At 48.1% G+C, this 217647-nt stretch overlaps 1 protein-coding gene across 2 annotated transcripts; it reads left to right on the top strand.

Annotated features, from left to right (window-relative positions):
* Positions 1 to 19370: 19370 nt before the first annotated feature.
* Positions 19371 to 153267, top strand: LOC144159680 (nucleolar protein 4-like). 2 transcript variants are annotated; one of them, XM_077691321.1, is made up of 9 exons: positions 19371 to 19511; positions 37232 to 37937; positions 97262 to 97399; positions 100524 to 101057; positions 133540 to 133920; positions 141262 to 141423; positions 141764 to 141964; positions 145589 to 145705; positions 147005 to 153267. In XM_077691321.1, the coding sequence occupies exons 2-9, from the start codon at positions 37236 to 37238 to the stop codon at positions 147827 to 147829; spliced, it is 3060 nt and encodes a 1019-aa protein (XP_077547447.1). In that variant the 5' UTR covers positions 19371 to 19511; positions 37232 to 37235; the 3' UTR covers positions 147830 to 153267. The 2 variants fall into 2 exon arrangements, with proteins under 2 accessions (XP_077547447.1, XP_077547448.1); XM_077691322.1 differs by lacking the exon at positions 145589 to 145705.
* The last annotated feature ends 64380 nt before the right edge of the window (positions 153268 to 217647 follow it).

Genomic DNA, 217647 nt, shown 5'->3' with positions numbered 1-217647 from the left:
ATAGAGCGTGACAGGTGAGACGGGGAGAAAAGAGAGGTTGATACGTGACAGGGGCGGCAGAAGCCTGTCGTCTGCCGATGACATTTGCAGAGATGCAAGCAGATACGCCACCAATTTTTTTTTTTTTCCTCTCTAGTAATAGCAACAGAATATTCTCAAGCATGCCAAAAGTTCGCTGTCACCGTGTACGTATCAGTTATGAGCCGCAGATCGCGGAATTGGGGTCATGTGACATATTTGTGTTCATCAACCCACCCTCCCAAATTCCTTCCCTTCCTACACTCCTCCCCCTCCCCCCCTCGCCACCATTCAGTCCTGTCCACTTTTGCTTAGGCTGCACACAGATATCAATACCAACGTTGTGGATTTCTTTTTGCGTAATCGCTCTACGGAGAAAAACTAACTTATTTTGAAAATTAGCTAGCTCCAAGATATACGATTGTTCTTAGTTTGAAATTGATTCACTCACTCAATACCGGTAGTCAAGCAGAAGCCGCATTGATGCCGCCTGCATGTCGCTGTAGTACTAAAGCCCAGAAGCAGACGAAAAATTTAGAGAGAGCACGATGTAAAGAGAGAATGAATTGATAGGCTAAAATGAAACGAACGACATTCACAATTATAAAGTTCTTTTGGTCGCGTATTGTTCTCGTAGATGCAACCTCTTCTTATAGTTTGTATAAAAAGCTGTTTGATTCTTTATTATTCGTTTACTCTCGTCTAATAGCTCTCATATATAACTACCATTTTAATGTTCCTTGTACGTAGAAAAAGGTGTTCCTTTTGCCGTCTTTCATCCCCGGTGAATTGCAGAGACGTTTTGTTTCCGGACTGTTCGAACGGGCGGTCCTTGTATGCTTTCAGGCTTTATGGGCTGTGTTGCCTTTGGTAAGCGAAAACGGGCAGCCCACATCTCTTTCTGCATTCAATTTGAAAATGGTGAATGTAAGATACCACTGTGGACAGAAAAATAGGGGTAATCAGAAGGCACACGAACGTCGCGAAAGCGAAAGTAAAGAAAAGAATGACTGCGAGGATTCTTAATCACTTATTCTGTGTTATGAACGAGAAAGAAATAATGTTCAATTTCACTCCTCAGAGTGCTCTTTCGGATGAGTATATTGAAGCCGCATCCAATGGGAATTGATATCAATGGGCTGTGAGCCTATAACGGCAGCTCTTGTGGCCACTGGCTAATCCCTCTGATTTGGTATGTGAAAATTTTGGTTGGGTACCCTGACGACGCAGCTAAATAGGAATAGGGGAATCGGTCGCAAGCTTCTGACAGCTGACATCGTCAACCTCCTTGGGTGGGTATGTTTCGTTTATATCTAGCCTTAACATTTGGTCACATTGACGTTTAACAGTCAGTCAGTCAGTAAACTTTATTGATGGGAAATGGGAGGAGGGAAGGGTAAGGTGAGGCTAGAGAAGTGAGTGGAGCCCTCTTTCCACGGCCCCAGTTTCAGCTGCCCCGATCTTCGCTCTCCGGATCAGCTCTCGCTGAGTCCCGAGGGCGCAGTTGGCCAGGGCTGCCTCCCATGTCTCTAATGTGTTGGGTTCGTGGGCTAAATGGCGAGCCTGGCAACATAAAGCTATGTCTGCCTGAATGCGTGTGCAAATTGTCGACATTTCCATAGTTCAAGGCCAGAACGCTTTTACAGGGTTCCCCTTTAGTTATATAAAGGTACCGAGCCGCTGTGGCGTCGGGATTAGTGCTCAATCCGCATTCGGAGACCCTATAGGTTCAATACCCGTCTGGACCCAAATGGACTCAATTACCTTGGTTTTGCTCTCCTTGCGCCTTTGGTCATTTTGGGGGCTATTTCGCTGCTACTTATGCCGCCTTACCGCTTTTGTGCTCAATTAGAATTATAATACTTTCGCATTCGAACCAAGTGCAGTTTGTCGTGGTGAATTCAAGATTAGCGCAAGATCACAATTCTGCAGCGTGGTGGCTGTTAGTTATTCTTGATTTGATAATGTTATAGCACTATTAAAGGTGCTATATAAATCAGGTAATACCTACAGCGCTCCGCTACACACATACAGTGTCATACAGGGTATCGGTCGTCCGGTCATCCCTTAGAATCCCTGACCGGAGAACCAAACCTACTTCACGGCTCAAAAGTTTATTATTATTATTATTAGTGTACATTTATATCTATAGCATCGATACCTATAGTATCAATGTACCCTAGGGTATCAATGTACCCTACTATACAGCATCGACTAGAGACAGCCGCTCAACGCGGCTCAGCAATGCTGCAGGCATAATTTTTTTTTTTTTGTAAATAAACGTTCCGTCTTCTTTCTTGCTGGCTCGGAGTGCTTTCCTTCGTGAGGTATCACAGACTAGACAAGTTTTTCACTTTTGGCGTCCATAGCGTCACAGAGCAAAAAGAAAAAAGAGTTCTAAACAGGCTTAAATATATGGCTCCTCGTATGTACTATAGCACGGACCCTGCTCGGGGCGGTCATTATTTGTTTTAAGCGTCATGTCTACCCAGACTGTAATCCTTCCTTGTTGATGCTAAACTTGCCTGTGCCACATAATCGAACGATGGGATGGTGCAGTTTACAACACGGCCTTGTTCTCCCGCCCCTTGTTCTCCCGCATTTGTAAGGCTTGTGGCAAACTAAAAACAAAAGAATTCCGAACAAGAATATTAAGCTCTCACGACAATGGCTTCAATAAAATGAATGAGTCTGTAAAAATGAATAGAAATAAATTAGTAGTGAAGCAACTTATTGGATAATGAGTGGCCAAAATGGAACCCAACCCATGCGTTAACCTTGTGCAGTCACGTGCAGACTTCAACAGCTTCATTTAGCGCAATGCCTATTTTAAAGACGATAGTCTTTCTTGGGCTACTTAAACCCAGAAATGTTGGTCTGCCTGTATGTCTGTATGTCTGTCTGTCCGTCTGTCTGTCTGTGACTCGATTCAGGCACCCGGCCAAAGCAAAAGAATGCCTGCGCAATAGTCTTATATCACGGCCGCTCGATGGAAACTAGGTTCCATCGAGCGGCCGTGCTTATATAGTCACAGCTAAATCTACCCGTCTATGTCCGGTGTAAGGTTCATACTTGCCAACATTGTTGAAGAAGAACAAGACATTACACACATATGAGACAACAAATCAATGCAGAAGTGATATTTGTAGTGTTCCTTTATAAAAAATCAAACATGCTTGACTTTTGCGAAATTAAATACTTCATCAACTGCAGAAAAAGAATTCACTCCGCCGTCGCCTGCTGTCGCCCGCGCCACTATAGCTTCTGGCGCCATTTTAAGAAATCAACCGGCAACAGTTACGCAAGGTTCCACTAGATAGGTTCCACGTTCTGCTTGCAACGCACGTGGAGTACGGAAACGCGGTACTATAAACGCTGAAGTAGGGCGCCTTGATTAACGCGCGCCTTCGCCGTACGGCAGCAATTCGCATCGAGACACCCGGTTTGGAGCAGTGGAACGCGGGAAATTTAAAATGATTTAAGCAAACCTTTGGCGTCTTTACCTTGGGAGGAGCGCGACGCAAGAGGAACAACATGAGAGGTGAGCGGGAAAGCGAAGGGAGGCATTTACTTCGCAAAAGCCGATAAAGACTATCGTCTTTTGACGACATTTGCAACGACAGGAGCAGATACGCGGCCAATTTTTTTGTTCTACTACACAAATTCAGCAAGGCTTTGACGTCGAAGTTAGTCGCACGCAATGGAGAAACTATTTGTAGCACTCACCGAATAATATTTCAGTGGATTCCAGGTGGATTTCAATACATGGAAATTCACGGGCCCACCAGCAACTCATTAAAACTCGACATGTAGTGTCGGGTTCTTACGAGAATATGTCGAGATTTTTTTAAACAACTCAGGCCGCACATTATCAGAAAACTCAGCTGACACAAAATATCGTGCATCGCTATTGTATACAGTAGGCTGGTCTCTTACATAACCCTTTACATTTCGTCTCGATCGTTCGGTCGAACATTATTACACCCCCTATGCATTGAAGTGGCCTAAACCACGAAATTTACTAACCAGATAATAATTGGGCGATGGCACCTGTTGCATTTGTAGGCATCAATCGAAAAATGTGCGTCAATTACTACTCCAACACCGCCTTTATGAAACCGAGCTGCGTAGATTAAGTTATAATCTCCACCCGTATCAAGGACTCCCCCATCGTTCCAAAATCTAATGGGCCCCTGGGACATTTTCCGACCCCATAACACAGCCTTCCTTGCCCTGAGGGGTTTTCTTCGTAACACTCAGGTCTGCAACTACTACTAGGTGCATGTTATGTATGTTCCTGTAGATGAGTGTGGAAACATCCATCCTGGCTATGTATGTATGTATTTATTGTACTGTAGAAAGAAAGGAAGGCCCACCAGCAGGCGTAAATTGTCTCGCCTAGGGGCGGACGCCGGAACGCCTGCTGGTGTAGGGGAGGTGGGATAGCGAGGAAAGTGTACATAGGAATAGGGGGATAGGGTAGAGGGCTTACATGAATCATATATCACACATATGCAAGATTACTAAGGAACATATATGCAACGTATAGGTGAAAAAAGAGGAGTTAAACAATAAGCAAAGGACAAATACATATAAACACTAGACATATAAATAAACATCAAGGGTTTGTACTATTTATAGCTGAACGGGTGTGCACTTTACTGAGGCCATACGTATTGTGTCTAAATACATTTTGTGTTTGTATGTATGAACATTATATTTACCTACATACGTACATGCATGCATGCATGCGTACGTACATACATACATACATACATACATACATACATACATACATACATAAATACATACATACATACATACATACATACATACATACATACATACATACATACATACATACATACATACATACATACATACATACATACATACATACATACATACATACATACAGGGAGCAGTAAAACTTTGAAGATGGTAGAGAACACAAGAAAAGAAAACTTCGAAGTGAATCCCAAACGTACGTTTCACTCTGCAGGTGGTTCCGTCGCTCCAACATCAACTTGCGCTGGCTCGCACGTCCAAATCAGCCGCCATTTTCCGATAGGCGAAAATCGTTTTTATTTATTTTCAGAATACACAGGTAAGTACCATCGTTGTTCCCGGTATCAAACAAAATAGACCCCAAATTGCTACCTTCGTGGCAAGTTTGAGCGCGAACAGAGCGGCGGTACGCTCAGGAAAATTTTTTAAAGTGTTCCAATTACCATCGCAACACACTGTATGTATGTATGTATGTATGTATGCATGCATGTATGTATGTATGTATGTATGTATGTATGTATGTATGTACAGGGTGTTGTACATACATACATACATACATACATACATACATACATACATGCATGCATGCGTACATACATACAGTTGGCATACCTTTACCTTTCGCAGATATAAATAGATGGGGTGTAATGTCAGGCGTAGATACTGTACCTGTACACAAAATCTTTCAGTGTTCATGTATTTTTCAGTGCACTTTTCGTTTGCTTTACTGCGTGGTTTCTGGCCACAGCTCAACCATCACTTCGATGCTTCGAGGTTTCGGGCATCATGCTCCCCTTCCGGATGGAGCTGTACTCCGGGACAACTGAAGAGCGACAAAGGAAGTGACCCCTGCGCCTGATCACCGCAGCCGGCTGTTACTCCGCGCGGCGCAAAAAGTACCTTACTGATGTTATTCTGAACGTCACACGAGTCGTTCCCGTTATTTCTCTCACTTAATCTTCTTTTAAATTCCCGCAGTGACTGCAAAAAGGCCAGGTGTCAAAAAGGAGACGATGTTCCGCATTAAGCGCAATCTCGTTTCAAAACGCGCCCGCTCGTGACATCCGTGTCCGTCGCTTCGGCGGGGTGATGCACTACATGAGCTATTGCCGTTCTTAACGTGCACCCATGTATAACCTCTCTCATAAACCAATATTTATACCTCTATATGACAGCGCTTAAGTCACATGCAATGGCTGCCAAAGATGTTCAGAACGTCCCGGCCACCATTCTGAAACCGCGCCGTGCGCATCCAGAGCGTGCCGGATCGCATGCCTCCACTATTTCTTCCAGCTGTTTCTCAACTCGGGCTGATCCAACCTTTCCACACGGACGAGTGTCCTTTCGGCGTCTCGACTTTGGGCGAAGGCATGCGCCCGGCGCAGCAGGGGAGAAGTGCGCTTGGTGACGTCGGCGCGCGACTGCAACGTCTTCCCCTCCCCCCTTCCTTCATCGTGGCAGCGTCATTTCGGAGTGTTTCCTCCTCGGTCACCTTTCGCTCTTTGCAGCGGCAGCGGCGGTGGCTGCTAGCGCATGATCAGCAGCTGATCTTTTGCCGCCCGTCTCGCCCCCGCCTTCGCGCGTTTATTCCGGGGGCTGTCCTCGGAGAACGCTCACTGAAGACGTATCTCTCGCGCAGCTACACGATCCAGAAAGCCGTGATCGATGTACCCATTGTAACGGGGTTCGAGCAGACGCCGGAATACCTGGCTATGTGCTTGCGTGTCGGCCGGCCCAGCTGCGGAGTCATGCACGCCCGGACCGATACGAATGCCAAGGGGGAACGTCGGAGGAGATACTTCTCTTTATAGGCACGCATGTGCTCGCAGACATGCACATGCATGCGCATATACATACGCATACGTATGCACGTACACATGCAACGGCGGGCAGCCAAGAGTTTGTGCGGCAGGACAAAGCAGCGTTCTTCATGCACCGAAGCTTCTATGCCCACCGGCCCTAAAAATTGGGCTCCTATGTGTGCACTGAAGGAGGGGCCGCACAATACCCCTCTCTCGTACAAAACAGAACTAGACGAATATATCAACCGAATAATCCATCACATGAAGGAAGGGGATACAAGGATAATAACCACAATCGCGTGGCCAGAAATATTTTGAAGTACGAAACGTGTTGCAGCGGGGCTATTCGCGTTGGCATCCCCTTAAGATGTCAAGAAGTCTAATTTAGTGAACACTATCGGACAACCTGCTCGTGTGGTACTGGAGTGATAGCCCAATAGCCAGGATTCAACGTGGCAGTACGGAGTAGGCCGTGTTAGTGCTTTACGCTTACGCAGTGACGTAGTTTGTTGCGACATTGGTGCGACATCAAATACGTACATCGATTCGCTGCTTGAAAGCAAGCAAGTAGTGCTTATTACGGGGTACTAAGTCGTATTCTCAACTCTAGTAAAGGAAAACTTTTTATGTTGCGATGTTCAGCAGGCTGATAATTTTGACACTCATTCTTATAGTATATGATAAGAATGAGTGTCATGGAACCCCCGAGTATTATAATACTCTGGGGTCCACTATCTTGTGGAAGAACAAAAATAGGCATTGGTTTACTGATTCTTAAGATAAAAACGGGGAAAAATCCAGGTGGCCCTGATAGAGCCCCTTCTGGTCGTTGTTTTCGGCTTGCAACTTGTGGCCATTTTTTACGGAGGCTGCTCCTTCAGGGACTTTTTTTATTTTTTGTGAGCACTTCTCTTCACCATCGCCTCAATGGTGGACCCGTCTTGCGCTGAATGTTGGGTGGAACTACGATGCCTGTGTCATGCATCAAGTAGAATGAACCTGAATACTTTAGAATGAAGCACTAAAACGCTGCCCAATGAGCGACAACATCAGTTGTGGAGGCTCCGTGCAGTTCGCGGCAACCATGGTGCGGCGGCAAAGCTGGGCTCTTGCTGCATTCCGTTTACAAACAGCCCGAGGGAAGTGCCCCCTGAACAAATGACACCCATATCTTGTTCCCATATGTCCTATTGCTTGTCTTTGATAAGCAATTAATGCTAAATTTGAAGAAACGCACTAAGTTTCTACTAAACTGTAAGGAGCTGCTGCTAATGCCGGTTATTAGGCGTACACGGAAGTGGACAGCTATGTAATAGTTTTTCGCCAACTGGTGCACCCTTAAACGAAAAAAAACAGCGGTTTAAAATTATTTCGCTAATAACCATAAAACACTTTACAAAAAAACATTAAACTAGAATCATGGAGGCCTTTTTGTTAGGCCTGTCATCGCCCAAAACATTTAGGCGCTAAAATGTAAACTTGCATTTACATGCGAACACTGCAAGAGCGCGGTTGAAGCATAACAACAAGGCTACTTCGGCGGCTTGAAAACTCGCCTTATTTCGGGCCACCGTATCCCTATGTTCGATTGTTACCATTTGACATTTCAAGCGACTCCTTCGCAAACGACATGCGGGAACGCGGAAAGGTGAAGAGACACTTTCTATGACACCCGGAAAATGCGTGCTGTCCGTATTTGTTGCTACCACAAGGTGTAGTGAATTTCTCGCACTTGTAAGGTGTTGTGAAACGACTCCCCCTCTCTGAACGATCCCGAATAATTTTCTACAAGAACCCCCGAGGACACCTCCTAACCCCTTATGAGTTGTGAACGTGAAAGCACTAAGGTCCAGTTGAACGCCGCAGAGTGCCCCTCCGAGTGGGCATGTTGGTGTCGCAGCCAATGACAATCGGTGAACCGACCACAAGCGTCTGGCGGCCGCTGTCACCAAGGTTGGCCAATCCCGCGGCCAATCCACCTTGTTAGGCAAATGGCTGTGCTTATAATCAGCCTGATTGTTGAGCTTAACGACGTTCCAATCAACTTCTAGCTCATCGTACATCGAGCGTAGTGTGAAGCGATTTTCCACGTACGCCTCCCCCTCCCCCCCTTTTCCACCAGGCCTACGCCACAAGCATCCACTAAGTTGACCTTCGGTCAGCCAGAGCAATGAAGCCGTACTGGCGTCGGGTATACTTGCTCGGTCTCCATCCCCGCGGCCCTGTGGTTCGATTCCCGTCCGGCACAACTTCTATTTCTATTTGCGCTCAATTATTTTGCTTTTATTCTCTTTTCACCGTCAGACATTTCAACAGTCGTTTCGCTGCTACAATTTACCATATTTTCGCGATTCTAAGCAACCCCACCTCCCTACTTCTAGAAAAAAAAAGTTGAAAAAATTTTGCATGCGAATCTAAGCACCCCCTTTTCTGCAAGGAAGCGCGCCGTGCACAGGCAGAGACTTATACGGCCCAGGCCGCCAACCGCGCTTTCTCGCTCTGTTTTTGAGCCTTTCACTGCACTTGAATCGTTTAAAAGAGATGTTTGACGGAACAAAAGACAACACGCTGTGGGATACTGAGAGCAGTAGCTCAAGCGGGGCTGCACACTCCAGTGTTATTGAGAGTGACTAAGTATCAGACGTAAACGGTGAGTTCCCTGTATGCGCCTACTTTTTTAAATGTTTACTGTGTAACACATAATGCCTTGCACCTGTCTCTTCTAGCTACTGCCTCAAAAAGTGTGTGTAGGAGGGAAGGAGGGAGGGGGGGGGGGAGTCATTTTAGGATTTTCGAATGTAAGCCCCCCCCCCTCCCCCCCCTTTCTGATGTGCGCGTTGCGAGTTCGGAAAAAAAGGGGGTGGTTATAATTGAGTAAATGCGGTATTGGTTCAATATATAGCTAAACCAAAACACCTCGGCTGAGCTCAAATTTCGAGGAATTACCCTTATCTTCGGGAAATTTTTTTTTTTTTGGTCGGCCAATTGTCTTAGCGCTCTGTAGTTCATTTTGGTAGCACGGGATGTCATCCAGCCCATGGTTCCCGCCGCGGTTGTCGCAGCGTGGTATACACGTTCTTTGTGCGCTGTGGTATCACGTTGTTGCCTTTGAGGCCTTTGCCGCTCTTTTGCGAATGTTTGCGCTGCGTCCATCTTATGAATGTCCACGTAGGTCGCGCCAAGCTGTGCGCTTGATCTGCGAGCAAGGCATGAGCAGACTCTCGGTTTCCTTGAAAGAAATAAGGCCAGTTGCAGCACGTCCAATTATGCGCGTCGCCAAGATGCAATAGGTGCTTTGAGACAGCCTTCCTGTTTGTTCTTTGACAAATGGCGTGTATGACTCCTTTGCGCGCGTTTCCGAGGTCAGAAATCCAAATATTACTGGTGCCGCCGCCTTCTCGTAGATGCGTGAGCTTTTTCGAACTTGTCCGTTGCGTGCCCGCTGCGGCAGCTAAGGAATGCAAGGAAGGAGAAGTTTTTGTCATCGTCTATATTTCTGGCCTCTTCCGGTCGGATCGGAGTTTTAGGCTTTGCGTGGTGCGCAAGTCACTTGGCTTGCGTTCCGCGACACTAAGTGAAGCCATGCATGTTAATATCAATTTGGTGTCCCGTATCTGATTTGTCGAGGAATGCAAACCCGCTCTTCTAATCATTCTTAAAGAATTTGAATTCACCTGATTGGCATGGATAGCGCAAACACCTTCCAGTAGGTGCTCTGGCGGGGCAGAGTGGAGCTGGCGCCAGCGGGCCTAGCTTCCCTTCCAGCACGCGTTTAACATCAAAAGTGGCGAAGAACGATGAGTAGGCGTCCATCTTGCTCTAAAACTGCTGCGAAGTCAAACATCTTGAGCAGCGCCGGCGGAAACCGTTTTGACCCACATGGGAGAAATTGCGTCGAAAACGTCGATATTAGCCCGGAGCGATGTGAGTATGCCACGGCGAGCTAATCGTCTACAGCGCCCTTTTGAAATTCTAGATACGTTTACAGAACACTTATCTTATATTTGTAACTACCTAGCCATCATTAGGCCAGCAGTCGACACCACCCCTTCAAAATTCGAGGTTAGTTTATGGAACATCTATCCTACATCACTAATTACTTGGCCACCATTAAATCAAAATGTTTCTCTTCCCGTTAGTTCAACCTTGCGCGACGATGAGCCCTCTTGTACCATTTCACAGGAAACCTCTCGGTTGTTTTGTTTTTATCGACCCCAGTACTTCTGACTTTGTGGGAGTCACTTCGGCAGAAATGAGAAGAGGAGTCTGCATGCAGCCACTGAGTCGTCAACTTCGACGTGAGCATCATGATTACGGGGGCAAGTTATCATCGTCATCATCGTCACTATCACGCCTGGTTTATTTTGCTTTCCAGCTGAACAGCCTACGGGAATATTATATGCTCTCTTGAGAACGCAATTAATGGCGAACTTGATCACACACCTTTCGCGCAAGTTAACGCGTCGACCGCTTGGCACGCTCAATTAGTGAAACAATTGGTATGGTTTATTGCGCAGTTCGAAATTCTGGAAAAGAGGCTGTCGGGGCTGACTGTACAAGAAATCCTTGCTTAAAGTATGTACACGTTATTATTCAAACGAGACACTTCAATTGTGCTACCGGTCACCACAGAGCGGGCCGGTGCCGACATTGAAATTCAACTAAACTTACGAACTCACTTTTTTGACACCTTAAACGACTCCTGGGCCCCGGTCACTTAGTTTCTTGGATACGACCCGTCACTTTTCATTCTGCAAATTTGCATCCAGTGATTTGATCAGCCTGTAGGAGGAATGCTGTATTCTAGCACGTTGTCAGGGCAAGACACGCATTTCAGGTAACAATACAATTTTACTCCGACTGCGAATGCCATTTTTTGTCCGATTATATATATTTATTTTTATTTTTCTTGGCGTCGCGCTTTGTCTACAGTATATGCGTACCGCGTCGGCTTGTAATCTTATCTGTCACCATTGCTGAAAACGCAGCAAACTTTAAGAACCAAATAAAGTGACGCCTGTGCAATCCTACATTCAACCACGCCAATAAATGTGGTATGAAACCGTCGGCAGCTGTGTCAATAAAGGCTTGTACATTGCATCAGTTTTTCGCGTATCTGGAAAATAGGCTGCTACAGTACTTACAGGTTGGTACCTCACTAAGGACTGTTGACTGACTTATTGACCGACCGACCGACTGAACGACCGACTCTTTGGCGGACTATTTTAATGACCCGAGAGTATGGTGGCAGCGGTCATCGTCACCATGACACCCTATCCTCATTACAATCAGGGTGAGATTTTGAGTAGGACACCACTTCTCGTAAGAGCAGTGGCGGGTCATTCGTTTCCCTTAAAGGGGTCCTGAAATACCTTCCGCCGATGCATGGATGTACATGTACCCAAATAAAGCAATGTAGTTGCAATATTCTCCCGCAAGAATTTTGTTAAAGCGATGAGTATTAGCTGAGAAATCGTAAATCAAAAACCGCGCATTATCGTCGCTCCGCGTTTCCTCCTCCTTTCGACTTACTCTCCGCTGTTGACGGCGCGCGAGCCTTGCCTCCCATGATGCTGCACTCCGCAGCGGTGACGTAATTCCGCTATTGCGCTGCTCAGACTGTCGTCTGCTACGGGCAAGCTTTGTTGACACCATGAATCCCGCGCGCCGCTCAAGGCTGGAAAAGCGAACGAAAAATCTGGCCGCATGTATGCGGCGGCCTGGCCTTGCCCTTTCGCGGTGTACGTTGCTGGCGGCACATGACTTTTTATCGGCGGCGAACTCGCAGCCGCACGGGGAGGGTCGCGCGCTCGTTCCCTTGATGCACCGCGCACTGTTTATCCAAAAAGCGCCGTATCAGATGTGGCCCCGCTGGTGCCGGGCGGCGGTGGTAATTCCTGCCGGCGGCATGTGAAAAAGTCATATTAAACCGATACAGAACCCGTGCACAAAACGCTTCAATCATGTGACCAGTTCAGCTTGGGGCGACGCGTGGTGGAGAGCGGCAACGTTGGCAAAACATGCTCCGTCGCGGCTCTGAGCTTTCTAGCGCTGGAGCGAGCGCCATTTCTTTGACAATTTCAAACATCGGTTGCCTTGGCAACAAGGCACAAACCACTCCAGAAGTCAGTTACGGTTGCGTGATCCCGGTTCAGATTGGGGCTCCACTTCGCGACATGTGGGCACTGCAGGCGTACCACTCACTCCCATTGGGAAGTGCGAGATGCGTTTGGCATTACAGGAGGCGATGGTGTGTGTGCTGTGGACGCCTTTGTTTCGCGATGAAATGCGACGTTGTGCTTCTGCGGGTGGATAGTGCTTCCCATGGCCTGGATTATCTTTCTCGGGCGATGTACGACTCAACCTCGCATAGGGTATGTGCAGTGTGCGTGGCTAAAAGCCATCGGCTTGTGCGCCAGAGTTAAGTGACTTGCTGTTCGTCCCATCAAACCGCGCGCGAGGTGAGTACCGAATTTACGACGGGCAGGAGGCAACCCATCCTCTGTCAATCGTGGTTCAGACTTTCAACGCATGTTGTGACGTTGTGTTCGTTAGAAACGCATCTCTGGGTTGTTTTGAAGTTGAATAAAATATATGCGTCAAACCCGGGCATTCGGCTCAGGGCGTTCTCTGCGATTGCACGAAAGAAGTGCCACGGGGCATCAACACTTTCTTTATGGAACGTACTCAGGTAAGAGAATATCCATGTCGTGTTATGGCCGTGTTGCATTCAATACAAATGGTTAAGCGTTTGTTTTACACTTGTTTCGTTTGTCGTAAAATGCCCAAGCACTCCGGCACTCCACTGGCAGATCAGCCGGCGAGCCGACGCTGAGCAGACGACTCATCTCTTTGCCGGAAGTGCGTGAAAAAGCCGCCCAATAGCAGGATGTCTAGCTGATGACGAACATCTGGGAATCGATGATGTAGACATGTGAAGATGGCGGCGTCCAAAAACACGAAGGAAAGGGCGAGAAAAAAACGACAAACTTTGCAACAAAAGTGTGAGCTTTCCGCTGCGCGTAAAAGAGTAATACTTGGCACAGAGGACGTTGACGACCCAATCTAACGGTTGCACTAGTTCATTTAGTGTGCTCAAAATGCCTTTCAGGGCCCCTTTAAATTCCTCCACTTCGCTACTGCGCTCCCTTGAGCTCTGTTACGCATGCCGTGGCACATTGAAACCAGACCTCCCGCACCTCATGTGGTCCTGCCCGGGCCTTGCCGTACTCCACACCCAGCACTGCCCGGCGTGGGTTCACTCCTACGAAGAGTGGATTCACCCCACTCGCCGCGTAAGGGATACTTTGAGCGCACTCGGTACCTTCGTCTCGCGCTCTCCATGGCAGGGTCTTTCCTAATAAAGGTTGCTTACTTCCTTTCCTGCTCCTCAATTCACTAGTTTGAGACAGCGCTGTGGACGAGCAGACGGCAGGGCGCAGCTACTTCACTCGGGGAGAGGAGTCGTAATGATGCCGCTCCTCAACGCGGACATTCAAACGTCGCCAGCGACGTCTGGAGGCACGTGTGGGCGTGTTCTTCTGTAAAAATTTTTTGTTGAATACTAGGAAGCACGCGTGGTCTTCAGCATCCATGAGCCATTCCACTCTGAAAAGGTGGATGAGCAACGAAGCTGTAGTCGAGGCAATACACAGCCTCCCCATTGCGACCACAGAATAGATGTGAAATGTCTTGGTCACGGGACCGGGGTGTGCAGGATGAAGTCTTTGCTTGTATTACGGGGATTCGATGCAATTAAGGGAGAGAGAAACAATTTATTGAGGCTTTTGTGGTCTATGCTGCTGCAGCGGCCGCAGCTTCTGCGGTGTGGCGACTTCAGTGGATCTGCTGACACTTCCAGAACCTCCTCTCAGTTGCAGTAACAGAAAACTTGACGAAAGGGCTCCTTAGGGCATCGCAAGATGTGGGGAAGAGTGACGAGGGCACCACATGCAAGGCATTCCTGCAAGGGGTGTAGTAACAGTTGAATAAGACAACGATTTGCAAGATTTGAGAAGTTGTTTCTCTCGGAAACACGCCATGTGTAACTTCTAAACACTACCAGCGCAAAAACGAAAGCGAAGGACAAGAAAAAAGCAAACGGGATGAACGCTAGCAATCCTTTACTCATTCTCGCCTTTCGTCTTACTTTTTTTACGCTTGTCCCATGAGAAGTTACACAAACACCAACTAGCCGAACTTTCCTCTTTAAACGCCATGTGTGTTCTTGGGAATAGATGAGTTGGGTATGAGCATGAGGTATTAATTCCGTCAAATAGAGCGTCAGATACCTAAAAACGTATAAATTATTTCCCCCCTCACCTTATTCCAGGTGACTGAACACTGCCTAGGAGCCACCGATGCATTTCAGAGATTTTGCGTCGAGGGAATGGAGAAGGACGCGGCAGCTCCCCTCCACGTTTATCGCCGTCGCAACTGCCCTCAGACCCTGGACTGCTTCGCACAGTCGACCATGGGTGGAAGGGCGCCGCGTGCCCGGTGGACAACCCGAAACAGCGAACGCTGGCCCTTGAAGGTGGAATTTTCTTAACCGCTAAGTTTCTTTACGCTGAACACGGCAGGAGCATCACGGCTCTGAAACACCGCCCGTCTTCAACAAGACACGCATTTATTGTTAGCAAAGCAGTTGAAAGTTGATGCTGCCACCGACCGCTCTTCTTTTCCACATAGCTCCCAAAACATCCCACAGGCAGGACCGTTCCGTCCCAATCCGCTAGCCATTTTAAGATGAAATCCTTACGTTCCCCGTGAGGTGGAAACCCATCCTTGTCCGTCCTATAGTCCATCCACGCGCCGCACACTGTTGTCTGGCTAAAAAAAAAAACAAGTTGAAAAGCCGCTTTCGTTGACGGAAGGGTACATTTCCGCCCCCTCCCCCTATCTGCCCATACGTTCCCGATGGAGTGAAATTTTACATGATTATCTCCAACTCCGGTTTCAACAACCTCCTCCTCACCCATCTTTCAGCTCACAGGCGGTTAGCAGTTGGCGTCGACTGTAGGCCAAGACAAATCAAAACATTTCGATACTCTACTACAGCTCCCCCTTCCCTTACCCCTGCAACTGCCCCTCTTGCTCCGACCCGAATTACTAGTTGGGAATGCACCTACGCGTCAAACCCCCTCCCTTGCCGTTCCGCTGAGCAGTGAGAGCACTAACTGGCCAGCTCACGGTGCGAGGGCCAGAAACGCCTCGTCGCTCGCGCCCAGGCTGCTTCGCTGGCTCGCGGATTCCTCGAAAGCCAGCCACTTTTGTGCTAAATAAACAAAAAAAAAACGCCATCCCGTCCTACAGAAGTGGGTGGCCGGCGAGGCTGTTGGAAATAACCTCATTCAGTATCCATTGGCCGTGTACAGATAGACAACGTTAAAAGGATCACAGGAGTCTGGGCGACTGACCCTTAGAGGTAGGTTGAAAACGCGTTTGAAAGTTACCTGGCCCGGCATATGACGGGCATCGCAACCAGGCTGTACTCACGATATGCCGAACTGCTCGTTCTAACCTCTCTCCTCGGCCCATCCTGTTTTATGCTATATACACCTGCTCTCACATTGCCGGAAGACGGTGTCCTCGTGATGGGCGGCTGGCTGCGCACGTGTTTGTGGCATGGTCTTTAAGCCTTGTGTTTGAAATGTTCACGCGGTCTTCTTCCTGCAGGCCAATGGGGAGGCGTCCTCATTTATTTTAAGCGACACGTGAGAGGATTTGTCGCGTTCGTTCTTTCTTGGATTGTTTTCTGTTGTTTTTCTGCTCCATGAGGGCACGTGAGCGACGGCGTCGCCTTTATTCTATTGGTTCGTTTTTTTTTCTTGCTCTGCGGGTTTCGGCTCTCTCACTTGCCTCCTTTCTGCCCATGACGGCGGACACGAATAATTCGACCGATGAGGGGCTATCAGCGCTGCTGTAAAAATGAAACACAAAACGAGCACGAGCCGCCGACAGTCTGTTTGGTGTTCATCGGATCTATCGGAGTGACTCGTGCCGTGTCTGGCAACGAAAAGTGCTTTGACGTTGGGTGTACCGTCAGTTTATACGTCGGCTAAGCGCGCGTTGCCACACAAGTACCCCAAAAAAAGCGAAGTGCAAGAGGCGTATAGTGCTGGGAGGACAGCCAAACACCAGGAGCTTGATGCTATTCCAAGGATGACGTTTTCTCTAAGAGAACGTACACAGGGGCAAAGTATACGCTTCTTTCATAAGTATCGCAAACGATGCCATGAGGCTTCCTCATTCTAGCCACGTAAGCAGACTTAAGGTCCCCGAGAAAGAAAAAAGACTTTAATGTCCCAGATGGGTTTTGAAGGGAAGACGTTTGGAACAATCTCCAGTCAGTCAGGATGATTTTAAAGCAAAGCTTTCTAGCTCTACAAGCCAACGGTTCTTTCGTGGCGTGCGGGACAACAAACTTCCAACGCGGCGGGGGCGGAGGCGGCGGTGGGAGGAGGGGACGCGGGCGGAGGGTTTAACTCACGGTAAAGCTGTAGACTGGGCTAGTTGGTAATTCATAGTGATGAAATGTAGCGGAGCAGAAACACGCGGGACGGAAAGAATACACACGGACGAGCGCTCGTCCGTGTGTATTCTTCCCGTCCCACGTGTTTCTGCTGCGCTACATTTGATCACTATTAACTCACGGAGCACACTAGAGATGGCGCGGAGAATTTACCCAGCGTTCCCTGCTCAGAAATGCCTGCTCGCAGGTGGCGGCGTCAGCATTACGGCTTTGTCATTTGCTGTAGCGACGGTTGTTTTGGGCCTGTTTTGGCGCAGCTTCGCGTCCATTGCGCGGTGCCTTCACACGGCTTGATTAACTTGTTCGACAGCACCTCCAGGGTAATCCGCACCCGACGGAATTAAGTGGTCGTACGGCAAACATACGTTAAGGATTGGTTTGCAGGGCGGGAAAACAAAATGTACAAACCACATACAGACATCTGGCCACTAGGGAAACGCTACCTTTTGAGCACTGCTTGCCACGAATGGGACTCCGTTTCCTAAATTGGTAAATACCAATTCGGTTTTGTTTTAATCGGTATTACAAAAGGCGAAAGTAGCATCTGGTTCTGATAAATAGCGATTATAAAAGTTCCCTCAGCTTTCTCGCAATTCTCAAACTTACTAATCTAACTCTATTAAATGGGTATAAGTGGGAATCACTAAGCTCACATGCCGAATTGTTTCGGTGTCTGCATGTGTCGCACGGTGGTGTAGTCCCAAGCTAGCACATCAGGATGGCTAGGTTCCGCTATCTCACCCTTCGAAATACGCTCCTTTCCGTTATCTTTCTCCTGATTCACGGCCGGACTACAGCGGCGGCGTCCGGCGCTCTAGCCCGGCCGTGGCAGACGCTGCTGCGTTCGGGACGTCTTCCCCGCGAATTCCAGGTAACGGCTGGAAAAATCTCACGTTTCACTCTGTCGAGCCACGTGTGTGAATTCAAGTAACGTCGCATTGCGCAATTGTTGTGCATGGCGTTTAAAGCTTTGCTTTCCAGCCACCTTCACAGCGTGGATTGGAGCCTTTTTTTTTTTTTTTTTTTTCGGTTCAGCTGCTGCTCGAGTCCACCGGGCTCGTCTCCGATTCGGGTTCAGTTGGGGCAAAAATGCCATTCCGTTCCAGTTTCCGCTTTGGGCTAGAACACCAATTACCGGAAACTGACCGTCAACACCACATTTACCACGGTAGGTGCGAGGCGTTCGCTGCGATGCTATTTCGGGACGAGTTGTGCAACATTATACTGTTAGGATGACACGGGGAGGATGGGGGGAAGGGGGGGGGGGTACGATTTATGGAATGTATGAACCTAGGCATTGGCTTATGCATATAAAATGGGGGGGGGTGAGATAAAATGGTGGGGATTTAGCTTTCCCCACCGTATTTATGCAATAAGGAGATGGCAGACCCCCTCAGATTGTATGTATCACCGTAATAAAGGGTGAAGTTCTCGTGTTTTAAAGAAACAATATGTCCGGCCACTCATTCGCTATTACCACGTAATTCTGCCGCGGCATCCATGAGTCTAGTACATCCTCTGGCGGAATCTCTTCAACCTTCAGCCGCCCCTCAAAATAACACTTCGCAACAGCGTGACTGTCAGAGGCCTTTTAGGAGAAAACATTTGGATTGTGTGCGAGATATTCGAGGCATGCGCTTCGCAACGGTTGAAAGCGTCTGTCCACGCAAGCACCGCTTCGAATCGGGCAGCAGCGTCCGCTTTTTCGGTGGAGGTACACAACAAACGCATCCCTGTGCCCATCCATGATTGCGGAGCCCACGTGATGTAAATTACCCCGGAATCTTTCACCACGGCGAAGCCAGTGGGACAGGTATTGTTTCGGCGCAATTTCTTGCCCCACGCGAAAGCACTAGCGGGGCGGGAGAAGGTATATTCCTCTGGAGCGCCGCCGTGATGTGACGGACGATATCGCTCTCAAAGTATGCGATGAATGAGACGGCGGCCTTTCGAACCGCGGCTTCGGCGCGCGGAGGAGCCCGCTGTTGAGCATCGTCGTCGGCGGCGACGCTGTTTTCCCTCTTCGCGGCGCACAGACAGAAGGCGGTGCAGCAGGCGCGCCCGTCCCATTGGCTGGCGCGGGGCTCCCGGGCGAAAGAACAGCTCGCGCTCCGGGAGGAGGGGGAGGAGAGAGGCCGACGCGGGACGAGCCGGGCTGGGTCCGCACCGCGGGAGCTGAACGCAGCCGCTCGACTCCGCCGCCGAGGAACCACGACGCCAACTGCCGCGCCGGCAGCAGCAGCAGGACCGCCGGCGAGGCCGCACAGCCGGTGAATCGCCACGCCGGGACCGAGCCGTCGACGCAGCCGCCTCCCGTGGGACGCCCGACCCGGGGCTAGGCCTAACCCGGGGCCCCGGCACCACGAGCTGTGAGTCCCGTGCGCGAATGTTTGCGCTCGTGTCGTCTGCTACGAAGGGCCCCGGCCTCGGCGCACCTACCTGCGAGTGTGCGCGCCGCCGCTCCACCTGCGAATCGACAGCGGGAGACGCGTCGCCGGATTACGCTGTGCCGTCCTGGACCGGAGTTTGTCGCGCTGGGAACGCATTTTTTCGGCCTATTACCCCTTTCGGAGATACGATGACGCATTCCTTCCTTCGTTACGTTCCTTCTTCTTGTTCCTTTTTTTTTTTTTGTCAGATCCCTCGCGTTCTTTTTCCTGTCCCGAGCGTGTTCGAAGCAGAGGTCAGTCGTTCTTTTATTAATCGGCGCTGGTGCCGGAGCGATGAAAACGAGCCACCTTTGCAAAAAGAAAAGAAAAAGGATTATAATCTGCACGTAACGACACATATTCTCTTGGCCCTTCTTTCCGGCAGTTAAACTATATTCGGGCATTGCTTGGTTTGTATAATCCAGCGGGGCTTATGAGGAATTTTAAATCCGCGTGTACTAATTTATTTCGTTCTGGCTGGATCTTCGGGATTATCCACGTTCGGGACATTCAAAGACGCAGTTGCCGTAAATGGATTGCGCTGTTTCTCGCTGAAGCGTATAGTGAGAGAATGGAATTTTTAAACTGATATAGCTAAGACGCCACTTTACGGAGTTCGAATACTTATCGCGGGATTTGGGCGCAGAATTCTAGCGTTACTACAGGCACCGACGGTTTTGTATTATAGAACGGAGATCGTACAAAATGTAGGCCGTGTATTTGAGCGCCCTGAAAGGGCCACTCGACATATGCGGCCCGTGGTAGCACCTGAAAGCCAGCGGCGAATGCAGACAGCAGGCGTGCGGAGACCCTAACGTCCGACTTCGTACTTCCGATCGGTCAATGTTCTCCGTGATGCTCGGGAACTCGGCTGTTACGGACCCTCGAGGTTCGATCCAACCTCTCCATCCACGGAACGATCGCTTTGCGCGCGCGAGGCAGCCGCTTTTTGCGGCCACGGAGGCTGTCTATTGTGACGCTGACGTCACAGGCTCGCCGCTCTGCGCTACCACGTTACGGGAAATTCCATCATAGCGCGGGCGTCTCTGATCGGGAACGCGGTTTGAATCTCGTCGCGCTGGCGCACCTGCCTTGTGGTACTGAATATCGGCGAGCAGGTTGATCTAAAGCAGGGACGTCTGCGGTAATGGGACCGTTTATGGGAGAATGGTACTAATAGATGTCACAAACCGCAGCCCGTACTGTTAGCCTTGTTCTTGTGTGGTACAAGGTAATTTATAACCTCTGACGAATAAGCTTGTTGTTATGGTCGCACACGTTTGATTACGGCGGCCATACGCTGCACGACGTGTTACGTTTTGTGCTGCTTGGGCGCGGCATCAGTTCCTTGTGTTATACAGAATATGCGAGCTGAAGTGTTCGCTCAACCTGTTTTAATGAGAAAGCATGAAATGGGCCGCTGAAAGAAAGCGCCGGTGTTGCCGTTCGCGTCTGCGTCGGAAGCCATGAAACGGCTTCTAACCCGCGTTTCTGGGAAGCGTCCCATAGCGCAAGGCGCTCCGTAGCGCGAGCTTTCAACTCGGCGGTGACGAGAGGGGGCCGCCCGGGTCAGTACACCCCACTTGAAGGGACGGAGCGGGAGAACGCTGTCAAGCGAGTGACCAGGCAGGCAGCCAAATCCAACAGGTCATCAGCTCTCCCAATGCACGGTGACAGAGCCCAGCAGCGGCGCAACGCGTGGGAGAGAGACCGAAGCCATTCGAAAGCGTTGACGCGGAAGCGGATCGCGAAACGCAAGGCATCCCAAGTGTCAAGAGTGCGAAGCTTTTCGACAATACGAGGCGGAAGCAAAGCGTCTCAAACGGACATTATTGCTTTCGTATTCAGAACCTTTAAGGTGTGCTTGGGTGCGATCAGTGCGATCAGAGTTTTATTTTACTTTGAAAGCTGTCTTAATGCAGTCCTTACAAAACTTGAGGAGCAGGACTGCCAGACGGCAACTTTGTTCAGCTTTAAACCTCTCCTGAAGCAGGCATCTTTCGTCCCGCCGGGTAAGGTATGTCGCCGCTGGTTGAGGGATTCAAGTTCAGCTGCAAAAAAAGCGCCGGTCACATCGTAGTGAAATCAATAATGCGAGTGTGAGCCTACTTAGTCGCAACAGGATGAGGCATCCATGGGTTCGCTGAGGCAAAGAGCCGGACACGACTGAACGCATGGTGCCGTAATGGAATGCCACAGTGTCCATCCATCCCGAAATTCGGGAACCAAGCACTGGGATTTACATAAGATGCATACGCAGTGTATATTAGCGAGAGGCGACTACAGGTCTGGTGGAAAAAGTAGCCGGGAAGAGGCGTTAATAGCGACGACTCAACTGTAGTTAGGGTCGAATGAAAACGAAAGATGAACATTCATTGTGAAGAAGAAGGAATGGCGACATATAGAGAACGTAGGTAACGAGGATGGCATCTAACGTGCTCCCTGTTCAATGGAGAAGCCTTTAGACAATATTAGAATTATGAAATACATGCTACAACATCTTATGGGACGACGTTTATATGCCAGCCCCTGAGAACAGCAAAACCAGTAAAACAAATTGAAAATCCCACAGTGGCCATATAACATGTTTACATCCTGGCTAATAACGGAGGGTCATGATTGACAATCCAGCGCGCGAAAACACGGCACAAAAAAGAACGAGAAAAGAACTGATTTATTTCGAAGAAAACATTGGTCATATATACAGATCAGTCTCCCACGTGGCGGTAACTTATTGCACCCGATAACCACAAACAAAAAAACGCAATCATTAATGGGTTTGCACATGTGTAGTCTTTGGTTTACTTGGTCATGCAAAGGCGTCACTCAGATACGCGTATTCCCGGTCATGCAGCACTATTGAGGGCATACTTATACGGAGGGTCCACGCTGAGGGCACTGGAACACCAACTATTATGAGTCCAGATGAGGGGGTCTTATTCGGCGATCAGCGCAGTGCCCTCCGTTCGGGCGCTGTTCAGCCGCTTCAGGACCTGCGGTGAAAATGTATAATTAATCAAGTAACCCAAAACTTTTAGTCTGAAAAATGATTGACATTTTATTGGACAGTCGTAGAAAAACGTATACATTGCCGGGCGGTCCAAAATGGGAGGGCAACTGTTCGGCTCCTCCAGCACGTAGGGTGTGACTGTGACGCAGTGCAATCAACGTCCGGCTTCAGCAAGATCTGTGAAACCTTCATCTTTAGGGAAATTAAGGGACAGAGTGGCTAAATGAGCTAGAAGAGACATTTTATTTCATTAACTTATACGAATAATACAATGTGGTGAGGGACACAAACAATGACTGTTTTCAGCATGTTTAGTTTGAAGGAATTGATCATGACTCAACAGTCTGCACGTAGCTATTGCTTCGATCTTGGCTTGTCTTTTGATATTGATAGTAATTTTTGGGGCGTTCGTGCAACCGTTTTCAGTGCGATTGGCACTTCGTGGTGTGTGCTTGTGTGTGAACGTATTCCGAGATGATTTGAGGAAACTGCTGGTGAGCAGATGTCAAGGTGTCACTGTTAAAGTCTCCCGCAGTACTTAAATGCCTTAAGCGAAACACTTCCGTTCTTTCTCCCCCTGCATACCGCACTCACAATGCAAGAATATCATCATTTGAAATTTAGCCTTCTGTGCGTTTAGCTCGCCTCTGTTCACATTCACCTTCTTGGCCATCCCCTTAAGGAAGAGAGGGAGAAAAAAAATTAAAGCCTTCATACTCAATCTGAAAGCTGTCGGAAGGGCAGAGTAGTGATTCGCCATAATGGGCTGCAGCACCGTTATCCGCTCACTGCTGCCACCCAATGCATTTCAAATTTCGCGCCTTTGCAGTGCTCGCGCTCCCCCTGCCTGAAACTGCGCCAGCGGGAGTTCTGCTCTTTTTGCGCTTGCTTTAATTTCGTATGCTGGAGCTGTTTTGCGACATTTCGAACACGGCATTTTTTTCTTGCGCGGCTGGAGCTGTTTTGCGTCATTTCGAACGCGCGATTTTTTTCTTGTGCGGCTGGAGCCTTTCTGTGGCATTTTAAACGGGCCACTTTTTTCTTGCGTGGCCGCTTTTTTCGCTTACCATCGTAAAAACAAGCCCAACGAGCATTCCTAACTAAATGAAAGCGGGGGCTGCCGGCTATATACGCAGATTTTGAAACGTACCTGCAGTTTTCGTTGCGCTAAAGAACAGGGAGATGTATGACAAGCGCCAGCGGTTCACGAGGTTCGAATGGTTATGACTATTTAAACCGCGTAGTTTTCGACACCCCTGACATCATCAGGCTCTACTTGGGTCCGTTATCTCGTTGCGCCGCTGGATTCCGGCAGTCTCATCGACCGCTAGCGAGCTACGACGACAAGGCGAGCCCGTAAGGTGCTCTGCACTTAAACATGTACTTCTGAAGAGTCTGGGTTGAGGAGGCGCGGTGACCGTCAGCCGCAGTTTGCTGGTGAACTCGGCCGCTCGTTCCGTCAGGTCCTTCTGAATCTGCAGGCCTGAGCTATCCGGCGCCTCCTCCCAAGAGCGTGCCATCGAAGCGCTCCGACCAGAATGATCCCGGGAGCGTGCCACGTGGCCTCGCCCTCGAGGCACGTGGGCACGCGCTCTTCTCTGTCTTCTGCCCACAGGCGGTGAAGACATGCAGGAAATCACGGTGGAATCCCCGGCAGAGCTTCCTTGAAACTTGAACAGACTAATACAATTACGTAGCGCCCATCGTGGCACCGCGCCTGCAAATGTCAGAAAGCACTGCAGGCTCTGCTGGGGCTTTGAGGTAGCAAGGCGCACAAAATTGGCGGCTTGATTTTTTGGTTGGCCGAGGTTTCATTTTTGTTACCCCCGCCCACAACAATGGCGTGTAAGCTGTTGAGAGGAGAGTCCATGCGACCTTTCCAAAGCATCTTGATTCATCTAGTATAGTTGGTATGGTATGTATAGGTTGTCGGTTGGGGGAGAGGAATAGTGTTAAGGTTCTGATACTAAAATTGGCACCTTAATTGATTAACTAGACGAGTTTATTGGATTAGTGGTTCTAGTCCAGTAGGAGTGCTGCGCGGCAAATTGTTAGTGCAGGGAATAAGCACGTAGAACTTCCTATACACCGCTAAACACTTCAGGTTTGCTGTACGAGCGATCGCTTTGTGTTCATACAGCCACATTTGTTAATTCAGCTACGTTCGTTTGCAACGTGCTCCCGCGGAGTCTCGGTTCTAGCGCACGGTGTTGTCCTTGGATGCCAGTTGGACGCAACCGTGGTCACGGAGCGGCTCTCCAAGGAAAACAAAATGTTGAAGTCGTTTAACTATGGCAATTGAATGAATGATATTAGGTAACGCTCGACCGGGGTGAGCGCCGCTTGGTGGTTCTTAGTAATCTTCCTTCTGTTAACGGTCTTCTTTATTTTTTTTTTATTTCTTACCCTCCCTAGCCTCGTTTAACAGCGGTCGATGTGCTTGGCCCGTCGACTGACTGAAGCTATTGCGATTCGATGGGAGCGATACGCTGCACAAACGCGACTAGGAAACCTCACGTTAGCCGGAACACGCTTAATACATTCGCTAACTTCGTCTCCACGCTGTCGGCCTCTGTGCATCCTGTGCAGCTACCACGCTCTCTATTGGCGCGCTCTCAGTCGCTGGGCCTAGCATGCCCGTCTCGCCTGGTTAACGCGTTGCCTGGCAACGTTCTTTTTTAAAGCGAAGCGTTCAGCCTCTCACTGATGTCGTCTGTAGTCCACCCCAAAACGCACTGCAGAAAAGCCAACTTGATCTGACGATCATGATGATGATGGTCGTGGGTGAAGTGAAAGAAAAAAAACGCTTGCCGTAGCCCAGGCACGTGATTTTGATCGCACGGTATATCTCGTTCTGTGACACTGATTGACAAGCTTCACACTGCGGCAGAAGTACACAAGTGATTTTATGATAAGGGGCTCCTAGAGTTTTCCCGCTAAATTGAAAGTAAGCACCTCGGTCATGCTTCTTTCGCTGCTCGCACACGGCTGCTAAGCAGCTGAAAACTTGGCGCTGCACTGAAAGAGAAACAAAAATTCCGGGTGTTTACACAAACCAAAACGGAAGAGTGTTGACTAGTGGAAGAAACTAAATAAAATGAACGAATGCTAGAGCGCAAAGAATACGAGCTTTGACGTAGAATCTCTTATCTGCCGGTAACTACAATTATAATTGTTAAGTACTATACAGGCTTTAGGGGTGCTTCCAAGACCAAGGGCTGGTTGCCATTTTATGTGCACACTCATGCATCTACACACTGCGATGACGCGTGCATCGGTGTGGCTGAAGTGTTCGATACCCTTGACATCATGGGTTAGGCATTCAGGCCGAAGATTATTTTTAAGGCGCAAGCCTAATGTGCGCCATGAGGCGGAAAAGCTGGCACTATGAGCAGCGGATGGACTCAAAACTGCACGAGCCAGTGCGCGAAGAACTTGGCTTTCGAATGAATGCCAAGGCATTCGATCGGGTACCACACAATAAACTAATAAAAAAAGCTAGAGTCAGTTATCAATGACGACGACATTATTCGCTGGACCAAAAACTACTTAGCCAACCGTTTCCAGTACGTAGAAGAGAACATTTTCAAAATTACGCATGTCACATCCGGAGTTGCCCAGGGTTGCGGGCTGGCCCCAATCTTATTTCTGATTTATATAAATGACCTGCCTTCCAGTATTACAGTCAACATTCGATTATTTGCTGAAGATTGCGCGAGTTACCGGGAAATTAACACCATAGAAGACCATTTGATGTTACAATCTGCACTAAATTCTGTTTATTAATGGTGTAATGACTGGAAAATTTCCCTGAATGTAGAAAAATGCGCTCTTTTATCAATAAGCAGAAGGAAAACCAGGTAAGAACACATTTACAACATAAATAATAGTCCTATAATACGGGCGCAACAGCACAAATATTTGGGACTGATCTTTACGCTATACTTCAGATGGGATGCCCATACAAATTATATTGCATCGGCTCCACTAGGAAGGCAGTTTTCCCTCAGAAGACGCCTTCGATCAGGACCGCCAGAAACAAAGCTATTAGCCTACAACCCTTTCGTGAGATCCTTGCTCGAATACTCAAACATTATCTGGTTCCCGTGTGCTGAAGTACACATAAATAAACTAGAGCGAATACTACGGAAAGCAATTCGGTACAGTTATAATCGGTACAACTACTTCACCAACGGAACTACTGAGGAACGCCGGTATCCTCACTCTACAGGATCGTTCGAAGCTAGCGCGTTTAAAATTCTTATATCAACTCTTTCATCAAAATATAAACCTTGATAAGCCAAGGTATCTCACGACCACAGAAACGAGGCCCACACGGCATAATCAGACTTTAACTTTTAAAGAATACAATTATCGCATTGATTGCCTTAAATACACCTTCTTCCCACTAGCTATAAGAGAGTATGACAGTATGCACTCGTCGATTACTGGTAACGCATCTATGGAACAGTTCCTAACTCTAGTTGAAAACTACCTACATGAAGCAAGTTAACCAAAACGACTCCGAGCAGATTGAACAGAGTGAACCGAAGTTTTTATTTAAGTGCGTCTACATGGTTTTCCTTCTCTCTCTCTAGCTCACATCTGATGTTCACTATTACTGAGTAGTCTTGTAACAAGAACGTTCCGCTGAAGGTGTTTGGTTTGGTTTATTCTTCAAGATCTGCTGTAAAATACAATCTCCAATTTCTGTCTGTGTTTTCATGATGCACTGAAATTGCCTATGTTTTGTTTATTTGTTTCCATGAACTTGGTGACGCTTGATGCCTGCGATTTCCGATTTGAAATTTGATGTTCTAATCTTCGCTTTACATGTTGAAAATCTGACTCACATGGTTATACCCTTGTTTTTCGTTATACCCTTGTTTTTCTATATGAACGAAAGACACGTTGTATTTTCTGTACTTCAAACGACTGTATCACCCTACCTGCAAAAATCCCAAATGGGATTGGCAGTATGTTAAAATAAATAATAATAACAGGGGCCAAGAGGAAAGATGAAACACAAAAGACATTAAATGAGCGCGCATCCCGCGGCTCCCCTCGCACGTGCGACTCCGCCAGTCGAACTGCTGTTCGTCGGAAGGTCGAATTGACGAGCGCCGTGTTTCGGAATGGGAAGTGCTTGGACGTCGGGTGTACCGCCAGCTTCTGCGTCCGCTAAGCGCCGTCAAGCACGCAAGCACGCCAACAACGCTGAAGCAAAAAAAGGTGTACAATGCCAAATGAAGCCAAAATGCTTGCGCCCAGGGACGAAGGCCGACCTAGGAATTTTATTACTAATATTATTTTTAGTAGCAGTGGTAGTACGAGGATCGCTTGGTTGTTTCTGGGCACTATAATAAAGTACTGATTGATTGATTGATTGATTGATTGATTGATTGATTGATTGATTGATTGATTGATTGATTGATTGATTGATTGATTGATTGATTGATTGATTGATTGATTGATGTATCGAAGCCCCGGTGTATAACAATGGTGCGCGTTAAGACTTGCCATAACTTGATATTAATCAGCGTATGTGAGCATCGAGGTAGTTCTTTACTGCGCTGTGTTGTAGCCGGAGTGTCAGAGACACATTCGTTGCCAAGTACGGTGGACCCACCGGAATTTGGTTGATGTGTTAAAACCACTGCTCGCAACCAAGTTTGGGAATCTATCAGGCTTTCTTCAGGATTACCGCAGTGCATTCTGTTTAACGTGATTGCGCTATAGGAGCGCCGCCTCGTAAAATCGTGTCTGTCAATATGAAGTCTGTACATGAAAGCCACCGAATATAAAATTTACGCTGAAGCAAAAAGAAAGAATGCTACCAGGCCATGCCCACAGGCAGCGCCAGCGAGAGCGTTCCAAACGCGTCGTCTGCTACAGTCCTCACTCCGCTGTTACTCCTCTACCTAGCATTATGGCTACATATAAACTAGAGGTGGCTGGAATAGCGGCCATGGTTGGTACGGTTGCTGCTGTGTGTACCACTAAAGAGCGTGGTAACTGCACAGGGTGCACAGAGGATGTCAGTATGGAAGGTAGGTTAGCGTATATAATAAAGCCAACCAGGGCCCAGAATAGGCGCATCATAGCTCTCGACTTAGTGGGAGCGTTCGATAATTTGCTACACAGCAGTCTACTGAAGGAGCTAACGAACATTCGATACGGGCAGAAGACTTACCGGAGTCAGAAGCTTTCGTACCACCCGACAAGCTACTATATCCCCTGGGAAACATCAAATTGGCGCAAATAACTCTAGGTTCCAGAGGTACTCCGCAAGGAGCGTTTCTCTCGCTCCTTCTCTTCAACTTGGCGATGAAAGATCTCCCCGCTGCACTGGACAACATTCTCGGGATTTGCCACGCCACATATGCAGACGATATCACGGTATGGTGCAGAACAGAGAGCGACGCAGAAGTGGAGGAGAGATTGCAGAGGGCCGCCGATGTAGTTGATGCCTATGCTAAAAGCATGGGTCTGCAATGTGCTTCGGAGAAGTCTGCTTTACTGGTCTTAAAGAACCCCACAAGAGGAACAAGCGATAACATCGAAGTTCACATCAATGGCGAGCTGGTCCCTCAACCCAACTGTATCAAAATACTGGGTAAACACATTCCACAAGGCATGGGAAATGGGGCTGCACTCAAGAAACTCGGGGCAGCAACAGAACAAGTTCTCGGGAGGATCAGAAAAATCGGGAATAAACGCCACGGACTTGGTGGATGGGGGACTACACGACTAGTACAAGCGCTTTGGTAGTATCGCGTATCATCTACGGGACGGTGTACCTCCCACTCACCATGGGCGAGGTAGAAAAACTATACATTTGATTAGAAAGGCGTACAATACAGCTCTAAGTATTTCTAACTCGACATCCACCACACCGGACTTTTGGAGCTCGGGGTTGACAGCACAGTGGAAGACGTGTGAGGAGCTCAGAAGATAGTCCAAATTAAGCTGTTAAACTAAACAACCAATGGAAAGCGGCTATTGGAGCACCTTGGTCTCACAATGCCCGGCGGAAAGCCAGAGCCGCTAGAAGATCTTACCCCGGACATGAGAGCGAAAATTACAACCAGTCGGATACCTAGGAATACGCACCCCCTACATAATGCTGAGAGAAGAGCCAGGGCGAATCCCGGGGGAAACTGCCGGACAGCAACCGGAACACCCTGTGTGAAGGCCGCCGGACCTCGAAACGGAAAGATGGTAGCGGCAGTTACAACTCCAAATGAAGGAGTAGTAAACGCGGCTACCCTAAGGACGAGAATCGCCACCCAGGGGGAAGAGGCAGCCATCGCGCTGACCATCGCTTCCAACCCTAGGGCAATACTTTTAACTGATTCGCATGAGGCCTGCAAACACCTCATACAAGGCAATGTCTTCAAACTCACTCACCAAATTCGTTGCAAACACCCACTGGAAAAGTTGCTTATCATCTGGACTCCAGGACACACGGGTCAAAAGGGTAGAAAGCCCGCCGATGCCACAGCCCGAGGTCCTCTTATCCCGGCCCCCTTGTACCGATCCCCGTCCTTGGACATGGCGACTGTTTCTTTCCCCGAATATTTAAGCGTATCGATACTCGAACAGAGTCACTTACCCACCGCGGGACAAAAGTTTCACTAAAAGGAACTGGCGATTACGATACTCCCTGATGCGATATTTGGGAGCTGCAGCAGTGTGTTGAGGCAGCACTCACTCGTGGGTTCTCTCGATGGCAGCTATGGCGAGCCTCTGCGGCGGCGGCGCGAAGTACGTCTCAGGAAGGGACTGCGAACTGCGTCTTAAGCAAACGCACTTCATAGTCACGCGCGCGCCCCCCTCCCGTTTTCGCCCCAACGTCGCGCCGTCGAGTGCCTCGTGCGGGAACAGCATACGGCCCCTCCCCTCCCGAAACGCATACTTTCGGAGAGCGCTGGCTGGCGCCCCCACGGCGAACCACCCTCCCCTCCTAATCTCGCGACACTCTCCTCCTGTGCTTTCTTTCAACGTTCGCTTTTTCTTTCACTCGTCGGTCCAGGCCATCGTTCCTTCGGTTACGCCGACAACCGGCTCAGCCCAGAGACGGCCGCGAAAGGGTTGCGCCCTAAAAAAATGGGCCCATCTCCCCGCGAGGGGGACTCGAGTAAATGCGTCGCATAGGGGGTGGGTGTATTGTGTTAACGTTTAGTGTTTGGGGAGTTGGTGGTAGTGAATGCGTTGTATCAGCAGCTTCTTGACGTAGTTTGAATGAGTCAAGAATATAACGCGCGTTCGTAGCCTCCCATTCTGTGTCGGCTTTGTGGCGCAGTGGGTAGAGCACCATGTACATTGCGTTCCGCCCGCAGGGTCGTGGGATCGAAACCAGGCGCCGGATAGTGTTTTTTTTATATAGTGTGAATGAGTCAAGGATATAAGGCGCGTTCATAGCCTCCCATTCTGTGTCGGCTTTGTGGCGCAGTGGCTAGAGCACCATGTACCTTGCGTTCCGCCCGCAGGGTCGAGGGATCGAAACCAGGTGCCGGATAGTATTTTTTAAATATAGTATAGGGGGAGGGGTGCGGACAACGACGGTGCGGACTAAGACTACGGACGTCAACGCGGGTGACATCGTGAGTTACTGAAATGCTCTGCATTTAATAGAAGAGCACACTCTCAGGAGACTACAGGCAGACGCACTACCCACACTGGCTAAATTACACCCCTGGTACCCTACGCAATATTTCTGTTTTTGCACGCACTACCGGGAGAGGGCGGAAGCTTTCCACACGGTATGGACATGCCAGAACACACCGACTATACACCCAATAACAAACACGCTAAGGGATCAGTGGAAAGCCACCGTGCCCAGCGATGGCTGGTGGAGGAGCCACAGTGGCGTTGGAGACCAGTGGAATCCTGGAATTAGGGTAGCCACCGTCTTTCCTCCCACCTTTTTTTTACTTAATTATAGATATTTTTAATTCAAAAAACGGTGCTCAGCGTCCCGCTCATCGGCTGGACAAGAGCGTGAACGGCACCAAGCTTAGCCCGCGTTCCTTGACCCCCAAGTGGTGGCTAAGCTAAACAACATAAAATAAACAAACAACAATATAACCGAAAATAACCAAGTGACACTACCATTGGCATCCGGCTTAGAGAAACGACTTTAAAGTTTTAATGCAAGAGCAGGCCAATCGAATGAAAATCCGGCGTGTGGCGTCGGTGGCAGCGAAACGCCGCCTAAACATTTCAATCCGCTGCGGAGCGTTATACAGCGCGCTCTGCGCGGCCATAGTGCGCGTCAGTACGTACTGCACCGCTATGTAATTTGCAGCGTGTAAGTACACCTTCGGCGGCCGCAACCTCGGCAGTGGCGAAAAGTGCCCGTGCACGCCAGTACACCATAGGTGCCTCGCGGCAAAACTCGGAAACATTCATTACAGCGCAAAACTCCAAGGAGCACTTAGCGGCCTTCAATTGTGGATCTGTGCTTTAGCATTCAAAATTTATAACAAGTGTTTACCCTTTCGTTCTTCTTTGTTCTTTTCCAAACGAGGTATTCGGTCCTTCCGTTTCACAAAGCTTTCTGCTTATCGATTCTGTTATATACCGTGCGTTCAAAATTTCGTGGCGTAAATATTGTACTTGGAAGGAAATCCCAAATCGGGTGGCTGAGGCCTCTGTCAGCCCACGTTCGCCTTTAGTCTCAGCCTCCCCTTGGGTTTTGCCAAGAAAGAAAAATCAAATCAAAAACTCACGACGGCGTACCACCTGCTTTAGTGATTTGAAGTGAGGGATGACAACAAATGTGGCGCAACTGCTTTCCTCACAGGTATCAGAGTCACGATGAAGGATTGCTGCAAACATTTAGTATACAAGAGACAACATCTGTGGACCGTGAAGCTCGTCGTGTTATCGCGTCTAGTGCTGTTATATTGAACAGCATGTGCATCTTCGCTGTGCGGTTCTTGATTTTGTGGGGCACTATATAGCCACATAGGCGGTTGTCTTTATCTTTGACCCCATTTACTGCGTAGTGAGTTGCTGATGGCTGCAACATTTGGATAAAGATTTTGTCATAGTCAGTTGTGACTTCCTGCAGTATATTGCCTTGAATATACAAAATAACCAATAATATGAACGTTTATTAAAGGGAAGTGAACAATTAATGCGCGTGAGATATTTTTCTTCGCCTGGGGTGTACTTAATAGGTAGGGCTGTTCGTTTTCGGGCTAAATATTTTTAGAACCGAGGGTTCAAATCGGAACCTGAGTACATTGCTCCTGATGTTGTAGTTGATGATGACGATTTTTTGAACGGATGATCTGGGAGAAACCGAGGTTTTTTGTAAAGCGATTCCGAAATTCGTTTTTTTTTTTCGGGTTAAATCTACAGATGTGTAAGTCATACACCGTTTACTTTATCAGTAGGTGTCACGAGCTTCTTAACTCTAACGCGTTAAAATTGGTGCTTGTTTCAAGCTGGCAATCGGGGGTACATCAGGCTTTTCTAGCAAATAGTCTCCGAAATTCGGCGTTTGTTTCGAAATGGACCAGTAATGATGACAGTAAAGAGTATTGATATGCTGAAACATTTTATTCACAAGCAGCAGGTCATCGATTTTTTACACATCCTTGTTTACATGCATTATCATCTGCATGCGTTACACGTCGCTCTCCATTCGGGACCTGCCCAATCGTTGAACGTATCTCAGCCGGGAGAACGTTCTCTCGGCATTTCAGCGTCCGTTAGCCAGGCACAACAATGTAAATGCAGCGTTTGCCAGCCTGAGGTAGCGAGCGGTAGAGTCATGCCAATACTGAATGAGTTCGAAAGCTGTGTTTGTCGGTCTTGATTCTAGCAAGTACTCCTTGAGAACGGCGGACCGTCAGCCCACGATTGTGCCGATCGCTACTTTGAAAAGTTCCATTCGGGGAGAAATTGAGTTTAACCCGATTCTCCAGAAACATGACCGGGGTGTACAAATAGGGTGGAGGCGGGTTTTACCCGAAAACGAACAACCATACTTAATAAGCAAGCAGGAGACCACAAAACGCCTCTTCCTTTTCGGCGCGACGCCGACAGCGCAGGCACAGCTAAATATCGCGTGCGCCGGAGAGACGGACCCTGCAGCAGCTCTTCGCTCGCATATTCCTATTCAGGTCGAAATCCGTGGCCGAGCAAGTGCCGTAGTCACTGGCGAATCGCACAAGTGTTAACCAGGCAAGAGAGAATTCGGGGGAGAGGGTGGGCGAGGAGGGAAGGGGCCTGGCCGTTTTTTGCGGCGTAGCCGTTCGCATCTCGGAGCTCGAGCAACGCAGCTGGCGCGACTTCGCTTTGAGGAAACGAGAGCGCGCGCGCGCAGCCGCCTATTGCGGACGCCTTCGTCGCTGCGTGCAGCTGGATGCTGCGTACGTGGCCGCTGCGCCAAGGCGAAGGGAAAGCGGGACGCAGCGGCGACACCTTCTCGGCGAGGGTGGCACGGCCTGGGCACGGTCTACCACGCGTCCCGTGTTCGCCGTTCTTGTGTGATAAAAAACGGCGGCCCTCCCTTCGCGACCCCCCTCCCTCATTTCGTCCTGTTTGTTACACGGAGCGGCAATGTCTGCCATCGATCTTATTGTGACGACATCGCGAGAGGAGGCCTTCTCTTTGTGCGGAAGGTGTTCTTCTATAGGCGTCCGGAAGGGATGTGCAGCCGCAGCAGCGGCGGCGGTAGCATGCTGAGCGAAATGTCGTTTCTGGGCGTAACGCTGCCCTCATTGCAATCCGAAACTTGCAACAGCAGCCGCCATCTTTGTTTTTTGGGGAGCAAACTGATAAGTTCACGGCGCTTCGCTCGCGCGAAGACGGGGAGGAGTTGCTCGCGCTACCGAGTGTCTTCGGAGCGGCGCTGCTTTATGAGCGCCAGCATGCTTCCGCGTTGTCGCGAAACCGCATGGGCTGCCCGGTCGCGCGTTCACTTGGCGCTCTAATGTGTTACAGCGATCCATACCCAAGTACAGAGGGCAACACACTTGTCTGTAAGGCAGCTTCCGTACTTCCAGCCTAATGCTGCCTCGCCTGAATAGGATTTGAAGAAAACTACTGCGGTGTTCTGAAGTCTGAGCCTACCCCTTCTTTCTCGGCGTATTCGTAGAAAGTCTGTGTCCGCCGTTCTCAGAGATAACTAGTTGGCCTTGACCTCGCTTCTATAGACAAGTATCTCGCGCACTGTGCATTTGCCTGAAGACGTGTTCTGTAACGCGCGCTTCCAGAGAAAGCCTCGCGTGATCCAATTGCTGGCGGTTCGTAAGAGCATACTGGGGAGCACATCCAAGTCTGTTGGTGTTGCGTGTAGCGGTAAGGCTTCCATACTGTGCGCGATTTTCTCTTTATGAATGGAAAATACAACGAATTACGAAACCGTAATATCCAAGCGTTGCAGGCGGGGCCGAGAGTTAGATGGGCAGATGAGATCAAGAAGTTTGCGGGGATAAATTGGTCACAGTTGGCACAGGACCGAGACAATTGGAGAATAATGGGAGAGGCCTTTGCCCTGCAGTGGGCGTATATAGGCTGGTGATGATGATGATGATGATGAATATCCAAGGAGCATCAAACCTACCCCCCCCTCCCCCTACTAGAATAAACAAATAAAATAACAGAAACGGGTGGTAGCAGAGCAACGTATTTTGAGTACTATAATGATTCATGGAGACTGTTGCATCGAGTACGCATCGTAGCCACATGACTACAGACACATAATCATGGATAATCATGCGGCATAATCATGCGAAAGACCCTGTTGTATTTTTCCAAACACGCACGGCCGTACCGTCGCAGTCGTAGCTGATCTTTTACCACCTTCAGGTTACCTAATTGGCGCGAGAGTTAACATGGCGCGAAAGTCGAAGGGAAAACGATTGCGAACTCCATAAGTACAAACACTTGTTCAAAATAATGACTTCAACAAAGATTGTGATATAAACAGCCGCAAGGCGGGGGAACTACTGTATATAAAAATAAACTGTTACTTGCTAGTTTTTGAGAAGCTCTTGTAAGGCAGTAGCTAACGTTCTCTAGTCACTGTTAACGCTTAGTCTGCGAGCAACGTCCTGAGCTTTTCTAGCACAATTTATGCCTGTTTCTTTTTTCACACAGAAGGGCCTGCGACTGCGCCGTCTTCGTTTCAGAGTCCTTGCAGTATTTGTTGTTGTGAGTGTGCCGCCGTAGCGACAAGCCCTGCGCGTGACATTTAACACATTCCGAATAGCTCCGTGTCAGAGCGTCAACCGGTTTAAGATTTCAAACGCTGCCTGCCATGTCGCTGACTACGTAGTTGTCCTTGGATTCTTCGACCTCTTTTGGAGCCTATACAAACCGTGTAGTAACAAAAACAAACAGCACAACCACCTTGAAAAAGCCCTACATACGAAAAAAAAACTGCTCCATTCCACGCTGTGAAGGTCGCTGGACTGCGTTGGACCCACAACGCAGCCCCACAATGCGGTCGTTGGACTGCGTTGGACCGACAACAATTACCCATGCGGCGTCACTGAATTCACAGACGTGGCTCTATAAAGAGAGAAACCATAGACTCTGCCAGCCGTTTCCTGGGATTCGTGGGGTGGGAGTCCCGAACGCAGCAGCGTCGGAAGAAAGAAAACGGAGAGGAGCGTCTTTGGAAGGGTGAGGAGGAGGGCAGCACGCCAACGCCACCTAGAGCCAGTCTAGGTGGCGTTGGGCACGCACGGCTATGCCGTCATCTCTCTCCCTGCCTCCCCCTCTCTTGTTTCACGTGTCGCCTCCAAAAAGCGCTCTTTCCTCCTCAGACGCGGAATCCAAGCCACTGTCTCTCTCCCCGTCTCCACGTGGGAGCGCAGCTTAGTCGGCAAGACGGCGGGTTCTCGCTCCGCTTCTCTTCGGCCCAAGTTCCATCCCTGGCTGTAGCCAGTAGCCAGTAGTAACCTGGGAGTTCTCTGCTGACGCGGACACGAAAATTTCCTTGGCTAGTTAGAGGTATACTGCTTCGCAGTAATAAGAAAGATGCGACAGTCTCAAATCACACTGCGGAACACCCTCAAACGTAGGCGACAGCTCCGAGCGCAGCCGCAAAGGGCGCTTTGTTCTATTCTGCATTTCCAGCCCTATAAATTAAAAACTTTCATGTGATCCAATTGCATTGAGTATTCCAAAAGCCGAGCTGCCCAGTGTAGCCACGCGACAAAATCATTCGCTTTAGTGCACGCTTTCACTCTCGGGGCTTATTATAGTGCCGCTGAGGCTTCCACGCAACATAAAAGCTTGCTAGCTCAATTAATCGGTCTTCCATGGAAATTCGAGCTTCTCAAACCACATGACCGGAAACGGTAGGTTTACCTCGCTCCTACTAGATGTCGATTCTTCACTGTGTCGGAAGTTCTATTATCATGGCTTCCCTTTAAATTATCCAGTACTTTTTACGTAGTCATTTGATCGAAGCAATCATCAAAACAACGATCAAAGCTAATGATCAAAACAAATTTTATGCCCTTTTGCTGTTTTAGTACAAAGCTGCAATGGCATTTCAGTGAACATTAGACGGCTTATAAGCCGGAGCCGGATGCGTCGGAAACGCATCCGGCTCATGGGTCTCAAGTATCCTTGTTTCACAGTTCCGCCTAACGTGCACTATCGTTGTCCTTTCTTGCAGAGCGATGGAGAAGCGACTGCACAACACGAGGCATGCCGCAAGGCAAGCGAGGAACAGCACCGGCAGAGTCGGCAGCAGCAGCAGTAACAGCAACACGACCAGCGGTGTCTCGACGACAACCGCTGAGAAGACGACCACAACGACAGCTTCGACAACAAAAGCGGAAGTTTCGGTGCCAAGGCCGTCGTCAGAGCCCACGAGCAACCAGTACCAGCCGGAAGAGCGGGAGCAGCCGGTTTCGCCTTCCGCTCGATACCGCCCGCAACAGTTTTGTGGGCGGCAGGGCGACTCCACGGACGAGGAGGTCGAGGAGATGGAAGACGACGCCAAGTCGCCTCAGTTGGCCGCGCCGACGTCCCCGGCAGCGTCAGCCCCCGCGACGCCCTCCGCGAGCGCGCCCTCCACCGCGAGCCCCGAGCAGATGTACGAGGGCTTCCAGGCGTGGGCCCTGCGCACGTACGGCGACAGCGCCAAGACGAAGACGGTGACGCGCAAGAAGTACCAGCGGATTTTGAAAATTCTCCGGGGCGAAGAGCAGACTAGCGCTGAGAACTCCAAGTTCCGTTTCTGGGTCAAGGCCAAGGGCTTCAAGACGGGTCTCCCCCAGGGACACCCTCAGCAGAGCGTCCACAGGGCGGCGCTGCTCGCGGCCGCGGCCAAGACGCCGCCCGAACAGCTGCTCTTCGTGCCCTGCAGCAAGGTCAAGGTGAGCCCCGTCTGCTTCCGCTCACGCGGAAGTGCACTTCCGAAAGTATGCCGTTCGAACGTGTATCTCAGCCCACTAGTTATGTGCAACAGGGATAATCTGCCGATCGCCCAAGGAAGTTCTGATCGTTTGGCGTCCCACAAAGCAGACTACGTTACATGCTGATTCGTGTGCCAGTTAAACGTTGATTTTCAGCTTTAAGTGTATCGTCGACGAAACTTTACCTCACGACCTTGAATAAAGTTGCGGTTAACGGCCATCGAAAGCTGTTCAGTGACATTAGAGGATAGCTACTGTTCGCTACTTGACCAGCTCCTGTTCGTTATCATGGCCAGCTTGTACCTTGATTACGCCTTGTGGCGCTACTCACCGATAAACTATTAAAGTGTCCTCGCACGGTTTGAGCTATTAGCGAGAACCGGTCTTAGGGTCCTTATTTGAGAGGTCTATTGTTCAGCTAAAGAAATTCCAGGACCCAAAGCAACCCTGTCACTCAAACGACACTGCGAATAGATTTTTATGCAACCCCTACTAGTGCGCCCCGTGACTTCATAAACCGTGCTACTTCGCCCGAACGCAACACCGTTCCCCGTGCCGCACGTTTATCCGTGCTGTGCTGTCATGCAAAGCTGAACGGCTCTCCGCTAGGGGCAATACGAGAATGCGCGCACGAAACACGGCTGTGGCACTGCTTGAATAACGACATTTATCCATAATTATTTGATCCCTTTCCGTCAACGCCCATGCGTGTTTAGAAATTTCATGGCTTTCTCAACTTCAAAAAGTGTTTTGGCTTTCACAAGTGCTAGATAAATTTCCCTTGCCGGTTTTATGGTTTAAAAACAAATCACATTTTGAATTCGAAGCCTGGGAGGACCGCCGAAGTGAATCACTGCGCAAAATGTCCGCATACCTGTGTTCTTTTGAGCCTCATACAGGTGAAGCCGGGAGTCAAACCCGCTACGTCGTGCTCAGTAGCGGAACGAATTAGCCACCGCGGGGGCTGTTCTAAGCCGTTTGCACGTCGATCATGAGCCTAGTGGTCACCATCTCTCCACCTGTCGCCGGCCATAGGGGAAAAATATTACCGACCGGCAGGTAGGGAAACAAGCAACCAACCAGTGCTGTGCCCGTTGATTATAATCCCGGTTTGTAGTTTGATAAGTTTTTATTATCATATATTGTTGCACGTGTTTAGAGTTTGGACCTTTCCTTAGAATATCACCCAGTAACCTAGTAGGTGCCTCCAGGTGCCCTACTACTTTTTTCGACTACCACAGTTTCTTCTACCTCCCCGGTGGGTGTATTGGGCCCGCTCAAGACGCTCACACGCTCGGGGGAGGTGGTAGCTAATAAGATTTACGCTAACACGGCCCTAACCCCTCATGCACTACATAAATGGACCACGGAGCCAGCTCGCACATCCAACGCTGCCCGTATTGTGACGAGAAGTGCATCCCTAACCTGTGTCATTTGATATGGCACTGTGCGCTTTTCAAGACCGGTCGCGAGCCACTATTGGACCTCGGGTCTCCACCCGCAGATAAAGAAGCGCATCTGCAACGCGTTCGAAACGACCCCTCAGGGCTTGAGAAAGTTATTGAATACGCACTAACCAGTGCTCTCTACAAGTTGGTGTAATAACCTGGACCGATACCTATCAAAAATCGTCGCATCTATCTCTTCGCGAAATTTGCGAACTATGTGTTCACGGACTTTAAAATGCTATCCACCATTTCAGGTGATTGAACCTTTAACAGTGTTCCTTTTTCCATTATTCCCTCCCTTTCTTCGTGTCCCTCTCCTTCCCCAACAGGGCATTCACGCCCCCTCTGATAATAAAGGCATTCCTCCTCCTCCTCGCTCCACATCTTAACCTGAAACTGGCTAATTTAAAACGCAGGGGCGTTCTTCTGTCTTGCTATCACAGCCAATGAGACGAACAGTGCTAAGTTACCAAACTGCAGGTGAGTGGCGTGCTCTAGCGAGTTCCGTCCTGCGAATATAGAGGTGAAAACCCTTTCGTGAGCCTTTCGCACACTGTAGGTCTCTGCGCAGATGTGATGCGTACTATCGCTCTTTACGCTTTCTTCAAAACGGTGAAGACAAGAAAGCTTCACAGTGTAGTGCACTCCAGCTAGTAACCTTGGGAAAAAAATAACGGGGGTATAATGAAACGTGCATGATCGCATGCGGTCTCCCCCCGTTTGTGAAGGTTCCTGTTCTGTTGCGGCTGACGCCCGTTCTCCTTATCTCCCTCGCCGTCGTAGCGTGATTTTGCCTTCCCGTTGGTTTCCAAGGCACTAGAGCGCAGCGCTCTACCCCCTCCGCCACCCACCTTGTTTTTTTTTTTTTTTCTGTGTGGCTGGGGGTGGTGGGTGGGAAAGGCAGTAGCGCGTGCTCTTTGGTCGAGGGCGAGGGCGAGGCAGCAACCCGGAAAGCAATAATGAAACTGAAGGTGAAGGGCATGAAGATTTGCCGCTGTCGGGGGAAGCTTTGTTGATGATGCCGCGTGTCGCGTACCTCGATCCGCGCGACACAGCCGGCTCTCCGTGACCAGTGGCCAATTAGCGACGCCTCCACGACAGCACACGCTTATTGATCGCTCACCGAGGGGAGAATTGTACCTTTGCTCTCCGAGTTGTATTCCGTCTTGTGCACGCGGTTCAACTCTGAAGACGCACTGAGCCGACGAGGAGAGCGATGTAGGAAGGTAGTAGATTAAGTTCAGCCAGATAGAGCTCGCTAATAGCCTTTCGTCACATTTCTTTCTTGTCCAACTTTTCCATGCGTTTCTCCACCGGTCTCACCGATGTTATTTAAGTGAGAGGCGTTAGATTGCTCTAACGACTTTTTCCCTTGTTTTAGGCAAGGTGAGAAAGAACCTTGCGCTTTCTTTGCTAGGAAGAAAGAAAAAGACATAACGATGACATCGAAACCTGGATCAGAAACACGAAGATGAGTTTGTGTTTCTAACCACAAGGGTATCGCGCTAGTCTTGTTTCTTTCGTGTTCGTCTAGACCCCGAGTCGCTGGAATTCTGATGCTAAAAATTGCAGGCACGACGGAAGTCAACGAAACGCAACATGCATTGTATCAAAATGTAAGCCGTTCGCGAAGACAATATAATGTAATTGCCTATAAATAATATGCAAATAATTTCATACTTAAAGATTAGGGTAATACCAAAGGTGGAGTAAGTTTCTGCGAGGTAGATCTTGACGGAGAAAGCTGTATAGCTTTCCATGTAGGCGTACGGCTGCAGATTACGTGGATGTCAAATTTTCCTTTGCAGACAAACCAAGTAAAATAAAGCGCACACCCAATGCCCGCTTAAAATGGTCAATGCTGGATTTATTGTATGACGTAGGCATCCTTCGATGTAATCATACGAGAGAATTATTGTCATAAAACTATAACAAAAATAGGAGCCAAAGTACTGGTCGCATCCATTTTTGTATGGTTTTCCTCGACAGCAAAGAGCTAAAAGGCGCACATTGTCGCACTTCACGTCTCACGGCGCGTTTTAGCAGAGGACAAAAAGTACTTGGGAAATGAAAGTGAAACCCCCGACGTGTACTATTTGCCCTCGTCTACTAGTCTACCTGGGTAGATTTTTCGTACACCTTTCATTCATTCTGCGCCCACCCCGGCTCTTCGCCCAGGGGCATCCACCGCATTTTGGGCGTCCCCTTCTCGCTTTTCGAAAGGGGCCCAGCGGCGGTGGGGTTAGAGAGGCATCTCTGGGCGCGCCACCCGGTCGCCGCAGCCAGGACCCCGCTTCCGGCGCCGCTTCCAATCTGCTCTTCCCTGGCGGGATGTGCCCTGTCCCGGCGCACCGGTGGCATAAAGCCGGGCGCGAACCGGAGGAGCGTTACAATATTGGGAGCGGCGCGTGCCTGGACGCACGCCGGCGGTCGCTGCTGGCGCAACGCCGAGCGATAGCGAGCGGGTGCAATCGGAACGGAGAGGAAATGAGCGGACGGAGCGCGGTGGTATTCCCTCCGATACCGCTTAGTCTGCTGCTCTCAGTCTTTCCTTTCCACCTTGCGAGTGTGGCCCTGACTGCGTTGCGAGTTTCGCGATGAGAAATGTTACAACACAACAGCCACCCCAGCCGTCGAGAAGTTGTCGTTTTCTTCTCGTGTACAGGGGACGTGTGGACACGCTCAATTTTTTCTCCATTTATCCCTGCATTGAGAGCACCTTGACATGGTTGCCTCGTAATAATTTGGCCCTGCAAGCCAGTGTATATATGTATGGATATAGATATCAACTTGCTGACGTCAACTGACAACCACTCTTGCACAAGCTCTCACCATCCCCTTAGTGCTCACCCTTTAAACTAGACCCCTGGCTTCTGGCAACAAAAGCTGCCTTAACGCTCAAAATTGTGTTTCTAAAAACCCTTAAAACACTCGATACCATGGTCTAGTCTTCCGCGGGAAACTTAACAAAGGCCGCGATGTTAGGACGTCTGTTATGCGGAGCAGATATCTTTGGAGCTTTTGCAAAAGGAAAAAAAAACACAACTTGCGAATCTGTTTTTAACGCCAAGCCATCGCAAGCAATAATTTTAATTAACCTCTTGTATCATGCTTTTCCCATAAGCATTCAAGGCTAGTGAGCTATTTTGGGGTTTTTTCCATCTGAAGGCTACCAGCATTACTGCTGTTTACTCTACAGTGGTGTATCTTTAGGGGCATTTCAGAATAAAAGTGCAGGTGCGGAGCTGCTAGTCCTTCCAGTTGAGCTCACATAATTATTCCGCCAAAAGTTAGTCAACTTCCGGTAATTTGAACCCCTTGGTGTTCCCAGGTGGTCAAAACTAATCCGAAGCCCTCAATACGGCGCGCCTAATAGCCCAGGTGTCGCTTCGGTGCGTTAAATACCATAATTTCGATGTTTAAACCCCTTGCGGTGCCGGAATCTGGAATAAACGGGAGGTATATTAACGAATGGTGGCCACAGGACAAAATTCCAACCCCGTTTATTGCTGGAAACTATCTGTTGCGCTTCTCCTTCTTGCTTTTGTCTTGAAGCAGGACTCCCTCAGAATGCTACAGAAAGCACAAAGGTATTGAAAAGCTGCTTCATTGCCACTTTGGCGGGGAGTGTGCAGTTCCGCCTTAGCACCGTTGAGCAGTAGTAGCTCACCTAACGAATTTACACCAAGCGCAACGAGTGAGGTTGGTTCTGCTATCCTTCAAAGGTCTTGGGCTCTCGGGATGACACATTTCGCTGCTACTGCGCACGGTGTGCGCCCGAGGTAGCGCGCTAAGCCAGCCGGACGGGAGTCGAATTGGTCGACTCGGTGTCCATTCGTCTCTGCTAGAGGGCTTTTCTTCCAAATCAATGCATGAGTACGTAAGGGAACATTCCTGTCCGGCCGCATTGAGCAAGGTGTTGAATTAGCCATGCTCTGATTAATGGTGATTTGCACTATATTTAGTCTACTGTCACTGCACGAACGCATGCGTTTCAATTGGCAGATATTTATGGAATCACTAAGCATGCCACTCATGCGGCATGCCTCAATTTTTAATAAAGCTGCCTCCCAATTCAGCTGGCGAGCATAGCCGGTAACGCTTAAGTAAGCAAGCTCACCATCATTCGTATGGTCCCATAACAACAATCGCTCTTTAACAGTAATGCAAGATGGCGCAGAAGAATTGGGCATTTCGAGTGGTCCCTGTCCCGCTTCACCCCTGTCATCGCTAGAGGGCAGGCTATTTTATTCCCCATTTCTAGCGGGGAGCGTGTGCCGGCCGCACTGGCATCGCCCATTGATCTTGCCGCCCGCAGCACGCGCAGGGCAGGCTGCGTCCCACGTTACGTCAGCATGCGGACCCTTCTAGCCTGTCTTCCCACTCTCTTTTCTCTTTTATCCCGATTTGAGAGAAAGCAGCCGGTATCGGTCGGGCCGCTGTTATTAGAGGCCCAGCGACAGAGCCGCGTTCCTCTCCGTGGGGAGTGGGAACACTTCTCCCGCTCACAGCAAAGCAGTACGGCGAAGCCCGTCTCGCGGAGCCCGGCCGGTGGGGGATGGCGGAGGAGGGAAGTAGGGGTATGTCCCTCCCTTCCTGGTTTCTTCACGCAGACTTCTCCTCGTCCTGATTTTTTCTGCGTGCACAGGGAAGTTGGAGAAGGAAGGAAGAGGCGGCTGTAAAGTAGAATGCAGAGAATGTGAGGAGAGAAAGGGAAGCGCCCAACCTGGGTTCACGGAACGGCTCCTGCGGGAAAGGGAACGCTTCCCCTTGGACTCTTATCGCGCTGCGAACACGGCCGGTGCGGCTAGCTGCACCGGGGACGCGCGGGGAGAGAGGCCGGGGCGCAAGTGGACGGGGAGTCCCGCTCCTCCCAGATGACGGGATGCCACGGCCGGGATTCCCCTACCTAGTCACCTCGCTCCCCAAACCACCTTCCCTGCCCTCCCCGCGAGTGGAACGGGGCGCGCGCACGTGAGTCACACGGGCCTCCCGTCGGTCGGTCTGGCGCGCCGCTGGTGCGGAGGGCTGCTGCACCCACCTTAAACTGTAGTTATTTCGAGCGGGCGGCGGGGAGCGCCCGGAACGGCGTCGGAGCGCGCGTGCGCGGGAATTAGGGAAGCGGGGGAGGGGGGCTGCAGGGACGGGGCGCTTCCTGGGCGTCTCGTCCCGCGCAGGGAAGGGAGAGGCCGAGGTGCCGTTACTTGGAAACAGCCTGGAGGAAAATATACGCCGGTCGCCATGATGTCCGGGAGAACTGCGCCCGCCTGTTCTCCCAGCAGAGAAAACGAAAGCGGCCCCTCTCAATTGTGCGCACCGGCTTTACGTGCTATTATTTTGACTGGTTGAAAGCGTGCAAAGTTTACCCGTGCATGTCATTAGGAAGCGGGGCTCTTGGCATTGTTGGTGGTTAATTGCTGACGCAAACACTGCGCGTGGTGGGCGCATAGAAGTTTCTGAACTGTCCCCCACAAGGAGCTCCTCGTCGTAATTACATTGAATTCCTTATTTTATGAATACATTAGCAGCGTAAAGTTTTCCGAGCATCTTTAGGACAAAAGTATTTGCAGGTTACTATACTGACATTGAAATTTTGTTTGTCCAAAATCTGGAACAGCAGCGTAGAATGGACGCATGAGAACATCTCTACGTTCCAAGAACGTGCTGCGGTCGAAAAAGGAGTAAATCGTCGACGCCCCAATCGTTATAACTATTTTATTGCAGTAAAAGGCCTTTTATAACCACAGGCTGTTCCAAATTTTTTTCGAACTGCTTTTTTTCTTCGTTTCTGTTATTCATATTTTAGTTGGTTGGCTCTTCTTCCATAGAATCAGTTTACGACCGAGCGACCATCCGCCTTGGGGAGACCAAGGCGGGCTAGAACATTTAATGCGAACAACAATGGGCTCCCAGCTTTTCGTAGCTTTGAAAACCCTACAAGCTTTGGGCTGTAGGCGTCCAAATGTAATGATGAAAATCGACTTCTCGTGCACATTCACAAAAAGTAGCCACCACGGTGTGTCCAGTATTTTTTCCCCCTACGTCTTGTTCAAAAGCGCTGCTTCATTACTTACCGGTATGTTATATCCAGCCTGCCCCTGGCCCGTTGGATGATTGAAACGGTCTCAGGAGGCCAGGATTGCGGTCTAAGTGATCGGCTTTTCTTGCTAATATGGGATATTTGATATGGATATCCCACCACAATGGTTATCAGAGCAGCCTACACTTAAGAACCGCGGCAGTGGTGACTTATGGTAGTGCCACGTCTAGAGCTCAACCGTACTCGCTATATCGACTATACAAGCGATTAATAGCGCGGCTTCTTCACGAATGAGATCGCCGAGGTATATTAGCTGTTGGCAACTCATGCCAAGCTAATCTCCGAGGCAGTTACTCCGCATCAACAACAATAACAACAGCCGCTGTTCCTCATGTCCGCTTTTTCTTATCGCTGATACGCACTTGCTGCTGCTCTGTGTTGTTTTACCCTTTCCCGTTTGCATTTTTCCTTAGCCTAATTCTTCGTTCATGAAACTTCGTCATCGGAATTACGAGTATAGTTATGTGTATAATGAAGTATACAAATTAGTGAACACGTATTGGCATCACTTCTCGTGTTTAGAGTCAGTTTATTATATATTTTTATCGTAGTTCAATACATGGAGTAATGAAATATGCTCGGTTGGTAATGATGAGCATCTCTCCTGAATGATCCTACTCCGCAACGTACAATCCCGCAATTTTACACCGTCAAAAATCTGGGGCAGGTATTGAGTAGCGCAACGGTACACTTCCGTAACACGGGTTCGATTCCCGGCCGCGGCGGCCGCTTTTCTGATGGAGGCGAAAAGCAAAAATGCCCGTGTGAACGAGATTTCGGCGCACGATAAAGATCCCCAGGTGGTCAAAATTAATCCGTAGCCCTCCACTACGGCGCGCCTCATCGCCTGCGTTGCGTCGGCGCGTTAAACCCTACAATCAATCAATCAATCACTTCCGTAACAGGGTGTTCTCCATTCGCGAAGCTAGACTTCACGCAGAAATCTATAAAAGTACTTCCGTAATTGATTACCAACGTTACATTAAATAACGCAAACCATTTCAGTTCCGGCGATTCCGGCTATGCAGTTATAACATTCGTTTTGCTGCACTCCGCGCTTCGGATGCACTAAGCAACTTTGTATTTATTCATTTATGTGATTAAAATAGACCTCGCTTTCCGTGAAAAAAAAATTCGGGCGATTTCACTTCGAGTTACTTAAATTTCCGTTAATATTGAATTGAGCACTTGTACCGAGCACCGCCAATTAAGTTAGTGGTTCTGCGTTTATGATCACACAGAAGGCGTCGATGCGCGTCTCAAAAGTTTGCGATGGGCCTCTCGTTCCGCTGTCAGGATTTCCATTCCGCCTTCCTTTTTACTTCCCAAAAATCTCGCGCGGGCTCTGTCCACATCCTTGAGCCGTTCGCTCCTGTCACTGGGGGAAAGAAGAGGGAGACCGCTGTGTCACACGCAGGTTCCGGCTGCGGGGAGAGGGAACTACGGAGGGAACTGGGGAGCGACGTCTTCCCTCCTCCGGCCCCTTCCTACACCCCACTTGCTCGTCAGGTTTCTAGTCGTGGCGTCCCTTCCAATTTATATCTTTTTCCCCCATTAGGGACATGCCGGCCGCCTGCATCGAGTCGCAGAAAGATAGAGAGAGACGCCGTGCTCTCTGGTTCTCGACTCCGGGTGTCGTGGCCGCTCAGGACGTCACTTTTTTCCTCCCTCGCCTCTCTCCGTCTCCCCCGAGGCTTGGCTTCCCGCACGCTGTCTGCTCTGGAGTCCCGAGCCTGTCCTCCCTCGCTGTGCTTTTCCCCCACCCTGGATCGGGAGGGGATGGAACGCGGGGGGAGGATAGCGCGGTCACCCCGTTTCCTTCCCGCGTGGATGGGCGCACGGCTGGTGGCGATATTAGCAGAGGAAAGACTGTCCCCCACTCCCGCCACTGTGTGTTTTTGCTCCCACCGACCCCTTTTCCCCCGCAACACTCCCGCCGAAGAGGCGGTCAAATGAGGGAGGCAACGGCGCCACGTTGCACGCACATAACTTTGTGATCAACTCTCCGCCCGTGCGACTTCACGGTGGCGGCACAGCTGCGCTGCTGGGCGTTGCTGGTAACATATCGAAGTTGGCTGGACTGGGTGCGCCGGCAAATAGAAGGAGCGGACCACGTACATGCGGTGTTGCCCTCTGCGCGCACTGCCGCTTCAACGTTTGCAACCCAACCGAACGGAGTTTCCCCTGACGCTACGTTTGGCCTCCACTGCCTCTAGTGTGTGAGCGGGACATCAGAAAAGCAAGACAATGTTAGTACACTCGCGCTGGAAAAGCAAGCTTCTTGCAGGCCGCCTGAACCACCCACAGCCGCTGTTCTCAAGTATACGGGACGTGTGCATGTGAAATGGCGCACTTAATTTACCTTAAAGAAGCCAATCGAGTTGCATCTTCGGGGGCACCAGCCGGAGCTACCTAAGAGGTGCTCTCTCTGACGCTCGGGATTCCGCGCTTTTGTGTACTGCACCCTCGGCTCTGGTCTTTTTGCAGAGTCCAACTGCTCAAGTGCAGGCCACAGGTGCAGCTATTGAAAGGTATCACGCTTGAAAAGATTCTCCAATCTATATGTAAATAAGCCCTTGAGCACATTGTCGATTTGGCCTCTCACGCGACTCACCATCGATGCAACATCTCAGGTTAACAAGGTGCCTGATGTTTGAAAGGACGCACGTACAAAGGTATGCAAGTGTCTTGTGCGGGAACTTTATTTTATTCATCGTGTTGAAATACCGCTCTAGAACGTCCGATTTTCGCCGCTTCCCGTATCCCTTCTGTCGCCAACGTGGGGACCAAGGCAACCTTTGTCAGCCGTTGAGCAATGCAAACAAGTGTAGCAGTTCGTCTAGCTGCATTAGGCCACGTTCGAGGTGCCGAGAGATTTACTTTCCAATAGAGCGCTCTAGCTAAAGCACGTCGTGTATGTACGTATGTGTTTATGTATGCGTGTATGCATATATATGCATATATATATATATATATATATATATATATATATATATATATATATATATATATATATATATATATATATATATATATATATATATATATATATATGCATATATAGAAAGATAGGTCAACGGCTGACTATATATATATAGTAAGCCGTTTCCTTATATAGTTTCCTTACTATATATATATATATATAGTCTGAAAAGAAAGAAACTCACACAGAGCGCGAAAAAATTAAGGTTAGTAGAGAAAGAGACAAACGAGCCTCTCCCTGAAACGTCAGTAAAATTATTTTTATTTTCTACGTCTTTCTCGTTTGTCTCTGTCTCTACTAACCTTATAAATATATATATATATATATATATATATATATATATATATATATATATATATATATATATATATATATATATATATATATATATATATATATATATATATATATATATATATATATATATATATATATATATATATATATATATAGGTTTGGAAATGAGGGGCTCCTTAGGAAATACAGAAAGAAATGCCGGCAGTCTACAACGCCAAAGAAGGCATAGGGGAATGGTTAGACTATTTTTTACCGTTAGTGACGTTACATTATTTTATTATTATTATTATTATTATTATTATTACGTGAGAAAGAAAGAAAAACACGCGCCCATAGTGAGAACCGAAAGGCGTGGGTTCGGTCCCCACTCTGGGCACCTGTTTTTCTTTCTTTCTCACGTAATAATAATAATAATAAATAATGTACTAACGGTAAAAAATAGTCTAACCATTCCCCTATGCCTTCTTTGGCGTTGTAGACTGCCGGCAATTCTTTCTGTATATATATATATATATTGAGAGAGTCGACGAGAACGCTTGAGGTCCGCTTTATTTGCGAGCGCCTGGCATGGCCACGAAAGAACAGCAACCGTTCCTGCAGCGGAGATGATGATCACCCGTCGAGAAGGAAGATGAAAATGAGATGATGATCACGCACAATGTCGAAACGACAACGAAGCATAAAGGGGATATTGGCCGCTGCCGTTGATAAACCTCTCATATGCCAAGTTCACGCGCTCACAACATATATATATTAGTGGTAAGTGCATATCGCCCTAAAACGGCAAACGGCTCATTTAGTGCATTGCTGCTCCTGGCATTCGACGCAAGGAACTCGAAAACATTAAATATCAAATTTTGAAGCCTAACATCGGAACGTTATAAGCTATTTGAATGCCGCAGAATATTCTGTTACCGCTGCTTCAAGCTGCTGTGTTATAACTTTTAAATTGGTGAGTGACCTTCTTACGGGGCTCGCTTGCACTCATGAATTGGGTTTTGTACCTAAACAGGCAGCGGCTTCCTTGGTGATTTTGTCCAACTAGGGCGAGACGAATTAAGTCCAACTGCACCTACAGTAAAGTAGGGCAGTAAGTCAGTAAGGGGCTAACTCTCAGTGTCCCGCATAAGTCGACGTTGTCATGAGATCAGTGTGGAGAATTTAGATGCATACGTGGTAGCAGTGAGTTGGGAGTCTCGTGCGCCCTCGCGATCACGTCTTGCGCGTGTTGCCTCTTTTTGCGCGGCATCTTGGCCAGCAATGAAATGAACTCTCCCACTTGTTTTCTCGTCAGTGATGCGTCTTTCAGTTTATTCGTCACGGCGTCAACGGCTGTGGCGTCCTTTCCGGTTCGGTTCCTTCTGCACACTGACTGACTGCGTGGCGGCAAATGATCCCTCGAGCTGGCTCACTTTTGCCGCCGTGAGATTCGAAGCAAAAGCCGTGCGAGTGGTGCCGGATTGCTGGTGCAGCATTAGGTGTGGTACGGGAAGGCGGCCATACGTATGGACGAGTTGTTAAAGAAGTAAGCACTGCTACTTGTGCATAAACGATTATCTAAGAGGAGAAAAAAAAAGCGATATAATTATATATCTCGCGTTTTTTTTTGAACGCGAAAATTTATTGATTGAGCCATTCATCGAAACAATTGAAGGTGCTGCAGTGTTCTGCAAAAGTCGTAAATGTAGTATGTTCGTGTTACATCCTATGAAACGGAAACCATCAATTTCCGCACTACGACAACTTCAACGAAACTTGATATCTTCTTTTTTATTTAATTGTGAAGATACAACGTTGTGGTTTTTTTTTTTCATGCTCATATTTTCGATTTTACTGTCGAAACTTTGAGACCATAAGTTAATGCTGTACTCGCTTGATTCAGTGGTTTCCTTGCCGCTAATTTCGTTCTTGTCGCGGACGCCGCCGACTTACAGTGTCTATGATTGGTATTGCGTGGGAACGTATTCCTTATGATGCGCCGTAGCAGAGGACGGGCCTAAAGGTACCGCCTTGCAAGCGACTGCATTCCGTCGCATCAATCAGTAATACCGCAGGGGAAGGCGGCCGGTGAAGGCGCGGAAAATCGATTTGCGGAGCCACTCTCACGCGGGGATGGGGAGCAAATTGCTACGGTGTCGCCACATACTGCCCAATAATTTCCCTGGCTGGATCGGCCGCTCAGTTTTCCTCGCTTCCTTCTCCGTGGCTTCTTTTCACGGTCAAGCTGTTTTTCTCGTTTGGCTTCTGCGGCGAGGGGAGAGTTCTCTCTTATGCATCGAGCAAAGCGCTGGGTAAACATTTGACCAGGCAATTACGTGTTCCTTTTTCAATTGAAGACTAAACATTTTTGGCGGACATATTGAAGGTGGATGACAATATTAATGCCGTAGTGCTGGTTCGCGTAGTCAGAAAACGGTTCGTGATAACACATCGTGATTTAAGATGCTCGGAAATGACGCTAAGACGAGACAGAAGGCGTGACGATACAAACCACAACTCTCGCCAGGGAATCTCCACGGCCTTTCTTCGTGTGGGTGGCGAAGACGCAGTTTATGCGGACCACGCGGCGCCCCAGCCCACCAGCGCGCCAAAACTCGCGTTTCGCTCTTAGCGCTGCAACGCCGGAGCGCATCCCGGACTCCTCCTCCTCTTCCTGCCAGCCGCCGTGGGCCTCTTCCGTCCGGTTCTCCCCATCTTCCCGACCAATGCGGCCAAGCTGGTCCCCGTCCCAAGCGTGAAATGTTGAGGAGGGGGGAGAAGACTGCTGCGCGGGACAGAGAATGATGCGGCCTCCCTCCAGGAATGAATTATCATCGTCTCGTGATACGCGATCGCGACACCCATCCTCTTCCCTCCCCGGTGTCCCGTGCCGGAGGAGAGCCATCGCGCATCGTTTTGCGGGACATCCGCTTCCCTTCCCTGGGCTCCGCACGCGCATTTGTGGCGCCGCTTCCGACCGCATCCCCGCTTCCCTGGCCGCTAAGAGGAGGGCCAATGGCCGCCGTACAAGCCGTCGTGCCAGCTCGCCGCCTTCCCGGTCCGTCGCAGCATTAATGCCCGCGTTCGGTTTATAGCTCGTGGAAATGCTGACACTCAGGGGCAGTCGCGCGTGCAGCCTGCGGGCAAGATTGGCATTTACAGAGTGCGAGAACGGCCGATACCGCATCAGTGCTTTGAAGAGCGCCGCTGGCTATTTTATTTATTTATTTATTTATTTATTTATTTATTTATTTATTTATTTATTTATTTATTTATTTATTTATTTATTTATTTATTTATTTATTTATTTATTTATTTATTTATTTATTTATTTATTTATTTATTTATTTATTTATTTATTTATTTATTTATTTATTTATTTATTTATTACGCAACCGGCAGCCGGATCTCAGTAAGAACACACAGGTATAATAGTGCATTTGAATCGTCGTTTACTTCGGTAAAAATCGAGTGTTTGATTTAGAAGCCAAATTTCATTAACAATATGACATGACATGCGGGTAATCACTGGCATGCGACAAGTGCTCCTCAGGTAGTGAAAAGCAACGTACCTTTGGCACTACAAAGGAATCTATACAACCAGTGCTTATCTCGGTCATAACTCCTTTGGCACAGTCCTGAGAACGTACTTAACACCCCGAAAGAAGACTTAGGCCAGCCCCACAACCCATGTAAAGGGGAATAATAGGAGTAACGCTCAGAGATTATAAACGATCGAGCGCCTTGGAATACGAATCTCACTCAAGTATAAGACATCCTAGCTAAAGCCAGGGTATATTGATTGTTTTTTTCTTTTGTTTGTTTCGGAAAGGATCACGACGCTGTTGTTACGGGCCCCGCCGTTTGGAAGGCGTATCATTCCGGGATACCTTCTTTTCTTCAGCTGGCAGTCTTCACCATTGTCACTATGTGCACTGGGTGTGGGGACTCGGTGTGGACAGGGAAGCCCTCCATGGCTTGGTGTAGGTGTTGGCCATCAGAGTGAGGTCTGCAGCTGCTGGCACTACATGCTATACGACACCGTGTTGAGGACTGCTGGGGCAGAGCGATCGGTATTGAGTGGGGAAGATACGATTGAGGCGAGTTGAGGGAAGGGAAGGGGGGTTGGTCTGTGGTCTTCTGAGCGTGGTACTTTCTTCTCTTAAGAGCCTCAAATTAGGGTACGTGAGCTTGTAGCGTTCATAGCGGTAATTACTTGCCAAGGTCTGCGTATTCTTGTAAATTCTGTACTGGTGTGCCGTTATCTTCCACAATTGCTAGGTGTACCAATTCGCGAGCCGCGGCGTGAGACACTTTATCGCCGTTGATGGCAGCGTGTCCTAGTATACAGATTACGGACATTTGCTGGAGTATTTTGCGGTGCGTAAGTAGGCGAAAAACAGGCGAAGAAATATTTTACGATCGGTAACTTCGGCACACTGACTTTGAGTCACTTAAAGTAGTGATGGTTCGTTTGTTTGCGCTGGCTGATATGTCTACGGCGATCTTTTCGGTTGTGTTGATGGATGTCGTGGTCGCTGTAATCGCAGTTAGTTGTTGGCATGTGCCTTTCACTAAGTTGGCTGCGTGGGCTGGATGGTAAGGGCAGAGTGGTGCTTCGGTCGACAGTGTAGCGGCAACATTCCCATGGTGTTTAGTCCGAGCCCTTGCCCTGGCGGCTCTTCTCCCAGCGTTGTGTGTGGGGTGCACATTGCGAGGTATGGAGCTACGTGGTTGTTGGATGTGGAAGAGACAGAAAGTAGACTTGGGCCGGGCTCGTTGAAATGGTTCAGTCGGGTTGAGTGAGCTTCGGAGATAGAAGGGATTTTATTTCATTTCATTTCCTTTATTTAATCCTTAAGGGCCCGAGGGCATTACATAAGGGAGGGCAAGGGACGAGGTACAGCGCAGTGTTCAAAATAACGCACACAAAACAAAAGAAAACACACAGAAACAAGGATCGAATTCAAAAAGGGAGTAGAACAACAAAAACATGGATGCTGTGGAAAACATAAAAAAATACATATATAAGAATTAAACTAAGGGAAAGGACAAATCTAAACTACAGCGCAAAAAATAGAGGTGGTCAGGTTATTAGGAACAATCAAGTTGCACAGACAAATGGTCGGTGACCTTAGTGCGGAACGTTTCGTGGTTGGAGCATGATGCGCAGTGCTCCGGTAGGGCATTCCACGTGACTACTGCGGGAGGAAAAAATGACGAGGTAAGTGCTGATGTATGGCCGGTGATACGAGCAATGGGACTGCAGTAATATGGGCGTGATGAAGTTCTGTGCGCTGGTTGAAGCAATGGAGGACGTGAGCGGAGTGATGGAAGTAGCTGTGAAAAAGGCATAGACGGGCAACAATTCGGCGGGATTCAAGCGTTGGGAGGGAGAGAGAGTGTTTTATTGCAGTGACGCTGGCTCTATGGGAGTATTGCGAAGAAATGAAGCAAGCGGCTCGGTTTTGGATGGATTCTTATTTGGTTGTTAGATAGGTTTGTGATGGGTGCCAGATTGGCGCTGCATATTCAAGTTTTGGGCGCACGAAAGGGATAAAAGCTAGCTTTTTTACTTCAGTGGATGCGCACTTGAGGTTGCGTCGAAGGTAGCCAAGACTTCTGGATGCTGCAGAGAAGATGGTATCGATATGAGAAGATGGTATCGACTTTACCGCCACAGGGCTAGATGTGACACTTGCAAAATGTTCACGCTAAAACATGGGGTAAAAAACACGGGGTAGCTTGTTGCGCAAGTGATACACGTAGAAACATTACATGTAGACGTATCACCCGCATTCTATAATGTTTTCGCATTGCCTACCTATAAGCAGTCCTGCGTGTCCGTGCCGATTTGCAAGCATTTATTACTCATGTTCGTCAGAATCTCAGATGGGGACAATGGTCCCTGCGTAGTGCATGTCCAGGGACTTACGTTATTTCTGCCTACAAGGGCAACCTCTTTTTACCGACGCCATTTTCGCCTACGGTTGTTCGCGAAACCACAATGTGCGATCATTGGCGCTTTATGAAACAAGTGAATTCAACGTATATTCATTAAACTGCAATTAAGGAGAAAGTGCGCACGTTGCGAAAGGAAAAGTTATTTCCAAAAAAACTATCTGATTGACATCACCGCTCATTTTTTTTTTCACAGGTATACCTATATTTACACTATTTTATAAAAAGAAACCTCATGCTGCTACTGCCCGCGCACGCGTCAGCCATAACGGACAGTTGAAAAGTTTTTCTCCTTTTTGCCCACACGCCCTTGTTTTTTTCATGTCCATGTTAGAATCCCTATACGACCGTGAAATAGCTTGCCTGGCTCTGTAGTGGCCAATTCTTACCTCGATGTGCTCGAATCTTGACTAGGAGGACTTATCGTACCTTGAGCAATTCTTTGCGTCTGTTTATCTGTAAACGCGATTTTTTTTCTTAACCTCACCCTTTCCTTTTTAGGCATACCTTCACTGTTAAAACAAAGTTGTGCCGTGTGCTTCCCTGCCTCGGTATAACGTTTCTCTAGTTATTAGACTTCTGTGATAGAGGACAGAATGTTGCAAGTCACCAAAGAGGTGCTTGGGGGAATGTAGACCCTAACTGGAACGTTTGTGACCTGCATTCTATGTGACAAAGGAACCGTATCGGTGGGGGAAAAGTACATCAAAACTCTGCCTTCCCGCTAGCCCCACCTGTGTTTACAGCCAAAAATCAACCCGAGAAAGAGAGAGCGCCGAAGGTCAAGTCGACGAAGGAGCTTTAATCAGCGCCTCTGCTGACTCGACCTTTCGAGATGTCTCTCCCCTTCTTCCATTTCCTTCCTCGCCGAAGACTCTTCTCTCCTCTTTCGTTTTCTTCTGTTTTTTTTTTTCTTTTTATCCCCGCTTCGCTAGAATCGGGTCTCGCTCCGTTCTCTCCACAACTTGTCATGGTTCTCAACTGTTCCGTTCGTTTCCTCCTATTAACTCCTGAGCAGACCTTCTTTTGTCCCGGCCCTTTGCGGCTCTTTCCTATTCGATCGAGCTTTCTGATTTTTTTTTTTTTATTCACGTTGACTTTGCTTTTGCGTGGGTTTTCATCGTCTCGCTTGCTTTACCAGGCTGCGCAGCGCACGAGTCGAGATACAGCCGAGGGATCTTCTTCACCTTTTTTTTTTCGATTTTCTTTGTTTCTTCTTTTTTGAAGTGCTTCTCTATGTCTCGCTTCCTTTCTTTTTACTTCAATTTGGAATGTGCGGTTCCTTTTTTTCTTTTCCTTATACGCACGTTTCTTTCTCTCAACTCTGCTCCATCCTGCTATCGCTCGATGTTTCGATGTGGTCAGGAGATATTCTCTAGTGTATGTAGACAAGGTGCGAGGGGCCATTCGGCCGGGTTTTAAAACGTTTTGGGCCTTTCGCGGTTCGCGCGTTCTAAACATTGTCACAAATGATCAGCCTTTATTCATTTCACCGTGCGCTCTTGGATTCGCGTCTATGTTGACACTTCAACCGCTCTCTGGGCCCTGCTGCCCCTCGGCTATCCCTCCGTCACTTTCTTTTCTGCGCCGACTTCATTGCGATTCCGCGATTCAGCAGCCCTCCTTTTTTCCCACCTGGGTGTCCACTTGACACGACCGCGTCCCCCGTGTTTGCGTTCTGCAGCCATCGCGGGACTACGCAACGGTGGAAGGCCCGGGCCTATCGCACAGGGCTTCTAACGAAGCGCGCAGTGTTGTTACTTTACGGGGAGTGCATCAAATCACGTGGCCGCAATAAGCGAGCCCTTAGAAGGTGGCTTTCAAGATGGGATGGCTCGCAAGGTTGCGCTAGTATACGTGGCATTGGTCGTAATATAGCTGCGAACGACGACCCCAGAGCGCTGAAGGACGCCTTTAGGAGAGTGCCATTCGGAGCATACGCACCCGACCAACAGAGCCGATCGCCAGCGGATTTGTCGCCAGCGGATGTTGTTACAGGACTTTGTTCCTGTACAGAGCCAAGCGAAGAAACTAATGTGAAGAGATTGAGCACGCAGTTTCTGTCATCTGAGCCACTGCAACAGTCCACCGGAAGGCAAGCAGTGCGTCGCAGTTATTTCTAAAAACAAACAGGACGGCAATCGGTCATGTATAAACAGCCTTATCTACGCAAATATTTTTGTAAGGCTGTTTATTTGTAAATTTGCGAGCCAAATTTTTAGGGTGACTTTATTGCCCACATCACTTGGTCGGTAACACCTAAGCGTTGCACGCGATTGAACCGTGAGCATCTATTTGCCAAATATGATGATTGGTGACGGTATGAACTTGGTTCATTTGTAAAAAATCAACACCCTGATGTGTGGGCTTTAAGGAAAACCTATAAACTTTTACCGTCGCCAAGTTTGAGTGGTGACAACAGAAATCATATTTGTGCTGTGCGCTCGTCGCAACTAGACGAACTTCGTCGAATCAGACTTGTAGTGTTGGCAAAACATGGGCAAGTATTGTGCAAATAGAATGTCACACCTTTGCGTGTGCCTCAAGTGAAGGTTCGCTGCTTTGGGAGTAGGCACCAGCTTCTCAAGAATCCCGTACACACGTGCTCGTTAAATGTGCGCACGTGTGACAGGAGGCGCCATTACCGGGGGCTGCGGCCAGGAATCAATGTTTTCTTGTTGAAGCTGCTTACCTTCTCCGGCTGCCTCAAGTTCGCGATAACGTGTTACGATGTTTTACTCGCAGCGGTAATTCAATGGAGTTTACCTGTACTTTACGCCGTCAAATTCATCTGCAGAAATTCCTCGCTCTCTCTTCATGACTGAGAACATGAAACGCAAACAGGCATAAATAAAAATATGATGAGTAACGAAACCATTTTTTTTAAATAAGCGAATATGTGTATTACCATAATGAACTCCTTTAGAAATCTCTTTTTAACTGCGCATGAATGGAACAACTTTCCCACCAACATTGCCACTATTACCAGTAATGTCAACTTCAAGAGTGCCATTGAAAATGCTTATCTTGATTAATCGTCTTCCTTCTATCTGTTGGCATGGTACTGATGTGTTAATAAATAAATAAATAAATAAATAAATAAATAAATAAATAAATAAATAAATAAATAAATAAATAAATAAATAAAATAAAATAAATTTTCGATTTGCAAGGGGCGCTTTTGGCGACAGACAGTGGCATTTTGTTCTCCAGGAAGTACTTGGCATTGTTTGCAGCGTACGATTTCGGCACGTAAAATATTTGTGTTTGCTTAAAGCTGCCGTTGAAATCGAGCTGGGACAGATATGTCCGGTACTGTTTCAGAAATCGGGATACTACAAATACGTTGAACGGTTTAGCTGAGGCAATCGCGCAGTATCACGTGAAAAAACAGCACAAATCTGTTTCCTGATAACGCGTTTTGCAGTACACCATCGGGGGTAGCACGCGTTACGGCATGTTGTCATTGTTGTCGGATGAGTGAATAAATTTATTACACAAGGATGGAACGCTGGGCTGTTGGGGGAAAAAGGGGAAGAAGGAGTCGGCGGTTAGGGGTCGACGAAGTTCATGTTCTGTTGATGCGGTGAGCCTCCTACACGAAGGACCACAGTCTAAGCAGCACGTTCTTGGCATCGTTCTTTGCGTATAGCCAGTCCTGCAGAGATGTAACGCTGGGGGATTTTGTCTTGTCCGGGTCTTTTCCACGACCCTTCATGACCACAGTAATTGGCTGATTGTCGGGCGATCTTGGCGGCTCAGGGAGCACAGAAGTCGGTCTGGTGAAACTTGCGTGTTGTTGTGCTGTCGACAGTATTCCCAGTGAGCTAAGAAGTCTTCTGCGAGGGCGTAGCCAGTGCGAGCTTTGGTAAGATCTACTTGTGCAGCTCGTGGTATGTTGCAGGGTGCAGGGTGCAGAAGTTCGGGAATTGTTGATCTGAGTTCTTGTTTGCTTTCTTGTCAAAGTGTCTTCCTGCGGTCTTCAGGTGAAGGGTTACGAGGACGAGGATTCCGATAGGTGGTCGAGCATTGTCGCCCTCGCGAGCCTATATGGGCCTCCTGATTCCCGGGGTTACCGCTGTGACCCGGTATCCACAGCACACGGGCATCGATGTTACGGTCGTTCTGGATGGTTTTGCACAGTTCTTTTATTCGGTGAAGCGTAGTTTCGTCGTGGAGGGCTGCGTAACGCTTTGACGGCCCCTAAGTTATCGGGGAAGATAGTAGCCTTGTGTGTTTTGGGAGCTATAAGGTCTGGGATCATGCGAGCACCCAGGAGGAAATTGGTTTACATAGAAACACTGCGTGTTCGTTTGGTTTAAGTTCGTTGCAGCAAGCGCTATGAGTAGGCGATTTTCATCTAAGGCCCCATCTGTGTAGATAGTTGCGTCTGTTGACTGTTGACTGCACATTAGGCGTGACAATCATCGCTTGTGTCCTTCATTGATGGGTGTGGCTAGTCTTGTGGGTCTTCGTTGGTAGTGGCTTTGAGTGGCTTCAACAAGTAATTTAGGCCTGGTGGTGGGGGAGTATGTGTACGTAACACTTTGGCAGCCTTCAGGACTACACACACAGACTTTGAAGCACGGGCACGTATTTCTTGTGCTTCTCCACCTTCCGCTCTAAGTGATTGATTGATTGATTGATTGATTGATTGATTGATTGATTGATTGATTGATTGATTGATTGATTGATTGATTGATTGATCGATGCGTGTCCCAGCATGCACCGCGGGTGGCAGCGTCTTAAGCAACGCACGCTACAGCAGCACAAGCATATACTCCTGCTTATTTAAATGCAGCGTTAGCCAGTACACCATTGCGGGTATGTGCCACCCTAGGGCTAGAATAAAAGCACCAACTGCCGGGTATTTATACGCCAGAGATCTGGTCGAACATTCTGCTTTGAGTCCTTATAACGTCAGCCCGTATACCCGCAGCTTGCCCCACAGCAGCGCCGCTCACCTGATTTCTGGCACATAAGCCAACGCTTATCGCCGTGCTTCATACATCCTCGAGCGAGTCGAATATTGAAGCAAGATCGCACTATACGCTCTCGGATAAAGCTGAAAATCGTTTCTCTAAAGTCGCTTGCAAGTACAGCAGCGCCGCATAGTTATGCGCGGTAGCATGTAGGCGGCCTTGAAACGGTCACGCCTGGAGGGTAGCACTACGTTATCTCGCGCGCCGCCTGGCAACGTGTTCTCTTGTTCTAGCGGCATTATTCCCCTCGATGGCCTTGATTAAGAGGCGTCGCACACTGACAGAACGACATTGCGTAACACCGACGCTATTTTTTGGCTCTTATCGAAAAAATTCGCCCACCCGCGTCGCGAATTTTCAGAGGCAGAGCATACACGCTCACGCATAAAAAACAGGGGGAAAGGAGTAGTCGTAACAGGTGCTAGCGTATCTTAAACGCAATTCTCTAAAACTGGTACAACGCACAGGGGTATGAAGGTAAACGCTAGCGCTGTGACTGCATGACTACTTGCACTAAACTCATTTGATTAGGCACAGTAGGTTCTTGCAGATTAGCTCGAACAGGTTCGCGCTCAGTGGGTTTGAGTTGAAAAGCTATAGCGAAAGAATGCGTTTTGAAAACGTACCGCCTGTGTCATGGTTTCTTAGCTCCACGCTCGGTATGAAAGTGTGTTGCGGGAGTGACGACTCGACCAAGTGCGCCGGGCAGCGGCAGCCCTTAGCACTTTGTCCCTTGTCGGCTTTGCCCGTTTCCAATCACGGGCTAGGTCAGAGCAGGCACTGTTGGAGATAAGGCTACCATGGAGCTCCGGCCCCGTGTCGGCAAGATAACGGTAGCCGGGCTCCAGTGGTCACTGTTTTAGTTTTTGCATACGTGTCGACCACCCATCGATTTCAGGTTCGACGCCATGTGGACGAACTCGCGCTCCGCATTGAACGCGACCTATCACTAAACGCCATATTCAGTCAGAGTAGAAAGTACACGAAGGTACCTTATAGTGGGGCATTTCCTCAGCCCGGGTATTTATAGCCCATTTTCACAGCCCAGCCTTTGAAGGCGATAGGACTTGGACAGTGCACACGACAGGCAACCGGGAATCTGTCAAGGAAATGGCAGCTTTCTTTTGTTTAACCGAATCGGCAGATGTTCATTTTCATCGGTGAAGGGTCTCGGGTGTAATAGAGAATGGGGGAGGTGAAACGTCGTATACGGTCAGCTGCTGCGGGAGACTCAAGGGTACGTTTGTAAGTTGGCACAGAGCACGTAGCCTGCCTAACGTGATCGGCGGCTCTGGTCGGGACTTCCCTTGCTGTCCATCATGGTCATTCATGACGCCGTGTGTATTTTGGCAGACATTTGCTTCACATGAAGAACGTTAATAAAAATCAGAAGCCCCTCCGTCTAACGACGACGATGGCTGATACGCGAAGCTTTCTTGCGTGCGAAAATCAAGTGGCGAAGCGCCGAAGTCAAAGCCATTGCAATCAATGTCAAAACATCAACTATCGGAGTGCAAACCACCTAACAATCAAAGTCCAAGCGTCAACAATCAATGTGCAAACTGCCTGCAAGCGAAAGTCCCAACTCACACGGCAGCAAACGATTTTACGAGAAAGCTGAGCGCCCACCCGTCGTCGTTGTTAGACTATTGTCGTCTTCCAAAATCCCAACCGCCAAAGTCCCAAGCCAAAGTCCCCTGATTTCAGTGAAAACCGTCCAAAGCCAACTCCCGCGCAACGCACCCAAGGGAAATGCAGAGCGACTTGAGGGCATAGTGGCTGTGCCGCTCAACCACAGCCGCGAAACTGGTCGCATCTCCTCGAAGGACCTACTGCTGCCTCTTAAGGCATGTCAGTGATTGTGTTGCTATTGTAGATAGTCTGTGATTTTATGTCTTCGAAGGCTATACTTTTCCTTGTAATAAAGAAAAAAAAAATGCGATGATGACGCAATCGGGTAGACGCCAGCATCATAACGTAAGGAACCCAAATTGAATTACGACCACGGGTAACTTTTTTTTTCATCTTCATCATCATCCCCATCATCATCAACATCATGTGCCATTTACTATGTAAAGGTGGCTTTCCTGCTGTGCGTTTCGGTGGTGTCACTGCCATCAGTGAGACCAAGAAAGCGTCGCTTTAAAACGACACCCGAAAATCAACCAGCCAACAGCCGGCCCAACTTGTCTATCCAATCTCTCCGCGGCGTTGCGGCGATATCGTTGTTATATAACCGCCACCTAGACAACAGCTGGACGTTCCGAACAAGGGGGTCGAAGACACGTTCGTTTAAGTTTGACGACAAAGCGAGGATTTTACTCCTGGTGACCCGCGTGATAATTAACACAATCTGTGTCTCGTTTTGGGGCAGATCTTGTCTTTCACTTCTATCTCATTTGCAAGGAGTTGTGACAGGAGCTCAAAGTTATATGCGCTAGCTCCATGACACAGCACAAGCTTCGCAAGTGTTTCGAACTCAATTATTTCCACAAAGCACTGCCCCACAGCTAGGTAACATTTACCGGCCTCATCTGTCAAAAAACACGATCCGTGAGGGGGGAGCACTAGCTTACACCACAAAAAGGCAACATAACGAGAACATATAAACAAACATGACCAAAAGGGCTGCAAACAAAAGAGTCTCAACATGTGACATATAGCAAAAAAAAAAAAAGAAATCGAGTAACTTCAAGGGCTCAACATGAAAATGTTTGCTCCTTTGGTTACATGCTTCTCTGTGTTGAGACTCTTGTTTCGTTTTAGAAACAGAGCAAAACAGGGGCGAAATATATAGGAAGAAAGAACAGGAGCGAAAGAAAGGCAGCGGCTAGACGAACCCGACCAAGTTAGCCTTACGATGGACTCCGCAAGAGTTTCCTCCTATCGGCGCGCACGGGTCGGGCCGGCCTGGCGTGTCCTTTGCTTCCCGGGAGCAGCTCGCTCTCATTTCCATGGTGACGAACGGCGGCGCGGGAGAAGCTGTTCCCGGGACGGGGAGAGGGCGGGGGCGGCACAGCGGGAGGACGCGGAGGGGGCGAAGAAGCGGCCGCTGGGGGGGACAGCGGGAGCCCGGCGTCCGACTCGAGTCTGTTGCCATGGCGACTGGATCGAGCACCGACGGGACGCTTCGGGGGGACCCCGGCTCCGAGGCCGCTGCTCGCGGGGGCGAACTACTGCGACGTGTCCTTCTCCCGGAGGCACGAAACGAGATCCCGCCCAGTCGTTCGAGACGGCTCGCTCGGCTTATTAAGATTGCCGCTGCTCCCGGTGGCTTGCTGCTTACTATGATGCTTCGGTTTTGGGCTTTGTTATTTTTCTGAGATTCGGGCATTGAAAATTCGGGGCTGTTGGAAAGGTTGCGTTTTTATGTTTGGGTTTGTTTCCAATGGCAAGAGAATGTTATTCGGCAGTATGAATCTATTTCTTAAACATCAGGAAATTTCAACACAGGTAACATACACCAAAGTACTGGTAAGAGCACAAAATAAAGTTTACCCGACTCGTAGAATCTCCGTTTTGTACGAATAGTGCTCCTCGTGCTGTTGCGACTACGACCCGTTTCAATTTCTAACTATAAAAAGAAACGGTGTCGGCTTGCCTGTTTCTGCATACCTAAAACGTTATCCGCAACGCGACTTTTCGCTTGTGGCCTTGCATTCGCTTAATTACATGGCTGAACGTTCTTCGCTGTGCCACAATTGCTAATCAGGCAGTTTGGTTTTAATTTTCTTTATGTTTCCGAATTGCCTCCTGGCATTTGGGTTGTGTTGATAGGGAAATATGTCCCATCCAGTGAAATCTATGCACTTCGATCCAATCCCGTCACTCCCGCATCTCTCCCTCACTGCACTCACGTGGGAAAACTGGCCAACGCTTTGAAGGAGAATGGCTGCCCCTCCGCTTTTCTGTTGGCAAGGATCGACGAACCATAAGCGGCCATGAAGTGCCTTACGAGCAGTCTTAGAACGTTTCACGTCAGCGGAACATTCGCTACAGGCTGGCGCGTGGGCGCCTGGCGTATTCTCCCAGTGTCAGTAGCTATGTTTTGGCAGGCTTTCCCGCGCGAGCGCAAGGGAAACTCACACCAAAGCAAGATTCTTACCAAAGTGAGCGGAGTTATTCATTAATTAAAAGGTTAACCGGGATGGCATACTTGCTCTTGATTAACAATCCCTCCTCCGAGAATTGTCGGTAGTGAATTTACTTTTCGCCAAATGAATGTCGTAATGAAGTCACAGCTAATTTATAAACCATAAATACTTTAGTTAATAAGGAATATCTGCGGAGAGATGAGGCTTACTTATCTTGCGAAAGTCGTATCAGGGAAGCCAGGGAAAGAGGTGGGGGGGGGGGGGGTTGCAGTACAATATCTCGTTCTACACGATAACGAAGATCTCTAGTCATAAGGCGACCTGGTGCTGTGCGGAATGTCACGTGGGTTAGGTTTCCGGCAAGGAAAGGCGCATTTACCGGAAGCGGAATATGGAAATACCTGCGTTTGTGGCTCTAGATACTCGCAGAACAAGGCCATGTTGTTGTTACTGAGGAGCCATCGCTGCAGGATCATTGTTTGAGTTGCCGGTGCTAGCTGCTATTCCAGGCAACCTTATAAACCATCGTGTGATTATTACATGTGCATGCTTAGTGATATAAAAGCTTTCCCCAGCTTCTGATGCACGACAGCAGCCAAAGCAGAGCGAACGAACAAAAAGACTAAATAAACCAGCTCTATAGCAAAGACGGCATGTTAAGGAGAGACAAAAGCAAGAAGATACGTAATCTTTTCACCACCAATGTCATGAAGTTCCCGAACTTCTTACCAGTATGTGGTCCAGGGTGACAAAGGCTTGAGCTCTCATGCTTTTTTGAAAAGGACTTTTGCTTCACAACAAGGTGTCCTCTCTACATCGTAGTCATTCCGTCTTGTTTCTCATTGCGAATCACAGCGGACTTGCAAAGGGTAGTTGGCCGGTAACTCTTGACTTAGCTCCACCAGATTCGAGTCACTGGATGACATAACATGCCGCTTGAGGCATGCGCGAACTTCTTCTCTTGCAAGACTGAAGAAGTGGAACTTTGAATACGGTACACGTTTGAATAATTCCCCCCCTAGGGCTATCCGTACGATTATCCCATATTTTCGTTTAGTGAACGAAATGATGGGCAAATTGGGCTTACTAGGCACCATCACTTTGGGCATCTATTAAAGAGGACAAACATATTACTCGAAAAAAGAAAAATAGAAAAGCGTTCTATCTACACTCCTGTCCGTTTCTCCTTTGTATTGTTTGTTCAGCGCTAACATATTTTTGATGCTATGAACCACCTAGTACTGCATAAAGTTTTCGTAAGCCATGCCTATTTTGCGTTTAACTCTGCCTTCCTTTCTCCGTCTCAAGCCTACGTCTACGCTAGAGCGCCTATTCCGTCAGTCTCCACTGTGTGTTGTTTGTGCAGCGCTAACAAATACTATGAACCCACTAACCCGGCCGGTAGCTTTCTTCCTATTTTCAAGTTGCAAAAGCATGTCATTGTAAAACGGCTAGTACCCGTTTCAGCATATGAGCCAGTGACGCGTAATATCCCCATTGGTCTGCCTTCCTAAGAATCTTAGCATGTGTTTACATTGGGAATCCACGTGCCGAAACTACGCCTGGACTCTGCGGCGCGCTGTGCGACTTAATTTAGCCCCCCTATGGTCCTTGCCGTACGTATGAACATGCGAACGCTTCCGATTTTCCGCCACCGTGGGCAGTAGGTGAACGTGCGAAGTTGCGCTACTCCTTAGCCACTGATCCATCGCTGCGAGTGATTTTGCTTCAGTGTCGCAAACGTTGCGTAGATGGCGAGCCGAAGGGCAGGGTCTGAGTGAAGGTCCGGGCGAGCCCGCTGCCCCACCCCTTTATTGGTACACAGGCATCGATTAAAGGCCCACAAAACTGTAAAAACCGGAGCATTCTCGCCCAAGCATTGCCACCGGAAGGCAAGCCTGTGTCGCCGCCGGGGTGAGCGAACCCGCTGCACGGCCCGGGCCCCGGACGCAGCCAAGCGGCGTCCGGTTTGGGAAACCAGGTAAGGCAGCTTGCGATGGCGGCGGCCTGCCGTACGAAACAAGTGGTCGATGGGCGCCGGTTGAGCGCTGCGGCCGGGGCCGGCGAAGATTTGAACAGCAGGTGAGGGGGCCAGCGTGAATAGCGGTGTGCGTGAGCGATGATGGCTGCGGCCTCCTCGCCCCGTGGCCACCTGTGCCGGGGCGGAGGCGGTATGGTCGCAGCTGTGCGGCTGGCCGACGAACGAGTGCCCTCGTAAAAAGAGCGCAGGACCCAGGCTGAAAAACAGAAACGCTGGGACGACGGTGGCCCGCTTCGAAACACGGCGCGCACACTTCCTAAATATCCTCCCTTCTCGCCCCACTATTTTTTTCTTTTTCCCTGCTGTGGCGACACGTGTTGCAGAGAGAGAGAGAGAGAGAGAGAGAGAGAGAGAGAGAGAGAGAGAGAGAGAGAGAGAGAGAGAGAGAGAGAGAGAGAGAGAGAGAGAGAGAGAGAGAGAGAGAGAGAGTTGTAGTCGAATCAACGCCCCGCAGCGAAAGGAGGACGGGGTACGGATACCGAGTCACCCCTTCGTGGGCAAGCTATAGCGCATGTATACGGATATATAAGTGTACCTTCCTTTTTTTAACACGTACCTCCCGAGTCAAGTTGTCTGTTTGCAATAATGACGAAACAATTATGATGTTGGAGTATGATGTACGCGTGGGCTTGCATGCACGCTGCCTACTGTATGCTCTACTGTAAACTCGGAAGACTTGACGTTTTCCCCTGACACTGACTAACGGGGTCTGGCTGTAGCCGGGAACGTTGTTGCTCTGAGCATCGACCGAGTCGTGCGTCCGAGTAGTATCTATGCTACCCCTAACCTCGTTAAGCGCGTAGTGAAAGTTACTTAGCCCGACAGAAAGCTAATCTTCAAGGGAATACGTGGCTGTTCACGGTATTGTGTCATCCGAAGAGATCGTGTGTGTTGCTGCGCGAATCTGTCGACCAGTTTCCTTCACGGTGTTTCCGTGTCGTACTCTGGTCTGGCGCGATGTATTTATTCTTCGTGTAAGAAGCAGGCGGCCTCTGCTCCTTATCGCGGTGCCGGTTGAATTTTAGAATTCAAATGTGATTTTGGGCGCGTAAGCTGCACGTGGGTTATAAAGTGCACTCTACGATGGATGGCTACGGATGAATTCTGATTAGTTGGGATGCCTTTGACATACGCAGAAATCTTGTACACGGAGTCTTTTTTGTTTTTTCTTCTCCGCGTTACCGGCCACTGCTGTAACGTATTAAGACCTAGACCTAGCCAGCTGGACGCCGCTTCCCGCAATAAAGGCGTTACGGCGCGCGATGCGGTGGCCACTCATTACCTTGAAGGAAGCTTGGAAACGGAAGGGCGCCAAACACTCTGGCTCCGCTCGCCTCGTCCGTACAGCCGGCGCTCGAGCGGTGGCATTAGAGAGTATTAGTGTAGCGTTTTCAGCTCTACGCAAAGTGTTACCGTACGCTACGCGCCTGGATTCGTCCTATCTTGTCATCGTCCGCGACTGTTTAACGTCACGTTTTCTTTTTTCTTGTTAAACTGTAGCTGTCTGTCGGTGCACCGGTTCACCACGAAGGCGACGTTTTCATAGGCACGCTCAAAAAACTTTCCAAACTCTTCAAACAACTTATTATTTTAAATAAGGGTAAAATAATAAAATAAGAGCCTCTAATCAGTCCCCCTCCCCCCCAAACATTAACATTGTTCGTGACTATCACATTGGCCTGAAAAATAGCAGGCACAAACATTTCGGCAAAAATAAGCTTTACTTCCTTTTTTTTCTTAGTTTTAAAACAGCCTGTTTTATTTTCCACTTACATAATTGCACACTATTCTTTGCGTTTTTGTGACACTTTGTTTAAATTTGCGGTCACTAAAACGTTTCAATCCAAGCCAATGATGAAACTTAGGCGAGCGCATCATCTAATGGCGGCCCGAGACGAAACAGGTGGCCTTGATGTGAGCCGCATAGACGCTAGCGCCAGATTCCTCTCTGGTGTATATTGTAAGAAACTCTATCGCTGACGTAGCATGCCGCAAAAATTTAGCGTTTACGTACGCGAAGACACAAAACGCTATACTAAACCTCTCTATTGTATCCTTTTCAGCCCGTCTTCAGCGCGTCCTAGTCGCGCCCACACGTAGCCAAGCCCACAGCGAAAGTGGCTGCCCACGTTCGCCGAGTCCAGCTGAATTCCCGGGACGCTTTTTGCGCGTGTGTATGGCGCATTTACGGCGGCCGGGCATTCTTCAGCGGCTCAGCGGCTGCTTTCGTCCCGTTTAGTTGCGCAGTCTAAGCCAAACAACACACGATGTTCGGGTGGTCGGCTGGCCCAGTGAAGCTGAAGTGTACGCGGTGCCCAACGATTCGCTGGAGTGTGAACGACATTCACGTGGACCGGTAACCTGAGTAACGTTGCGCCATCTTGCGACTGATACGTTTGGCGCCGAAACGTGAACAAGACACGACGCCTAGGGCGGACCTTATGGCAAAGTTTAACAGAACCCTTTAATGACATTGTAATTGCGCGTTTTGAATGTACAAGTCATATTTGTAAATCTGGACACGTGATTAGCTCAGGTTATGACCCATTCGATGAAATTCTGAAGCTTTTGTAATTCGAGATATTTTTCGTCGCGTATAACGGACAGATATCTTGCCGTGGTGGCTCATATTATGCTCTTGTCGTAGTGAACTGGGCCAATACCTTGCCACGCGCGTAATACTGTCAACATATCTGAGGTCGTTTCTTGGGACCGGTGTATCTGAACTCACTGGCACGTTTCACAAATGCGGTAGGCAGTTTGAGCGCAGCAGAGTACCTGCGTCAGAAGAGGTGTAAAAGTAACTATTAAACTGCAAGTCCAGTATTAATTACTGAAAGAAGATTGTTGCTTGCATGTGATATGCGGTTGGTGTGCAGCGTGCCTTCATTGGTGAAAAACACCACAGTTAGTCGCGATGTTTGCTTGGCTCTCGTTTTCCCACTCTTCGCTAACGCCTAAACAGCGAGAACTAACATGACTTCCTTACATGCGTTTACAAGCACGATACGTGAGTTATTGGACAGTTGTGGACTTTATTTGAATTTGTGTGTTCGTACATGCATGCCCCTTAAGCAGGCACAGACGGGACAGCGTGCCAGCTCGACGGCGTTCCGGGTTATATCACGTGGGTGCTCTGTGCAGCGAAGCGTTTGGAAATATGCGTCCGAGTTGTGGTAGCGCTTCTAACAGATTCGCAATGGTTAGCGTAGACTAGAGAGAATTCGCGACGGAACACGACAGGACAACGCCACAATACCTGAATTGCGTTCCAGAGTAACTCTGAAGCAGACTCTGAAGCAACGTGCGAGCTTCGTAAGTCAACGTAACGATTGACACAGTAGGCCACCCACACAAGGCAATGAAGCGTGAACGCAACTGGGCGCACCACAGGATCAAGAAAGCTGTTATATGTAGTAGCCAAGGGCGGTGCCGCAGCTGTCGCCATGCTTGAATTATAGCAACAGGCTGCTGTAATGACGTACAGATTTTTGTTTGTATCTTGTTCCTCTTGTCGCAGAAAAGTTGAGAGACAGTGAGCAGAGCCCAGGGTTGCTTTTCAAGGCCGCTCTGCTCAGTGAATGCCTCTTTACCGCTGGGCACGCGCGAAAAAATGTCGTTCTCCGAACGGGGAACGGGCTACCGTCGCAGACGTTTGGTTACGCTAGCTGGCGCACGGCCAAGCGCGTATACGCGCGCGGGTTGATCACCGCTGCGAAGAGCGTGGCCGTCCTGTGCGCAGCTGTGTGGCCGACGCACTCAGGGCAGCGTCGTGACCGTCGCTCGCACGAGATTGCGGCCGCGGGGCGCCTCGCTGAACCGCGATTCCGGCCAGTGGTACGCGAAGAGCGGTGAGATGGAGTGCACACTCAAAAGTGGATACAAAGAGAGGGAGACAAGGAAAATAGCACTGTTGATTGATTGATTGATTGATTGATTGATTGATTGATTGATTGATTGATTGATTGATTGATTGATTGATTGATTGATTGATTGATTGATTGATTGATTTGGGGTTTAATGCCATGAAGCTACACCTGGACTATGAGGCGCGCCATAGTGAAGCGTTCCGGATTAATTTTTACCACCTGAAGATCTTAAACGTGCGCTGAAACTTCGACACAAAGGCGTTTTTGCTCTTTGCCTCCATCACAAAAGCGGCCATCCCGGTCTCGATCGAACCCCCGTCCTCGGTCTCAGCAACACACCTCAGCCATTCAGCCGCCGCGGCCGGTACCAAGCATATGGTACACGTCCCTATCTCCTGGTTACTTTAAGAGACACCGCCTCCCCCTCCCTTATCCTTAGGAGATCGCCCTGTATCCCGTCCGCATTCACTGACGGATCATTGCCCTGGAAGCATTCTGGTGAAACTCGAGACGCCAGCAAGAACTCCACAGCAAAACAGTCCTGACCTGTTCACCGGTACAATATTTTATCATAGCAACTTGCCGCAGAGAGATGTTTCCCCTTAAATGGCACCCCACAGAGGCGAACCTGCTCTCGTGGCTACGTTCAAGGAGCGATGTGGGAAACGTTTCTTCGATGCGCTGCGATCCTGCAGCGACCACGTAGAACGTCGCTCGAGTACGCTCCATTCGAAATCCTTCATACGAACGTTTTTAACCCGCAGTAATCTTCACGTGGTCGCTCGCGCCGTCGAGAAGCGTGGACAAGCTCACGAGGTAGACCCAGTTTCCTCCCAAACCCCACAAAGAGGGCACACAGACGATTCTACGAGTTCATTCTGGTGTTAGGTACTGTAACCAGAAAACCCGATACGCACAGGTACTGACCCACAAAGACTGATGCACCAGCCGCTTTAATTGCTGGAATAAAAAAATGGAGACAAATGATGCAGCGCGCAGAAAAACAAACTGTGTTGTATTCGGGCAGGACCGAAAATGAGACTTTCTATATCAATCTCATCCCGTATGTGAGCAAAAGACTTCAAGAAATCTAGGTTTAGGAAATTCCACTGATTTGAGATACGTATGAAATCTCTCCCTTCAAGCCAGCCACATTTTTTTTATTCTGTTCCAATAAGCATTTTACTTATTCGCACACTCTACTGCGGCACGCAGAAGGTCTCGTTACATAATCTCCAGTGATGCCCCCGGATTTGCTCGTTCGGAAAACTTCACTGCTTATGAAAAAGTACTTATTTTATTAAACGAACATTTCGCTAAATTTAATCTAAGTTTTAGTTGCACTAATATCTTATATTTTTGTTTGTCGGCCCCCCAGGTTTTAGAAAACTAAAGATTGTGGGCTTCACATGTTATGACCGAAGGGCTAGGTTTACTGCACGTTGGTATTTACAAACGAAATGTCCACGAGGCGTGGCAAAAGGAGACTCGTACGCCTCCTGGCGAGGCCTCCGCACCGGGAGAGCGCATCGTACAGCAGTGGAAGCAATCAAAGAAAACAGAACAGTGCAAAATCTCTGCACTAAAAAAAAAAAAACGAACGCTTCGAATATATAATAAAGCCAGAACAATCAGTCACACTTGGTACAGTATACAAATAAGATATTTATTGCATGCGCATATGAAGACTAAACACATGTCTAAACAATCGATTGTTACAGTCCTATGTTTTTTTTTTTCTAGGAAACTATTGATTTGACGATAATGCGCCAAAAGAACGTAAAGCACACGCGTGACTGTTTTGGAGCATCAATCTGCAGCCTTCGGAACTCAAAGCTGGCGCCCAACCATGTTCAGTGTGGATTCTGGCAGGCAGAGGGCGCCGCTCAAAATTAAAAAAAAAATACAGCGTGAAAGGACGGTGGCTCCCTCTCGTTGGGGCACGAACACTCTATATTGAACGGCGCTTGTTTTTTTTTTTTTTTTTTTTTAATTATTCCTAAAAACACCAGATTTCAAAGGATTTCCCGCTTTTATGGGATGGGGGCGCCATCCTGTGCAAGCAACGAAGACTTAATTTTGAGAGGAGGCTGCACCTTGACTTTTTTTGCCTGTATGTTCTGCTCGCTCCTCGTGTTATGTCCTGTTCCTTCTTCCGCACGGAGAGTTTCTCCAAGAAATCGCCTAAACAATCTCTGCGTGCATGCACGAATCGGTTGGCAGGTAACTAAGGACACCTTTCGATCAGTTATAAAATTAAATGGATGTTTCAGAATCCACATAAAAATAATGCGATTGAATAAGCGCACATCTTCAAAAAACTTGTCTCGTGGCAACACTTTTTGGCTTGTTCTGTATACGGAGCATTTTATGGCGCCAAGAAAATTTGTTAAAACATAATGTATATCTTAATTTATGGCCTTCATGTTTACTGTGCGCTGAGCATTGGTTCTTACGGATTTTTGCTTTTCGAGTGCTCAATCAGAGCTGTGTCAGTGCTGTTTGTTTTATTCTAGTTGCGTGCACCGCTTGCTGGTAAAAGGGGCGCGGTTGGGCTAGTAGGAATTCACCACTCGGCTCCAATTATGAAACGCTGCCAGGAACAAGCAGCAAAATCAAAAGTGTGCATTACTTCTTCAAAAAACCGAACTCCAGCAAACAATCAAAACGCAATTTACCTAAAATCACTGTTCTCATCCCAATTCACATCTCATCCTTTACTGACGCTGAGATAAGCCATGCCAAATTTTAAGGACATTGCCACTCGTTAAAACACTTGACACACCCACTCGTCGTCACCGTCCTCGTGTTTCTTCTAGTCAAACCGTCTACCGCATACATCCACACGCTTCTCGTTACTTCCCTCCCATATTCAAGGCGTACGTCCAGCCTCTCGCAGTACGCCTGATCAATTTTCTCGACGACCTTAAGGTCACACCTTACCAAATGAGAGATAAGCGCATGACTGCCCGCTCGGTCAAAATGATTTTATCGCTAACGAGTTGCGCACATTGCGTTTCATCATTTTTCTTAGCGCACTCATAACATGGCTTCCACTATATCGGTGTGATAATGGTACATAAAACGTTTTCTTAAATCTATTATCTCGCAATGGCAAAGAAGGTGCGAAAGGGGCGTTGCATTTAATAAAACTTCTTGAGCTAGTTGGTCCATTGTTGCACCACAAAGACGAATAGGGCGCTAAACGGGCGAAGACAAAGGAAGACACAAAAGACAGTAACAGGCGGCACTGAGGTGCCGTTTTTTACGTCTTTCGTCTTTCACGTCTTTCATGACACCTGTCTATGTCTTTCGTGTCTTCCTTCGTCTTCGCCCGTTTAGCGCCCTATTCGTCTTTCTGCTGCGGCATTGCCTTTGCCCGACCAAGAATAAGATGCAGCGGGATTTAATGAAAACTAGAAGCACTTAGTGGCTTTCAAATCTTAAAATTCTCAGAACTAATCCATGTCGAGTCGTTTTCATGGCGTGAAGATTTCCCTTTTTTTTCTTTTTTACGTCATCCTCATCAGCCAGATAGCGTATGGGGCTGCATACCTAACCCTCAAGCCAACCAAGATACTTAAACTTAACTCCATAACCAATACCACCACCTCCCATGCACCCGATATTCGGACGCATCGCCATACCCACACAAATCTACATAAGCCGCCAGCGTGGTCAATGCCAAAGGAACTAAGCTCACTGCAGTGACTGTTTTCAACAACTCCATCAAAACAGCTGAAGAGGTTGCCATCGCCCTTGCTGCCACAAGAGGCGAACAATTTTTAACCATTATTACTGACTGCCCAGCCGCTTGCAGGAACTACCTAAAAGGATGCATATCGCAACCCGCCTTGAAAATTCTACAAAAAGTGAAACCACCCCAGAACTGCAAATAATTTCGACTCCAGGTCACGAATCCCTCAGAGGTAACAAGGTGGCCCACGCCGCTGCCCACGCTCACTCACACCGGGCCGTTTCCCACGAGTGCCACCCATCGGAAGCAACAGTTGAGCCCACCCCGCTGCAAACATACCCCGAAATACTCGCCCACTACAGCAACGAGCGTCGCAAATACCCGTTCCCCCACCCTATACCCTGCCACATGCAAATCCTGCCCCCAACCAGGCACCCTGTACCACATTGTATGGGAGTGCTAGAAATCCCCTTCCCTCACCTCTAACCCCAACCCTGCCTGTGAGCAGTGGGTGGAGCTGCAGATCAGCTCCGACCTCTCACACCAGCGACAAATGGTGGAGAGGGCACGGATGGCCAGCACAGTCCAAGGCATCCCGGAGTAAGGAAGCATCCCACCGGTCGGGTGCCCTAACATCAGCACCTCGACTCAAATAAAGTTTATTCATCATCATCCTCATTTCGTCAACCTCGAACCTCCAAGCAATGCACGCGAGCGGTATGGTGGTATCACTTGTGTTCATGCAAGGAGACTTTATGCAATCGAGTTTGATAATACGCTCTTACATGGGTGCACGCGGGGCCCAACGCTACTAGATTTTCCTTTAAGGAAATTAATCAAGTCATGTAGATAATTACCCAATAGTTAAAAAGGCTAACAATGTGTTGTAATGGTTAGCTCGCCATGCGTGATTAATGATTTCAGACCAGAGATGTTGTTTTTTTCATTTTGTGTCTCTACTCGGATTACTCCTGACAGGCTATTTTTTCCTCTCCTGTTACCATAAGTATTTGGTTACATGTATTTGTAGACGGGCTTATAGCTAACTGCGCGCTAGCGCTTTAAAATAGAGCAAAAAAATTACCCCACCTTCCCGCGAGGGGAACCCTGCGGAGATGCGACGCATCTTGGGGGTTCACTTGGTGTTTCTGTTGGGTTGATTCTCTAATTGCGTGAAACGTGTGAGGAACACGTATGATGTATTCTTTATTTAACACGCGGCGTAACGTTAACGATGACGGCCTTGTGGTCGCTGAAGTGTACGGGTAGTGGATGGTGAAGTAACGGGACCACCGTGCAATTTGCAGCGAAGATCAAGTCTATGCACGTGCCTGAAATCGGAACGCCGGGGCTGGAACGACCGCGGCTATGACGCAGCGTGGCGTGGCTATGACGAAACATAATACAACACAATCCACTTTAATCCAATCCAATCCAATCCAATCCAATCCAATCCAACCCAATCCACGCCAAGCCAAGCTAACCCAATCGAATCCAATCCAATGCCCCTTGCGAGAGAGTGTTCGCTATCGGAGAGGAGAGGGTGTGAGCGGCGAGGAGAATGGGGGAGGGGTGTGGACGGACAACAACAACGCCGTATGGAGGGACAAGGCGAGTGAATGAGATGCAGTCGCATCTAAAAAAGAAAAATTCAAGTGGCCTTACGTGTTGTTCCTGTAAAGCTAGCTTTGCCTTTCTTAGAGTCTGATTGTGGTAAAGCCACACCTGAAAGAATTTGCTATCGATATAATTTTTGGGTAATACGACTTTAAGCCCCTTCACCCTTTTTACTACTGCCTGCAGTGGCATCCGCTAGGATACAATTTCTCAATTATGATTATTCTACAAGTACGATGTTCCACTGGGTAGATGCTAAGCTTGCTGCTTTGAAAAGAGCGGGAATTGCCGGGCCTATGCATCTGTCGTGTGCGCCTATGCAATTATGGGCCTGGGGGAGATAATCCTATAGATATATCCAGTAAATGCGTGTCTGGAGTGAATCGCCCGCGTGGGACACTTTATGTGTCAATCACCTGTGCGCGTGTGCGTCGTAGGAGGTGTGTGGAGAAACCGCGGGTTTTCTTTTCTTCTTTTTTTTTTGCGTTGATGTTCCCAGCTGCGGTGGACTCACCAAACCACGCCAAATTTACATTCCGCAGCCTTGCCCTTCAATTAGACGTACGACTTTAGTGAAATTAGCGCCCCTTTCTTAAGAGAAAAAATGTTTGAAACGCAAAACCCGCCGCGGTGGCTCAGTGGCTAAGGCGTTGCGCTGCTGAGCACGAGGTCGCGGGTTCGATTCCCGGCCGCGGCGGCCCCTTTTCTGATGGAGGCGAAAAGCAAGAACGCCGGTGTGTACGAGATTTCGGCGCACGATAAAGATCCCCAGGTGGTCAAAATTAATCCGGAGCCCTACACTACGGCGCGCCTCATCGCCTTCGTTGCGTCGGCGCGTTAAACCCTGCAATCAATCAATCAATCAATCAATCAATCAATCAATCAATCAATTCGAAACGCAAAGCTTTCTCCCGTGCAACCTGAGCCAAAGTCCAAAATCCACACAGCTTTGACCGTGTCAGAATTAAGCAATCAACAACAAGCAATTCAACAGCAAGCAATTCAACATAACGGTATTAAGTACAATGAAGCAGCTGAAATTGCTAGTGCTTTCCATGACCACTACAGCACGCTATTTGCGGGGTCAAGTCTATTAGCTCGGGGGCAAGAATTTAGTTCCATCGTTGATTTACTGCCAAAGCTGACAGACGATGAGTGCGCTCTGGTTTCTGGGCCTATTACACTCGAAGAAGTTAAGTCTGCCATCTCTGACCTCAAGACAAACAAGACCCCGGGTCCCGATGGTTTGAGCGGAGAGTTTTATCAAAAGTTCTCTGCTATCCTTGCTCCCGTTCTGTTAGACATATTCACAGCAGCATACGACCATGATGTTTTGCCGCCAACCTTTTATTTAGGACACACAGTTTTAATTCCGAAAACGCAAGATGAACAAAAGCTGAAATCGGTTGACGGCTATCGGCCAATATCTCTCTGCAATGTAGATTATAAAATTTTCGTCAAAATTTTATCTAGGCGCCTTCAACTTGTCATCACTAGTTTAGTAGGACCTCACCAAACTTGCGGCATTAGAGGTACGAGCATTCAAACAAACATACATGTTGCCCGTTCAATATTGGAGTGTGTGTCTGATTCGGCAGAGCAGGTGGCCCTTATCCAAATTGACCTTTCAAAGGCATTTGATCGCGTTTCTCATGATTTTCTATTCGCACTATTGGCAGCGGTAAATTTAGGGGATGTGTTGCTAAAAGGCATTCAGCTTTGTTACAAACAGTGCACCACACAACTGGTCGTCAACCGCGTTCTGTCTAAGACAGTTTCGATTAAGTCGTCTGTTAGACAGGGCTGCCCCCTTTCACCCCTGTTGTTTGCCTTATACCTCGAACCTCTGTGCCTTAGTATTCAGCAGAGTGAAAGAGTACGGGGCTTTTCATCGCTATCCTGTGAGGTTAAGGTCCTTGCTTACGCGGATGACATTGCTTATTTTTGTGCTGATAAAAAAAGCGTTCAAGAAGCCCTTAATCTCACCAGGCAGTTTTGTGGCGCGTCTGGAGCAGCTGTGAATATGGAAAAAACAAAGGGATTTTGGTTTGGTGAATGGGGTGCGAAACCGTCCTTATTTGGTGGCATTACTTGGGATAAGGACGCACTTCAATACCTAGGTGTACCTTTGCACCAAATACGAAACACCGGGCCCCATTAGTCATTGGCACTCCAAAAAGTCAAGCGAGCCTCTCAGGCATGGATGGGGCGAGAACTTTCTGTGTTTGCGCGTGCGCACGTTTGTAATGTCTTCCTTGTCGCAAAGCTTGTTTATGTGCTGCAAGTACTCCACTGTGCGCGTTCTAAAGTACAAGCTCTACATAGAGTTTTTGCAACATTTGTGTGGGGGTCCCAATGGGAACCTATGCGTAGGGACAATTTGTTTCTTCCATTAGTGTCTGGGGGTGCTGGGCTGATACATTTGTTTGTACACCAGCTTGTATCTCGGTTTTTCTTCTATAAGGTGACGCATCATCCATTCTGCTCAACGTTATTCAACAGCGCATAAGTTTTCATTTACCGTTTTTGCTTGTCTCCACTGGTGAAGTCAGTACGAAGCCGCCATGGGGGTTTTTAAAGGAGGTGGTCGACACCTTCAATTTCCTTACTGCGAGGCTTTCCCTGCAATATCTGTTTACCCTTTCCAGGAAGGCTTTGACGAACACTTTATTAGAGAGTCTGTTCCCAGTGCCGGTTTATCGCCAGCCTTACAATGGCCACCATAAGGACAGTGTTTTGAAGCGGGTCACACGTATGTGTATTCCTCCAAATGCAAAAACGTTTTTCTTTAAGCTGCATACATCAACACTCCCAGTGAAAACATGGTTGCGCGAAAAAGGAATGTCTATTCCTTGGTCTGACAATTGCCGTTTATGCAATCAACCTGAAACCATTGATCATTGTTTTGTTTTGTGCCGGGATGCGGTGTTTTTCTGGGATGTGTTGCAACGAACTGTTAAAAAGGACATGGACATTACCCCTTATACAATTCGGTTCTTGCCTTTGAGAGATGTTAGTGGAGTGCCCTATGATATATTTGTTGTGATCGGATTGTATAGCTTGTGGAAGTGCCGCATGACGGACAGGCACGCGGAACCCCGTCGCCCAACGAAGTCCATTTTTCGGGAGCAAACTGCGTTGGTGCGGAGCATTTATGCGGCGCAAAGTGACCCACCAGAATGGCTGCATCTGTTGGACGCGTGCGTCTGCTTGCCAGAGTTTTAACGGACGGCTTATTTTAGCTGCAGTGATGTGCATCTTCTTGGATGACTCATAACTTTTGTAGGCTGTATTAAGGGCAGTTGTCCATGCAGTAAAGAAAAAAAAAAGTCAGAATTAAGCAATCGCATAGACGTCGGCCTCATAACGCGAGAAACCCAGGTTCAATTCTGACCGAGGGAAGCGTGCTTTTTTTTTTTTTTTTTTTTTGAAGCGTCTTTGGGGAAACCCATTTTGTAAGTTGACTTTCGTGCAGTGTGTTTTGGGCATAACGAATTGGATTTCGGACTTTGACTTTGGACTTTGAAGACATTGGCTTGCGACCAGAGAAAGCTTCGAAATTAAACCATCCTTTTCTTCACCCACGATCATCATCATCGCCAGAGAAAGTTGGCTTTTCTGCAGTGATTTTTGGGGCAACGTCGCCATCGGGGAGGTATTCACTTTAAAATAAGCCGCATATACGCCTTCTGAACAGCGAGGACCCGTGGCGGAGAAATTATCATTCTCGCTGCAGTAAGGTTAAATCTCCAGCAATTCAAAACTTGCGAGGGCACTTTGTCATAGCAGTGGGGTAATGTGTATGCGGAGTCATACCGGGTAATGAGTGCCCGCAAAGCTACCTACGAAGCACACACGGGGACGAACCCACGCGCTCTCCCCTCCGTGCCGACAAAAAGAAAGAGCCGCCTCTAATAAGCAAGTTACAGCTGTCGTAATAAATCCTGTCAAATCTGTTGTTAACGTACATGTGGGTAGAAAAGTTGCCTCAAACAACACCGAAAAGATGTATGGCCTGAAGTGCCCCTCGGTTTAATTTCCCGATCCAGGATTTCGCGGTGTTATTTGCAAAACAAATAAACTTTGCGGTAATTTTAAATTCCAGGAAAACCGAGATACCAACGAAAATAGCGGAGAAAAAAAATCGGGCGCGAAAAAAAAAAATACTGTCAGAGTTCCGCACCACGAAAAGCATGTTTCGATATTGTTATGCATTCGGAAAAATCGAACGAAATAGCAGCTTTAACGCTATTTCAGGCCGAACTGACGAACAATGGCCGTTGGTACAATAAAAGGCAACAATTTGTATAAAAAACCGCTACTCTAATACTTCTCCTAAAAACACCTCCAGAAGAAAGCGTTTACCATGGTAAAAACGTTGAAAATCACCTCTTTTTGTTAATGCGCACAGAACAAAAACTCCACTGCGCTTGAGAAAGCTCTCTGATTGGCACAGTTTTCAACGCTTTATTTCGGCCGCACACAATGGGCAGATTAGTGCTGCGCACTAAAGCCACTGTCTTGTTTACATTTTTTTTTTTCAATTCTTTGCCACAAAAAGAAAAAAAGATTGGACTACGTGGGTCTATACATCCTTTTTCTTGCAGGATACAACGTTAATTAGTTATTAAAGCCTAATTTTATTATTAAGGCTTCATTATTCCCGCACAGGCACGGAAAGCAATCTTGCAATAGATTGCAAGAAATGCCAGAAAAGTGATTGCCACCCAAAGTTGAAAGAAACGCGCATTTTAAAACGCTGTGGAGACGCTCGCTCCCGGGAAATATTGGGGGGATCACTGATTGGCATTCGGGGGCAACAATGTGTGAGCACGCCATCGATCGCTCTTTCGGAAAGAGCGGTAGCATATCTAGCCGGTTGAACCTCACTTGTACTAGATAGCAAGCTTGACACTTCAAGTCTCATTGTTTTATTCTTGATCTAAGCTTCCATTACATATTTGGAGTGATATCTTATCCTTGAACGGGCGCATGCTTTCATCCAATGGTTTTCTGTGTATTTAATGTCGTGTAATAAATCATACTTCAGTTGTTCGTCAGCGCTCTAGTTTGTCACTTCTTCTATTCTCGTCTCTGCGCTGTTTTTTAGTGTGAATAATGTGTACCCAACTAGCGCAACGTCAAGCCTTGGTAATTTTAGAAATTATGACACACAAAAAATGGTAGTTTATTAATAAAGTGAGTTGCAGCTCTTAAATTTAAAAACGAAATTTGCAATCCATAAAATATTGAATTAAACTAATAAATTAGCTGCACTAAAATAAATTAGTCAGTTTTTTTTTATTGAACGTGATTTTTTTGAGCTAAAACACGCCGGGATCTGAAGCGCAGTACTCGTATTATCCAGGTAAATAGGTTGAGCAGTGCGTTTGATTTTTTTCTTTATTTCTCGCGAAGTTCTTTATGCCTTTCTGCGTCCCTGTTAAACCGCGCTAACCTTCCTGCGGGCTACTTGAGACGTGGGCTCTTATAAACACGAATTCGTCGTGCTTAGCACTGAGCCTGAAGATTTACGTGTATGTGAAGATACTCAGTTGTTGCCTGTAACAGGCGCTTGTTGGTGTGCACCTCTCCCTTTGGACCAGGATGCGCCATATAACATTCCCCTCCCTGGTTTACTCGGCAGTCTGGATCACTGACAACCGCGTTGCCGGGTGCGCGGGGTTCGAGAGTGCTTGACTAATGCATGGGCTACGGCGTGCAATTTTCCTCGCCCTATTGATGGGTTCAGTTAGGCGAGAACCATCAACGTTTCGGAATGGAAGCAATGCGGCCATTGAGAATGCACCCCTCTCGGGTGGCGGTGATGGGGAATCGAAAGGGTTGTTCGGCGGATTTACTGAACACGGCTTCATCTACACCCAGACTGACAGGATCCCCTTCTCCTGTCCGCAGTGCACAGCTAATGCCCTGTTGGCTTCGTTTTAGTCTCCCTCGATCGTTCTTTTGTCACCTTCCTCCTATCGCACACCATGGCGCTTGTCTGCGAGCTCATACCGCAGCAGCTACGCGAAGGCCTTGTTCACTGGCTCCCCGCCTACTCTTATGGCATACAACGTGCTGCTGTAGAACTGGGATTGCACACGCTGAGATTACAAGTTTAGAATGGGCTGACGTACATGGAAACAGTAGCTTGTTGGCTCGCGGCTCACAGGACCAACAGGTGTGGCTGTTACTGAAGGGGAGACGAAGATCAAGAAACCGGATCGACCCTTCCATCGCCAGCTCATGAGTAACTTGAAGGGGAATGAAGCACTGTTCAAATGTGGATAAGGCTGGCTTTTTTCACCTCCAAAAATAAAAATGGAAACATCATCAACATACGCGAAAATTTTAGAAACAGTGCTACTTTGCAACTGGCTTAAACTTTCACGGTCTAAAGAGGCTAAAAACAGGTCACTAAGAATGGGAGCAATGCAGGAGTCGGTACAGACACCAGTGTTTTGCAAATAGCATTCAATGTCTCATGTGATAAAGCTGGCCTTGCCTCAGAATTTTGGAGTTCTGTCGCTCGGGCCGAAGTTTGCCGTCGAGACAAGAAGACCTCACCGAGAACTACTGTCCTACGTCCAAGACGTCTCCAGTACACCCCTGATGACGAGGTAGGCCGTGTCGTCATGGAAGGCGTGGATGTACTAGTGAGAGACCACAGATTTTTGTCAAACGGGTAGCCTATGATCTCGTGGACGGACATTTCCCTTTGTGCTCTTCCTGCAGATAAAAAAGGGGGTCTTGCTGTGCTCTCGGCAGGAGATTTTAACGCCCAAAGCTCTCGAAGCTATCAGTGCTGTTTTTAGCTGCTGTAAAGATGTGCTTCATTCTAAAGCAAAAACGCAAGCGAAGAAATTGTGCAATAGGCTCAACCTCCAAAAACTGGCCCAGGACATTGGATAGAGTAGACGGGGTCACCTCCAGGTTTTCTTTAGTGACAGAACGCATAAGCAAGATATCCCGTTTCGTGGGATTGTTGCAGAAAATGATGCTTGGCAAAAGCCTTTGGCCTTGTTTTTACAGGCTAAGCTCGGGCTTGTACCTGTCAGAGACCCCTTTATTGTTAGAAACCCGGACTCCGTAGTTGACGCTTTGAAGTGTGATGCGGACTGGCGCCTCCAGGCGTTCTCAATTGACATTACGGACCTGTATTATTCCTTACCTCATGAAAGCGCACTCTTCTGTATTGAGCAAAGCACTGACGAGTTCGGCGATGTTTGCTTCCAGAACGAGGGCGGGATGTCTAGCAGTCAGTTTTTAGAGCTTTTACAGTTTTTTTTTTAAGTGCACTCTTATCACAAGGTACATTGAATGTTATTTGCAAAACACTGGTGTCTGTATCAAATCCTGCATCGCTCCAATTCTTAGTGGCCTGTTTTTAGCCTCTTTAGGCCATACAAGTTTAAGCCAGGTTCAAGGTAGCACTGCTTGTAAAATTTTCACGTGTGTTGATTTTTTTATTATTTTTATTGACTGCCCTTCTGACCTGTTTGCTTTGAAGGTGAAAAAAGGCTTATCGACGTTTGAACAGTGCTTCCTTCCCCTACAAGTTACTCATGAGCTGCTGGTGGAAGGGTCGACCCGATTTCTTGATCTTCGTCTCACCTTCACTAACAGCCACACCTGTTGGTCCTGTAAGCCGCGAGCCAACAAGCCACTGTTTCCATATACGTCAGCCCATTCTAAACTTGTAAAGCGGGCAATATTCAGTTTGTGTTTCAAGAATACTCTAAAAAAGTCTTGCTGCCACTTAATGGGCGCAAGCTTTGAGCAACAAAGTCATCGTCCATCATCGGCAGGGTATAACCAGCTGGCGGCGTCACACCCGACAATAGCCCAAAAGTTGACGTAGTTCTCCACATGCATAGGATCTCCCATAACCCGAAGAATGGATTTCATTGATTGTAGGGTTTAACGCGCCAACGCAACGCAGGCGATGAGGCGCGCCGTAGTGGAGGTCTCCGGATTAATTTTTACCAGCTGATGATCTTTAACGTGCGCCGAAATCTCGTACACACGGGCGTTTTTGCTTTTCGCCTCCATCAGAAAAGCGGCCGCCACGGCCGGGAATCGAACCCGCGAACTCGTGCTCAGCAGAGCAACGCCCTAGCCACTGAGTCACCGCGGCGGGTATAACCCGTCGAAAATAGGACAGAAGGTGAATGTCAAGGTGTTTTTTCCGGCTCCCAAGAGGCCTTTGGAAGCTGTGTAAACTGACGAACCCCAATCGCTCCACCCCCGAGCAGTGCAACAATCGGCGCTGAAAGAGGTTTGTTGTTTGTGCGGGCCGGGTGGTGTACAGACGCCCGCTCACTTGTAAAAGGCAATACATTGGGCAGACATGGCGCTGCCTGAATTACTGGTTACGCGCGCGCAACAATAACGTTAGATGTGACACTTGCGGTTTCTTGGCTGCATATTGTTTAAAATGGGGCTGTAAATCTATTTTCGACAAGTGTTCGATTTTACCCCGTGGCAGGACGCAGTTTATGCGAGAAATTACGGAAGCTAAGGCGATTGCAAGACTCGGAGAAAAGTATGGCAGCTCACCCTCGCTTGCGCTCAGCGAGAAGGAATTGGCCTTCTTGGCTGCCGCATCGCCAGAAACTTAATCATTTTTATGCATACGCATGTGCAGTCGATCTTTGTTATATTTATAAGGTTCACACAGTGGCACAATAAAATTTAGTTGGAAGTTTGCGATAAGTGTGTCCGTCCACACATGGCCCGTGTCCCCCTTTCTTGAGTAATTCTTTGCGTAATTATGGAGTACCAACGTGCCCACAATGCTGCCCTTATCAAGTTCACTTCTCTTGTAGCTGCCCACATCACTAACATGCCATCCAACTATGCGCCTGCGACGAGGCTGCTGCTCCCACTTTGGTGTACGATGCAGCCACGAGCACGCCTTACTAATACATGCTTAACGAAGAAGCGAGATTGTCCAACGCTAGCCCTACAGCAGCTAACTCTCATTTATCTACACGAGCGATACAGTGACCGCACCTATATTTACACCGATGGCTCGGTAACAACTTCTGGTTCTGCCGGCGCCGTGGTTATACCACGATTGTCGATGACCACAGAATTCAAGATAGCCCATCCCACCACTTCTACGGCTACAGAACTTACCGCCATCCGTTGCGCCCTTCACACCATTGAGCAAGCCTCATTCCGAAGATGGGCGATCTTCAGTGACTCCAATTTCTCCAGTCAGCCCTGTTCTGTGGACCTCATCAACAGCTGCTGGCCGACATAGGACTACTGTATGGCCATGCTGCTCAAGCGGGGCATGACATTGCCTTCCAGTGGCTTCCCAGTCACTGCGGCGTTGTCGGCTATGAAAGTGCGGACGCTGTCGTCCGCTTGGCACAGCAAAAGACGGATACCATATCCATTCCATTATCCAGGACGGACGCCGCTAGAACTCTCCGAGAACTTGCTCGGGAGACCATGAGAGCCTAATGAACTACCCAAGACTTCACTAGCTCTCGTATTCATGCCCTGGGTCCGCATCTTCAGCGTCGTCTTCCATTAGGCCTCCCACGGTCTGATGCAACCGTTCTTTGCCGTCGCTGGCTTGGAGTCGCCTTCACAAATGCTTGTTCCTGTTTGATTGGAATTGCAGACTCTGAGGCGTGTGAAGTCTGTGACAGAGCGAAGACCATACGCCATGTTCTATGCGAGTGCCTACGTTTTTCATCCGAAACAGGGCAACTCTCCTCAACTGTACGGAAGATCGGTTCTCGGCGGCCGTTTTCTGAGGAAAACATCTTGGGCTACTGGCCTTCTCCGTCAACTATGCACAAGGGGACAAAAGCGCTCCTGTGTTTCCTAAAAACAATGAACTTGCACAGAAGACTAGCACAAAAACCTGTTCTCTATGAAGTCAATGAATTCAGTCGTCTATAGTGTCGTAACGCTAGCCACACCTCTTTACGCTCTGTCCTTACCTTCCCCGTCTTTTACTGCTTCCATCTGTTTTTCCCATTGTTCCCCTTTCCCATGTGTTGGATAGCAAACTAGGCCGCAGCCTGGTCGACATTTCTGCCTTTCCTTTGCCTTTATTCCTTCCTTCCTCCTTGCTTCTCTGTTCTCTCTCGACCCTTTTTTCTGCTGCTCGATGGCCTCTTTCATTTCATTATCCCACCGGATTCTCATTGCCCTCTTTCCTTCAAACCGTTTTCGTCGCTTAGCTTCATATTTCCTCCTTTTTACGACGCCAATTATTGTTTTGTAACGCCAATTGTTGCCCCTGCATTCCTCCATTTCGCCATCCCTGCCTGCACCAACCGACGAGGCAACCAAGCGTGGAGGGACCTTAAAGCGTGTGCCCTCCTGGCGTCCTCTATCGGCAGGTTGAGCAAGAAAAGGCGCACTCTGGGAGAGGGTTCAGATTCTGGAGCAGCCCTTCGCTCTTCGCCACCGTTTAGTCGCCGCGCGGAACCATGGGTGGCAGCACCGGGCTGGCCGACTCTCGGCTATGGGGGAAAGCTAGCTTCTCCCTGGCTAGAGTGAACTAGAATCCCTGGCGCCGCATCGCACCAAAAATGTTAGTCTCAGCTAGTTTACGCTTTCCCCCAGAGTGCGCCGGATAACGCGCGCAACAAATATAAACGACATCTTTTACTGGGCGTTCTGAGCAAAATTATTGAATTGTGCCGTTTTCCGGATGTCGGAGTAAGCTAGTCGCAGTAACTACTTCGTTTGAATTGTGGTTGTGGCCCTGCAAGGTCGCACTAATCTGCTGTGCGTTATTTGTAATTGCCTGGTGCCGAAAATCAACGCTGCTAGAGTGTTCCATTTCTGGCTTAGAACTTGTCATCTCTTACCACTGCATAAGCTTACACGCTAGAATTATTTTGTCCACTGGCTGCATCGCCTTTGCGCCTATAGGGGTTATGTTGCTGTATCCAGTTAAAAAAAAAGCATTGAATCTGCGCGTATTTGAGCGGTTTACTACGACTAATTATTGAATATTTTCGCCTTCGCAGCTCGTAATAATTTTATCACTCACTGTGGTCATATATTCTTCATTCCGAACTTAACTATTAGGGAATAAATCTTTATCGTTATCTCCTAAAAACTTGCCATTTTCAAGCGCGCAGTTGTAATCTGTTCGTTCAAGGTAGCGTGCGCCAAGAACGTTTAAAATACTCAAAACAATGGCTGGTAATTTATCAATGAATCTTTACGATCCTTCATGAAAAAAAAAAGGAAACTTTGTGCAGTGAAAATTAAAATTGGGGGCATGGGATGGAACATCACTCTACTTACAAGAACACATGCTGACATGTATGTACATAGGTACATACGCGATCACGTGTCTACAGGTGTGTGAATTCCCGCGTGATGACCGCTGAGGGGTCGTTCAAGGCCTCCTGCAACACTCTCACCGGCGTGTGCGGCAACCCCTTGTAGTCCTGTGTGCGTGCAGGTGTTTGTTGACTTCGCCCACCTGTACTTTGCAATAGCTCGGTGCGAGGCTGTGCTCTGGAGCCATTTTTTTTTCTTCCCGATCCATTGCTGTGGCGTTTTGGGGGAGGTATCACGCTGCCCTTCTTGCGGGAGCTAACAAGGGCTTGTTCGCTCCTTGCCCTCGGAGCCCACTCAGCCCCTTTCGCCCACCACTGCTGACTTCGGCGCCACACAAGGGTTCTTCTCCCGGGTTCCTTCGCGTTGCAAACCTCGCCAATTTTTGTGTCTTTCTGCTAGCGGCGTTCCCTTAGTCGAGTGGAAGCCACGTTGGCGTGAGGGGACGCTCGGATGGTGCGGTGAGAGCGTGAACGAAAAGAGGGAAAGGTGACTCGTTAGCTGCCCGGCGCACGCTTGTGGCCGTTTTTGCGACCGTAGCTGGGAAGCAAAGTTATCCTGGCTCACACGCACTTGCGTGCCTGCCCACTTTCTCTCTCCAAGTGATGGGGGCACCAGGGAAACGCCAGTTGTGCGGAGGCGGCAGTTTTTTTTCTTTCCCCTTAACAGTCGAGCGTGAAAAGTTTCCCCTGTCTTACCACGAGCGCGTGCTTGGGAGCCGAGGGGCGGGAACATTGTGGTGCAGAGGTTTGTAGAGAACTTTCAAGGGTCCGATGAGGGGACTTTGAAGCCCGTTTCGCCCCAGTCAGATACTTTTGGTGTCGTCCTTAATTTGACCACTTTGTCGTGTGTCATTGTTCTTAGTGACTGTTTCACCACAGGTTTTGAATATGGCGCGATATCAGTATAAACTGTTAGTGGCGCGCGCTGTCCATTCTGTGGGCATATCGCGCTTTATCTCTTTCGCTACCGCAGAAAATTGACCAATTTTGGGGGGTCCAAGAAAACATTTTTTTTTCTGCTAAAAAAATATTTAGGCACTAATTGCAGGAGCACAAAATGCAGATTATTTAACAGCCTTTTCAATAACACCAGTTTTTTAAAGGTTTTCATATATCATAGTTGTGAAAAAAAAATATCAAAATCAAAAGTTTTGTCAAGTTGTCGAAAAAAATGATAAAAAAGGAGTTGTGTATATCAAACCACCGGTAGTAGAAAAAAATTAGAATATACATTTGGCAGGGAAACATTTCAAAAACACACCCTAAAAAAAATGTCGACTTGCGCGGAACAGTTTTTCAGATATAAAAAAAAAATGTTAGCACGCACGGTGCTCGTGTCATGCGGTGAAGCCCAACCTCTAATTCAAACTGTGCAATTTTGGGTGGTTCCTTGGAATAAATCTGGCGGTTTGACGTTATCAGAGGCACCAATTTGCCCCCACATAACGTAAAAACATCTTGTCAATGACTGACTTTGCATTTACAGCGAGCACAATATTTGGGACAAGCACGCGATGCAGAAAAAAACATGCATGAAGTTGAAAACGGAACGCCGTGGCTGATGTTTGTTGTCGTTCACGGTCAGTTATCTCTCAAAACATAAAGCTGAGCTTTATTATCATCTTCTTACTCGCAATTGTAGCCTTGCTCGCAAAAATGAGGTACGATGAGCTAGAATCGTCCCCTGCGATCTTTGGCCGAGTAGCACTCGCGCGCTAAAAAAGATCAGCACAACGAGCCTTCTCTATTGCAGCGCCACCTAACATTTTTCAAATGAAACAGTACAAAAACTTATCAGAGACTTTGTCCGAACAGACAGTTCAACTAAGCAGCAACATTAGACACCCGGATATACCCTCGCATGAAAACGAAACTGGAAGGCGAACAGCTGGCAGTGTAAGGCCGGTTTGAAGCGCTGTCCCCGGCGGAACAGATATCTGGCGACTGGGTGTGACCTTTTGACTTGCATCTGAAGTTCTTATCGCATAAATCGGGTTAGGGTGGGGGGAAATGAGGAGCGGCGTGCTTTGTTCGAGGATCAGTCGCGGACGCTTCAGGTGCCATGGCAGTTAGCCTTGAAGTTGGGTAACTGCGTAGTTGCGCTAAATATGAATTTCGCGATGCAGAAACGAAACCGAAACTGTTGTAAACTGTTTGGGAATGGTCCTGGGGTAAGTAGAACTACCAGAGTACATAGGACAACTTGCGCAAAGGCAATAAAACTGCCTAAAATCATAAAGTAGCTTTGCAACCAGACACTGCTTGACATTTTCAGCCGATTTCTGGGATTATTACTGTCAGAGCGTGAACCTGACGATTGAAAATCGTTTGCTAGTTCCCCATTCACGCCCTGATAGCAAAAAACAAGCGCTGGTGCAGAGTAATTACGAGTTGCACGCATTCTTCGTTGGTAGCCTTGAGGCGCGATGACCACGCCCCTTTTCCACAACCAGGTGATTCAAAAGCGTGTCAAAAATCACGTTTCCGTTGCAAAAATGAAAACAAAACTGATTTTGAAATGCCATTTTCTGATCTAACTCCGAACAGCTTTACTTGTTCGAGAAACGCCTGGAACGCTATGAAAAGGCGCTCCCAAAAGTATCGATCAAATTGATCGATTTTGATAGGCGCGGTAGCGAAAGAGTTATAGCGTTGTTTTCCCTCGATGCGAAATCAACTTGCTCGACCTGCTTGGTAGCTTTTCGGTTACGTTACGCGGGAAATACCTAATGGGGTTTCTTTTTTTTAGTTGAAGTATGGTGTTAAGTTCAAGTCGAAGTTGGGACAGTTCGTGTGGTTAGTGTGTGAAATAACAATGCTAGTTTAGTAACATGTTATTGCGAACTGATGTTTTGCTCCGGTTTGAAAACACAACCTGCCAAAAAAAAAACTTCCACCACTAGTCTGAAATTATGTGTCTCCGAAACCTAATGCCGTACGCTAACCACACTCGTGCTATTCTCAACTCGAAAAAAATCATCAAATTGTTCTTGTCTGTACGCAAATACCTCAAAGTCCCTTCACGACAAGTATAACCCTGTCGATACAACCTACGGCTAGGGCGTAGTGGCTAAAGCCAGAAATCACTGCAAACTGCCCAGGAGATTGCTACCGCACACAAGCTCCCTGTTAGCTCCGCTCGCTACACCGCTGTGTACGCTTTCCATGAAGATGGCTTTATTGTTGATGATGGGTGGCTCAAAAGGGAACTTTAATCGAACGTGCGCACGTCGCACCAAGTGGTCGTAGCCACCAACATAACATCCTCCTCGCTATAACAGGGCTGTAATTCTCTCCTCGCTCACGTCTAAGGCCCGGAATGATGGGGGGATCAAGTTAGTTCGGAAGAGGCAGTGGCACGCGCACTACAGCAAAAGCGGATCGATGTTGACCCCTTGGACAAAAATAGCACATACCCACCGCTGTGGCTCAGTGGCTAAGGCGTTGTTGTTGCCGAGCCCAAGGACTTGGGTTCGATCCCCGTAGAGGCGGCTGCTTTTCTAATGAGGCGAAAAGCGAAAACACCCGTGTGTCGAGATTTGGGCGCACGTTGAGGATTCCGCGTGGAGGTGGTCGAAAATTAATCCGCAGCCATTGACTACGGCGCGCCTCAGTCATACCCCAGGTGCGGCTTCGGAGCGTTAAACCCCGTTATCACCCAAAAAATAGAACGCGCATTGGATGTTTGTGAGTGGTTTTCCTGGTAGGGGCAATTGTCCCACTCCTCACCGGAATCCGATACTGCTTTACGGGGTGCGCCCACTTACAGCGAACGTAACTGTCGTCACATTCTGTGTTCTTGCCTATTCCTAGCAAATTGGAATGATTCCTTATTTTTTAATGTAGCGGTCACTCTCTAGCGACTTGTCCTGGGCAAGTTAACTGGAGCGTATACTCGGCGATAAATGTCTGTCCTCGTGCGTTCAGCGCATTCGATGTCACCGTGGTGGTCTGGTTGTGTGTGTTTTCCCCCCCTGTAAACATACACAATTAGGAAGTTCTATACACACGAATACGGGATGTCAAGGTTGTTCCGAACTTTACGCGTATTGCGCAAGTTATTTAAGTATAACGTGCCCTCCTTTCCCCGTCTTACCCCCGCCTCTCCCCCTAATTAGCACCGCTGTAACTTCCCTGGAGACACAGAGGCATGAACTCGTCCCGCGGCTGCCGAAAAGCGATCAGTCCAGAACAACGACGTAAACGATGGGTGAGAAGAGAGACGTGTCAGTGGGGCTGTTCGATTTGCAGTCTCGGACTCGCCGTCGATAGTCCGCGGGCAGTCTGAGGATTCCCCAAAGCCATAGGGATACATGGGAAAATTGAATGCCGGACTGCTTCTCGGGGAGTCCGCGGTGGGTCCGGGACTGTTAATCGAAGGCACCAACTGTTACGACGTTTTGTTGGGGTGGGCGACGCCATGATGTTTGGGTCTCATGATGTCGGCCTCAACCTTCGAAAGCAGGGATTACCTTAGTGAGTGAAGTCGATTGTTTTGAACCGAACCGCCAGAGGACGATTTCGAGATTCAGCTTGGCGTTGAGCTCAAAGGGAAGTTCAAGGTGGGAACGCCTGTTTTTCGTGCGTAAGAAATCGCCAGAATATGGCTTAGAACAAGCGGAGTGACAATGCAAACCCAGTAAGGGCAAAAGTATATTTTGCAGACATTTAATTTTATTTTGGGAATTGCAGGAATTTTTATTTTGACAAGATTAAAAAAGAGCTGTTGCAACTAACTCCAACAAAATGAACGACATGTGGTGTTCCAAGCCAGTCGTTGCTTTGGTCGACAAGTTTATGTTAATAAAATATCAGTTTGAGCAAAGTTTGGAAGCAAGTCTTTAGACTAGAATTACGGGCAACAGGACAGTCACGAATGGTCACCGAATTAGCTGCTCTGCGCACGGACGCGCTGGCAAGACATAATGGGATGGGGAGATGACGGAACACAAGTTCTCCATTTCGCCTCTTTTCGCGCAGGTTTAACCTAGGGTCCCTTGCACTGAAACGGATGGGGGAAGGGCGGATACGTGACGTGAGGGAGGGAGGAGGATTGGGGAGAGGACGGCTAACAACGCGGACAGCGGCAGCTTTGCGCGCGCGGAGGGCGCCTCGTGCGGGCATCAGGCAGCAGCTACACGGGTAAAAATGAGAAGCAGGGGGCGCTTCCCGACAGCGAGCAAACAAACAAAGAGCTGTCAAAGTGGCCTGGATGTCTGTGGCTCAACTTCGGAACTCGATGAAGAGTTGTTGAGAGGAGGGGAGCTCGGAGGAGCTTTGCCGGTGTCCCCTGTTCTGTTTGGGGAGAGCGGGAGTGGTGGCTCTCGGGAACCTGATTCAGGCGGAAGTGTTTTCCGCGGAGAGAGGAGAAAACGGTGAGCCAGGGGGTGAGGTAAGGGAGACGACTAAATGGGGGAAGTGAGTGTTCGCGCAAGGAACTTCCCCCTCGTGCGTTCGGGGATCAGCGGTTCCTTGTCGCGGCGTCGACGAAGCGTGCCCTGGAGGCATCGATTAAAGCACACCCCACTTTCTAACTTTTCCTCTTTGCCTTCGCGTGTTGGCGGCCGCGAGCGGTCGAGCATTGTTCGGAAAGTAGAAAAAGAAAGCTCGAGCTGCTCCGTAAAACTTTGGCGTCGTGCGCCGAAGACAGACAATGCGGTCGTTTGTTTAGAAGCTGATGATAATTTTTACAAACTTTGCTGCATAAGACCACGCGCGTTCTACTTTCCGTTCTCTGATGATGGTGAGAAGGGCAAATGAAGTTCCTTTATCTTTTTAAATGAAATGAGTGCTGCGCAACTAAGCTAAAACACCGAAATTTAAAAGAAGAAACCTTTGCGTTCGTTGTTAGGCGCTTTTTTTGGTCACTGAAGGATAATTGTGAGATGCCGAACATTTAATTGTCCATAATCTCTAAGGATGCGGTTTTAAACTCCAAGAATTGAACTGAATACTGGACATGCTGTAGTTTGAATGGTGTGCTTGCAATCTGTGTAAACTATTCGAGAGCTACAATTTTTTTAGTGAGCAGAGATGTGAGTAAAATGTGTGGTCGAAAATCCCGTTTCTGGGTCATGGTGTCACACCGGCACCGGACTGAGTAGGTAGCCTCTCCTTTCCCTCAATGTCAATGCAATTTTTTACGCTTCCTTGAAAAGCGTGAAGAAGAGGTCCCCATGCGAACATAAAATCGACGTTCACTATCTTTCAAATTCAAGTTTAAGTCCTCAGTTAAGCGATGCCTGCTATTGTGCATGCAACTGTGTTCTTGTTTCAGACAGATATCCAACGGTCTGCATTCACCGGCGGAACGCCACAAGTTCGAACGCTTTTGTGTTACGATCAATCGCAACCCAATGTGTCAAATTGGCTGGCACCAGACATGTACACGTTACCCAAAAAAGTAACTAAATACCGTTACTCGTTACCCACTCAAAAAGTAACTAAATACGTTACTCGTTACCGATTCTCAAACATAACGCATGAGTTACAAGAAAAGTAACGAGTTACTTTTCACGTTACTTTGACGACCAAACGCACAACTGTTTTGTTTCCTGGTTCCCTGTTTCCTTTTTACTAGCCGTTGCTCTTTTAAGCAGTAGCTGCCTCTTTAAGTTTTCATCGGTTATTTATGTTGCCGCGCTTCCTCGGCCGTGAATCACGGCCTGTGATAAACGCGTCGGTTCCTTTCTGCCCTTTGTATTATCGGCAGTTTGATTGGTCGCGACTTCACTATCAACGACAAACCTCTTTTTATCGGCGCAACCTGAATTATTCGTTCGTCTCGGCCTTTGTTATCATGACGTTACCCACATGCCTTCCCTGTGTGGGCGCCCGTGCTCGACTCGTGATAATCCCGGCTGTTGGTATCGCAGACAAGCAGTGCGCCGACGGTTGCGTAAATTGAATGCTACGACAAGAGGCCCTGATGGCCGTGGCATCATTCACAATAGAAATGACGCCCCGAACCATCCGAATGTAGACCACGGCGCTGCTGCTTTCGAGGCGAACAGTGCCATGTGCCTAGTATAGACACATGCACAGATTAGAATAAAAACAAGGCCGTTTAAGCTGTGTTGTACACGTTACTCCTCAGAAGTAACGAGATATTGTTACTCGTTACTTTGCCTTAGAAGAAATTAAATATGTTACCCGTTCCTTTGTTAAACTAAGTAACTAAATACGTTACTCGTTACCGAAAATAGTAACTGTAGGAATAGCTGGTTCCTTGTAACGCGTTATTACATATCTGGTTGGCACAAAAGTCCTTTCATAACACCCACAAGATATATGGCACAGTAACCTCAAGTTTGGCTCGTTCACCATCTGTGACGTACTCTCACTTGCAGCTTCTATCCTACTGGGCATTGGCATTACTTGCGGGTGCCTCGCTGACACGCACTTCGTCCTGACCTTGCGTTGCTACGGCTGAGCCGTGGGCTTTTCAGCAGGCCGTTGTCTTACTCATAGGAAAATTGTCGCGGGTTGTACAATAGCGAATAGCCCAACGACAAAGCGTCGACAAACCTTTTTTTTTTTTTTTTCTGAAACGTGCCTAAATTACCCGTAACTTTGACCTCCGTAATCGCTGATGGCTCTTCTTGATACCGCTGGATACGGCAGAGCTTGTAAATCTACACAGCGGCTGAGGAAAAGGCAAGTGAACGGCACCTGCCCGAGCAATGCCAAGGTGCTGTTTGATATCCCAATCATTCCTTTTTTGAACTTTTAAAGGCTCCGGAACCGTCGGACAACGTCACTCTAAGCAACAAAGAATTGTGCGCGCTGAGCCGGGATCCCCATATTCACCGCCACTTTTATCTGCCAGTGATGGTTGATAGTTAATACACGAAACTCATCTCGTCCTGGTCTCACTTATCTATTTGTTGGTGGGAAGCGGGGCCGCACACTCAGCAGTGGCACACCGCTTCATTTGGTTCGGGGACCGATGTTCGTGCACACGGCGAGGCGGTGGACGCAAAATACAGCGTACTCCGGCTTTGATAGCAAGCGTAGAAGCGAAAACAATGAAATGCAAGTAACTCCAAAACCCCGCACACGCTCTCTGGAAAGGCAGCATGGTGTCGCCATGCAATGCCAATGTTACAAAAAGGAGGATTGGTATTGATCAGAGAGACCAAATGGTTGGCAGCGAACCTTTTTTCGACGTAATGAGAAATCGACGTTTTATGTCTGGCCTCCTCTGGCGCACAATTCATGTTGGCTCTACGCAACTATTCTGCGATACGATTCTTCTCTCAGTGTTTCTCATCATGTTCTGTCTGTTGGACAAAGATCTGTTTGTGACTGGCTTACTCACACAGGTTGCGTACACTCCCAAATGACGACTGAAGAAGAGACGCGGTAGGCCTCTATCTGCCACCTCCTGTTCCGTCTTGAAGACTCTTCTACTCCACTGCACCGTCTCGACCACGCCTGTCTTAGTACTTTTTTCCACTGATTTTTTGTCCCTCTAACGCACATGTCGATATCAAGGAAGACAGAGAAGGCGGCATTAAGAGCTACACTATAATATATTCGCTTCACTTGTACAAATAAGTTGCATTTGCAATCATTGCAATTCAGGCAGGGCTCGCAGATATCATCTCCGCCGACGTGTAACAAAATTCATGCCTATTGTGGTTCCGGCGCGAATGTTTTCGCGCCGGAAACGCAACGCGGGCAATGAGGCGCACCGTAGTGGAGGGCTCCGGATTAATTTTGACCACCTGGCGATCTTTTCCGTGCGTCGAAATCTAATACACACGGGCGTTTTCGCTTTTCGCCTCCATCATAAAAGCGGCCGCCGCGGCCAGGAATCGAACTCGCGCTCAGCAGCACAACGCCTTAGCCACTGAGCCACCGCGGCGGGTGCGCGAATGCTTTGAGGTTCTGCTCTTTGTTTTTGGAGTAGAGTTGCTGTAATCACTTCGCCATTTTCCGTTAACTGGTGGTGTTTACGCCCTTATTTGGCTTGGTTACATTCGCACGGTATACACACTCTGGATCGCATCTATACTGTTTTCAGAATGATAGCGCTTTATATGTGCTTGAGTTCTTCCATGCGAACCGCGGGGAAACAATTGAAATGAAATCCTTCAAAACGTTCATCGGATACATACATGATTGTGGGGCTTATTTCGGTATTTGAGGATTTCCAAGCTTACGTATTTAAAAGGACAACCACCACCATCAGGCACTCCACGGCGATTTTCATAGTTTTCATTCTAACGAGGCCATGAAGACAAAATGCAAGTTTGGTTCATTCAAAAGATTGCCTCGTTAGAATCATGCTGACATCACGTTTAACGTAAACTTCGCGCTAATAAATCGTATAATAAAAAAAAGCAATGACCATACGACCCAGTAGCTCACCTCAAGCAACAAAACCTATAATGTCATACCAGCCAGCTCTGCGATTGGCGGAGGCCGGAAAAAGAAAGCGCAAATTAGGCAGAACTTGTAAGCTTGCCGAACGAGCTATTTGCGCTTAAATTTAGGGCGCATTCTTTTTACATCTGTAAGAATGGTGGGACAAACAGTGGAAGTTACGAAAGCACACATAAACATAGAAGTACCGATACGTACTGCTGTTGGTACAGCGCGCACTATGCTTCGTTTACATGCACAGCCCTGCGGGGCTTTGGTGTTGTCTCAGACGACACTGGCCGATTGACGCAAGCGACGGTGTCTTACGTGACCATATTTGTCGAGCGAGCACCATGCTTCACGAAAAGATTATTTTCTCCCAGAACAAAAACAATCCAGGTCTAAATACGATCACAAACAAACGAAAGGCAGAAAACGGCTTGCCGCAATGTGATGGCGCCATCTAGGTTGACTAACAGTAAGCAAGTCTCCGCTCCTCACCAAGTTTAGCCGAAAGACCTGTTTTTATGATGTCATTGCAAACATCGTTCAAACACAGGTTTTAGCGCGAAAATTAAAATCTTAATTTAAATTTATTGATTTCGCAGTGAACAAAGCATAGTTTGCTTCCGGACAAACGCTGGGGGCACTATAGAACACGAAATCTTTCGTGTAAAACAAACTTGTATTTTGTCTTCATGGCACCTTTAATCAAAACCTGGTGTATTAAAGATAAGAATTGGGGACCGAAACTTGTCTGCGCATAGACGACCGTAGACTGTATGCACGTTTTTAAGAGATCAGGGTACGGAATGTGGGATGCTATAGTTTTCAAAGAAATCGAGTTTACGAGTAAATGCGCTATACCTATGGTTACCGAACTACCATATTGTCGTTATTTATTGCTGCTTTTTTTTTAAGAATTCGTGTTTTCTTGCAGAAGCAGGTGATCGATAATGGCGCTAAGATAGGGAGGCATTCTTGGGAAGAAATGGATCTGATAGCGCCACTGTACCGTTGTGGTACTTTATCACGTGGTCTTTGAAAATCTACAAAGATACAGTCTATACAAATTAACCGTGTTATCCGGCTGGCACACACCTTGTGTTAAAGGTGGTGTATACATTGCACTCAAATGATGTCATGTTTTGGTATTGCGGTATGATGACTGATTGCGCTTTGGGTTACAAAGTACGCAATTTAAAAAATACAAACGAACGAAGGGGACAAACGAAAAGTAACAACTGATTTATAAATCAGTTGTGAGTTTGCGCTCGCACTGTCCACTTCGTTCGTCTTCTTTAAATTGTGTACATTGTTACCCAAAGCACAGTCAGTCATAACGCAAAACCGATTTCTCACCCTACTGGTGTATTATGGTAGCTGACCACGACCAGCGGAATGCCCCTATAATGCACACCCAGTAATTGCCGAACTCGATAAGCAGTGATATGCGCATTGGCGACGCAGTAGAAGCGGTGGCACGCCAGTGACGCAGTCGTCGTCGTCTTTGCTTTGCAGAAAGGTGGCGAGGGCGAGACGACGGTGTACAAGCGGGTGGCCGTCGTGGAGAACTTCTTCGAGATCATCTACGGCGTGCACGTCGAGATGGACGGCCGCGGAGGCAAGCACGCCGGCCAGAAGAGGACCTACAAGGCGGTGAGCAGCTGCGTCAGAAACTAGCGACACGGCCTCGCGCAGTGCCACGCCGTGCGACGCATTCCGCATACGTACGCGTCGTGTAAAAAGCGGCTCTCGAGTGCTCGAAATCCCCTGGCGCTTGTTAGCGTTCTCTAAGGTGGAAATTTTTCGTATTGCTCTTCAAACCTTACTCATGTCCGAAATCTTAAAATCCCGGTAACACCGCGGGCAAACACTTTCTCTCTCTGCTTCTTGCTGGGAGACATTACGGAAGCTGTAGATGTATAGTCACCATAGAACGGAAGCCTGTGATGTGCTAAAATCTCGTCTAACCAAGGTGACGCTGCCACCCAAGAGAAGGTGTACAAAAACACGTGGAATTTTCCATCAGGACATTCAATAACGCTGACCGTCGGATCTGTTGCGTAGCCGATCGCGCCAGTAATCTCTTATTTATGCCCCTGGTTATCGAAGAGACTTCGAAAGATTTTTTAAGTGTATAATATTTTTTTTATTTCAGTTTAACAAATTTTTCCATTGCACTTGTACAAAAAAGAAAAATATTTTATTTAGATTGAAGCGAAAACACAGCTAAACAAGTTTGTGTCTGCAAAAACGTGTGCTGAACAGACGTTGCCACGCATTATAGATTCACATGTATCTCCATAGTGCTGTGTTTTGTTTCCTGAAAAAAGCTTTCACGAGCTCCGCCAATCCCGAATCGCCATTCACAGTTTGTATAGGGGCGAGTAAATGGGTAGATGGTGATACGGGTCTTAACGCTTTTCGCATTTTTTGTGTTAATTAGCAACTTCTGCTGCCGGAAAGGGTAAATTTTCACAGTGTGCAAATATCAAATATGGAACTGTGAATCGAATATTTTCGAATAAGAATACCTTTTGGTTACTATAGTGGGTAGATCTTCTAAACCATAGCGACAGAAAATAAAGATAACTTACACCCGCGCCACACGTACACGAAAAAGGACATTAAGTGTTTGAGGCCTTAAGATACCGAATGACATTATTTGGGTGGGCCGTGCTACACGAAAAAACGCAAAAGCATTAAATGGGTTAGGCATGATTTGTGATAATGACCAAAAAGAGAAATGCACTCATATTTTAGAAGCTTTTAACCTAAAGGAAAACGTCTTACAGCGGTTAAAAATGTTTTTGTTATAGAAAACGTTATGAGAAATAGTGTTCTCTAAAATATGGTGTGAGCCGTTTCTAAAAGTGGCTTCAGCAGCTGTCCTCGCTTGCCAGCGGCAGCCAAATCCGAAAAATTCGAAACGACGAGTAACACGATGTTTTGCCTTTTGCTGTCGTTTTAGTGAACTTCATCTTCTTTAGAACTTCACCACCAAGTGTGCTCAAAAATTGTCTTATTTCGAGGTTCAGCGACGTTTCCACGTCAACACTCTGGTGTTGAGGGTTTTTTTGTTTTATTTGGTGCTCATCGCGACCGAGAGTAGGCCGCGTTCGTGAAGGCGAATGAGTTGTGCGAAACTCATTAAACGAAAAATGACATTGAAGAGGACGGCCTTAAATTTTTCCGTGTAGCAGCGAATTAATGGCGTTAAAATTTAAGGCATTAAGCACTTAATTTCATTTTTCGTGTACATGTGGCGCGGGTATTAGACAATCATGACTTAACACATCTGAGTGTTCGAGTAGTAGTGCTTGCTAAGACAGTGGTACAAATAAACAACTGAGACAACATGGCGAAATAGTGGAACAAAAATTTGGCCTGTGTTTCATGAAGAAACATGAAGGATGGTCCCTGCAGTCTTTGAAAAGAAACGAGACATGCTGGTGGCCGGTGTGACTTTGCCGCAAGCCTTATGTGTTAACTCTCGATTGCTCACTCATGCAACTGCACTGGCAGGAAAATTCTTTCTGGCCTCTAAATCGGGCAGAAGTAGCCTTCAAATTTAGCAAAAATACACCAGTCACCATACGCGTGTCACGCGCGAGGCTTGCACTGGTTAGGCTTACCTGCATGCCATCAACTTACGAAAAAAAGCCAACCCAAAGGGGCACACTGTGCGGTGGAGCTTGAAAGCTCGCATGTCGTGCAGCATTGGGCACTTTTATACGCTCTAGTATTCTACAATTTTGAATATCTGAAAACTTGGAATACTTCAGTGGGCAAAACTGCGCTGCGAATTGAAGTGAGCAGCAAATACTATTACCGAAGTACTCGCAGTTTAGAATATTGGCGCCAATCTAGTAAACTTGTATTTACAGTACTGTAATATACCAATATAGGCCAACTTGTTCGTGCATATTCGTGTCAATTTGAGATATATTATTTGTAAAATGAGAGGTGAGATCAAGGGCCAGGCGTCTGTGAACACGGTGGTGATTCTATTTACAAAATGGCAATGCAACGAAGAGAAGCGAAGCTGCTCGAGCGAGAGCTGCTCAGGAGTGCTGACGGGTACCGATGATGATAATCGGATCGGTGTTGCGATGATGATTATAAATTTTCTACATTGTTAAAGCTAATGTTTTATGTTCCTCAGGATGCAAAAAACTGGGCGTTGTGAGCAATCGATAACCCCAAAAATTCACGTTCCCCCGTGGAGCACGGATTTCGTTCAAAGAACCAGAGGGTGCCGAGAGGAGAAATAAACACTCACACAAAAAAAAAACAACGTGACGCTAGCGCGAGCACGCCGTTGCTTCACGAGCGCGCGCGGATCGTGGCTCCATAACACTCCAGAGGAAGCCCTCAGTCTGCTTGCTGTTGGTCGGCTGGTCACCAGGGGCCAGGCGGTGGCAGCAGCATATGGATTCCGGTGAACAGGGAACTACCTCCATCCAGTATGGAGTTCGCAATGAACGCCTCTTAAATAAAGTTTCTTGTCTCTCTCTCGGACCTGGAGCTGGGAAGTGCTTCAACGTAGAATGTACGTACCGCCAGTTTCTAGGCTGGCTAAGCGCGGTCTACCACGCAAGTAGGCCAACGAGACCAAAACGCAGGTCGCGTACAGTGCCAGTCAAATCCATAGTGCTTTCGTTTTCAAACCGCGTAAGCAGACTTAAGTGGCCAGAGAAATATTTTGCAGGTATCGAATGCGCTCGCGTGTTAGAGATGCTATAGCAGCCACGGCCGGCACCTGTGGCCGCCTTCGCAGATCGCGGAGCTGTACGCCTTCCTGCCCCGCGAAGCGGTCACGCACTTCCTCATGTCTTGCTCCGACTGCCAGAAGAGGATGCACCTCACCAACGGAGCCCTGAGCACTGCCACTGTCCTCAACGCCGATTCCCCCGCGCTGAACAGCAGCGGCGTGGCGCCCGCAGCTGTGCCCGGGACACCGGCGGGGTCGCCCGGTTACCAGAGCAACAGCAACAACAGCAGCAGCAACAACAACAAGGGCGGAAGCCACGGAGCGGGCGGCAACGCGGGCGCCAGCTGTCAAAGCGAAAGCGGCGCTGCCCGTGACGTCAAGCTCGCCGGCGGCGCCACCGCTGAGAGCTCCCCCGCGTCGTCGCCGGGGGGCGCTGCGAGCGAGGCCAGCAGCAGCGCCTCCACGGCGCGCGCGGCTGGCGCGCGCATCCCGCGCGTGTCGGCGGCCCAGCTCGACTTCAGCGTGCCCATCACGACGGCCTACTTGAAGCACATGAGGAGCCTCGGCCTATCGGATGAGGATGCCTTCAACCCGAGAGAGGTCAGTGCCTCCGGCTGCTCGCTTTACCCCTTGCGTTCTTTTTCGCGCCACTGTCGCGTACTACTGCACGTCTACTTGTTGCTTGTGCAGGAGCAAAGTGATCGGTTTCAAAATAACGGATTGACGGGAGAGGAGACGCGCGATTCGAACGCGGCCGTCTGCTCTGGCGCTTCAGTCGTTTTGTGTCGTCTGCTGTGCCTGGCCGTTCATTCTGCGCTCTGCGAGCCGTGTGGAGCCTACGTTTTTAATGCAACTTCGCCTGTTTATTTTTTGTTGTCGCACAGCTCGTAGGCGCCGGTTCAAGAGGTTCAGCTTCTAGATAGGTTCTTTTGTGCCTAAAAATGATGTTATTTCTTTTAAGAAACCCACAGCCCTCGCTCTTGTGCTTTCTATCGATGTAACACTTAGATATTGAATTTAACTTAATCTGATTCAAAATATTTACCGACCTCACCATGATTAAGGTTCCTCTGTTATTTTGTGCACCACTACCTCTTCTCTCTCTCTCTCTCTCTCTCTCTCTCTCTCTCTCTCTCTCTCTCTCTCTCTCTCTCTCTCTCTCTCTCTCTCTCTCTCTCTCTCTCTCTCTCTCTCTCTCTCTCTTTTTTTGTGTGAAACTCAATACATGCGCATGCCGCCGATAACGCATTATAAGTACTTTAGTTCGTTCTACAAGTCATTTGGTCCCTTTAAGCAGCGCAAGGTTGTGCAACCTGCATATTTGAAGTAATATTTCAATCACTTGTATTGGTTAGACTGTAGCCCAAAGCTGTCTACAACGCAGATACCATATGAAAACATTTGCAAGTTCCTGAAGAGCTTTTCTATTCGCTCCATGTCTTCCCAGTGCTTGATTCGGTCATGCAAAAAAAAAAAAAAAAACTAACTTTAATCAGCCAGACCATTAGAAAGCCATTGAAATGAAGTATATGATTACGCAGTGCAGCAGAGATTTGAGGAACGCACGAAATAGTGTAAGAGGCTGGCGAGCTTTGCACTCTTGTGGGGTACATTTGTAATATAAAGTAAGACCCGTCCAAAAAGCCTTTCATTGTTAGACAATACACGGAGTTTTAAGACCAGAGCAACGTAGATTTCCAAATTACCATAAGTAAAAAACTTTTAGTTCATGGTTAAAAACAATGCAGCAGTGGGCAGGTCCCAGGGCGCGTAAAATAGAAAACAACTGAGCTAGACAGATAGTAGAGCGAGTACTTACGTATGGATAGTGGAGCGATGGTACCACAATACCAGATATAGGGATGACGTACGATGAATCACTACAAATGAGTGTGGCTGACGCAGACTCGATTTAAGATCACCAAGAGAGGCGTTCGTTCCCCAGTGCACAAACAATTGTATATGTTTCCTATCAACGCCCATTGGGGTAGCTATGTTTAAGAAAATCGTAGATTGGAGACATCGCATGCGCGCAAGACACTTTGCTGAAATGCCCATAGAAAATAAGTGTAGATACATGCCATGAAACATAAGTATTTGTGTTTGACTGCAGCGTAATTCGCTAAACCGTGGCTGTAAGGAGAGCTCTTCCAGAACTGATTTGTTGCGTCGATTGAGTGGCTGTGTGCATGAAATTTGGTTCGCTTATAATTTCACAATAAAACGGATTCACAAAACATATCGCGAAATATAAATAGAAGGTTAGAACTTTTATTTGTAAACAAGTACACAGATATATAATCAGGAACTCATAATTTAGGAGGTGCTCAGCAACATAATGGAGTAATTTGACATTCTCAGCATAGCAAAAAAAACAAAAAAAAAACGCAGCGCTTTGCTTGTGGGCACATACATGCATAAATAAGACGTCATTGGGAAAGTTGAATAACAGGAGCGAATCCATAGGGGAACGTCATTGCTAACCCCAACCGCTGAATGAAGGCTCAGTAATGTCGGCGCACAGTCTGGGTAATGAATGGATATGAAAAAGCCTCAAAGCTGATTTTCGGCATTGCCAGTTAGCCCCTATTTCTGACTCTTCTATTTTAAACCGTACTGCCTTTCGGAGCGTTTTCTGCTTTTCTTTTTGTAACAGCTTCCGCTTTTCTCAAACACAACATATATTGGCACGAGTTCCAAGCCTAAATTAACAGTGCATAGCACTTCAACTATTTTACGGTCGGCTAGTCTTAATGTCAGGCCAGAAAACTTACGCTGCCATCCTAAAACCTGAGTTTTTTAAAGGTATGGTAAATAGAATAAGGTGGGCACGGTCACTACTGATGAGCCGCATATACCCATTCGTCCCTGGAAACTTGTCGGGATAGCTGCGGCGTCATTTAAGTGATAAGAGAAACGAAAATATGAGGGGAATAAGATGATTGTACCTTCGTAATGTTATCTCTTATTTTGCTTCGCTAGTTACAACGGCCTGCACAAATGTTACGCTTCACAAATCATGGACATTCAGCACTACTGTCCTAATCGTCATGGTCTGGACTCAGAAAAGCATAATAGATTGATTGCTGGGTTTAACGCGCCGACGCTACGAATGCGATGAGGCGCGCCGCAGTGGGGGTTCCGGATTAATTTTGTCCACCTAGGGATCTTTAACGTTCGCCGAAATCTCCAACGCACGGGTGTTTTCGCTCTTCGCCTCCTCCATCAGAAAACCAGCCGCCGCTGGCGGAATCGAACCCGCGTTCCTGAGCTCAGCAGCACAACGTCATAGCCACTGAGCGACCGCGGCGGGTCGACTCGAAAAAGCTGTACCCGCAAATGGCATTAGAAGAATGAGTTTTCCCAATATCTGTGTGAAGATATTGTGGGTATTTCTGCGGAGTTACTGACTTTATATGGATGGGCATATACCGGGGTGGCTGCTCCCCAGATGGAGGCGAAAAGCGAAAATGTCCCCCCGTGTGTGGATATTTCGGCGCACGTTATTGATCCCCACGTGGTCAAAATTAATCCGGATGCCTCAACTAGCGCCTCATAGCCAAGGTGTAGCTTTGGAGCGTTAAACCCCGGAAGTTTTTTCAAGAAGTTCCGTTTTTTTTTCTTCTTTATGGGACTTTTAAATTAAACTGATGAGTCATTTTCCATAAATTTCTGGTTTCCTAAAACCGAGCAGAATATTTTTCGCGAATATTGAAAGCTATGCTCAACCGAAACACTCGTAAACCTCACGACTCGTCTCACGGGTCGTCAACGTGAGAGCACAGACAGGCTGATAACGACAAGAAAGGAGGACACGTCGAGCAGCGCCTCTCCTGGCCCTTTTCTTCTTCGCTGTTGTCAGTTCGTTCGCGCTCACCAGTTTCCGACTCGTGCCTCTTGTTAGCGCGTTCTCGTTTCCTCTTTCTCGTTAGTGTTCCTTTATCTTGACTCAGGACACACGTGAGGGTTACAAAAATGCCGAGCGCTAATCATCCTGTATTTTCATTCTAGATGTTTACGCTTTTCTTGAAGTAACATATTCAAATATTCATGCAAGAACTGCTTTATATTTTAGATGTACTTTTACTTGTCAGGGCAGCCGGCATAGCGAGTAGCACATACTCCCCTCACGTCTATCAGGAATCATATAAGCAACCTTGCCCTCATCACTGGATAACATTTGTGCAATAATTGCTTCACCTGGGCCGCTGCTTAATGAATGATCGTGAAGTCATTGCGCACCCTTGGGTTTCCTGGGTGCGCACGAAGCATCGTCTGTACGAGCGCTTTGTTAGAAGATTTGAAATTTCTCGCCCAATTTTTTAATAGTTCGTAGCGCCTTATGCTAAGTATTTTATTCTTATCTGTGGCATGCCGCACACATCGCCGCACAAGACTTCTTTACAGGGGCCAACCATCTAAGTAACCGCAAGTTTGGCAAGGAATCGCGCAGTAGCGTTATTCAGGAAATCTCAAAGACGTCGGATACAGCTTCATTTATTCCATCGTTTATTCAGCATCGTTAAGGAGAATCAGCGCAAGAAATATCCCTGCCATAACATGGTAAAAACGTGCGCAGCATGTCTAAGCCGGGCCCCATGAATTGGATTTACCCCATTTGCCCCAAAAGTAAACAGTCTCCTTGTCGAATAATTTCTTTCGGCGAGGCTAATTACGCCTCCTCATTAATATTAAGACGGGGTTAGTCCCCGACAAGTGCTCGAAACTGCGCTCTTTTAAAGAAAGTCGTTGAAGGTGAAAGCCTTAGGTATCTGCTTCATGATACGCGTGAGGCACAAAATGTGGTTGTGAGGTACGCGGAATCTTCCAAAAAAGTTGAAGTAGCGCGAGCTGGGTATCGTGAGCTGGGGATCTCGAAAATGCGTCCCGCTGCCAGTTGTCCACCGAGCATCGTGGCGCTCCACTCTCTTCTCCCTTCCTGTGCCCAGCATTTACGCTTCTTTAAAAAAGGCAATTAGCCCTTCATCGTGCAATACCTGAGACTACGTTCAGCATGCGCGGAACATGTACACGGCAATAATGCTGAGAACCGGATTTTCGTTTCCCCGGAGGGGCCAATAGAGATGGCAGCCGGCATCGTGTAAACACTTGGTCGGGTAAATCTTGTAGAGGGCAGGGCATGATTTCATTCCTTTTTGCTGAATTTACGCGCATCCTTTTTTTTTTTTGCCATTTCTTGCGAAAGCCTTGTGCTGAGAACCGTCGCTGCCCTTTCACCGCTGTCATAGTGGGATTTGCTGACAGCGGCTGTCCCGGGACACTGCCAAGTGCGGTATCGTTTTTTTTTCTCTTTTTTTTTTCATGTGCTTAAACTTTCTACACAACGTGAATTGCGTTTCGATGCAAACATACTGTGTAATAACAACGAAGTAGGAGATAGCAATTTAGAAACTCGTGCGACGACGTCGTGGCAGTTCGTTACGAGGGCAGAGTGTGCCTTCTTGAGGTTTGGACAGATAGCGGCTCAGCACTCCACAGTAGGACGAAATGAAGCATTCATCAATTCGCTGCGCAATGTGGCCACAAGCGGGAGCTCAACAAATTCAGTCCTGCGTACCTTCGAAGCAACAGACAGGTAATACGCGAAGAAGTTCCGTGTATTTACGTTCTATCACAAGATATTTTGCAGGAAAGGCGGGTGGTTTTGTTCATTTATTGTTGCTGAGAATATATTACAAGCTTCCGCTAACCATGAATCTCTTATGCCGTATTTTTAGTTAAGCCAGCTAGCCAGCGCTTGGTCGTGCGACAGAAGGCACAACAAATAAAAACGTCCGCTTAAGTAAAACACGCGTCCCGCAGATTTAATTTAGGCGGTATCATTAGGTTGGCTGTTGGTTTAAGAAATGGGGTGCGGGAACTAACAGACGACAAACTGAAGTTTCATCCTGAGCGACCAAATCGTCAACTCTTCACAGCGAGCGGAAATATTGAAGCAGAAATACCCACCATAGCAAGTTCTGAAGACAGTTTCAGTGCAGTTTGTGCCCTGAGTCACGCTTATTTATTCCGATATTTGTGTTCCTGTTCCATTTCCTGTTTACGCACAGACGACCGTTTGGATGGATTCTGTAATTTATTCGCACACTTGTGATAAGGCCCGCTTCATATAAAGCGTACATATTTTCGCGGTTCTTCGAGTTCGGCTTAGCAGGGGGCACAGAACTGCTTAGGCTTGTCCTCTCGTGCGGCGGCATGGGTGCGCGAAAGCAAAGGACTGGTGAAGTAGCGCACGTCCTAGAAAGGGCGATGTCGCCGTCGGCGATGACACAGTCGGCGACGAGTGCAAAGGTCTCGGCGCGTTCCGCGAGAGAGGGAGGCTTCTTTCTCGCAGGTGCGGAGCGCCGCTTTGTTGTTCGACTCGAAAATGAGCTCCCTAGACACTATGCGTCGAGACCTTTGTCGAGTGCGTCCCTTTGTTTGTCCTGACTTTGCGCCGCGCCAGGCTGAGATTCTGCGAACATCGGCGAGAACTGCATCGACGCGCGGCACTGCGGCGAACAATCGCCGCGGTAAGGCGACGACGTGTCGAAATCGCGCCTGCCTCTCGTTCTCTCCTTCTCGGCTGCGCGGCGCTCCGAAGACGGAGTGTTTCCCCTTTCCGTTTTATTTTTAATCGGTAGCAAATAAGGTTCGCTACGACTCGAGGGGCTTAAACTGCGCACGCGTCTAAGTGGTCTCGCTACGGCATTCTTAAAGTCAAACTGCCAGGGTATTGCTACTGGTTCAAAAGGGTCGGAGTTGGAGCTCGTTCGCACATTATACAAGCGGAGAAATAAAACAAGCGCGCGAGTAGGTCCTTGTTTCTCTTTTTCGTTCAGTTTCGGCGCTTTTACGCTTCAAAATATTTAAAGAAAATGTTGTCCGGAACATGATTAGATTTCTCGCGATGCTCAGTGCACTGCTACTTTACGTCGATGGTTACATGCTTTGGAATTTAGATTGCGGTTTTCCTAATTTCTTTCTTGAGGCACGATTTCGCTGACCGAACCGCTAGGGGACGCCTCTGCAGGGCTTGCACTTCTCGTTTCTACTATGGGAAATGCCCGTGTCGAGTTTAGTGCCATTTATAACCTCCCACTTTGGTTGTATATATATACGCGATAAGAAAGGGTCGAAAGGGTGGAGCAATTTACGGGTAATGATTCTGATAAGCACATTTCGAGGTGCTCGCGAATGTCTTGAAAGCCTCTTTAGCAGCGGGAGACGTGAAACGAGATTGTTGCTCTGAAAGCGCCGCCACATTTCTCAATGAGCACGAAAAACGGGAGGTGCCGCTGCACTTCACTTCGTTTTTTTTTTTCCCTTTTTTTTGCGCAGGGCTCACAAATTTTTATTTGGGCGCCCTCCACGTCGCAACATCGCTTGGGGAAAGGGGCGCTATTTTGACAACAGAGTGCACCCTTTGGGGGAGAGATGGCGATTGTTGCTGCTTAACGGTGCTTGCGTGAAGGGCTAACGCTGAGGCTGTCTGGAAATTTAAAACCTTATTGATATCGCTTTTGGGTCTTGGTTTCTTGCCGTGCTCTCTTTCTCTTTCATTGGGTAGTGCGTGCTAGTTGGGTCGTCAATAATACGTCAAGTTTCTTCAGCTGGAAAAAAGCGAACCGCCGTGATGTTCTTGCGCGACAAATGGAGGAACGCGCTGGAGCAGGGTGGCTTTTACCGTTTGATTTTATCAAAAATAATGCTAGCTAAACTGGCTGTTTTTTACAAACATTATCAAACATAAACCAAGGAAATATGAACAGAAATAAACAGCAGCGATGTTGATTTGAGGAGACGCTACATAATAGGGGTGGGGTTGGTCTTTCGTTTTTTTATTGTTTTTGACAAGCTTTCACCGTTGATTAAGCCACCGCCTCTCTGTTTTCTGGCCTAAGTGTCCATAATTGTATTTTAAGCAGGTATTTTAATCGATGTGATCACACGAAGACTCATTATACCATGCGTCATAAGCGCTCGCAGAAATTATTTGCCCGATATCTTATTAGGCATATGTTAATATCTTATATAGCGCAGACATAGTTTGCCCGATATCTTACTAGTGATGCACTAATCTCTTATACAGCGCTTTGTGTTTATCCTGTATTTACGTTGTCTCTTGGTCGATATCCATTTTGCACTACAATTTGACAGAGTGGTTCACACGCTCGCATGAAGACCCACTGTAGCATTAGCAAAGGTAAGACCTAATTAGTAAAAGTAACAGTCATAGCTTTCGCATAACTGAGATTTAACCGAGGAGCTAATTAGATGCTTTCGGAGACCTACCTCTGCACGTGAGCGCTTTTGACTTCTGCCACAAACGCTTAGCCCCTGCTGATGTGAGTGAACAATGCAGAAACGGGTGTCGTGTGCGGCATGACCGACGCGCTGTCATTTGTACGGCTTGTGCGTCACTTGGTACGATTCTCACCTCAAAGTATCTCGCGCTACTAATCCGTGATAATGTTGTGACCTATCCATCTGATGACAAATATGCTTTACGAAACCGATAGAAAAAGCTCTTTGCAGTTCTCTAAAGGCAGCGGCTGTCAGTACGATAGATATTCAGAGCCGCTTCGAGATGCTCAGGGGCCCGACGTATATGAATGTAATCTATGCGCGTCGTGCGCGTGAACAGCTATCGCAACGCCGTCCCGCGAGCGTACACCTGTTGATGTCGACTTCGACCAGCGCCGATGGGCGCACTCCGTTTAGCAAGTTGACGTGAAACAGACTCGGTATCGGGCTTCCACCGCTGTCTCTGCATTGGGCGAAACGAGTGGAGGAGCTTGGAACAGCGCTTGCCCGAGACAATAAAACCCCTGGTTAATTCCTCTCAGCATTGATTGGGATGACAGCATATGGTGGACATGTTCGCGCCCAGGAACGCACACAGGCCTCCTCATCGGGGGCCTCTCTGCCGCATACGACACGTCGCCACCCCCAATAGAGGCAAGTGCTATTCTGCTCTACTGCCCTCAAGTCCACCGGGAGGCAGACCTCCTGCGGAAAGAGCGAGTCCATCATTTGTATTATCACAGCGACGATGCGTGCTACGCACCGACGCACGCATGTATGAGTACGAATGTTTCGCCAAGCGTATGTCACATTATATGGATAGGATGAATAAGTGGGCTCGAAAGGAGCGGAAGAGACAAACAAACAAATCGCGGACACTGCTGTTCGGATCTGCTTCTATAGGAGGCAGAGCACTAGAAAGGGCCTCGGTGCAAGGAGTGACTTGCGAGTCGGGGCGAAAACAAGATGGCCGTTGCTTTATGGTGAGTAAAGGAAGGAAGCGAGAGAGTGAAAGGGGACATGGGAGGGAACCGGGGAGACGGAACTCGGAAAAAGAAAGGCGAAGAACGCAGCGACGGGGGTTGTGGACGAGAATGGAGGTAGTAGTGCATCGCCTTGCCTTGGGTGGGGCGGGACAAGCACAACTTCGGCTGTACCGAAAAGAGCGGTAAAAAAGCGAGCGAGCAGCCTTCCAGGCCAGTGATGGAGAATAATGCGGGGAGTGCGAAGGGAGTATGAGGTTAGGGAGAGAGAGCGCCGCGAGACAGGTTTGGAAAGGAATCGGGGGGGGGGGGGGGAGCGGTGTCCCGGAGTGAACAGGAAGAAGAGCGAGGAAGAAAGTGCCGCGGCCGGAGGAAGAAGAGAACGAGAAAGACAGAAATGAAAGGAAACTAATGCTCGCGGCTGTATATAAAGTGTCAATCGAAGGAAAGAACAAAAAAGGCAAGCTGGTAAGGGGAGCTTTAGGGAGAGAGGGGCGCGAGAAGGAAAGAAAGGCGACGTTCCCGAGCAAAACCAAGTGTCTTTAGGGACGCAAGAAAAAAAGGAATGAAGGAAAGGCGAACGCATCCGAGAAATAAAAAAGGAAGTTACAATAACGAGGCCGGGCTACAACTATATGGCATCTGCCAGCGCTGCTCTGTGCCGTCGGGAAGTTTGGGGAATGAGCGAAGACACGAGCGCGCCGGGATGAAAGACGGGCAAAGCGGGTCAAGTGGAGAGGAGGAAAAGCGACTCTCCCTAACAGAGTCCGCAGGAAGGGAAAATATGACCGGGAACAGTTGAAGAGAAAGAACAGGGACTTGGGGGTAGGGGGCGGAGGCAGGCACTGGTGAGGGGTTTAAGTACGGGCGACGAAAATGAGGGGGAGCTTTGGGGCGCGAGGGATGAAAGAGTGAAGTGAGAGAAATAAAAAAAGAACCACCCGTTGCTCTCTGTCGGCCGGGCCCGGAGTTAGCTGGGGAGAGTGCGGTGCATCGAAGAGAAGAGCTCTGGAGGGTTTCGGGAGAGGGGGGGGGCGCAGCTACAGGCCCGGTGGGGGAAGGGAGCTTCTGATGGCAAGAAAAGGGAGAGGGCGGACATCTCCCGGAGATCGAAAGAAATGCAGCGTGAACACCGGAACAGCGTCGGCGGGGAGGAGCAGCAGGGTAAGAAGTTCCTCAGCGAGAACGAGGACCAGGGAAATGGCTTCGGGAAAGGAGGCAGCGCGCGAGTGGAAGGCACGGCCGAAAGGGAAAAAAGTTTGCAGGATATCAAGGGAAGGGGGCTGTTTGGCCGCCCCGCTCGCGCTGTTTTCTGCTCGCAGTTTGTACCTTATTGTTTTGGCCACCCACGCGCAGTGCTTGCTCTCCCCCTCTCCCGATCCCCGCTCCCGTCTCGCGTTACATGCGGGTCTTCCCTCCAGGAGGAACAGCAGCAGGTTCGATACTGTTTTCCTTTCGCCTCCCACTCGCGCTCCCTATTTCCAGAGTCTGCTCGGTCGCTGGGGCGACCAGCTCGGGCCGAGCAGGGACTCGGTATTCGCCGGGAAACAAAGTTCCCAATGGCCGCGACATTGGCGCTGGGGAGAACAAGAGACTAGCGAAGCCGCGCCTTGGGATCTTGCACTAATGCTCTTTCGGACGTGCTGGTGCTTCCGAAAGTCCGCGTGCCGCTGTCGGAAAAAGGGAGTCGGGGAAAGGGATGGTGAACAGCGCCGCGAACTCTGGCGGCGCGGGACTTTCTCGCGAGGCACTTGTAGACGGCGGTAAACAAGGCAGGTCTTCCACTGTTTTTTTTATTTTTAGAGGAAACGTCTCCCAAAAAGGGAGCAGGTACTCGAGATACGGCCGACTTTAACGCATGTGCGGCTCGCAGTCAGCGCTTGAGGCTAACTGCGCTCTTTCCTGTGGTCACCGAAATTTGAGAAGCGATAAATGAAGCAGTGCCTTCCTGCAGGCCATTATGTGTTTCCGCAGGTCGCGATGAAATAAGGCAGAGTGAGAAAACGAGGACTGCACACAAGCACACACACGACAAGATCGGCGGTATTATGCCTAAATAAATCTGTAATTGCTGTGAATGCAGTTCTTCGGTGTTCGTGTTCTCTTCCCTCTTCGTTGCATTTGTTTTCTAAATCATTATTACTGTTTTATACAGTTCGCAGTGGTCAACATTCTCAAAGCTTCCTTGCTTATCATGCGAATGAAGGCTATAGATTCAACCATTTAATACGGGAAAATAAAATTCCGTAATTTTTTATTGCTAGAAGCACGAAGCGACATTGACCAATTGTTTGATGCGTGCGTCTGCGTGCGCTCTTGCTGCTGGATGAGCGGCCGGGGCGCATCATCCCACTCCTAGCCTCGAAGTGCCTTGTGAGGAAGGGAAAAGATGCCGCTGAGCTCTACTCCTAAAAACGCCGCTCTTTCCCTGCCAAACCGTGTGTAAAGCTAGTGATATAGCTCAGGGCAATGCAGGTGTCTACCATTTTCTACTTCTCTGGTTCAAGAGCTCACTCCCCTGGACAGCGCCTCGAAGAAAAGAAAGCATTTTGCGGGTCATTCATGCAGCCTGCCATTTTTGTTAATACATCACTGAATACGCGACATGCCGACAGTACTCCTAGCGTGTACTTATCCTTTCCCGTTATGGAAGCAGCGGTGAGCCCGGACGAAAAGTGAAGATAAATAAACTAAAAGAAAGAAAAAAGTTTGGTGTCGTTTTAGACTCCCCTTGTACCAGTCGTAGATAACTCGTTTTTGCATCCGGAAACCCACATTCTATGGCGCATTAATGCATTTTAGTTTACAAGATGCAGACCCCAACAGAAAACTCGTGAAGGAACATGATTTCTAATAATTGATTTTTACACTGGCATGGTTTGCAGCTGAAATAAGTGCACGCGTGTGTGCCGCACCGGTGTCGTCTTCGTCACTTCGTTAATTCTGCATTGCACTTCTCTGTCATTACCCGAAGCAAAAAAAAAACGAGGTCTCGAAAATTATTGGAGGTGCTGTGAACCCTGTCACCGTGTCCTCTCGACCGCAAGCGTTTTTCAACAACTTATGACCTGACAGTACCATTAACTTTTGAATTGAAACTTCTGCTTTATTATAGCTGTCTATCCGCAGCAAGGCACCCTGTTTACGGCTTATGACTGTCGTTACAACTTCAACGAAAGTGACTTCGCAATTTAAGCGAACTATGCACCAATCTCTCGCTTCAACGTTCATCCTCTCCCCCCGTGTCTTGAGCGTGAAATGACGCAATCCCCGAACACAGCTGTGCTACAGCCCCACGTGAACAGCGCGCATCAGGAGAAACATACGACAGCCGCTTTTAGAGCTGAACAAGCAGGGGTGCGCTTTCTGAAAACCGACGGCTACCTCCAGTCACGAGGCGGCCGGTGTGGTCCGCTGTGCACAGCGCCTGAAAGGCAGCTCGGTGTGTAAGGCAGTAGTGAAAAGAGCAAAGGTTTCTCTCGCTCAATCTCATACTCGTCGTGCAGCGCCTTCCTTTTCGTTCGAAATGGGGTCACAAGAAAGGAAATCTCAAAACAGGCACAAGACGTCGGCAACGTTGAGCTCTACGGTGGGCTTAAAGAACGCAGCATTAGCAAATTAAAAGTACAAATAAGTAAAAGAGTGCCGATTAAAAGACGAGGGAAGTAAGCGAAGTCCAGTGTTATATAGCGAAGCTCGTCAACTTGGGAAACGAACGAAACCTGCTAGCCGCGGCACCGAGAGACACGAACAGAGACGCGAAAGCAAAAGAAAGCCTCTCCCTTCTCCTCCTCCCAGTTGCCGCTAGCGCACGCTCTCCGGCTGTGCGGTGGCAAACGTCTCTTTTGAGAGCGGTAAAAGGCGAGCGAAAGAACCCGGTGCGCGAGTAAAAAGTAAAGAGCCGCACAACGAAGATTTAATAACCGGGAGCTCGAAGCGACGTGGGGGAGCTGGCGAGGGAGGACGTAAGTTTTGGAGGGAAGGGGGCAGACCGAAAAGCCGACGCTGGAAGGGAAAATTTCGTGCGCTGAGGAAGCAGCAATAAAGGAAGCTTCGAAAGTGCCCGCCAGAAAGTAAGAAAGAAACTTTAGAACGCCAGAATGGAGGAGAAGCAAAAAGGAGCGCAGAAAAAAGGGAGAGCGACGGGAGCGGGAAGGCAGGGAAAATAGGGGGCGGGCACGGGCTGCCGAAGAGCGCCGTTTCTCGTCAGACTCGGATTGGAAGGCAGATGAAAGAGAAAGAAGGAAAACCTATGGATAAAAGGTGGGATGAAAGAAACAACGGGCAACGTAAAATGTGAGCCACCCGAAAGAGTGAGCGAGAGAGAAGTTGGATATAACGGCGGCCGAGAGCGGGGAGTTGGGGGATTTCAAAATCGGTGAGCTAGGCAAAACTATGGGTTTCTTGTTCACCGCGTTATATCTGCCTCATCGTTGGTCCTCGTCGGTCGTCGTCGTCGTGTACCCGGCGTCGGGCGAAGTCCTTTTTTTTTTTTTTTTTTTCACCGTTTGATTTACGCCCCTCCCCACCTCGCTTTTCTTATAGTTGCTTTGAGACGTCCTTTCTGTGCCGTTGGCGGATTTCTTCCCAGTGCTCCTCGCTAACGCTGGCGCTCGTTCTCCACTGAAAGAAGGGAAAGCGCGCGATGGAGCCTCTCCGGCCGCATCTCTCTCCCGGCATCCCGACGTTTTTTCATTGCAAGAGCAGCAAGGGCGCTGAGCGGGGATTGTGAGCAGCCCAGAAATTTCATGGGCAAGTCGCACAAGGAAATAAATGTAGCGCTTCCCGGGAATCCTGGGGACGGGCGGTTAAGGGGGAGATGATTTGAAAGAAGGAGGGGAAAGAACTCGCCCGCTGCCAGCCCGTCAGGGAGGGAGAGAGGGTGAAAGGAAACAGGCTTGTACCAGCTTGACGTCAAGCTTGAAAAGCGGGAATGTTTCAAAAAGGAAAAGTAGCCTCGGAGCAGGTGAAAAGTGGAGAACATTTGGGAGGCGCAGCGCACCCGTGCAGGCAGTTGAACGGGGTTGGCGGCATCAAAGTAAAAGTTGGGCACCGTCGGGGTTCCACCGTCACGAACTTGACAGAGACGCGGAGTCAGAGAAATGCTGCTAGTGAAGAGCAAAATAAACTTTGAGGGAGAGGTAATAGGAAAATGCCCTTTTTCTCTTCAGTGAGCGAGGGACGGGGTTGCTGCGCAATATGACGAAGGAAAAGACAGGGGACGCCAGCTTGGAACAAGGGGAAATTGTAGGCTGCAGAAGGAAAATAAAATGCAGTCGAGCTCGCTGTTTGCGTTCGCCCAGGGAGACGGTGGAGAAAGAGAGGGACGACAGGCAAGGGGAAAGTTTCGGCGGAGAACATGGGATGAGCGAACCCCGGGAGCAAGAATGAGCACTTCTTTGGGGAAAAGCGACGCCGCTCCCAACTTTTTGATTTCGCTCTGACGTCAGGGCTGTGGAGGCGAGCTCGCGAGGGTCGGTGGACTGTTGCATGAGTAAACGAGATGCAAAACAACACGACGCCTACGTGAGCCAAGCAAGCGAAAAAACACAATAAACTGTGTTTAAGAAGCCGGCAATCCTAGGGACATCATTTGCGCTCCCCCACCAGGCACGCGAAAGGCATAGCCGTTAGAAAAATCGGCCTCGCTCGTTGCTACACAGGCTGAGCATTTTTATACTGAGTAGTTTGTGATGAGAAGGAGACCCGCCGCGGTGGCTCAGTGGCTAAGGCTTTGTGCAACTAAGCTCACGGATGCGGGTTCGTTTCCCGGCCGCGGCGGCCGCTTTTCTGATGGAGGTGAAAAGCGAAAACGCCTGTGCGTTGGAGATTTCGGCGCACGTGAAGGATCCCCAGGTGATCAAAACTAATCCGGAGCCCTCCACTATGGCGCGCCTCGCATCTCAGGTGTAGCTTCGCCGCGTTAAACCTCATAATCAACCAATCAATCTTAAGTGGAGAAGAAACATTAAAATAGGTAAAACCTAAAACGGAGTTTGAAACAACACACACACACACACACACACACACACACACACGCGCGCGCACACACACACACACACGCACGCACGCACGCACACACACACACACATGCACACGCTCACACATGCACACGCTCACACACACACATGCACACGCTCACACATGCACACGCACGCAGAGTTCATATGCTGCCAATGACTGCTACAGGTCAGCAGTCCTTCGTTACGGCACATACCGCCGAGGAGCCAGTCGATTGCTAGGGATATTTGAAAAACAGCCCCGCACCAACAACGGGGACGTCTTCACGTGCGGAAAAAAAACCCAGGAATAGGCTCCGCGCACGAAGCTGAGAATACCAGCCGCCTCGCTTGCTTCCTTGACAGCTTGCTCACTTGCTCGACCAGGCGAAGCCATCTTTCGCACTTTGTGCACATGACCGTTTTCTGGAAGAAAGGTGAACTGCCATTTTTTACAGCCAGGCTGCTAGTGTCGTTTTGGTCGGGATCTTTTACCACCGCCGCCGTCGTCGTCGCCGCAGCCACCAAGAGAAAAAATGCTGTAGTGCATTCATCCCTAGTTCATCACTACTTTTTTTGTAGTAAAGAACAAATGACTCAGCGAAGCTGCCAGTGAATCTTTCTGCGCCGCCCTGTCGTCGTCTATCAATAAAAACTCCTAGTCGCACTTGCCCACATGTTAGAGGTTCGAGGAGACAACGCCTCCTCTTAAGCACTCGATTCACCCGCTGCTCACTGACGTTAGGCGTGCACTGGGGAAGAAAAGGACTGCCACCTCCTCTGGGATCTGTCGTGTTCGTTGCCGAATTCCACGTGAAAAAAAAAAACATTGAAGTGCGCACCGCCTGAATTCGTCACTCATAGTGAAGAGCGGATGACACAGTATTGTCCTTTCTTGTGGAGGAAAGTTTTGGCTCCTCTCCTTGACACGCTAGAAGGAATGACCTTGAGGACGAGAGGAGCGACCGCCACTGTGTCTTATTGCTTGCAAGAGTACGCCTCCTAAATCCGCCAATCCTCAATTGTCCTCACACAAGTGAGGGTCCGGGTGACTAGTTGGGCGAGTTGGAGTAATTTCACGGCGGAGTGACGCGCCTGTTTCTCTCCAGAGGGAAGGAGAGGCTGTGGTTCCTCGTCACTGATTTGTCGGTTGAGCTATCGTGGTACTACCTATCCAGTCATCGTCACTTCGATGGACCATCATTTTATCAGAGATAAAATCAGAGACACCTGTCTTACAGTGAAGCTGCATACTGCTATATTCTAATGGCTGAACCTAGTCCGGGGTCCATGACAGAACAACGCTTTGCAGCAAAGCCAACTTTCTCGACAAGGCATTGTAGCTCTCACTCTAACGTAAATATCTTCGAAAAAATCACGGTGGAAGCGACCGCTAAGACGACTCTTACTACGTAGAGTTTCACCGTGGAGCCGTTGACAGTTGTAATTCCCGCCTGATGTCTATTCATGGGCTTCTACGGGAGGAATAGGGTCACAGAAAATGGCTGTGACTCGGGTTTTAGAGAACCTATCCCGAAACAAATTATATGACATTGGACTGTTCAAGCGACTACATATCCGCGGGAAGATTTATATCAGCAGGTGTCATCTAAGTCGCAGTTCTAAAACAAACAACATCATACCGCAGCTCCTAAGGCATTGAAGCGCCATCACAAAGACACCGTGAAGCAGACAGCCCCGTGTTTGCCTGGTGGGATACAGCTGACGTCCTTCCGAATTTCCCTATGGTAACGAACTTAGAAATATGCTTAGTCGTAAACTACCATCAATCGTGTTTCGTTTTTTTCTACTCATTGGTGCTGCACCCTAGTCAGGCGTGTTTTGTTCCGTGCGCTTGTTTGGCTTCGCTGTCAAACCATGTTCACACCGTGGGTCGGGGGCGATTTTCTCTGTCATGACGCAGCCAGGGCAAAATTTCCTACCCACAGAACGTTGTGGTAGTACTCCTACATGTGCCGCCGGTATTTACTTATTATTTATCAACTGCCTCTTACCGATCTCCTCGCTCAACTCCGTCATATAGTGTAGCAAACAAAGAAGCCACTAGTTCGATCAATTTATGATAAACGTCTTGTGGGGTAGAGTCTGCTGCTTTGATATTAAATCGGTTCCGAGCGACACTTGTCGTACGCTGTTTGACCACTGACCTTCCAAAGCCGCCAATACACGCCTGCTTGTCCGAAAGCGAAGCCGCTTGCATAGTTCGTCATACCCCCTGTCATACCTTTACACGTTTAGAAGTCTGGACGATTGGCTTTCTTTGCTAATGTTTTGTTTTCAATTCGTTTTCTTGCACTTATTGATTCATCGGTCTCTTAACCTCTCTATACGGCACTTATCATCGAGAATTAGGTTGCAAAAAAACTTGATATCTTTTTCCAGTTATTCAATCCCGTAGCACTTAAAGGCCCACTGCACTCAATTTTTTCTTTGCCCAAATTTGATCCAAATAAGTAGCCTGTGCTTTTAAAATCACCATGGCGAAATCCTAAGCTTCGTAAGCGCAGAGCAAACTATGTATCGTCGTTCAAAGTAGCTCCGTGCAGACGACGTTTGCACCTGGCGGAGAGTCACCGAAACAAGTTCCGAGCGGCCTGTGACGGAGGTTGGGGAACCTGTCCCGTGGAGCTCGCGCGTCTCCGGCGACTTGAACGGTGCTCCGCCGGGCGCAGAGACGCGTTCGCCCGGGGTGTTCTGCTACACCACCGCGCTGTATCGCCGCCGTCATCACATGTTTAAAACTAATTACATATGTAGCAATATCCTCCTTTTTCTCTGCGCAATAAAAGACATTAGAAGTCTACAAACTATTCATGCGCTGCGAACGTTCTGGGGTTAGTAAAACATTTTTTACATTAAAATAATTTAAAGTAAAGTAAATAATTCTTTACTTTAAAAAAAATAGCGCGACACGCACACTTGGCTTACATTTGTCATTACTATTGCATCTATCACAGAAACAAAAGGATATTTTATAACTTCTTGACCACTTGCACTTCCGCGTCCAAAATGTGCAGTATTTGGGCTGGGCCAACGCCACCTCCATCCCTTAGGCTTGTCCAAAATTTTGCTACCTAACTAGAGTTGCTGTTCACGCGGGTGTGGGCATTTCTGCGGCATTTGCCGCCCTTACTGGATGAACCGAAATCACCCTTGCTCGTGGTAACAAATACATCACCATAAATATCGGCCGTCGTCTTCGCGAAGTGCGAAAGCTAACGAAACTGCTCCTCTTCTAAACAAACTTGTTTTTTTTTCTTTACATTTTGTAGAGCGCTAGATTTAGTTTACTTGAAAGTAAAATGTTTTCAGAAGCACATGTATCTCGTTAAAGTAGAAAACATCGGTAGATAGGTAACTTTTTCGTGTTTTAGTGCATCATTTAGCTGTGAAAGCTGGCTTATAGTTTCAGATCCCTCCTATATTTCGATTCTCGATGTGCAGCGACGCGAAAGATACTGGGTACGAAGCTGTTCGCACGCAATGTATAGTAAAAATAGGGATTGATCTGCGCCCGCGTGCGATTTATTCCCTTCAAAGAGAAGCGATGTGATAGCCGAGGCGCCGGCTAACCAAAGCTGCTTTTCGATATTGTACTAGCAACTATCTTTGTAAATAAGGGCCCTATTTTTTACTCACAACGCCCAGGCATGCTACGACAGCAATTATTCTGATGGAAAAATAACTTTCGTGCGGTCTACTTCATTTCGATTGATAGCAACGCGATGTCGCAATAGCGCCTAACTCCATTATTTTGGGCAAACGTTACTGGAAGTTCTTCTGTGTAAATAACAGTGTGAAACGCGATGCTACCACGCGCATTTGAAGGCAGCTCTGTGCACCCGCCGGTTCTATCGCGGCCGCTTCCGTTCCATCACTAACGTCACGTCCGGTCGCCGGTAATGGCCGCCTTTTCTGTTCAGTTTCGGTTCCGAAAACGCCAATGTCGTGAGCCGTTTGCGTCGCGCGCGTTCATGTTTGAAACGTAGGATTTTGCAGTTCGCACTCTTTTTATGTGAACAATCAGGTGACATTATTTTTACGTTATCGAAAATTTAAGTGCAGTCGGCCTCAATGTACACGTAAAGCACAATACCTGATACCATTCGTTCCAACCTCGTTTTCAATTGAACGGAATAGCGTGAAAGGGAGGCGAGTTGTTTCAATTCCAAGTTTTCAGCATCTCCCTCGAAAAGCAGGATGATGAACTTTCCACGCCGCCTTTTTCTATGAACTTTTCCTTTTACTGCGTCTCCTGACTGAGTCTGGCGTTGCTTGAGCATTATAGCTGCAGTTGTGTGAGTGGGATACTTGAGCTTGCGTTCCACAAACAACTCACCAGCATATCTCCGTGCGCATCCTTTTGCATTCTGCCACTTTGCTTCGGGATTCCGTTTTCTTTTGTGTTGCAATCCCGTTTACTCGTCTGATAGATTTTATTTCCAAGTTTCGGGCCTGCTGCTTGTCCGAATGTACGTGGCGCTTTCGCGTGTTTACGTGTTTCCCTTGATTGTCTGTCCTCATGTTGTTCTCCTTGTTTTCCTTTTTGTTCCTGGAATTCTGCCGGATTGGCTATTCTGTATACCTTTTACTTTCTTGGTGAAAGTTTATATCTCATAAGGATATTTTATTTCTCCTGGCCTTGCGTTTTCCTCTCAGCGCCACCGTTTCAAATCGTGGGCGAAATCACAACAACATGCGTGGAAGGAGGCAGTATAGCTTCGGATTTCATTTCATTGCGGGGCAGACGACGGTGTTTACAAGTTGATAGAACGAACACATTTTATAACCCCTCCCATAAATATTAGCCCATGGCGGGAGTTTGTGTTTACAATGCTGGCATTCTATACCCCGATGTTTGTTTGTTTGTGTTTGGTCCCCTTGTCTGCTTTTCGCCCAGGCTTTGACCGTGTATTTTTTCCTTGTTTGTTTGTTGCAGTACATGTCTTATTTTCCTGTACCCTTGTATGCTTCTTTCTGTTCATTTTCATCTGCGGAATAAAAATAAACAATCAAATTTCGTGCGCTAGCTCCGCCATGAGTCGTGCTCAGTGCGAACTTTTGGGCACCCTTCTAAGTTTGTGCCAAGCTGTTTTTTTTTCAACATCCCCGAGTGAGTGGACATAAAAAGTAGGGAGTGCATATTTAAGGATAAAAATATAAAAAACAAATTCGTCGGTAGGGCCTTCCGCAACGTGCGGGTAAAATAGGTACAATGATGCTCGTTTACTTTAGTACTTCTTTTATCTTTTAAAACAGCGCTTGTTTTAAACAAGCCTGTTTTAAGGGCCGTTTGTTTTAACAAACAGTCCTTATCTGTTGAAACAAGGACCGAGAAAAACTTTAATAAAATAAATGCGGCAAACATTAGGAAATATAAAAAAAGTTTATTACCTCTCGCAATTGACGGAAATAACACACGCATGTTTGTCCTATTTTGTTGCTTTCCTTGGTGCGTGTTAGCGGGCCGTCTCACTGGTTTATAATTTGCACAATCGCACTTCGTGTAGCGCGACCAAACCTTGGCCTTAGCAGAATTATCCCGATAACAACCCACAATATTCGAAAGCGAGTTCATTTTTACTACCTATTGCAGGGGTCGACCACGCATTTCGGTGCCTTCATTACCCAAAGCCAGGAAAAAGAATAAAAATATTTTTCATCCTTGTGAGCGAAATTGAAGAAAATGGCGGAATTATTTCTTTCGGCAGGGAAAAGAGGCCATCCCCCAGAGCAGAGGAACGGGGCGGCGTAAAGGGCCACTGGTTGTTTGAGCATGGAACAAGCAAAGGGGCCCTTGTGAGCGACAGTCATCCCGCTTCCCCGTGTGCCAGAGAGCGGAATAAATACTCGCTCCTCGTGCAGAACCGGGGGGCACGGGAAGGAAGCTGCAGGCGGAGATGCTGGCAGGACAAATATCTGACCACTTAGCCACTAATGATCACTGCATCACAAAAACAGACGAGACGGTATAGTTGAAAATTCCCGCCTGGAAAGGTCCACTACACACGTTTCAGGTGAGCTAATAGGCGTCCCGTTTTTTAAACTGGTGTTGCTACGCTTCTGCGGGGTCTGAGGTTGGATGGAAGGTGCAGTTTCCTTTTTCTTTCTTTTTTTTTTTTTTTTTGCAATAGGACAACTTTTTTCACAAGTTGTCAGTGAGCGTTCTTCCTGCGCGTCCGCTGCTTCGTCTTGCCCATTGACGCTGTTTGAAATGATTCCTAATAAACTGGCACATATTTTCCTCTTGTATCAGTTTGTTAAAATTTTCGACGCCACAGCTGCTTTAGAATGAAATATTGTAGTTTTTATAAACTGATAAACAACAGCGAATATTCTGTAGTGCTCGTTTTTAGTTCCGTCAACAACAAAACCAGCGCTTTTCATGGCGGTTCTGCCACTGCAGCAGATGAAAACGGGCCCGCTGCTACAACTGTAGCGGAGGGGGCGGTGTTACGGCCAATAGCAAGCTTATGGGCACAGATTTCTGAGAAATCAGCTTGTTGAATCACGTTTTTTTTTTTTTTTTTTAATCTCTGGCCATCTCCACTAACGTGAAATCTGGGGAGGGGCGAAGCATGAAGTGTATAAGTGTATTATTGGAGCCTTGGCGTTTTTGCCGACGGAGATGAAACCGTTAGGGGTAAAGATATACAGCGTTGCTGTAAAATTCTCTTGAATTTGAAGCACGAAGCTCTCTAACGCGAGGCCTAAACGAGTGTCCCGGTTTTTTTTAGTACGCGTTACGAAGCGCTACAGCGCGAGGAGTAGACGGGTGTTCCGGTGTTTCTTTAGTACGCATTACGTTCTAGCGCGAGGCGTTAACGGCTTTTCGTTGTTTTACTACCGTGACTACACGAGACGACGATTACGACGACGACGACGAGGAAAACACACGCCAATAGGGGCTTCGCCCCTTAAAAAAAAACAGGTACGAGTGCCTGTAAGTCGTGCTTTGCCGTTGTATGACCCTTGTTGCTGCAAAGACAGCTTGTAAGGGGACAGGAGCTGTAGGCGCGTCAGGCTGCTATTCTTACCGGCAATACAAACATAACTTTTGGTTATAAAAAATGGCTATCAAGGAGCGTGGACAATCCACGAGGCAAGAAAAGTCTGGCTTAAACAACCCCGGTATTTTAGAGGACGAGCAGAGGCACAGAGAGGGAAACAGGGCTCTTGCCGCAGTGTTGACGCCGGTGTGTTATGGGCACAAAACGGTCAGACTGGTATGCACGATCATAAAACCAGCCCAAACAGTGCTTAGTGCAGAATAACAAAAGAAGAGAAGTGCCGCCATGATTTTCCAGGTTCTTGTAAGCCTAAGCAGCGCAATATATAGATGATAACAATAGGAAAGAATAGAACCCTTTCGCGGTGCCGCGGTCTGCTTAGAGCTAGTGTCTCAAAAGGAAGATTTGCACGAAGCGTTGCATGCGACGCGTGCCTTACATCTCTCGTAGAGAGCAGCGCAAAAAGCCTTTTTTGAAAAGCGACCTATCTGAAAATACAATTTCCAAGCAGAACGCACAACATACGCCGCTATGTTGCCATGTGACTGGATGCAAAAATTATATTTCTTTTTCTTTCTTCTTTTGCAGTTTTAACGTGAGTTTTATAATTACCACGTTAGTTTATTGAGCGGTTAGAACATAAACGCACGTCCTCTTTCCGAAATTGCGTCTAGCTGGCGCAGTTTGACGATGAAAGAATTGGTAACGTGATACGGGCTCCGTTTCCTTTGAGGCTGTGGTATGGCTACTATTTATTTTATCCACGAGTAAGCTGTCTGGCGAGGGCTCCTCGACAACTTTCTTATAAAAATGACCAGTAAAAATAGCTTGTTTTGAAGTTTTATTGTTTTTCTTTTTGCTTTTCATCGGCTGCTCGTTGCTTTGATTGCGTGCAGCTGCCGCACACCCGAACCGCATACGCTCGCATGCGTGGATGAATGTCCCTTTCTGTTGAGACTCTGTGCAGTTGTTCTCGCTGGCTTGTTTTGATTACACCCGCTCTCTTGACCTTTACCGCCGTCCTCATCCCATACGTTTCGTTCTGCTTACTTTTGACGCTACGCACCCGGGTAGCACAAGAAAAGATTCTGCTGATGAAAAGACGTCGGTAACACGGCAGCCCAATTTGAGAAAAAGAAGCGCGAATTTTAAATTACATCACATTCAAGTGAAACGTGTTTTTTATCTGACTTAAAGCATCTGTGAACACTTTTTTTTGGTTTACTGGTGTTGTTTTCGTCTTGGCATCCACCGGTGGCGATAATATCGAGCGCAGAACGCGACAATCGGCTTTTTTTTTTCGTTCCTCCCTGGTGCAGCACGATTTTCCTTATCAGGTGACCCGGGTTCCCTTCTCATTACATGTGAGCACCACTCGATGTGTTATGGCTTGAAGCTTCCACCGAGGACCGTTCGCTAGAGTGAAAAAAATGCTTCGATGCAATTTTTATTTTGTACTTTTCCAACCGTGGTACCCCCTTTACTGCACTTCCTTTCGTACCACATCTTTTCTTTATTTATTGTTACATCTTAGTCCTCTCATGTCGGCTTTTTATTTGAGCCTTTGCTCATACTTTACAATGAAAACCACTGAACGACCAGTTTTAGGGGAAATCCCCAAGGTGGAGTAAGTTTCTACGCGAGAAAATTTGAAATCCACCAGAAATGCTGCCGCAAGGCTGCAAAGGAAAGCTATTCAGCTTTCACAGAAACTTCGCCGTTGAATCGAAATTTGTCCTGGTCCAAGACAAAAAATTACGGTAAAAGCATCAAAGCCTCTTTCTTAAGAGAAAGATAGTTAAAACGCGAAGCTTTCTTCAGTGCAATATAAGTCAAAGTCAAAGTCCAAAATCCAAACTGCTTTGACACTGTCGGAATGGCGTAATCGGATAGACGTCGTTGTCATAACGCGAGAGACCCAGGTTCGATTCCGGCCACGGGTAGCGTTTTTTGTCTGGGGTGCTTGGTGTCATAGAGTTTCATACTAATATATACTCGAGGGAAATATGGCGCTGCAGTCGCGGGGCGTCGTGGGCCCCGCCACTGCACCACGCGACGTTCCTCGCCTACTTGGCTTGCCTAGCCACAAGGCTTCTTTTTTGTCTCAAAGCCAAAATCATCAAAAAAGGTTAACACCGTTTTGTTGTTCACCTTGCATGAAGCTTCTAAATATTCGTTAACAAATCTTTCTGGAGCTTCAATTTCACAATAAAAAAACAAATTCGATAAATCTTGTAAAGTAATGTTGTTGCTTTTTTGCAACCAGAGGCAACTTTCCAGCCTGCCCATGATCCTTGTCATGGACAAGTGAAACGTGTCTCCCCGGTACATGACAGAACGCTCACTCAAGTGCGGGTCCCCTAGACACTGGCGCCAGATCTCCCTCTCTTATGAAACTTTATGCTTGATGTGCCTTCATTTATCATCATCATCGTTTTGTGAAACTCATCGTGTAAAGTACGCTTTTATGCAGTGCGTTCTGAAGCGATATCGGACGCCATCAGTGAGGCATATACAGCTTCGCTTTAAAAATACTGGTAATATACAGACACTATGGCGTAGTCCTCGTTTGCAGTTTCGTCGTCAGCAAAACCAGCGCTTTTCCATGGTGGTTCTTGGCCCGGCAGCAGATAAAAACGAGCTTCATAAAAACGTATGCCTTTTGGTGTCAGTGGAAGGTCTTTCCTTAAAGTCCGCTGAAGGACATCCCAAGAAATGGCCGCGTATGTGCTCACCGGTTGTTTGTAAATGTCGACGAAAGACGATAGTCGTCTGGTTCCCCTGCCAAGTAAATGTATCCCTTCTCTTTCCCGCTCACTTGTCATGCTGTTCCTCTCCCGTCTCGCTCCTCCCAAGATGAACGCGCTTGCGGCTTGCTCAAGTTAATTTAAATTTGCCGCGTTCCATGCTCCACGCCAAATGCATCGATGCCAGCGCTGCGGTACGGTGGAGACGCGCGTGAATCGAGGCGCCCTACTTACTCCACGGAACGTGAAAACTATCTGGGGAAACCTTCATTACTGTTGCCATTTGATTTTTTTAAAATGCCGCTAGGGAAACCGCGGGCAACTACTTTTGTACTTTTCTGGGCGTATCTTTCATTAAATCAAGCATCTGTGTATTTTTAATAAAGAAAACACTGCGAATATCCCCTATGTATTGATGTCTTGCCCCAGATAAGTGTAATATTTTGTTTTGGCTCAACAATGTTGACGTTAATGAACACTGCCACTGTACTTAGCCGTTTGGATTTGGCTGTATATAAACCTATTGTGGAGCATCTGTAACACTTTGGCCGGGCGGCTGAATCGAGGGACAGACATACAGGCCAAATTTTCCCGTTCAAGTAGCCCAATACAACTTTTTTACAACCCGTTCATGTTCACAATACTACAACTTTTTCCCGCTGAAGTAGCCCAATACAAGTCTTTAATACAACTACAGCGGCAGACACGACGTTACAGCCGAAAGAAAGCGTAAGAGCAGCGATCTCTCGGAAATCAGCTTGTTGAATGACTAGCTGGTGGGTTTTTAAAAAATGCCGGTAGGATTGCCTGTAAATGGTGCTTTGCCGTTTGGTGATCCTTGCTGCTACGAAGACAGCTTGTAAGGGGGCAGCAGCTGTAGGCGCGTCGGGTTACTCTTTTTACCAGCAGTACAAACATAACTTTTGACTATAAAAGACGGCTATCAAGGAGCATGAACAATACACGGGGCAAAAAGATTCAGGCTTAAGGAACACCGATAGCCTGCAATACGAGAAAAGAGAGAGGCAGGGCCCTGGCCGCGTTGTTGCCGCCGCTGCGTTACGGGCGCGAAACGGTAAGACCGGTATTCACGATCATAAAACCAGCAAAAGCACCGCTCAGTGAAACATCAAGAATTAGGACAAGTATCGCCATTATCATACAGCTTTAAGCAAACAGGAGCAGCTAAAAACATTTGTGACAACAATTGGAAATGTACTCGGGTTGGACAAAAAGCGAAATATTAGACATCTGCATTCACACACGTTTCTTGATTGCACTGATTGATGTGCTTTATTATGTTTCGAGTAACTACAGGATAACAGATCTACAATATCAATATTTGACGGTCATGTTCAGTAACGTAGCCAGAAATATTTTTTGTGGGTGTTACACCCCTTAGGGTAAAAATAAAGACAGACCGCCCCCAAATAATATCTTATTTTCGTTTTCTTACCTTATTCGCATTTTTACATTTAAATTAACTGATGAAGTGTGCAAAAAGCATGGGAAAAAGGCCGAAAGGAAAGGGGTATGCGCTACGTATAAAATTTTGGGTTGGGGGGGGGGGGTCCCCCCCCCCCCCCGTTCCCCCTTTCCCTGGCTACGCCCTTGGTCTTGTGCTAGCAGTTGTGTTTTTTATGTTGCACGCACAAAACAGTCAAACAGAAGTTGGTACTTCAATAAAACGTATTTACTGTCATTTTGAAACAATCGCTCGAAATTGTTAGAAGGAAAAAGCATTGAACAAGTTGACCGTATGGGACGAGCAAGTGGGGCCTGGTGCGTTGGCGTGATACACAATGCTCCACGGTGTTTTACGCATAGCCTTGCAGCTTTCTTCCTGTCCTCTTCGAGAACCATATAGGCCGTATAGCACCGTGAGCATTTTTTGTGCCGCCAGATTTGCCTGTGTCGCTGTAGCTTTACAGGACCCACCTTTGCGACGGCGCTAGAGTTTTATGCATCCGAATGATGTGTGTCGCTACTGCCACTATACAGGCTTCAATAAATGTGCCCTGTGGCTGGCTTTGATTGTCAGGGTTGTGCTCCACTGAGGCAAGCCTCAAATTATTTGAAATTTTCATAAGCCCTTTATAACTCTGTAGCGTATAATTCTAATTATTTTTGTTTCCCCTTTCAATTTCTACGAGAGTTGGGATGTTTGATCCGACAGCAGCTTTTTCCTGCCTGTCGGGAACACTCAAGAGCTTCCTGTTATCCATGTTTGTCCCGCCGCCTCTTGGGATGCCGGAGCCGACTCCGAGTGATCGTGCCCGGCGTGGGGCTCCTAAGCGCGAGATACGTTTCAATTTTCGTGGCTGTTGTGGTGTTACGTTAGCATATCGCGCGCTCATATCCTGCGTGTTGACTTCCACGCAGGCGTAAAATCGTTGAAGTAGGTCCAAATGCCAGCAGTAATTGAACGCAAGTCTAAATTTCTTTCCGCTGAGTCACACGTCTATACTCTTGCTCCTTCATCTTTCGCTCCCGTTCTGTTGATGGCGAATCAGATGAGCGCGCTGCCGAAGACACCCAGAGAATAAAGACAGCAAAAGACCAAGTGCCTGAACTGACGGCGGAGGTATGTGTGCAGACAATCGCCTCCTGCTGTCACCTCCTTTCTTAGTTTCACATCGGTTCTTTTACTTCGCGCTTTTCTTCGCCTCGTGTTTGTTTTCTGCACTGCGTCAGCTTGTCTCACTTTTTCTTCCTCGCTAATGCTGTTAAGTCCCGAAAATCATACGTCACTTGTCAAAGTCGCCGTGCTCCGCCTAAATGTTCTGTGTTTTTGTCTTTCGTTGTATCGCATATTTCTTTGCAACTTCGCCATTTTTTTATGCTCCTCGCGTCTAAATATGACTGTACTCATTTTTTCCACGTTCTAGCTGGGCTATCAGCTTTTCTTTTTCTGCGCGCTTTTATGCCGCACAGTACGACAGTTTTCTTCTCTTTCGTGGTGGTACTGGGTGCCTCTCTTTCTCTGCACTCGACGTTTCTATACAGTATTTTTATCTTGATTTTTATTCCTCTTTACGTACAGCTGTTCCTTCATGTACATCGCGGTTAGCTTTGATGTATTCAGCAACGTCTCCGCCCTTCTGTCTTATTTCAAGCTCTCTCTTTTATTAAAGAAATTGATGGAATTTTATGTTATCTCACCTAAGTATTCTTGCTGTCTTTCCTCCGTAGCCTATCATTTTCCCCCCAATGAACCGCTTCCTTCTACGTGAGCCAACAGCGCGTGTTCTTTCTTTCCCTCATACCCATCTTCCCGTGCGCCATTGCTGGCCTTTCGCGAAAAAGGGCCGCTGTGTTCATTTTCCTCCGCGACCGGCGGATCCCAACTTTGCCGCAGTCGCCTCTCTCTCTCTAGGGTTGACATTTTTTCATCGTTCCCGGGAGCGTTTTATTCTTCCTATCCCCGATAATCTTGCATGTTTCTTTTTCCTCTTTCTGTGCGAGTCATAGTCGAGCGCCGTAGCCTCGTTCCTTCACCCCCCATCCTGTTTCTTCCTCTTTCGCCTTTGACGGGACGTTACTCCGCTGCCCAGCTCGCCCGGCCTTTCCCTCGCCATCTTTCGCGAACAGCAACAAGTGGAGAAACGCTCTTCCCCCCCCCCCCTCCTCTCTCTCTTTCCTTCCCGGTGCGTGGAAGAAGGCGGAGAAGAAGAAGACATAAAGCAAACTCTTCCTTTCGGCGAGCTCAGTCGGGAAAAGATGGGGATCCAGAGGGCAAGCCGGCACGTGTACAGAGAGCGAGCTTATGGTCTCCGCTACTGAAAAGATACAAGTCCAGAGGGAACGAAGAAAACAGAAGACGCATAACCGCGTTCGGGAGGCGTAGACCTCGCTGACTGTCCTCTTCTTCCCTTCTTTGTCTCGCTGCTTTTTCTTCCCCTGTCCTTCCCGTCTTTCTGCTATCTGCCCGCTGAGGGAGGGAAGAACCGCCAGGACAGAGAGAAAGCGAGGGTGCGCGTGATAAAAGGACAAAACGCAATCAAGAAGAAAAGGAGGAGCGAAATAGCGCGGTATCCTGCGCTTCAGCAACGTTTGCTGCTGCGCCGGTTGTCACGGGCAACCCCGGCCGGAACTAGGTCTCGCGCTCTTCCTTTTCTTCTGCATTTTTCGCTGGTCTCGAGCCTTCTTGCCTTCTTTTTTCTTGTTTGTTGTTGTCCCCGTCGTCGGCTAGTTGGCTCTGGCGCGCGCCCGTAGCTGTTTGTGTTCCCCTCTGCGATCGTTGTTTCCTCGCCTCTCTCGGTGACGCGAGAGCGCGAGGGAAGCCGCGGGGGAGCAAAACAAGCCCTACGGATTTATAGGCGTCGTCTTGTTCGGCTCTTGCCCGCAGACGCTTCCGGATTCCTGCATGACGCCGCTTTCCCAAATCCGCCATAGCTTTTTTTTTTTCCTTTCTTCGCGTGGGTAAGGTTTAATGTCAGCCACTTTTAAACGGAAGACACGAGGTGCAGGACTGCGATGACGCTAGCGTTGATTCATTCAGATATTGACGCGAGTTGTTGCTTTTTTCGCTGAAGATACGCATAGAGCTGAACACTGCCCCCACCCCTTGTTGTTTTTGGCCGCATTCTTCGAATACCCCGTTGTCACTCCGTGCGCGGCAGCTTGACGACGCCGAGGTGGGGAATGCGAATTGTGGCTTGATGTTTCTTACGCCCGAAGTTCGAGCGTAGCATCAGAAAAAATTACAGAGGAACGACAATCAGCTATCGTCGAGGTGTTTTTTAATCCGGTGCGAAAAAGTAGAGCAGCTGTCAAACTTTCTCGTATTTGGAAGCGTGGAACATTCTTCACGATACTGCGCACGCTTTCCCGCAGGACAGTGAAGAATCCAACTGGTTGATATATATCATCTTAAAACGTGAAAATAGTGCATAGACGGTATAAAACGACGCGTCGGTTTTTCTAGTCCTTTGGTGCGTATTTATCAGTTTTCATGAGCAAATAAAAGTCGTAATCAGTGAGGTATATATAAAAGCATTGCGCGACAAAAAGGAAAACACTTAGGAGGGGCGCCGGAAACCAACCGGAATTTCCTGCCGATCCTAATCACTAAGAAAGGAGGCTCCGGATATAGCTTGTGCACAGAATGTTTACCACGTACCCTCTTAAAAATGTGGCTGGGAGGTGCGCAGTCCACGTGTTGTCCGCCCCGGAAGGTGTAACACGGGTGTGTTGTACCGTGGATTGCCAGAGAAAGAACAACCACTGCTCCAAGAGTCACGCCACGCAGTCTGATCGGTGCAAAGTAGGAGCTGTGCACAACGTTCCACTTCCACGCGGAAAATGTCACATTGGTCAGACAGTTATAGGTGCGCCAACAAAGTGGCTCAGAGAGCACCGCACAGCTGTACAGGCGCTTACTGTGTTCTCCACACTTTTGCACGTGTGGAACGCTGTTTTAAGGGCTAAGCTAGCCATGAAATGGTCGAGGCTTGGTGACGTTTCAGCCCAAAAGATGACTTCATCAGTGCATCACCCATGACCCTTAAGAAATAAATAGTTCTCCGCAATGTTCCCTTGCTAAAGGCTACTAAAGCTGCATATTTGCGAATTCCCCCCTAATTATGTTTCACAATTTTCTTCCTCGCGCTGTTGCCTTCTCTTCTTGTGCGAGAAAACATTCCAATAGATGTGCATTACTCGTCCTGTGCGAGTTCTTTTTTTTCTCCTCCTGTTCTTTCGGCGCTGCCGAAATACGTTTCGTTGCTCTAGTAACCAACTCGCCCACCTCAATTTACTGACGTTATCACTGCTAAGAAAATCATTCGTGGCGCCTTGCTACCTGCAGCATCACTGACGACGAAATTTCCGGCAGTTACGTTACTTCCAGAAATAACGGCACTGGTGAAGCTGCTTCACAAATACCTACCTGCGGATAGCTTGGATGGCAGCTCGTCGAAGTCCCTGGCCACACAATGCAGATGGTGCATTGAGCTCCCTGCTCGGAGCGTGACCAGGACCTCCTAAAAATGGGTCCTAATAAAATTTTATATAATGGGTAACTAATGACATCAATGCAAGTACGATACCGAGTGCGTCTTCATCTCTGGCACTGTAGGAAGGTTTATGAATATTTCGATGAGGGAGTCGAAGCATCCTCCATGCTTCGAAGCGCTTTTCACGTCCCTTGAAAGGCGCTCTTTTGAGTTTATTCATTCAACCACTTCTTTCAAGGCCGGATCTTTTTTTTTGTTCCGGAGCTGCCATCTTTCTAGTCTTAACATCAAAAATAACCTCAAATGAAAAACAGCGCAGCAGCACATGGAAAAATTCAACCAGCGAGAAAATATAATTTCGTGTTTATCATTAGGATGCACGATTCCAGGTAAAGCTCAGGCCATAAAATAAAGATAAAAAAAAAGAGATTTTTAAATAAGTAGTCAACGATGTATATGGGTATTGTTGGCCGCCGGTGAACCGAATTATACGGGATTCGGGCTAATATTTTTATTCCAAGGAAGCACGGTGGATGGTACACGGTCCTCAACCAATTCATGGCATGTAAAAATTGTAGGCTTATTCTTCAGCTTCTGTTCCCACTGCATCAAGGCATTTGCAAACCCACAGCTGAGCAATACGTGCTGCTAACTTGCCCTGGCACGCAATGAAGGTGGCTGCAGAAGAAGGCACTCAAGTAGCCTTGGGAGGACATTGCCCCTTCTGTTTCCGCGGAGAAAATGGAGCGGCCCCTGTCCGCCACATAGCGTCGGCTCGGCTGCATGCAGCGTGTCATATAGTACAAACATGATATGAGATCGGCACAGCGTCAAACAAATAGGAATTGTCTAAGCGAGTGCCGAATGCGTTGCAACGAGCTTATTCGCTTCCATACAGGGTAACACAAACGTGCATGGCGTGACTCTCCCAACAAAACATAAACACAGCTGGGGATATACACCCTTAGAGACAGTACTTCCCGCATGGACTGTTTGCGCGCGCATTTCTGGCTGGTGTCGCTGAACTTGCTTTAGTCCTATGCTGGGCTGCAGCGGGCCTGATGGGGCGACGGGGCAGCGAGGGAGGGAGAGCTTCAGTGTGGCTCAAGCACATACTTGACCTGGTGCCTTTTTACCGAAACCCCATCGATACTGTTCAATGCCGAAAGCGTTGCGCTTCTAAGCGTGAGTTTGTGGTGACATTTCCGGCGTAAGCTGCGTTTTCTGATGGAGGCAAAAAACAAATGACCTTGCATTCAAGTATTATTCCGTAGTAGTAGTAGTAGTAGTAGTAGTAGTAGTAGTAGCATGTTTGTGTTTATGGTGCGAGGGTATCTACGACCAAACAGCGCCAAGACTCTATTAGATGGTCGTTCAATGTCAGGTTCAGACATAAAATATTTATGAGATGAGTATGGTACTGCCCAAGAAAAACCTGTATATATGGGTGTAGAGGCCCGTGCACTAAAACATGAAGATGCTCATAATGGCTGACAAAAGAGTATTGTGGTTGAGACGTGATATACCCTGGAGCCTCAGAGCGTGACGCGGTGGCGGAGCTCCCTGTGTACACAAAAGAATCCGGGCATTGGAGAACCGTAGGTGACCAGAGTCGCCATGCAGCCAATTACTACGGCAAGTAAACTAGGCCAGACGCCCTCTTGGCGCTCTATCCTCAAAAATGTGCACTGTTCGAGAAATCTGTTGCAGGCGGGAGATATATAACGTGCCTTAAGATAGTCAGCTGTAGCCAAGGTTCTTGGGGACAAGTGAAACCTCTTTGGCTGGTTGTACCAAGTGGGTGAGCGTCTTAGGTATGACAGCGACGTCAGCATTCGGTCCTGCATATTTGTGAAAGACAAAACGAAGTAGCCTCTGCCACAAAGACGGACTACAAGAAGGTAGCACTCTGTGCGTTGATAATACATTTGCCCGGCAGGCTGGAGTATAACCTCGTTTCATACTTTAGCGTCTTCAGCGAGTCACGGCAAGAGCTGAGCGCGTCTCTCTGAGCCTTCGTCACCCTCACCGTGGGCCGCGCTAATTGCCACGCTGCAGGACTCGACTCTGGGCAGTGACGAGCTAAGCGAAGATGAAGCCACTCCCAACTTCGATGAGGACGACGCGGCCAGCCCCGACGTCGCCGGCGTAGACAGCAAGGAGGTGAGCGGTGACGTGCTCATGGCCGAGGCGGCCTCGACGCCGGGCTCGGACGACGGCGGCTCGGCCAAGGGCTCACCCGCCTCGGGTCGGCGGCCGTGCCCGGACGGCGGCCCCCGCTCCTCCGAGGACGCCATGGAGGCCGACCCCCAGCAGCCGCTCAACATGACGGCCAGGCCGGCGGCGCTGACCCCGTCGCAGCCTCCCGGCGCCTCCGTCTTCGCTGGCCTCGGAGGAGCGGCGGCCGGCGAGCATGGCTTCACCGCCGAACGCGCAATGGTGAGCTGGTGGCGCGCCCGCTCTTGGAAGCGCAGATGCTTTCCGCATCAGAGCCACGTGATTGGCTTTGGCATATGGCGTCCCGCAGTGCCCCCTCCCTGTTCGTGATCTTTACTTATGCCCAGACACAAAAAAGCACATGAATGGTCCATTCGCGGGAGCCAGTGCTTCGCTGTTTTAGTGCAAAATGTGTTATCTGCCTGGTTAAACGAAATCTTGTCATTCACTAGCAGGGCTGACCTCACATTAAAGAGCTCTCTCTCTCTCATTATATATATATATATTGAAAGGCAAAGGCTCAGGGTATCAGGGTGACAGCCGGTGGCGCGTGAATGAAGATGATGCTGATGATGGGAGTGTTTCTGGATGCTATGAAAGGGGAGAATGACCACTGTAGCGATCGGTATGAAAACATCGCTCACAATATATATATATATATATATATATATTGTCACGAAGACAAGGACGATGCAGTTGTGTTGAATGCGAAACACGTTTATTGGAGCGAACTTGTGCTCCCCTAACAACTCAAAAGAATACAGAGGCGGCGAAGCAGCGGTCAACAAAGTGACTTGCACAGGCGAGTGTCGTCGAATCGAATGCCCCGGCGTCCGCACTGCAGGCTTTTTATCTTTTGGCGCGCGTGGTTCTCGAAACGTCGATTCCCATCGAGAACATAGTAGACCCAAGAAGATTATTCTGGGCTGTTCACGTTAGATCGGAATGCTCTCCCTATCACAACAGATAACACATGCGGCACAGAAAGAAAGAATTGAACACGCGCTTTCCTTGGCGCAGAGATAACACAGACCGGCACAGCCGGGCGGTAAAAGCAAAACACAAATAAACAAACCCAATGTATGGTTCGCGGCATTACCCCCCCTCTAAGAGTGCATCGACCCGATGCTAACATAAGCGACAGTCCGAACAAATGAAAATAAAAGTTCGTCATCGTGCGTAGAAAGGTTTTAAGCGAACCACGTGGACGACTTCAGGCCGCGTGCGTCGTCGTGATGTGCCGGAGTCACCATCGGGGATCACTTCGTAGGTAAGTTGGCCAACACGTCGTAGAATCTGGTAGGGTCCGAAATACCGTCGCAGGAGCTTCTCACTGAGTCCGCGTCGTCGGATGGGAGTCCAAACCCACACACGATCCCCTGGTTGGTACTCGGCGTCTCGGCGTCGGAGGTTGTAGCGGCCCGCATCCACCAGCTGCTGGCCCGTTATACGAACTCGAGCGAGCTGGCGGGCCTCCTCCGCACGTTGAAGATATCCGTGGACGTCGGCGTTGAGGTCGTCGTCTTCTACGTGCGGAAGCATGGCGTCGAGCATCGTAGTCGGCCTTCTACCGTAGACAAGCTCGAACGGCGTCAGCTGCGTCGTCTCCTGGATAGCCGTGTTGTACACAAACGTGACATACGGGAGAACTTCGTCCCAAGTCTTATGTTCAACGTCAACGTACATTGACAGCATATCTGCGATTGTCTTGTTCAGACGTTCTGTTAGTCCGTTCGTTTGGGGGTGGTACGCGGTCGTTCTTCGGTGATCCGTGTTGCTGTAGCGTAATACTCCTTGCATCAGCTCTGCAGTAAATGCCGTTCCGCGGTCTGTGATTAGGACTTCCGGGGCTCCATGTCGTAGCACAACTTGGCTTATAAAGAACTTCGCCACTTCTTGTGCAGTCCCCCTCGGAAGAGCGGCGGTCTCTGCGTAGCGCGTCATGTAGTCTGTCGCTACGACAATCCACTTGTTCTGTGATCGTGACGTAGGGAACGGGCCTAAAAGGTCCATTCCAATCTGTTGAAATGGTCTCGATGGGACGGCGATCGGTTGCAGAAGTCCGGCGGGTCTTGTCGGCGGCGTTTTTCGTCGCTGGCAGTCACGGCAGCTCCGGACGTAGTGGGTGACGTCAGAGGTAAGGCCGGGCCAGTAGTACCTCGCCTTGATTTTTCCAATAGTGCGGGCTGTGCCCAGATGTCCGGAAGACGGGTCGTCGTGGCATGCTTCCAAAATTTCGTCACGAAGGTCCGCGGGGATGACGAGGAGGTAATTCGCTCTTGTTCCGGGGCAGAAATTCTTCTTCACAATGACGGAGTTTCTCAGGCTGAATGCTGGTAAGCTGCGTTTGAAGGTCCTAGGAACGGCAACGTTGCATCCCTCGAGGTACTCGATTATGACGCGTAAGTCGGGGTCGGCACGCTGCTGGGCGGCTAGGTCGCTCTCCGTCACGCTCCCGAAGAACGCGCTGTCTTCATCAGAGTCTTGTGGTGGGTCGACGGGGGCGCGGGACAGGCAGTCGGCGTCGGAGTGTTTCCTGCCGGATTTATAAACGACGGTAACGTCGAACTCCTGCAGGCGCAAGCTCCACCGCCCAAGACGGCCAGAGGGGTCCTTCAAATTGGCGAGCCAACACAGCGCATGGTGGTCTGTTACAACCTTGAATGGCCTTCCATACACGTATGGGCGAAATTTTGAAATCGCCCATATAATAGCCAGGCACTCTTTCTCAGAGGCAGAATAGTTTTTCTCCTCCTTCGACAGACCACGGCTGGCATAGGCGATTACCCTTTCGCAGCCGCTTTGCTTTTGGACAAGGACGGCATACTACCGGCGCTTCGTGGCAAACTTCGCACGCATTGCAGAGCCACTCACGCGCTTGACGAAAGATAGCACCCCTTTCAGCTGGGAAAACGACCAAGAAAAAGCATTCTGCGAGCTGCAAATACGCCTGCAAAGCCCGCCCGTGCTCGCTCATTTCGACGAAAATGCCGAAACGGAAATGCACACGGACGCCAATATATATATTGGCGTCCGTGACAATTCGTGACAATATATATATATATATATATATATATATATATATATATATATATATATATATATATATATATATATATATATATATATATATATATATATATATATACTTTCTTTTCGACTAAAAAAATTCTACATCTCTTTCTATGACCCACCACAACCTCCCCTCATTTCTCATTTTCTGATTCGCTACATGCTTAGCGAGGGCCTCTGTTCTAGCAGTCTTCGTGCCAAAGGGAGCTTAAGAGGGTTCAACGCTGGTCGACCACTCTCGACATGTCGTAGACACTCGAGTCACGGCCCGGGGGTTAAAAAGAAGGTCCCCTTCACCCCGAGTAGTCCGAGTGGCGCTGGCTACCACCCCCAAATGCAGGAAACAAAAATACCTTAACATAAATACCCAAGAAAGTGCTGGGGGAACAGCCCCGCCGGTAGCGTAGTGGTTATCGCACCAGACCGGTATTCTGGAGGTCGTGGGTTCGGATCCCATCCGGCGGGCATTTTTTCACCACTTCCTTTTCGACTAAAAAAATTCTACATCTCTTTCTATGACCCACCACAACCTCCCCTTTGCTTTCCGAGGTTTTCATGACTGCCAACCCCTATTTTCTGTCTTATTTCACGGAGCCCCTCATTTCTCATTTCTCATTTATATATATATATATATATATATATATATATATATATATATATATATATATATATATATATATATATATATATATATATGTACTGAAGGAACCAGCGTGGCGTTCACGTTGCGAAGCACTGCCCAATTGCGCCCGCATTATCTTTCTCTTTTTTTTCCTTTCCAAGACATCTCAGCGCGTGATCACGTGACCCCCTTCACCTGAGAGCGCTCCCGAGCCCGCTGCGAGACTAGGCGGGCACGTGGTGATGCGACTCGCATTGCGCCGGTGCATGCGTCAACACTCACTTCTCCAAAAAAAAAATGCATCGCCTCGATGCCTCTGAATATACAAAAGGAGAAAGTCGGACAACGCATTAACCAACACCTGCGCGGGGACAACGGGACCGAAAAGTGAAACTACAGCAGATGCGAGAAAAACTGAGAACAAAGAGTTTGAAGTCCTTATCGTATACAACACAAAAGTGGTAGTCCTATGCCAGAAAAGAAGACTGGAATTCGCGTGTTCGCCAGAAAATAATCACACTGTGGTAAGGTACTCGTCACCGGTTGCCGGACGGACTAGCGTGAAAAGTACGGTTTCATTCGCACCACATTAACTATTTCACTTCGAGGTTGGCGCCTAGTTTGCACAGTCCCGTCTGGAACAACCTCATAGTTTACATTGCTGAGACGTCGCAGCACCTTGTAAGGCCCGAAAAGCCGTGCAGTAGCTTTTCTGTAAGGCCTGGGTGGCGGATTGGAGTCCGCACCAACACGTGATCGCTTAGGCTGCACTTTACCTCTCGGCGATGCAAGTTATAGCGCGTCGTATCAGTCACTTGCTGGCGTTGGATGTGAATTCGTGCCAGCTGGTGGGCTTATTCTGCACGCCGAGTGAACAGTTCAGCTTCTAGATCAGTCTCGTCGTCAGTGGCGCAAGCATCGTGGCCAGCATCGTTCGAGCTGAGCGGCTGGCCTCCTGCGTTGCGGTATTATAAGCGAACGTCACGTAGGGTCTAACTTCGTCCCATGTTTTTTGTTGGATGTCTACGTACATAGAATTCATGTCGGCAATAGTCTTGTTTAGCCTTCCCGTCAATCCGTTTGTTTGAGGTGGTATAGGCTGTCGTTTTGCGGTGGGTCGTGTTACTTAATTGGAGGGCATCTTGCATCAGTTTCGCCGCAAAGACTGGTCACCTGTCTGTAATGACCTTTGAACGGGGTGCCATGTTGTAGCACAACGTCATGTAAAAAAATCTCGCTACTCCGTTGGCAGTACCTTGTGGTAGCGCTTTTGTCACGGCGTAACGTGTCAAATAGTCTGTTGCCACAACAATTCATTTTTTCCCCCGATGAAGGCAAAGGAAAGGGTCCCAGTATGTCCAGGCCTACGTGATCGAATGGTGTTGCAGGTGGTGAAATGGGGTGCAATAAACGCGCGGGTTTTAACGGCAGCGTTTTACTGCGCAGGCATTGACGGAATGTCTTTACGTAACGTTTGACGCTGGCCGCAAGATTTGGCAGATGATATTTGTGGCGGACTCCCCAGAGACAGTTCTCGTAAATCCCAGGTGACCCGACGTGGGTTCATCACGGCAAGCAAACAGGACCTCGTTGTGCAAGTCTTCTGGCACGAAAAGGAGATCGGGTACGGCGCTGTCTTCCCTGTTCTTCTTGTGAAGAATGCCGTTCCGTAAACAGAATAAATCGAAGTGTCATGGTGGGGTGGCATTTTTGCCTTCATGGTGGTCGATAACGGCGCGAAGCTCAGTGTCGGCTCACTGTTTTGTTTCCATATCGGACGAGCTTACAGCACCCAGGAAAGCACTGTCTTCATCAGCGTCCTCAGAAGCTTGTTCGAGAGGCTCCCGGTAGAGGCAGCCGGCGTCTTGGTGTTTGCGACCAGATTTATAAACGACGGTAAAATAAAACTCCTGCGATCGTAAACTCCAGCGGGCAAGGTGGCCTGATGGATCCCTCAGATTTGCTAACCGGCAAAGGGAATGCCGGTCCGTGATCACTTTAAATGGCCTGCCGTAATGATAACGACGAAATTTCCTCATTGTCCACACGACTGCGAGGCAATCCTTTTCGGTTGTGGAGTAGTGTGACTCGGCACGCAGAAGTGTTCGGCTCGCGTAAGCTATTACCCTTTCATTGCCTTCTTGCCGTTGCACGACCACAGCACCCAGTCCGATGTTGCTGGCGTCTTTGTGAAGCTCAGTCTCTACGTCTTCATCAAAATGCGCCAGCACAGGAGATGATTGCATGCGTCGGCGCAACTCGTTGAAGGCTTCTTGCTGCTCGCCTCGCCGACAAAACGGAACGTCGTCTCTTGTCACCGGGTAGCAATTTTCGAGAATCCCTCAACAAACCGACGCTAGTAGGCGCAGAGGCCAAGAAAACGCCGGACGGCCTTTTTATCTCGAGGTGCGGTAAAAAAGGCAACGGCAGCTGTTTTTTCTGGGTCTGGCCGCATAAACTTAAGCTGCGCAAATCCAAAGTGGCATTTTTCGAGTTTTAGCGAAAGTCCACCGACGAGCACAGTGCCTGGATCACTTGTCTTAGCCGCAAGAGGTGGTCCTCGAACGTGGTTGGGAAAACTACGACGTCGTCTAAATACACAAGGCATGTGTGCCATTTGAGACCGGTGAGTGCAGTGTCCATTATTCTTTGTAATGTGGCTGGGGCAGAACAAAGTCCGAAAAGGAGCACCTTAAACTCGAAGAGTCCATCCGGAGTGATGAAAGTGTTTTTCTCCCGGTCCTTTTCGTCGACTTCGACCTGCCAGTAGCCACTTCTCAAGTCGATTGACGAAAAGTACTTGGCCTACCGTAGTCTGTCCAAAAAGTCATCTATGCGTGGCAGAGGAAAGACGTCTTTTTTCGTCACACGTTTCAGCTTACGGTAATCAATGCAGAATCGTAGAGTCCCGTCCTTTTTACTGCGAAGCAGTATATGTCTCACCCCCCAGGTTTTCATTCCGGTGAAGCGGATTTACTCAGCGCCGCTCTGGGGCTCCTCCCCGTCACCGCCGACCACTCTTTCGCAACGGTTATCACAGCGGTTACTCCCCTCGCCACCACCGATGCCTCTTTCGCATGTTGCGCAGTCGGCTGACAGCGGCCGTAGCGCCGTTATCAGATGATTGCGGAGGATCAACAGCAGCGCGAATGGGCGTAAAAACGGCCGAAAGACGTAGCAGCGGCCGTTGCCGCCTCAAAAGTTCCACCTTGCCCGCAGGCTGCGGGCGAGATTGAAAGCAACTTGCCCCGTTGGAAATCCGGCGGGATCACATAATTCTTCATTAGCTTGAAAGCCATTCCCAGCGACATTGTCGCGTCGGCAGCCCTCGTTGACCAGCTGGTCATGGTTCTTCTGGAGGAAGAATAATAATAGATCGATCGTAGTCTGGCCGCACATAAAGTCTTTCTCTCTCCCTTCGCGGATGTTTTTTACGTCTAATTATGCGCCCATCCTCGGTTACCGGTTTAGGCGTTTCAGGTGCAGCCGGTGACGTCGCCGAAGTGAAATTAACGCCATTTGATAGAGCTGGTCCATCATGTCTTTATGTTTTGAGATAAAGGTTGGCCTCATAGTACATCTCAAAGGCCATTTAGGTCAATCGCCATTGAAGTAGCTTGTGTTTTATTGAGGGGTGAGGGGGAAGGATCTACTTTGGCGCACGGATATTTTTCCTGTAAATTTAGAATCACGATGTCCTGAATTTTTTTTTCTACGAGTGGTGCCATTGGTATACTGTGGCCCAAGTGCCAAACGTTCGCTGTCACTGCTGAGACAATTGCACGTCCGCTGATTGTCCTGCCAAACTCCAGACAACAGTTGGTGGTGATAAAGTGCCGCGGTGTGTGTGCCTCGGTTTTCTCGAGCAGGCGCAGAGTCCCCTGGCGAGCACCTCTGGAGGCGCTGGCGGCGAACAGACGCCGGACGACCTGTCCGCCGGGACCAAGGAGGAAGACGAGGAGGATGACGACGACGAGCAGGACAAGCTCGACATCAGCTCGTACGACCCCGAGCGCCTTAAGGCCTTCAATGTGAGCGCCGATTCGCCACTTTGCTTCCATAATTAAAGAGGCAAGGGCTGAGAATATGTGTGCGTGTGCGTGCGAGCGCGTTTGTGTGTGTGTGCGTGTGTGTTTGTGCGTGTGTGTGCATGCATGTATGTATGTACGTATGTACGTATGTATGTAGGTACGTACATAGCGACTTACGCTAAGGAACCTGACTTACTTAAGCTTACCCTTTTCAGCATCCTTGTACCTTAAATGTTCTCTTTCGAGATCATTTTCTTGGCGTATTCGTGAAGTGATCGCACCTTTCACCCGCTCCAGCGTTACGTTGAACTCGTGCTTTACGCGTACGGCGATGGCGCAGATGTTCGTGCGGCTGTTCGTGGACGAGAACCTGGACCGCATGGTTCCAATATCGCGGCAGCCAAAGGAGAAAATCCAGGCCATCATCGACTCGTGTGGCCGCCAGTTCCCGGAGTTTGCTGAGCGCGCCCGAAAGCGCATCCGCACATACCTCAAGTCTTGCCGAAGAACCAAGCGCACGCGGGATCTCAACGGTTGGGACGTGAGTGGCGTTTTCGCTTCCTCCCTCCTCTCTCCAGCCGCCACACTTCTGCTAAGAGTAAGCTCCAGTCGTTCAGGAAACACGCACTGTTTTCAACTAATGGTTTCTATACGCCTCGAGATTCGCGATCGCTGCGCCGCCTGCCGCCGCTTCTCCGCGGCGTTTGCGGGATTAGCGCTGCGTAACTGATAGGTGGTCATGCAGTGTTTTGGTTCTCTTTCGCTTCTCTTTGCCTTTCCGCGCACTAAAAAATTTGTTATGGTGACGTCTGTAAGCAAACTGCACGTTTAGGGCACTTAAAAAATAAAGCTGCGTCTTGGTAGAGCGCTCGAACGCCAACGAGAGCTACCCGGGGAGGCGGTACCTGCGCGCTTCTTGGCCGCTCTTGCGGGCGTCGGCGACGGCAGCGGCATATCACCACTGTCACCTTCGAACACGTCAGCACGAGTGAATTCTATTTATTGTCGCCTCGTTTAGACCTGATATTGGCACTGTAAGAGGTTGGTTCGTTTGGCAGAGCAGACAACAAATGCGGCTTTGCTTTGAATATGTACGTCGTAGAAAAATATGTTTCGGGGATGTGATAACCCAATAGCTGACAATAACTTGTGCCTTTTATGGGAATATAAGCCACGCGAAAATGTTAAGTACACTCAAAGGCTGTGCGTTGTCAAATATGTGCCCACTCAAGGCTTATAGCAAGCACCAAGGTATAAGTTAATGAAACCACGGGAAAATGAATGGTCTGCAAGTGAGGAATAAATAGAATAGTCGTACGGGAATGAAAAAAACTCAGTGCAGCTTCTGAAATGCTAAAAGACGTTCGTTTAGGCAAGGTGTATTCAGACCAAAAAGATGCGAAAGGCATTGATATTTCGCAAGACATGAGGGGGGGGGGTGGTAGGGAGGAGGGAGGAGGGGGACGCTCAACTATCGTTGTTTACAAATGGGGAGCGAAATCAACGAATGAACTTTTTAGTAACACACACACACAAACTGCGTGTTCACTTTTCGTTTTTTTTTTTTCGCCTTTAACGAACGGCTCATCACTCGGTGGACGCATTTTTTGAATACAGGGTAGGCAGTTCACAAGCTATACGAGGTGTGGTTGGAAGAGTTGATTGATTGATTGTAGGTTTTAACGCGCCGGCGCAACGGAGGCGATGAGGCGCACCGTAGTGGAGGGCTCCGGATTAGTTTTGACCACCTGGAGACCCTTAACGTGCGCCGAAATCTCGTACACACGGGCTCGTTGGGAGAGTGTGGTATCCGATACGGCTTTCTGATTTCGGTTTATGCTAGATTCTGCAGTCTCCCCATGTCATATAACGATGTTTCGAAGAAGAGTTTAGTCGCGAACGCGGATTACTTTATAAGCCCGTCTTCGCGCCTCTCGTGGAGGATAAGTGTAACAGATTTATCTTTGCGAGCGCTCACCTCGGGACAAGAGGACCCAGCATTAAAATTTGTCGTCGTGTGCTGACTCCCGAGTATAATTTTGCATTATCCATCCTGCTTCTTTCGAAAAATGTTTGCGAAATTTATGCCGCATTGGCTTGTTCGGGGTAGAGATCAATATAAGCGTAAGTTGCATGCTGTCAGGTATGAGTGCTCCGCTAGATTATAGAAGCGCACGAAGTCGATTTACATCACAGTGTGTATGGCCGCAACATGACCATCGGAGGAAACACAGCTTACAAAGACACTGCCACTAAATTTCAGGGCAGCCGAATTGCAATCAGCCCCATGCATATGCCGGCTTCGGAACGCCGGCCTGTGACACACAACTGGCGCTCATACAGACCGAATTTACCACACTAAGATCGCGTCATAAACGTTTATAGTACTCTCGTAAACACACCACGCTTGCAAACAGAGTGTCTGCTCCACATTATTCCGTATTTCGAACGCGTAAAAACGGCAAATCGCAGTCTTTAACGAGCGCCAAAAGCAACGGCGACAGGGGGGAGTGGGCCGGAGACTCCCGCGGCTGCTTTCGAAACGGGCCGCTAGGGGGATTTCAGTGGCGCCCCTACAGGCCGCGCTCGAGGCGTATACTTAAGGTCAGCCTGACTGCCTTCGCAGCATAGCATGAGATTTCGTAGCTTTCAGGCTGCTTGTCACTGTTGCAGCTTTTATCAGCCTCAAGGAGCATTGCTATTCAGCGATTGTTATAGACTTATTTCCAACGAGTAACACAGCGCACAGAGCGAAAGAAGGATAAACTAGCAATTGAAGACGTGCGACGTTGTGCACAAGCGCTCTCGATCGTTCAGATGTCCTCACTGCGAACGGACGCGTCTATCTTCTTTGCATAGCATTAAAGTTACGCAGAGAAGCCACCGCCAATGCCCAATGGTATGGGAATGATGGCATTACCCAACCTTCCGCATCACCTCTCCGATAAAAGGGAGTGCGTGAAGAACGGGACTTCATTGAAGTATGGGGGCCGCTCGAAGTGTCGAGCGTGAGTAAAGTTAACTTTCTCTAACGATGATGATGAACGATCTTCGGTGAAGTGAAAGAAGAAAACGCTTCCCCTGGCCGGGATCAAGACTGGATCCCCCGAGTTATGAAGCCGGCGTCTATCCTATTGCTCCGACACGGTCGAAGCGAATGCCAAGAAGCAGGTACCGATTCGCGCCGTATACCCCAAAGCCGAACGTTAGGCCTACGGAGGGCACACCCGAGAGCTGCTGTGGGTATTCTAGAAAAGTGGTCCGTACTTGTAGAGAAGGCATACTCGCAGTGTAGGATTGGCCAACCAAAGAATCCATCACAAGAAAGCTTCGCCTTCAGCCATCGTCGTCGTTAGACGGAGGGACGTATGATTGTTTTTATGTAACTGTCTTTACGGCCATTCTGTTTACCGCTACTTCCAAATGGTTAAATCGTGTTCCCCGCAGGATAAGTTTTGCGAAGGAAGATTTCACATCCATCTCAATGCAGCCGCACGGCTACAAAGGATAAGTTTTGCGGCATAAGCTTTGTGGCATATCAATCTTTCTCTAGAATGCTCTGTGCGAATGCTTACAAGCCAAGCCACTTACGAGTATAATTAAAATCTGTACTCTGAAAATTCCTATGATCACACGCGGGCGCATGCAGTGTCATTTTCCTCTCTAGTATATTTTTGTGAGAAACTCCAGAGTATCGTCAGCAGTGGCGACTGCACTTGACTCCGCTTATCACCGCTTATCACGTCTAGGAGGGGTAGGAAAATGAAAGCGCTTCTGGGCATTCAGTACGGGTTTCATGCCACATGCTTGAAGAGCGGGATTTTTTATGGCCACTAAACAACTCAGGGAAAAACTAGACGATATTTCGCGGTTTACCGCGAATTCAAACCATGGACATTCAGGTCCTGTGTACATGTTCCTTCGTTCGTTCATCGCTTTGTGAACTTTTGTACCACCCCTGACGCCCTTTGCCGCTTGCACTTTTCCGTGTTCCCGATTCGTGGTGCTGGGACAAGTGATGGCGCAACCCCTACAGACTTTGTTGAGGGACGCTGGCGTGATATCCTGAGTGTTTGTCCGAGAGGCAAGAAATGGCTCGTGTTCAGTCCTTCCCGATCTGCGGGTTCTGATTGACGATCCCCTGCTGCCTATCTACCCCACGTAGGGTCGCACGGCTGTTCCCCATCTGACATCCCCGCTAGCCGAGCAGATTTTGGCGTCGGCGTGTGAGAACGAGACCAACAATGCCAAGAGGATGAGACTTGGTCTTCAGCCGTTGCCGGTAGGTGCCCCGCCCTTTGCAAGAAACTGTGCTCGCAGCAACAACAGCTAGCCAAGTGCGGAAGCGAAACCCGCAGTGATGCCGCATGTCCCCTGTTCTACACTGGTCTCACTCAGCAAGCTTCAAAAAGGGCTGTTGAGTCAGGTTCAACAGTGCAGCACGAGCGCTTGCTTCCAAGCTTGTAATCGAAATGTCGAAGATCATGAGGGCCATCAGCGGCTGCCCAGGCAGCGGCAACTGATTCAACCACAGCATCTCGAGTTTACGATGCATTTATCTACCTTGAGCATCGCTCCCAAACGTATTATAAGTGTTGAGCCATACCCAATGTAATAGTTGCGGAAACGAGCAGATAAAACAAATACAGAATCACCCTCTCAATATGCGCAACAGCACGTAAACCTTCAAAGGGGCTAAAGCCGTTTTTCTGAATGCGTTCGGACTTCAAAGCCTTCCTTTCCACCAACATCGAGGCCACGGAATGAAACGCAGGCTATTTCTAGTCATAACGTTACTGGAATCGGGAGGCCTCGTTAAAGTGTATTTTGTGTTCTCTAGCTGAACACACCTTAGCAACTCTGAAAGGAATGAGCACGTACTAGGTGAAAAACACGAGGAGGTATGCTATTCAAAATGAAAAGCGATACATTTTAGGTGGGCTCCAAAAGATGCAGAACTATAAGAGGGAAGAAAACTCCAAGGACACCTAAGCGCTTCTTGTGAGTTGTGAATGCGATAGCATCAATGTCCAGTTATCAAATTAAACTCCTCAGAGTGCTCTTTCGAGTGGGTGTGGGGCATTTAATGACGCCCTTGACGTTTAATTTCAGGTGGATGTGGGCGGAAGTTAACAAACGCGAGCTGCGAAAAACAGGCGAGCTTATTGAATAGTGATTAAATCCTTGAGCGCGTAATTTTTATTTTCAGTGAAATATCTGCGCAACTTTCAAGACGTCGGCATGGCCGCGGTTAACTATGAAAGATACGGGTGTCTACTGTTAGTAACACGTTGTTTTTTCTTCGTTCTGCGTATGTATGTGGTGGGGAAACGAGGATCTACCCGTACACGTTTCTAGCTGTTGGCTCCAAAATGCAATTTTACAATTTGAACGTCTAGAACTACGAGCGCTCGGTGCTGATACCATCCGAATCAAAGCACATAACCTTAGCCGAACTTGCGACTGCGACGTGTTGTCATAGTGCATACATTTTGTATTCAATATGCCACTGCGGCCGCTTCTGTTGCTCTTATTGTGGGAATGCTTTAGATATAGGCTCCGCCTCGTTGGCTTTTTTCAGATGGAGCTGGACGTTCCGGTTCGTCCGACGACTCCCGGCTACCACGTGACCCTGGGCGTGGGCAGCGCCAGCGGCGGCCTGGCCAGCGTCCCGAGCAGCGTCAGCACGAGCGTGGGTCCCGTGGCGAACAACGTGAGCAGCCAGCTCATCAGCCGGCTCACGTCGCCCATCGTGACCGCCTCGAACGGGCAGCTGTCCACCAGCTCGGCGCTCATGCCCGCAGCCGCCGGCACCCTGAGCGGAAGCAGCGTCGTCTCGACCACGGCCGTCGACACGACCACGGTGTGCCCGTTCCACATGCACCACCATCACCACCAGCAGCAGTTCCACCAGCACTTCACCAGCTCCGCGAACAGCTCGTCGTCCAACGGCACGCTGTCTTCCGCTGCCGTGGTCACCTCGTCTCCCGTGACCAGCTTCATGAACGGGGGCACCACGGTGAGCCCGCACACGCACCACCACCACAAGTGCACCTTCAACAGCGCCGCCACGACCAACGGCGTGGGCCTGAACTCCGCCGCTGCTAGCACGCCCAACGGCCACCACTACCACGTGCACCACAGGCACGCCAACAGCAGCGCCGCCACGGCACTGGGCGCGTCCCCCTCGCCGGCGGCGTGCAACAGCCCTACAGACCTGAGCGTGAAGAAGTGCAACGGCAGCAGTTCGGGCGACAGGCCCGCGGCCACCATGGCCCTCAAGTACTCGCTCAACCCGACCGAAGTGAACGCCGTCAAGCAGCTCATCGCGGGCTACCGGGAATCGGCCGCCTTCCTGCTTCGTTCGGCCGACGAGCTGGAACAGCTGCTGCTCCAGCAGAACTGAGCGCCCAAGAGGCCGCTGTTGGGAGACGGACTTTCAGTGGCCACGTCGCCCTGCTCGCCTTTCCGCAGCCCGGCCACAGTCGCACTGAGCAACGCTGTGCCCACAGCTAGAATGGTTTTCCGAAGCGTCGTCATGACATTCAACTCCGAAAAGGCTTCCGGGGCAACGTTCTGCGATGCTCCAGTGCAACACCTGTGGCTCGGTACTTTCTCCTACGCAGCGCTGATTTTGGTACTGGGACAAGTTAACGGCGTGGTGTGTTGTGATTCGGGCACCTATTTGTTACCTGCTTCGTTCAAGCGTTCCAAATGGCTGTCGTAGCTTAGTACATCGGGCTCGTACGAGCGTGTTTTTTGTTCTTTTGGGGTGCGAGCTGTTGAGATTTTCTATTTTTTATTATGCATGGAGCGCACCTGATATTCTATGTGATACCATAGAAACTTACACATTTAGCGCTTATTTTTCGGGGCCCCTGTGCGCTGAAGGTATATTTCTGTTGTTCTCAATCTCGACTTATTTGCTTTACGATCTATTAGCACTTCGGGTTTTACTTTCTGTTTCAACAGTACTTAGCTGAATATTTCCCCGCAGAGAGCGGTCGAGCCTCCGTGTCCTCGATGAAGACCCATATAGGCGGGGGTTCAGTTTGCCTTTTCTGATATGAGAGACCAACCGCTCAGCTGTGTCCCGCTTCGACCAAAAAACGCGTGTACATAGTGCCAGTTACCAGGCTTTGTAAATAGTGTCAGCACTGCCTTCATTGTCCATATCCAGACAGAACAGAAGTAAATTTTCCAGGCCCCCTATAGGTGGCACCGGTGTCTCAACTTTGCACTCGGGTTAGTCTCACCAAGTGTACTCGCAACGGGGCAGATAAAGAAACACGTCATATCTAAGTCGTCATATCTCGAGGCATCTAGTCAAAACCCAAACATTCCCTTCATCGTGTCTGCTCGGTGCAGCTTGAGGTGTCACTTTTACTCTGGCATTTTGTGGTTATATCACACAGCTGTTCTGGGAAGAAACCCTTTAGGCGTCAACAGTCATTATTGCAGCGCTCTGAACTAAACTTTGCGTGACAGGGCAAGACCGAAAGTGGGTGCCAGTATAGTAGAGCGCCCAGAAAGTGGAGAGGGGAAACGAATGTTCTAGCGTTGGCGCTACCTTTAGGGGTGCTGTAAAGTCCTCATCCCCTCGCGCACGGACAGTTCACACTGAAAGATGATCAGCACGGCCGAGCGGGGGTAGTGGAGCCTTTATGCATTGTGATTAATGTGTAGCGCCCGCCGCGAGCCCTTCCTGCTCGGCCAGTGTGGTTTACTACTGTTCAGTAAAGGTCGGCGTCATGTGCTGTGACTAGCCATATCCAGTCACGCAAGTCTTCATATCAGCTCCGTTTACCGAGAAGTTTACAGCCTTACGTCACTGTGAGCAAAACAAAAAGACCACATACACGCTGAATTCGGAGCACTGGCCGCGCAGTGAGGGGTTAAGCGCAGTGCGCAGTGAGACTTACGTAAGGGGTTAAGCCACTTGGCCGGTCAGTGGGCCTGGCGTTCCATTTCCACTGCGAAAGAAGCTTTTATGCATGGTTGATACGCGTAACGGTGCCTTTGGTTTCAACTTTTCAAATTTTATCTTTATTTCTTTTGCTAGCATGCATGGGAGGTGTCAAATTCCGTCTCTGTGTTGTGAAAAAGGGGGAAACATTAACTCGTTGGTCTTGCCTTGTCACAACAGGTGTTTCTCATGAGCCGTGTGAGCAGTGGTATAAATTTCTTCAGGGTATGGCGAGTGGCCACACACGCCAATGTGGCCTTGAGTGCTTCATCCCTATTGGCTGAGTTATGTCCTTATAATTAGGACTTGTGCAATTACGATCATTTACAATTCTGCTGAGCATAGGGAAGTTTTACGACCCCCCCACTAGTGGGAATTCTCTTCATGTTAATTTCAACAATAATGATGCGGCAACAAGCTGAGTGCCAATGATCTCTACCAGAACATTCCGTTTTCTTAGCATCCCTCGCCAACAAAAATGGATTTTGCCACCTTTTATAGTGTAACATATCAAATGCGCGGTGGGTGAGATTTCCTGTATCAGTCATATCTTTCACGTAGGCGGGATCATCAACCTTAGCAGTCATTTTTTCTGTCTCATGACAGATCTGTCTTCTCAAGGCGAGAGCTACCCGGTACTACCACTGGACTTGTGCGTTTTCAGAAAACAGTGCTTCCGCTGGGCCGAAGTACAAAGATAGATTTATGTGCGCTTAGAGGATGTTGAAACTACGGTTGAAAAATATTTGTGTGCTGTACTACTATTCCTCCTGTTCTTGATTTTTAATGCGTTTAGACATGACAAACGTATGTTCCACAGTAAAATACCTTTTTTTTTGTCTGCGCTAAAGGACCACTATTTAATAGCTGACGACCACTATGAATAATATAAGAAAAAAACTGGGGTACTGAATTCATGTCTTAACTGCCGCAAAGCGGTCTTATAGGGCAGTGATGCCTCACGTTGGTGCAATATTCTACGTGCAACTATACGGAAACTATAGGAAGGTTTGCTAGCGGTTCTTTCTTTATGGGTATGCCCACACGCTGGTGCGGTGCCTATTCGAATCTGTGTCACTTTTGTAACTTTAAGGCGTATATTTATATTTCAATGTTTACCGTCACATTTATCGGACTTTCTCGCTGCTTTCATGTAAAGCACACACACGAAGGGCAAGAAAAAATACAGGCACGAAATGAATGTGTTTTCAATTTCTGCTTCGTTTGTGTGCGCCGCATGCGTGTAAGACGGTAACGAAATAGGTGCGCCGGTCATTTTTTCCATGTGGAAAGAGTTATAATTGGCATCGATAAATCAAGAATTTTTAGATGAACTTCGATATGTCTGACTTTCATATTTATCGCGAGGAAGCAGAGTTTTTGTTCCAGCCTAGCATTCAATACTAGTCTTGCGAATGGCCCATGTGTTTCTGCAAAAAAAAATATATATATATATATATATATATATATATATTTATATTGCTGATTCTGAACTCGCGTGTTATTCCTTAAATTATACATGTTACTGGGTTTACGCTTTACTTCATATTTACTGGGTTCCCGAAAGCGGATTCTTGACGATGGAATCCCACTTTTTTGCGAAAAAAATGAGGCGAGCATCGGCACCCGAGCACAAATACCTTGATATTTGAAATCAGTCTATGTGCTCCCCATTTCGCATTTACCTATCACAACTATATCGGGCCGACGATGCAGGCCAGTGATTTAAAAATTCCAAGGAGTGTATCCTTCCGCATATCGAGGAGTCCTTTCAAGCGTTAGACGACGACTGGACTAATATCAAGCACATTCTTGAAAATTGTTTGTGAGGGTTGGTACGGTTGCTTGACATATCAAATCTGAGTAGGAAGTATTCAGTATTCACACCAGAAACTCTCGTTTGTTGAGTGAGGAAACTAGTCAAAAGTGCTGGCGCCCTCTAGTCGCAACGCTTTGTGGACGCGAATTTTCCCAGAACTGTATAGCGTACTACGGGTGCGTGATATCGTTTTAGGAAAACCATCTCATCGTGTGTCCCTTTAAAAGTTCTTGTATCTGGTTTCGGTCCGCCTGACCACCCGACCACTCGTCATACTTTTTGTCCTTTCCGACTGTGTCTACGTTGGGTGTAAGTGTGCAAGTATCCAGCCCCGCTAAAGCTGACAGGCTCGGGCGTGTGGCGTGTGTTCGCGGCCGGCGGTGTGCAATGTCGCTGTAGAAGGACTAACTGTCGGAGTAGTGCTGTCTGGGTCACCTTGGCCGAATAAACATCGTGGGCAAGGGTGGAAGGCAATTATCGGGCTACTTTCGTGGCTTCAGCGCAGTTACATGCCGTGATAATGTGTCGGCTAGAAGCGCACTCTCTGTAGAGTTCTGCTACTTTGTCACTCTGTAACAACAAAAAAAACATAACCCAGCCCTTAGATACTATGCTGGTGAGGTAAAATAATTAACCAAATTGAGCGGAAATGACCAGCGGCAAGGGGCAACTGGCAGGTTCAAAAAAGACATGCAGACAGGGACAACATTTCATTGGAATATTCAAGCTGCAAGTCCATCGTCCCCCTTCTGTGCTACTCTTTGAAGTGCGTGTCAATTCCATTTTTTTTCTTGCGCCGTATCTTTTTAACACCCTGTATCACAGGGTTTCTTATTCTATACTTTGTGGTGTGGTCATGGGCAAAAGCTTCCCATGCTCTGTGAAACACTTGCTTGTAACGGCAGCGTCACGCTCTGTATTTAAGGGGGCTCAGAAGCTTAGATAAATGCTTATTTCTGCATTCGTCTATTTTCTGCCGTAGACGCAATTGACTCATTGGAAGTGGGTTTGTCATAAAGTTCAGGTGCGAGGACTTAAAGTGCAGAAAAAATCGATTATGAACGAGCACTTATACGTTTTCCTCATGTTTTCCTAAAACACCTATAACTACAACTTCGACAGCAAGCCTGCCTGAGGGTGAGGGAGTCGTACATTTACAACATGGGGTATGAAAGTGTGACGAGGGAAATTAGGTGGGTGCGAGCTTAAAAAATCCGTTTCAACGCAGGGCGCAATTTTAGAGAACGCAGTTATGCATGCGTCCTATTTCGTTAACGGCTTAAATTTGAGTTTGGCGTGTTTTATTCTATTTTAGACCTAGCTGCTGCAGGTAGTAGGACCGTTCGAATTCACGCTCAGTGCAATGCTCTCAACCAAAAACCCAGCTCTTGTTGTTCAATCAATCAATCAAATTTGTGCAATGGTACGGCCAGGAGTTTTGCTCCATCGGCGATTTCGTTTGCGCTTGATACTGCAAGCTGCTTCTCGGCGATAACTTGCAAGACAGAAAAGCGGATGGCAAAGGCAGCCGCAGTGCTCTGCATCGCAGTTTCACGCAATCACGTTCGATAGCTCAAACTCGCGGTCCTGTCGTAGCAGCCCAGCATTTGTCACTGCGTGCGCTGCTCTGATATTGTGACCTTCCAGCCTTGCCTACCAAGTCCTGCATCGTATGCGAAAGCCCACTTCGGACTTTTTTCCTCCGCCAGGGCGGGGCGGTTGATATGTACTTGTGGTGGCCGGCTGTGATAGCGCGATTCTGTTCGGTGTGGGTGTAACTGTGTGTGGGCGTGTCGGGTTGAAGAGAGCTTTAGTTTCTTTAATTTATTGTCGTTTATATTTTCACCCGCGTGAGATTATTGTGCCTATTTCTTGACAGTGCATTTTTTTCTTCGAGGTTCGCTGACAGTTTTTCAGCAATGTTGTTTCCATTCATTGTTTTGATTGTGACATATCATACGCCAGTGTCAAACAAGTCGGGCGGAATATACTTGTATATACACATAGATATATGAACCCGGTGTGTTCTTGAAATACATTTTTTATGCTCTGTCTTAAATCTGGCTCGTGTCGTTCTTTTCTCGGAGAATTCTCCACATTTTGTCTTCACAAGTGCTCTTGATAACAAATTTTGTACGAGAGCGGGCTCCCAACTCGAACTTAGTCACGTATTGTTATGTGTCGCACGAAAGCGATGAAATTAAAGAAGAGGTATTGAAGTTTACTGGTTCAGACGTAGAGCTTAATTTTACGAAGTGTCGTTCAGATAACGTTAACTGCTATACTGCCCTATGGGAAAATTCAGTTTTACAACAACGTAATCGTAGATCATAAACGAAAATGTGGCCCTGGTAAATCATGAGAAATCTAGTTCACTGCTTTTCGCAAACATGGAAATGAAATTTAAAAGCACAAACACAATATTACAAATATGTAAAAAAAGCTAGTTTTGTTCTGTTGGTGCGTCTGTTTTTGTTGGTTAAATATTGTTCTCCGGGCCTCCCGTATTCTAATGTGTCGGAATGCAACGGCTGCACTGCACACTTTACCGTCCTCACGCACAACGAAGCTACAGATAGCCATAATAGAGTAATTCTAGATACAATGCACACATCATCATCGCAGTCACCGTAACAAACTACCTGCAATGAACCAACATTACCACTTCATGGGCTTGCAAATACGCACGAAGCGAAATATGCGCCCCTGTTATCCAAATTTCAACATCTGAACTCTGCGACGTGGTAACAGTGAACAACCTCGGCACACCGACACGGCTGGCACTCATCGGCCTCGCCGGAAAACTGTGCAAAGAGACACGGAAACAGCACACGCACAAAGAAAGGCATGCCGCAAGCGGTGCGCTGAAGAATAATGTGTGTACGTGTGTGTGTGCGTAGCCGTCCCTCTGTTTCTTCTCTCCTCTGTGTAGCGTTTTTTTTTTTTTCACTGGCTTTCACTGTTAAAAACCAGGAGTCAAGCTTGGCTTCCCGGTCGAGAAAAAATGTTAGCGGTCTTCGTAGCCTGTCTCTGTGTGTCTGTGTCTCTGAGAGAAGGAAATGAATGCAGTAGAGATAATTTGAGATCGCTCTTGACGTGTAAAAGCATAAGAAAACAAAAATTCAGTGCCGTCCCACTGTGTGAAGGTGTATGACAACCGGAGCTGCTTGTGGGTGATTGGTTAGCTACAAACTCCCACTCTAACCGCGTCGTCGCTCCTGGTAAGCGTTTAGAGGGATTGTAAGTAAGCTTCTCTGTGTGACAATAATGCGGAAAAGCCACCTTGCAAAGACCAAGCTTACATCAACCTCCTTAAAGCCAGCTTCGCTTCTAAATACAATGCATAGCTTGGAAGACAATTCTCCAGGGGCAATATACGCCGTCTTGCATCCGAATATGACGCGCCGGGAGAGAACAGGTGGCCTCATGGAGAGGGTGTGCCAAAGTGATGAGGTAAAGGCTTTTCTCATCCTACGAACGCAAAAAAAAAAAAAAAAAAAAAAAAAAAAAAAACGGGGAAGCTAGCGTATAACAGTTTCGCTGTAAAAATAAGTCCTAATTCACGATTTCGTTATTGTTAAGACTCCTAAACATATAGCTCTGGTGGCACATAGCCCACACGAGACAAAAAAAGATGCTGCACTTAAGCCAATACAACTTCTACGTAACAAAATTTCAATGCGAGTACGCGTAAGTACTTGAAAGTCAGCCGCCATGTTTCTTGCAGTCTGTGCCAGGATGAGTGGAGTGAGGGTTCCAGCCACCATTACAGTTCCTGACCTGCATTCTGCCGCGACATTAACGCCAGGAGAATCAAACATAAGGAACCGCCCTTCGAAGCGATCGAAGTACGTCCTTAGTGTATTTCAGCCAATCCCCACTATGCTAGGGTCCCGATGATGGCCGTCCCACGACACCAACAGCCATGAACGGCCGAACTTTTACAGTTATCTCTAATGGTCATATTTCCCACCACACAACAATTACAGTGGTAGCGCTGTTTTACGGTCACTCAAGATATACCCTCAGCTTCTGAACCCTGATTCCTGCAGTACAATAGAATCTCGGTAAACGGAATTGCCGCTTAAACGGAACTGTAGCCTGTAAGTTCGTTGGTTTTGTATTCAGATACAGTAAAAAAAAAAAAAACTCGGTAATCGGAACTAAAATTTAAGCCTCACTGCCTCACTGTGTAAACGGAACCGTAAATAAAAGTTCTTGTCAGACCCAAGGCCAATAGCATCAGCTTTTTTCGGTTCCGGCTGTTTCATTTTTGTTTTCTTTTTTTTTTAACCTCGTTGGCCTCGTAAGCCTCGTGTCGTTAGAAGTAAGCCGTGTTAGCTCGACGAATGCAATATCACAGTTCTTGCTCTAGTCGTGCGGTCTGGATTCAAGTCCCCGAGGTCACAGGGCTTAGCTCCTGCTGCATCATTCATGCCATCGTGGTGATATTCGTGCTTCATTACCGTGTTGCCGTCTTCTATATTCGGTGGCTCGTTAGCACTCGCGAAGCCGAGGCATGAGGTATGCACACCATGGGCTTACGCTAGAAAAGAAAGGACAACATTCTTCACTTGGGGAGCAGCTTTTTGGTGCATTTTCAGACATTTTTTCGGACACAGTGACCAATTGTTGCCAAATATACTTTGTGAATGTTGTGCGTAAACCTCATGTAGGTTTCATGCTGTCTGAACAACTATCAGCTACATTCACCTTCCAGTGCTTAGAGTTTTATGAAATGCCCTAAGGAGTGTGTCCGCACATAAATTTGCACTTTTGCTTATCTCCCTCAGTAAACGGAACTCCTGTTAAATAGAACTAATTTGTTCGCTCCCTTGAAGTTCCGTTTATCGAGAGTCTACTAGCCTTGTACAAAGGCAGTTACTTTCCGTTGAAAAATAAGTATTACCATTTGCCGAGCTTCTGATTTTAAATACTTTACAGGTATTCCTTTTGGCTAGCATGCTTTTCACACACAAAAAATCTCTCTCTTTTTCTGCATCTGCATTTCTCCTGTAGAAATGGTTCTACGAGCCGATATTGAATATCGCGCGCTGCCGCGCCGTCTGCCAGCGCCAGCTGCCGGTGTTGCGGGGTGACTGGAATTGGAAAGGGCGAGAAAAAAGTAGAAGAGAAGGGGACGGAAAACCTCTTTCGGCTCAACAGATGGCGCAAGATGCCACGTTGCAATCAAAACAGACTGGTCTGCAGGGGTGAAACCGGCGAAACATACACAGAAGTAGCATCAGTAGCGCCAGTAGCACATCTCGCTGGCTTCGCCTGCGGGAGGCTCGGTGCGACTAAGTTAGCGAGGCTCGGTTCAACTACGTTACTAGAGCATCGGTTCCGGGTCCAGGTAGCTGTAGAAGGAACTGCTGGCACATTGAGCATTGAGCTTCCTCCAGCGAGAGAGAAAGAGAGAACTTTATTAGGAGAAGATCATATGGAAGTGGTTCTTTATTCACGGGAATTCATGCGCCAGACCACACTTACATACCTACGTCTATAATGTAATAATCAATGCTTGTTCTCTCCCTCCCAGCACGCACGCACGCACGCGCGCACGCGCACGCGCATGCACACACACACACACGCGCACACGCACACACGCATACACACACACACACACACACACCCACACACACGCACACACACACACGTGTGTGTGTGCATATGGATATATATATGCACATCTTTTTTCTTGGTGGGAAGGAGGGGGTGGTTGAGTTGGCCCCATCAAAAGCATAGCTGCGCCGCGCCTGCCTACAGCGCTTAATGTGCCCCTTTTCGTTCTGATCCATCATACCAACCATTACGGGCGAAGTTTTCAACTTAGGTGCGGTAAGTGTCCTTCCACTCTGTGAAGAAGGATGGCCAGCGAAGCTGGGCGCACTGCAAGGAGTGCACGAAACAAAACACGCTTGATAGTAATTTGCGATTGAGCGTACTTCCTAGCTAATTAGCTGAATGAAACTTGGAGGGACTAGAACTTTACTCTAGGGGCCAAAAACGGGGCTGTCCATTTCCCACCCGCTCACCAGCCCATACGCTCGACCACGGAGGACAGCAGTGAGGCCCCCTCAGCAGAACGAGTATGTTAACGGTGAGCGCGTGAAACCTGCCTGTGCGTGCACGACCTCCTCCCCCCAAATGCACGCATAAAAATGGTATGGGGGAGATGGACGCCGCGCGCAGCCAGCAGCATAGACGCCGCGGTAAAGAGGCGGCGGAGGTGGAGAGGACTGAAAGTGGGGTTGTAATCATACTCCCTCCATGAATGGCCATGCTTCACTGCGCAACAGCCCAGCTTACAATAACCAAGATTACTCCGATCTTTTTAGATTAGGCTTCACTCTAAGCAGGTTATTCGCTAGAAAGACAACTTTCTAAGAGCAGCGTAAGATGTCATTACATAAGGATCCTAAGACCTCTTTTGTTATTCCTTTAGATTTTTTATACGCTGTACACAAGTCCCCGAGTTTTCGTTTCACGACGCGCAAGCGTCTCTGTAAAAATCTCGTGTCTTTTTTAAATTAAAGCAACCGTATTAGCATGACTGTGCAATTGCATCCTGCTTTGAATATGCTGATGGTTTTCTTTGCGCTAACTAATGTTGACATTTCTGGACCATGCCACCAAAACTAGAAGTTGGGGAACGCGTTTATACTTCTCATTTGTTACGGGAAAATGGATGCTTCGGATGCTGAGCAGAACGGACAGAATGCTTGGAATTACACTTCACCTTCAGTCATGGGCACGTTACCAGTAACAAGTAACATCGTTACAGTTACATTTACCTAAGCCAAAAAAGTAACTTTGTTGCAGTTACAGTTTCATTCCATTTCATTTCATTTATTTCCACCTTAAAGGCCCGAAGGCATTACATAAAGGGGGGCGTACAAGGTATGATTTTCTGCTCAAGCATGAACACAAACAGCAGAAAAAGAAAAACAGAGTGGCACAAAAAGTGTCGCAATAGACATAAAGGTAAAAAACATGGCTCCAAAAAGTGATCTACAAGGGCATATGTTAGCTGCATTTACTCAGATTGTGACAAGTGACTGTTAAGTTTATTTCGGAAGGTTTGGCGGTGTCCGAAAAAGTGTCCGAAAGTACCTTGTTACAGTTGCAGTTACTGTGAAAATGTAACGTCGTTACTTTTTCATTACTGTATAAATAGTAATCGACCGCAAAACAAATGATGGGCTTCATTTAATAGGAACGTACACAGGCATGCACGGGTACGTAGTCGATATTGCACGTGGTAAAACCACGGACGAAGGGAACCTTAAAGGGGACGCACTCAACCCAACACCCGCAATCATTGTGTACACCTCATTTTGTTGCACCAACTTTTTTGTTGATATACCTGTGGTGTCATTTGGGTGCCCCGTTCTAGGAGGGGCCCCTCTGCGGTTGTCTTTCTCTACAAGTGTACGACACCTTCCTCCTCGGTGGAACTTTAGTTGGCAGTTTTTTTTTTCTTGTTTTCGCTCTACTCAAGACGACGAAAAAGTGTCAAGAAATCACCTTAAAGACCGACCTCGGTCTTCTGCAGAGAATATAACCCTCTTGGCGACTTCTCCTAAACTGCGAAGGTGCCGTGTTGTGAAAATGTGATAGGTGGAGAGGATATGGGAAGAAGAAATTCAGGAAAAGAGGAATGCGTGAACTGTATGTCACCCTTTCACTAGTTTTGATGTTGTATCAATTTTTACAACAAAGGAAGTAACTGTAACGGCACCGTCACAGTTACTGTGTAAAAAGTAGCACTGTTACAATTACAAGTTCCTCTAACTTAAAAGTAACTAGTTACAGTTACAAGTTACTGAAAAGTAATAGCTACCACTAACGCGTTACCAGTAACTAGTTACTGCCCAAGACTGGAATTAGTACAGACAAGTCAGGTTTGGGAACTTTGCCCACCATTATACACGACCAAGCCTGCCGGCCAAAGATGCGAAAATCAGGAATCAAACCACGTGCACGCTTTGGTGCTGCTATATACAGGCACTCCATCGTCCTTGTACTATAGAAGGGGGAGTTCAGAGTGAAATTCATCCAGTGTCCCGTTCAGAATTTCATCCGCATACAGGTACGTCATCGCAAAAGCTGATTTCGTAATTGCAAAAGAACTATCTTTTGTGCCGGTGAGGACCCAGAAAAGATATACTTGCTGTACTCCAGTAACTGGTTTTGTCAATGTCAACCTCGGAATTGTGGGAAGAGTTGATTTCATCGGCCCACAGCACCTTGTGTGGGAATACAAGATCTTCATCCGTCTTGATAAGCATCCGATTCGTGAGCTCCTCTACTCTTCAGATCGTGAGGCTCCAAGCTCCGGGGCAGGTTAGCATTCCACACAAAGCGTTGGAGTGTCAGGTCTCTGCGCTTAAAAGGACACTAAAGGGTGGAGACAAGTTGGCCTGTATCAATGGATTACGGTGCCGAGAATCTAAATAGGTCATTCTCTCAACTAACAGTTGTTTAATCAGGCAGAAAACGCCAGAAACGTGAAAACATGGGACGGCGCCCTGTACCCTTTTGGGTACTGCAGTACGTGACGTCACAAAAGTGGTGAACGGCGGTAGCTCATTGGAGAAGCGTGTATAGACGTTTTCCTGAAATTAACAGTTCCTAAGTGATTAGGCGCTTTAAATAAATGTAAATCAAAGCTTTCCGTGAGCTCATCCTATATAAAAAACACAGACTACAGCTTTTATACACTGCGAGGCCGGCTGCTCACCTCACATTTCAGTTTCGTATTCAGTTTCGTTTTCGAAAAGCAGTGGTGCGCAATTAGCGAAGTCAACAACTTACGACGGTGAGCACCCGAGCTTTAGCAAGCACTATACCTGGCAGGAAGCAGCTAAAGTCCTTTCGTTAGAATAGGCAAAAGGAACAAGATGCACTGCAGGTGGTTAAGCAAGCCGCCTGACCTTCCAATCTTCCGTTCGCCACTCTGGTAGGAGGAGGTGGAGGAGTAACACTATTCAAAGTGTTGCTATCGGCAAAGCGCGCCCGGTTCCAACATAATCCCCCATGAAACGAACTTACTGCGAGTAATTAGATGACCAATCCGCCCTTGTGCTTCTCCGTTCGCCTCGAGCCGCCGTGGATAATCCGTAAAGCATGCGTCGTTCTGCCCTTGCTAGAAGACTGTGTCCAGCGGACCAGCGCGCCACATGACAACTCAACACGGCTGCCGTGAAGAGTGTTTAGTTCGCACTAGGTTCACGCCGCGCGAGAGAAGATAATGTGAGATGGCTGTGATTGCCAGACGAGGTGAAGTGAAGGCGCCCTCCTGAACGGCGCCAGCCGCAAGCGCGGGAGACCACGCTTGATATTCGAAACTGCGCTTGTTGCTTCAAAAGTGGCTTCGCCGCAGCACTTCCGATCTGGCAGAAAGCTCGATGGGGTCTGGGACGCCGGAGTAGGCGGGAATACCGGACGCTGGAGCATCTAAACGCGTCTCTCATTCCGTCGGTGAAAAATCATGCAAGTCCAAGCCAGCCTCCCAGAGAAGCGTTGCCGTAGGCGAGCGTGGCTTGGAGACGTCAAAGTTACCGATGCCAGCGTTTACGCTCTGGACCGCACCGAGGCTTTGCTCCTATTTTGTGACGCAATGGCTACGTCACGTCAAAATGACAGGGAAGCGGGTGAGAGAAACGCCATCTTTATTTACTTTTGCTCAGCAAATCACGCATCGTCGCTCGTCGGACAAAATTACACCATCTTCCCCTAGGGGAACCCTGAGTAGTATGCGAAGCAGCCATGGCGTCGACTGCAGTTCCCATTAGTTTTCAGTTCGTCATTTCCGTTGACGTTCAGCTTCGCGTGCCTTCGTTGTATCAGTACCTTCTTGACGTAGTTTGAATGAGTGAAGGACATAAGGCGCGTTCGTAGCACATGCTCTCGCCTCGGTTTGTAGCGCAGTGGGAAGAGCGCCACGTATACCTCCCGTTGCGGCCAGAGAGTCGTGGGATCGGAACCGGGCGCCGCCTAACTATTTATTTTTATAGTGGACTGCACTGACGTCAGCCCAAACACTTACGGGGCTGAAGAGACGCGCATGCGCAGTGGAGTGCGGACGGCGGACAACGACAACGAGGGAGGGAGGGACACAGCCCCGAGCATGAGATGCTTCGCATCTAAAAGCCGAGAGAGCTATGAGACGTATTATCTTTCAGTTGAAACAAAACTTCCTTCATCCTTTAGTGTCCCTTTAAATGGGGAACTAATCTGATCACATTCCTATGGGACGCACTAATGCATGACCCATGGGCTTGAAAAGCATCGTGCCCCAATACGAAAAGTTTTACAAATACACAAAAATGTTTCTGACGGCATAGTCTTCTTCCTTTAGAAATGTATCGCTTCTTTACTGAGATAAAAAATAAAAAAGAAACGCATTTTGCTTTATCCAGTTCTCACTATATGGCACTAGCTCCCTAGCGGGCAAGAGTTTTAATTTTTTTTCATTTCAGTACTACGGAAGTAACATATCTCAAAAATGAGCAAACTAGGCCGTTGTCATGCGTATTTGTAAAACTTTTCGTATTGGTGCACGATGATTTTTAAGAGCGCGGGTTATGAAGTAGTAGAAGCCCCGTAGAAATGTGAACAGGTGAGTCCCCCTCAAGTTGCGAACAGAAGCCGGTGGGTGATCATCCAAGTGGGCCGGAACATCTTTGTGCGTCCCTCCACGCACCCTGACGTCCTTCGTTTGCTTGTTGCTTGCGAAAATCTCGCCTAGTGTATCGACCTTTATGATAACTAGCCTAGTGTTAAATATTGGAATGTCGTCGGACGGCACTCTAGCCATGCCTGCAACGATCAGACAGAGTGCCGTCGGACGGCACTCTAGACACTGCGTTAAAACAAGCAAGAAAATCCAAGCGCTCGTAAGTGCGTGCCTCGCGGCGACCACCCAGCGTCCCCGCCGCATGTTTCGCAAGCTAAGCATACCCACTTAGGGAGATTGGCCAAGATTGTCCAAAAATATTCCAGCGTTCGACGTAATCGTTGCAACACTTGCTCGGCACGAGTAGACTCCATGTTCACCGTAATCATGGTATCAGAAAGACGCGTCATAGTTTACGGCCCTCCAAGCTGATGTCCAATAATTATCACTTCCAAAAAATGAAAGAAGCTCACACCTATAACAACAATGGTGGAGTAAAGGCCGTTGCGGCAGCGAAGAAGCAGCAAATCGGCTGCAATCGTGGACTTAAACCTTCGTGATGTCCGTGAAGGATGCGTACAGCTTCGCTACCTTCAAGTCTTACGCGACAGTGTGAACTTCCTACATTTTCACATCGTCGAGCAGCGTGCATATTATTCGCCTTTTATGTACTACATGAACTGGCAGTAGTCTTGTCGTGCGCGGCCTCAAAGCTGCCGCTCAGCCGTCTAGCCTCAGATATCCATGCCAATGGGGTCTTCTGGGCTGTTCGGGAACAAGTGACCAAAATAAATCCCTAAATTTAAACGTATTCCAGAACGTTTCAGCACATCCGTAGATCACAGAATATAAAAAAAGAACTCGTGTACACAAGTTGCCGCAAAAAAAAATGATCACGTTCAGTCGCTCTCAACAAATGATTTTCAGGCCACAACTTTTTTTTAAGGGATTGAGGGTGTTATGACTGGGCAAGATTAGTTTCGACGAGTCGACGATTGAACACAACCCAACCATGCGCTCCAAAAATTGAAGGTGGTTCAAAATAGTTGTCATCAGTAAATGGACTAAAAAAAATACCTTGTTCAGAAGTCGTCGGAAGTGAAAGGTGTACGAAATTAAGACACGACGGGCCTCCAAACGTGAAATATTGAAGATCTCCCAATTTTATGCATGACAATAGCCTCTAATAAGGAGTTCTGATACATGCACTTCTTTTCGAACTTTAGCAAGCAACAACAAAGATTCAGATCATTCCAGCCCGAGAGCTCCAATTTCTACTGCAGGAGATATAATTATGTCCCCACGCTTCAATTCTCAGCGCCATCCCTTCCTTATCTCCTTAGTGGTGGAGGACCTGATTACCAGCTCCGTATACAGGGCGACCAGGAACCCTTGCCTGGAGTGCAGCCAAGGCACGACTGATGTCCCCTCTTGCACCGAGGAACACACACTCTCTCTCTAAAGCCACATGAGGACATCTAGTAGTGTAAGCAGAATTTAGGATATTTGAACAGTTAAAAAGGCTTTTGGAGTCGTCTTGGCGCGAATAAATTTGTTTTAAAGAATGATGACCACTTATAGGGGCAGCATCAATGACAAAATTTCCGTTAAAGTTGTTACCATATAAAGAAATAAACGGGTCCCAGGAGACAACATCTAGGGCGAGACAAAGAAAACTGCATATGCTACGTAGCTTTACCTCTAATTGTGCGTTTTAAACCTAGGCTCTGGATTTTTCTAACACGAAAGTGTTTTATTCCCGGATACATGAAGATTTCGCTGACTTCTTAGCCGTCACGGAAGTGACGCCCGTACAACGAAGCAAGCGGCCTGTAAAGGGTGCACCCCTGCACACAGGGTCTTCTTGCGGGGAAACAACCCTTAGTACTAAAGAGTACGTTATACTTATAGTTCCTACCACAAGCTAGGTGCAGCACTGTGGAGGCTACATTGTTGTCAACAGTGCGCCCACTGAGGGCGCCTAACCCGCCGTGAAGGGGTTCCTAAAAGGACATTCCCTTCTCCCCTCTTGGCAAGGCCCCGGCGCCTTTTGGCGCTTCCTTCCCGGTGAGTTATTTTTTTAGTGTTTCAAGATTTCTCCCGACCAATTATTTTATTTACGCTGATATAACGATTACAGGTGGAACTTCAGCGAAATCTGCGTTAGGCTGTGTTCCAACTACCGACGTAACAGCCATATCGTGATCTATGGACGCAAGAAAACGGCGTGTCACGTCGTTCGGTTGGCTGAGACGTGAAATGACATCATTCTTTAAAGATATTATGACAGTTGCGGCAATAATCTGATCCCGGCCTTATTGTAGAAAGGCAGGGCGCTATTTATGGCGTTACACCGTTCGCAATTTTCCGTATTTTTTTTTTTTTTTTCATTTTTTAGCCAAGTTTCTTTCAACCAATTATCTCGATTTACGCTATTATAACGATTAGAGGTGGAATTTTCGGTAAATCTGCATTATCGTGGAAACGCAAGGCGTTACACGTTTCGCATTTCTTCAAATATTTTTATGTTTTTGTTATTTTTTAGTTTTTCAAAATTTCGTGCCGCCAGTTACCTCCATTTACGCTATTATAACGATTAGAGATGGAACTTCCGCGATATCTGCATTTTGGTGGAAATGCAGAGAGTTACACGGTCCTGGATGTGGGGGTACTAGGCAAAGAATGCTGGCATTAATAAACACTCTTTTCATCATGAACCAGTATTTATTTATGAAGCCTGGAAGAAGAAAATCTACCATGCGACATTAGCAGTGAAGTATTATCGTTAGCGACATTAGCAGTAACAACTATTAGCAGTGAAGCATGTTCTTCGTGCCGCGTGATTGGACGATATCTAGGATCGGAGTGCAAACCAGCTTCGGTTTCAGTACCGTGCAACAACATGCTTGGCATCCGACATTATCGTTGTTTGGACATTTTCTATATCTCAGGAATCGGAATACCGTGCTTCTGTCACGTTTTCGTATGTAGAATGGATCAGATGAACCTGCGAGCGCCGTTTAGAATCATAACGTTCACTTGCCGAGGCGTACGCTTTGGCTGAACGCCGTCCGCGTAAGCGAAGACACTCAACTGCAAGGCGCTTCGCCTCCACCCTCGAGCTTTCCTGGCTCTTCCCTGCGTCTTAAGAGGCGTGTTCGCAGCAGACCGACAGTCAGTTGATTCGGCACTATGCCCGAAAGCTGTCGGTGCTTACGTCGATGCCACACCAACGAGAACTTTCAAGCGTGTCAGTCGGCACGCATTCCGCCAACTTACTCGTGGGGCAATGAACGTCACAGCGCAAAATGGTCAATGAAGTATGGAAAAAATTCACTAAATAAATCAATTAAAAAAACTCGCACAATCAAAGATTCGAACCTGCTCGTTGCTACACACCACGTCTAGTGCGTAAGACCTCTCTGCCATAATCCCAAGAATACCGGAAACAGAAATAGAAAGCGTATATGGTATAGGCTGTCTATTTTTCTTTTACTTATAGGCTTCCCCGCAGTTTAGATGAGTGTCTCTTTAGTAACGCTTGTACAGCAAGTGTCCCCTGACTAGCGACCGCGACTGCGTCCCTTAGGCAGGAAAAGCGATCGCAATTCTGCGACCGTGCTGGTGATTGATGTGCTATTTCAACCTGCGCTAAAAGTGGTGTTCGTATCTTGGTTTTACGATTTACAAAAAAAAGTGTTTGTCAATATTAATTCCTTAATAGGCATATTAACTTCGCTGACTCTCTTCCCTTCTTTAATTGGCCCTACATCTTCTTCTAGCGTACCAGCCGCACAGGCATATGGAGCGAAGTCAGTGAAGCGTCGCATGCGAGGTTGTGTGGCACTACTTTGACTTCATAGACTGTACTAAGCTTGATACAGGCTACAAACTAACAAACTAAAGCCACATTCATCCGGGCGCAAACCTTGTCGTGGCTTAGTTTTACCTGAGCGACCGAATTGAGACAACCCCCCCAGTGGCCGGCCGACTGACTATGTCGGGGAGTCGGCGAGCCGAGTAGTCAAGCCAAGCCTGCTAGAGTAAGCGTCACACGAAACGCCATAGGAGAAATCGGCAAGGAGGATGCAGAGAGGAGGACGGCACTTTTACATTGATTTTAATACTAAATAAAGCCTCGTAACGCACCCAGAGTGGTCGAAACATGGGGCAGGGACTCCAGTCTTCAATTCGCGCAAGTAATCCCTCAATGTTTACAAATCACTTCAGGGTCCCTTTAAGTGCTGTGTCTATCAGAACCAAATATCCTTTCCACGCTGTAGCAAGATTAACTCGAATAAGCGTCCATGATTTCAGTAATTCAGACACGGCAGTGGTCACTGAGCCAATATTTTGTTCCTGAGGCCTCGCTGCATAGCTTTCGCAGCGAGAACGAACCGGCAGACAAAAGATGCGCAGCAGACGGGGCCCGCTAATAAGGAAGCAGACGCAACGCGTTCATGACGATCGGCGCTGCATTTAAACGAGGCGGCCGGCAGACGACAGCAGCAGGAAGTCTCCTCTGGCCGTGCACATAAAAACTCACCCCGGAAGTTTTGCTTCTCCCCTCGGAACTAAAGAAAGAAGCGAACGAACGAACGACGAACGAGTGATCTATCCCGTCTGTCGGCGTTTCGCTCTATAACCTTTGCGCTCCTCTCTGGGCGAACGGGCTGCGAGACGGCACGAAGAGAGTCGTTCGAGGGGGGAAAGCGATGTCTGTGCACCGCTCGGGGGGCAAGCTAATGCGAAGCCAGACAGATGCCCCGTTGTGCGCCCGGCGGAAGTGCAATGGCGAGGGAGGAGTCGAGGAGAGGCCGCAGACGGTGGGCCGAAATGAAGTTCAAGGCTACGCTGTGCACGCGCCTTATTTGCGTCCCCCGTCGGCGGCCCGGCTGCCCTTCGACCGGCGCATTTGCCATTCCAAGGGCGCGCGATAACTCGGCACGATCACTTCCTCCTTTTGCCTCTTGCACTGCTGCCGCCGTGCGTCCGTTCTTCGTTTTCCCCCAGTTTCGCCGGCTCATTGCTAGCGGGCAAGGGGCGGTCCCTCGAAATCGACCGGGCTGCCGTTATTCTCATTTGCAAGCGCTTGTTTTCTTTTCTCGGATAGTTTGTCTGATTAGCAGGGGCCCTTCGTCGGTTTTATGCCTGAAATACATTATACGTCCAGCGCTAAAGTTTGTTGATTACTGTCGCATGCCACTCACTACTAAGGTCACTCACTAATGCGTCCACAAATGCAACTCCCAAAGTTCTTCGCATGCTGTTCGCTACAGATTGCGCACTTAACATTCGACCCACAACAGCTTTACGTAAATCTCGCCACTCATTGGACGCGTTCTCTTGAACAGTGCATTCAGAAAGTTTTTGGGCGAAGTGACTCTCCTAACGTGGGGTGCGTCTCCACATAGCGCCACTGTCAACTAGCCTTGGCCGCACAAGGCAGCAGTGGATCGTTCTACGAATGTCTCCCGTCCATGTTGAGCGCTCAGGTGCTAGTTCTTGTCCTGCGCGTAACGGGAGCACCCTTGCCCACATGAGTGGCAGATCACCCACCCCTGATCACTTCCCCCGAGGCCCTACAGGGCTCCCCATTTATGCGATTACAAGGCTTGTGGGGATCTGGAACTCTGGAGTGTTGTTTAGTGCAGTGCTATCAATGCTATTGCTATTGCCTGCAGTTAGTCTGTATTCAGTCTATTTGACTTGCAAGTTGCCACAACCGCTGGCCGTGATGCTTAACCCTGTCGCCTCCTGCCTCCTTTGTCTCTGTCTACTTGAACAACGCACCCGCAGAAATCTAGCGCTCGCACGGCATGTCTGCTGAGCGTGGTGGGCTGTGTAGTGGGGAACTAATCATCATCATCACCACCAGCCTGGTTGTGTCCATTGCATCACGAAAGCCTCTCCCAAGAATCTCCAGCCACGCCTATCGAGTGCTAGCTGAGTCCATGTATAGTTTACCTTTATAGTTTACAGGTATAGTTTACCTGAGTCCATGTATATAGTTTACCTTAAGCTTGGAAAGTCGTTGAGGCCATGAAATGAGAAGATGAACCTCCCAAGCCACAAAGCAATCTTGAAGAAAGGAGGCGAGCAAACTGTGCAGCCCTAATCGCGCGTAACGTTTTTATTGTATTCATTCTTAGGACGTCCCCAGCGCGGGCACATGCAGTATGTGTATATGTAGGTAGTGACCTGGGGGCAAGCGAACTTCCCCGCCTCTATACCAGGGGACCCTTCTAGTAATTCCTGGCCGATCCTCCCGCACAGGTATATACGAGTCCCCTGTGAGCGTGTAAGCACGCTCCCAGGACTGGCACGGCTTTTGTAGCGTTCTTCTCATCGGGGGCTGCGAAATCTAAAGGCCGTGATGAATTTTAACTTCCTTTGTAGATCTCCTAGCAGGCCACAAAACTTGCTTGAGTAAAGCTTCAGTTTTACCTTCTTATCAGCAACGTGGTCGAGTAGTAATGGTTTGAGCTTCCCAAGCCTGTGAATTTGCTAACGGGTAAAACTGTTCTATTTTTCCCGTCTGTACCAAAGTTGTCGCGTGTGCAGGCGCGCTCAAATATCTGAAACTTGGTCGGGTAAACACCAGCACCAACAATCAACACCAACTCGCCCAACTTTCCATCCTGTTGGTCGGGTACTTCCAAACGCATCTAGTGCCTAGTGCGTAACCGGGGAAAGTGAATGTCCCAGTGCGCGTACGTTCAAGTGGCGTATTGAAGCGCAGCAAAGACGAGGACAGGAACACAGACGACGACACAAGCCGCTTTGTGTCGTCGTCTGTGTTCCTGTCCTCGTCTTTGCTGCGCTTCAATACGCCAGATGTACCAACTCGCCCAAACCAATACCGCCCCCCGTACGTTCAAGTTGATTCGCAATATCCGCAATGTTCGTACAAACTAGATACAGGACCTTACCAACCGACCAGTTTTGGTCGCCTTACTAGAGGAGCGACTACTAAGGCCAGTGAGCGGAGGTTCGTTTTCATTCATAGTAACGGTGGGTGTAAAAATCGTTATTCCACGCCATGCGTTCCTTTTGACAGCGGCCCCGCTCAAAACCACGCGTTAAATTTCGCTAGTATCGAAAGTTACCCCTGAAATTACCATCCCTATAACGCTTGTATTATGCTTACCCGGAAAAAGAATGCAATTATGCACTTGCGCTTGTCCCACAACAGTATAGCCTACGTGTTAATAGACTTTCAAATAACAGGCCCATTCGCCCCTACAGTCATGAATTGAGGTACACATGCTGAATGTTAGGGGTGAAGCTCCTTAGGAGCTCGGGTTGTTGGCGTCTCATGTCGTCGTCTCATGTAGTCACGGTACTAAAACAATGGAACACTCGCTTACGCCTCGCTAAGACGTAACGCCTACTAAAAGAAAACACTGGGACACTCGTTTTCCAACGCCTCGTGCTCGAACGCTTCGTGAATCAAGCAAAGCTGTGTACCTTTACCCCCAACGGTTTCATATCTGTGGGCAAAAACACCAAGGCGCCCCAGGTTTCACGTTAACGGAGATGGCCCGGGATTTTTCGTTGCTCAACCTCTGTAAGTTTCCCGTTCAGTAAAAAGGCGAACGCGCATTCCTACGGAAGAGGAGCAGAGTTTCAAAATTTTGTTACAACAACGTAGGTGCCGCGTCGATTATCAGGGACTTTTAATGAATTCTATACCCTGGTGGCCGCTTGTCGGTTCTGCATGCCGCGAAATCGCATTCAAGCCTGTGCTGGAACACAATTGCTGTATGTTTGAGCTGCGTAAGACTGTGCTAGACGAACTCTGTAATCTGCTTGCAGCCTTTAGCCTGCACTGAAAATAGAAATTCAATAAAACTTTCCTGATTTTTTTTAAATTTTTTACAGTAAGCGTGAATCCAGGATGAAAAGCGTTTCTTAGGTTACTTAAACGCGGAAATTTTGGACTGCCGGTTTACCCTTCCGTCCGTCCGTATGCCTGTCTGTCTGTCTTTCTGTCGTATTTCCCTCATCTCAACCGCCTGGCTGGAACCTGACAGAACTCTTGAAAGAGATGTTTATATAGGCAAAACATTTCCTAACTGCTAAATCTGGGAGTATACTCCATACTAGTCAACATTGTTCAGAAAAAAACAACAAAAACATTAGAAGACAAATATAAATACATAAGTATGATACTCGTAGTGTTCTTTTAATTAAAACAAGAGGCGTGGGCTTGATACTTGCGATAGCAAACAAAAGACGCGTTACACGGAATATTTTCACAACAAAGTGCAAAAAGGGCCAGAGCGGGCCTCTCTCAAGGCTCGAGTGTTAGGCCCAGCAGTTGCAAAACGTCCAAACAAATGGCGCACCAGAAGTGCGAACGGGGAAAATGGTATTGGCTTGAGCAGACAGCAGGGGAACAGCGTGAGAGGACGGGCAACTAGCGGGTGGCGACGGCAGAAGACAGCCACCTTTCGACGACATTTCCAGCGACGCGAGCAGATGCGCGGCCAATTTGTTTTTCGTATTTTTCCCTCGCTACCTTCGCCACCTAGACGGCTAAATAAACGGCCACGTTCGTGGCCGTTTATTTAGGCATCTCATGATGGGACGTGTTTGCTTCCATGAGAGGTCGCTTAAATAAAAAGTGCGGCGTTTATACGGCTTGCGCCGTGTTTGCCTGTGGCATACCTAAATTGGCGACAGCACTCTTCACTGCCGCCATTTTTGCTGCACTTGACGTATTTCGGAACAGACGAGCAAAATTAAGTCGTTTGGCTTCAAGTCCTTCTGTTGCCTTTGCGCGCCTGCAGAACGACTTGAACTGAGCACTTTGTAAAGTAAGCCGTCAAAACTCATCTCCCCACGCAGCACCATTCCCGCAGAAAAAGTCGTTTCTACCGCTCTTATGCTTCAGTTCGATACCTGTTGGTTTAGAATCACCGCGCAATCGCGAGCTTATGCGTCTCAGCTCGCCCAGGGAATGAGTCACTGCATCGCCAATCGTTGACGGCGTATTGACGCCGACGGCACGAGGCGACGCCGATGCGTTTTCATGGATGGTGGTCGTCGTTTGCCCGAGTGGCCTGCCTGGCACAACCTTTCGTTGGAGCAAGTGTAGCCGACAGCGGACGTCGGAGAGAAAGGCGTCCGTGTCAAATTACGCACCGTTAGTTCGCGAGGAAAGACAATGGCGCGCGCGGCGGCGCTTTACTCGGTGGCAGCGTCCTCGAACTGAATGCTTCGCGCTGGGAGACGGCGTCCGCAGCTACCGGCGCATAAGCCTAACCCCGTTGCACACGCCCGTGGGGAAATGATGCCGGCACTTTGGGATGTCCTTGCCTCGTCCAAGGTCTGCCTTACCAGAGCTCTGCAGCCTCTGCCCATTCGGCCTGCCGAGGGGACGAAGCGAAATTTCGGCTCGGGCACACTGACGCGGGCATGTACTTGCTAAGCAGTCTCCGTGCACAAAATGCCAGTTCGCAGTGCAGCGTGCGACACTGCGCCGTGCAAATGAAAATAACAGCGCTGGAAACAAGACGAACCGGGGAAAGATAGCCCATTGTGCTGTGTTCGTCTTTTTCTCCGTTATTTAGTGTTCAGCACTGTTTTTTTTTAAATCAGCACTATGCACGAGATAGCCCACCTTAGTTTAATTATATTCTCTGACTTTTGAAGTGAACGTGCTGAGGCGTTTTGTATTAGTATTACAGATAACTTGGACCATAACGGGTCCACTTTCGCCGTGGAGGCAGGAATCTACTTAAAAGCGTATTGCCACGAAACCATATACAGTAATACCTCGTTAACTCGAAGTCGTAAAAACCAGGGAAAATTTCGAGATAAACGGATTTTCGAGATAAGCAAAGTTGCGCTAATCGCCGGGAAAAATGAGCGCTCTTCAGAAAAATCACTACTACTCACCGGCTCTTCAGCGGCAGTTTCTAATCTTTCTTCTCGTGCAGGTTTAAAAGAGAAAAAAATAACATACAAGAGACTTTAACGAGACAAACTACGCCAAGCGTGGGCAGAGGGCCTCACTGCTCAGCGCATGGAGGAAAAAAAGCTTAGGAGAGGCCCCCAGCTATCCCCGCGCATTGGTAAAAGTGTGGAGGAAGTCACGTGTTTTCGGCGGCCATTGGAAGTCGCGTTAGCAACGGCGTCCCAGCAACAGCCCGCCCGCCGTTCGCCAGTCATGGAGGAAAGGCAGCGCCTGCCTTGTCGTCCGATTGCGAAGATTGCTGCTTCGCTTTGCTGCGCTGTGGTCTTGCGGAACTCGAAAAGGATGCTGCGAGTTGCGACAGCTGCGCCGATGTGAATATGTCATTTAATTTCTACTTGCAAGTGCACCTTGTACCGCGTCAAGCTTTTGCTCCGGTCGCGATCACGACGCGCCTATTGAAGTGCAGATATCGTGGACGCGCCGTCCCGTCGTACGTGCGGACACCCGTCAGGTAGATTTTCGGGAAGTGATACACGGTGTGCAGTACGTAGGCGACTTGCAACCGAACGATTCGCAACTCAATTTTTTGGTTATCGCCGCTGCAATATATAGTTTGCTAGGCCGGCAATGCGCGGCAGTGCCTTTGCAACTGTTACAAGGTAGATTCCCAGTTGATATAATTCCATCGTCCTATTACCTTAGTAGGTGTCCGTCTGTTGACTGGAAGAGTGCTGGATCTGGAATCTGGATCTTTTTGTGGTCTCGCTCTGGATTTCGCTTTTCAACGCTTCATACTGCGAGGTTAGTGTATGAACGTTTTCAACTGATATCACCTTGAATTTATTGACACTGAGACAAGTTGAAACTTGGCGAAAAAAAGTTTATTGACGCCACCCACCCTCTCATTTTTTTTTACTCAATAAAACGTTTTGCCTCCTCCTCCTCCTCCTTCGCAAAAAATTCTATCGAAGGCACGCGAACAACGGTAAAAACATTCCACAATTTTTTAGCGTGAAATCTGCATGAAGTACTGCTTACCTATATATATATAGAACGGCCGTTTAAGTGACTAGTCATCTCTGGGATTGCCAGTGAAACTGCAACGCAAACTTGGGCACTTTCCAGTCCGGTAGCCGCACGGCGTTCGCCCACTGTTTGCGGCGTTCTTCATCGCTTGGGAACCTATAAACGGCGGCGATTGCAAACAAAGGATGAATGCACACCAATGTACAGCAATACTTGTCAGCGGAATGAAGCACTAACCGGTGGAAAGTGACGCCCAATTCCTTGGGTACCGATCGCGACTTGCAGCCTGGCACCGAGCATTGCGGCATTGTTAGAGCGAGCCGCTTCGCAAACCTGCTGCGGCCACACTGAAGACGTGTAACAGTGTAACCGCGCGTTTAGGTTCACGGTCACGCGCTGCAAAACGGCCTTCTACCTGCCTATCAGCTGATTTCCGCCGGCTCGGCGCTGGCAGATGCAGACGACAAGAGAGGCGATACAGGACGGAGGAGGCGGAGAAGGTGCACCGAGAGAGAGAGGCAAAAAGAGTCCGCCAATGGCATGGAGGGCCAATGGTCCGCCATTCGACTTACAGAAATGGCGTTTCCGGCTGCGCTGGGTGTGACGTCAGGGCCTCTCCTAAGCTTTTCTTTCCTCCATGGCTCAGCGCATGTGTCACATGACGTGACACAGGGTTGCTTGACAAAGTTGATATGTCGCTGGGCTGAGACTTCGCGCACTTCGCGTTCGCGGAAAGCATCGACGTATGGCAGGCGCGGCTAAATAAGAAAAAAAATCGACGGACTTCAGGCGTGGCAGCATCGCGCGAATCTTGTGAAATGGTCCGGCGGCGGAATTTTAGTTCCACTCCCAGTCAAGATTTCGAGTTGTCCGTAATCCGACCCAAAAATACTTCGAGATAAAGGGAAAAATATACATGGGACGTATAGGAAAATGTTCGGTGCAGCGGAAAATTTCGACTTGGCCGATTTTTCGAGATATGCGAGTTCGAGTTAACGAGGTATTACTGTACTCGACATTCGCTGTCGGAAAAACCGAGCCATCTCCACTAAAGTGAAACCTGGGGAGAAGCGAAGCATGCAGTGTATAAGTGCGTTCTTGGCGCCTCGGCGTTTTTGCCCACGGACATAAAACCGTTTGGGGGCACAGGTATACAGCTTTGCTGTAAAAGTCTTGTATCTTTGAGGCACGAAGCGTGCTAGCGCGAGGCGTGTGAAAATGAGTGTCCCGGTGTGTTCTTTTTTTAAAACGCGTTGCGTTCTAGCGCGAGGCGTTGGAAAACGACTGTCCCGGTGTTTTAGTACCGTGAATACACGAAATGACGACGACGATGACAGGAGACGCCGACAGTCCGATCCCCTAAAGAGCTTCGCCCCTAAAACAAAAAAAAAGCACTACGAGATATTTTGTTAACACCTAATGTTAAATCACCCGCTGTTTACAAATTTCGCTTCATGGAGTCCCAGACATGGTTGATAAGCGGTACCGTTGATCTGAGCACATACTGCATTCGTCAATATGAGCTAATGCTATCCACCTGGCAGCGAAGATTGCAAGATTCCAGAAGATGCGCTGCGTATTAATCTTGCCTAGTCATTTATTGTTCGTGGCCATGCGTGAAGTTCTGTCGAGTTGGGACTAGCAGTAGTTTGCATTGCACTAACCCCTTCAGCACGCAGGTCGTTGTCACTGGGGTCATTCGCCTCGCTTTGTTCAAGTTGCAAGTCCTGTGCGCGACTAAAGGGGTGAAAACTTGCTGAGCTCACCTCAATGCAATAAACGGTTCCTGACCACATTTCCAACAATTCCAAGTAGTTGCTGAAATGGAACCCGATTCTCCTGAAAATCTGTCCTTTAAACTGAATTGCCGTTTTAACATCGCGAAAAAACGAAACGAGGACGAGTGCTCGCCCTGTGTCCTCTGCCTCGTCTCACCCTCTCGCACTGTTTAACATGATTCTCATTTAAGTGGCCCGGTTTTCCCTCTTGTTGCAAACTGAATTATACCACTGGTATGCATGCACCCACGTAAGCGAAATATTAAGTGATCGTAACGAGATCAAAGTCCGGCCGCTGGGAACGTGCGCGGGTCCTGCCGAGAATGGCTTAGGCACGGCTGCTCGAGGCTAAGGTGACTACACACATATCAAGTCCACCTCATCAAGGACCATTGTAAGCCTATGACAAGCCAACGGGGCAGGAAGCACGAAGGGCGAGCGCTGGACAAGCGCAGGACGCTTGTAATGTGCGCTTCTCCCGCCCCTACTCTAGCGCGAGGAAAGAAATTGTGTGCCACAATAGGGGTGGTCTCATTTGATCGAGAACCACAGCCCATATGGTGTACGTTTGATCGTATTGCGCACCCGATAAGCATGTGGTCACTCTGAAACGCCATTCGTGAAGTTCGAACTGAAACTGGTGAAGAAAATGCAACAGCTACAGATTGCCTACAAGTGCACGCGGACGAGCCATTGCTGTTGTTGTGAAGTTGCTTGTTTTTAAGTGCGAGGAAACGAAGGAGAAACGTTCCGGGATGTTTAGAGTCGCATTACTAGGGCTAGGGAACCCTTGTGAGCGGTGGCACTTTTGGAGCTGCAGGGTGTATACATGATTGGCCCTCGGCAAAATAGCGAGCCTCTGGCAGCTTCGCGGTGGCAGCTCGGCAGCACAAAGGGGGCGCGTTTCCGCGTCAGCGTAACAAGCGCGGCAACCGTCTCGAGAAGGAAGCACACCGCATGGTCCCACCAGGGCACCGAGAAAATCCGCGCAAGAAAGTCCAAAAGCACGCGGACGGGGCGAAGAGACGCAACGCCCCAGCCGCCATGTCGTTCTCCCAGGCATTTGCGTGGAAACGCTGTAGGCAAACGCCCATTTCGGCTTCACTTTTCGTCTTTCCTTTCTTTTTTCCAACCTCTGCTCACAGTGGTCCTGTTCGACAAGGTGCGCCAGTGGGTGCTCTAAAGCACCCGTATTCTTTTTGGCGCCGGCTTCGCTGTGGCGTCTTAATGGTCTCGCGCCTTCTCGCTGTTCTTTCCTTTCTCTTAGTCGGCCGGGCTGTTCAGGTCTCGTTTTCTGATTTCGATCCCGAGCACACAGTCACTTTATTGTGCTTTCATTTCGTATCAACTAGGTCCAAATGAACTCATCGTATCAAAAGGGCTGCGAAGGTGTGCAGACAGCTGTATAACCTCCCCAGGAGTACGCGTCTTGAAATGCACATCTCGGTAATCCGCTCTATCCTCGTTCAACTACAGGTTATTCGTAAAATAAGTTATACAGCGAAAGCTCGTTAATTCGAACTTTACTGATTGGAATATACGGATAATTCGAACTGCGCGATTTGGTGCGGCCAAATTTTCATAGAAGTTTATGCATAAATAAAGAAGCCAGTATAAAACGAACCAGTATAAATTATGCCCCGGATAATTCGATCTAAACGCCACCGCCCCGGCGCCTTGGCGCCTGGAATATAACTATAGAAACGCTTCCAGGGTCTACACATCAGACTGCGTAGAACGCAAAAGGCAAAATATGGTAAAACGAACCTAAATCCCACATCGCGGACGTTTTTGGAAGGTACATTCTTAGCGGGCGACGTCGATGAAGAAGTGAGTACACTGGTGTGTGGTATTCGCTGAGATTTCAGGGCATCATATCTGAGGTTATAAGCGCCGAAACTCACTGCCAATAGCAACGAGGAGAACGAGGACGAGGCATAGTGCGGCGTTCGCTCAGATGTTATAGGCGAATGGAACACCGCCCGTCTCTTCTTCATTTTAGGGGCGAAGCTCCTCTTCCTCAGGCCCTGTCGCGGCCGTACACGGCACATTGTACACGGCACATTGATGATGATTGTGGCAGGATCCCCCTAGGGATTGGCCAACCAAAGATTGGCCGAAGAGGTCATAACGTTCAACGCGTTCGTTGCTACCCAACAAGGAGAAGAGGAAGAAGAAGAGGTTGTCGTTCGTCGCCTGCGAGCTCAAGACTCTTGCTTGGGCCCTGTCCCGTCCCTCGTTGCTGCCATACACGGCGGAATGATGATGATTGTGGCAGGATCCCCCTAGGGATTGACCAACCAAAGATTGGCCGAAGAGGTCATAACGTTCAACGCGTTCGTTGCTACCCAACAAGGAGGAGAGGAAGAAGAAGAGGTTGTCGTTCGTCGCCTGCGAGCTGAAGACACGTACCGTAGGTACGCGACACAAGACGCTCTGCAGAAGGTGACGGCCAAGGTGGCTAAAATGTCACACACCGAATTCGCCAACTTACCCATGGAGATTCTCATCGTCCCAAACAAGCCCTACATAATCACCACAAACATCGACGTCGTCGACGGGATTGTCAACGGACCGGTGGAAAGCTTGACGTGTCGAGTCTTTATATGATGTGTGGGCGAATGTTTCACGGTTTTACCTTCGGTTAGCTTCGCCCCTCTCATCATCATTCACTTCGTGGAGATGGCGGGATTTTTTTCAATAAGGAGATCATGATTCTTTCCGCTACATTCGTTCGATAGCGCAAAACGTGCTCACTGTCACCTTTGGGAACAAAAAGCAGGCCGCACTCACGGGATTCTTCAAGTATCAAAGTGTTGAAATGCCCTACTGCTTCAGAATTGCAGTGTACTGTCGTTATTGTGCACGTTTGTTAGTTCGAACTTTCCTTAATGGGAACTGAGATGGCGTCCACTTGCGGTTCGAATTAGCGAGCTTTTACTGCATTTAACATCCCCTCCCTCGCCCCCCGAAATATTATCTTGTTGGTTTGGCCTATGTTAGAGGGAGAGAGAGCAAACCAAACCATAGGATCTAGGGACAGGCCCTATGGGTGGTCATCAGTGCTCCGGAGTTCCTTGACCCTCGTGCATTCCCACGAGAGGCTACGGTAAAGAGCGCAACATGCCACGCAGAATCTGCAGTTGCATAGTTGCGGGAATCATGTGCGACTGCGCGACGCGGGGAAAATATTTTGTCTGCAGTCTTCTTAGTCCACTTGCTTCCTCCTTGGTGAGTTTCGGATGACAAGGGGGAAATTTCATTCTGCCCAACCTGTAATGTTCCAAGCGTCCCTACTGCTTCGACGAATAAGAGGGAACAAAGACGGGGGAGGAGCTTGAGCTCATCTAATTAGAGGTCAAATAAATAAAGCTGTCAAAAGCGCCATTCATGATAACAGCAGCAGGGTGTTCACTTTCACGAAAATTGCTACCATGTTAACTTTTGATGTTTTGGTTTACGAGCGATAACTGTACTGGGGAGCACCGCTTGCTACAGATAACCCTACCTTTTTATTCCGAACCAATGGCTTCTCGTGCCTAATAGCAAGATCAAGCAATAAAGTGACAATGAAGCAAAAAAGAAATAATATTATTTGGTCAATCAGTTGGTACAAATAGCCACCAAGTGCCTACATCCGACTTTAACCCCGCTTCTCACACAAAATATGCCCCGGGTTACCAGCCCCATTTTTACATCGTCCCAGAAAACGCTCTGTATACCACAGACTCAAATGCTGCCTGTACATTTAGATGCGTCTACACCCTCGCGAGCCTCTCCCCGCTAGAAATTACAGCCGTGAGATTTCCGCGTGTATAGGCAGATGTCTAAACAAAGGCACATAAGTAGTAGAGCGCTCCTTCGCCCTGAGCCTCGTACTTCTCGCCGTCTGCCTCGTTGCGTAGTCATTTTCTCCTCCGTTGCTGTTCTGCCGCGCCATGGTCAGCGACACGTGGCTAGTCAGCTTCCTCCCACGTGCACATGCGCATGCGTCGTTCCCACGGACTCTTCCTTCCGAACGGCCTCTGCACATTGGGAAGTTTTGCGAAGAGAAGATTGCAAGTTTGCGCTCAGCTAAGGACCACCCGGCGAGGAGCGTTCCCTCGGTGGCTCTCGAAGGCGCCTTTCCCACAATTTTCTTCGCTCTTCGCGTGAACAGTAGGAAGAGAGCTCTTCGCGTCATGCCTCTTCGTGTGGTACGTGCGCCGACTTTAGTCTATTTGGTTTCCGTGTCGAGTTTGCGCATGCTGTTACGGGGAGTTTGAGGCTTGACACGCTACTGTTCTTTGCCGGATGCGGCTGTCGCAGGCTTTTCTCCTTTCTTTATTATACCTGCTCCCCGAGTTTGGCGCTTTCAGTTATGAGACGAAGCGGCTGAACGTTTCGCTGTTAGCTGTTTAAAATTTCTAAGCATTAAAGATTAAATTACATTAAAACAAATGCGTCCACGTGAAAAAAAAGGTACCTTCACTCATTATGAAACAAAGGGATTCCCAGTAAAAAACACTCCACCGGCATGATTTATCAATGCTACCTATTACTAAATCATACCTGTGGATGAATACACCGAGTCCTGATGTTAATGTAGCTCCCACACAACTTCTCACCTCTCAGGACATTACCCAATTTTATCGAAGCACTAGACCGAAATTCCCGAGCCCTCAACCAACCCTCAGCAAAATCCAGGAATTCACACTCCTACAATTACAAGCAGGCGTGTACTAATATGAGCAATATGAAAGGGAACGCACGAAACCGTAAAAAAACACCCTCAGACTCAGATATGAGTCATACCAGAGTCCGTCAATGCCTTTGAAGGACTCTGGTCATACGCAGCGGCCGCCGTCGGAAACAAAGTGGAAAGGGGACACTGTTCTAGCAACTGTTCCGATTCCCGCCGTGCGTCATATCGGCTGTCGGACAATACCATATTATCGGTGAAATGGCGTATGCTGCGGCTTTGTATAAATGCCAGCGTGGTGGGGGTGCCAACCGTTAGTGGAAGAGCGCCCCCCTTTCCCCCTTCGTTTTAACAGCGCCACCCGCGTATCGCTCCGAGTCTGTTTCGAGGCTGTTTGCCACGCGTTCCTGTGTTCCCTTTCAAATATATGTCTACATGTTCCCCTGAAGGTAGACATTAAAAACAACTACAAACAAAAATACATTCATACGTAATTGTGATATAGTAGTGTAACTGATGAAACTTCATGCGTACGAATTACTGCGTTTATGTGTACACTGTGATCCTTCTGTGAATTTTAAACGTATGCTTTGTATAATACCTGGGAAATGTAGTAATGTCTTTGCTTTGTGCTATTTTTCTATTACGATTGTGCTATTATGCTTAAATTTATGAACGGACGTGTTATTATGTACGCTGTAAATCGGGTGGCTGAGGCCCCTGTCAGGCCACGTCCGCCTTTAGTCTCAGCCTCCCCTTTGTTTTGCCAAGAAATAAAAATCAAATACTGAAATACTCAAATATTTCTCATAATAGTACGTGCACCCAGTGCGAATGCGTTCATTTTTCCCACGCGTTACAGTGCTCAGTTCAAAATTTTCACAGAGTTATATACCCTAAAAAATATATGTACTCCTGAAATGCGTACATACCTTAGCCCTACCAGCCCTCTCAGTCCGTTCCTCACCTGAGCTGTGGGAGACACTGCCGACCAGCTGTCGTCTGGGGGACCCGACTCTTCTGGCGACACGGGGCGAAGACGGCTAGGACAACACGTAGAGTACCGGACTAGCATTCTACTCCCAATTTTCCAGCTCATTAAGATGTTCTCTCTCTCTCTCTCTCTCTCTCTCTCTCTCTCTCTCTCTCTCTCTCTCTCTCTCTCTCTCTCTCTCTCTCTCTCTCTCTCTCTCTCTCTCTCTCTCTCTCTCTCTCTCTCTCTCTCTCTCTCTCTCTCTCTCTCTCTCTCTCTCTCTCATAGTTAAGCAGAAAGTTCGTGTCACTTTTAAGTCTCATTCTTATACCTATTCCACTCCCTTTCTTTGGTCATACATATATTTTTTTGCCTTCACGTTCTGCCCTCCTTTTCTTTAAGCGTTAAAGTTAAAATATGGAAATTTGAACTTGGAATGCTGAAGGAATAATTTCAGTTCAAGGCTGTTAAATTAGAGCCTGCTTTCACTCGTCGAGTTTGCCAATAGGTCCCTCTCGGGGGGTGTAATGAAAGGGCTGTAGTTCGTCGGACAACGCTTTAAACCAAGTTTTGGCCATTTACCTTGTGTTTAACCCACTCTTTTTTCTTCAAATGCGAGCATCCCCTTTCTCATCATTACAGTATCATGACGAAGTCGCTAACAAAAACTGGTCGCGTAGATAGCTAGCTGTCAGCTAGGTCTAAAAATCTTAGAGAGCGTAAGAGGCACGGTTGTCTCCGCCCCATGAACACATAAGTAGGCCCCATGACTTCGCAACCATTCGGTAGGCCATAAAATAAAACAGAAAAAAAACAGGATGTTTGCGCGACCGCTTTGTTTGTTCCTTTATTAGAATGAGCAAAGCAGTTGAGAACATTTGCTCCTGACAATATCATAATTTTTTTCGCTATTTGAAATAGAACTCGCTCTTTTCTCAAATGCGGTACCAAAACAAAAAAAAAAAAAAAAGAAGAAGACCGCTCGCTCTCATGAAGTTCGTTCGAAAGATCCGTATGGTCCTGTCAAACGCTGACATCGCTCGCCAGCTACGTTCAGACTTGGCTGTCTGGAGAAAGCGAAAATTAACGTGCAGGGCTTGTGAGCCCGATTGTGATCCAAGCCCGCTTTCTTCAGTAATACGATGCCTGTCAAAGAGAACTTTGCACGTGAAAAGCCCTCGACATTCTTTCTGTCAGCGAGAATTCAATGAAAGGGCAAGACCGGAACGCTGCCCTGTTTTTCAAGTTGATGAGCCGACGTATCAAAGGCAGGGCGTTTACCGCATGGAGCGAAGGCGGTGGTGGCATAGTGCGCTCGCGACTGCTAACCCAGGGAGGCTTAAAACAAGGCCGCCCGTTCTGATGGCTGTTACAAACCTTGGCTGCAGGAAGCAAGATACCCTCATAACGTTTTTGTAAGCGTTGCGCCGAACTTCACGAATTAATGTGAACAAAAAACGTAATCCCGATGTCACCCCGAATGATCGCCATGTTTTTCTAATCAAATTATTAGCGTGAAGCAATCCTAATCTCGAGAATTCCAGGCGTAAGCTTTAAGTTGAAAAATGTATTCCTTTTCCAGCAAATGTCGAATTGAATAAAAAAACTCAGATGCACAGTTGTGGCCTTCAATTTGTTCTGTCTCAGTCGGCTCCAGCTTTTTGTACGTTTGTGCGGGCATATTTAAAGCAATTAATAGGGCAGATCTGATAGGTATGCTGCGTAATACGTAGTGGGTATGAAGAGAAGGTTGGGGAATGATGCTGACTGTAGACGCGACAACGAATTCCGCGGTTATGAGAGTGTTCCTTTACTTTAGATACCCTGCCGTCGCTTCCACTTTTGTTTTTGTTTTTCAATTTTTTTCGGAAAAGGGGGGGGGGGGTAATGCGCCGAAGCTACATCTGGGCTTCGAGATCTGAGTCGGATTAATATCGACCACCAGCAGATCTTTAACCTGGACCAAAATCTCGACCTACAGGTGTTTTCGCTTTTCGCCTCGATCTGGAAGTCGGCCATTGAGGCCGGGACCGAACCCACGTCCTTGAGCTCAGCAGCACAACGGCTGAGCCACTCAGCCACCGCGGCGGGTTCCACTTCTGTTACCGACGGTCAAACTGCCAGGCCGTAATTCTTCGCTGTTTTGTATGCGCTGAACAACTTTCCTTGAACAGTATATTTACTGTTCTTTTTATTCTCTGTTGATAACGCCAATGATGTAATGTTCAAAATATAAGAAGCAGCTGGTCTAACTGACATATATACAAGCATTTACTCATACGAAAAGAGCTAACGAACTACGAATGCACACATTTCTGTGTTGTCTTTCTCAGAACTCCTGAAATAACCGCAATCAAACGCGGCAACAAATTTTGTAAATATACACCTAAATCTGGTTATGGCGTTGTTGCTGTCAGCATTTTCCATTGTGTTAATTCGCGCTCTGAGGCCAATATTTTCGTTCTCGAACTTATTTCACTACTTACTCTAAATAGTCATAGGGTTAGCTTCTGTGCTCCGTATGGTAACCTCCCGTATGGAGCCCGCATGCAGTAACGTAGTTAGTGCTTCGAGTACCTCCTCCGAAGGAGGGTTTCGGGCAGCTATCGGCATTTATGAAACCCACGGGAACGCTATCAGTGTGTCGCCCTGTCGTATCAGCAAACTTAAAAGACAAAACGCTCACCCGCAGCGTTCTTCCAGAGCACAACTGGCCCATGACATTGACTTTCTTTTTGTTTGCTGTGGTTTCTCTGGAAATCGCAAACAGAAACGGCATGCCACATTCATTGCCGCCGGCAACTCTCCCACCTCCCACTGTGGCGTTGAAAATGAAACACCGCCAGTAGAAAAAAAAAAAAACATGACTTAGGCAAGCAACCCGAGTGCACTTATCTAGCCCGTCGACCTGGATTTCGAGGCATATTTGATACGCCGGTAGCACGCAACTCCGCTCCCGAATGGCGGGGCCAAGGTCGCCGCCATCTCTGCAAACCCAAGCACTTTTCATCCGTCAAGAGCACCCTCTCAATGTAGCTCGCAGCGCACACTGCTGGCGCCGGTTGTGCCGAGCGCCACTTAGCTCTTATTTTTTGCGAGCCCATCAGCCAATAATTGCACTCTACTTTGCCATTTTTCATCCGCCTCGCCCTTCTCCACCTACTTTTCTTCGCTTGCAATTTCCAAAACGGCCCTTCTACTGGCCAATTCTACCCATTTCCCTAACCAGTCTTTTGTATTACGTCCGCTGTAGGTAACTGAAATTGACTGCACAGTGTAACACCTTGATGTTATCTTTCTGATATAATAACTTTAACAATGCTAGATGAGAATGCGAACCAACTCACTCAAAACCTGAACGATTTAATTGGGAATGCCGAGTTATAACAAAACTCCTGATACTGCAAAGTGTAAAAGATGCATTTGTTACCATTGCCGTCTCTAAGTTTTTGACCCACCTTAGTCTGTTTATTTGTATGGCGTTGAAATTCAGGACATGTTTACTGTACCAATTTCTTTAGTTTAAACTTGTTGCGCAAGAATTTGCATTGCAGATGGTGTAACACTGCATCTTTACAATACTGCACACATATTCATTCACATTATGTTCGAGGAACAGGAATGAACGTAAGGCATGCCCGCATTCGTTCTGCGCCGTCGCAAAGACGCTGCGATTGTTTTAAACCCCCCAACGGGCTATGACTAAACTGCCGCAAAACCACACCTGGATGTTCACAAGACAATATAGTGTGCAGCCGTCGTGGCGCGAAATAACACAAATAGAGCCCATTACGGTGTACTTCAGCCACGACAATTGATGCGGGCTAAGCTTCGAATCGTTTTTTTATATATATAAACAATTTCTCCTGACATGTATTCATGCCGTGTAAATGTTTGGAGGCCGATACCTTCACGATCCAGAGCGTTCATCAAAAAATATATATAGAAATAAATCCCGGGCCATCTCCACTAACGTGAAACCTGGAGCGGCGCTATGCATGAAGTGTATAAGTGTATTCTTGGCGCCTTGGCATCTTTGCCAACGGAGATGAAACCTTTAGGAGGTAGAGCTACACAGCTTTTCTGTAAAAGTTGAAGTACGAAGTGCTCTAGCGCGAGGCGTAAACGAATGTCCTGGTGTTTCTTTAGTACGCGTTACGTTCTAGCGAGAGGTGTAAGCGAGTTTCCCGGTGTTTTAGAACCGTGACTACATGAGACGAACGACGATTACGACGACGACGACAGGAGACGCCAACAGCCCCAGCCCCTAAGGGGCTTCGCCCCTAAAATAAGACAGCTGAAAGGGCCAGTGGATTTTATTAGTAGCCTCCTCATCCTCCACTTGCATTGGATCTTGCACAGCACAAGGCCAATGTAGTCTCCAGGTGATCAAAAGCCGACAGATGCCTTGTCCAATCTTAATGGCATAGAGATACCCACGAATTTCTCATACCTGCTTGTGTTTTGGGCTTTGCGGAACGTGTATACGCCATGTGAAAAAAGATACTTGCCATTCATTCCTTAAGGTCAAAATAGCAGGCTAAAGCATGAGCGCTACACTGTAAACGTTGCAGCGTCCATTACTGCTCAACTCTCAGCTTCCACAGATCCAGTACGCAAGGATATACGATTTAAAATTCGGATAAAAACCCCTTAAGCAACAACAACCCCCAGCTCCCATTACCGGGTGAACATTCTACAGGTAGCCTCAGATGCGATCGAGATGGGTGAATCGAAGTTACTAGCTGCGCCCTTTCTACACGATTGCGTTGGTGCACCAGCTGTTGCCTCTGACGCGGTGCGGGCGGCGGCAGGAAGGGAAGGATCGCCCGTAGGAAAGAGCGCGGCACCGGCCGTTCGCGCTACATGCGCAGCGAAGCGCCAAACGGGCCGTCGTGCGGACCGTGGCCTGCGGAGGCGTACATATGTGGCCGTGTTGCGCGCCTTACCTCGCCAGGCAGCAATCTTCCGCCGGGTCACTTCTCGAAATGGGCGTGTGCCACGCGACTTGTCCGCAGGGCGACGAACGACCGAGGCGCAGCCCGCATGGTGTGCGCCCAACGTGTGGCCCTTTGCGTCTGTGGCTTGCTGTGCTAGTCCGTATACACCACAGACTTTCTGGGGAGTTTCGCCACTTTCTGTCCTGGATGGGAACCTCGCGTTTACGGTTGCACACCATCTTGCCGTGACTGACGCGGAACTTTCCTCTTCAGCTCACAGAAGGTTTTATTACCCTCCTCCACATCCCCCCCCCCTCTCTCTCAAAGGAATCTGAACTAGTCAACGAGATCTCGTCTATGGATTTAAAAATTACCGTCCGCCGACTTCTGACGACAAAAGCACTAAAAAGCTCCCCAGTATTGCAGCGTTCAGTTCAGCGTTCACATTGTCGTCGTCGTTGTAATCACCGTCATCACCTACTGATGTCCACGAACGAACGCAGCGGTCCTTTACGGACTTTCAATACTCCTACCCGGCCGTCTTTTACTTGTGCCGTTTGAAACGCCTTCCGGTGGCCTTCGAGCCAATCATCTATAGAGAAGCGCATTGCCTATCTAGCAGGCGCAGTTGTAAGCAAGCGTTCAACTGTCTATTGAAAGTTGTCGTGCAGCGGAGGCATTAGTTCGGTTAATCTTCTTTCAGATAATTCGGATGACACTTGGCACAACGATGCGGTGGCGCCATTCTTTGTCGCATAAGTTTCGTATCTCATCCCTCCAACGGCATTTCCGGCTTAGCCTGCCTCTCATACCTGACCCTCGCTATCGATTCGGTTACCCGGGTGCTTTCCCGATTGGAAGGCCTCTGCATAACACCGTCCGCCCTAAGTACGATTGCTTTGCTTAATTTGTTATTCATAAGGCGCAACGCTGGCCTCCTGTCCCTACAGGCTATACACTATCGTCTTTCTTTCGACTTTTTGTAAGTTCCCACATTTTAATGTAGCCCCTGGAGTGCTTTTCGGTTGTAGCTGTATGTACTTCTTCGGGACGATGCTAAACTACTCTTCACTATGTCCGAGTGCGTCCCGTAAAGATGCAGTCATGAACAAACGAAAAGCGAACACGAACATATGACCCAGTACACGCAAAAACGAAGAATATGGTTCGTGGAAATCTAAAAAAAAATCGTGGTTGCTTATTTATCACATTTATAAATTTTGTTACTGCTTGGACCCGTCTGGTAATTTGACTTGGATGGAAAGAAATTGCGCTAACTGTGTGTTCCGGTTCATAGTAGCGCGTTTGCATTTCATTTGTCTATGAATGTACATTGCCCCATGTTTAACTACAGGTTTGATTTCTATCCTGACCTTTCCATCAGCCCTGACAACCAATTACGATGTGTGAAAAATAATTATACTCCTCCACTTCTTTCAGCATTTCGATTGATTGTAGGGTTTAACGCGCCAACGCAACGCAGGCGATGAGGCGCGCCGTAGTGAAGGGCTCCGGATTAATTTTGACCACCTGGGGATCTTTATCGTGCGCCGAAATCTCGTACACACGGGCGTTTTTGCTTTTCGCCTCCATCAGAAAAGCGGCCGCCGCGGCCTGGAATCGAACCCGCGACCTCGTGCTCAGCAGCGCAACGCCTTAGCCACTGAGCCACCGCGGCAGGTCTCGCTGAAGGACTGCCGCGCCACTGCTTGTCTGTTTAACTACTCAACCTTTCTTCGTGTTTACCTTGAAGGAGTACTTTCTCGCTTCCTAAACGTAGATCCCCAAACAATTAAGTGTTCTCCGGGCTCTGTGAAAGTAGCATGTCATCCGCAATAGTCGAGGTGCTGGAATCTTTCACGTTTATTCGTAACCCCCCCCCCCCCCCCCCCCTTTTCTCAATACAACGAGCCTCCTTAACATCCGCCCCCCAAACAGTGCCATGCAGGCATTTTTCAGAGCACACGTTTCTTCCTCTTTGCACAGGAAGGGAGGAAGGTACGCACGAACGAACGAAAAAAAGAAAAGACAGGGAGTTTAACCAGTGTAACACGCTTGGCTATCTAACTTGTGGGAAAGTAACTCCAAAGGGATCCAAAGAATATGAAAAAAGAAAGATAGGAAGGAAGTATTTACAACCCCAAGTGGAGTCCTCTGCCGTCTATACGGTGCCCGAAGAGGCCGAACCGGTACTCAGGCCACACTCGCAGTAAGCACGGCAGTTATCTACGCGTATGTCACTTTCCAATGTTTTCGCCCTAAGAGGATCAGCACCGCAGGCCCAGGAGATTTCAAGACAGGGCTATATTAAAATAGGCTATTAAACGTATCACCGAAGCCATTAATTCCCAGAAAAAGTCCGCTCCCTCCGTATTTTCCATCCAAATAACGAAGATCATTCTACCAAAAAAAGTCGTCACTACACTTCAAGATTACCGTATGCCCAACCGCATTTATTCTTGTTTTCAACATGGGTGACGTTGCAGGGATAGTGCTTTTACGAAGCACATGTCACGAACTCACTCGCTCACACGTGTATGTCGGGAATCAGAAATAAAAAAAAGAGGGGGGGGGGGGGGGTGTTGGAATGGTGAAGGAAGCCAGTTGCCGGATTTGCGGTTTCTCCGGAGCGGAGGGCGAGGTATTAGGCCGTAAAAGTTGTCTAAACGTGTGCCGATCAGGATGCTGCTCTTATGCCATTCGAGTAAGCGAATCTGCCTCGATGCCGGGAAGTGAAATCCGGCCGAAATTAAGCGCGGCCTGGAGCAATAAATACACTGAGCGGAAAAGCGGAAGGACGCCGTCAGGCGAAATGAAAATGAAAGCAAATAAAAAGTGAAAGCTGCACGTTCACCGTCGGTCCACGGCCAGTTTAAAAGGCGGACGAAAGATAACAGAAAGGGAGAAAAAAAGACAACATTAAAGGGGCGACCATCCACGTCGTGCCGGGCGCCAGGTAACCGTAAAGCAGCTAGCTGCGAAAGCATAAAGAGGAGGTATGCTATTCGGCGGAGTTGCCGAGGGCGTCGTTCGGCTAACGACTTGCCCCTCTGGCCGGAACACGCGGAGGGCCGTCAGATAACGGCCGCCGCGGCCGCGGCTGGTCTCAACCGCGTACGTACGTGCTCGGTCCGACTCGCACGTCCTTTACGGCCGCGCCGCCTGCCTCCTCTTGTGAATCTCTGGAGTGCGAAGAAAGGGGTTCCGGTGCGAGAATCGCGGAGCAGGAGGAAGGGATGTTGCGCATGCGAAGCCGTCCTCATCCCTTGCTCACTCTTGTGTGGTTAGAAGAGAGCCAGGGCAGCTGGAGAACGGGGCAGGACCGGAGCAAGTTGAACGCCGACGACTCAGCCGAACTGTTGATTTGGGTCTCGTTGTACTGCTTTCGATAACCGCGAATATTTATTACGGTATTACGAAGGATAGTGCACCGCACGAGGACTAGGAGGGGACTAGGACGCATGAAAGGAACGGACACAATTCTCATTCGTAGGATTGTTCCGGTGTAATGGGTGGGACTGGGGAGAAGTTTATGGAATCGCCAGCAGGCGCTTGCAAACTCCGCCCAATGAATGTCGACAGCCGCCATAAGTGAGAAATCAGTCCCCGGGGCTAGCCGTTCGTTTTCCCGCCAGTATTCGGCCCCAGCCTGCGCTTCGTGTTGGTCGTTTGTATTCGCATTCCGTGCCGACGTCAGCCCTGTCCCGTCCTTAAATATCAATTTGCTGCTGCTACGCCGTCCGGTTCTCACGCGCGCGATAACGGCGTCCGCAAAGCCGCAGCGAGCTATCAGCAGCGGCCCGTACCTGGCGTGCCGGGATCTCGTGAAGATGGAAACGGGAACGTGACGCGAAACGTGAATGCTCTTCTGGGACCGCTGCAGATAGCGAACGCCTCCATCGTCTCATGCACCAGCAGTCATGAAAGCGCGAATACAAAGGTGAAGTTCGCTTTGTCCCTCTTGCACCCAGTCTCTTTATTAAAAGGATTCTTCTTCTGGGGCCAACGGTGAGGAGGACAAAAAAGCAAAAAAAAAAACAAGAAGAAAAACAGGGCTTCGAATTTTCCCGCTTCTCGAGAGGGAGTCTCCTAACCACGGGCTGACAACCGCACGAAAGGCGATTTTTCGTTAATGTTGTCACGGGACAGGTGGCGCCAGTGCCCAGCGTCGAAGACTACGATGAAAAGGCGGACGTGCCGACTGAGCGGACTCTGCCTTGGCCACTTGTAAATAGTGTAAATAGATCGTATATATCGTTCATAATCATTCATTGTTCTTGTCCTGCCGCCGCGTAATTATATGCGTTTGCTTGCCTCTATTATTTAGGCGAAGGCTGACGAGACTAACAGAGGGCACGAACGTTGAGTGGGAAGAATGCTTTCTTCTGGACGATTGCGCGTTAGCAATTGCATACGCCCCAATGCACACGTGTACTCCTGCAATCTTAAACGAATAACATCTCAAGACGAATTTCACCAGCAATAAAGCCATTTGAGCCGTGCTTTCCAATCGCGATACTAGTCAAACACCACGATTTAAAAAAGCATGCGTGAAAGAAACCATCTCGCAATTTTGTTCGACCATAATATTTGGGGATGAAAACGTCGAACTACAAGAGCATTTAACGCATACCCTACACATGACTTACTTCAGTTGTAAGAATTCAAATTGTGCTAGACGTAATCGAAATTCGCTTTAATAACATGAAGCGAGCGACTTTTTCCTATTTTTTCTTTCTCCCGCCATTGCTGTTGTCACGGAAATCGCCGTTGTTCGTTAACTTGGTCATAATTCTTGTCTTTCAGTCGGTCAAACAAATCGGTCAATGAGGCTTAATAGGCCGCCGGTTTGGACGAGTTGGTATTTCACGTCGTACGTTCACCTGCGCGTAAACACGAGGACACAAGATACAGCACACGACAAAGAGTGTTCCCTATAGTGTCCTCGTCTGTTTCCGCAAGTGAACGTACGGCGTTAAATAAACATCGTGCACCTTACGAGGGACTCGTTAGTCCTCGTTGAAACAGCCCAAGGGCAGTAACACCTGCTGAAAACAGTGAGTATCCGCGGCGTTGCGGCGAGTATAGGTTATCGCCGCTCATAGGAGCCGAAAATATCGTGCATGCTAACAGAACACGCCCGCAAAAAGAGACGCCCGGAGCTTTCAACCCTCGTGCGTTGCCGTTTGACACTCACAACAGCTAGGAAAGGAACCTACACCCACTCAGGAACCTGTGCTGCTCATTCGTCCCCCCCCCCCCCCCCCGCACACACACACACACATACACACACAAGAACCAGGAGTACGTGCCGCTGCAAATATCCCGCAAGCAAACCAGCGTGCGCTTTCTGCTGCATTTTGTCGCACGTATCCCGTCTTGCGCCTCGCGGTTGTCGGAGAGCGATTGACCCCGCGAATTGGACCGTACTCGACACCCACGCCGGCACACAACTCTTTCCGCATTTTCCCGCGTTCTTCGTGAGCCCCGACGTAATTGCGTGGCGCCAGAGAAAAGCAAACGCGTGGACAGAGCTTCCGGTTTCTGTTTATTTACGGGCCTGGCTGCCGCTTGGGCAGCGAGCAAGAGCGGAGAGAGAGGCCGCACCGTGGCGGACACGCAGCCGGAAGCGGCACGTGCCCGCGCGGGGCAAGACGAAGAAGACATTCTTGCACGCCGTGCCTTTCTCGTCTGTCCCGTACTAGCTTGGGGCGGGAGTTTCGTTTGGCTAAGGCCGCACGAAATAAGACTCCGTCGGCGCCTGCGACGTTTCCGGCAGTGTTCGCTGTCGGCCAAGCTAAGACAGTGGGGAACTCGTTACGGCTGTGCGAGCCGAGTCACGGCACTGGTCTGCGAACCACGCGCTACCCGTGTCCTTTCCTTCAGGCGATTTAACGCATTCGCGGCAAGTCGCGGGATTGAGGAATTCGGGGTGCATGGCGTGGTTGATGTTCACCTATAAACGGTTATGCATCCTCAGTTGATGTCCGCGGTAAAATCTAACCGACAGAGTGTTATCGGCTGAGGTCTCATTAAACGTATGTCAGCCGTATCCGAAGCTTCGGATAATTCTCGCGCCAAAAATTCAAGAGGTCGGTTAAAGTCAGAAAATAATTTCATTCAGCCAGTTTCAATAAACAAATAATTTCGATCAATAGTGACTTCCCAGCCGAGGCTGAACTTCACAGCCCCTATAGCACCCCATTTTTTAAGTAATCCACCCAAGAGATTCGGCTTTAAGTTGGTGAATAAGTGTGACCCGACGGTCATATTTATTTTTATGGACCCGGGCCGGACATGAAAGAGGCCCCAGATAGCGTCATTAGCAGGTCAAGGTACATTAAGAACTTTGAACAAAGCAAATACTGTTCGAACAGACAAGAGCAGAGAGAGACATGACGATAACAGGACAAGCGCAAAAATTTCAACTTTCTTCCGAAAATTGCGATGGCGCCCATACTTACCTACCTTTAATATCGCCGCCAAGCCACAACATCCCCTTTCGGCGCAAGCAAAAACACATTTTAAACGAAACAAATGGACCTAATCGAGAAAATAGGGATAAACCAAACAGATTTACCGTAGAACTGAACGGATCTAGTACATTCCACATGTCTCCTAACGACCAGAATTAAGAACCCAAATCAGAAAAAAACATACTACGCTTTAACGAAGATGATAACAGAGGTGGTAAATAAAAGCGGCCGATAGAGAGTTACAGGCGCAGGCTGAAGTCATGTATTAAATCAGTGAACGAAAAAACGGTTGTTGTGTTTAAGAAAGCGTAATAAAAGGCGGAAAATGAACCCATCAATAAAGTCGTCGTCTAAGCATGACCGTGCAAAAATCTCATTTCGTAATTTCCCCGGTCATGTTTAGATGCAAAATGAAATGCTGCGTACGCCACTGCCCTCTCGCATGCGCGCAGCGGTGGCTCAGTGACCTCACTAGCTTTGACCTCACTGTAAAATTAAATAAGTTTACTCCAAAATTACCCTTCAGCTTCAACCTCAGTATTACGGCGTTTATGCTGCTAAGCCCAAGGACGCGGGTTCGATCCCGGCCGAGGGAGCCGCTTTTCTGATGGTCGCGAAAACGCCCGTGTGTTCGAGATTTCGGCACACGTTGAAGGTCCCCAGGTGGTCAAAATTAATCCGGAGCCCTCCACTAAGGTGCGCCTCACAGCGTTAAACCTGTCAGAGGCTGAGGGAAAATCTATGGAATGACGTAACTGCTTGAAAGAAGGATAATCGCGGTGAGGAATCAACTACAAGTCGAACGCATGGACACTGTAGTGGACATCCCTTGATAGGCTGCTTTGCGTACGCACACAAAGCGAGAGCCACGTTAAAACGCAGGCATGGCTGTATACACACGTTCCGCGAACGCTTTCCGGGAAAAAAAGTGCGTACACCAGCAACCTGATCTGCCAGTGGGTTGCGCCGTAAAGGGCCGTTGCTAGCGGAGGAAGTGCCACTTTTCCATTGTCTTCATCTTTCTTTTTCTAAATGGGGCGAACGCCGACCTCCCAGCTAAAAGGAAATACACACAAACCAAGAAGCGGCTTGTCTGAGAGCAGTTGCTTGAATTGTGATGGTACCGGGGATGCCACCCAAGTTTCCACTCGAGCCGTGCTGTCGCTTAGTAAGTTCTCGAGTGCGAAGCACAGCCCATTTAACTTCGATGCAAGCTATCTTTGTGTCATTTGTTTTTCGCTTTGTGTCATGTAACATGCTCTACAACAAGCATGAATAATCGTACGGGCCCAAGTGATCTGCTCAATTGGTTGGCATATTTAGATATCTTTGGTGTGTATCTAACATAGCACTCGTCAACTGCAAATGTGCGCTTTAAAGGGTCCATGAAGACACAATACAGTTCGGTTCATTAAAAAGGCTGTTTTCTCCCGATAACAATAACACCAACTTTATCGCAAACTTTAAAAAAATTAGCAGTGGCTTATCCCGGCTATGCCAGGACATACGTAGTGCGAGCTAAGGTTCATCTTGTTATTCTTAGCCTTCCTGGTTGTCTAGGATTAGCTCGATTATCATGCTTACTGCTGCTTCAATGACACACACACGGTATACGCATTATGTGACACATGTATATTTATCAAGCGGCTCCGGCGCAGCGTCACCAATCGCCCCAGAGCTAAGCTGGTTCCACAGGCGCATGCCGGTGTTACTGCGACGCACGAGCCATAGGTTCCACGCCCAGCCACCCCTCGCATGATCATCGAGTGGACCGGGCCGCCACGTGCGGAACTGAGGTCGGCGAAGACGCTGGGCGCGTGGGGTGTGTGAGAGACGCCGGGCAGCGAGCAACGTTCTGTACGCCGTGTGACGTCACTGTTCTCGCGCATGCGCAGCACGGCTCTCCAGGAGCCCCGCGAAACTGCTCAACCTCGGCCAGTGTAGCTCACGCTACAAAAACACTTTAAAAATAGCTACAGTGCGGATAGAAACAAGGACACAGAAAGAAGGCGGGAGGAGCGGTGACTTCCAACTGAATATAAGGTGGTGTGCTATCAAAGCTTCTATGTTTTTTTTCGCTGTTGTTGTTCCATCTTGTATTTTTTTACTGGTGTTAACATGAAGAGTGAGTATAAAAGGTGCAAGGTTTCTCTTACTGATTCCAGTTGGAAGTCAGCGCTCGTTCCGTCGTCTCTCTGTGCCCTTGCTTCTAGTCGCGCTGCAGCTAGTTTTTAAACTGAACTACCAACTCGCCCAAAAGACACTTCGTTCAAAAAATAATCGAGATATCAGAGAAAACATATTCGACAAAGGCGACTCCCCAGCCACTTTTCGGCAGCGTTTCTATGACGTCACAGAGTCTTGCTTGTGCGATTGGCGGCCGCGGACCTAAGCCACCGCCAAGGAAACCGGATTGTAGCGGGGCCTCCAGTTGCGCTCGATTATCACTTGAATGCTAACGCGCAGCTAACACGCTGATCAAAATGTTTTCAGTGCCGGCCCATCAAACGTCACCCTTTCCCATAGTACGTCGCTATGGCGGAAAATTTGAAAATTGTACACTATTTAAGAAAGCGTCTTCAGGGGCGGGAATGGAACCGAGTGAGCTACCAAAGTCTAGTTCTTCCAAATACAGTAGAATCTCGATAAACGAAAATCGCTTAAACGGAATTGCCGCTTAAACGGAACAGCAGCCTGTAAGTTGGTTGGTTTTGTATTCATATAACGTAAAAGCACTTTCGGTATTCGGAACTAAAATTTCCGCGTCACCGTGTAAGCAGAACCAGAAATGGAACTTCTTGTGAAACCGTATTGGCATGAGAATTAGCTTTTTACGGTTCCGGCTGTGTAGTTTTTGTTTTTGTTCTTCCTCCATGTTTCTTTTTTAGCCTCCTTGGCCTCGTAAACATCGTCTCGTTATCGGTCAGCCGTGGTAGCGCAATGAATGCAACGAATGCAGTTCTTGTTCCAGTCGTTCGGTCTCGATTCGAAACGCCGAGGTTACAGGGCTCAGCTCCTGCCGCCTCTTTCGTGCCATCGTGGTGCTATTCGCGCTTCATTACCGCGTTGCCGTCTTCTAAATTCGGTGGCTCGTAAGCACTCGCGAAGTTGAGGATCTAGCCTCCGTGAAGATGCAGTTGCAAGGACTCAAAGAAAAATTGATGCATTTTGTAGTTGTTGCCAAATTCATTCGATTCATTGTTGCCAAATCAACTTTGTGATAGCTAGTATGCCTAAACCCCTTGTAATTTTCTGGCTTACTGAAAAACTATCAGCTAAATTCGTCTTCTAGTGCTTAGAGTTCCGTTAAATGGTATTACGAGTGTGTACGCACATAAATTTGCCCTTTCACACATCTATCTCAGTAAATGGAACTCCTGTTAAACGAAACTAATTTTTCCGGTCCCTTGAAGTTCCGTTTATCGATAGTGTACTGTAGAACAAAGTTGTATTTTCTCTCTCTGACCCCAGAGGCATTGATACGAGGGGCATTGCGGAATTCCTCCATTTGTTCCTTCCTCCTTCGTACTATGCTTCCAATAGCTCACATCATCCAAATTGCTGCAGGTCGTTTCGCATTCTCATCGCAGCCTTACAGATTTGCCAAGTCAAACGTTATGCAGGGCGGCCAATATTAGGGCCAATATTATTTCTTTTGCACATCAATGACATAGTTACTATCCCAAACACACCGGAAATTGTGCTTTACGCAGATGACACGAGTGTATTCTTTTCATCAAGGAACGTATTATCCCTTCCTTCCCTAACAAATTCATGGCTCGATAGCCTATCGCGATGGCTTACTTCCAATCACGTTCAGCTGAACAATAATAAAACGAAGGATATAGTTTTTTTTTCTCTGTTAACAGAACTGTTCCTCTTACTAATACACTTACATTTGAATTTTAACCTTTGGAACGAGTTTACGAACACAAGATTCTAGGTGTAGTATTTGATGAGGATCTTCGTTGGGGAAGTCATACTAGTATTTCTATAAAACGTAATATTGCGCAATGAATTGGCACGATGAGTAAATTTAGAGCCCCTTTTCCCACGAGAATAAGAAAGCAACTTTATTTTGCTTGTGTACGCTCACGGTTACATTATTGTTTACTTGTATGGGGAGTTGCGTCAAAATCGTTCATGGTAGGCTTGCGTCGCATGCAAAAGAAGGGTCTGCGGTTGCTTCATAATCTACCAAACTATGCAAACACACTTCCTTACTTTCTACAAGACTGCATACTTGATATTCACTGTTTATATTATCAACGACTGGCTGAAACGACTGTTGTGGAGTTCAAAGCTGACCCAGAGCTTTTTTTTTCTTTTTAATTACACTAACACTGAAGCGGCATATAATCTCCGGCACAAAACTTTATAAAAATACGAACCAGAACGAATTATGGCACCCAAATACTTAAATGGAAAATTCCTAATCTTCTGAACAGTCACCCTGTAGTCTTTGACATGATTGATCACACTTCCTTGGTATCCGCTTTTAGACGAAAAACGAAAATGTATCTTCTACGTGATGTGTAAGATTGTCCTGTAATTTTGTGTTATTTTGTGTATATGGTTACGGTATTTTTGTTTCCTTTACAAAAGCGGAGTGTTACACGGTAATTTTGTTTTAATTGTGTTGCGCAACAAAAGCGTGTATGTCTTTGTCTTTATGTCTTCAGCCATTATGTCTTTGTAGTAGGTATTATTTCGGTTTATCACAGTAAAAGTGTGTATGAATATTTGTATTGATTTATGGATGAATGGTAGCTTCTGTTCCTGTCGCTTGCGCTGTCAGGTGCTAGGGGCCTATTCAGGCGACAATTACAGTGGCCTTTTGCCTCAGCACCTTGGCATTTTTTTAATGTAAAAAGCTTAATAAACATAACTCCTCATGCCTTTGGGGACCACTGCGGCTGGTATGGCGCTTGGACAGCGTAAATTCTGGTGGTTTATATTTCAAAATGTGAGTTACTTGATAAAAAAATTTAAAAAGGGATTTCTCCACGAACGTTGCTCAGGGATTCGAAGGATATATTTACACAATCACATAAAAATGCTCTGCGTAAGAGATAATGCCTATCGTTCGAATTATAGCCAGCCTGTATGACGCGACTACAGTTCAGCCTCGGTAGGCTGTCACTAGCTGCGCAGGCGTTGTCTGCAAATAGCAAGCCACAATCTTCGTCGATTATGCGGTGCGTCCAGGGCCACTCTGGCGCCATAACTATTTTTTTTTCTCGAACGAAATCGCTGTGTGAGCGCCTGTTCTGTACCTTACTTTCAAACTGTCATGTGGTGCCCTAATTGTGCTTAGCATAACATGAACTGACTAGCCACGCATATTGTTTCAAAAAAGGCACTAGTTCTTGCATTTTCGTAATAATCATCATCATCATCATTTATTTTTCCCTTAGAGGCCCCTTTCGGGGTATTACATACGGGGGGGGGGGAGGGGGGGGCAAGATCAGCAAGGAAGTTCATAAAACATGGGTATAAAACACACTTGATTGACACAAAGAAGCACAAAAGGCACATTTTTACATTTTAGGCGGTATTGACACATAAACATACGAAGGGCATATTTCCACTTGTTAAGCGGTAATTGCTATACAAAGAAAGTTTGAAGATAAGCATTGCAGTGAATTAGGTACATAGTGTTGGTTCTATAAGCGATTGCACAAAGAGAAAAGAGAATAAGTCTGATTAAGTGAGAAAAAAAATTGGTTAATTGCTGCCGGAATTTCTGTGAATCGCGCTCATTTACAATTGCATCGGGTAGGGCATTCCAAGCCCCGATTGCAGTGATAAGAACGATTTGTTAAAGGAATTCGTGGTGCCGTGTAAGCGCTGAAGGCTGTGGGAGCTAAAAAGGCGCCGCGTCGAACGGGTTGGAGGGATCAGGAGTGTGGTGTGGAGGTCTGGGGAATTAAAGAAAAGCGAATAAAAGAGACAAAGTCGAGCGATCTTACGGCGGAGTATCAGCGCGGAGATTCCAAGGGATGCTTTGATGTTGCTGATGCTATGGTGAGGGCTATATCTGGAAGCGATAAAGCGAGGCGCGGTTCTGCACAGTTTCGAGGGAGTTGATTAAGTACGCTTGGTGAGGGTTCCAGATGGATGATGCATTTTCTAGTTTGCTCCTGACGAACGTTTCGTAGGCGAGTTGCCTGGTAGGTGAAGGACATGAAGCACGAGATCTTCTGATGAAGCAGAGGGATTTGGATGCATCAGCAGCAAGTTTTCCGATGTTTTCGGACCATGATAAGTTTTTTGTGATGAGAACTCCCAGATAACGGTATGATTCTCTTGAAGAGAGGGTTAAAGAGCTTAACGTATATGCATTGGTTATACTTGAACGTTTTCGTGTTATTTGCATGAGTTTGCACTTATCAATGTTTAGCTTCATTAAATTTTTTGAGCACCACCTTTCTATTTCATTAAGGTCATGTTGAAGTAGTTCTGCATCGCTGTTGCATTCTATCCGGCGCTACAAAACGCAGTCGTCCGCGAAGAGGCGAATGGAAGATGAAATTCTCTTTGGCAGGTCGTTTATGAAAATTAAGAAGAGTAGGGAAGCTAGTACCGAGCCTTGAGGAACTCCAGAGATAGCTTTGGTTAAGGTTGAGTGATGGGATCCCATTACAGTGAAATGGGAGCGGTTAGAAATAAAAGAGTGAATCCATGACAGTACTAAGGAGTCAAGATTAAGGCTAGAAAGTTTTGCTAGTAGGCGCTGATGGGGAACGCGATCGAAAGCTTTAGAAAAGTCCAGGTAAATGACGTCAGTTTTAACTGAATAGTTAAAGTTAAGGTGAAGGCCAGTAGTGAACTCAAAAAGTAGGGTTTCACATAAAAGCCCGGGCCGGAATCCATGTTGTTTGGGAAAGAAGAATTTGTTGCTGTCAAGGTGACGCGCAATCTGGGACTATATTATGTGTTCTAGTAATTTACACGCGATGCATGTTAGCGAAATAGGGCGGAAGTTGCAAGGATCGGAATGGTTGCCTGATTTGTAAACCGGAACTATTCTGTTAAGTGGCCAGTCGTTCGGAAGTGCACTAGTAGCTATCGATTGGGCAAAGATTATGGGCAAAATCTTGCTAGAGGTTATTTTGGTGGCTTTAATTATCTTGCTAGTTATGTTATCGGATCCTGGAGCACTTGGCACCTTTAAACTATCGATTAACTTCATTATTCCTTCGGGAGTAATGGTGACGGGAGGCATTTGAGAAAAATTATAGCCGGAAGGGGCGGAACTATCGAAGTCGTGTTCGGTGGTAAAAACGGAAGAAAAATACTGGTTCATGACGTCGGCGCGCTACTCAAGTGGAACATGCGAGCCATCTGGGTAGCAGAGGGGAACGTTATGGGTAGAGTTGCTTTTTGGTTGTAGTATTTTCCAAAATTTTGGGGGGTTGGTTTTGAGACTTTTTCGTAGGTCATGGTGGTAAACGTCTTCTTCGCTTAGTTTAACTGATTAATGTATTCGCATTGACACTCGAGATATTTTTCCCATTTTGAAAGTAGTTGCGATTGTTTGGCTGCTCGAAACAGGCGTTTTGTTTTTCTGTAGCAGCTTCCTGAGGGAGTTGGTAAACCACGTGTTATTAGCGTCACCATGAATTTTCACAAGGGGCACGTGTGCGTCGACCAACGATAGGAGCTTATTCTTGAAGAGCATCCAGTTTTCGTCTACTGTCCTTAAAGCTGGAGGAAGGATTCGAGCTCGGAGTTGATTGCGGTATAGTCAGCTTTGTTGTAGTCGCGTATGTATTTGAGGGACGGTTGGGCAGTTGGAATGGGAATGCAGAGATTAAATGATACTACACAGTGGTCCCTCAGACATGGTAGGCATGTTGGGGGCTCGGTTAGTTCGGGATTGGAAACAAGAACAAGATCTAGAATATTGTTGGCTCGGGCTGGCGTGTTGACTGTTTGGCTGAGGTTGAATGTAAGAATCACGTCAAGAAAATCTTTAGAAAGTCGGAAATGCGCAGTTAAGTTGTTCCAGTTGATATCGTGAAAGCATATAATTAATGAGCGACAGGCTGTCTTTATTACATTCGGTGTGGTATATTCGGGTAAAGGAGAAGCTTTACTGAAACTCCGCCACTTCCATCAAGTACGTGTGATACTCGATAACGCACGGGCAGAAGAAAACCGGTTAGGCTACGCAATATCTTCTTGAGAATTCTTCCTTCCTTCGTGCTGCAGAGACTCGCCAAAAATACCGCTGCGATAACCAAGCACCCTGGGCCCCACAGCCGAGTGTTGAACTCATAGGAAACAAGCATTAGAGATAATGTCCCCTAAGATGGGTATCTACACTGACTACCGCAGTGGTTGAACAGCCGTGGGAACATTAATGCAGGCAATGTGCACACTTGCGCCCCTCTCTCGAAATCTATGTGCCGCATCAACCCTCCTCGGTCAACGCGTATCAGACCCCCCCAGCATAAGATGTGCTCTTACCGCACACGACCGAGCGACGACATAGCCGAGTCCCCTCGAAACATAGCGCACGCAAGGCCAACAATCCCGGTGCCCGCTCCTTCTCGCTCTGACAGAGCATCCAGCCACCCGTGATGCATGCTTCCAAAATCTCGCGAAAGCAACAATGGCCAAAAGACCGGGCACATGAAACGCGGCAGAATTAAATCGGAAGAAGAGGAGTGCGGCGATGGGATGCGAGGGCTGACCTTGCAGGCGGATCGATCTTGGCCGCGTCGTCCGTCAGAGTAAGGGGTGAGACTTCCGGGGCGATCGGTAACTGTCCAGCTAAGCCCACTGCAGTCTGCGGTCTATAGCCTCTACGTCAGATGTGGAGAAAGCGCGACCAAAGCCGGCCTCTTTAGATGAAGCAAGTAACATAAGGCAAGAAGAAAGTTTCGAGAAGAAAAGTAATCCTTTTAAAGTGTCTGTAGCTTTGTACTCTCGGAGCTGCATCTGCAGCCCCAACTGAAGTGATGTCACGTCACCCGGAAATAGCGTTCAGCTTTCGTTTCGTTGCAAGGGATGTAGCATGCGAGGGCTTGTCAAGCGGCTGAGAGAAAACCTTTTAATTGTGGCTACGTCCTTGTTGATCCGTGCGAATCGTTCGAGCATTACTCTGGTCATTTAGCGAGAGATCCGCGTAACCAAAAAACGAAGCTTGAATCTGTCGGCAAACTTGCCATTGCGGCCACGGCGGACCATCCATCGGCATGTGGCTTTATAAGCCGTCTTTTGCTTCTTGCAGCTTTCTTTGCTGTGACTGCCTGGATCAGCGGATCAGTCGGATATCATTTTAATAAACAAGTGTCTTCAAGTAAGGGTTCATGTCAGGGCCGTAGCTGGAATTTTTTTTTCGGAGGGGGTTTGAGTTACGAGATGGGCTGAGTTTGGCCGAAAGGAATAGCAAGCCTTGTTTAAGCGCTGCCTGAAAAAAAAAAAAACTGTGGTTGATTCCTCTGTCATAGGAATCGGTAACACACGGAAGTGAAATGTGCAGCGAAATCTGTAGATGAGCATGATTTGCGCGTCTAGAGCTGTATTGTGGGTATGCTTGGCGAGCGACGTCCTGCTGGCGGGTCGCTTCGGCAAAGGTGCACTGGCATCATTTCCGTGACGGAGATGACGTCAGTGAATCTTGATGTTTCCCGGCATAAAACACGTTCGTGTTAAAATATAAAACCCGAAAACGAACAACCCTAAATTTAACGTACTGATGATGATGATGATGATGATTCCTATTGGTTTCCCCTTTGAAGCGGGGTGATGACATGTCATCTTACCAAAAAGGACTAATATAACCATGTTTTACACTCTTGGTTTAATACTAGCGCTGCTTAGGGCAGGCACTAAAGCTTATTAGGCCCAAAATACTTTCTTTTCCCTGTTACAGGTGGTAACTGTCCTAGGCAATATTCCCCTCTCTGCTTTTCGTCCACCAGCATTCTAATCTTCTTTTCGTCCCCTCGACCGCCTTGAAGTTAACTTCCTCTCTGATACCCTTAAATCCTAGGGCTTCTGAAAGCCCAATATTCCCTTCATGTAGATTTGGATGCATACCCTCACATTCTAACACTATGTGCCGCATAGTTTCTGTTTCTTTTCCGCAGACCACACATGCCCCATCATTTTGTGAATACTTCCTCACAAAACTCTTAGTTCGCAGGCAACCTGCTCTAGCCTCAAAAAGCAAAGCACTGCCCTGGGAATTATCGTAGAAATTTTCCTTATTGATGTTCATCTTCTCAGCCCTGTACATCTCTAACGACGTTTTAGCCTCCATTTTTTCCCTCCATTTATTCGTTTCAATCTGCCGTGCCTCTTTTTTGGTTACCTTGGCTGTTTTGGATTCCCCACTGATCTTTCCGTATTTCATCGTTAGCCTTCTAGTCTTTCTTAACCACTGCGTGTCGACGCTTTTCAAGTATAGGTACCTAAAAACCTTAGCTGCCCACCTTCGTTGATCCATTGCCCTCAACCTCATCTCAAAGCATATTTTACTCTGAGCTTCTCTAACTTCAAACGACGCCCAGCCCATATCTCCCTGAACTGCTTCGTTAGTTGTTTTTCCATGCGCGCCTAAGGCCAAACGTCCCACCATTCTGTGGTTTACTTCAAGGCCTGATAGAACGTCTGATTTTAAGCAGAGTACAGCATTCGCAAACGTGAGGCCCGGGACCATTACTCCTTTCCACATTCCTCTTACTACTTCATATTTGTTATACCCCCACAGAGCTCTATGCTTCATTATAGCTGCGTTTCGCTTTCCCTTAACCTTAAGTTGCTCCTCGTGAGTACTTAAGTAGTTATCCCCTTCGTTTATCCACACTCCCAAATATTTATATTCCTTCACTCTAGGTAATTCGCCTTGCTGGATAGACACTACGTCGGTGGTAGCGTCATTGAAAACCATTATTCCTGATTTTTCTGCACTGAAATTTAACCCGAGGTCAGTGGCTTCCTGGCCGCAAATATGTATTAGCCGCTGCATATCGGTTTGGTTATCAGCTAAAAGAACAATGTCATCTGCGTATAACATTCCCGGAATATGCTGTTGTACCACTTCGCCTTGCAGCATATGGGTTAGGCTAAACCCTAATTAACTTTCTTCCAGTTTCTTTTCTAACCCTGCCATGTAAAGCATGAACAGTATTGGGCTCAAAGGGCATCCCTGTTTCAGTCCCCGATGGATGTTGACCTGCTGGGCACATTTCTGTCCTTCACAAGTAAGGTGCACTCTATTGTCTATAGAGATTGCTATAAGGAACTGTACTAACTCGTCATCTAATCCCTGGAGTTTCAGAAGTTCTCCACAGCCGTTCTCTGTTTGCGTTGTCATATGCCCCTTTAATGTCCAAGAACGTAATCCATAGTGGTCTATTCTGTGCTTTCGCAATTTCAATGCTTTTGCAATTTCGCAAGTACTCTTTAGTACTAAAGGTTGCTTCCCCGCAAGAAGGCCCTGTGTGCAGAAGTGCACCCTTTACAGGCTGCTTGCTTCGTTGTACTGGCGTCACTTCCGTGACGCATATGACGTCAGTGAAATCTTCGTGTATCCGGGAATAACACACTTTCGTGTTAAAAATTTTGGAGAAGGTTTGAACCCCCAAACCCACCTCTGGCTACGTTCCTTGTTCATGTAAGGGTTCATGGGCCCCGTCAAGCTGTTAAGTATGCTTTTAGCCCATGGACCCCTCCAGAGGTATTCTGGGAAATAAACTGATTGATTGATTGATTGATTGATTGATTGATTGATTGATTGATTGATTGATTGATTGATTGATTGATTGATTGATTGATTGATTGATTGAAGTCTGGTGATGCCACATCTTCGTCACGCGGTTCCTCTGCGGCAAGACTTCAAACTGACGGCGCCGCCTTCGGGACAAGCGACCATTCTGCTTCTTGCAAGTTTGTACTATTAAGAGTAAATAAAATAACCAAGCCGGCCTTACCTAAGCTAGCCTAACCTAACGTAAGCTAACCTATCATAAACTAAACCAACTTACCTAGCGGTAATTGTAGGAATAACTCCATTGCAGAAAAATTTGCTAACAAAAGCCCGATGAAGGAAAATATATCACATTATCATGAAAACAAAAAAGAAGTTCGCCCAGTTGTGGGATTCGAACCGCAGGCTTCCTGTTTTAAAACGGGTACGAGACCACACCGCCACGGCAACAGCCGCCAGGACGGGTTTTTACGGAGTATTTGCCCCATAGATGCTTCAAGCTAGCCAATCACAGGCAACAGCCGGGAGAGCTTCACAACAGAATTTCTGCCGGAGCCGGTAGAACAGACACTACGGGCTGCCTTTATTATATTAAGTGTTGTATGTTTTGGTAAAAGAGAAGCTTTACTGAAACTCCGCCACGTTCATCAAGTATACGTGTCATTCTCGATGACGCACGGGCAGAAGAAAATCGGTAAGGCCACGGAATCTCTTCTCAACAAGTCTTCAATCCTTCGCGCTTCAAAGATTCGCCGAAACACCATTACGTTAAGTCTCAATTTGCCACAGGTTGACACTCAGCCCACGCGTGTTCAAGGTTCATCGAGTTCCATACTTCATCATGTGTTTGCACGCCGGTCTTTTGATAATTTTGTTGTTTCAGTTGATCATGAATTGTCTCATCAGAAAACTATGTTTTTTTTTTTTGCTGGATTTGTGTTGTCAATTGCGTCACTGTAGCCGAAGCTATACAACCTGTAAAAGATTACTCGTGCGCCAAGAATGAAAGCATTCTAGAGTATCTGGAACTTTGTCTTTGCAGGATCCGATACTTGTGAACTAAGGTCTAATTTCTGAGTTGAAGTAATTTTAAACAATTCGAAGTAATTAAGCCAGTAATTTTCCAGAGTCAAACAATGCTTTGTGTTTAAAGATAATCACCGCAAGTGTATCGCGCCTGCAAGTTTTTCTTTTCGCGTTGACAGTCGACCAAGGAGACCCGACCAGCGGTCAAAGAGAGCAAAACTAGGAAATGCAATTATTGGCTGCAGTGTCGTGGGCCACGGAACCACGTAGGCTTCGTCAGCCAATAAATGCGCCTCTTCTAATCTACTGAAATCATGTGCAGCTAGATAATTTTCCCTGTTCTTTTTTTATTTAGTCCGAGGTCTACCTTTAAATACCTCCTCCCCTATCCGTGATCATTGAGCTTGATTGTGTCCTGCATTCCTACGTAATGCGCAACTCCAGAGTTCGAACTTATATTACAAATCTGGCCCCATTTTCTCCGTCGGCAATTTCTGTTTCCCAAAGCCCGCTCCAATCATCATCATCAACAACAATATAATCATGATCATGTCCATCATCCTGTTTGTGCCCACTCCAGGACACTGTACTTCCCTTCACTGCAAAAGATATTCTTTCTACTCAGGTCATTTGCAGCTCTGAGTTCAATTAAAAGGTCTCAGTTTGTATCCCGACCGTCAAGACTGTAGCGAACAAGTTCACAATGGCGCTACGGAATAAGTATTGGTAGAAAACGAATTACCCATACTCTGGTATGTAAGCACATGATTGGGTTGTCTTGTGTTTGCCTTAATCAAATTCAAATTCTGGGTTAGAACCACTGGAATAATTTCGCCCCGATTTCAATACAGTCATCGCGATCGACAATATGAGCCGCTATTCAGCGTTCAGCGCGCTGAAAAACACTTAGTGACTGAACAACCACTATGACTTTTAAATGGCCACAGCAGTGCGCACGCTTCACTACAACATAGTGCTTGCAAATGTTGCCGCACTATTACGAAGATCACAAATAAACGGCATTCCAACAGGGCTCCTGCCTACGTAAATCTTCGCTACCAAAGGTGTAGCTTGCAGGAGGGAGTAATTTATCTAACTGTTTAGGTATGCTTATGAGAGGGCACAAGACAGCTGCCATTATTTTCGTTCTAATCCGATGCCAGTTTCTTAATCTCATGTATCTTTCTGTCTTCCCAGTCGCCCGCTCAAGCAGTCATCTCTGTTAAGAGAGTGCCTTGGTGGTGCTTCGTTTGCCCTTTGCCCCGACTGAAGCAATAAAGTTTTGGCTTTGACTCGACAGCACATTTCTCTACCCCGGTGTTTTAGCCGACCGTACGTTAACTGTCTCCCGCGTGTCCCGTGCTATCTCGACGCCGTTTACGCTACTGTTGCAAATTGAGCCCAGTAGCTTATCTGAGCTCCTTTCTTTGTGTTCGACCATGTGCTGCGCCAGCCGAAACTGGTTCCGACGAACGGAAGCGTCCGCGGATTTGGCTGCGCCGATTCGAAACGGTCGTTCGAGTACCGTCGATGCTGTGCGCACGCAAAAGTATGAGAGATTAGCGGAAGGGGCAACAGGACCAAAGCAAAAAAAGACGAACGCAACAGCTGAACCCCAGAGGCAGCCAATCTAAACGATTCGCCGACCGCGTGGAGGATGGCCGAGGGGCAAACGTGTTGTGTTTTGATGGAGTTGACTTTCTTCGCTCGCCGCTGTGCGTAGAAATCGCGTGTGTGCGCAAAGCCGCTGATGGCGGAAGTAAAAGCTCACTCGCTCCCTCCGGGAATAACGGTGTACGTGTGGACGGGGCGGTCTCGAGATCCAAGCGGAGGTTGCACGCAGTTCCTGTAGTGGAGGCTTAATGAAATGTCCCTTGCTGGGGGCGTGAGCACTGCCTTACGGATATCCTGGCATGGTGTCTTGGGCAGCTTTTGCACAAAAAAAAATACTAAGAACGCAGTTAAGGTTTTTTGACTTCGTCCGCTGTCAGTCGAAATTCAAAACATTGACTCACCTTTTCAAGCACACTTCCTCGTTACGAGGAGTAGTGTTTTGTTTTTCTGCGTGCGTGTGCATGTGGGAGTGAATGTGGGCCTGCATGTTTTGATCCGTATACTTCTCTAAACTCAAAGTTCAATGCAGGAGGAGCCCAGGTGGTCGCCGTTTAGCCTCTATAAGGCACAGAGACTCTGTGTGCAGTTTTGTACGACTCCGGAGCTCCGGTATATAAAAACTAAAAGAGAAGCGTGAGGTGTGGAGACCAATAATTCAAGACTTAACCTCCATCTACTAAAATACGACATTGATAATTATTGTAAACGCTTGACAACGGTGGACCTATTTCTGTTTTTTTTTTTTTACTTTTTATGGCGCTTCCGTGTTATTAGAGTTATGGTGTGTTGACACCACCTGCGAAATCTGCACTAAATTGAAAAAATAAACGTCCGCGTATTATCCTATTCCAAAGGTTGGTAAGACTTGCATTTCACTTGCTTTTCAGTTAACAAACTCTGTCTCCGTAAGTACTAAATTTCAGTCCTCATTAGTTTTATACAGAAAACTTCGCCGAAAACAACACAAACCTCTTGCGCGTAATGAAAACGCCGTAAAGGGGTTGAAAACTTTTTCACGTAGCTGGTTCTTCCATTCAATTTTTCGCGCTGTAAACTGTAAAGTCACGAAGCCATCAAGAATGTTTGCAATATTGAATCAGGTTTCAGTGTGACGCATTTTAGCATGCTCTGCCTTTAAATTTTGACGGGGAGAACGCCATGTCGGCTAAAAAAATTCCGCAGAAATTCAGAGAATTATCTACTGATGCGAAGCATTCGCTAGATAAAACTCGTTAAGGGTGTTGGTGTATGAGTCGCTCGTTTTCGTCGGTTATCATGCGATGTTTTCCCGGGGTGGTCTGCCATACTTTTGATGACGCAGCAAAGCAATCGCTAAAAGAGTCTATAATCTACAGAAGCTGCTGCTGTGGTTGTGCTGTCAGGTTGGGGTTCACGTCAACCTTTGTAGTTCTTGCGACATGAGTTGAGGTGAATGATTCCGCTATACTGTGTAGCTTGGGACCGCCGCTGACTTCTCCGAAGTAGTCAACGGCTGTATGGAATGGCAGATGCTGGTGTTCTGGACTGAAATTTGTCAAGAGAATTTCGGTTCGTCCGTTAATAAGGTCAAACAGGCCACGAGCTGCGCAAACTTGCCGAGCGAAAAGTATAGCGAAACGCGCACAATTTGCAGGGGCTCGCTGGCATTCAACGGTGACAAACATGCTGGCTTGAGGCGGCAGGGTCACGTTATCTTCGCAGATGTGGAGTGCCGGTCTTTGCTAAGCGTTCTCGCCGTACACTGTTTGTGGGGCGGAAAATGTGACAACCAGCTCCCGTAGGTTTATTACTGCGCCGTAGTCGTGAAGAAAGTCTATGCCGAGTATAAGCTGCTTTGAGCAGTCATGCAGCGCAACGAAACAACCGAGAAAGGTCACACCACGAGTTTCGATCCTCGCGGTACACATGCCAATGGGCACCACGAGGTGACCGCCCGCTCTACGGATTGGTGAGACATTCCAGGGTGTTGTAACCTTCCGAAGCTTTGCTGCGAGGGAGCCAATTATGACAGAATAATCGCCACCATTGTCGACTAGAGCGGTTACTGGGTGATTATCGACGAATACTGGAATGAATGCGGAAATCGTTTCGTTTTCATCAACTTTCGTCATCTGGGTCGGGTGTGCTTGCGGAGTTCGTCGCGTCGATGTAGGCTCTTGACGTTGATACGCGGCGGCCTCGCCCCCGGAGGTCGCAGGCTTCAGTTTCCCCGACGTGGGCTCGGCGACCTGTTCCCAGTCTCGTCAGAACTTAGGGGACGGCTGGGCGAGGGGTAGCGTCGGGGTGAGAAAGACCTGGACTGGTGCACTACTGGGGGAGTTGAGTGTAGCTCGTTCAGCCAGGCACTCCTGAGTTTCCCGTGGTCGTTCCCCATAGCGCGGTCGCGGCACACCCGGCGAAAACCCACGGAGCCCCATTCGGCGATCAGGGCAGTGGCGGATTACATGACCGTCTTCTCCACAGTGGTAGCAGAGGAGCCGGTTGTCCGAAGTGCGCCAAAAGACCACTTTACGTTCCAGGCGTCGTGGTTCGTAGCGGGTCGCAGGGCTCAAGACGCGCTGAAATGGCTGTGGGGCAGCAGGCCGAAACACAGGCGCTACAGAAGCGGGAGTGCTGACCACATCAGTATAAGCTGTTACTGGGCGTGTCACAGGAGCTGCGGTGCTCAGCACATCCGTCTAGGTTGGAACCGGCCGTTCGATTTCAGGTGTTGGAGGTTCCACTGCTCGGCCGACTCTTCACGGATAACATCGGCGATGGTAGCGACGGTTGGCCGGTTCTCTCTTCTCTGTAGTAGCTGCAGTTCCTCGCGCAGAACGCGTCTCGGTCCTCGTCCTTGTTCCTCTTCCCAGTTTTTTTCGTACAGGTGCTGCGTCACATACCCGGGCCAGAGGGGGGATTGCAACAGGGAATCCGCATGAGACACACGCTAATGGGATCGCACGATGACGGCACTGCAGTAATGTCTTGGTTTCGGTCCTCACCTTCCTCGGGATAACGCACTAAAAAAATTGATCCGTGTCGCACCTCCCATAACGGAGAGGTTGTGGGGCGGGATCGGGTATGAATGTTTTGCATTTAAAGATGAGCCAGACGAAGCTGCCAATAGATGTTTCAAGCATCAAAATTTTCACCCGAATAAATCACCGCATGCGCGTCTTCCCCGAACTAACCAGACACCCATATTTCAGGCTTTCTCTGAGCTCCGCATTCTAATGCGCCTCAAAGAGCAAAGGTGATCTAGTATTTTAAGAAAATGGCAGGAGAAAACACCCATTCACTCAGTCGGCAAGTGCATAAGTTGTAAACCTCAGCCTCGCACGTCGAACATTTCCGGGGAGGCGGTAACAAGCGTTCTGCTCTTCGCAATGATGTCTTTTCTATCAAAAAACAAAATAAAACAGTTTTTTCACTGTTCTGCCCTTCCCTGCAAAGTGTAAGGAGCAGTGATGCGGGGAGAGAAGGGTTGAGACGTATATGTAGGAAACACCCTGCTCTTGGTGTTTGGAGGAATTCTGCTCCTGCTCTGCGGCCTGCTCTGAGTAGGTGAATATAAGTAGTCAGCCACACGCCATTGGGCTTGATTGGGGAGTACACATATCATTCCGCCCCAGCCCGCATTGCCGCAAGGAACATTTTAAAGGCCGCTCTAAAGCCTGTCCAGACCTGTTTTTTTTTAAGAAAAACTGCAGAATATAAAATTTCCGTTGTCACTTTTTCTCCGGTTTATACGCATAATTTTTACTAAAAGAATAAAAAACGCCACTTTCCTTCTTTAGTTCTACTGGCATGAACTAATGACATCGGTTGTGGTGACGCACTCCTGTGTTCACCAGGTGAAACTGAACACGCTGCGAGCGCTTCCATCCTATTGGCACGTGGTAAAGTATGGTTCAACGTTATTGTAGCAATGCAAATTTATTAAAGCGAACAAAAGGAAAACTATCGCCAGAACAAATAACGAAGTGCCAGTCTAACTGAGGCACACTGGATGGTTGTCGAATCGAACGCCGCGGTGTTGAGTATGCACGCATTTATCTTGGAGAGCAGTCCCTTTACAGAATCATACAATCATATCGAGAACGCTTCCGATCAAAAAAGGAGGGCCTAGGTGAGTCATGAATCCATGGGTGGCCCTTTTTCCCTGTGGAACCACAATACACGACCGCAGCAGAACAGGAGAAAAAAACAAACGGATGCTTCCCTTTCAGCCCAAGGTAAGGTCACCCTGCGCGACCAGGCGCTGGCAAAAAACGAAAAGTGCGGTGTTTTGCGAGCTGAAGGTACCCCTGGGGGATGAGATGAACCGTATAGTGAAGGCCTCCGGGTGAATTTGCACCACCAGAAGATCCCTAACTTCAACGTGTAAATCGAGAACAGAAGACTAAAGTTTACAATGACTCGCCCCCCAGGCAGATGTGAACTCTTGGGAACATTTCAGTATGCCGGTGCTTACGCCATCACTGAACTGGATTCTGTTATTCAATTTGCGGGCCAGAGGGCATCAGTGCTATACATAGCGCTCTGTGCCATAGAACATAGACCACGCATGGTTGCAAGAAGACAAGCGAAATTACGCTGCACGCCCACGTTCGAACTTCTTGCGACAAACGTACATACCACTCGAGTCTGCGTCGTAAAATAGCGCGCTTTCATTACCGAGAAGGATTTAGCATTCATGAAAGTACGAACTGCGGCGTGCTTTAGAATCAACATGCCTAGTATTTTGACGTGAAGATGCAACTCCACTTCCTCTACGGCAGGGTAATTTATAGGGTCCCGTCCGGTCAGCATCAGCCGGTAAAGCTTTTGGACCCCATAAATTAGCTTTTCTTCAAAATCATTTCGGCTTTCAGTCCGTTTTTAAAGACGATAGTCTTTCTTGGGCTACTTAAACCCAGAAATTTTGGTCTGTCTGTACGTCTTTCTGTCCGTCTGTCTGTCTGTGACTCGATTCAGCCACCCGGCCAAAGCAAAACAATGCCTGCGCAATAGTCTTATATAGTCATAGCTAAATCTACCCGTCTATGTGCAGTGTAATGTTCATACTTGTCAACATTGTTGAAGAAGAACAAGACATTACGCAAATATGAGACAACAAATCAATACAGAAGTGATATTTTCAGTGTTCCTTTATAAAAAAAATTAAACATGCTTGACTTTTGCGAAATTAAATACTTCATCAACTGCAGAAAAAGAATTCACTCCGCCGTCGCCTGCTGTCGCCCGCGCCACTATAGCTTCTGGCGCCATTTTAAGAAATCAACGGCAACAGTTACGCAAGGTTCCACTAGATAGGTTCCACGTTCTGCTTGCAACGCACGTGGAGTAGGGAAACGCGGTTCTATAAACGTTCAAGTAGGGCGCCTCGATTAACGCTCGTCTTCGCCGTACGGCTGCGTTCGCATCGAGACACCCGGTTTGGAGAAGTGGAACGCGGGAAATTTAAAATGATTTAAGCAAACCTTTGGCGTCTTTACCTTGGAAGGAGCGCGACGCAAGAGGAACAATATGAGGGGTGAGCGGGAAAGCGAAGGGAGACATTTACTTCGCAAAAGACGATAAGGACTATCGTCGTTCGACGGCATTTGCAACAAAAGGAGCAGATACGCGGCCAATTTTTTTTTTTCGTTTTTTAATTTGATATTGGCTGCGAACCCGCCGTAGCTTTGCTGGATCGGGAATTGTTGCCCATTTTTTATGGGAGAAGGGGAGGCGCGGACGGAATTAAGGATTTTAGAGGCCCTTTGATATGATTAATTATGAGGTTTAACGCGGCGACGTTTCACAGGCGATGAGGCGCGCCGTGTTAGAGGGCTCCGGATTAATTTTGACCACCTGGAGATCCTTTAGCGTGCGCCGAAATCTCGAACACATTGGCGTTTCCGCTTTTCGCCTCCATCAGAAAAAGGGACGCCGTGGGCGTGAATCGAACCCGTGTCCTTGGGCTCAGCAGCACAATGCTTCAAAGGCCCTTTGGCACCTCCATTTCAAGACACCTTTATTGGAATGCCATGAACTCAAATGTAGTTCCGTGTGCCCTTTTCAACAAAACCCGAATTACTATTTATTTATTTATTTCATGAAATAGCCTTCGGCCGAGAGCTTACACTGCACTTTGAACGTGCGCCACCCAAGAGGTCTCCCTCCCCCCGCTGCCCTGCACAGGAAGGAGAAAGAAAGGCAACACTGACGCCGGAGGAAGAGGTCGCCCCCTAGCGGCAGGGGTCACAAACGACGTCGCGCAACGCCAAGAGAAAAAGCGCTCGCTTTCAATGGACAACGCGTCGGCCCTGTCTGTCTGGCCGTCCCGCTGGAAGCCCCGGCCTTCACGCACACGCGGGGCGACGGCGGAAGACGCCCCCAGAACCAGTTTTCTTCACCGGTGTACCGAGAGTCATCTGCGCGCCCCTGCGGCCTCCTACCTTCCATCTTGGGACGCCCCCGGCAAAGGCACCGGGGTTCGCAGACGACTCCGCCGCTGGCGAAACACGTGCCGCCATCCTTATCCGTCATCTCGGGCTGCCCCCTTCGGATTACTTCCGCGAGACATTGAAACAGGAAACGGGCATTAGGCCGAACCACTGTAATCCCGCCGCGGCGCGCGCAGCTTCGATTAGCGATGTAATCTCATTTCTGCTGGGCATGACCGGGTGACCCGCGCTGTGAACTCCATTGTTTGCGGATAGGACAAAAGCACACCTCTTGCACCCGGCTGCCAAGGCCCGGCCCTGTGCGCTGAAAATTTGCGCCGCCCTGCAACCATGACAGTCATCGCAAACAAACTTTCTGTGCTTTAAGGCGTCATGGTACTTTAAGACAGTAGTATCCAACCCGTCTTCAAACTTTCGAGCCCACACCTAAAAAATAAAACACACTTGCCAGTATTGAGCCCCGAACCCAGGCTCCATGGGATGAGAAGCGTCAATCCTAACCCCTCAATCAAAAGGGCTTCCCTGATAAGAACCCGCTTTCGTAGATTCCTTATTTTCCTAAAAGGTTTACGACACTGTGGAGTCCAGGAGGCGGAAGAAATATTCATCACGGTTCGTCATAACCGTCCCCGAACAGAGGCAGATTTGTCAGAAACGCCGGCCGTTCAAAGATAAACTTCGCGACTCATCTGGTGTAAAAAAACTGTCCTTGGGGAGTGGGGGTTAAGAGCCAAGAGACAGATCTGGAGGCTGGGTGTGAAGAAAAAATTCACCGCGCATCTGCTCGCGTCGCTCCAAGTGCTGTCGGCCTCCCCTACGACGTAACTGCCTCTGCTATCTCATCCGCCTACCTCTCACGCTGTTCCCTTCCTGTCTCCGTCCACCCATTGTAGGTTTGAGATCAATTTTTCCGCGCTCCACTGCTGGCGCGCCATTTGTTTGGACTGTTGGGACTTTGCGCTCGAGCCACGATTGCGAGGCTCGGCCGCTAGCCTTCTCTGCATTTCGTGGTTCAAGCATTGTTTTCAACGGACTTTTTTTTTTTATTTACTCTCGCAAAAATTGAGTGCACATCTACTTCCAGTCTACTGCCACACATATACTTCCGCGTTAGAAGAACGCGGCAAACACCAGTTTTTTCTCAAACAAGCCTAATGATATCGTTTTAGTGAGCAATGTTAACAAGGATAGATTATCCTTCAGGATTGATTAGAATGAAAATGTTTTGTCTATATAAGCGTCTGGTTCAAACATTCTTTCAACTGTGGCCGGACGGATGAATCGAGGGACAGGCAGACCGAAATGCAGACCAAATTTTTTGCGTTTACGTATCCCAAGAAATACTATCGTATTTAAAAGAACTCTGCACCACACTGACCCGGGACAAATAAATCGGTCCATTCCCTCGAGACCGAAAACTTTGGGTTATAAATTGATTGGTTTCTTTTTTTGAGGATTTTTTTTTTGGGGGGGGGGGGTGTTCTTGGTGTATTCCCGACTATTTTGTTTTTATATTACACGCTATGCGTCGATTGTCCTTCACTGGATAAATCACCATCGGTTGAAACGCGCATATTGCCCTGATCTTCCGCGCAATGAAAGCGGCGTATCAGATTGAGCTACCGTCATATTTTTTTATTATGTATTGCCATACTTCTACACAGCACTTAAACCAAAGAAAGAAAACGTTAACGATAAAAACTGCTAGCCGAAACCCCGCTAGCAGAAAGCGGCTAAAACTTCCTGAGGTCCGTTAGAGTCTCCATCACGGACAGCCACTCCGGGGCGTCAGGTTGAGCCCTCCAGACTTCGATCATAATTCGCATAGAATCAGCAAAATGCTCTTTCGATCGTTTAGCATCAACGTCACGATGACGAATCGCCATACGTGACTTCCAAATGCCGTGCATGGCCAGGACCATGACGAGGTCGTAAAGTACCCCGTTGTCACTCTCAATGGGTAGGAACCTGATCCCATGTGCGTCCAGAGGGAAGTCATTTTTCAAGGTCCGCTGAAGCCCGTCCCAGAAAAGAACCTTGTCCCAACACTACTGTCTCGGGTTTTTTACACAGGTAGCAGTCAACCCCCATGGAAGGTACAAACCCTTGTCTTTCTGCCACGTTTTTACTGGAAGGACACCCACGTGAAGTTTAAAAAAGAAAGATTTAACCCAAGGCGGAACTGCCATACGTTTTACACATTTTAGCACGTCCTGCCCAGGCCCTTCACGATACATTGTCCTGTACAACGGCACAGGTAGCACAAAGTCAACCAGATCACGCTAAATTTTTTTTCCGCGTAACGCTGGATAAGTACTCTAAACTGAAACGTACACGCAAAAACTGGGTCGCTTGAACCACCTCACGTGAGTAGCCCTTCATTGCTCCCACAGAAATGTGTGCAGGTGTAACAACAAATTCAGGCAATGCCCTGGATAACTTCAGCTGACACACAGGGCGCAAGAAAGGATCGTTCACATCACGAAAGAACAAAAAGCGATTGGCGACTTGCCGCAAAAACAAATGGGACAAAGAAAGGCCCCCCTCACGCACGCGCCGGAAGAGGTTCGTGCGGCTTGTTCTTTCCCAGGCCGATTCCCAGATGAGTACTGCGAACACCCGGTGCAAGGCCTGCACATTATCCCGCGAACAGTGCAGCACCTGAAGCACATACCATATTTTGCTCATTAGAAAGACGTCGCACACTGACGCCCGTGCGAACATGGACAGGCCACTGCCTTTCCATTTCTCCGCTTTTTCGCATAGTTCGGCAGTCTTTCTGCGCCAATAGGGGTCTGTATCGTCATAGTATTCTAGGGGCACTCCCAAGTACTTAGCTGGAGTCGTCTTCCAGCTGATACATTCGAACACACTTGGCGTACAATTGCCAGAACCCCAAGCATTTTTGCCAGTTGACTCCACTGGCACTATATTTACAAACCCTTTTCAAGATGTTTACAGCAACACTTACGCTGCTCCTGTCGACGCGAAAAATGGCTATATCGTCAGCATAGGCGAGAACTCGCACTTCAGAGGACTTTAACCGAAAACCGTTGATTTTCTCACTTCTTATGATATTTAAACAAAGGGCTTCAATGTACAAACAAAAAAGCAACGGTGACAATGGACAACCCTTGCACACAGCTAGTTGAACTTGAATAAATTTTCTTACCGTTTTGTTTACAACAAGGTGAGAACACCCATTGTACGCCATCCGCACTCCCTCGCGAACAACAGAACCTACGTTCACATGCTGTAGCATATCTAAAAGAAGCTCATGGGATACCTGGTCAAATGCTTTTGCCAGGTCTATCTGTAGCATGGCCAAAACACCCTGCATACTGTCACAGCATTCGAGAACACTTCTGGAAGTATGAGTATTTGTCAATATTGAACGCCCCTTTATTCCGCGCGTTTCGTGCGGTACCACAGTATATTTTATTACACTCTGCAAACGACTAGCTAATATTTTCATTAACACCTTATAATCGACGTTTGTCAAACTGATTGGGCTATACGCAGAGATATGCCTCAGTTTGTTTTCGTCCTCTGATTTCGGTATAAACACTGTATGTGACACAAGAAAGGAAGGTGGTAGCACTCCTGTTTTGTACGACTCGGCGTAGACGTTCCGTAGAACAGGGCTAATGTCATCCTTAAACTTTTTATAAAAAGATGCGGTCAGTCCATCAGTACCCGGCGTCTTCCCTGGGCTCAGCTTGTCGACAGCCCTCCTTACTTCATCGTCTGTAATATCACTTTGAATGCGTGCTGTTTTTTCTTCGCTCAGGCATGGCAACAAACACGTAAACTCGTTTTTAAACTGAACTGCATCAATAGACTGACGAGCAAACAACTTCTCATAGTAGTCACAGAAGCTACGTTCGATGCTTGCCTGGTCGTTACACAGTGCGCCATCGTGTTCGAGTTCCATTATCGTGTTTTTATGTGCATATCTTTTCTCAGAGCTGAGCGCCCTTTTAGACGGCGCTTCACCAAGCACGAACCGTTCATCTCTCGCACGTACAAGCCCACCATGATGCTTCTCCTTATCTAATTCCTCGAGCTGCGCCTTCAGTGTTCGAATATCATCCTTGAACGTACCGGGCGACTTGCATTCTTCCTTGACACAAACATCAAGGCTACTTCGTAGCAGAGCTTCTTTGCGTTTGCCCTCCTTGCTAAGTGCGCCCTACCTTTCCAGGGCTTTCATTTTTACCTCTTGTTTGAAAAGCACCCATTTAAAGATAATGTTCGTGTCGCCTTCGCCGCTAAAAATCTTTTGTCCGCATGTGGTAACTGCCTCCGTGAATACTTCGTCTTCGAGTAACTTATTATTCATTTTCCACAAGCCCCAACAAAAGGCATTTCGCCGCTTTACGATCCTGCCAAGCGTTAACGATACCAGGCAGTGATCGCTGAACGAGACAGAAGTCCCTATATAGTCTTCACACTGCGGCAGAAGACCAAGAGATAAATACACTATCCATACGCGCGTGGCTATTGCCTTGAAAGTGTGTATAGCAAACAGCACCAGCATTACTCATGCTATCACCTACATCTTCTAGTGCAAAGTCGGTGACTATATCGCTTAGTACCACCGTACTTCCATCCCTAAAAGTGGACGAGCTACTTTTGTCGCGTGCGGAACACGCGCACCCAAAGTCACCCATTAAAATAACTTAAATTAAAATAACGCGCCATTTGTTGATTGAGCACGTCGTACTCCGGGCGCAGAGCATTTTGGGGGAGGGGGGGGGGGGTTGTAGCGCGGGCGTTGGCTTTGGAATTGGCGGCGGATTCTAGCGCGTGCTTACACGGTCTACTTTGGGAGAAATGTGAAAGCCTGCGGACGAAACGATCCGGGCCTGCCAGTCATAGAGAGCTTTCAGCGGCAAGTTCGAAAATCCATGCGAGGTGCAACAGCCGGGTCTCCGACGAAGGGAAACGGGCCGCCAGCTCTGCTGTTTCTCCAGCCTTGCACGACCAGTGAAAGCTGAGCCAATTTTTTCTCGTTTTTTTTATCTTCTAATGCTATACGGTGGAACTGAAAGCATAGACAGCCCTGTTGTTAAAAAACGGGAAACTTCGCGCTATTAGAAATTGGTCCAAGTAATCAAACGTGGCATAACTAGTTGTACGACACTTCGGAGCCTA

Source organism: Haemaphysalis longicornis, unplaced genomic scaffold, assembly GCF_048455015.1.
Source record: "Haemaphysalis longicornis isolate Haplotype H1 unplaced genomic scaffold, Haemaphysalis longicornis Haplotype H1 scaffold_10, whole genome shotgun sequence".
NCBI classification, from domain to species: Eukaryota; Metazoa; Arthropoda; class Arachnida; order Ixodida; family Ixodidae; genus Haemaphysalis; species Haemaphysalis longicornis.
This window is presented reverse-complemented; position numbering and strand designations above follow the sequence as displayed.

What these genes read in the sequence shown, in the direction of transcription:
- LOC144159680 (XM_077691321.1), top strand. Translation starts at nt 37,236, where the DNA reads ATGGAGAAGCGACTGCACAACACGAGGCATGCCGCAAGGCAAGCGAGG. An exon ending in AGCGCCTTAAGGCCTTCAAT is followed by an intron (nt 141,424 to 141,763) that starts GTGAGCGCCGAT and finishes GCGATGGCGCAG; the next exon opens with ATGTTCGTGCGGCTGTTCGT. An exon ending in GGGATCTCAACGGTTGGGAC is followed by an intron (nt 141,965 to 145,588) that starts GTGAGTGGCGTT and finishes TACCCCACGTAG; the next exon opens with GGTCGCACGGCTGTTCCCCA.